General features: G+C 44.0%; 7 protein-coding genes and 1 long non-coding RNA gene across 14 annotated transcripts; 6 read left to right on the top strand and 2 right to left on the bottom strand.

Moving 5' to 3' along the window:
• The first annotated feature begins 50,015 nt into the window (after positions 1 to 50,015).
• MRGBP (MRG domain binding protein) lies at positions 50,016 to 58,947 on the top strand. Of its 2 annotated transcripts, XM_033153699.1 has the most exons (6): positions 50,016 to 50,469; positions 51,327 to 51,448; positions 52,991 to 53,072; positions 56,616 to 56,690; positions 57,661 to 57,791; positions 58,637 to 58,947. In XM_033153699.1, the coding sequence occupies exons 1-6, from the start codon at positions 50,178 to 50,180 to the stop codon at positions 58,682 to 58,684; spliced, it is 750 nt and encodes a 249-aa protein (XP_033009590.1). In that variant the 5' UTR covers positions 50,016 to 50,177; the 3' UTR covers positions 58,685 to 58,947. The 2 variants fall into 2 exon arrangements, with proteins under 2 accessions (XP_033009590.1, XP_033009589.1); XM_033153698.1 differs by having other exon boundaries at positions 50,018 to 50,469; positions 57,661 to 58,679.
• Positions 58,948 to 64,411: 5,464 nt separating this feature from the next.
• Positions 64,412 to 81,209, top strand: OGFR (opioid growth factor receptor). Its single transcript, XM_033153701.1, has 8 exons — positions 64,412 to 64,556; positions 68,527 to 68,574; positions 70,782 to 70,844; positions 72,120 to 72,201; positions 74,153 to 74,231; positions 75,924 to 75,990; positions 77,280 to 77,428; positions 79,144 to 81,209. The coding sequence occupies exons 2-8, from the start codon at positions 68,554 to 68,556 to the stop codon at positions 80,741 to 80,743; spliced, it is 2,061 nt and encodes a 686-aa protein (XP_033009592.1). The 5' UTR covers positions 64,412 to 64,556; positions 68,527 to 68,553; the 3' UTR covers positions 80,744 to 81,209.
• A 3,045-nt stretch (positions 81,210 to 84,254) lies between these two features.
• On the top strand, positions 84,255 to 92,990 carry LOC117047809. Its single transcript, XR_004426779.1, has 3 exons — positions 84,255 to 84,576; positions 86,909 to 86,977; positions 92,954 to 92,990. It is a non-coding gene; the product is annotated as an uncharacterized LOC117047809 (long non-coding RNA).
• A 2,144-nt stretch (positions 92,991 to 95,134) lies between these two features.
• On the top strand, positions 95,135 to 143,304 carry COL9A3 (collagen type IX alpha 3 chain). The gene is made up of 30 exons (XM_033153991.1): positions 95,135 to 95,212; positions 95,720 to 95,791; positions 96,125 to 96,178; positions 102,970 to 103,005; positions 103,838 to 103,861; positions 104,971 to 105,024; positions 107,924 to 107,977; positions 108,577 to 108,618; positions 111,180 to 111,236; positions 114,351 to 114,404; positions 115,914 to 115,967; positions 116,445 to 116,498; positions 117,907 to 117,960; positions 120,184 to 120,237; positions 121,415 to 121,468; positions 123,310 to 123,363; positions 125,126 to 125,179; positions 125,869 to 125,913; positions 126,557 to 126,610; positions 127,221 to 127,274; positions 129,666 to 129,719; positions 132,900 to 132,971; positions 134,283 to 134,318; positions 136,107 to 136,151; positions 137,406 to 137,438; positions 137,819 to 137,965; positions 138,653 to 138,707; positions 139,776 to 139,958; positions 141,421 to 141,498; positions 142,028 to 143,304. The coding sequence occupies exons 1-30, from the start codon at positions 95,135 to 95,137 to the stop codon at positions 142,201 to 142,203; spliced, it is 1,935 nt and encodes a 644-aa protein (XP_033009882.1). The 3' UTR covers positions 142,204 to 143,304.
• A 2-nt stretch (positions 143,305 to 143,306) lies between these two features.
• Positions 143,307 to 153,080, bottom strand: TCFL5 (transcription factor like 5). Its single transcript, XM_033153702.1, has 6 exons — positions 152,224 to 153,080; positions 148,867 to 149,059; positions 147,243 to 147,399; positions 145,940 to 146,177; positions 145,025 to 145,166; positions 143,307 to 144,388 (listed from the first exon to the last, which is right to left on the bottom strand). The coding sequence occupies exons 1-6, from the start codon at positions 152,952 to 152,954 to the stop codon at positions 144,266 to 144,268; spliced, it is 1,584 nt and encodes a 527-aa protein (XP_033009593.1). The 5' UTR covers positions 152,955 to 153,080; the 3' UTR covers positions 143,307 to 144,265.
• Positions 153,081 to 158,945: 5,865 nt separating this feature from the next.
• On the bottom strand, positions 158,946 to 227,959 carry DIDO1 (death inducer-obliterator 1). 6 transcript variants are annotated; one of them, XM_033153705.1, is made up of 18 exons: positions 227,681 to 227,959; positions 212,478 to 212,660; positions 211,170 to 211,368; positions 208,836 to 208,934; positions 206,403 to 207,273; positions 203,085 to 203,403; positions 199,479 to 199,685; positions 197,242 to 197,440; positions 179,355 to 179,835; positions 178,626 to 178,785; positions 177,987 to 178,103; positions 177,736 to 177,840; positions 176,696 to 176,831; positions 175,859 to 176,405; positions 174,791 to 174,944; positions 172,279 to 172,368; positions 171,075 to 171,270; positions 158,946 to 162,970 (listed from the first exon to the last, which is right to left on the bottom strand). In XM_033153705.1, exons 2-18 carry the CDS (start codon positions 212,643 to 212,645, stop codon positions 159,672 to 159,674), a joined length of 7,347 nt encoding a protein of 2,448 aa, XP_033009596.1. In that variant the 5' UTR covers positions 212,646 to 212,660; positions 227,681 to 227,959; the 3' UTR covers positions 158,946 to 159,671. The 6 variants fall into 6 exon arrangements, with proteins under 6 accessions (XP_033009596.1, XP_033009594.1, XP_033009595.1 ...); XM_033153703.1 differs by having other exon boundaries at positions 197,242 to 197,467; XM_033153704.1 differs by lacking the exon at positions 227,681 to 227,959 and adding an exon at positions 227,282 to 227,310 and having other exon boundaries at positions 197,242 to 197,467.
• Positions 227,960 to 228,624: 665 nt separating this feature from the next.
• GID8 (GID complex subunit 8 homolog) lies at positions 228,625 to 236,109 on the top strand. Its single transcript, XM_033153709.1, has 5 exons — positions 228,625 to 228,679; positions 232,042 to 232,171; positions 232,612 to 232,808; positions 233,440 to 233,637; positions 235,821 to 236,109. The coding sequence occupies exons 2-5, from the start codon at positions 232,054 to 232,056 to the stop codon at positions 235,992 to 235,994; spliced, it is 687 nt and encodes a 228-aa protein (XP_033009600.1). The 5' UTR covers positions 228,625 to 228,679; positions 232,042 to 232,053; the 3' UTR covers positions 235,995 to 236,109.
• Positions 236,110 to 243,761: 7,652 nt separating this feature from the next.
• SLC17A9 (solute carrier family 17 member 9) lies at positions 243,762 to 279,470 on the top strand. Its single transcript, XM_033153711.1, has 13 exons — positions 243,762 to 243,896; positions 257,185 to 257,382; positions 259,611 to 259,750; positions 261,016 to 261,115; positions 262,151 to 262,281; positions 262,608 to 262,704; positions 263,731 to 263,827; positions 267,621 to 267,708; positions 268,430 to 268,464; positions 272,024 to 272,139; positions 274,593 to 274,648; positions 276,345 to 276,374; positions 278,416 to 279,470. Exons 1-13 carry the CDS (start codon positions 243,763 to 243,765, stop codon positions 278,577 to 278,579), a joined length of 1,386 nt encoding a protein of 461 aa, XP_033009602.1. The 5' UTR covers position 243,762; the 3' UTR covers positions 278,580 to 279,470.
• The last annotated feature ends 8,888 nt before the right edge of the window (positions 279,471 to 288,358 follow it).

Consider the following 288,358-nt stretch of genomic DNA (forward strand, 5'->3'; position numbering starts at 1 on the left):
GTTCCCTAATAAAAGGCAGAGGCACCCCGCTTAGGCAGGAGGAGTAGCACGAGATTGCACGTTCTTCTTATGTTCTTTTAGTTGGGTTTTAGTTGAAGTCAAGTTTAGTTTAAGGGTATTGGGAGCGGGCTGGACGGGTTGGATGGGTTTTTCTTTAGTTAGAGTTAGATCGCGGAAGATTATTCGGTTTTAGTTTTAGATAGGTTCTTTTAGGTTAGCCTAGGGTTAGGCCCGCGGAAGATATTTCGGTTTTAGTTTATTTAGTTAGCCTCGCGGAAGATTGGGCGCGCAGGGTCTTTAAGCTTAGGAGAACTTAGCTTAGGGGACGAGCCTACGCGGGTTCTGCCGAAGCCACTAAAGATACAACCGGTGTCTGTCTTCCTTTGGGGTTGAAGGGGGGAGTAAAGTAAAATTTTTAATTTCTTTAATTTGGTCCGCCTATTCAGAGTCAGGGTATATATTTTATTTCACGAGGCAACTTTTCATTAAAGAAGGCAATTAGGAACTCACACATCACCAGAGTCTTCAATTGGCTTACTCATCATCCTTCAGACTGTGAGGCTTGGCCGGCGACCGTGCTCAAAAGCACGCGGAACGCTGGCCGCTTTCCCCGCAACTGGTACCTCGTGCATAACCAGCCCAAGGCCGTGCACGAGGAGCTCCAGCACCCAAACCCCGACAAGTGGTGCCCTCTCTGAGGCAAAGCGCAGTTGAAAATCGCTTCCACAAAGACTCCGGTTAAAGGCAACATATCGGAAGTGGCTCGGAAACAGACATTGAGAGGTGAGGTATAACGGCCCGGTTTATCCAGGATTTCGCTGCAGTAGCGCGAATCCACCGCTTGCCCAAAGTACTGTAAATAGAAATTGCGCGCGTGTATTTTGCCCCAAGGGGTCCCCGGGTAGATCGGCAAGGAGTTTAGTGTAAGCCTACGGGCAGAGTAAGGTCTTCCCTAAAGCCTACGGGTGGGAAGGGTCTGGCAAAAGCCTACGGGTGCCAGGGTTTTCGGTCAAAGCCTACGGGTAGGGCCGGTGTCTCCCGAAAAAGCCTACGGGTGGGAGGGAAAGGTTTTCTGGCAGAAGCCTACGGGTGCCAGGGTTTTCGGTCAAAGCCTACGGGTAGGGCCGGTGTCTCCCGAAAAGGCCTACGGGTGGGAGGGAAAGGTTTTCTGGCAAAAGCCTACGGGTGCCAGGTTTTTCGGTCAAAGCCTACGGGTAGGGCCGGTAGCCCCTAGTAGAAGCCCACGGGTGGGGGTGGAGGTTTTCTGGCTAAAGCCTACGGGTGCCAGGTTTTTCGGTTAAAGCCTACGGATAGAACCGGTGTCCCCTAGTAGAAGCCTACGGGTGGGGGAGGAAAAGTTTTGGAAAAGTGTTAAAAATGGGCTCCTCACTCTCAACTGCTCAAGTTAAATTTTGTGAAGATTTATTGTACCTTTTGAAAAGAAGTGGTCACCCTGTCTCTGAATCAGAAGTAGAGCTTTTAGTTAAAACTATTGGGGAAATTTGTCCCTGGGTCCCTAAGGAAGGAACGAAAGATTTAGCTTCATGGGAAAGGATCGGGTTAGAATTTATGGCCAACCCGAAAATCGGAATTCCTGTACAATTAGTATGGAGCAAAGTAAGAAACTGCTTTCAACAAATCGCTCCAAGAAATGTTTTGCTTAATGGAACAGTGAATTTAGGAAATACTGCTTTTAATAGTGCCCCTGTGCTGCCGCTTGCGGTTGTGCCATTTTCGGCCCCCTCGCAGCAGCCAGTTCAGGCCCCGTTGTCGTACACGCACTCGCCCTTGTCCAATTTGTCATTGCCAGATTCATTGCCGCCTGTGCCGGTGCAGCAGACGCCGTCGGCCTTTCAAGCCCCGCCGCGGACTGACCCACCGCCAGTCGCTCAGCAGTCATCGCAGGCCTTTTATCAGCCAGCGATCTCAAGTCAGCAGCAGCCGCGGACCTCGCTCCAAGCAACGGTCCCGCTTCCTCCATCGCAAGCCGCGCTTTTGCCAGCGATCCAGCAGCAGCAGCAGCAAGCAGCCTTTTTGCCAGCAAACCCTGCTGCCCTGCAGGCCGCGCTCAAGCCAGCAGCTCCAGTTTTGCAGCAAGCTGATTTCCAATCAACAGCAATCCAAGCTTCAATGCAAGCAGCACAACAGCAATTTACCAACCCTTCAGCACCTCCAATGCCAATGCAGATTCCAAGACAAGAACAAAGCCAAACAATGATGATCCAGATGCCAGGACTTGCAGTACAGAGCCAACAACCTTATGCTCCAACTTCAAGTCAGCCATCTTGTCTTCATCCAACTTCAAGTCAGCCATCTTGTCTTCATAGTCAGCCATCTTCAAGGCATCCAGATGTCAAAGACTCTTTAGCACCATCTAGTGGCTCATCATTTGGAAAGCATCAAGAAGATTTAAACTCACTGATGCCACCTACAGATCCAACAGCAATGCAACCCATCTGCAGAACTCAAGCTTTAGAAGCAGCTTTGGGACAAATAGACTTTAGTGCTGATCCAATGCACATCTTTCCAGTGATTCGTGCCAATGGAGGACAACCTGCAAGATATCAAGCTATTCCTTTCGAGACACTACGTGAATTGCGAAAAGCCATACGCGAAAATGGACTTCAAGCTCCTTATACTAGAAGTTTACTTGAAGGACTGTCCACTAGTAGACTTCTGCCATCTGATTGGAAGTTGATTCTTCGCACCTTCCTGTCGCCTACAGATGCTCTTCTGTGCCTGCAAGAGTGGAAAGAAGTAGCAGCCAGACGTGCAACGCCACTTGCCACAGAAGATATGCTCACAGGATCAGGACATTACTCCAATCTCAATCAACAGCTAGCCATACCTGATGCTGCACTTGTCACCATAGCAGACATCGTGGTCAAGGCTTGGCGCAGATTACCCAATCGCACAGATGCTAGCTCAGTATCAGGATTCGCTGCAGTTAGGCAAGGTCCAAAGGAGCCTTATGGGGACTTCGTGGATCGCCTGATTGTTGCAGTGGAACGCCAGATAGAAGATCGTCATGCCAGAAACATGCTGACAAAACAACTTGCCTTTGAAAATGCTAATGATGACTGCAAGAATGCCCTAACAGCAGTTGCAGCTCGTCCAGATGCCACATTGACTGAGATGCTACGCGTCTGCCAGAATGTTGGTACCCACTCCTACAAAGCACAGCTCTTGGCAGCTGCGGTACAGATGCCACGTCAAGACAGCTCTACGCCAGTCAAGAAGTGCTATGGGTGTGGAGGCGATGGGCATTTCCGGTCGCAGTGCACAACAACGCCAAGGCCTTCTGCCAAGCCGCCAGAGAGATGTCCCATCTGTCAGAAAGGATTTCATTGGGCGAACGATTGTCGTTTGAATCCACAAAATACATCACCTACCTCATCTCCAGTTCAGGGAAACGGTTCTGCGGGCCGCGCCCCGGCCCCGGTAAAACAATAGGGTGCAAGCTCAAGAACATCATGAAGGTTAACCATCCCAGAAAGGTGAACAATGCTACTCCTTATCCAGGTCATCAGGAAAAAAGAGTGATCCAGAGAGATATCTACTCTTCAGATGTCCAGAGAAAAGATGTGACCTCATCAAACATTCAGGTTCCAGAGGTTTCATCATCTGCCTTACCTATTCAAAGGGTTCCAGTAGAGAACACAGCATTCAGTTCACCTTCTGCTAACCGCCCTTCAATTCCTGCTGATGTAACCCCCGCTTCACAACAAGCAATCACAGTCAAGTCTCTGATCGCAGAATTGCCTTCAACGTTGAGAAAACATTCTACTGAGGTCAACCTCGCAGCACCTGAGCTTTACTCACCTTTGAGTCAAGGTCAATCTGTCATTGAAGGACATTTGCCCTTGATGAAACAGCAATATCCAGGTAGCAGCCCAGCTGATGATCACTTTCCATGTGGCCAAAGAATGCAAGTGAGTGAGACAGCTCCCTCTTGTGGAAGCTTAAACATCACTCCAGTTAACAATGTCCACACCTTTGTGTCGCCTCCAGCTTTTAAGCTCAGCCCGCCACAATCAAACAATTATCATGGACAACAACTTCAATTGTCTTGTGTCAAAGAAGAAGCTCCATCCTGTCAGTTTGATGCACGACTGACTGAATGCCAACAGGTTCAACAGCATCAGCAACTCTTACCAACGGAAGAACCTCAAGTTTGCCAACTCAACGCAAAGCAGCTTCAGAGTTGCCAACTTCAGCAGTGCAAAAAACCTGAAGCCAAAAAGATGTCTTCAGACACTGCCAATGAAGAACAAGAAGAATCTTCTGTCCCAGGTATACCACTCTTCTTAACAGAGGACTGTTACTTTTCAAATCCATGGTTTGCTCAGCAATTGCCAACATCCATTCGTGGTCCATTCCCAGACACTTCAATTTGCCTTATCCTGCCTAGGATGGATCGCCTCCCTGCCACAGTCACACTGACTGCAGGCCTAGTTCGAATCACAGATTCATCGCAGTTGCTGATTCCAGGATTTTCAACTGTTCCTTGTGTCCTAACAAAAGGTTTAGAAATTGCCAGACTTTATTTGCTTACTTCTACGCCTACAGCTCCTGTAGACTCTTTGCCTCCTCAGGCAGCAATGGCGCTAATCAAGATTACAGAAGAACGCCCTCATCTCGTCTTAGAAATGGGTGGACGAAAGATCAAGGGTCTTCTTGATACAGGCGCAGATGTTACAGTGATCGCCAGAAAAGATTGGCCTGACCAGTGGGCAACGACTGTCACCCAGGAAGTCTTCGGAGTCGGAGGTTTCGAACCCGCCCACCAGAGCGTACATCCGATTACCTTCCAGTCAGACTCAGGCTCCATGGTGCAGCTCCGTCCACTTGTTATGGATGTGCCTATCACCCTTTGGGGTAGAGACTTATTGTCTAAAGCAAGAACTGTTGTCCATACGCATTTTTGATGTGGGCCTTTGCATCAGCGCCAGTACATGCTCTTCCACTCACATGGAAGGAAGGACCCCCTGTATGGGTCGACCAATGGGCGCTGACGTCAGAAAAGCTCGCTGCAGCAGAGGCCCTAATCAAAGAGCTGCTACACCAGGATCGTGTGCAACCCTCTAATAGCCCTTGGAACACTCCAATCTTCGTCATCAAGAAGAAAAGTGGAAAATGGCGTTTGCTTCAAGACCTGAGAAAGATCAACGAAAGAATTGTTCCAATGGGTCCCCTTCAATGTGGACTTCCTAACCCTAACCTCATTCCTAGAAACCATCAGCTTGCAATCATCGATCTCAAAGATTGTTTCTTTACCATTCCACTGGCACCTGCAGATCAAGAAAAGTTCGCTTTCACTCTACCTGTGTTTAATAACACCAGACCTGCTTCCAGATACTCTTGGAAGGTACTCCCTCAAGGAATGGTGAATTCGCCGACTCTCTGCCAGAACTTTGTGGATAAAGCATTACAGCCTTTCAGAGCACAATATCCAGCCTTAGAAGTTTGTCATTACATGGATGACATCTTGATCCATGGAGAAAAGGTCTCAGAGCATCATATTGAGCATCTTACGCGCATCCTGAACTCTTTTGGGCTTTGCATTGCCCCAGAAAAGGTACAGCGCACTGCTCCATTTCATTACTTGGGTCACAGACTGCTTCAAGATACAGCCCTGCCAGAGATGCCGAGCATAGTCATTCCAGAATCCTTTACCTTAACACAATTGCAGCATCTCTTGGGACAGATAAATTGAGCTCGAAAGTCTCTAGCAGTTCCAACATCTGAACTCTCGCCATTGTTTTCTGCTCTTAAGGGACATACATCTCCTTCAGATGTTATTCCATGCACCTCTGAGATGCGTCTTGCTTTACAAGGGGTAAACACAAAACTGCACCAAATAGCTGTAGATCGTGTGCCGACAGCTAACTGCGCTCTTTCATGTGCTATCTTCACTACACCAAGATTGCCGACAGCAGCCTTATACGTTCCGGATACTTCCTCAAAGGTGGCAATCGTGGAGTGGATTCATCTTTCGCACACGCCTCAAAGGAATGTGTACCCCAGTATGGACGCTGTTGCTGATCTCCTTGTTAAGTGCAGAGGCCGTGCAATTCGCCTGAGTGGAAATGATCTGCTTTCCATCTACCTTCCTTTCTCTCAAGAACAAGTACTAACTTTAATTCAGTTTTCAGATAGTTTCCAGATTGCTATTGCAGATTTTGTCGGTTCATTCTTGTATAATCCTCCTAAGGACAAAAGATTCACTTTGTTGCAACAAGTAAACTATCACCTTTCATCCATGTTGGTGCTTCAACCTATTCCCACTGCAAAAACTCTGTTCACAGATGGCTCCTCTTCCTATGGTGTCCTTGCATGGCGGGAGGATGGACAATGGAAAACTGTGTTTACAGAAAAACAACTTTCAGCACAAAGATCGGAACTGGCAGCAGTAATTCTCGCTTTTCAAACTTTCACTACAGAAGCATTCAACCTCGTTGTAGATTCTCAGTATGTATATAGACTGTTATCATCGCTTCCAGTTGCTTATCTGTCTCCGTCCATGGACGAAAATCTCTTTAATTTGTTCATGCAGCTTCAAGAACTATTACAGAAACGTTCATTTCCCTTTTTTGCTGCACATTTGCGCTCCCATTCTAACCTCCCAGGATTCCTGGTGGAAGGAAATGCAGTAGCAGACGCTGCCCTCAGGACTCTAGCTTTCTCCTTGTTCGACAATCCTGTGACAAGCCATGAAACTTTCCACCAATCAGCGAAGGTTCTACACAAGACCTTCAACATTCCAATGTCACAAGCAAGGGACATTATTTCATGCTGCCCTTCGTGCTCCAAATCTCCTATCTGCTTGCCATTTGATGCTGTAAATCCTCGAGGTACGGAGGCGAATCAGCTGTGGCAGATGGATGTGACACATGTCCCAGCCCTTGCTCCAATGTCTAAGTTGCATGTCACAGTGGACACCTTCTCAGGTTTCATTTGGGCTACAGCCCTGAAGGGAGAAACTGCAAGGCACGTCATACAGCACTGCATGAGAACCTTTGCCGTTATGGGAAAACCTCAAGCCATTAAAACAGATAATGGTCCGGCCTATGCTTCTCAGGCCTTTAGTGACTTTTGTGTGCAATGGAACATTTCCCTATCTCATGGGATTCCGTTTAATTCAACGGGCCAAGCTCTCATTGAAAGGACACACCTCACTTTCAAAACTCTGCTCCATAAACAGACTGCAGGACGTCACCTTCCAGCTTCGGAGATCCCTTTGGCAGTTGCAAAGGTGCTGTTCACCTTAAATTTTCTTCTTTTCCCACATAACAAACCTCATTCCCCAGTGGATCTCCACTTCAAGAAAGAAGAACAGCTTCCTCGACCTTTGGTCTCTTATCGCCTCTTGCCTGACATCGAATGGCGAGGACCAGTTCCACTCATCACTTGGGGTCGTGGGTATGCTGCAGTCGCCCTTGAAGAAAAGGCTGTTTGGGTGCCTGCCAGGTGCGTGCGCCCTTGGAGAGCTAAGGAACCAAGTTGAGAATATCCACCTCGTTGTTTGACTGCACTAGTTTCCAGTGTCAAATGCAGCAACTCTTCAACTATCCTCAACCTATGCCTTTTGTTTGCCTCTGGGTGGCCTCTGGTTCCTGGCTGCCTGGATTTGTTCCAGTTATTCTCTTACCTGCATTCACTAGCAGATCACCTTGATTTGCTTGCTTAACCTCCTTTCTTCTACAGGTATCGTTGGTTCTTCAGAACTCAATGTTTCAGTACTTTCCTGAGCTCCACGAACTTTTCCTGAGTTCCAGGACTATTTCTTCTACATGGTCGTGTGTAGTCGGAGAAGAAGACGACCGGCAACTCATTCATCGTCTTCATCCTCCTCTCCAACACCGTTTTGCAGTTCTAAACCTGTCTTATACTTTATATTGTACTTGTAAAAATTGCATATTTACCTTTGTATGCTTCTTGAAATATCCGCCTCGCATGTTACATGTGTTTTCCTTATAGCTTGGTAATTGATGATATGGATGTTTATATATACAAAGCTTTTCTGAAATGGTTTCCATTTAGAGTGTCACAATTTTGATGATATGGAAATGTTTATGTAAGGTCAAAACATTGTCTTTGTGCAGTTCTAGTCATAGACATATTCATGCTTATATGTTTTATTTCAGTAATCCTAAATCTCCACGTTGTGCTTGCAAAAGTTGTAGTTCAAAATGTGGTAACATTTATATACTTTATTTGAAATGATTTCCTTTGGTCAAAGTATTGGTCATTCTCGGATTTGTTCAAGATATATATGTCAAGTCTGGTGGTGTCCTACCCTTTTGGTACCCCTTTTTCTTTGCAAAATCCCCCTCTATATGCTACCTTTGGCAGTAAACCAGGTTCCGAGCTTCTCCCTTCACTCTGTTTCCTGCTGTTAATGGGAGACCCTTATGTAGCTGGTTTAAATCCCATTTCGTTTCGCTGGAAACCCTTGCGTAGATGGTTTAAATCCTCATCCTGGCTGGGACACCTTTATGTAGGTAGCTTAAATCCCCTCTTGTGGCGAAAACCACTTGTACTTAGGTGCCTTAAATCCCCTCTCTGGAATCGGACCCTAGTTCCCCGTTACCTGTGGTCGCTGTGGTAAGTCCAGAATCTGCCTTCCTGAAAGTTCCTTCGATTCTGTAGCCTCAGAGCCACAACCCTTTTCCGTTACCTTATCCATTTCCTCAGTTTTCCAAATAAAAAATTAAAAAAAATGGGGGAGGGGTCTGGGTAGGCTATGTAGCCCCAGCTCTAGTTATATTTTAATTTTGGGTCCCGGATCGGGACCTCTCTTATGTTTGGGCAGTCGTTATCCGTTATTTTTAATTTTGGACCTGCATCAGGTCCTCTCTTGTGTTTGGGGAGTAATTTGTTGTTTTACGCTACACGCGAAAATATATATGCTTATGAGACGATTTGTTGTGTTACATTACATATTGAAGTATTTATATATGCCTAAAAGGTTTACAGTGTATCGGATCGATCACTTTTTATGTTCGGCTAGTGGTTTGTTATTTTCATGATTTTATTGCTACATTATTGTACAAGTATTTCCTCCGATGAAAGGGATGGATGTTGATGGTATTGCTAGTGTTTATATCACAGTCTTGATGTAGACTTTGGCGTGGACACGGTCGGCATTGTCGACGTTTGCCTTTTCATGTCAAGGTTTATATCAAAACAAATGGTAATGTTTGTGTCGGATAAATGCTTATGATATCTCTAACCTTCTTTTTTTTATATAACTAAATCAAAAATAATTTAATTTAAAACAAAAAAAGAAAGATGATATGTCGGAATACGTTTCACGGATCCGCCATGGATTCACATTTATTTGGTTATTTTATAAGTTTTTCAAGGTCTATTTTTGGTATAATTGCGCGCAAAAGCGAAAGTGAAAGCATGAATGAATAGTGTGGTTCACTTATGAGATTAATCCGCCTTTATTTTATAGATCCGGTCATGTTCAAAGTTGTTAATGAGCGTTAAACTTGCTTCCCGCCTTTTTGGAGGGCAGCAACAGTGATTTTATTGGTTGAGGCATTGATGATGATGTCACGTTTGTTCCCTAATAAAAGGCAGAGGCACCCCGCTTAGGCAGGAGGAGTAGCACGAGATTGCACGTTCTTCTTATGTTCTTTTAGTTGGGTTTTAGTTGAAGTCAAGTTTAGTTTAAGGGTATTGGGAGCGGGCTGGACGGGTTGGATGGGTTTTTCTTTAGTTAGAGTTAGATCGCGGAAGATTATTCGGTTTTAGTTTTAGATAGGTTCTTTTAGGTTAGCCTAGGGTTAGGCCCGCGGAAGATATTTCGGTTTTAGTTTATTTAGTTAGCCTCGCGGAAGATTGGGCGCGCAGGGTCTTTAAGCTTAGGAGAACTTAGCTTAGGGGACGAGCCTACGCGGGTTCTGCCGAAGCCACTAAAGATACAACCGGTGTCTGTCTTCCTTTGGGGTTGAAGGGGGGAGTAAAGTAAAATTTTTAATTTCTTTAATTTGGTCCGCCTATTCAGAGTCAGGGTATATATTTTATTTCACGAGGCAACTTTTCATTAAAGAAGGCAATTAGGAACTCACACATCACCAGAGTCTTCAATTGGCTTACTCATCATCCTTCAGACTGTGAGGCTTGGCCGGCGACCGTGCTCAAAAGCACGCGGAACGCTGGCCGCTTTCCCCGCAACTGGTACCTCGTGCATAACCAGCCCAAGGCCGTGCACGAGGAGCTCCAGCACCCAAACCCCGACACTGCGGTTCCTTAAATTTATTTTTAATATCTTCTGCATATCCACATAAAGTTATTTGCTCGTTTATTCGCCTTCTTTAAACGTATACTCTTATGAAACTGCCGGTTATTACAAGGATCCTGCCAATGTTCTTATCTGTTTGCAGTTTATCTGTAAATATTCAATAAACCCTTTCCATTCTTTTGTAAGTTTTTAAAAGTTTAATGTATTGTTATGTTTTTATGTATGTTGGGAGCCGGCCAGAGTGGCTGGGGTAACACAGTCAGATGGGTGGGTTACAAACAACAACAACAACAACAACAACAACAACAACAACAACAACAACAATTGTATAGGACATCCATCCTATTACTGAATAGGATGTCCATGCATACCCCATAAGTAGGCATTAAGGGGGTGTCAGGTGTACCCATAATGGGCCCTATACCTGCTCAAGATTCTTCTTCGCTTATTGGGCCATTCCATTGTCACGGGTGGGACACTTGGACCATGTTTTTTGGTATTCACACATGTGTAATAATGTAAATATACATAAAAATTAACAACCAAAATTTAAACTGTGTTCTTAATAAGATACTGAACATTTTACTAATTTTTTATGGATATTTTTGACAATTTTATTAAATGTTAAAGTATTTTGGTGGGACCAAAAAAGGACATGGAGCTTGAGATAAGTTTGATTTATGTAAAAACTCTGTGAGTTGGGAGGTGAATCAATGATAAACTCAGCATATCTGTTTAAATCAATGTTTATTGGTTACAACTATGCAATCAGAAATTAAGTTTAAGGAATTTAACGATACAAAATTAAGGAAAAAATGCTGTCACGGGTGGGACAATCATCAGAAAACTTTAAACTTGAACACTTCTGTGAAGACTACGTGGGTGGACTTTTGAAAAGAAGGTCCATAAACTAAACTTCTTTTGTCTTTAGCTTTAAAAAAAATGGTTAGACTGCACGTTTGGAATCTTCCTCACCAAAGTCCAGCGCTCATCTAGCATTCTTATCAGGCTCATTTTTCATGGAATGGCCCTATTGCCTTCTGCATTGGATCCAGTAGTTGAAATTTAGCTAATCCCCTTTCCAAGCCACTGTCAGTGCCCCCCACCCCCGGTCACCTAATTTTATTGTTCTGTTTGGCTGTTACGTTAGGAGGTTTGCAATGCTCCATTGGCATGAGCCTAGCGGAACGAATGCTTGCAAAGAAGCAATAAACATTTTCTTCCATTCCCCCCCGCAACACCTAATATATGCACATGTTCGGGGGGGGGGGGTGAGAGATAGAGAGAGAGAGAGAGAGAGAGAGAGAGAGAGAGAGAGAGAGAGAGAGAGTCTGCCAGCGCAGCAGATCTACGTGCCCGGCAGGCACACTCTCCTGTTTGAGACACTCACAATCAGCTCGTTTATAGGGGACTTATGACCGAGGAGATTCACCGTATGACACAGGATGGGGGAAGAATGCTTGCTGCTGATAGGCTCTCCCCCCAAGTGAACAGCTGTTTCCTCGTTGGCCATCTGTCCCAAGCCGTGCTGTTATCAGATGGAACTTCATGTGCTGTGAAACTAGGCTGACTTCTTTGAAGGGGTTAGAACAGCTCCTCCTCCTCCTCATTATTATTATTATTATTATTATTATTATTATTATTATTATTATTATTATTATTATTCCCCTCCTGAATTGTTAAGAAAGGAGGTACAGACTAGGCACTGAGATGGGCAAGCTTGCATCTGTGACACAAATCATTTTGATGTATTAAATTCACATAGGCACCCCTCGATAAATATCCATTGCCCGGTTTGCAAACAAGGAGAGAGCCAGTGTGGTGTAGTGGTTAAGAGTGGTAGACTTGTAATCTGGGGAACTGGGTTCGAGTCTCCACTCCTCCACATGCAGCTGCTGGGTGACCTTGGGCTAGTCACACTTCTCTGAAGTCTCTCAGCCCCACTCACCTCACAGAGTGTTTGTTGTGGGGGAGGAAGGGAAAGGAGAATGAGACTCCTTCGGGTAGTGATAAAGCGGGATATCAAATCCAAACTCTTCTTCTTCTTCTTCTTCTTCTTCTTCTTCTTCAAGGCGTGTAGAATCTTCCCGTGCAAAACGTAGCGTTCTAAATCGTGCAGGGAGCTTCTGCGTGTAGCGAGCGGCAGATTGCTACAAAATGGGGAGAAGCGAATTTAAGACCAGAAAAACAAGAAACTGGGAGAAACGAAACAGACAGGTGCTTCCATCCCCAGCTCCAACCCACAATAATTGGAGAATATTTAACTCTGTAATCACCAAATTACTACAATATGGGAGTCTAGATGCTTGCCCTTTAAAGGAAGCTTAAATGGGGCTTCACAAAGCCCAGCCTGAAATATCAGGTCGTGTGATGGAGCCAGCTTCATCACTTTGAATTAGATTAACTAGGCAGCAGGGACAATATTAACTTGCAATTTGCACTTCATGTACATGCATCATAGAATAATGGGCTGCCATTAAGGCTAAACCTGTGTCTGAATTACATTTTCTTTTATCTAGCTCTGCCAATGGAGCCTGTTCAAAAACCGTAACTCAAATCGCTTGCCCATTTTTAATACTCTTTTTCTGAATTGTGTGCCACTGCCTCACATCCTAAGGCAGATGCCAGGGCCCCCATGCCCCCAGCAAGGTCTAGCAGAGCTGATACCTCCCCAGTCTCTTCACATTGGGCAACTGAGTTGGTGGCTCTCCATTTTCAATTTCCACCATGGCCCGCCGTGACACTCCATTGATGTTCCAGGGACACATGCCTTAGTTACATCCCATTTGGATCACGGCAGTTTCACTCTACATGGGGCTGCCTTTGAAAAGTGCTCGGCAGCGGCGTCTTAAAGGGATCGGGCGCCCTGGCACGCCCCTCATCCCCCGAGGGGTGGCCAGCGCGGGAGGGAGGTGGGCGAGCAGGGGATGAGGGGCATGCGCTGGAGCGGCGCAGGACTTTGCGCGCCCTTCCCAGCGCTCCAGCTGGGGCTCCGGAGGGCAGCCGGCTTCTAGCTTGCCCGCCGGTGCGCGAGCGCCCGCCTGCCCGCCCATGGGAGGGCATTCCACAGGGAGGGCGCCACTACCGAGAAGGCCCTCTGCCTGGTTCCCTGTAGCTTTGCTTCTCGCAGCGAGGGAACCGCCAGAAGGCCCTCGGCGTTGGACCTCAGTGTCCGGGCTGAACGATGGGGGTGAAGACGCTCCTTCAGGAATACAGGACCAAGGCCGTTTAGGGCTTTAAAGATCAGCATCAACATTTTTAATTGTGCTCCGAAACGTGCTGGAAGAAAGAAAGAAAGAACTACAACCCAGAAAAAAGGAGGGATGTTTCAACTATTCACAGCCAATTCTGTCTGTGGCAAATTCTGGCGTTATCATGCTCCTTTACCTACAGATCTGTGAGCAGATCAGCATATCAATAGAAATAAATGTCACATGCCAGTTGCATTTATTTTCCTGCATTTTCACACACACACACAAACACACACACATCACAACATGACAGATAAACTTCTTCTCCTCTGGCCCTTTTCCCATTCAAAAGCCCACTCCTTAGTTTTGTTTTTGTTTTTTTTCCCCATCTGCAATGGGGAAAGATGAAGGTCTTTCCTCAGGCAAGTGGAAAAGCAACTGAGGATAGAGGCGATTTAGAGCAGAAAAACAGCTAGATGAGAAAGTCTTGCTCCTAATTCTAAGGGTGTGTTCACATTACTTGCTTAGTGCTCAGTGAATGGGGTTTTGTTTTGTTTTTCCCCCTGTGTGCATTTCACTGGCTGTTCTCTCCCCCTATCTGTTCACACCAGCATGGCTTCATTAGTGACAGGTTTACAGGGGCAGAGTCATGAATAAATTGCAGATATTAATACTGAGCAGCTTGAAGCAACTGGATGCATAAAAACGGACTCCTTTTGGAACAAAACGTTGTCCAGACCCATTAGATTTGATTCAAAGCTCTACTTGCAGAACTTTCTTCAAAGCAGAACAAAAACAATCAAAGATACATCTTATAAACAACTGTACTTCTTCCAGAAATCAAAACTGTGTCTCTCTCTCCTGCCTAAGGCAAAGTAGCTCCTAGACAGCTTCATTATCACATCTTACTCCCACTCTGGCTGGGAACAAAGGACCAAAGGCAACTCCCTTGAAAATTGGTGATTTGCAATTGAATACCTTTCATGTGATCTAAGGTTAAACACTCACGTGTTAGCTAGCAGAGAATAATAACAGTTAATTATCAAACCATCTAGGAGCTCAGAGAGCTTAATATAGCCCCATAGAAAAGCTTTCAGTAATACACATTCAGACATTCTCCACTTCAGTGTGAATTAAACAATTACACTTTACGGAGTATGTTTTGGGCAAGGTAGAGCACCTGATTTGCATGCAGAAGGCCTCATGTTCGACCTCTGGGACTGAAGTCTGAAACCCTGAGTCTGAAACCCTAGAAAGCTGCTGCTAGTCAGTGTAGATAATACTGAACTAGATGGACCAGTGTTCTGAATTGGTATAAGACAGCTTCCTATGTGCTTATATGTGTTGTATTCAAGCACAGTGAATTAAATGTGCTCAGGTCCAGTAAATAAAGTCCCCGCATCCCTCTCTTCCTTTGAACTCAGAGAAATCTTGCCTCTGGCCTATATTAAGAACACTGCAAAGGAATTCTGTATAACCCTGACAATACACCTGTTTAGCTACCGACATTCCTGGCCAAGGTTCAGCGGCATGTACTGTGTCTGAGTTAAATTGAACAATGGTCTTCTGTCAGGCATATTCAGGAGAACCCAGCTCATAATCTGCGCATACAGAGACATGTCACACTCCATAGTTCTATTGACTAGGAGAGATTTCTAGGGGGGGGAGGGCTTTTTGTAACGGATTTTGCAAGGGAAAGTTTCAGACACTAGAAATGTCCATTAGCACCTGCAAATAAATGCCGAGTTTTTTTATTCCACTGGAGGAGTTTGATGCTCTTCACAGCTACGGAACAAATGACCCCCTTCAACAAATGCATGTCACTGGAAATCCTTTCGTACAACAATGCTCTCTTGACAAGTACTGCTGTGGCACACTCTCTTCCTCTGAAAAGTCCAATGCTCAAAACAGGCACTGCTCAAGAGAAGCGCCAACAACGTCTGCAGCAGCAAGAAGCTCATCAAAAAAAGAAAAGAAAAGAAAGTTGTGACTTTCTGTTCTTTTTAAACCTCACAATCAAAGTGCCATTAGCAGGATTCCTTTTGTATTTTGCATCTCTATCAATTAAGTCAGGGCGCTCCAACTTTTTTTTTGCATAATCTCAGAGACAAGTCAGATCCCAGCTACAAAATGGAACAAAGAGGCAGAATATTTTTTTAAAGGTGCCTATCTTTTGTCACCGAAAACTTAAAATTGTGGGGCAGGGAAATGAAATGACATCTATGTATTCCAGGCTGCTTGATGGAAATCATCCATTGAAGGAAAATAATTCAACCCAAAATTGAAGTGTCTTTTATATTAAAAAAAAAAAAAAGGTGGGGGAGGAGGGGTGGTGGTAACCATGTTAATTACACTGCTTGTCGCATTGATTTTGGGTGGCAGCAAATATTGCAAATGGCCTGTTTAGTAGTGTAGGACTGTAGAGATAGAAGGGACCCCAAGGGTCATCCAGTCTAACCCCCTGCATGACAGGAATTTCTTCCTAACATTTAGTCAAAATCCACCGTGTTTCCAGAGTACAAAAGAGCAGAATGAAGCCATGCATAGCAGCAGCAGGAAGAAGAAGAAGAAGAAGAAGAAGAAGAAGAAGAAGAAGAAGAAGTAGTTGAAGAGGAAGTAGAAGAGGTTGGATTTGATATCCCGCTTTATCACTACCCGAAGGAGTCTCAAAGCGGCTAACAATCTCCTTTCCCTTCCTCCCCCACAACAAACACTCTGTGAAGTGAGTGGGGCTGAGAGAGTTCAAAGAAGTGTGACCAGCCCAAGGTCACCCAGCAGCTGCATGTGGAGGAGCGGAGACGCGAACCTGGTTCACCAGATTACGAGACTACCGCTCTTAATCACTACATCACACTGGCTCTTCTTCTTCTTCTTCTTCTTCTTCTTCTTCTTCTTCTTCTTCTTACCTCACCCGTCTGGCTGGGTTTCCCCAGCCACTCTGGGCGGCTTGCAACGTTTCTAAAAACATGCTAACGCTCTCTACTTTGGTAATGTAAATAAATAAATAAGGCTGCATAGTCCAACAACATCTGGGATGACCAACAGCGGACTACACCAGGCATGAGGGGTCTATGGCCCTCCAGATGTTGCTGAGCTGCAGCTCCCATCATTCCTGTGCCATGCTACTTGAGACTGATGGGAGTTTGAGTCCAGTAACATCTGCAGGGGCACAAGTAGGGATGGGGAGGGGGAAGGAATCCAATTCAGTTCGCATTTAGTGGCAAGCCTACCCAGTTCCCCTTTCCAGGGGGCTCAGTGTGGGAGAGCCAGTGTGGTGTAGTGGTTAAGAGCGGTAGACTCATAATCTGGAAAACCGGGTTCACGTCTCCGCTCCTCCACATGCAAACCTCACAGAGTGTTTGTTATAGGGGAGGAAGGGAAAGGAGAATGTTAGCCGCTTTGAGACTCCTTTGGGTAGTGATAAAGTGGAATATCAAATCCATACTCTCTCTTCTTCAGCATCCACACCACAGGGTCCCCAACACAACTTCCAGTGCCTTGCAAAGCACTGGAATTCATAGAATCATAGAGTTGGAAGAGACCACAAGGGCCATCCAATCCAACCCCCTGCCAAGCATGTCCGAAAGGCCTCAGAGATGCTGTCTGAGGCCTTCTGACAACTCAGAACCAAATTACTGGTGGCACGCGCACTGGGCACCCATAACCTGGGGCCCAAGTCGGCTCCCCTGCCACTTTCTGAAACTCCCCTGCCACTTTCTGAAACTTTTCTGAAACTCTACATGAACTGGAACACAGCCACCCTTCGAAATTCGCACTTCTTTGAACTTTGCGATGCAGTTCTCCAGCCAAGTAACGTGTACAGATCAAAATGCATATATAGTAGGGGGTAAAGTTAGTGAAAGCAATATGCAGAGATGCATTTTATTAGGGAAAGCTGCTTTGCAAAAATATGTGTGTATTTTCTACATATATGTACAAAGGTATGTATATTGGGTTGGCCATGGTTTTCCCAGTAGTAATGTACGGAAGTGAGAGCTGGACCATAAAGAAGGCTGATCGCCGTAGAATTGATGCTTTTGAATTATGGTGCTGGAGGAGACTCTTGAGAGTCCCATGGACTGCAAGAAGATCAAACCTATCCATTCTCAAAGAAATCAGCCCTGAGTACTCACTAGAAGGACAGATCCTGAAGTTGAGGCTCCAGTACTTTGGCCACCTCATGAGAAGAGAAGAATCCCTAGAAAAGACCCTGATGTTGGGAAAGATGGAGGGCACAAGGAGAAGGGGACGACAGAGGATGAGATGGTTGGACAGTGTTCTCGAAGCGACTAGCATGAGTTTGGCCAAACTGCGAGAGGCAGTGAAGGATAGGCGTGCCTGGCGTGCTCTGGTCCATGGGGTCACGAAGAGTCGGACACGACTGAACGACTGAACAACAACAACAATGTATATTGGGGGGAAATTGCAGCAAGATACAGGTGAATTTTCATGAGGACTTGTTTTGGCGGGGGAGCAGGAATCACACACTGACTATCCCTTGGAGGTTTTTTTAGAGCAGAGAGGTTGGATGGCCATCTGTCATGGATGCTTTAGCTGAGATTCCTGCATTGTAGGGGGTTGGACTGGATGACCCTTGGGGTCCCTTCCAACTTTACAATTCTATATTATTATTATTATTATTATTATTATTATTATTATTATTTATACCCTACCCTCCCTGGCCAAAACCAGGCTCAGAGCGGCTAATATCAAATGTATAACACATTAACATAAAATCGGGCCATCAATTAAAATACATCCTAAAATCATATCAGGATCAGAAAAAAAAATCCAATCAGATGGCAACCCACAGATTAGGATTGGGGACCTCAAATGCTCACCAGGCCCACCTGTTTGCGCTGAACTTATATGAACCTGTGAGATACATTGGGAGGCCGTAATAATAATTTATTATTTGTACCCCACCCATCTGACGGGTTGCCCCAGCCACTCTAGGCAGCTTCCAGCATATATAAAAACATGTGGAAATGGGGAGAACTCAACTTAAACCAAAATTGATGGATTCAGCCATCCCTAGGCACAGGTTCGCCACCCACCATCCAGCATGGGCTGTTTTGTTCTTCGTAGGTGGCTGTTCGTGTTCTAGGTAGAATCACAAGCTTCAAAAGATCCAGTTCACAGTCTGAATCCAGCACGGCTTCTGACTGCCGATGCAGCAGCTGTGGACAGCAACACTTCCCGTCACTGTGCATACATTCCTGATGTGACATGGGACCCAATCATGCAGAAGACGTTTGTTTTTCTCCCAACAGCAGCCCTGCTTCATTAATATATGAATCGAGCCTAGCTGCTTCCAGACAATGAAATCCAGCTCTAGGATTTTGAATTTTTTGTTTTCGTTTCTCACATTTGTATCCCACTTTCTTCCAAACAGCTCAAAGTTTTATCCTCACAACGACCCTGTGAAGCAGGGTGGGCTGTGAGACAATGACAGGCCCAAAGTCACCCAGTGAGCTTTTTTTTTGTGGAGCATTGATTTGAACCCTGAGCTCCCAGGTCCTAGTCCAACTCTCTAGCTACTGCACCGTGTTTACAAGTGTGGCCTGCAACAAAATGTTGCTCTAGCACTATGCATTTTCCTGCTCAAGGTGCCAGACAGCCACACCCTCCCTCCTATGAGATATTCCATTTCTACTTCCCTCTCCTAGTTTTCTCACTTCCACCACAACCACCAGACGCTCAATATTCTGTGGCAACTGAGCACACTTAACTGCTTTTCGGGTTTCTTAAACGTTGCTGGTACTTCTGCAAAGCTTGGGGCTCCTCCAGGATTGCCAGTGCCTCCAACTTGTGTGCAGACGATGCCGTTTTCAATATAAAGGGTTCCGCGCTCAGCTCTTAACTTTGAGAATTGAAGGCGCAATGATTGCTTGCTTGAGTGGGCTGCAGAAAAGAGCTTTTCACGATGCTTTAGAAGGAATGATTCATAAGCTTCGGAAATTATGGTTTCGAAATTCATTTCGGATACACAAAGCCAGCTGATGACTTTAATTGTGATGTGTTCCCTAAATGTAATCTGAATGTAACCTGAATGTAATTTGAATACATAGCTCAGCTGACTGCTAGATTTATTGCGAAGGGTCGTATTTTTGCCTTAACCCGGGTGAGCTTTTCCCCTGCACTTGATAGACTTCTACTTGATGCAGCTGTCAGGGAATTGTCTCCGATGCAGCGCAAGGTGGTGGAAGGGCACTCCGGATGCTACAGAGAGCCCCAGTCCCACCTTGCCAGCAGCTCCTCCTCTGGTAGCAAAAGGAGCGGCGAGACGTCCAGCGAGGAGGGGCAGAGTTCACAGGGGAAAGGAAGTAGAGGCTCTGGGGGTGTAAGAGAGACCCAGCACTCCCACAGTCCCGAGGGCGATACAGGGCGAACCCAATTTCCGTCGCCCCAAAGACGTCGTGGGGTGAAAAGGAAGGATGGAAGGCGGGGTTTTTGTATACCGAAACTCTTTTGTTGGGGTCAGGACCGGAAGGAGCCATTCCCGGATTCTGACACCGCTTGATACAGACATGAGCTTTTTAGCTCTGCACTGTACATAGTTTGCACAATAAAATCTTTAAAGGAAACAGCGGAGTCCTGGCTGCTTACTCATGAGCAACTAACTGAGAACCTTACAGCCGGTAAATCAAACTTGCTGTCTGTTGATATCCTCCTTAAACCAGAGTACTTGCAGCACTCCTGACTGTCATGCACTAGCTAGTGGGGGGGAACACACACCCCCGCCACACACACATTTCTTCTTCTGTGGAGAAGGGGTAGGAGTATTATAATGGGGAAGAAGGGAGGGAAGGAAATTCAATTTGCATTTCCCATTAAAAAAAAAAAGCTCAACGAAACTTTAAACGGCAAACAATAACATTGTTTCCACCAACCACCTATTGTGAATTATTTCTGGGGGAATGAGCCAACGAACAATAGTCAGGGTCAGAAAAGAGGAGGATGAGAGCCTCTTGCAAATTTGTTACTCCTCAAAATTCTCCTTAAACTTAAAGAATTTCAGTGTGGAATTAATGCCATTTGATTAAGCATCTCTCTCCACTTAGTGGAGAGCATTTGAATTCATGCCTTTGCTATTGCTCAGGATCCCATTTTGTTGGTCTTTATTGGGCCATCTTCAAAGTTCTGAATATTGAAGGTGCACATTAAATCATATACAGTATGCTACGTGGTGCTGAATAACATCGGCTAAGTAGCCAAATGAGGCTACTGAGAAATAAGAGTGGATCTACACACGGGGGGGGGGGGGGAGCTATAAACAAGTCAGAAATTAAATCGTTATAACAAAAGAAAAAAACATTATGTAAGGTCGCAAACAATTTTTTTTTGCTCTCTGGCAACATCTGGTGTTGAATGTTTATAACGCATTCAAAGCAGTGTTTTTTTTTTTACTAATGTAGCTGCGTCCAAAAAGCATGCTTAAATGTAACTATCACTGAGTACAGGGGCCCAAGAACTGGAATGGACATTATCCAGACTGACCCCGCAAACCCACAATGATAATATAAAACCAGTAGACTTTGGAAGAAAGAAACAATTGCATAGATGGCTTAATAATTCTAAAGAATGGTTTTACTCACCAGCTCCATTGACTTGAATATGTGTAAATTATTTTATATTAATTTAGCTCCGCTTTGTTCAGCCTTGATAACACACACACACACACACACCTTGACAAAGAAGCAGACTATAAATCTCCCCCCCCCTTTTTTTTTTTTACTGCCATTTGTTTTTTCTGGTTGTGTGTGAAATTCTGAATCAGCACTGACAAGACCTCGGCCTGCCTGGCTCAATTACAATCTCACATCTGCTAATATGATTGCAGGGAAGCTCATTCCTGCATGATCAGATGGCCAGAGTGTCACATTGGTGTTCAACTAACCAGTCAGACGTCCCACCTGTCTCATCCGGAGCTGATCCAGGCCGGCTTGACACAGTGCAATGATGATGTCAAAGGCCTTGATGTGTTTGGGTGGCCTGATAAGAGAGGATTTCATTGCTGGGTTGTCAGACAACTGGGGAAAAAATGACAACAAAAGCCTTGAGTATACGTCACATGTCCCGCAGAGGACCCTAAGGTCCATGAATAATAATAGCTTATGGGTCCCGGGCCCTAAAGAAGCCAGACTATCCTCCACTAGGGCCAGGGCCTTTTCAGTGATGGCTCCGACCTGGTGGAATGCTCTGTCCCACGAGACTAGGGCCCTGCAGGACTTGACCTCTTTCCGCAGGGCCTGTAAAACAGAGCTATTCCGCCTGGCCTTCAATTTAGCTTGATGCTCCATTCCTTTTTCCCTTCCCTTTTTCTATGAAGAAACCCTTCTGGGACCCCGCGTTTAAATTCTTCCCTGGTCTCCTTGCTGGCCCTAGCAGGACTAACTTGGCCAGATAGCCCTGGCGATGCTACATTTATGTTGTATGTTATGCTGTTTTTAAGCTGTTTTTAAAGTCGTTTTTAATCAATGGTTTATGTTTGTTTTACATGCGCAGTCCGCACCCTGCCTCTGGGGGGTGCCCCCGCATTTGCCTCTCCGGGCGGCCAAGCGGCTCCGTCCGCCAGTGCCACAGGGATCTCCAGTTATTCCCATTCGTTTTTATTTATTTGTGTGGTTTTTTTACACTAACAGTAATGAAAAATAAAGTGCACCTGGCTGTGATGTGTAATAATAACTGGAAGTTCAATTAAACAGAGACAACTGCACCTGGAGTGACTTGTATTAAAAAACAGAAGATTTGTTGTGCAGAAACAGAACGCCGATTATTGCCAGCATCTAGAAATTGATGTCACTGCATGATCAGACACACCCGTCATGAAGTCATTTTCATTTAACAGAACGCTGAGGACAGTCATTAATGCACGCAATGGTTTTCTAAACATCATTTGATTGCATTATTAATATTTGGAGTCATGCTTCCGGCACTTCTTCACGTTACCTTATGTTTCTCCCTGTAGCATATTCCCCCCACTCCCAATTCAGCTTTCATCCATTTTAGTAGATTAGCATGTTATGGAAACCCAGCAGGATGATACTGAAGGGACCAGGAAGGAAGTTCTTGAGTTGAAGAGAACATCCAGGAAGGAAAAGCATCAGGCTAAGACCCAGGTGGGACGTGGGTGGTGATGTGGGTTAAACCACAGAGCCTAGGGCTTGCCTATCAGAAGGTTGGCGGTTCAAATCCCCGCAACGGGGTGAGCTCCTGTTGCTCGGTCCCTGCTCCTGCCAACCTAGCAGTTCAAAAGCATGGCAAAGTGCAAGTAGATAAATAGGTACCGCTCCGGTGGGAAGGTAAACAGTGTTTCCGTGCGCTGCTCTGGTTTGCCAGAAGCGGCTTAGTCATGCTGGCCACATAACCTGGAAGCTGTATGCCGGCTCCCTCGGCCAGTAACGCGAGATGAGTGCCACAACCCCAGAGTCGTCTGCGACTGGACCTAATGGTCAGGGGTCCCTTTACCCTTTACCTTTAAGACCCAGGTATGGTGCGAGTAATAAATGTTGGAAATGTAAAGAAAAAGAGGGCATGTTTTACCACATGTGGTGGGAATGTTAAAAAGTGAAAGACTTCTGGGAAATGATTTATAACAAAATCAAAAAAATGTTGAAATATACATTTCCAAAAAAAAAAAACCAACCAGGAGCTCTTTTACTGGGTATGGTAGGTACAGAAATTCATAAGAATGATTTTTAAAAACCTGTTTTTATATGCGACCACTGCAGCAAGAATACTATTAGCCCAAAGATGGAAGCAAGAAATTCCAACAAAAGAAGAGTGGGAAATAAAACTGAAGGGCTACGTCGAGCTGGCAAGACTTACAGGGAAAATTCAAAACCAACGGGACCAGACTTTCCTAAAGGACTGGAATAAATTTGTGTTGTATTTGAAAGACAATTGTAAACACTTAACATCGCTTGTAGGATTGCAAGAAGTTTTGTAAGGAGGACGATCCAAATTATTGTGAGAAGTATTAAGATTAGCTGGCGCAGGATTGGATTTAAAACAATAAGCATAGTAATAAAATGCATAATTAGAAAGGAATTTTTTAAAGAAAAAAAACATTAGAATATGACACATGGGCGTACCCAGGGGGCAGGGGGGGCAGCTGCCCCCCCCAGAAGCAAAAAAAAATTAAATGGTTATCGGCAGCCTAAAAGGGGAAAAAAGCTCTCTTCCTGAAAAAAAGCTCAACGACTGGTCTTTCTCCCCCTTCCAAAATCTCAATAACAATTGAGTTCTTGCCCTCTTGCCGAGGCACAGTTGGCCACTGTGTGTGTGTGTGTGTGTGTGTGTGTGTGTGTGTGTGTGTGTGTGTGTTGCGCCGGCATGCCTATCACGAGACCGGATCCTAGCCTGCACCCTGCTTGGTCAAATGGGGATGCAGGCTAAGACTTGGGCAGTGTCAGGGGGCGAATCCGAGGGCTGACCATGGTCTTAGCCTGGGTTCTCATCCTTCCTTGTCTGCCTGCTTTTTGTATCCATGCTACATAGTGCTGGCAAGAGAGGAACAGTTTCTGAATTTGCCAGGGAGCTTGGGAAACTGAGTTCCCTTGCATGGTGAGTAGTTCCTTTGCGAGGACTGAGGATCCTGGGAAACTGAGTTTTTCAGCCATTTGGAGCTTTCTGGGGGGGGGGGTTCTGTTTTTTGAAGCTGTTTTTGTTTTTGAACCTGAACAACCATGACTTGCCCCCCCCTCCAGTTTTGATCCTGGGTACGCCCCTGCTATGACAGTCAAGGATTTGTTATGTTGTGTTGGAGATGTTGTGATGGAAAACTTGTGTAAAAGTCAATAAAAATTATGTTTTTTTTAAAAAAAGAAAGACCCAGGTATGATGGGGTGGGGAGGGTGCTATCTTGAAGAAGAGGAACAGTCACAACTCATGGTGGGATGTAATCCATTGGAGCAGTAAAATATAACATTCCTTTGTTTCCCTAAAGTGGACAACAGGCAGGGGGTGTTACTCCAGCCAGTATAACTTCCTGTTCCACTGGTTGGGAGCGTCCTCCCCCAGCATGTGACCAGGGAGATGGGCATGACTCTGGCTGACTCCACAAAATAGCCGAGTCACACTGCCATCTTTCTCTTGACGCCATGCTGCTCTCCTGCAGCCATTTTCGTCTTTTGATGCCAATAGGCAGGAGTCTGGTGACTGCAGGAGGTGAGGGTGCTTGGAGGGAGCAGGGGTGCTGCATTCTCCTCACCCCTGCAACTTGAAATAGGGCTGGGTCCATAGCTGTCAACCCTCCCTGCTGTTTCCCAATGCTATAATAAGGGAATTTCCCGCAAAAAGGGGGGGAAAGGTTGACAGCTATGGCTGGGTCAGGGGGAAAGTTCCTTGCTGGGCAGAGAAGGGAATCCATTCAGGGGTTTATCGGCAAAAGGTGGGCCACATGTTGCAAGTTGGGAATGGGAGGTGGGTCTAAGGTGTGGACCAGTCGAAGACCACTGTTCTACATGCACCATCATTGTTGATTATCTCCTCTTAATACTTGCAAGGAGATTTCAATCATCGACACCTCTGTGTTCCTTTGATACCCTCCTGCTGCCAACTCCTGCTTTTCAAACTGCACGTTGAAATCTAAGCAAATAACTAAGGACGGTGACAGATAAAACATCTTAAGAGCAACGCTGGTGGTTTGATGGCAATGGCACTCAGATCCCAAACTAAGGGTGGGAGGGTCTGTACATTTTGGTCCTCCCCCTTTCTCATTTTCCCAGTCTTAAATGTAGTTCTCTATGGGACTATGGTCCTCAGAAGGTTGCATAGAAGGGAGGGTCAGATTGTGGACATGTTAGCATAGGGGATGGGAGCAACAGGTATGATTGTGACCCCTCCCCTTCCATGGACTCCTTGACCATGAATTGGCAACATCATTCCTTACAACACATCATTCTCCAGCCCTGGTCTTCAGTCTAACAGGTTCCAGCTAAGATCTGGTAGAAGGCCAAGTTTGCTCTCCTCTAGATTCTCACTCCGCTTCTTGTGTCATTGTGTTTGAGAAGGTGTCTCGACGGTATGGATGTGTCCATAAAACCTTTAACAATTATGCTCCTGCACTTCTCACTGAGTAATGTGTGCTGCTCCAGCAGATGCCCTTGTGGTGTAAGGAATGATGTACAGCACAGTCCTATTTTGTGTAAATCATTAAAGCTCAGTCCAACTATTTCTTACATCCCCCAAGGCCAGATTGAAGAATGAGATAATGTACAGAGGCATAGATCAAGGAACTGGAACACAAGGAAGGTGCAGGTGGAAGGATGGCAGGTTAAATTACCAATGTTTGGCACTTAGGTCCAGCACTCCATCCCTTGACATCTCGAGCTCCCATCCCAAATGCAATTTTCTAAAAATGCACATATAACAATGCCCCAAACACTTTCTCCCCAACCACTCCAGGCAAGTGGTTGGTCATATTACTTGACTTCTCTGCACCTATCAGATCTGCATCTCACCCTTTCTCTAAGGACCCCACGAACCCAGCATGTTCACATTCCTGTCTCAGCGACGTCTACGCTGACTTGGTCATGTCCACACAGTGGAAGATGGCAGGATCCCCAAAGACGATCTCTTTGGGCCAGGAAGCGGGTTTGTTCCAACAGAGGACTCGGTGGATGCTGGTCCAATTGGGTGAATGAATCTATACACGTGTCTCTCTCCTCCATTCAGGCAAGCAAGAGGCGTAGTTGCAGTTCAGGGATGCATCTCAGCTAGATAAAAACCCAAGAAATAGGCAAAGTTTTTTGAGGGGTTTGGACTTCTCAGAGGTTCCGGTGAAGGGTGTGGCTTGGAGGGCTGAATCTGGCCCTCGGGTTTGAGATTCCTCACCCACCCCTGTCTAAATCCTCCCAGACCAACTTGCATGCCTGCCCAGCTTCCACCCCCCTCCTTCCTTCCCAGTCACCCTGGGGGTGGTGGCAGGGCAGAGGAAAGAGGTCCCCCCCCCCTCTCTCCAAGGCTTGGTGCTTTGCTGTGGCTGCAGGTCACATAGGACCTGAAGGAGCATCACCACCCCCATCGTTCTGCCCGAACACTGAGGTCCAGTGCCAAGGGCCTTCTGGCAGTTCCCTCGCTGCGAGAAGCCAAGTTACAGGGAACCAGGCAGAGGGCCTTCTCGGTAGTGGCACCCGCCCTGTGGAACGCCCTCCCATCAGAGGTCAAAGAGAAAAACAACTGCCAGACTTTTAGAAGACATCTGAAGGCTGCTCTGTTTAGGGAAGCTTTTAATGTTTAATAGATTGTTGTATTTTAACATTCTGTTGGAAGCCGCCCAGAGTGGCTGGGGAAACCCAGCCAGATGGGCGGGGTATAAATTATTATTATTATTATTATTATTATTATTATTATTATTATTATTATTATTATTATTATTATTATTTTATGAGGCAGAAATTTCGCACACTTTGCAGGTCTCACCATTTCTCAGCCCAGCGTGCCACTCGGTGCCCTATGGAGGGTAAATGAATGTGAAAAGGGTTATAAAATGGTTGGATCGTTGGAAGCAAATAGGACAGTCTTGATGGGTTGAACACAACACAATGAATCACGCTATGTTGTTGGTATCTAAAACCGAGTAAACTGGCAAAAATGTATAAAACTAAATCAAACAAGTGCTGGAAATGTAAAGAGAAAGAAGGTTCTTTTTATCATATGTGGTGGTCTTGTAGTAAGGTTAAAGCTTACTGGGAAATGATATACAATGAATTGAAAAGGATGTTCAAAATAGCTGTTGTTAAAAAAAACAAAAACCCAGAAGCTTTTCTTTTGGGAGTTATAGGGACAGAACTACCTAAATTGCATCAAAATTTATTTATGTATGCTACTACAGCAGCAAGAATGCTACTTGCCCCAAAGTGGAAAGAAGCAGAAGTCCCAGTAAAGGAAGAATGAATACAGAAACTTATGAAATATGCAGAAATGGTGAAACTTTACCGGAAGAATAAGAAATCAGGATAACAAACTTTTTATAAAAGAATGGAAATGGTTTATTGAATATTTACAGATAAATTGTAAACAGATAAAAACATTGGCAGGATTATTGTAACAACCTGCTGTTTCATAAGAGTATATATTTGCAGTAGATAATAAAATGAGAAAGTTAAATGAAATTGGATATGCAGAAGATATTTTTAAAAATTAATTTAAGGAACCGTAGAAAGAGGGGGAAGGAAGTCAAATTTTGAAATGTTAAATTGATAGTAAAACTAATGAAATGTATAAACTTGAAAAGTATTTTTAAAAACTTATTAGAAAACCCCACAATGAATCACAATACACATTTTATTACACGGTCACAGACCTGGGATGGGTTTACTAGTTTTGTACTCTATAACAACATAGAAAGAGCTGGATTAGGCCAATGACCCATCTAGTCCAAAACCTGTACTCTTCATCCATCCAGTTCCTCGCATGTTAAATTTCTTTCTGTTAATTCAGTTATGCCCGATTGGTGCGATCGGTTGAAGTTTCCGTTTTAAGTATGGATTTATGCAGCTTACGTGGGAGAGCTTTCATTTGCAGATGTGTATCCTGTATGAGAAGACACAGCAGGACTTGCGTGGTTTGCTAGGAGCGGTTTAAGCAGCCTCATCATCACACGTACTAAAATGGCCTTGGACAACTAAGCGTGATTTGACCGATACATTAAAAGACTGTGTCACCCTCTTGCTGCAGTTGTTGTTTCTACAGAAAACTTCCTTGCAGCTAGAGTAACAATGCAGCAACCTGCATGGAACTCCATCATTTTTATAAACCTTTTAAGACTCACCCAGTCTTCCTTTTGCACCGTGCTTTCCAGGTACAGGAATTGTCATTTGCTCAGATTTGGCAATAAAACGTGGGTTTTCCTGGGCAAAGCACTGGGGAAACGGGGGGAAATACTCAGACATGCAGCTTTAAAGTCCAGATCTTTGCCTAGAAATGCAGCACAAACAGCAGTCTGCATGAACCCATCATCTTTCCACAAGTACAGCAATGCCAAGCAAAAGCAGCGCAGATTAAACAAGATGTGGGTCTCTCTAAAATACCTTATCCGACCAAGACCACAGCAAAGAAATGTGTGTTCAGAATATTACAGAGGCACCTTTCTGGGATCTAAGCAACAGATTAAGCCTACATTACAAGAGAACACCTCAGGAGAGGCTGGTGGGTTACTGGACCCAGGGGCCGCCTCAGCTTCCTCTGATGAGGCTGGGAGTGGAGCACCTGCAGGCAATGGGTCCTCCCTCCCATCAGGAGCCAGAGCAGACTCTGCCGATGCCTGCACCTGGGGATCCAGCACAGGTGGGGATCCTTCAGGCTCAAGCCCTGGCCCTGGCTCAGCTGGTTCTGGAGGTGGGGAATCCTGTGCAGGCTGTGATCCCTCAGGTTCAGCATCTGAGTCTGACTCCCAGGCCATCACAGAACCTCAGCTTTAGGGTCTGTCCTTCCAGTGAGCACTCAGGGCTGATTTCCTTCAGAATGGATAGGTTTGATCTTCTTGCAGTCCATGGGACTCTCAAGAGTCTCCTCCAGCACCATAAGATAGCCATCTTCAAATATCTGAAGGGCTATCACCTGGAAGATGGAGCAAGCTTGCTTACTGCTGCTCCAGACGGCACCAGGCAGGGCCGTCTTAAGCCTATCCAGCGCTGTGGTTCCAAGATCCCTCCGGTGGCACACACACACGTTTCCCAGAGTTGCTGACCTTTTTACAGTGCTGCCAGTAGCTTTGAGGGGCTGGAGGAGGTGGGCAGTGGCTGGAGGGCGGCTCCTCCGGCAGGAAAGAGGCAGAGGCTCCGGGCGTGGCGCTGCTTCGGTGCGGTGGGCGAGGGCAGTGAGCTGATGCCGGGAGGCGCAGTGTCCAGCCTCCGCCTCTTCCCAGGCACCCTCCAGAATTCAGCACAAACTTGGCGCCCTGGCGCCCTGCGCCACTTGCCTCTATGGGCAAGACGCCCCTGGCACCAGGTGTATCCCTGCTGACTCCCCCTCCTCCTGCTCCAGGTAAGCTGCAGTGATGCTGCTTCCAGGGCTACCCCTCCCTACCAGCCCCTCCTACCAGCAACATATAGAGAGCACCGCTTTGGCAGCCCCTGTGCCCTACAGGTCTATAGCTCCTGGGCAATGTCATATCTTAGGTTACCAGTTATGCAGGAGTCCTCTGGGATTATGATCTGTCAGAGATGCTGCTGTTGTTAAAGGAACACAGTGCTTTGTTTTCCTTCTGGCTTGCCTGCTGCTTCCATTTATTGTTAAGGGAGATGGAAGCTCAGAGCACCTGCATTCCTAAAACAAAGCTGCCACGTGGATCACAAGGAGGAAATTGCAGGAGCTTATCATATATTTGCCAAAAGTTGCCATTTATCAAAATTGACTCCAGCAGAGCATTTTCACACTTCCCAAGGACTGGGCTTCTGAAGGCAATTGTAACCTTCAGAAGATAATATATTTTCTCAAATTTCACTTCCTAGGACACAGTGTGCCTAGCATACAATCAATACCAGGAGTATTTGGAGGCAATGAAATCCTGTAAATAACACAGTTTTCGGAGGTGAGGAGCACGAGTTGTGTTTATGCATACTCCACTATCTTGAGATTTCTGCTTGATTCATATGTATTCTTTGATTTGAGAACACAATAACATTTGCAAGATTTTGATGGAGTCACTTTATTATTATTATTATTATTATTATTATTATTATTATTATTAAAGATTTTCTTGATTTACAAAAGTGTGTGCAATGTCTCTCTCGTATTTTTGCCATGTAACATTTTTACAAATCGGTTTTGGTTGTTGAGACATTAGGGAGAGAAGGGGGAAAGAGTCGCTTGTTCTGAAACACTGTAGGAAAAGTGTGTCGCCTTGAGACCAAATTACATCCTCTTCAGAGGTGTGGTGGTTAGAGCAGGCTTTCTCAACCTTGGGTCCCCAGATGTTGTTGGACTACAACTCTCATCATCCTTAGCTAACTAGTTGTCAGGGATGATGGGTGTTGTGATACTATAATCAACCCCCAATTTGGTTGGTGTTGCAAATCAGGTCACCACACATGTTCCAAACCTGCCCAGCCCTCTTTTCCGGCCACTTCTGGGTCACATAGGTATAGTCCCGTGTCAGTTGGATGCACATAGATCAGTCATTGCCTGTAATTTGATTTTCTCCAAAGAATTCTGGAAGCTATAGTTGGCCAAGGGTGCTGAGAGCTGTTGTTGTTGTTGTTGTTGTTGTTCAGTTGTTCAGTCGTGTCCGATTCTTCGTGACCCCATGGACCAGAGCATGCCAGGCACGCCTATCTTTCATTGCCTCTCGCAGTTTGGCCAAACTCATGTTAGTAGCTTCAAGAACACTGTCCAACCATCTCGTCCTCTGTCGTCCCCTTCTCCTTGTGCCCTCCATCTTTCCCAACATCAGGGTCTTTTCCAGGGAGTCTTCTCTTCTCATGAGGTGGCCAAAGTACTGGAGCCTCAACTTCAGAATCTGTCCTTCCAGTGAGCACTCAGGGCTGATTTCTTTAGGAGAGCTGTTAGGAGACCCTAATCCCCCCCCCCCAAAAAAAAACCACACAGGGAATTTTAGCTTCGGGAGAGAAATAGGGGGACAGCTCTCAGGATTTGGGCTGCATCCTGTCAGCATTTAAAACTGGGTGCCTGACATATACATAAAATCTCAGCCTCATTAGCATCCTCCCTTGTGAGTAATCTGCCTTATTGAATTCAAACTTTCCAATGAATATAACTCTGCAATATAGCTGCTTCTACTGTATCTCTAGCTTCTGATTTATTTCTATCCATTTGCCTTCAGAAACACGTAAGAGCAAGTTCTGAATCCCAGATTCCCATTGAATTAATGCAGGTTTCTCTTAGGGTACAAAACAAATCTTCTCTCAAGATACAGGTAGGTAGCCGTGTTGGTCTGCCATAGTCAAAACAAAAAAATAAATAAATAAAATTCCTTCCAGTAGCACCTTAGAGACCAACTAAGTTTGTTCTTGGTATGAGCTTTCGTGTGCATGCACACGAAAGCTCATACCAAGAACAAACTTAGTTGGTCTCTAAGGTGCTACTGGAAGGGGGAAAAAATTATTATTATTTTGTCTTCCCTCAAGAGTTTCTCTCTCGCTTTTTGGAAATGTTGCTCTGGTGGGGTGCAATGATGTTTCTTTGGGTTGCATGCCAGGAACCTGAGTTACTCATACAGCGATAATTATTTACAGCTCAAAAGGTTTGGGATTATGAATGGCTCCCCCCCCCCCACATTTCCCCCACTTTCATTTTCCTTCCCTGCTATCCATTAACTCAGCCAATATGCTTTTCATGATGTGAAATAGAATTTGCTTCTGTGTGATAATGGGGAAGTTTAAAATGCTAAGAGAAAATATTTCTGCCGTTGGGAAATTTTGCAATTGATTATAATCAGCTAAGGAACAAAGGCTCCCCTGGATGGAGGATACAAAGAGTTGTGTGAGCGTTTGTAGAAACTAGAACACTTTACAAACATAAAATTTACACCTGTTGCCTGACCACTTTTGTCTCTGTCTCTACCCACCAGTTGTATATAAGATCATTATACATATGTGCAGGATCATTGCTTTTATGTATATTTCCTTGTGTCTCCAGTTCCTTCCTTGGGAACTGGTGAAGAGTTCAGACAACCTCAAACTTTTAAAAAATTGTTTCTATCCAAAGATTTTCAGCACATACACAGCACCCCACCCAGGGAGTGACCAAGGGGGCAACAATAGACATCCGCAGAGGCAGTTTAGCAAGTCAGGTGTTCTGAAAGCCCACCTCCAGACAAGTCCTGAGGGCAAGGTTACGTAAAGAGTTTTATTGTTCTTTCGGTGGTGGCTACTTAAGAGGTGTTGTGAAAGGTGTCTGATAAAGTTTTCCCAGTAGTAATGTATGGAAGTGAGAGCTGGACCATAAAGAAGGCTGATCGCCAAAGAATTGATGCTTTTGAATTATGGTGCTGGAGGAGACTCTTGAGAGTCCCATGGACTGCAAGAAGATCAAAGCTATCCATTCTTAAGGAAATCAGCCCTGAGTGCTCACTGGAAGGACAGATCCTGAAGCTGAGGCTCCAATACTTTGGCCACCTCATGAGAAGAGGAGACTCCCTGGAAAAGACCCTGATGCTGGGAAAGATGGAGGGCACAAGGAGAAGGGGACGGCAGAGGACAAGATGGTTGGACATTGTTCTCGAAGCTACCGACATGAGTTTGACCAAACTGCGGGAGGCAGTGAAAGACAGGAGTGCCTGGCGTGCTCTGGTCCATGGGGTCACAAAGAGTCGGACACGACTAAACAACTAAACAACAACAAAATGTTGTTGTTTAGTTGTTTAGTTGAACTTGTGTAACCCTTGTATACCCCTCCCCATTTATGACATGCTAGTGATGTAGTGATGATGTATCAATGATGCTGCTCGAAGTGTATTCTGGGGGAAAGAGGGAAGTTTTAAAAGAGAACGCCACCCCATGCTCGGGGTTCTTTCTCCTATGGGGGACCTCTTGCACAACAATACAGATCATTGTCTACTTACCTCTGTTTTGCTCCAAATTACTTGGCTGGAACTTCCTTCTTTTACTGACCGCATGGCCCCATGGGGGACTTGCACCCCGATGAGCTGGGCTGTTGAATAGTCTCTCACCCCGGAATTTCTTTCCTTAACAGGGGGGAGAGAGAAAGAAGTGGGGAACGAAAGGTGAGAGAAAAAGGGGGTGATTGCGTATCAAGGCCCTGTAACCACCCTATTCCCTACGGTGCAAATAACTACACAACACGCAACCTTTTGGTTTTGGGGTCAAATAAGGCCATGACTTTATTGGTTACAGATGTGAAGGTTTGGCCATAGGCATTGTGGTAAGCAACAGCATATGTTAACTCCTGCCAGTCCACTGCGAGTGTTACTAAGTGTGAAGCCAGTGGGGGGGGGACACACACACCCTTTGACCTATGTCAAATCAGGGCATTCCCCCAAGTGGTCCCTGTTGCAGGAGTGGTATGGCCTCAACCCCTGTATGGGCATCAGACAAGAGCCACTCCCCCCGGATCCTTTGAACAGGATACCCTTGCCCATGGAGGGGCAGGTGGAGACTACAAACTCACCCCCCTCCAACCAAGACTAGGCTTACCCAATGCCTATCTGCCTTACAAGTTGTGCCGATTGCTATGAGGTAGGTGAAAACCCAAATGGCGGAGCCAATTTAGCAGACGGGAAAAATTATTGCCCGGCCCTGAAAATATGGCGACCAATGTCCCCGAGAACGGGAGAACGGACTTACTTTCCTTCTTTTGCGTAGTGTACGTGCACAGTTTTTGTGTCCGCGTCATGTGGGTAGGTTCTTCGTCTGCCCGTTTTTTAGTTTTCGTTGGCGGTGAGAGAGGTCGGGGAACCCAGGGTTGGTTGCATTCGGCTGGTTGCAGGGAGCATCATATCTAGACACTGGGGGGAACCTGTCAGGAACAAACATGGACCACTGGTACTAAACCGTGTGGGAAGTAGCCCTGCTGGAAAAGCTAGCCAACAAATTGAAATTAGCACGGGGACAAACAAGAAGACGCCTTCACCCCAGTGTGGCTCCCCCTTTTTATATATACAGTGGTACCTCAAGTTACAGACGCTTCAGGTTACAGACTCCGCTAACCCAGAAATAGTACCTCAGGTTAAGAACGAAATAAAAAAATAAAAAATAAAATAAATCCTTCCAGTAACACCTTAGAGACCAACTAAGTTTGTTCTTGGTATGAGCTTTCGTGTGCATGCACACTTCTTCAGATACACCATGCATGCACACGGAAGCTCATACCAAGAACAAACATAAGTTGGTCACTAAGGTGCTACTGGAAGGTTAAGAATGGACCTCCGGAACGAATTAAGTGCATGTGTGGCTGACAATGTGTTTTCTTTTTTCTTTTTGTTTTTTGTGTGTGCTGTTTTTTGTTTTGTTTTTATGGGATGGCAGCCAATTTCGTTGCACTTGTACAACGTTGTACTTGTACAATGACAATAAAGAAATCTTATCTTATCTATCTTATCCTATCTTATCTTAACCCGAGGTACCACTGTACAGCCCAACAAGACAACAACATAACACACACACACACCTCGGAAGCATACAAATCAATATGGCTAAATTGACCCAACACCTCCCTCCCCTTCATACACACAACAAAACTTTTTTTCTTCTTACTATTTTGTGACTGAGAGCAAGGGCTGCAAGTGGGAAAGAAGGCGTGGGAACGCTCCTTTCCCTTCTTCTCACCACTGCCACCAAGTGGATATTTTCTTTTTCTCTGGCCACCTGCACTAAACAACCAACTAATCTTTCGGATTTTAGCTGGCGCAACACAATCCCTATACTGGATAGCATAGTATGGCACTTGGGGATTATAAAGGGATTATTCTTTCTTTTAACTATGCTGTTCTTTAAAAGTTTTAGTAAGGCAAGAATTTCAGCAGGTTTTGAGAAAATGATTTTAAAGGTACAGGGGGGACGGGACTAATTTCACAGTTTGAGAAGTTATTCATTATAAAATTAAACAGAGAAGAATACATCCAGCATGGCTATTCTAAACCATTCCCCTTATCAAGCTAATATTTATCAATTTGCATCCTTCAGTTAAGCTTCTGGGTCCCTTGGCAGCATTCTCCTTGCTACTTTCTGGTGATGGACATCTATTCCTTTTAGACCTTTCTTACTTTTCCAGCTGCTAACTACTTTATATTCCAACTTGACTCACATTTTACTTATAGTTCTTATTATTTATTAAACTTGCTAGTCACTTGTTGCCTGAAAAGCCCCCAAGCAACTTGCAGCTAACATGAACATAAATAGATAAAGGAACATAAATACATTATACAATGGAGGGAGAAAAATTTGTATAAAACATGAACGTTTTCATACAGCATACAAAACAACAACAACCCAGCTACCTCATAGCAATATTTCCACATCCCTTCCCAACTTTTTGACCAACCAGAATAGAGTCCCAATTAAATTTCTGCTTCTCCTTAATTACCACATTACATAGCTGTCAAGTTTCGGATTTGAAAATAAGGGATCAGCACCCTCACCTGTCCCGGGGACAGTCTACGGTTCTCAGGGACAATCCACGCCGCGGTAATCCCCCCAGGCTACAAATTAATTTACACCAGGAAAGAGCTCCCAGGAAAGAGAAATCAGGGCAGAGAAAAGAAAGCACTTATTCACGCAGCACACGGTTAACCTCTGCAACTCCCTGCCACAGGGAGCAGCGATGGCCACCAACTTGGATGGCTTTAGAAAAAGATTAGGCAAATTCATGCAGGAGGAGAGGACCACTGATGGCTTCTGGCCAGGTTGGCTTTGCTCTGCCTCCAGTTAGGGGCAGCAATGCTTAATCTGAGCACCTGTTGCCAAGAAACATTCGTCTATTTTATCTTCTTCTTTATATATCTGTCTGTCTGTCTGTCTGTTTGTTATTAGGTACCGGTATCGGTATTTATATTCCACTTTTTTCTCCAAGGAGCTCCCTGGTCCTAGTCCTCATTTAACCCCCACAACAGTCCTGTGAGGTAGGCAGGCAGGCAGGCAAGGCTGAGAAATGCAGGGACCCAAGGAGTCCCCGGACTCCAACTCTCCTTCCCGGAAATAAGGGAAATTTAAGGGATATCAACAATAAGGGATAGCAGCGGGAAACGGCTTGGAATAAGGGAGTTTCCCGCAAAAAAAGGGAGACTTGACAGCTATGCCACATTATGAAGCTGAACATTTTACCTTTCTGTTAAAACCCATCTCAGTGCAGAAGAGCCTCACTACTACTACTACTACTACTACTACTACTACTACTACTTATTATTATTATTATTATTATTATTATTATTATTATTATTATTTATCATTCCATCTGACTGGGTTACCCCAGCCACTCTGGCTGGCTTCCAACAAATTAAAACACAATACGACATCAAACATTAAAAACTTCCCTATACAGGACTCCCTTCAGGTGTCTTCTAAATGTCAGGCCGAGAGGCAACCATTATACAACCCAATACTTCCACAAAATGGCTGGCATTTCTTTCACAGTAGGAACATTTTGGTTGGTCTTCATAAAGGCGTTGTCCAACTGTGGATTTCAGACTTTTCCCCTTATGGATCAACATGACTACCTTTTATTTTTCGAAGTTCTATGTGATTGCTCGTTCCAGTTCCCAGTTCTGAGAAATGACAATTTCAACCATGTTGGGAGTAATTATGCTAAATAATTGGAAGGGGAATAAGGGCACGGAGCACATATATTGCTTCTGTTCCTTGATATGATAGCAATGTGAGCTTTTTATTTCAGATGAAGATCTGATTTGTCTTATTTCAGTTCTGAAACGATGCTCCTTACCTGGGTCACTGTGTAAGGATTTCACCGAGAGCATTTACCCAGAGATTGCCTTGAAATGTGCACATGGCTGATGCCTTCAATTCAAAGAGCACACCATTTTTTAAATGCTTTGAGCTCAAGAAAGGGGGAGATTGCAGGGGCGGGACGAGAGTTCCCTTCAAACAATGGCACTTTGATAAGTGATGCTTGACCTTACATGTGTTAATTGCACACTTTCAATAGTAGAGGAAAAGAACAGTAAAAGGAAAAAAAGAGGATAATGTTACGCATTCAATCAGTACTTGATATGCAGACAGAGAATATTTTTGGCGGAACTTCTTGAAAGTTTTGAGACTAGCGTGTTGTTACATCCTTGCAGTTGCAGCTCTATTTACTTGGAAAGCCAGTGCAGGCAGGAATTCGGCAGGAAGAGGAAATGGGTCTTTCATAATTTGAGAACAAAAGAAGAGTGTAAGGGCCAACTAGATCGGATCGGTGGTCCATCTAGTCATAGAATCATAGGATCATAGAATCGTAAAGTGAGTGATGCACAGTTACGCCATGTTCGCAGCAGGGATCTGGGGCTGCGTTACAGTGCTTTTGGATGGTGGAACATTGCACAATTAGGCCAATTGCACACATGACATTTAATGATGAGGAAAAGCAGGAAACTAAGTACTGTAACGTATTTATAATACATGAGCGCAAAGTCATACCACTGGCCTATCTAGCCAGCTCAGTTTGGTCAGCTTCAACTGGCAAAGGGTCTCCCAGCTCTGCTACATGGGACCCTTCTAAATGGAGATGCTGGGGCCTTGCTTTCTGCATGCAGTGGATGAGAATCATACAATTGTGGAGTTGGAAGGGACCCCAAGGGTCATCTAGTTCAACCGCCTGCGATGCAGGAATCTCAGCAAAAGCATCCATGACAGATGGCCATCCAACCTCTGCTTAAAAACCTCCAAAGAAGGAGAGTGCACAACCTTTCAGGGTCCTGTTCATCCTGTTCTCACAGTGGCCAACCAGATGCCTGTGGGAAGCCTGCAAACAGGACCAGAGCACAAGAGACCTCTCCCCTCCTTTGGTTTCCAGCAACTGGCATTCAGACGCTTTGTTGACTCCAAGAGTGGAGGCAGAGCATTGCTGTCATGGCTCGTAGCCATTGGCAGCCCTCTCCTCCATGAATTTGTCCAATCCTCTTTTACAGCCACCCAAATTGGTGGCTATCACTTCCTCCTGTGGGAGTGAGTTCCATAGTTTAAATATTCACTGCATGAGGAAGTGTTTCCTTTTCTGTATTACTGGTGTCGCAGGAGAGTGCCAGTCAGTAACCACACCGTTCAGATGTAGAGTTAACTTTTTATCAGCAAAAACACAACAGACTTGATTGAATGTCAGGCCTAATAATGAGCAGAGCAGCTCATTCCAGGTGGTCTTCCTCCATGAAAACCAGTTGCGAAGACCGGAAGTCACCACCTCATCAGGGCTTTCCCAAGCAATTGGAGACTGTGCCTGTGTGCAGTCAACCTCTCCTTCACCCTTTTCATGCCTCTTCTGGTTCTGGGAGAAATGGGGGGGGGGGAGCTTGTCACAGCAGATGGGGAAGACACACATGACTCTTCACCAGCCTGACTCATCACTGGTTCTTGGCCTCTCTCCTCTCCTGCTTCAGCTTCTGCCTCTGCTTTTGAACTTCTCTCTGCCACAGACTCTCCCCACTCACCAAGTCCTGTTACCCCTTCAGCTTCTGACACTTCCTCCTCCCAGTCTTCTCCCTCTTCTCTCTGTGACCACTCATGGTTGTCCCACCACCACTCCCTGGGTGTCAGGGACTGGACTGAGGAGGAATGGTGGAGACTGCCTCCCCATCCTCCTGAACCTTCCAGAGAAGAGGCAGGCAGTACAGATTTACAACAGTGGTTTGCAGAAGGTCGCGGCTCAGAGGTAGATGAGGGGCAAAGCTGGGAAATAATGGGAGAAGAGGAGGAGGGGGAAGCAGAGCCGGAGCAGCTGGCTGACATGTTATCACTAGAAAGCATTCCAGGCCCCACTTCTTCCAGAACCCAGCAAGCATTGAAAGTAGGAGAGCAAAGAACGAAGAGGCAAATGGTCCTTAGCGGGCACCATAAGGTAGGGGGTGCTGTTGATGATTGAGGAGAGAAGGGGGGGCGATTACTTGGAGCAACACTATTACTCCAAGAGGTTACATTCCTAAGCCTCTCTCTGTGAATATTGAATAAAAGACTTGGTAAGAGCTTTCATTGTCTACCGGTATCTATTCCTGGCAGCCTGCCATGTGGGGGTGGGGTGGGGTGTCGAATTTCCCAAACCCTGACACTGGGGCTCTGAGCCTTCTTCCCTTGGTGGTTCCCCAGCTGGTTCCTCACACGATTCCTCTGCATCCAACCAGTCCAACTAGAATCAGGGGTCAGTAAACCTTTTCAGCAGGGGGCCGGTCCACTGTCCCTCAGACCTTGTGGGGGGCCGGACTATATTTTTTTGGGGGAAATATGAACGAATTCCTATGCTCCACAAATAACCCAGAGATGCATTTTAAATAAAAGGACGCATTCTACTCATGTAAAAACACGCTGGTTCCCGGACCGTCCGCAGGCCGGATTTAGAAGGCGATTGGGCTGGATCTGGCCTCCTGGCCTTAGTTTGCCTACCCATGAACTGGATACTGCTAAGCACCTCCTGCCAATCTAGCAGTTCAAAAGCATACCAGTGTGAGTAGATAAATAGAGAAGGTATGCTCTGACACTTGTCACGGTGTCCTGTTGTGCCAGAAGCGGTTTAGTCATGCTGGCCACGTGGCCCGGAAAGCTGTCTGTAGACAAACACTGGCTCCCTTGCCTGAAAAGATGAGTGCTGCATCCCATAGTCGCCTTTGACTGGACTTAACCGTCCAGGGGTCCTTTACCTTTTACCTTTACCTTACTACCAGGGATTGGCAAGGTTTACCTCGCCTGGGCCGGTTCACTCCAGCGGAGATCCCTCCATGGGCCGGATCGCGCCTGCGATTCCAGGTGTCTGCGTCTGCACAGACGTGATTTCCAGTGCCGTAGAAGCGAGCCCCCACGCCATACTGCGCCGGTTTTGTGCAGCGCATGGGGACTCGCTGAGTGGGCAGCTCGGTTTGGGGGGTGGCTCATGGGCCAGTTAAACGACCCCCGTGGGTCGCTTGTGGCCCATAGGCCTTAGGTTGCCTATCCCTGCCTTACTACCATAGGAGGTGCTTGAGGGGAGAGTAGGGTCCATGTCCACTAAGCTAATGGCCCCTATTATGATCCAAAATAAATCAAAGTATTGCAGGGGTGGGAAACAGGGTCCCCTCTAGATGCTTTTGGACTGCACTACAACTCTCATTAGTCTCAGCCAGCATGACCAATGGTGAGAGATGATGGGAGTTGTAGTCCAACAGCATTTGGAGGGCACCATGTTGCCTACCCCAGAGTTGTAGGGTCAAACTTCAGTGACTGCAGGAAGCCAACTTCATTTTTCCCCTAGTTATATTTTATTTAATTTTCAAAAAAAATATCACACATACACATTTTTTTTTCTTTTGACGACTTCCCACCCTGTTTTCCATGGTATTTTTTATTTCTCCCCCTTGCTGCATCCTATGTCATCTCTAATTCCTTCTGTCGCTCAAAGTTCAGATTCTGCTCATGAGTATTTCCTTAGATAATCCAAAAATAGGCTTCCATTCTTCCACAAAACAATCATCATCAGGTTCTAATGATCATTCTTGAAGGCAACTTACTTCAGCATTTCAGCAGAGACCTGCAAGGGAATCTAAAACTCTATACTAGCATTAGAAAAAATAAACCAATGCAAAAAAGGAAAATGGGTACATTAAAATCAACATATCTTAGCTCCTGATTTTTCACTTTACAGGTCCAAAAGTTGGGCTGTAACTTATTGAACCACCAGGACCCTTTTAAAGAAGGAAAGCATGCCCAGAACGGGTGAAATAATTCAACTCTACAGGGAGTGTAATATATTGCAATCAAGAAATTCAATCATCCTCAGAGAGCTGCAGCTTTATAAATTTTGATTCGGTCCTAAAGATGGCAAGGAACAAGCTGTCCGGTAATGAAAATCATTAGAGCAGCAATGCTTTGATGGATCCCACCTTGATCACAGGAACTAGCAAATGAATGTTCTGAGCTGATTATGGAAAATCAGGACATCAGTGCTAATACGGTCTGTTGTAAAAACACACCAGGGAAGTTGCAAAGAAAGAAGTAGGAATCAAACCTGGTCACTAAGGTGATATTTTTTAATGTCCTATGGCAAATGCTAAGGATCAAAGCATCACGTTTATACAATGCCAGAACTACCAGTACCAGAAAAGATTTATTTGGCACTATGAAGAAGAGATGCTTAAATCTGAGCCTTGGAAGTCTCTGAAGCAAACATACATTTGACACTTTCATAAAGGTAAAGGGACCCCTGACCATTAGGTCCAGTCGCGGACGACTCTGGGGTTGCGGCGCTCATCTCCCTTTATTGGCCGAGGCAGCCGGCATACAGCTTCCGGGTCATGTGGCCAGCATGACTAAGCCGCTTCTGGCGAACCAGAGCAGCGCATGGAAACACCGTTTACCTTCCCGCCGGAGCGGTACCTATTTATCTACTTGCACTTTTGGGGGTACTTTCAAACTGCTAGGTTGGCAGGAGCAGGGACCGAGCAACGGGAGCTCACCCCGTCGCAGGGATTTGAACTGCCGACCTTCTGATTGCCAAGCCCTAGGCTCTGTGGTTTAACCCACAGTGCCACCCGCTTTCATAGGAGAGGCAATTTGGAGCATAGAAATGAAGGCTTCACCCATCTCTTCCACTGCCTATTTGCTCTAATAGCTTTCTTTCTAAATCAGCTCTCTACCTTAAGAACAAGGGGGTGGGATAGGCTACAATTAAATCCATTTGCTGTATTGCAGCTTTGGCCCCAAGTTAAGACTAAAACTTTTAAGCACCAGTCCATTTATAACTCAGGTCGAGTTCACATATCTGAAAGTCAGAAGTGCATAACCTGTAAAGTCTTGCAAAAGGGAAAAGGGGGGGGGGAGGCCTGTCTTCATCATGTTTGATGAGCATCATTACTGTTAATAGCATAATTAAGAGGTGCTTTTAGCACACAACAGTACCTCATTAAAACCGTCAGAGTGCAGCGAAGTGAGAATGCTGACTGATAGGTTTATCTATCAAGTTCTAATGAGGACATTATGTACCCTTACCCGCCACGAATCTTAAATAAATTGTGCCTTTGGGACAATCCAAAGACCAATGGCTTCTCACCTGGGTCTGGAACAGTAGTAACGTATGGAAGTGAGAGCTGGACCATAAAGAAGACTGGTCACCGAAGAATTGATGCTTTTGAATTATGGTGCTGGAGGAGACGCTTGAGAGTCCCATGGACTGCAAGAAGATCAAACCTATCCATTCTCAAAGAAATCAGCCCTGAGTGCTCACTAGAAGGGCAGATCCTGAAGTTGAGGCTCCAGTACTTTGGCCACCTCATGAGAAGAGAAGACTCCCTGGAAAAGACCCTGATGTTGGGAAAGATGGAGGGCACAAGGAGAAGGGGGCGACCGAGGACGAGATGGTTGGACAGTGTTCTCGAAGCGACTGCCATGAGTTTGGCCAAACTGCAGGAGGCAGTGAAAGATAGGCGTGCCTGGCGTCACGAAGAGTCGGACACGACTGAACGACTGAACAACAACAACAATTGGGACAATCCAAAGACCAATGGCTTCTCACCTGGGTCTGGAACAAGCAGAACTTAAGGGTCCAAATATGAGGTGGTCTCAATTAAAAAAGAAGAGGGCATTTCTATAACACTCGGATCGTAGAAGAAGAGGGGAACACCATTCACCAAGCCCACTCACTGTCAACCCCCAGCCTCTCCACAAGTGTGTCCCCCCCCCAACACACATATAGCAACGCCCATCTTCCAGCTTTTTGCTCAGGATCAAGTCCCCTAAGCCTAACGGAAAAACTACAGTTCCCATCACTCCTAGCACTTGGATTGACTCTATAGCAGCATGCCAGGGGGGAGGGGGGAGGAGAGAGACTTCCCTCTATTTCTCCCATGGAAACAAGGGAGATATTTAGGGTGGGTGGAAGGGAGTGACTGGGTGAGGAAGACAGAGGGGAAGGACTTGGCTTGGAGCATAAACCTGAAGTTCCAGGATGCAATTGAATCGCTTCTGCAAAATAGCAACAGTCCAGAGGCATCCTTTGTTTCTTGTCTCTTGAGAAGTTGCGCGTGCAAGGGGAATAATACAACGGCTAGCGATTTTGGAATATATCAAATACCTGTGCAAAAACAATCATGAGTGTAGTGAATTTTACCCGCCACATCTAATGCCAGCCGCAGAAGTCTTGAGGGGGAGCTTCCTAGGTCTCTGTCAGTAGCCACAATGGAAAGCCAAAAGAATTTAGACTAGTTACAGGTAGGTAGCCGTGTTGGTCTGCCGTGGTCAAAAAAAATAATTAAAAAAAATGCTTCCAGTAGCACCTTAGAGACCAACTAAGTTTGGGTTTTTAAAAAAATAAAAAATAAAAACAATTTTATTTATTCAAATTCATACAGAGAAAAAAGATAAAAACAAGACAAACACGAAAATCACAAAAAAATCCATTACATTTATCAATCCTAATCCCTTTATCCCACCCTCCCCACTCCCCCTCGCCCATGTGTGATCTCATTAAGTCAATGTTTCACTTTCTCATGTTTATCTGTGTTACTCATTACAGTGTTACTGTCCTATACCTTTTATATTCCTTCTTATTTACCCCTGCACGTTTTACTCCAAATCTACCAAAATATCAATTCCAGAGCACTGTACTGTCATATAATCCTTCACTCCTTGCCATTCCTTTATTATTTCTTGGTTTGAACGACCTCTAATATTTGCCATTAATTTTGCCAATTCATTTTACTTCTCCGCTCTACTATTGTTGGGATTTTCTCCCCTTTCCAATTTTTCTCTATTAATAATCTGGCCGCAGCTGTGGCGTATAGAAATACATTTCTCTTATTTTGGGGGATCTCGTCTGATATCAATCCTAATAAAAAAAGATTCTGGTTCCTTTGTAAATGTGATCTTCTTGCAAATATATTTTTATTTTCAAAAGTAAACAAAACTTAACACACATTTGCCAAATACAATTTTTACAATATTACAAGAACTCCGCCGAGTTTTGACTTCCCTCCTTCTCTACTTTAGTTTTCTTAATTTACATCATTCGTCCGCTTTCCCTTAAATCTCCGATTCTATTTTACCTATTACAATACCTCCATCTTGATCATACTTTTCTGCTAGGTTGCAAGTGTTCTGTCACACCTGTTAGTGATTTACATAATTATAGACTTCTAAATATTTCAAAAATTTACTCCAATCAGCTAAATGTGATCTTAAATAGTTTTTTTTTTAACTCCTCGTATATCTCGTTCTAGAATCTGTTTATAACCTTACATCCCCACCATAAGTGATAAAATGTGCCCACCTCCTTTTTGCATTTCCAGCACTGATTGGATTATTTTATATATATATATATTGATAATTTTTCCAGATGAACATTTTTAGCATATTTTCTTTTATTGTTGAGCAGGCCGTGAAGTGCATATCTCTCCTCCATATTTCAAACTCAATTGTACGTCCAACATCCCTTGCCCATTTGATCATTACCTCTTTAGTTGTTTCGTCTTTGAGCTCCCATTCTAGCAACAATCTATAAATTCTGGAAATAATCTTTCTCTTGGGTTGAATTAGCTCACTCTGTAATTTAGATACACTTTGTTCGAATCCCCTTTTTTTAAATCTTGTTTGAATCTCTGAGCTAATTGGTGATATTGAAGCCAACTGCTACAATAATTACTAACCTCCCTGTATGGTTTTAATTTGATATCCCCTTCTTCTTCAAATACTAACTGTTCATATGTGGGCCATCTTATTTCAGAATTTATTTTCTTCATTGAAATAGCTTCCAATGGTGACACCCATTTTGGTACTTTCGGTTCTAAGAGCCATTTGTATTTTACCCATACAGTGGTGCCCCGCTAGACGAAAATAATTCGTTCTACGAGTTTTTTTGTAGAGTGATTTTTTTTTCTAGCGAAGCGGCAATGGAGCGCAGAGGTTTTCGTGCCCCCCCCAAAAAATTTGTCTTGCGAGGCAGCCCCATAGACTTTTTCGTCTTGCGGGGCAGCCTCCCGCTAGACAAATGCCTTCATCTAGCGAGTTTTTCGTCTAGCGAGGCATTCGTCTAGCAGGGCACCACTGTACTTTATATAGGGGTTTTCTTATTGCTGGAAATTGTAACTCTGTGGGGAGTAAACTAGAGGGGGAATGGGTTTTCACTGTGCTTTAAAGGCGTAGCGTGCACAAATTGCTGCTACTTTCCTTTGGAGAGAAGAAGAAGAAGAAGAGGAGGAGGAGGAGGAGGAGGAGGAGGAGGAGGAGGAGGAGGAGGAGGAGGAGATTGGATTTGATATCCCGCTTTATCACCACCCGAAGGAGTCTCAAAGTGGCTAACAATCTCCTTTCCCTTCCTCCCCCACAACAAACACTCTGCGATGTGAGAGGGGCTGAGAGACTTCAAAGAAGTGTGACTGGCCCAAGGTCACCCAGCAACTGCATGTGGAGGAGCGGAGACGCGAACACGGTTCACCAGATTATGAGTCTACCGCTCTTAACCACTACACCACACTGGCTCTAAGCCAATGTCAGGCTAGCATGCTGATGCACGCCAAAGGTTGGCCAGAGACAAACAATGATAAAAAGAGATGACTCCCACCAATGAATCACCATGGACAGTGCCCATATACCTGAGATTAGGAAGCCAGCGCCTAGGGGATATGAGTTTCCAACAAGACCTGATCTCTGGAACCTAAATCACCAATTATAATTAAGTCTTGATTCAGATCATTGATGCTATGCATATTCAGGTACCCCTGAATCCATTTATTACAATTAATATAGGCACAACCCACTTTACTCAGTTCAGTATGCAGGGTCAAAGAATACTATATATATTTTATTGCAATGCTTGGTTTGTGGTTTGGATTTTTTGAATTGTGGCTTTGCTTGAATGCCCATTTTGCATTCATCGAGGTTAGGAACACCCTACACTTTCCCAGTCACCACCCTCTAATTTTATCTCTTACATTGAGAGTAACCCCGAGGGAGGAGTAAATAAAAGAGAAGCACTGCCATACTATCCTGTCTTTTTTAAGAGTAGTTTTAGCACTGTACAGTAGTCCTTCATTATACCTAGTAAGGTCAGGTGTTAAAACTTTTCGGGTGCTCGAAAACAAAGCTGTATTTATTTGTTATGGATTTTTTCCCTTTCTGTTTATTAACTTCTCTGTGCAGTTGTCAGGAGATGCATTCTGAATTCTGATACTGCAAAACAGATCAATTCCTTACTGCTGTGCAATATTTCACTGAAATGCAACAGTGTTCCCGAGAGAGGTGTAAAATATGTCGGAGAGGGAGCAGAATAAAAGATAACGCATCTTTTAAAATGTCATATGCATTAGGATGGAGGCTTCAAAGACAGCTGTGTAAAATGAGTATGGTTATCTATCCAAGAACGAAATTATGAACTGTGAACTTTTAAAACCCAGTCAGCATATGACACAGAATTACATTAAAATATAGCATCTGCGGCAAATAGATGTTCATAACACTGACGTAAAAAACTTGCAGATCCATCTCTTCCATTTTGCACTCCTGTCTAGAATTCAGATAAATTGCACATTCATAAACAAGAGCACTTCGTTTAGGTTTAGCATACTGCATTTAGAAGTCTGACGTTTCTCCATTTGTGATGTTTAGCTGACTCACTCATGGTTTCATTGTTTTAGAGGAAACTGTCACCTTGACAGGCAAGTTCTTCTGAAGTATGAATTACCCTTCGTTGCAAATGGAGGGGTTGTGTTTGTCGACTGTTACCCTTACAGACTGCTGTTGTTTTCTGGTGGGATTCGGTCATGTACCCACAAATTCAGGTTGTGCAATTAAAGTTCATTTGGAATACTTCTGCAACAAGCCTGTTTCCCCTTTAAAAAAACCAGACTTCTTATTAAGATCGTTTGGCAAAAATGGAGCGTGCATCTTTTGGAGTTCATTACCTCCCCAAAGTCTGTTTCTAAGATACCAGATATATTTGTGCTGGTTATTTTTTCTAATGTCAGACGGTGGATTAAGGTTTCAAATTAATAACCAGCCATGGGAGCAACTGATCTCCTAAACAACAGAGGCTTTGCTTATATGCCTAATAAGAAAAAGAAACAGAGGAACAGGGCATAACATGTGGATTATAGAGTAATAATTCTGCTTTTACTGTGAGCACTTACTGCAACAATTTGCTTACACTGAGCAGAAAGGGGTAAATGCATGCCACATAAAGTAACAATTAATACCCTAAACCCAAGCTTTTGTACTGGCACATCTGTCTGTATTATATAACTGGTAAGTCAGTTGCTACCTGCTTCTTGGGAGAAAAGTAATGACCAACCTAGATAGCATCTTAAAAAGCAGAGACATCACCTTGCTGACAAAGGTCTGTATAGTTAAAACTATGGTTTTCCCAATAGTGATGTATGGAAGTAAGAGCTGGACCATAAAGAAGGCTGATCGCTGAAGAATGGATGCTTTTGAATTATGGTGCTGGGTGAGACTCTTGAGAGTCCCATGGACTGCAAGAAGATCAAACCTATCCATTCTGAAGGAAATCAGCCCTGAGTGCTCACTGGAAGGACAGATCCTGAAGTTGAGGCTCCAATACTTTGGCCACCTCATGAGAAGAGAAGACTCCCTGGAAAAGACCCTGATGTTGGGAAAGATGGAGGGCACAAGGAGAAGGGGACGGCAGAGGATGAGATGGTTGGACAGTGTTCTCGAAGCTACTAACATGAGTTTGACCAGACTGCAGGAGGCAGTGGAAGATAGGAGTGCCTGGCATGCTCTGGTCCATGGGGTCACGAAGAGTCGGACACGACTAAACAACTACTACGGTACTAGTAGTACTAACAAAGAACATATCCTTGCCAGTTCTTTGCATTCCAGGCCAAGTCTTGTGCAGAATTCGGAAGCCAGTTTGCTCACCTGGGCAAGACGGTCTGAGCACACAACACCAATCCTGGCCCGACTAGCAGTAGCTACCAATTACCGGTAGTTTTCGGGCCCAATTCAAAGCGCTGGTTTTGACCTATAAAGCCTTTTAAAATGCATCTCAGGACCCCAAAACCTCAAGCACCACCATATGAAACAAGCCAGACCCTACAACCATCTTCTGAGGCCCTTCTTCATGTGCCCCCTCAGTGGAAAGTCTGGAGGGTGGAAGCATGAGAGCGGGGCCTTTTCAGTGTTGGCTCCCTGCTTATGGAATGCTTTCCCCAGGGAAGTTCACCAGGTTCCATTGTTAAGTATCTATAGGCATCAGGTGAAAACATTATTTTTTTCCACCAGGCCACTGACCTTTAATTATACATAGCTTTTGTAAGTGGGTGGGATGCTTTAATCTATTTAAAAATAGAACTGCATTCTATATTTTTCTTTGCTTTCTTTTTTCTCAATTTTTATGTATATACTTGCTTATTTTTACTGTAAGTACAGTACTTACTTCAGTAAGTATGTTAAATTTAAAAAACAAAACAAAACACAGTGAGCAGGCTAGGAACACCAATGCAATAGTAACTAAGCTTGTAATCCTGTATAGTCTGACTGCTAAAATTGCATTCTCTTGAATGAGACTCAATGCAAACTCCTCTGAATCAAATCAGTCTCAAAGTTGGCATTTCCATCCTGTAATGGAAAGGAGATGGTCTTCTGAGATCATGTATGCCTCGGACACATGCCTGCATTTAGGTAACCACCGAAAGTGGGGACGCATCACAAAGAAGAAACAGTTTTGCAAGGAATTTCCCTATGATAACGTAACATAAGGATGCAGACAAGTGCTATGATTTCAATAGAAACTAGAAAGTCTATGGCAGGGAGACCTGCATGCCTGCTCAGTTTGCTATCCAAATGCTTATTTGGATAAGAAATTTCAAGGTCGTTTCCCATTCTCCCTTCTTAGGTTTTTTTTAAATCTTTAAAGGAGACAGCCCTTCAGAGGGCTGAGAAGTTAGACTCCTAGCCTGCATCAAAAACGACGGAAAGCCATTCCCTGCCACTTCAAAACTATTGTTTTATTTGCATGCAGATTTACACATATTTAATCCATCAAGCTATTGATTAAAACTCAGTACAGTAATGTTTGAGAGAGGCAGCCCTAAGACACACACACTCTCCCACACAGTGTGACTGCCCTCAGAGCTGTTCAATGGCGAGGGAAATGCACTCTGCGCCTGCTCAGGAGCGCTCTTATCACAATTGTATGCACAACAATGAGAAGAAATAAAGAACAGGGGGAGTGAAAGCATTGTTTCTCTTGTTTTTCCTTTCTTTTTGCTATTGTGTACACATGCCGGTCGTGAAGCCTGCCAGGAAAGGACATAATCTCTCACTGTCACACACAAGTGAGAAGAAGTGTGTCAGTCAGCGAGCGAGCGAGAGATTATGCCAGCTTCATCCTGATTTTAATGCCGAGCTTTTACTGATTCTGGGGATAAAATTCCTTCCATGGCAGGCTTCTCAACTGGCATAGAACCATAGAAATGTAGAGTTGGAAGGGACCCCCGAGGGTCATCCAGTCCAACCCCCTGCAATGCAGCTAAAGCATCCATGACAGATGGCCACCCAACCTCTGCCTAAAAAGCCTCCAAGGAAGGAGAGTCCACAATCTCCCATGCCAGGTATATGTAATAACAGAAATAAAGGGAAAAGAGCGAAAAGAGCACACCCCCTTTGAACCCTTCCTTCCTTTCTATCTGCCTGTTTTTTCTCTCTCTTTCTGTGTCTATCTGATTTTTTTCTGCTTTTCTTTCTTTGTGTCTATCTGCTTGTTTTCTTTCTTTCTTTCTTTCTTTCTTTCTTTCTTTCTTTCTTTCTTTCTTTCTTTCTTTCTTTCTTTCTGTCTATTTGCCTGTTCTCTCTCTCTCTCTCTCTCTCTCTCTCTCTCTGTGTGTGTGTGTATTTTGCTTCCTTGGTTGTGGTCGTGCACACAACACGCCGCCCCCCGGGCAAAAGCGCTCCTGAGCCGGCGCAGAGTGCAATCCACCACCACCCCAGAAGACGTATGAAAAAAAGAGTCAGGGTCCTGAGCGAGGCCTTGAGCCCCGGGGGCACCTTCTTCCTCTCCCCCCGCGGAGAGGCATCTCCCCTCAGCTTCCCGCCCTCGGCCGCTTCCCTCGGGGAGGGAGGCCGACAGGGGACGCTCCGCTCTCGCCCGGCCCGCTCTCCGTGGAGGCGGAGGCGGCGGCGGCCATGGGCGAAGCGGAGAGCTCGGCGGCGGCGGTGGCGGCAGACGCGGTGTTGAAGGCCCCCTGCCCGGCCGCAGGGCCTGCGGCGCCCGTGTCAGCCGAGCCCGCCCCTCAAGCAGCGCCTGAGGAAGCGGCGTCGGCGGCGTCCAGCGTCTCCTCAGCGGCCTCGGCGATGACCGTCATGACGGTGGCGGCGGCTCCGCCTCCTCCTCCTCCGCCGCTGCCGGTGCCGGTGGTGTGGAGCCCCGAGGTGGAGGTGTGCCTCTTTCACGCCATGCTGGGCCACAAGCCCGTCGGTGAGGAGAAGGCGGCGGGTTGGGGGGGAGGGGTGGGGCGTAGGCCGCGGAACGCGCCTCGGACTCGAGTAGAGGCGCCGGCCGGGGACGAGAGCGCTGAAGGCGGGGTGACGCCTGTCAGGAGAAAGGGCATATAGAGAGGGGTGGGGGGAAGGGGACACACGCGCCTTATAGACTGTGAAGCGCCCTGACATCTACGGGAGAAGGGTGGTGTACATATTTAAAGATATTATTATTATTATTATTATTATTATTATTATCATCATCATTATCCATGGAGTCCCCTCGAAGCCATTTCCTGCGCCCTCCTTCTAAGAAAAAAGGACATAGACTTAAAATGGTTCGATCGCTTAGTTGTGATCTTTTATAGCCTGAGGTGGTTGGAGTGCTCTTTTAACATTCGTTTTACAAAACAGCGCTTTTTGCTTTTACCCAGAAGTAATGCTCACTGTGTTCAATAGGGCTGGATTCCTCCTACCTCCAAGTGTGCTTTAAGCTTGCAAACACTTGTTTCCCTAGTTTAAGATGTATGTAGCCCCGCCATGGATGCTTTGCTTGAGATTCCTGCATTTCACAGGGTTGGGCTAAATGACCTTTAGGGATAGCGTCCGACATTATAATTCTGTGATCAGCGTGAAAGATAAAGGGCATTAAGATGGGTCCCTGCCGCTAGGACTTCGCAGTCCGAAATAATCTGTGTTAGTGCAAGGAAGGGCATAGGGTGGGACCAAATTTTGGTTTATTATTTATAGTGCCGTCAGGGTGAATAGTGCTTTACAGGATTTTAATCAATTCTTTAAAAAAAAACCAACCCTCTCTGTATGTTTTCTGCTGCTCACTCCCTTCTGCCATTACAGGCGTGAATCGCCATTTTCACATGATCTGCATCCGAGATAAATTCAGCCAGAATATCGGCAGGCAGATTTCTTCCAAAGTCATCTGGGACCATTTAAGCACCATGTATGACATGCAAGCGCTGGTAAGTGTCTCCAGCCGAGAAACTGAGGCCGGTGCCTGAGATGCTCCTGCTACACAGGTCAGAGGCCCAACCCATATGTGCAGGTGCACCACAAGCAGAATCCGGTACCACTGTGTCCCCTATTAGTGCATGATCTCCTGATTAAAGGGAAACAATTTGCTGTGTTGCTGATCCTCCCATTCCCTCTGTACGGTGCAAATAAGGCCTAAGTGAGATGATCTCTTGTGAACGGCTTTTTCCCGCCTTCAGGTAGATTCTGAGGCATCCATCTGGCATGTGGAAGCTGCTCACACAGAGTAAAGGTAAAGGGACCCCTGACTATTAGGTCCAGTCGCCAACAACTCTGGGGTTGCGGCGCTCATCTCGCTTTACTGGCCGAGGGAGCTGGCGTACAGCTTCTGGGTCATGTGACCAGCATGACTAAGCCGCTTCTGGCGAACCAGAGCAGCGCACGGAAACACAGTTTACCTTGCCACCGGAGCGGTACCTAAGAGTACAACATCCCAAAAAGCCATGGTCATGTTTGGTTGGACGCTCTGGTCCTGGCAAATTGTGATAGGGTTACAGGGTGCAATATGTCCTAAATCTTTGCTGTCCTTGTTAGCATGGTTGCTGTCCACAGCAACTAGGCCTTATTAGCATCTAAGGGTTACAGTTTGTCATAAAGGCTTCATATTATCCCAGGAAGGTGCCTTAACTGATCAGTAACTTGCATGAGAGTCGGCACAGTTCTCTAGGGGAACCAAACTTCTTATATTGGTACAAGTGAATTAAGTCCTGGATTTTATTTCGCTTCTTTCCACAAAACCATTACTGAAAGGAAATAGCATCTTTGATACTTCTTTTTCATTTATCATTGTAATACACAAGAACCCAAATGGACAGCAGGTGTGTTTAATTTGTATTATCCATTCTTCCAGTTGATGGTCTGAAACATGTGGTTCATACTGATTTCACCGATGTTTATGTTATTCTGCTTTGCGTGGGCGTAGTTGACCAATGATATTTTTAAACGTGCATTTTTAAATAACTGCAGAATCTGATATGGCAGCTCTGTGCATTCTAATTGACACCAATTCTGTCCTTGCCCGGAACATGCCAAATTGCATATCTGAAACACTTGTTAAAAAAATTAAGCGGGGACTTACGTTTCTTTAGTTCTGGATGAACAGGTTTAAATTACTGTAGTTTTATTACGCAATTTCATTACAAAATAAAATATATTTCTTGTTGTCCCTGAAATGGAAGGGTAATTTCAATATTTTCTTTTGTTGTTGTTGGGTAAGAATTATGAATTGTATGTGATGACGATTACCTTTGCATTTGTTTAGCATATGGTTGGGTAACCTGTGGCCCTTCAGATGTTGTTAAGCTACAACTCCCCTTAGTCCTGGCTGTTGTGGCCTATGTCAGGGATGATGGATGTTGTAGTTCAGCTGCGTTCGGAGGGCCCCACGTTAGCCACCCTTGGTACAGAAAAATCTGAATCGTTGGTATAACCAAATTATTTATAGATTTCTTTCTCTTTAAAACATTTCTAAGCATGAATCTGAGATTCTTCCCTTCCCCAACTCAGAAAAAAACTTCAACCTCCCTGAAGAAATTATTCAAGAGGTAAAAGAAGGTGAGACCCAAAAGCAGTCTTAATAATAACAACACTACTTACTATTTATATACCACAGGCAAGATTTTATTCTAGGACATCCTCTTTCATGACCCAGTCTCTTTCAGTATACTCTGATGCCTTTTTACTCAGTGGTAAGTCCTGTTGTGTTCGGTGGGGCTGCCTTCCCAACAAGGATGCATAGAATTTTTTTAAAGAAATAGATCCCATTTGGTTTAAAGGGATGTAGCCCTGAGGAAGTGTACATACCCTCCAGATGTTGCTTGAGTACAACTGCTATCGTGTCCTATTGTGTTATTATTATGATTTGTTGTTTGTGAGCTGCTTTGGCATTCATTTGAATGAAAAGCAGCAGAGAAATATAATAAATCAAATCATCATTGGCCATGCTGGCAGGAGATGCTGGGGGTTGTAGCGAAGCAACACCAGGAGTTGGCTAGCCCGTAGTGTATAGGATTGCAGCCCAAAACCACTACACTGGGTGATGGTGATGATGATGACAACGAAATTTATATACCACCCTTCATCAAAAGATTACAGGGCGGCGTATCTCAGCGGTCAAACTAAATATTTTGCCTAAAATGCTTTTTTTGTTTCAATCGATCCCTGTTATAGGGAAAATAAGTTTTATCGAATCTTGGCAGAAGGAAATATCTAAATTTATCTGGTCCGGAAATAGACCAAGAATTAAACACATTCTTCTTAATATAGATCATAAAGAAAGAGGGGGATTTGGATTTGGTTTGCCCAATCTAAAGATATATTATGAAGCAGCGTGCCTTTCCTGGATAAAAGATTGGTGTCAGTTTAAAAACAATGATCTTTTGGATTTAGAAGGGCATGACAACCATTTCAGTTGGCATGCATATTTAAATTACGATAAGACAAGAGTGCATAAAGGTTTTACGGACCACATAATTAGAAACACATTATATAAGGTCTGGGAAAGGTACAAAGTGTTGCTAGAACCAGAAAACCCCATGTGGAATTCTCCGGTTGAAGCAAAGACCGTAAAGAAAAATATGATAGGAAACTGGCCAACATACAACTCCCCATTGGTAGAGGAAGATAACCAACTGAATCTTAGGAAATATGAACTTTCAAGCTGGCTTGATTATTACCAGCTACATGAAACCTTTAAACAAGATAAGAAAAATGGATTCTCTAAAGAACCATCTAAATTTGAAAAAGAAATATTAAATAATAACAACAAGATGATATCTTAAGATCTACCAAATCCTCCTGGGGTGGAAAACCCAAGAGGAAGAGGTTAAAGAAGTCATGATTAGATGGGCTCAAGACATCGGCCGCCCCATAATGTTAAGCGACTGGGAAAAACTCTGGAAAATAACCATGAAGTCCACTGCATGTTATAACATTAAAGAAAATACTGTATACTTAAGATGCAGTATAGATGGTACCTGTCACCATCAAAGCTTTCCAAAATGTATAAGAATATCGCCAATAATTGCTGGCGATGTGGAGTAAGCAATGGAGACATGTACCACAGGTGGTGGACTTGTAGAAAGATTAGAGAATTATGGAATCTGGTATATGAGGAACTTTTTTAAAAAGGGGGGGTTAACTTTCCTTTAAAAAAAAGTCAAGAGTCCTTCCTCTTGAGCATTATAGGATATTTCAGGAAAATTAAGAGATTTATTTCTATATGCCACAGCAGCGGCAAGAACTTTGATAGCGATGAACTGGAAGGGTGAAAACGCTCCAACTATAAGGGAATGGCAAAATATGCTACAGGAATATGCGGAAATGGATCAGCTGACGAATAATCTTAGAGGAAACACAAGACAAGCATTTGTGCTAAAATGGGGAAAATATAGAAAATATTTACAAAATAATAATAATGGTATAAAGTCCACGGTGGCTTTTGAGTGACCCTGGATCTGCAAAACGTGAATGAAATAAGCTAAGGTTACGCTCTGTTCTAAGAATGTATTAGAAAGGTTATAAAGGATATTCTAATAATGTTGGGTACATTCATAAGTGGAAAAGGTACGTTCATCAGAAAATGATTGGAAGTCCAAATACTTGTGTATTCGTTTTTTTCCCTTTCCTTTTTTTCTTTCATTTCTTTCTTTTTCTTTTTTGTGTATACTTTTTGTATAAAAAGTATAAAGTTGAATGTATATAAACTATTATTTTGTTTGGTCAAAAATGTATAAAAAGCACTGTATGTTTGCTGTTAAGTTTTTCAATAAAGTATAAAATTTTCAGGGGGGGAGATTACAGGGCGGTTTACAATATAAAAACGCAACAATACATATCATAATAACAATCAAAAATAACACCCCCATAGAGTTTAAAAGGCCAGAGATTGTTTAATTAGCCAAAGGCCTGGACGAATTCTGTGAAGATATTCAAATCTGGATTGCTTTTTAATGCTTCTATTTAAGAAAAATGGAAAGCAGACACAAATGTATTCAAAATTTGAACTATTTTGATTGGTGCTTCAGTAAGCAACGAAAGAATAATGAGACCGAATATTGATGGAATCTGGACTGAATTTGGGTTGTGGGTGTTCACATTTTTTAGAAAATGATTCAACAGATATCAGTTGGGTATCGCTAGGTTTTAAAATATTTTTTAAAGCTCCCCCCACTTTTTCTTTTTCTTTTGTACTCTTGCCTTTTCAGTAGTGGAGCAATTCCAGAACTGTCTGTTGGGAAGAGCATTCTGTTTAAAATCAAAGAAAAGCAAAATGCAATCGTTTGCAGATATATATTAACAAAGCAGTCCAAGCCCCCTTTATGTCAGTTTGAGGGGGTGGTTCAGTTGAGTAGAGGGGCCCTCCAGCAGATGAGTCAGCCAGCTGCAGAACAGGCAGGTGGGAGGTCACTGGCATCCTCACCAATGTATGCCAGTAGAACACCCTGATACAGGATGTTTTGAGAGCAGGGAGAAAATTGGCCCAAACAGCCCAGGATCTGCTAGATCCTGAGACAGTCACACTGCTGTCACCCAATGGCATGAGGCCTGATCTGGAGCTGGTATGGGGGTTTCCAGCTCACACCCACCCACCCAGAAATAAAAAAAACAATTGTTGCTACGAGCAGCTGGGCTGCAGATGTAGCAGAGGCTATGCTGCTCTACACATTCCTGCCAACAAGGGGTTGAGGTTTGGATTGCACCCACAAATCAGTAGCCTTTACACCTCATTTGCAGAGGTAATTTTTAATTGCTTGGAATGGTTGAGGTGGATGTACTCTCAATATGAAAAAATATTGCATATTTATATTCACAAGTTTCAAAAGAAAACACCATCTGTTCTTGCATGATAGCTCCCTTATCATTTCTTTCCATTTTTCTACCTCAGTTGCTGTTGTCAGCTTACTGCTTGAAACAATCTAGTTTTGCTTCCTAAGTGATTTAAAATAGCCTTATTGGGAGCCGGGGGCTGTTGGCAATGACTGATCCCTTTAATTCAGTGCATATTGCTGCCATGAGCATGCCTGAAGAAGTAAAGAGGAAATTGAATTTGAATCAGTGCCATCTTCACCTTCACTCCACTCATAATCATTCCCACAGGTAAAGTGATGATTGAAGATGACGTGAAAGAAGAGATAAAGGAAGAGATGGAATCGCACGCAGGTCCTGAAGAAGGTATGAGTTATTCATTTTAGCATATGAAAATGATGTGTCATCCGTAGGCCTGCTTCACTCATCACTCTTAAGCCATAGTCAAAACAAAATAAAAAAAATTCTTTCCAGTAGCACCTTAGAGACCAACTAAGTTTGTTCTTGGTATGAGCTTCCGTGTGCATGCACACTTCTTCAGATACACATGTCCCTTCTTCAGATACACATGTCCCTTCTCCCCAGCTGGCTTTAAAGCAAGGGGGGAGAACCGCTAGCGCAGCGCACAGCATCAGGGTGGCTCTCCCCTTCTGGGCCGCTAGGTCCCACTCACCGCATTCAGCAAGAGGCGGGGGTGGCAGCGGAGCAGATGCTGCTGGATCCTCCCCGCAGCCTCCGTTCGCTAAAACAAGTCTGCTTTTGCGAACGGAGGCTGCGGGAAGGAACGAGCAGCATCTCCGCTGCCCACCACCGCCTCTCGCCGCTTGCTTGACATGGAGTGAAAAAGTGTGTCTTGTGGAGCGAAAAATACGGTATATTGAAACAGCGCATTCGGTTTTTGGAAGTTCTCCATCAGTTTTGCTCCATCTATGCTTTCATGATTATTTTTTATTTCATAAAATTTGTATACCACATGATTGTAAGGGAAAGCATCAAAGTGGTGTGCAAAAATGTGATCATGAGATTCTTGAGAGCACCCCCAGTTCTTTCAGAAGTGTTCAGAATATTGTTCCAATGCAACCTCAAGATCAGGGGCTGAGAAGTATTTTCATGGAGCAGACAAACTCCAGATCAGACCTTTAATATTTTGTTTTGTAGCTTTAATGGGGGGCATTTTTTGCTATTCTGCAAAGAGCTTGTATTTCCATTTTTTTAAAAAAAGTTGGCCCACCTGCCCATTGGGCAGGGCTCGCATGCATCTGACTTTGCCTTGGATCATGGCCATAATGTGATGGATGCCATTTGATGCATAATCTTTCATTTAATTCTCTTTCAGTATATGCATCTATGGGAAGCCTGGCCAAAGCATCTGAGAAACCAAGCAGTAAGGAGAAAGAGAGAAGCTCGTCTGAATCTGGATCCAAAGAAGGAGCAGATAAGAGAAAGCGGAACAGAGTCACTGAGAAGGTTTTGAACGCAAATAGCAATCCTTCCAGTCCAAGTGCTGCAAAACGGCGCAGAACATAAGCAGTGGCCGAGGAAGGCATAAGCATGTTTGAACAGTGGAGCCTAGGCAGCAAAGAGATTTTAGAGTCTAGTTAGCACAATGCGGGTGGAAATGAGAGATAAATGCCTGGGCTCTATTGGTTAGCATAGAACGGCGGAAAGGAGCTGAACAGTATCTTTAGCCTTACAACTTTGGGATGCATGGGAAGCTGGCAGCATTACAAACGTGTGTTTACTGAAAAAGTCAGGATGTGGCATTTTATTTTACCTACCAGTTGCACACTCTTGAATGGGATTCACCTAACCAGCCCCATTAGGGGAAGCCCAGCACAAGGACTGCTGCTTACACAGTGGGACTTTTCCTGCTCTCCTTCCTTCACATGCCTTCCAAAATTGAGAACCCCATTTCTTGTTTGCGGGGAGTTGGGCAATCATTCCATCGGGCAAGCTGTAATGCTTGCGGAGACAGAATGATTGGAAGAACGCGGCATTGAATTCCAACCTACGTGTTAAATATCCCTCTTGGAACAACCATTCATGGAAACACAGGACCATGGTTCTTGAATGGTTGGTTTCAACCTTGGGTGATGTTTGTATCTTGAGCTGCAGTTGCTAATTTTAGCGACGTAATAAGTGTCTTAAGTCGGTTACTGTTCTGTGAGAGTTAGTTCCAAATGTCACTGGGTCTGGCTGAATAAGTATGCACAAAATACAAACCACCTGCAAAATGAAGCAGGAACATTCTTTGCTTAAATTATTATCAGCTTTGCTTCTTCCAAACTGGAGGTATACATTTATTTTTTCAGATTGCCGAAGCAGAACAAAGGTCATTAAACATCTTAAAACCAGGATGAACAATTTCCTCATGTCTGGGCTACATATTCTCTCTAAGGAGGCTTAAAAGAAAATGTCATATATATATATTGGAAGGTTCAGCACAAACTGGTAAGAGTAGAAGAAATGGTGACTCTTGTCTTAACCACTTGTACTATATTAATGTCCTAGCTGCAAAGTCTTCAATGTGAGCACTTCCATTCAAGTAAGTGAAATCACTTGCATGAGAGGCATTTGCCAGATCAGGACAAATATATATATGTACAGTATGTATGTATGTATTTTATATTCATAATTTAATTCCTTTTTTAAAAAAAACATTATTTTTGCCAGGAATTCTTAAATGGAAGTGTTGAAAATGATCATTTTGTCTTGTTACTCTACTTCCAAAAGTAGTTTTCACTTAATGTTTTGGATTTGTATGCAGTTGCTAAAACCAGAGATCCAGTCATTCATCATTTCCTGATGATCAGATAGTAAAATTTCCTCTTATTTTACTGAAGTTGGGAAACATGTATTTTATAAAGAAAAACAAATCAAGCAAAGGAATGAAAAGGTAGCTGAAAAGCTACAGAGTTATGCATTTGTATTATCCTTTGCTATGCAATAAAGAGTTCCAGCCCACACTTCATATTGCAGTGTCTCTCATCCTAATTATCAGGGATATAGCAAACACTTTCATTCTACTGCATATACCAAGTTAGCTTTGTTCTAGACAAGAATCAATCTTCCCTGTATCCCAGCTTCTTAACTAAGATTCATCACAAACATCAGATGAAGAAATAAAACTGTATGTTCTTCCATCTCATTGGTGAGAATTGGGCCTATGATGAACTTTAGCATCAGGTTGTTCTGTAATTATAATGAAGCCCATGGTACACAGAGATGCTGTCATGTGCTTTTGAATTGCACATGGAGTGTGATGTGTGATCAGAGGATAAAGATTTCTAACAGTTGCTACCCAGCCCTGATAGTTTTGAGGGCAGTGGCCCAATCCAGCAATTCCATGCTTACTCCAAGCACCCTGTACACAAGGGCTGCTGTGAACCACAGCCCAAAGGAGGACTTGTGGGAGTCGTTTGGTGCAGGGATATCAAGGAAGGGTGTTAAAAACACCAGAGGGATCAGTTTTAGTGCTTTATTAAAGAAAGCTGTAGACTTGCAGCAAATCAGCCTGCCAGGCCTCTCAGCCTTTAAAGACATGGGACGGACACCGCAGCAAGGAGATGGCTTCTCCACACCCAAGCAAACATTAATACATTTATACACTAGGTAGCATACGTCACTTGGGCCAGGACTTCCCATCACCAGATGAGGGCATAGGTGCAAATGCCCTAATCTTACAGGCCTACTTTCTGGGCTCAGAGCCCAGTACCCCAAGCCCGCAGATAAGGATAGCATCAAAGCAAGCCAATTAGCTTATATCAAAGCAAGTGGATATAAACATATATGAGCTCATTGTTACAGCAACTACCAATTAATTGTGGGGTTATCTTGACTTCCAGGATAGGGATTGCAGGGAGGGTTTCTGGAACAGTTCACCTTTGCTTCAATGCAAGGGCTTCCTCCATTCACTTCGATGGGAGAGTGGAGCAGCTAAAACGGGATGCACATGGTGAGCTGTCCTCTGTTGTATGAACAGCAGCGCATATATAGAGAGGCTCTTATTTCAGGAGCATTGCCTTAAAAGGGCTTAAGTATTCAACAGCGTGGAATTTTAGTACCCTGAATTGCTAACTCCCTACTTTTTAGGCTCTCCACATGTCATGCCCTGCAAGAGCTCAAGTACCCATTCTCCATTCTAGAACAAGTCCACAAATTATGCAAAGTTCTGGGAAATGAACACATTTTAACTATTTTTTATAATATATACATTCAGATCATACAAGGTTTTAAGCACAAAGTGCCTAGATTCTACCAAAACAGTAACGACATTATTTTTAACTCTTCTGGAGTCTTAGTTGGGGAAAGGCCAACACTGAAGATTTATACGCTGCTAGATCATATTGAAGTTGACAAAGTTCTTTTAATATAGTTTGACTAACTATGGAAGCCTAGATAGAACAACTCAATAATTTAAGCCGATCCCTTAAGATGCCTGTGAATTTATTTTTATAACCTCTATGAGCCTTTCAAATTGTCAAGTAAATTTTATTGGTTCAGCTTTTTCCTCTTCTCCATTGTGCACGTAGTGTAAATTCCTATTAGAAGCAAAGATCTAACACAGACATTTCTGTCCATTCTAGAGAAAGCTGACTGTTCCTTTTTGAGTTTTTTGATGAAAGGAAAGTTTGGGCACCTTCTGTCTTTGATGATGCTGTAGCAGCAGCAGTGAGTGCAGCATCTTGAAACAATGCAGCTTGGCCTCTGATTTACCTATTGCTTTTGTTACAATTCTAGCAGCATAGATAACATCAGCACAGTCAACTGGAGGGTGGCTTGTTTACCGCATATAATGTATACTTCAGCACTATTTTTGCTTGTTTATTAATAAACCCTGTTTAGCTAAACTATCCTAAATATCTTCGCAGAAGCTTACGGAAAGCTTGGCTTATCGCTCAATATAAAAAAAAAACACAAAGTGCTGCACCAACAAAACAAAACAATCCCTCTGCAGCACCACAAATCCAACTCAATGGTGTAATGTTGGGAAATGTCAATCATTTTTCGTACCTGGGCAGTTACCTGGGCGGTATCTTTCTACAGGGACCAACATTGATGCTGAAATCCAGCATCGCCTGAGCTCTGCGAGTGCAGATTGAATCGCAGAGTGTTTGAAGACTGGGGCATTCACAGGGATACCAAAATGCTTGTTTACAAAGCTGTTGCACTACCAACTTTACTGCACGCTTGTGAAACATGGACCACTTATAAATGCCATCTCCAATTCCTCAAAAGCTTCCATCAACAGTGTCTCTGAAAATTTTTGCACATCACTTGGGAAGACAGGCAAACAAATGTCAGTGTACTGAAAGAAGCAAAGACCACCAATGGCGAAGCAATGATTCTTCAACATCAACTTGGTTGGATAGGTCATGTGCGGATGCCTGATTATCGTCTTCCAAAGCAACTACTCTATTCCCAACTTAAGATTGGAAAGCGAAATGCCGGTGGTCAACAAAAGAGGTTTAAAGACTCTCTCAAGGCAAATCTTTAAAAATGTGGTATTAGTGGATTGTTTTTGTTCATATATAGTGTTTTTTATAGTGTAATTTTTTGTTGTGAACTGCCCTAATATCTACAGATGAAGTTAATAAAATTGTCGCCGCCGCCATCTAGGATGGAACAAATAATATAATCACAACCATTTTGTTTCCCTGGTTTATCTTCTGATTCTGTAAGATAAATTGGTCAACAGCATGTGTCTGGTTTAAGGTAATCCAGTGAGCTTCATAAGCAAGTGAAAAATTCAAGTTCTTGCTAAACCTTGGACAGATCCTGGCAGTCGTGGTACAGACATGGCCTGTATCGTCTGTTTACAGGGAAATACTTTGGTTTTCATAGTATGGTGAGGCAGTGGATATAATCCTCCCTCCCACACAAAGAGATACTAGGAACTATGAGTCATCAGTGAAACTAACTGGCAGGGAAGATTCAGGGGTGACAAAAGGAGGTACCTCTAAGCATAACACTTTTTAAAAAATTAAGGAGAGCCGAAATCTTGTTATACACACCCCAGTCTCTGAGTAGTAAGGGGCTTCAAGGGTTCCAGCGCTTCAGCAGGGGTTGGTCTCCTTGAAATGAAAGTCGCTGGAGATGGTGATGTGTTTAGGGTATATGTATATGGTTTTATTTACCCATATATGCAACTTGAGCAGGAGACTCTGGGCTCGACATTTACAATTCAAAAGGTCTTCCTTCCCCATGAGGATTCTTGGGGAGAAGAGATTTCCCTGTAAAGTCACAGCTTTGGTTTTAGCACACGGCAAGTTTAGCCGTTGTGTCGGCCCATTTCCAGAATAGGCCTAGACAAAAAAGCTAGCTCCTGGCCTATTCTTACTCGTCATCCAGTGAAGTGAGGGGAAAAGGCACATGCTTTCCTCCTGAAAGCATCACTAGCTAGCTAGTTTCTATGGCAACACATCTAAGGTTGCCATATTCCCAAAAGTGGGTGGGTGGGGTTTTTTTTGCGCCCTAGTTGCCATGCATCCAGGTTTTCCCAGACATTTTGCCATTTTCACAGTCCCAATTCCCGGACATGTCTGGGAAACCCCAGACGCATGCTTTTGACCAACTCTCTTAGGCATGCAAACTACAAAAAGAAAAACACCGACTTGGCCATTTCAGCAGTCCCTTCTACTACAAACTGCCATCTTACAGAGGCAAAATCAGGGCTTGCTGATCAGAAGGTCGGCGGTTTGAATCCCCACAACGGGGTGAGCGCCTGTTGCTTAGTCCCAGCTCCTGCCAACCTAGCAGTTTGAAAGCACATCAAAGTGCAAGTAGATAAATAGGTATCGCTCTGGTGGCAAGGTAAACTGTGTTTCCGTGCGCTGCTCTGGTTCGCCAGAAGCGGCTTAGTCATGCTGGCCACATGACCTGGAAGCTGTACGCCGGCTCCTTCGGCCAGTAAAGCTAGATGAGGACCGCAACCCCAGTCATCCGTGACTGGACCTAATGGTCAAGGGTACCTTTACCTTTACCTCACAGTATTCCCTAGGATGCCATGCTCTGAGCCTTACCATACCTATCCATATTCTTCATACTGTCTTAGGGGGAAAAGTGGCTGTTTCTGATAATTTCCTGGGATGCTTGGGGCCAATGAGCTGCTTTACTGCTAAAATGTGGGGTGTCTTGCCTCTTCAACCATTATCACCCACCCCCTTTGACTTCATTGTGTGGCACTTTGAACACCACAATCTCCAGATAAAATATTAATTTATTTAATTCATATGCTGAGCTTCATCCAAAGATCTCAGGGTGGCGTACAACATCAGAAACATACATTTACATATAGCATAATAGTAATAATAGTAATAATAATAGTAATAATAATGTAGTAATAATCGCAGGAAAAGAGAGATTATTTAACATTTTGAATCCCACTCTTCATTTAAGAAATAATCCCAGAATGGCTATGGATAAGTAACAAAAACATCAGTTTGGTCCCAGTAGATTATATTATCTCCTAGTATTGTGGCCTGAGGCTGCAAATCCTGTGTGTGTATACTGTACTGGGAAGGGAAAGCCGCGCTGAACAGAGCGAAACTCCCTTCCAACGCGGGCTGTTAAAAAAAAAAGCCCCGCCATCCGTACGCATTGAAAATACGCGAGGCGTATATAGGAGGAGGAGTGCGCGGCTAATGCGGTGCCTGCCTCGCCGCCTCGTTTCCCGGTAGACTGGCGCCGTCATTGATAAAAGTCTCCAGTCTGCGCCCGCGTTCCATCGGGCCCCCAACGTTCGGAAGGAGAGCTCGTCGGCCAATGAGAGAGCAGCTCGGGGTGGGGCCACCCGCGGCCGCCCCCGCCTCCTCCTCCTCCCACGTGCCTTTCGCTTTGCATCGCCGCCGCCGCCTCCTCGCCTTTGCCGCCGGTGCAGCGGCTGCATCCGCCTTTCTTTCGGTTTCCTTTCTTGCGCGCGTCCGAGGCCGGTCTTCTCCGGCAAGGATGGCGGAGTGGCGGCGGGGGACGGAGGAGGAGGACCGAGCAGGCGAGGAGGAGGAGGAAGAAGAAGAGGAGGAGGAGGAGGAGGAGGAAGGATTCTGGGAGTACGATTCCACCTGGGAAGAGGAGGAAGAAGGAGAAGAAGAAGGTGGAAGGCAGCTGGAGGGAGGTGTGGGGAGGAAGGACTCGGAGGCGGCTGTAGTAGCAGCCGCTGACAAAGGCGCAGGAATTCAAGAGAAGCCCCAGCCCCACAACAGCCCAGGCTGGTGGTCGTCCTCCGGTAGCCAGGTGAGGGTCTTTGCCGGTGTGTTGGTTGGGGGGGGGTATAAGGTGGTCTTTGATCCCTTCCGGGTCTCCGCAGAGGAGGCGGCAAGAAGGGGGGTGCCGTGCGCGCTTTTATAAATAAGTCCATTTACCGGAGAGGTTGCAGTGCACGATTTCTTTCCCAACATGGTTTTGTGTTTGTGTGTTGTTGTTTTTTGTTGGGGGGGGGGAAGGGGCTCGTTTGCGGCTGTTAGTGTGGGGGGGGCGGCGTGATCGCGAGATAACTGTTACGGTTCGTCTTACGTAACTCGACCCCTCTCTCTCTTCCCTCCCGGGAAAAGAAGGAAACGAAAACGAAAAGCCTTCTTAAACGTCTCCACGGTCAGAAATATTTGAGTAAGTGCCAGCAGGGCACGGGGCGCCAGGTGGGACGCTGCTCCCGTCTTCCTCGGCCTCAAAGGGTTGGGCGCACGTCTTGTTGCAGATCAGTGCATTTGCAAAGGGGTCTTCTTGTCCAGCGTTTCCCAAACCTGCGGGAGATGCAGGAAGTTGGGCGATGGCTAGATACTGTTAAAAAGGTAAAGGTAAAGGGAACCCTGACCATCAGGTCCAGTCGTGTCCGACTCTGGGGTTGCGGCGCTCATCTCGCTCTATAGGCCGAGGGAGCCAGCGTTTGTCCGCAGACAGCTTCCGGGTCATGTGGCCAGCATGATAAAGCCGCTTTCTGGCGAACCAGAGCAGCGCACGGAAACGCCGTTTACCTTCCCGCTGGAGCGGTCCCTATTTATCTACTTGCACTTTGACGTGCTTTCGAACTGCTAGGTGGGCAGGAGCTGGGACCAAGCAACGGGAGCTCACCCCGTGGCAGGGATTCGAACCACCAACCTTCTGATCAGCAAGCCCTAGACTCTGTGGTTTAACCCACAGCGCCACCTGGGTCCCTTAGTTATGATACTGTTATGAAGCGCTTATAATGGTGGTGGGGAGGGTGCAAAGGTGTTTTTAACTGTCCTGTTCCTTCCTCCTAATTGCAGGAACAGCTCAGTAGCTGTTGTCATTTATTTATTTTTCTGCTCTGGGCTAGGGTCGTGGGAAGCTGGTCAATGGAGTTTGGTTCTTGGCTTAACTGGCTTCTTGAACCCATATTCTTCAGTGCCAGGCCTTGCATTGCAGAAGCCTTCTGCTTCAGAATGCGGAAGGTGTGCTGTCACACTTCTGAAAGCTCACGCGTCATTTTTAAAAATATATATAAATTTTAGTATATAGAAAAGTTTTGCCCCGGGAAGAAAGGTTCTAGGCCAGCCGTCTTTTAACTGCTTGGCTAATGCAGCAGTTTATAGAAACATTTTGTGTTTTACTTGAAACCCAAAACATTAACCACCGGTCTAATTTGTTACATTAATGTTTAATGCTGTATTGTGTTTTTAATATTCGATTGGGAGCCGCCCAGAGTGGCTGGGGAAGCCCAACCAGATGGGTGGGGTATAAATAATAAATTATTATTATTACTATTATTATTATTACATTAATATACCACACATCCAGCCAAATTCTTGGGGGCATTCAGATTAAGGTACGGAATAATGATGTACAGTATAATAATAAAAATAATAACGATGATGTGCATTTCACAATAAAACTCTTAAAACCAAAGTTACACTACAAAGCAGAAAACACAGCCCGTAAAACCCAGCAGATGAAACAATTAAGACCATGGTAAAAAAAAAAAAAAAATCTACTAGGCGATAGTTGCATAGCTGTTGATTTTTTTTTTTAAAAAAAGTCTATTTCCTATTTTATGCATTTTCACATGTCACTTTAAAGCTTAACCATAGTTAAAAATAAGCTGTGGTTTAAGGCAAATGGCCAGTTTTTTGTTGCACGCTGCCCAAAACTTTGATTCTGCTGTCGCAGCATTGGCAAGGGAGCAAGTCAAAGGCTGGTGTCATATTAGGTGTGAACCAGCACTCATGGTTTGTTTGGAGAGAAACAAACCATGAGCACTGGGTTACATATGTAAAGTGCGGCCAGCTTTTGGTTTGTTCCCTCCCCAGCTCAACAGGAGCAGGGGAGGAAGAAATGAAAGCACACTGCTCATTCACATTAAACCATGCTTTGTTTTTAACTACACTTTAGTGTGACGTGCAAACAGGGCTTATCCAGCCTTCCTTTTAATAATTCAACTCCCATTGGATATTGAAAGTGGGTAGACATATTCTGTTTCTTCAGCCTAGGGGAAAAGGGAATGAAAGGGCTGCAAGGAAATAAGAACAACAATAAATTTTTTATTTATACCCCACCCATCTGGCTGGGTTTCCCCAGCCACTCTGGGCAGCTCCCAACAGAATATTAAAATCACGATAAAACATCAAACATCTTTAGTTACTTCTCGGTAGTTACTTCTAAAAGTAAGATTGTTGTTTATTTCTTTGACATCTGATGGGAGGGCGTTCCACAGGGCGGGTGCCACTACCGAGAAGGCCCTCTGCCTGGTTCCCTGTAACCTCACATCTCACAGGGAGAGAACCACCAGAAGGCCCTCGGAGCTGGACCCCAGTGTCGGGGCTGAACGATGGGGGTGGAGACGCTCCTTCAGGTATATCTTGCATCTCCCACAACAGAGAAATGGAAACTAATATTTGGTTTTGGTTTTGCTGTGCAACTTGCAAGAAACGAAACTGAAATATAATAGTGCCTGTGTAAGGCACTGTCATATTTCAGTTTCTACGTTTGCACTGATTCTTTGGAAGCAACCTGAGAAGGTCAGGATTGCTGGTGTAGATGCCAAATTTAATACCAATCTGCTTTTGGAGCTTGTCTGCTTTTTGGCTGATTCACCCAGATCAGCTGAGTAGGAGAGTCACCTCCCAGTTCTGTATTCTGTGTTGTTTTTCTTGTTGCTGCTGCTGTCAAAATTAGTGGGGGGGGCACACACAAAAATTACTTGGGAAGCCACATCCGGTTCTCAAACCGGGAGTTAAACATCCCCGTTACTTAATAGAATTACATAATAGAAAGTATTAATAAGCGAACATGAATTAAAAGGGGGGGGGAGGTAGCCATTCCAGATATGAAATTAATCGACTGCCTTTTCATGAAGTTCAAAACTTTCTTTGGTCCAGGATGGGATGTTCTGGGTAAAAAATAATATTATAATTTATTATTTTTTCCCCAGCCACTCTGGGCAGCTCCCAACAGAATATTAAATAATACGGTAGAACATCAAACATTAAAAACTTTCCTAAACAGGGCGGCCTTCAAGTGTCTTCTAAAAGTAAGATAGTTGTTTATTTCCTTGACATCTCACAGAGTGGGCGCCACTACCGAGAAGGCCCTCTGCCTGGTTCCCTGTAACCTCACGGTGAGGGAACCGCCAGAAGGCCCTCAGAGCTGGACTTCAGTGTCCAGGCTGAACGATGGGGGTGGAGATGCTCCTTCAGGTATACTGGACCGTGGAACTCCTTGGCCAGAAAAGCAAATTTCTGCTGTTGGGCAGTTACCAGAACTATTGGATGCAATGCTTGAAAAAAAGGTTCCCATGAAGCTATTTGTTTAGATGCATGAACTGTCATCAAGCAACAAAGAAATATTATTTCTGAGCTATTCCACATACCAATCTTCTTCAACCTGGTGCGTTTCAGATGTTTTGGACTACAGCTCCCATCAGCGCCAGCCAGCAACCAGGGCTGATGTGAGTTGTAGTCCCCAAATCTGGTGGGATTCCAGGTTGGAAAAGACTGCCACAAACCTCACTGATTCTTGTTCAGTTTTCTGATAGTGGTCATAGGAGTTTCACCACCGATATGACTCTCCTTTCTTGACCTTGCAATTCTATGACCGCTTAATATTCCCAGAAATAAAGGAGAACCACAATGAACCAAATGATGAGGTTTTTTTTTGTCAGGTGTTGGCGAAATGCGTTAGTTCTGACTGTTGGTACCAATATCCTAAATGTTTCTAAAACTTTTAAATGTCCTGTTTTTTCTCTCTGCAGGAGTGGCAAAGGCCAAACCTTGGCTCCATGAGCTTTAGAAAATGCAGGGTAGGTGTTTTCTGCCTTTTGAAGAATTGGACTGTATGTCTTCGTCGGTGTTCTCCTGTGGCCTTTGGCTCTTTGACCCGATGCAAGTGAGCAAGACCGATGTTCTTGCTGTTTTCATGCCTTCCTGAGCTGAAGGACCACTTTTGAGCTGCAAAGAATCTAAACTATAAACCCTGAAGTAGCTTATTGGGCCCAGTAGCTACCAATTAGTTTCCGGGCTCAATTGGAAGTATAGTTGCTTTGTAAACTTATGTACTGTAGAGGAGAGTGGTGCAAAACCTGCACTTATCCCTTTAATAAGCAGGCACCATGGACCTGCTCCTGCAGCATGTGTTCGTGTGAATGTTATCGCCCTTCCCGTTCTTGGGGTGCCTCTTCTCGCCACGTTAGTCCAGTGCAAGGGTAGAGGAGCTTCAACACTGAGCAGCAAATGTCTCTCTTGTCTGGCCCTTGGAACTGTCCCCAGGCCATACTTGTCACTGGCCCTGCATCCCACCCCATATGTTTTTGCCTGGCTGGAACTTGTCCTCCTTGAACTCTACTAATGCCTCTTGGCATGGGGGAGAGAGAGGGGTGCGTGTGTGCAGACACACAGAGAAACTAACCTGCTGCCCAAGGATCAAATTTACATTTCCTGTTCCGCTCACTTGGACTTGGAAGGGACCCTTGGGTTCATCTAGTCCAGGGTTTCCCAAACTTGGGCCTCCAGCTGTTTTTGGACTACATTTCCCATCATCCCTGGCCACTGGTCCTGCTAGCTAGGGATGATGGGAGTTGTAGTCCAAAAGCAGCTGGAGATCCAAGTTTGGCAAACCCTGATCCAGTTGAACTTCCTACAATGCAACAATAGGCAGCTGTCACAAATGGGGATCGAACCTGCGACCTTGACATTATCAGCACCACGCTCTGTCCAGCTGAGCTATGGCCCTCAGAAGGTTGCACAGAAGGCAATGTGGCCCTCGGCCAAGAAGCACTCCCAGGGCATGGCTTCCCGTAAAAATAACACTTGAGAGTATGATGGGAGTGAACCAATAAACCATTTGACATGCAGTGATTCAGCTACCCTGATGGAGGTTTCACTCTTCATGGGACCGGACTGCTTGTTCCGTGATGTGGGATACTAAAAATAATGCCTGTGGCAAAGCAGCCATGTGCTCAGTAAAGGCATGTGGCAGGTTGGTGCCAGCTAGCTGTAACCCCCGTGTCGAAGCACGCCAATCACATTCTCTCCCCATGACATCCACGTCACTAGGGCTGTGCACCGGATTCAGCCCCACCCTGAGCCGGATCAGGCCTATACAGAGGGAGTTGGGCGAGTCAGGATCAGACAGCCATGGGTTGCTGTGGGTCGGGTTGGAGGGCCCAGAGCATTCCGTGGCTGTTGGGTAGCAGACCATAAAAGCCCAGGGAAAAATCCGAGGGCCAGACCCAATTTCCTGCCTGCCTTGCACTCTCCTTCCAGCTTGATGACTCCCTGCCTTGGATCACCCCCTCTGCTCAACAACTGTTAATAATAATAATAATAATAATAATAATAATAATAATAATAATAATAATATTTATACCCCACCCATCTGGCTGGATTTCCCCAGCTACTTGGTTGAGGTGAGCGAGGAATTCTGAAGCATGCAGGTGATGCAATGCAAACAGCTTTTATTTGGGGACACCCCTTCCCAACCAAGATTGATCACCCTGCTCGGCGCAACTTAACTTGGGGCCGTATCTGGGGCAGGGTGATGGTTCCCAGAGCAGGGTGGATGTGTGGGGTTGTGCAGAACCCCATAGGCCTTCTGATTTCAAGGTTCTGCTGATTTAAGAATATCAAGAGTATGAGAGATTATGTGGCAAGCCGGCATGGTCCGCTAAACATGAGCACCGCATCTAAAATAGATTTTCATAGAATTCTAGAGTTTCAAGGGGCCCTGAGGATCATCTATAGTCCAACCCCCTTACAATGCAGGAATATCTAGCTGTCCCATACAGGGATCGAACCTGCAACCTTGGTGGTTTCAGCACCACGCTGTTAGCAGCTGAGCTATCCAGGCTTCTCTGGAATTTTGCTCCTTTGGATCTAAGTAACTTTGCAATTTGCATTATCAATATGGAACGACTATATTTTCTGTTTGTGGTGGTCTGGAGGTTTTTTTTTTAATAGGGATAATTCAGCTTCACAGCCCCTCCCTTAACTCTCGTCGTCCCCCCCTTAGAACGCAGCTGGTCGCAACTGGATGGCAGCAAAAGATATGCAGAAATACAGGCAACATTATCCGGTAAGAGTGTGTTGATCATCATCATTCATGACAAGATGTGCTGGTCCCAAGGGTAATCCACGAAGCGAGGTCCGGTCCGGGGTCCAAAGAGTCAGCGAGGAGTCAGTCCGGCAAGGCCAGGGCAGGAAACCAGACAAGGTCAGGAACACTATCACAGGCAGAACTTGGAAAACAGCAATGTTGCTCCTGCAACCTGGGGAGGGGTCCGACAGCCTTTTATCTCTGACGAGGTAATGGCCAGTCCTGATCCCCCGACAACTCACCACCCTGTCTCGCCCGAAGGCAAGCACTCCTCCTGCGAGTACTCGGGTCTCCTTCTCTCAGACCTGAGTCTGCAGCTTGGGGGACACCGGTGGGTTACTAGACCCAGGGGCCGCCTCAGCCTCTCCTGACCCAGCCGGTAGTGGAACAGCTGTCAGTGATGACCCAGCTGACGGCAACAAGGTATTCCCCGCATCTGGAGCCGGGACAGGATTAGGCCCCTGGCTCGGCCCAGCTGGCCCTTGTTGCAGGGGAACCTGCGCAGACGGAGGCTGCCAGTGTGGTGTAGTGGTTCAGAGCGGTGGACTCGTAATCTGGTGAACCGGGTTCGCGTCCCCGCTCCTCCACACATGCAGCTGCTGGGCGACCTTGGGCTAGTCACACTTCTTTGAAGTCTCTCAGCCCCACTCGCCTCACAGAGTGTTTGTTGTGGGGGAGGAAGGGAAAGGAGAATGTGAGCCGCTTTGAGACTCCTTCGGGTAGTGATAAAGCGGGATATCAAATCCAAACTCTTCTCTTCAGCATCAGGCTCCAGACTTGGTTCAGATGATGTCTGAGGCAGAGGATTTGGTGCAGACTGAGACTCCTCTGGTTCTGAGTCCGAGTCCCAGGCCATCACACAAGAGACCGCTAGCTGGCTGTGTCATTCATTTATTGTACGCCGATCTTGTCTGTAAGCCCCCAATGATCCACATAACTAAGATCTGAATGGCGTTTTAACTTAGAAAGGAAACCTCCCAATCAGGGGTAGCCAACCGGGTGCTCTCCAGATGTTGGACTCCCAAGTCCCGTCAGCCCCGGTCAGCATCATGCCCATGGTCAGGAGTGGTGGGGAGCGCCTCTCCAGCAAAGAAATCATTGGTTTCAAAAAAGAAAAGCGGCGTGGCACACAACAGGTGGTCTGAGTGCAGTGTGTAGTCAGGATTTTCCAGGAGATGCCTGGGGTAGCTCAGTGATAGATCACCCACATCCTCCGCTGATACTTCTTCCTTCCTTCCTTCTTTCCTTCCTCAGGGTTTGGAAGAAACTGAAATGAGAGAGGAGAAAATGTGGAATTTGAGGTTTTACAAAAACGAGATGAGTTTTCAGCCTAATGGTATGGCTTTCGATATTATTCTCTCTCTTCCCCAAGGCAAATGTTAGCTCTTGCAAGGTTGCTCCTCCCCCCCCCCCCCCGGCCCTTGACAGGGGAGTGAATTGTATTTGGTTTTAAACGCTGTTTATTTACGCCTCTTCCCTCCCTACAGAAATTATTGAAGGCCTGTATATATTTCCTACAGCTGTTCCCCCTGGAAGGCAAAATTAAATCTGTAAAAGGGAACCCGTTGCATTCTGCTGTTGCAAGGAGCAGGTTTCACTCTCTCTTTTTCCGGGGCAAGAGGCCTCTCTCTCTCCCGCAAGTGTTTATGAATTCTTCCTCACAATACACCAGGATAGGTTAGCCATGCAGTGATTCCTACAGCCCCTGAGTGGTGGGGGTTGCCTGGGAAATCCACGAGGCTTGGAACACTGGAAGTTGCGTTGTATCAAGTCAGGCCATTGGCACATCTAACTTAGTATTGCCTACGCCGAGGTTGGAAGTTCAATCCTCGTATGGGACATATTCCTGCATTTCAGGGGGTTGGACTAGATGATCCTCGGTACCCTTCCAACTCCTTTCCTGAAGCCTCCCGTCAACTGGCATTCAGAGACACATGACCACCAACTGTGGAAGATGTCAATAAGCAGCTATTTTACTTTTAAAAGACAACTGAAGGCGGCCCTGTTTAGGGAAGTTTTTAATGCTTGGTGCTGCACTGTATTTTAATATTCAGTTGGAAGCCACCCAGAGTGGCTGGGGAAACCCAGCCAGATGGGCGGGGTATAAATAATAAGTTATTATTATTGTTATTATTATTATTGCTAGCTCTGTCCTCCATAATTTTGTCTAATCCTCTTTTCACGACACCCAAGTCAGTGGCCATCGCTGCCTCTTGTAGCAGTCAAAACAAAATAAAAAAAAAAAAAAAATCCTTCCAGTAGCACCGTAGAGACCAACTAAGTTTGTTCTTATTATAAGCTTTTGTGTGCATGCACGAAAGCTCATACCAAGAACAAACTTAGTTTGTCTCTAAGGTGCTACTGGAAGGATTATTTTTTATTTTTTTATTTTTTACTATGGCAGACCAACACGGCTACCTACCTGTATCTTGTAGCAGTGAATAGTTCATGCACTGTGTGAAGAAGCTGTTTTGCCCATTCTGAATCTCCCTCTCTCCAGTGTCAAAAGGACGCGGGTGGCGCTGTGGTCTAAACCACTGAGCCTCTTGGGCTTGCCGATCAGAAGGTCGGTGGTTCTTCGAATCGCTGCAACAAAGTGAGCTCCCGTTGCTCTGTCCCAGCTCCTGCCAACCTAGCAGTTCAAAAGCGTGCCAGTGCAGGTAGATAAATAGGTACCGCTGTGGCAGGAAGTTAAACGGTGTTTCTGTGTGCTCTGGCACTTGTCACGGTCCTCCGTGCACCAGAAGCGGTTTAGTCATGCTGGCCACATGACCAGGAAAGCTGTCTGTGGACAAACGCCGGCTCCCTCAGCCTGAAAGCGAGATGAGCACTACAACCCCATAGTCGCCTATGACTGGACCTAAATGTCCAGGGGCTGTTTACCTTTTTACCCGGGCATTTGGTGGCTACAGAATACTGTTCCTGGCATCCATCTGTCAGGAATGCTTTGATGGTGTTTCCTGCTTGGCAGGGGGTTGGACTGGATGGCCCTTGTGGTCTCTTCCAACTCTAGGATTCTTCTATGATTCTATCCCCAAGATTGCTGGTTGTTATATAACTGCAACTGACTTTAGATGCCTTTAATTGTTTTTGTAATGTTTTAGCTGTTTTTGAACATTCTGCTTGCGTTTTGTTTTGAATTGGGTATCTGTTTGCCACCCTGGGCATCTTCGGGAGTCAGGGTGGTGTATAAATCCAATTAATAAGAATAACAGAGTGGGGGAATCTCTCCATTTACATGCTGTGCTTAATTTTAGACACTTCTTACGTTTTTCATCCTCTTCTAGGCCTCCTTATTGAAGATCTCCTTGAGATGTGGCAAAATGACTATGTAACTCTGGAAGAAAACCATTCATATATCCAGTGGTAAATGGTTCCTGTTAGATATTCTAATGGCACATGGGGAGGGGGGAGAGTGCTGTAGGCTTTTTTCTGTATTTGGACATTCCTGTTCTTTCCTTTCCCCTTCTCCTCTTCTTTGGAGGCTCTCCAAAATCTGAGCCAGAGCATCTTCCAGAGGGGCTGTAACACACTTCCTTTGGGCGGGACTGCAATGAAAAACAAGGTTATTTCCACCAAATATTGTTACTAGTGAATTGCAGCTTGCCTTCTAGAAACATAGACGTGTTCTGGGCTACCACTGTTCGTGCCCTCACTGACCAATGAGAGTAACGTTAAAAAGCATCACAGCCCCTGTGCTGTATTCATACTCGAGGTTTTGATGGCTGATGCAAAGCTCTCCCCCAGTTATTTGTTAAACAAAATGCTTGGGGTGTGTGGCACTCACACAAGTGCCTCGCGTGTCGGTCTAAGGGTTTGGGTAGGACGCTCTGGCAAGATGTGAGCAGGTCCTAGGCAGTTTGGGGCTTTATATACTTTATGTAAGGGACGCGGGTGGCGCTGTGGGTTAAACCACAGAGCCTAGGGCTTGCCGATCAGAAGGTTGGCGGTTCGAATCCCCGCGAACGGGGTGAGCTCCCGTTGCTCAGTCCCTGCTCCTGCCAACCTAGCAGTTCCAAAGCACGTCAAAGTGCAAGTACAGTATATTCTGGCGTATAAGACTACTTTTTAATCCAGGAAAATCTTCTCAAAAGTCGGGGGTCGTTTTATATGCCGGGTGGAAAATCTGTGGTCGAGTATATCTCAAACTCTATATTTTAACTGGAAAAGTTGGGGGTCGTCTTATATGCCCATTCGTCTTATACGCCGGAATATATGGTAGATAAAGAGGTACCGCTCCGGCTCCCTCGGCCAATAGAGCGAGATGAGCGCCACAACCCCAGAGTCATCCGCGACTGTGACCTAATGGTCAGGGGTCCCTTTACCTTTATACCAGAAGTAAAAATCTTAAACCAGTTGTCTGCCAGTCGCTATCCCTTTAATAGTGTGTTCTTCTCTCAAGCCTAACTTTGGGGGTTAGTGGGTACTAGGGAAGGCCTCTGAAGCCACCTGTGCACCTCCGGGCACCATGTTGCAGACCTCTGTTTTAATGTGTAGCCATCTTTCTGAAGTCTTGAAGATGTGGGTCATATCTAAATAAACTGACCCATTTTCAGGCTTAATCAGGGTCTCTTGGGCATTTCTACAGAAGTTAAGGTTTCGGTGCAATGCAGAAGAATCCTCTCAGCTCTGTCGCACTCGTGGCAGTTGGTAAAAAATTGTGAGTCCAGGGGCATAATTGTCTCTTCTAAAATGGCTGCTTCCGGAAGTTGCTCATCAGGCGAGGCAGAACCTCTACCCTCGCTTCCGAACAAGTGGGGTCCCTGTTGCTTACCAGAAGGGATGAGGGCACAAGGAGGTCAGCGCATTGCAACTGCACCAGTGGAAACAATCTGATGCTCCTGCCAGCGTGTTTGCACCCCATCAACCTTTCTGCTGCAGCGGCCCACCTTCCAGGAAGTTGGGCAGCGGCAGTGGGAGTTGGGGTCCAACAACATCTTGAGGGGCACCATGCTGGATTCTGTGCCTCTCAGCAGTCGGGGTGCCCTGCCTGCTTCTGGGCTAAATTCTTGTTTTCTTTGCAGGCTTGATTCCCCTCTTTGTTTGACTTCCTTCCAGGTTATTTCCTTTGCGTGAGCCAGGAAGGAACTGGCGTGCACGGCTTCTCACCTGTCAAGAGATCCAGGTAGGAGGGCTCTTGCCCTTTAAAGATTGGCTTTAAAACCACAGGTATGGGGAAATGGATTCTGAGTTCCCTGCCCTCTTTTTACACCCATTTATGAAATAATAGCAACTCTGACTGTAGTGACTTTGGCGCTTTGTTTTTTTTTTTTTAAATAAAAATTTATTGGTGTTTCCACATAAAAATCACAGAAATAACAAATAAAAAACAACAGATAAAAACATTCAATCAACATATAAAACAAATACAGTAAACAATACTAATAACAATAAAATAAAAACTAATACATACCTGAACAACACAGAAACACAGGAATCTATTAATTAATTTCTTATTTTGAATCTTATTTAGGGGGACTTCCCCCGTTCTCTCTTCTGCGTTCAATTTCTAATCTACTTTAGTAACTTTGTAACTAATTTAACAATCATTCACCATACTTAATCTTCAAATAAACATCTTATACAACTTATATCATTCAACTTACTATTATCACATAAAATCATATTTCAAATCTTAACTTTTTATAACCTTTTTTTCTCTTAACTTAGTAAAACTGTTGCTATTATTACTTCTAATTCCTACCTTAATAATATTATAATCAAAACTTTGGCACTTTGACTGCTGGAGCCCATAAGACCTGTGTCTCGATTTCCCCACTTCCACGCTAGCACCAGTCACCAAACCATAGCTGTCAACTTTCCCTTTTTTGCGGGAAATTCCCTTATTCCAGTGCCGTTTCCCACTGCAAAAAAAGGGAAGGTTGACAGCTATGGCCGTTTCCCAATGCAAAAAAAGGTAGGTTGATAGCTATACACCAAACCCAGGAATTCGCAGGTGTCTTCCCTCTAGCTTTCAGTCGGAGGATGGAGATGTGCCTCTGGTTCCCCCAGTGAGGTGAACCTGCATTGCTAGCTATCAGGACTGAAGGGAGTTATAGCCCACAATCTATGGAGGGCACCACAATGAAAGGTGTTGAGTTGCTCCTTGATGGAACACTTTGGTCATCTTCTAAACTTGCCGCTGTTGTTTCGTTTTGTAAAATGTTTGTATATAACTGTTCATACAGCATCTCGCAACAGGTTGCATAGGTCAAAAATTTCGCCCACAAAATCAAGCAGTAAAATAGTACCATATAAGCTAAAATGTTTAAACATAGTGCTTAATTTTTTAAAAAAAAAATGTTTCACAATATATTTATACCTCCGGATTGTAATAAAAACCTCAAAGCGGTTTTCGAGTAGAATGAAACAATAAAGTCATCAGTTTTGTGTCTTGCCCGTTGGGCATTTCAGGCCTTCAAGAAATCGGAGGAAGTCATGGCGAGGTTCGTCCGGGCTTACAAGCTCATGCTGGACTTCTACGGAATCGAGCTGCTAAATGAGAAAACGGGTGAATTGGGGCGAGCAAAGAACTGGCAAGAGAGGTTCGAGAACCTCAACCGGTGAGTTGCTTTGCTAGACATAAAGGTAAAGGACCCCTGACTGTTAGTTCCAGTCGCGGACGACTCTAGGGTTGTGGCACTCATCTCGTATTGGCCGAGGGAGCCGGCATACAGCTTCCGGGTCATGTGGCCAGCATGACAATGCCGCTTCTGGCGAACCAGAGCAGCGCACAGAAACACCGTTTACCTTCCCGCCAGAGCGGTACCTATTTATCTACTTGCACTTTGACGTGCTTTCGAACTGCTAGGTTGGCAGGAGTTGCTAGACATACTTGTGCATAAAAGTCAGCAAGTGGCCTGCACGGCAGTCCCTTGGCTACCGCAGTCATCAAATGTGACTGAAGCTGAGTGAAGCTTGCTTTGTGCTGTGCTTGCATAGAAAGAGCTATTCTGTAGTAGTCTCAAGAACATCAGGAGAGCCCTCTGGATCAAGCCAACGGCTCATTTGGTGCCACATCCTCTTCCCACAAAGGCCAACCAGATGCACATGGGAAGCTCGAAAGCAAGACACAAGTGCGACACTTCTCTCTCTGTTTGTAATTCTCTCCCCGCTTGTGATTCGCAGCAGCTGGCATTCAGAAGCCTTACTGCCTCTGACAAAACATAACCATCACGGCCGGTAGCCATCAATACCCGAATGCTCTGTGAGATGATGGGCTGTGCTAGGATCCATGGATTTTGCAGGGGGTTTGTGAGTGAACTCGGGTCGTTCTCCACCTCCAGTTCTTGGTCTGGGATCCTGCATGGGAACACCAGCTAATAAAGCTGAGGGGTGCTTGATAGGCTGAGTGCCATCAAGGCAAAACCCCTCTGCCAACCAGAGTTTCTGCATAAAAGCATAATAATAAGAATTTTATTATTTGTGCACCGCCCATCTGGCTGGGTTGCTCCAGATGCGCTGGGCGGCTTCCATCCAATATAAAAGCATAATAAAACATCAAACGCTGAAAATTTCCCTATACAGTGGTACCCCGCTAGACGAATGCCTCGCTAGATGAAAAACTCGCTAGACAAAAGCATTCGTCTAGCGGGAGGCAGCCCCGCTAGACGAAAAAGTCTATGGGGCTGCCTCGCAAGACGAAAAATTTCGTCTTTTTTTTTTTCGTTTTGCGGAGCGCGGCTCCCATTGCCGCTCCGCAAGACGAAAACCCCGCTAGACGAAAATTTTCGCGGGACGAATTATTTTCGTCTAGCGGGGTACCACTGTACAAGGCTGCCTTCAGATGTCTTCTGAAAGTCAGATACAGTCATGCCTTGGAAGTTGAACGGAATCCGTTCCAGAAGTCCATTCGACTTCCAAAATGTCCAAAAACCCAAGCACAGCTTCTGATTGGCTACAGGAAGCTCCTGCAGCCAATCAGAAGCCTCGTCGGACGTTTGGCTTCCTAAAGAACGTTCGAAAATTGGAACAGTCACTTCCGCTTTTTCGATCATTCAGGAGCCAAAACATTCAAGAACTAGGCTGTTTGACTTCCAAGGTATGGCTGTAGCTGTTAATCTCCTTGACATCTGACGGGAGGGCATTCCATAGGGAGAGCGCCACTACCAAGAAGGCCCTCTGCTTGGTTCCCTGTAACTTCACTTCTTGCAAGTTCCGTTCCAAAAAGTAAGTGGGAACGTCCTTCGTAGGATATTCGGATAGCAGCACCCTTCCGTGCTAGTTGTTTGCCCTCACAACGGGAGACTTACTTCGCCTTCTTTCTTCCCCCTTTCAGGTTCAGCCACAATAATTTGCGGATCACTCGCATCCTGAAGTGCTTGGGGGAGTTGGGCTACGAAAAATACCAGATGCACCTGGTGAAGTTCTTCCTGACGCAGATCCTGGTCCACCAGGAGCTCCCGCGGGTGCTGAGAAGTGCCTTGGACTACTTTGTGTTCACTGTCCGGAACAAGCGGCGGCGGCAGGAGCTGTTGCATTTTGCATGGCGGCACTTCACGCCCAAGCGGGATTTTGTCTGGGGCCCGCACAGGAAGCTCCGGCGATTCAAACCCCGGTCCCCAGAATTCCTGAACAGCGAGCGGCTCGAGGGGGAGCAGGATGAGGATGGAGAGGAGGCTGCAGGAAAGAGTGAAGTCGAGCAGCAGCATAAAACGTGCCAGAGACTTGAGGAAGAGCCTGCTAGGAGGGAGAGTGTGGAAAACGATCAGGACGAGCTGATGGACAAGACAGGCACCGTTTGCCCTGCTATAGACCAAACAACCAGTAATCTGATTGTTCAGCCTGTGTCCAAAAGTAATGCTGAACTGGGGTTTTCATCTAGTGACTCTGTCCCTAGCAAAGATAGCGAGGGAGAGCCTTCCTCTGTGATCTGTGGCGATGGATCGCGGGCCGGAGATGCTCCGGGACCCCAAACGAGTCCCGCAGGTGAACACGAAGCTTCAGGTAAGATGAATCAACGTGGGCTTGCAACAGCAGAGGAAGTCAAGGCAGAGAAGGATGGCGGGAAAGAAGACTCAGCGGTTTCTCCGTTTGTCCAAACGGGAAGGCAGGATCTTGCGGAGGAGGGCGAGAGGAAAGATGGAGCGCCAGGTTCTTCGTCTCCCCAGCTGGAAAAGCAGGATCCCGCCGGCGAGGGTGAGAACGGAGCGTCCGGTGAAAGTCCGAAGGAATGCAAGAAGAGGAAGCTGGAGATGGGCAGGTTGAGCGAGGAAAGCGTCGGGGTGGTGAAAAGCCCCACCGACATTGAGAAGATCTCTGCCAACCTCGGAGAGGTTGTGATTGGTCAGAAGGGGATCGATGGCCTTCCGTTCACGGAGGAGAAGGCCAGCCCTTTGCCGCCTCGAGGAGGTGATATGGATGGTAGATACATGAAGGAGACGGAAGCCACTGACGCAGTGAGAAAAAGACGGAAAGTTGAGATGGCATCGGAAGGCGGTGCCTCAGGGACACCCGCAGAGGCGGGCATCGAGGTGGCATCCTCTGAGAGCCAGATAAACTCCGCCAGCACCGAGAGGACGGATGGAGCCTGCCATGATGCAACAGAAACAATTGGCAATGCTCCTACAAACAGCGACTGTAGTTCGCCGGGTGTGGATTTATTGGTTAATTCCAAAACTAACGCCGAGTCGAGCCTTTCGCCAGACAGCTGTGTGCCAGCCCAGTCTGGCGAGCAAGGAACTACCTCCGCCGTGGAAGGCAACAGATTGCAGGCCAGCGAAATTCTGCCATTCAGTGAAAAGAAGGATGTGGGTGACGAAAGCCCAAGACAGGAAGAGGGGGGCATTGAAGGAAAGGCAGAAGCAGAGGCAGATAGGAATGAAACACCTGAAACAGTGGAGAGGGTGAATTCTGTATCAGGGCCAGAAGCAGAATAGCTGGATAAAAGTGAGGGGGTTCCACTGATTCTGGAGGCTGTTAAAAGGACATACCCTTTTACAAGTTGATCAGAACAGCACCAGTCCACTGCCTGTGTGTGTGTGTGTGTGTGTGTGTGTGTGTGTGTGTGTTTTGGTTCCTCTTTTTTTGTATACTTTGTTATGAAGCCCAAAACCTCTAAATGGGTTGTTCTCACTGGGGACAGACAAAAAAGGCTTCCTGATTAAACTCCCCCAATTGTTGACTTGCATACTTGGATCTTCTGAATTCTAAAACAATGTATATGGGTTTTCTCCTTTGCTTTATAAATGATTCCAAATAGCTCTGGTTTCGAAACGGAAATCATTTTTTGAGCAAGTAAATGCCAATTTGTGGGCAAATTTTCCAGTATTTACTAGAAGGTCCGAAAGGAACATATTTGTTAAATTAATGTTGCTTTGTTAAAATAAAAGTTCCTAACTTCTAGTTAAGAGCTTCTAGTTTATTTTCTTCATCATTAAACTGGGCACGTTTGAGAATGAGGCCTAAGCTAAACAATCTTGCAAAGGTCTCTTGGGAGAAGAATGTTTTGAGGCATCTGATTTCATGTTCTCAAATGTAGAGAAGTAAGTATGGGACACGGGTGGCGCTGTGGTCTAAACCACTGAGCCTAGGGCTTGCCGATCGGAAGGTCGGCAGTTCGAATCCCCGCGACGGGGTGAGCTCCCGTTGCTTAGTCCCTGGTCCTGCCAACCTAGCAGTTCGAAAGCACGTCAAAAAGCGCAAGTAGATAAATAGGTACCGCTCCAGTGGGAAGTTAAACAGTGTTTCCGTGTGGTGCTCTGATTCGCCAGAAGCAGCTTAGCCATGCTGGCCACATGACCCAGAAGCCACAACGCCGGCTCCCTCAGCCAATAAAGTGAGATGAGCGCCGCAACCCCAGAGTCGCCTGCGACTGGACCTAATGGTCAGGGGTCCCTTTACCTTTACGTTTAAGGAACAACAGTTGTTTTCTTCCATATACTCCCCATAGACTTTGGTTTATGGACAAGTTAAAGAACACATATCTCAAAACCGATCCTTGGAGGGCTACACTTTCTACATCTCTATTGGAAGAACTGTTCATTTATTCTCACTCTCTGCTTCCTGCTACTTAAACCATTTATCCATATGAGGAGAGTCTAAAGTGAGACGGAACTTGGGGGGGGGGGTCTCTAGTGACTGGCGTCGCCCCTCAATGCAACTGAAGGCTTCTTTGTGACATTCCTATACTGCACCATCAACCAAGGCCTCCGGGTGGTTTTCAGACTTATAATTCAAAACATGCAAATGAATGCAGTCAAAACCTCATCGCAATCTCAATACAATATAGAATAAAAGCCAGCACACGGCAGCGTAAGTGCAATATAAAACCAGTGATTGCCTCCAATCATCTTAAAATGCACTAAAAGCTTTCAAATACAGTCTTGAAAATACAAAGGTCTTCTTTGTGCCAAAAGGACCATAAGATAGGTGGCACCAGATGAACCTCTCTAGCGTGTCTGCCTTGCAATAGGAGAAATCTTAGAGGTGGCCTCGCATGAAGGTCTTTGGGACCAGGCAGGAATATTCAGGAAGGCATAATCCTTCAGATAACCTCACTGCAACCTGCATAGGTTTTAAAGCCTGATGGGGGACCCAGTGACCCTCCAGTTGTCGGTGGGCTGACAACTCCCACCAGCCCCACCTAGAATGTCCAATGGTTTGGGACAATAGGAAAGTCCACAGGTCCAGCAATCCAGGTGTAAAGTTTAAGACAAACACTTTGAATTGGGCATGAAAAGGGACTGGAAGCTAGTGCAGATGACCAAGCGGTGGTGTGATGCCTGCCCTGCCCTGGACCAGCTGAAGTCTCCAGACTACGTAGAACAGGTAGTTCTCCAACCAGGAGGTTACCAGAGCCTGGATAACTCACAAGTGTGTCTCTGACCTGATAAGGCTCTGAACGCACACTGCTGGACCTAAGCATCCCCATCCCAAAATTGCACACCTGCCAGTGTGGTGTAGTGGTTAAGAGCGGTAGACTCATAATCTGGTGAACCAGGTTCGCGTCTCCACTCCTCCACATGCAGCTGCTGGGTGACCTTGGGCTAGTCACACTTCTTTGAAGTTTCTCAGCCCCACTCACCTCACAGAGTGTTTGTTGTGGGGGAGGAAGGGAAAGGAGAATGTGAGCCGCTTTGAGACTCCTTCGGGTAGTGATAAAGCGGGATATCAAATCCAAACTCTTCTTCTTCTCACAATTTTTCCAGGGTGCTGCAGCTGTGAAAAAGTCAAATGCCTTGCTAATTGTCATCTTTAGGAAAGCGAATGAAAATAAAATGCTAGTATCGTAATGGCATTATGGTGCAGAAGCGTCTGGAATACTGTGTACAGTTTGGTTGCCTCAAAAAGTGGTTTCACAATCAACCTCTTGACGAGCAGAGCAGAAGTGTTTCCTATAAGAATTACCACATTAGGATATCCACATTGCCTGACATCAGCCCAGACAGCAGTAGTTGATCTCTGGCGAATCTGGTTAATTCACACGTGCTGCTCATCACTGATCGATTGATCAAGGGATCAATAAGTATGTCTGAACTCTTGCTGCCGGTTTGTGCAGTACAGATTTCCCCCACTTAATGCAGTCCTAATGTGGCCCCTGCAGCCATTCCAATCATGGTGGGGCTCTGATTCACAGGAATCGCTGTCACAGATATGTCCTTGGTGTCGGAGAGATCAAGACCTTTTTGCATTGCCAAATGGATCACCCACCACAACATATATTTAACCCACTTAGAACAGTCACAGCTTCCCCCAAATAATTCTGGGCACTGTTGTTGAAGTGTGTTGAGAGATAGGAGACCCCTTGTCCCCTCCCAGAGCCACAATTAATTATCAGGGTGACTTGATCTACTCTTCCCAGGGAACTCTAGGAATTATAACTCGGTGAGGGGAATAGGGGTCGCCTAACAACGCGGGTGGCGCTGTGGGTTAAACCACAGAGCCTAGGGCTTGCTGATCAGAAGGTCGGCGGTTTGAATCCCCGCAACGGGGTGAGCTCCTGTTGCTCGGTCCCTGGTCCTGCCTACCTAGCAGTTCGAAAGCATATCAAAGTGCAAGTAGATAAATGGGTACCGTTCTGGCGGGAAGGTAAACAGCGTTTCCGTGCGCTGCTCTGGTTCGCCAGAAGCGGCTTAGTCATGCTGGCCACATGACCCGGAAACTACGCCGGCTCCCTTGGCCAGTAACGCGAGATGAGCGCCACAACCCCAGGGTCAGACACGACTGGACCTAATGGTCAGGGGTCCCTTTACCTTTTTAACAACCTTCAGCACCCTTAACAAACTACACCTCCCAGAATTATTTGGGGGAAGCAGTGATTGTTTATAGTGGCATCATAGTGCTTTAAATATATGGTGTGGACATAGCCTAAGTCAGCTAACCCACGCCAATCTTTGACGCTGCCCTCTGTGCCTGGGCCCCTTCCAGCAAGCTGGAAAAAATATATTGAGTTGTGAATGGAGGTGTCCAGCTCTTCTCTTCCTCCTCCCCTTTCTCAGTTGCCCGGTCTCGTTCTCCATCAGAGTCCAGCCCCCTCTGCCTCCTAGGCTGGCGGTGTCTCTCCCCTTCCAGACAGGAGGCACAGGTTTCTCTGGCGGTGGAAGGGACTCGTTCCGGAGTGGAGATTCTGAAAAGCACAGGGCGGAATAATAGGCAGCAGGGGGAGAAGGTTTCTGGAGCCAAGAGGAATTAATTTGTGACGGCTATGGCTGGGTTCTCAGCCCTCGGATTACTTCTTCTTTCTCAGCTTTTGGCCTCCTCCTCAGCTCAGGTAAGAATTGTTCCTTCTGCCTTTTCCAAAGGACAGAGCTTCCCAGCTGCAGTTTAGCTCCATCTTCTGGAACAAGCAATCCACATCTCCCAAAAAGGAAAAGGACAGACCGTATCACTTTCCCGTTAAGTATAGATAGGTCCGTGTGAGGTTTCAGCCTGAAAGCAGCAGGACTTACATCTGGGTTGGTGTGGATGGGATCTGGCTGGGAGTCCGGGCACTTCCCTGAGCAGCAATTAATCTTCAATGCTCACGTTTTCGTTTGCGCAGTCAAGATAGCAGAATACGAGAGCGTTCTTGGTCTTAGGAATCGGGCTGTGATTCAAAGAGTCTAGTGATTATGAAAACTGAGCTGTTTGCAAGATCCTTATCTATATTATCTTTGCAATGCTGTTGTATGGTCCGTGTCATAAACCAACTTCGTTAAACTTTACGAGTTTCTAACACGAAACACTTTCCCCCCTCGCTATAAAATATTAACGCTAAGATGTTGGGGAGTTGACTTGGTAGAGTAACCGTTTTGTTTAACATGAAAGCATCAAGTTTCACGCTGAACAAAAACTCCAGTGTGTTCTGTATTTTCAGCGTTTTGGGAGGTGTGAGCTCCCCCCCCCCCTTTCCCAATCAGTTGATCTCCTCCAAACTAAATTTTAAGAGGGAAATAATAGCCTTATAGCAAATCATTCATGCAGCAGAGGTCCCGTTCCTAAACAGCACCCTGCAAGGAATATTAATTACTGGATTATGGGGAAATTAAAAGTATTCTTTTCTTTAAAGTTGCCAGTGAAGTTTGTCTGCAGCCAGGTTCAGGAATCTAGAGTCGTCCTGTCCCATCCGTGAGCAAACCTTGCTGTACAAAGAAAGCTTTGTTGACCAATGCCTGGTTGCAAGTTACTCTCTGGGGCTTTTTTCCACATAGAAAAGCATTTATAGCATTCCCCCCCCCCCTCCCACCTTAGCACCAAACAGTGCGTGCATTCATTGAGTTGAATTTGACGCAGCTCGGGGAAATTAACTGCAGACCCCTATTTCTCCTACTTTATAGACATATTATAAAGATGGCAATTTGCGCACTGTTGTAACTTTAACCGTAGTTCGCCAACACAACATTGGAAGGTGGTTCTTAAGGGCCACAGGTCTGTAAAACTCAGTAGGGTTTAGATGTGCAATTAATGTAATTGGGAATCGTGCTTGCTGAATCTTTTCTGCGCTATAAATCCCATGCTGCAAAGGAAGAGGGTCCTTGACCCTTTAGCCACCAGGGGAGGGGGGAGAGAGAGAAATCCTTTTGAGCCACAAATTTGTCTGAAAGTTTAGAAATAGACAGCCAATGGAAACATACAGGAGAGAGATGGAAACCCAAGTGCGGGTCGGAGAATCCGTATTTCAAAGGAATAGAGTTTAGGACAGGGATATGAGCTGTTTGTAGCTGCCTTTGTTTTTAAGGGTGGCTGATAAAATGTATTTTATAATATACACACTATCCTGGTGTCGGTACTTAATGAAGGGTGGATGGTGCATCGTTTAAACCAAATAAATAAAATGCCGAGGTTTATGTCCCCCACTCAGCTATGATGCCAGTTGGGTTGTTCTGCATATGTGATTGCCATAATAGTGGCGATTAGGATCAAGTGGAATGACCCCGAGAACAGAAGATACAAGCAGTGCCAGATTTACGTATAGCTAAACAAGCTATAGCTTAGGGCCCCACTCTCTTGGGGGCCCCCCAAAAAAAACTAAAGAAAAAAAAACTGGATGTACAAAATACAAGATGAAAAATAATTATGTTGATAAAATACATACCGGTATTTTGTTATGTGCAAATGGCTTTAGATACCTATTAGGTCCTTAAATTACCATATAGCATATATTCAACACAAAAAACAGCGACAATTTGTTGTTGACAAAGGACAGCTGGACATATAAAGGGCCCCATTACCTTCAGTAGCTTAGGGTCTCATCAAACCTAAATCCGGCCCTGGATACAAGTGTGATGAATTATGGTTGTGGAATGGGGTCCCCCCCCTCCCATTTCTGAAAGGGTGTCGCTAAATGAAGAATCTGGAATTGAATGTGTGCTTGTTTCAAAGTTCCTCAAAATCTAACCCCAGAAACAGGGCAAGGGGGAATTTGTGCAACATGTTCTAAAGAAAGCTGGAGGTTGGTCTCCGTAGCATCTGAGCTGGTTAGGTTCCCACTCAAAGAGTTCCTTAGGTGCCTGTCCAAAACAGAAGGGGATTTAGAAGTCTCTGGTTGTCCATGAATTTCCTGATCTATTTCCTTACATTTCGCCTGATTCAAAGCCTCACTTTTCTCCTGCTTCCCTTTCCAGAGGCCAGGACCACGGGGCCCTCCTGGACCACGAGGACCCCCGGGAACATCTGGCAAAGATGGCATAGATGTAAGTATCTGAGCAGCCTGGGATTGGACCAAGCTTGAGGGAGAAATGGGTGGAGCATCAGTGTGGGCCAGCCTAATAGGCTGAGTAGAATTACTGGTGGGTCAACCTCTAACCTCCTGTCTGGCTTGGAGGCTTGCTATTTATAGTGCAGAATGTGCCTCTTTCATCTCCCCTTCCTGAGAGAGTCTTAAGCAACCTTTCTCCAACCGCAGAACATCTAGTTTGTCAAGAACATGACCACATCTTCTTGGGCAGTCCTCTGCTTCTTGCTGGACAAAATGAAGCACTGAGATCATAGAATTGTAGAATTGGAGGGGACCACAAGGGTCATCTAGTCCAACCCCCTGCAATGCAGGAATCTTTTGCCCAACATGGGGCTTGAACCCACGGCCCGATAAATAATCCTTCATAGAATTAAACCTGAATATTACTTGCTAGGTTGAATTTTTTGAGCGTGTGCCTTGTTTCAATAAACAGGCAATGTCATATAACCTCTGCACAAGTTTAGAATCATGCAATCATGACAGACAGCTTGAGCACTCAGTAAATCTCCCTGTGTTTCGTCCAGTTTAAACTGTTGTTCTTGAGCTTTAGGATTTATTGGTATTTGTTCATGTTTTTGCTGTACTGTGCTTTTCAGGTCATATTCATGCCATAAAATGCATATACATTTTAAGCAAAGTGTGCTATTTTGGAAGGATGAGAAATAGAGAAGATGTATCCCACAGCTCGGGGATGCAGGTGGCACTGTGGGTTAAACCACAGAGCCTAGGGCTTGCCGATCAGAAGGTCGGCGGTTCGAATCCCCGCAACGGGGTGAGCTCCCGTTGCTCGGTCCCAGCTCCTGCCCACCTAGCAGTTTGAAAGCACTTCAAAGTGCAAGTAGATAAATAGGTACTGCTCCGACGGGAAGGTAAACGGTGTTTCCGTGCACTGCTCTGGTTCGCCAGAAGCGGTTTGTCATGCTGGCCACATGACCCGGAAGCTATACGCCGGCTCCCTTGGCCAGTAATGCAAGATGAGCGCCGCAACCCCAGAGTCGGACACGACTGGACCTAATGGTCAGGGGTCCCTTTACCTTTACCTTATTTATCCCATAGCTCAGATTCCACCGAACTGGGAACATGGGGGAGCCACCCGTGGCATTGCATTTCTTCCAGCGCATGATTCCAAATTTCACTATTTTATTGTTTAATCTATTGAATTTATCTACTGCTCTTCATCTGAGTATGGTGGGCAGGACCCCAAATTCTTTCACATCTGCGCAGGTCATCCAGCTGCCAGCTGGGGGCGCTAGAAGCAATGCAACCGCAAAAGGTCTTCCTTCTGGGTCACAAGTTAGGAAAACAACAAGCAGGATCAAGAGTAGGGCTAATTTTTACCGACAGATGCATGAGTGAAAACAGTTTTTGGAGAACCCAGCATGCACCACCACAAGCAGCTTCTCGTTTCACTGTTGCCTTGGGAGCATAAATGCTTTGGGCTGGGTCGGCATTACCGAGATCTGGCAAATGCTCCCACCGGACGGGAAGAAAGGGGAAGGGTCTCCAGCTCAGTGGCAGATCATCTGCCTGGCCTGCAGAAGGTACCGGCTTCAATCTTTGCCATTTCCAAGTAGGGCTGGAATAGCCTCCGCAGACCCGGAAGTGCGCCGGAAATGATGCTATGCGCAAAAGCTATTTCCGGTGCTGCACCAGAAGTGCGCCGGAAATGACGCTTGCACATGCGCACAAGCTATTTCTGGTGTCATGCCAACCTGGAGATGGGCAGCCGCACCACACCGCGCCAGTAAGAGTGGGCGGTGGCAGGGGTCGGATACGGCCAGCGGGCCTTAGTTTGGGGACCCCTGCTCTTGCCCAACACTGTTCCATAGAGTCTCTCGCCCTCCTGAGCAGATTTTCAGGAGATGTAGTGGGCTTCAGATGGAAGGAGGGAACTGCCTCCCACTTCTGCCAGCTAAAGTGCCCTCTGAGCGTTGTTCCGCTCACACCAGCTGTGAACTAGGGGGTTGGACTACATGACCCTCAGGGCTCCCTTCCAACTCTACAATTCTATGATTCCAGGAAAGTTTTGTACAATAAACCCTTCCCATCCCCACCTTCAAAAACACACACACTGATATTCTTGTCATGATCTAACAAGGTAATTGCTTAGCTCCTAAGAATAGAACAGCTGTCAAATGGGAATTGATTTAACTGACATTAAAAACTATAGTGTGTTTGGCTCTGTGTGTGTGTGTGTGTGTGTGTGTGTGTGTGTGTAGGGGGGGTTAATCCATTTTTAAAATGTATTTATGTCTGAAGTTGACTTTTATGTGAACATATGATACAGATTTCATAGAAATAAATAAACTTGCGAAGGGGGATTTTTGCTGTGCACCCTTAAATATAATTGATTAGCGGCTGATGGATTAAGTTCTGACTCCCCATTCCCCCACCCGCAATTTTTTCTTCTTGTTGTCTGTTCTACGGAGGATCAGAAAGGTGGATTCGGAGGACTGGGAACCACAGGGTAGCCACTTTTAAAAGGTGTTAACGTGTCAGCATGTAGAGAGTTGGTTGGTGCTTAAGCCTTGAACCAAGTGGCTGAACCAAACATACCTCTCTGCCAGAGCTCAGCATCTGCTTTGTATGTAGACAGTTAGTCCTGGGTTCAATCCCCAAGAAGAGCTGGGAGTTTCTCCGGCTTGAAACCCTTCAGAGCTGCTACCAGTCTGTGTAGACAGTACTAAGCCAGATCGCCCAACGTTTCTTCCTATGTTCCTCTGCTACCGAGGCTTTTTCCCATGGGAAGGGGCTAGCTAACTCCAGGCTTAATTGTACGATCAGAAGTCCGCAGGTGACCACCAACGTCACATGCAAAAGATTCCTGCGTTGCAAGGGGGTTGGACTAGATGACCCTCAGAGATCCCTTCCGACCCTGTGATTCTGTGCTGAAGGTGAAATGCTGAATCCAGCTCAGGATGAGGGCATTTGACATGATGTGCAGACTTTGCTTTGCCCAAAATTGACATTAAGATCAAACCTTTATAAGGCAAATATGTCACAAAACAGCATGCAAGCTTTTCAGCTCAACAGAATTCTTCATGAGGGCAAGCAAAGCAAGGAGGGAAATTTGCCAAAGAGAGGAACGTTTTCTCTGAACAATGATTCCCTGAAATTATGAGTAAAGCTACTTATTTTAACCCAAAATTAATCCCCAGCTTTATTAATATGGACACAGCTTAGTTTCCCCCCATTCCCATTATCCACCTACCAAGGAACCTGTGTTTGGCCAAAGGGTCAAGACAGACCTGGGCTATTAGACGGGTTTTTATATTTTCAAAAATGAGGGGGCCACTCATTTGCACGCTCCTCCTTTCTGGCGGTCTCGGGTGCAACCTGCAACCTTGCAGAGTAGCCTCATTTCGATGTGTTCTCCTCCATTGTCCCCCGAGACAGAAGGATGCCAGCCGAGCAACCAACCTGCGCCCACCCAGCTCCCTTTGCTTTATGATATGGGAGCAGCCAAGGAAGAACAGGTTTAAGAACGCCGTCATCTAAGGGTGAGAAGTCAGGTGGCCACACACTTTGATGATCTTACCAGCCATTGAGATCCGGGAAGATCTTGGAGGTTGCAGAATCTCCTCCATTGGAGATTTTTCAGCAGAGGTTGGATGGCCATTTGTCATGGATGCCTTGATTCCTGCATTGCACGGGGTTGGATTGGATGGCCCTTGGGGTCCCAACTCTCCAATTCTATGACCCAACACCTACCCCAACAGCAGTTCCAGAAGTCTGTTTTAGTAATCTAGGCATCCATCAGGCATGATTGGATGAATTCAGCAGGTCCCCTGCATCTGAATGACTCCACACTCTTCTATTCTAGTTACAGGTGGGTAGCCGTGTTGGTCTGCCATAGTCGAAACAAAATCAAAAATTCTTTCCAGTAGCACCTTAGAGACCAACTGAGTTTGTTCTTGGTATGAGCTTTCGTGTGCATGCACACTTCTTCAGATACACATCAACCTCACCAAGGTCCATCAACCTCACCAAGAAACTGGCACAGGTACAGACAGATATCTTCTTTCTAACTAAATGCAAAAACCTGGACATTATACCCAAGGGTCTTAGAATTAAGAACCCTCTACAATCCACTTATCCTGTGTATCTGAAGAAGTGTGCATGCACACGAAAGCTCATACCAAGAACAAACTCAGTTGGTCTCTAAGGTGCTACTGGAAAGAATTTTTGATTTTGTTTCTTCTATTCTAAACATAGGACATAGGATCAGACCAAAGGCATCAGGGGTGGGGAACCCTTTGTCCCCCAGGTGTTGCTGAACTACAACTCCCATCATCCTTAGCCATTGTCAGGCTGCCAGGCAAGGCTTACCTCCCCCCGTCTGTATATAATAATAATAATAATAATAATAATAATAATAATAATAAATTTATACCTCGCCCATCTGGCTGGGCCTCCCCAGCCACTCTGGGCGGCTTCCAACAAAACATTAAAATACAATAATCAATCAAACATTAAAAGCTTCCCTAAACAGGGCTGCCTTCAGATGTCTTCTAAAAGTCTGGTAGTTGTTGTTCTCTTTGGCATCTGGTGGGAGGGCATTCACTGTATACAAGTATCTGAAGAAGTGTGCATGCACACGAAAGCTCATACCAAGAACAAACTTAGTTGGTCTCTAAGGTGCTACCGGAAGGAATTTTTTAATTTTTAATTTTGTTTTAAGTGACAATAAAGTATTTCAAATTCACAGGGCGGGTGCCACTACCGAGAAGGCCCTCTGCCTGGTTCCCTGTAGCTTGGCTTCTCGCAGTGAGGGAACCGCCTCAGTGTCCAGGCAGAACGATGGGGGTGGAGATGCTCCTTCAGATATACTGGACCGAGGCTGTTTAGGGCTTTAAACAGCACATAGCGAAAGCAGTCTTTTGGCAGCAACAGAGAGGTTTATTAAACACAGCACAAACATTAAGCGTCCGGCCTCACTTTGCAGGTGCTCCCAATTGAGTTCCTTCCACTTCCCTCTAGCCACTTCCGTCTTCCCGTCTCCTCACCACGTGATCCCTCCACCACCGAGCCTTCTGAGAGGCTACCCTATCCAGACACCTGGCTCTAGGATTCATGGCCTGCAAACTTTCTAGTGAGGGAGATTCAACCAGCTCTCTCTCTCTTCCCATTCCTCTCCCTTTGATTGCTATTCGGCGAGCTGTCAGTTTCCGAACTGTGCCCTTCCGCGAACCGTTGCTCTAGGTCGATACTGTCCTCCTGCTCCAGAGGAGCTTCAGGATTAGGCCCTTGAGCAGAGGGAGAGAGGGGCTCCCACCATTCTTCCTCAGAGCAATACACTTCTGTCTGGTTCCTGACAGCCATTAACCATGCTTGCTGGAGCTGCTTGGGAATGTCCCCTGCCCGAAATCCTGGAGAGCTGCTGCCAGTCAGTGTAGACAGCACTGGCCTAGATGGAGCAATGGCCTGACTCAGGGCTCACCCGCTTGCCCCATGCTTAGGAAGCACGAGTCTAAGCGGTTTTGCCTTTGCCCTGCCACTTCCCCCTGGAAAACCTGCTCTTCAGCGCAGTCTTTAGAGGACTGTGAAGCTCAGGGTCGCGGGTTCGAGCCCCACATTGGGCAAAAGATTCCTGCATTGCAGGGGGTTGGACTAGATGACCCTCGTGGTCCCTTCCAACTCTACAATTCTATGCAGGAATATGCAGCTGTCCCGTACGGGGATCAAACCTGTGACCTGGGTGTATCGTTGCTTTCCTTGGCGATCAAAGCAAATGATGCTTTAGGAGTTCCTAAATCTTAGTGGACAGTGAAGTTCTAGCAAGTACTCAAGCATCCAAACTTACAGGAAATCTGCATGTGCTTTTAGTGGGGCTGGGGAAGGATTGGGTGTAAATATGGCAGCTGCCGGTGGAGGTAGGAACCTAACTCTTAATTCTGCTTTCTTTCTTTTTTCCTTTTTAAAAAATATTTAGGGAGAACCTGGTCCTCCCGGTTTGCCTGGTCCATCAGTAAGTATTTGCTCATTTAACATCACTTATTGTTGTCCTTGGGGAAGTCCAACAAGGGTCATCACTCAGTGGTAGATCAGAGACTTTGCATGCAGATGCTCTGTGTGGGTGGCTGGGATTAAGAGCTACTTTGGATAGATGGGAGATTCTGCATGTGTGCTCTGTTACTGTATTTTAGATACACCACTGCCCATTTTCTCCTCCCCCCCCTTTTTTGCTGCAGTGAAAATCTGCATTTTATGAGAAGCTATATTCTGTTGTGCATTTTTCCTTATGGTCATTTTATTTCTGTAACTGTTCGGATCTGCATATTGCATAGATATCGCATTACGTCTTGTGCTTTGTGTTCTGTGTTGTAAACTGCCCCGTGGTCTTTTGACAAAGGGTGGTATGCAATTCTTTTAATAATAATAGTAATAATAATGGATAACAAAAAAATAAAAGTTAGTAATAGTAATGAGGTTGATGCAGAAGGTCCCAGGTTCAAATCTCCAGCATCTCCAGGTAGGGAGATGTGTTGCTGCTTGTCAGTGTAGACCAGGCATGTCCAACAGGTAGATCGTGATCTACCGGTAGATCACTGGACGTCTGTGGTAGATCACTGGTAGATCAGTGGCTCCCTCCAAAGAAGCTAAAAAACTTTGGCTCTCCTAAAAAAAAAGCTCAACATCTTTGCCCTGCACCCCTAAAATGACCTGAACCACCAAAAATAGGGCTTTCTTTCCTAAAAAAAAAAAAGCTCAGTGTCACTTTCCTCTTCCCTAAAGAAGCTCAACAACTTTTGCGTGAACCCCCCAAAACAGGACTTTCATTCCTAAAAAAAAAAAAAAGCTCAACAAAAAGGGGGTAGATAACTGCCAGTTTTTAACTCTGTGAGTAGATCGCAGTCTCTTGGAAGTTGGCCACCCCTGGTGTAGACAATACAGAGCTAGATGGACCTAAGGAATGATTAGAAGCATCTCTGGTACAAGAAAGAGACCAGAATCAGGGGCAAAGGTTATAGGAGGAGTAGAGACAGCAAAGGACCAAGGAACACACTTGAATAGGAAATAAAAGCAGCTTCCGGTAACTTATTTCTGAAAAGACAGGTAGGGATGAAAAACTTGAGAGCCTCTAGCTCAGTGGTTATCAAGCTTTTCCCCCTGGGCCACACTTTCAGAATAAAAATTTGCTTGTACAACACCCAAATTTTTTTTTACTGATAAGAAATTCGTTGGGAAACGAAAAGGAACAGCTCCTATGTCAGGGACTGTGCTGAGGAGGGCTGCAGTGAGGAGGAATGGTGGGAGCCTCCCCTTCCCCCTGATCCTGAATCTTCCCAGGAGCAGCAGCGCAGTATAGATTTGGAACAGTGGTTTGCAGAGGGGCACAGTTCAGAAGGCAGAAGCTGGGAAATACTGGATGGGGAACAGCTAGGAGAAGAAACACTGGGAGAGAGAGGGTTAAGAGATTTATAGTCTTTGGACAGCATTCATCTGCTCAGCCCAAGGTCAAGAATTGCTAAGAAAGTGGCAGAACAGAAAGCACAGAGGGTATAAACTCAGATTACTAGATGTAGGAGTGACGTAGATTAATAGGGACGGAAAGGGGTGTGATCCTTAATTGGGAGCACCGCCATTTCTTTGTTCTCTCGCTGTGATTATTAAAGTTTCTAACTGGTAAGAAGACTCCTTTTCCTTTGTTCTGCTTATCTACTGCCACGGGGGGAAGGAAGCCAATTCCCTTAAGCCTGACGTCCTAGCAGTGTATGATTTATAACATAGAACTTTTTTTCAAAAAATATGATCATGGGAAGCATAGAATAATGCAGCTGCATAAGAACACAGATCGTTCCCAAAGTATAATATTGTGACTGGGACTGGTAGGGCATTGTCGAGGGTGCAGCAGTGGAAGGGAGCCTGGAGTCTGACTCGCGAGAGGAGGGCAGTGGTTTGTGGGGGGGCCTGTACCACCCAGGAGGCAAGACTCAGAGGCAGGGGGGGGGCTTCAAAGCTGGAGGGTGGAGGACAGGAGGAAGAAGAGGTAGGTCAGGCAAGTGAAGGGCTGGATGCTTCCCCACCTTCTCCTGCACCACTGTCTCCCAGAACCAGGAGGGAGCTGAAAAGGGATGAGCAGAGCAAGTTTCCACGAAGGCGAAGTCTCCGGATGCAGCAAGTGGTCCTCTGTTGCTGCAGCTGCTCCACAAAGCATGGACCTGGGCGCAGCTGCCTAGCTGCTGGATTGGTGTGCATTGATACCCAGAACTGTAGAAGCGACTATGTTATCTTTGGCAATAAATACTTAGCTATCTGCCGTGTGCATTCCTTTGCACCCTTGTCATATCGATTGCCCTTGGATCTTCCTGCCACACTTGCCACCCTCTCCGGCCACATGGCACACCACACCCTTTGAGAACCACTGCTCTGGCTTGTGGGGCTGCAGAGGAATGCCTAGGGAGCACAAAGCCGTTTTTCTTTCTCCACATGCCGCAGCAGAGAAGTGCTCAGAGCCTTGAGAAATACTCCACAACTCATTAGGCAGGCCGCAGGGGTAGAACTCTGCTGAGGGGGTCCTTCCTTCCTGCGGGTGGGAGTCAAGCATGGATCCAGTTCCGAGACTTCCAAGAAATTCTGTGCTTATATGTGCTGCAGAGTCCATGCTTTTAAGAAAGTGTTGACACTGAAGCCGTGCTATCCTGTTATATCTCTGTGATTGTTGTATTAACAGTGCCTGCCTCTTAATCTGGTTTAGGGGCCAAAAGGAGCACCAGGGAAGCCTGGGAAAGCAGGGAATGCCGGTTTGCCTGGCCTTCCAGGAGTAGATGTAAGTATTGCATATTCCTTCCCGCACCCTCCTTGTTAGTGAGAGCGATTCCCAGCATGCTTTGCTGACATGCCAAGGCAGCATCCCAGTGCTCAAATCATGGGGAGAAGATCTTTCTCCGTGTTCTTCAATATAGTCATTCTCTCTCTCTCTCTCTCTCTCTCTCTCTCTCAAGGATCCCACTCTGTTCTCTTGGCTATAATTTTTAAAAAACTGGTTGTAATATTGAATTTTGTCCGTTGTTCTACCTTGCCTTTGGATCTTATGTTGAAGGATGGGAAAGAAATCTAATAGATGAAAACGTTAATATTTTCTCTGCTGTTTCTTCGTCAGGGTTTAACGGGATCTGATGGCCCACCTGGACCAGTAGGGCCACCAGGGGACAGAGTAAGTACCAGAACTTTTAAAAACTTGAAGGACCGTTGGGGCAAAAGCAAGCTCATTGACCAAAGTGGAATGGCGATGTTAATCTGCATCCCAGGGGCAGGAAACCTGTGCTCTTCCAGGTGTTGCTGGTTTCTCCTTCAGAAAAGGTGGAATTGGCAATTAATTGTTCCACCTCTGGCCCCGCCCATCTCTGCCATGTGGCTCTTAGATGGTTTGCCCAGAAGTGAATGTGACCCTTAGGCTAAAAATGGTCTCCTGCCCCTGTGATAGTTGATCTAGAATGGGGGTGAGGAACGTGCGGCCCTCTAGATCAGGCTTCCTCAACCTCGGCCCTCCAGGTGTTTTGAGACTACAATTCCCATCATCCCTGACCACTGGTCCTGCTAGCTAGGGATCATGGGAGTTGTAGGCCAAAAACATCTGGAGGGCCGAGGTTGAGGAAGCCTGCTCTAGATGTTGTTCTTCTGCAAGTCCCAACATCCCTGACTGACCATTGGCTGTGCTGGCTGGGTTGGATGGGAGTTAGAATCAAAGAATAGAATTGTAGAATTGTACAGTTGGAAGGGACCCTGAGGATCATCCAAACTTGATGTCAGTCTTCAGAGGATCCAACCCCCACTCCCATGGTAGGTTACCAGGAATGGATAAGACAAGGGAAGTTCTTACCAATGCTTTTTATTCAATATTCCCAGAGAGAGGCTTAGAAATGCAGCCTCCTGGAGTAATGGGGTTGCTCCAAGTGAAACCCCACCCCCTCCGTCTCCCACATTATGCATCATCACTACAGTGGCTGATCTGTGCCTTCTGCCTCTGAGCTCTCTGCTCTCCTACTTTCAATGCCCACCGAATTCTGAGAGAGAGGGGGATCTGGAATGCTTTCTAAGGACACTGAGTCTGTCAGCTGTCTCTCGCCTTCTTCTTCTTCTTCTCCTCCTCCTCCTCCTCCTCCTCCTCCTCCTTCTTCTTCTCCTCCTCCTCCTCCTCCTCCTCCTCCTCCTCCTTTCCCAGTTTTTCTCCTCGTCTGCCTCTGAGCTGTGGCTTCCCTCAAACCCCTGCTGTAATTCTGGACTGTCTGAGGCTGGGGAGGCGGTCTCCACCATTCCTCCTCTGCCCAGTCCCTGACACTTGAGTCTCCAGCTGTTATTGGACTACAACTCCCATCATCCCTAGCTAGCGAGACCAATGGTCAGAGATGATGGGAATTGTAGTCCGAAAACTGCTGGAGATCCAAGTTGGAAAAACCCTGATCTAGTCCAACCCCCTGCAATGCAGGAATCTCAGCTAAAGCATCCACGACAGGCCCCCACCCAACTTCTCCTTAAGAACATCCACCACCTCCCAAGGGAAGCCATTCTACTGTCGAACAGTTCTTACTGTCAGAAAGTTCATCTTGATGGTTAGTCGGAATCTCCTTTCTCGTAACTTGAAGCCATTGGTTGGAGTCCTACCCTTCAAAGCAGGAGAAAGCAAGGTTGCTCCATCCTCCATGCGACAGTCCTTTAGATATTTGAAGATGGCTATCATCTCTCATCTCAGTCTCCTTTTATCCAGGCTAAACAATATCTGGAGAGGTCCACGGGTCCCGTAACTTTGCTATTACCCACTGCACATACAGCTAACCAGTGTCTTAATTACTTTCCATATTTTAAGGGATTTTGGCTCAAGATTTGTGCGTGTTCTGCAGCCGATTTGATGTTAATAATTAGCAAGCTTTCTCCGAGAACTCATCATTTCTTCAGTCATTAAGAAGGACAACAATCCACTCTTTCGTTCCAAGCATCCAACACTGCAAAAGACTAGTTTAGCATCGGTCAGAAAGTAGTCCAGGAACAAAACAAAACAAAAAATGTGAATAACCGAGCTTTTAAAAATATATAACTAAGCTGGCATTTGTAAACAAAGTTGATCTTGATGGGATTACAGCCTGATCTTAAGGGGGTGGAAATGGAATTAATTATGGCTTTGAGCTCTCAGAAGCTGTCCATCTGATTAGAGGGTTGTCTTTAAATTTAACGGGGGTGGGGGAACCCTACTAATCTGCTTTGGTGTGGTATGCAGAATGCCAGGGTGCCCTTCCTTTTGAACTCCAAATCAAGCAACAACTTTTCAGATGTTTTCGTAAACCAAGTCCCCCCTTTTTAAGGCAAATTCATACAGGAAAGAGCTTTCGACAGGATATCTCTGTTCTGCCTCCACGGTCATAGCAGGCAATGTTTCTCAGTACAGTACCAGTTACTGGAAGCCGCAGGAGAGGGGAATGCTCTTGTGTTCGAATCCTGCTTAAAGGCACTTGCATCCTCAAATGGGGTTCAAAGACACGCAATGGTGGGAAAGGGGAGGCGCTTTGCAAACGACAGGCAGGAGGGGCGCTGAACTCCTCCTGTGCCTGTTAGTGTTCATCTGCAAATGCACCACCCACCCACACCGACATCCCCACATGCATATTGTTACAGAAGTTAGGTGCCACTCCCACACTCTGCAAGATTGTCAGCGTGGTGTAGTGATTAAGAGCAGTAGACTCGTAATCTGGGGAACCGGGTTCGCTTCCCCGCTCCTCCACATGAAGCTGCTGGGTGACCTTGGGCTAGTCACACTTCTCTGAAGTCTCTCTGCCCCACTCACCTCACAGAGTCTTTGTTGTGGGGGAGGAAGGGAAAGGAGAATGTTAGCCGCTTTGAGACTCCTTAGGGTAGTGATAAAGCAGGATATCAAATCCAAACTCCTCCTCCTCCTCCTCCTCCTCCTCCTCTTCTTCTTCTTCTTCTTCTTCTTCTTCTTCTTCTTCTTCTTCCAAGAACTCAACCAGGGTCTGTGTCCCTTTGGAGAAGGGGTCAGCAAACTTTTTCAGCAGGGGGCTGGTCCACTGTCCCTCAGACCTTGTGGAGTGCTGGACTATTTGGGGGGGGGGGTGATGCAAGAGCACCATGAGCTCCGGTGGCTGCTTACCTGTGTCTTGCGAGGGGCAGGGGCTGGCGGCGGCAGAGGGACAATGAGCAGTGTGCGAAAGGGCTCCAGAGAGGGGCTGCATAAAATGGCGCTGCTCAAGCGCTGCTGCTGCTGCTGCTGCTGGCACCAACAAAGCCCAGCCCCCTTCCTCCTCTAGGCAGGGCGGGGAGAAGCCAGGAGGGAGGGAGGAGGCGCCACCACCGCGTGATGGAGAGGGAGGGAGAGGGAAAGAATGCAGGCACTGTCGATCCATACGGTGATTCCAGGACTGTCCACAGGCCGGATCCAGAAGGCAATTGTGCCTAATCCGGCCCGCGGGCCTTAGTGTGCCTACCCATGCTTTGGAGAATTGAGACACGGCGGAGACAGTTGTGTTGTTGTTGTTGTTGTTCAGTCGTTCAGTCGTGTCCGACTCTTCGTGACCCCATGGACCAGAGCACGGCAGGCACCCCTATCCTCCACTGCCTCCCGCAGTTTGGCCAAACTCATCCCAGTTGCTTCGAGAACACTGTCCAACCATCTCATCCTCTGCCGTCCCCTTCTCCTTGTGCCCTTCATCTTTCCCAACATCAGGGTCTTTTCCAGGGAGTCTTCTCTTCTCATGAGGTGGCCAAAGTACTGGAGCCTCAACTTCAACTTCTAGTGAGCACTCAGGCCTGATTTCTTTAAGGATGGATAGGTTTGATCTTCTTGCAGTCCATGGGACTCTCAAGAGTCTCCTCCAGCACCATAATTCAAAAGCATCAATTCTTCGGCGATCAGCCTTCTTTATGGTCCAGCTCTATAAAGACTGGAGACAGTTGTAGCTTTAAGAAATATGGTCTATTCCCCTATTTACACCTTCAGTCTGCATGGAGGGAGTCCAGATCTTACAGCATGGTCATTTCAAGAGGGGCCTGTCCCTCACATCAGTGCAGCCAGCCTTCAGCCAGCCTGCCCAAGATGGATCCCAGTCTTTCTTCTCCCTCCTTCTTCCCAGAACATCCCGCTAAAAAACTCTCTTTTCCTTTCACCTCACACCCAGTTGCCCCAGCAATCTTCCAACCCCCCCAGTCTCTGTTCGCAGCTCAGGGCAAGGGGGGTGGGGAGGACAGTTGCCTTGCTTTGTTCTCAATGGCCTTGTATTGTTTCTTTATGGCCCTAACTTGCCCAGGTCGTTTTGCGTAGGCTAGCCCAAGAATTCCTTGGCAGCGTGTATTTACCCTTCACATCCCAAATAATCGAATTCCTGCCATTTATTAATTTCTAGGGTTTAGTGGGGTCCACCCCCAAAAAACCTATAACAATATGCACAATATTCACAGCTCCCTCCAGTCCTCAACCTGAACAACTCTTTCTGTCAGAAAGTTCTTCCTGATGTTTAGTCGGAATCTCCTTTCTTTTAACGTGAATGGTGCCACCACACCCTCTGACATGCCCCAGCGCAAAACTGGGACATGCGTCTTCCGGGTTGTGCTGCCACACGAGTCACATGACCTCCATGGACATGACAGTTTTCACATGCAGGGCAGAATAAAGATAATAGTTTGAGTTCCTCACTTGAAGCTTTATAAATTTATATATTGTAAAATCACGGATGGAAACCATTAATTATGCACTGGAGCTGTTGAAACAAAATAGGAAATTCTTTCCAGTAGCACCTTAGAGACCAACTGAGTTTGTTCTTGGTATGAGCTTTCGTGTGCATGCACACTTCTTCAGGTACCTTCAGATACCTTCAGATACCTTCTTCAGTATCTGAAGAAGTGTGCATGCACACGAAAGCTCATACCAAGAACAAACTCAGTTGGTCCCTAAGGTGCTACTGGAAAGAATTTCCTATTTTGTTTCGACTATGGAGCTGTTGACTAAGGGATTATTATTATTATTATAGCTGAAATGTAACTGATATTAATTAAGATTATGGAACGCAGTGATGTCAGATCGGAAATGCACCCAGTCCACCATGCGGGGAGCCACTTTAACTAAAATGCATCAATTGGAAGTTGATTGACATTTTGATAATTTTGATAATTTGGGAATTAACTATTACTATTATAATTTGGCTATTACAGTGGTACCTTGGTTTTTGAACGTCTCCGTTGACGAACATTTCAGTTTACAAACACCGTAAACCCAGAAGTAAATGCTTCGGTTTTCGAAAGCATTTTGGAAGCTTCTGTATTGAGTTTTCCGGAAACACCATCAAAGCATTGAGTTTTCCGTATTGAATTTTCCATTTTCGATTGTTTTGGAACTCGGAACAGTCTTCCGGAACGGATTATGTTCAGAAACCGAGGTACCACTATACAGTCATACCTTGGGTTACAGACGCTTCAGGTTGCACGTTTTCAGATTGCGCACCGCGCCAAACCCGGAAGTACTGGAACGGGTTACTTCCGGGTTTCCACGCTCACGCATGTGCAGAAGTGCTAAATCGCGCTTTGCGCATGCACAGAAGTGACGAATCGCAACTCACACGTGCGCAGACATGGCGCTGTGGGTTGTGAATGCTGTTGGTTGCGAACGCTGCGGGTTGCGAATGTGCCTCCCTTATTACTGAGTTGAAAGGGAGGGGAGGGCAAATATATATGCACAGGGGCGTAGTAAGGTGGGGGTGGGGGGCGTGCCGCCCCGGGCAGCACCCTGGGGTGGGGGTGACACTTGGGGCAGGGGGCACTGCCCCCCACGGTTGGCGCCGCTGTGCTTGCTGTCTTAGCCAGCCGCTGGCGCCTGCCTTTCTTTTTTTTCTCCCTGCTGCCGGGCGGCCAGAGACGAGGAGGGGTGTCAGGCTTGTCACCTGCTTGCCTTGGCTTTTCTTTTTTAAAAGGACTTTTCTCCCCGCTGCTGGGGTGGCCAGCGAGGAGGAGGAGTGTCACAAGGGTGACACCCCCCCCATCCTCGCTGCCCCCCCCGCCCCTGCGGGTGGCTCCGCCCGGCAGCGGGGAGAGAAGCCTTTTTAAAAAAAGAAAAGCCAAGGCAAGCAGGTTGCTTGCCTTTGCTTTGCTTTGCTTTGCTTTTTTAAAAATGGCTTTTTTCCCCGCTGTCGGGGCTGGAGTCGCAGTGACGTTGCATCATGACGTCACGATGCCCCGTCCCCAGGGGTGCCTCCGGTCGCCCCCCGGGTACCGAGGAGCCTTCCTACGCCCCTGTATATGCAATTTATTGTTTCCTGCAATTTCTCTATACTTGCATCTCTATACATCCAGCAGCATCAACATGAGGAGGTTGGTTGTTTTTTTTTTTTGCACAACTAGTTCGAAGCGATCTAGTGCAAATGGGCACTGGACTGGCATGTGCATTCAGCTGTGCAAGGCGACATGAGTCTCTTTCTGCACCAACCACTCATGTGTATGGTAATTATGCACAAGGTAGAACTGGTTTTGTGACCACCAGTGCTCAGCACTATTTGACAAGGCTGGGAGCACCTTCTCAGATGGTTGGGCAGTGGGCATGAATTCCCACTTCCCCACCTCCCAAAGCAGCAGCAGCAGCAGCAGTGTGGCATAATGGTTAGAATGTTGGACTATGACCTGGGAGAGACCTGGGTTAGGATCCCCACTCAGCCCTGAAACTCACTGGGTGAGCTTGGGCCAGTCACCACCTCTCAAACTAACCTGCCTTGCAGGGTTGTTTTGCAGATGAAATGGGGAGGAAGAGAGCTCCCTGGAAGTTTTGCATATAAATGCAAAAACAAACAAATAAAAATGAAATAAAATTGGAAGAAGCATGACTGCAAAGAGGTGTTCACAAAAGAGTAGAATGCAGGGTTTCTGTGATCATTTTGACACCTGTCCCTAAATGGCAACTTTCACAGTGGAAACCAAATTCAGTGCAGCGCTAATTTTAATGTTTCAATCTGGCAGGGCGCCATAGGACCTGCGGGGCCAGCTGGACCAGCCGTGAGTGAACCTACAATTTTATATCTCTTGCATATAAGTATGGAGTAAGTTGTGCATCACGCACATTGCTTTGTAGTGCAATGTCAACAGGGAACCTTCGTGCTGCTGTTTCTGAAGTCGCAGGAATAAGGCAAGGGCATAGCTAAGGGGCAGAACACACCTTTTGCATCCAGGTCAGGGGTCGGCAACCTGTGGCAACCTATGGGCCACAAGGGGCCCATGGGGGTCGTTTAACTGGCCCACAAACAGCCCCCGAACTGAGCCACCCACTTGGAGAGTCCCCGCGAGCTGCGCTGAATCAGCACAGTGTGGGGACTTGCTTTCGTGGCACCGGAAATCACGTCTGCGCCGATGCCGGAAATTGCGTCTGCGCAGATACAGGTGCCAGAAATCGTGTCTGAGCAGATGCAGATGCCGAAAATTGCGTCTGCGCAGATGCAGACGCTGGAAATCGTGTCTGCGCAGATGCAGACGCCAGAAATTGTGGGGGGCGTGCAATCCAGCCCATGGAGGGATCTCATAGAATCCTAGAGTTGGAAGAGACCACAAGGGCCATCCAGTCCAACCCCCTGCCAAGCAGGAAACACCATCAAAGCATTCCTGACAGATGGCTGTCAAGCCTCCGCTTCAAGACCTCCAAAGAAGGAGACTCCACCACACTCCTTGGCTGGAGTGAACCAGTCCAGGCAAGGTAAACCTTGCTGATGTTTGAAAACTGCACATTTTATATTTGAATAAAGGGAAGGGGAAAGAGGAGAGAGTGGGTTTTCAAACAAGATCTATTTTTTATGAATCTTCTATTTTTAAAATGTAATTTTCATCTCACTTTCAGGGCAAAGGACTTCCAGGGCCTCCGGTAAGTAAGACCAGCTTGGTACTATTTGCCGAAATCTAACCACACCAGTGCTCAGTACTTACCTTCGCCTCCCTGAGAACTGCGTTCACAGCACTCCATTTTCAAACAATGCCTGCATCAGTTTTAGATGGGAGATCTAGAAATGTTCCAGGGCATTTAAGACTTTGTATTTGTAGGGTAGGTGAGGTAGAAGATCTCCCCCGTTATATACTCCACTGTCACCTCTCCCCAAACCCCAGAAAGAGATTTTTTTGGGGAACAGATGCTGAAGTGAAAATATGTTGGCTGTTATCTGATTGCAATCTGGTTGTGCCATACAAAACAGCCCTGTTTGCTAAAGCCACTAAAAGTATTCGTGCTAGCTATACAAAAGACAATGTTGTAGACCGTGCAGGCAATTCATTAATTTGACTTATTGTAAATGGATGTATATCTCTGGATATGTATATATATTTAACAGGTTTTAATTGACTTGCTGGATCTGTAATTGACTTTGTAATGGCTTTTAGTCAAACGCAATAAATGATGGATTGGATTGGAAGTAAGACCTAGCTCCTTAGCAAGGTGATTCAAATACCCCATTTCCCCGTGTATAAGACGATGTTATTTTATTTTTAAAAATGATGCTTAAAATTGGGGGCCGTCTTGTACACGGATAGTGGAGAGGTGGGACGGGCGATTGCTGACCGTCGCTAGCAGGAGATTGTCAGCGGCATTTTTGCTGGCGAATGGTGGGTGCGGCAAGGTCCGCTGACTATTGGCTGCTGCGGCAATTGGTTGGGCGATCGGCGCTTGCTTTTGGTGAGCGTGCAGACGATTGGTGGCTTCGTCGATGTGCATGCGATTGCCTGTTGCGGTCCTGCGGGTGATTGAACTTTGTCAAACCCCCCCAAAAGCTCAACAAGTCTGGGCAATCCGCCCCCCCCTGAAAAAAAGCTCAGCAACTGCGGGCATTCTCCACCCCCCCCCAAAAGCTCATTTTCTCAATTTGGAGTCCCAAAAAAAGAGGTAGCGTCTTATACATGGGGGCGTGTTATACGCTGAAAAATATGGCACTTTGTATGTTCAGAGCTCCTGTCCTCATATAACATGCTTTCTCTCTTTTGCAGGGACCTCCAGGCCCCAGTGGGCTCCCAGGTGGAAATGGATATCCAGGACCACCCGTGAGTTCCCCTTCCTTCTGAAATTTCCCATGCCATGATGTGACCCAAAAGGGACAAAAAAAATCTCTTGCCTTTCAGCACTGCGGTTTTTTCAGGTGTTGCAACTGTATGTTCCAACGACCAGGTGGCGACCTTTCCTTTATAAGCAATGCCTGCCAGCATAATGGCACCCTCTTGGAGCCAAGTGCTGAATCGGTTCAAAATTTGCCTGTTGCGTCTCCTTTTAGAGTGGTTGAGAAGGGAGCAGGGGCAGACTCTGGTCATTTGGCTCCCTCAGCGAGCACAACTTTTGTCCCCTTTCCGCCCGGAAATATTTCTTATTTTCACAAGAACTCCTTTTGGTACAGTGGCTTTTTTATCGAACTTCTCAGTGTGTACACATATAAATGTAGGTTTACTGTTACTGTTATTTTGTGCCCCCTCGGCTCAGCGCCCTGTACTGTGGAACCGCCCTAAACCCAGCACTGCCTGGAAGGAAACGGCCACAAAAAATTTTTTCCCATGGAGGTGGTTTGTGCAATTTTCGTTTCTGGTGAGAAGAATGCAGGTTTGCCGCATCAACCTTGCTTGAAGCTTCCTTTGCATGACGACAGCCCAGTGGGGAGCTAGGATGCCTTTGGGTACCCAAGGAATAAGATGCCCTCCTATAATATAATTCCCCTTCTTTACAGCCAACCACCTTATTTATCAATAACTCAGCGGAGCTCAGAATGCCCTAAAGCAGAGTTCTCCAGAGAGGTGCCCATGGGCACACACGTGCCCACAGAGACCTTCCTCAGTGCTTGCTGGGTTCCCCATCATCCCACCCGGAAATGAGGCTTGAAAGAAGCTGCCTTTGAAGGTGACCCGGAAACTACAGTTAATCCTGAATCCGGCAGCTAGACTGGTGACTGGGAGCGGCCGCCGAGACCATATAACACTGGTCCTGAAAGACCTATGTTGGCTTCCAGTAGGTTTCCATGCACAATTCAAAGTGTTGGCGCTGACCTTTAAAGCCCTAAACGGCCTCGGCCCAGTATTCCTGAAGGAGCGTCTCCACCTCTATCGTCCAACCCGGACACTGAGGTCCAGCTCCGAGGGCCTTCTGGCGGTGCCCTCGCTGCGAGAAGTAAAGCTACAGGGAACCAGGCAGAGGGCCTACTCGGTGGTGGCGCCCACCCTGTGGAACACCCTCCCATCGGATGTCAAGGAAATAAACAACTATCTGACTTTTAGAAGACATCTGAAGGCAGCCCTGTTTAGGGAAGTTTTTAATGTTTGATGTTTTATCTTGCTTTTCATATTCCGTTTGCACACAGCATTTTCTCTAGTTTGCAGATATGCCCTGCTGCAAAAGCTGGCGATCCCTGCTTTAAGGACGGAGCATGGCACTTTGCCTCTGAAAAATGTTTTGTTTTGTCCCCCCCTCCCCTGTCCTGTCCATTAATTCCCCTGCTCCTGGGGTCCTCTTCCACTCACTGAGCTTGACTGTGCAAAACCCCTGCTCTGACTCCCTGCCGCTAGTATCCTGGCTCCCATGTGATCCTTTCCCAGCCAGCCTGGGCTTTCACCTCTACGGCATCCGCCTCGCTGGAAAGGTTTGGCCTCACATAACAAACACAGCGGGGACGTCAAACTGTTTGCCTGCCTGAATTTTTGTTGGGATTGGCTGCGCGAAGCTGCTGCATCAGCAAAGCCCCCGGGGAGACCGGGAGAGCAAATGTTAAGTCCCCGGCAACATTTCCACTGCATGAGTGGCTCTTTTTGTACTTTGGGGCACCAGTGTGCTTGAGTAAACAGACACAGAATGGAGCGAGATCTTCATTCAGATAATCCAATAGGGGTGTGTGTGTGTGCAAAGTATCACCAAGTAAAACATATCAGTGCAAGGATTTCTGGTGGTGCAACAGGATTTCACCCTCTCTCTCCCCCCTCAATCTGTTATGGGGTCCCCCCCAACCCTCAGGAGCAGATTTGGAAAGCATGTGAGGTGAACACAGTGGGGGGAGGAGGAGGAGGAGGAGGAGGTGGAGGAGGAGGAATAAATTCCCGTTGTGCAAGTGAAATTGTGCTGCTAGGATGCATTAGTTGGAGACTGCAAAAATGTCAGGGGGGCATAGTGCGGGTGAACATGCTAGCTCCACCTCCCTTGCCTCTTGTTCATCACCTTCCAAATTGTGGAAGGCTTGTGGGGAGATTTTGGAACCCCGGTCTGTGGCCTGCCACAAAGGAGAAGGTGATGAATATTGACGCCCTCCTTCTCCTATTTCCCCCTATTTGGGAACCGCAAAATAAACTAGGCCTGTAATCTGGGCAGGGTGCGAGACAGTTACGATGTGAACAGGTGGTATAAATTCTACACCAGGAAAATGGACTATATAAGGAGTGTTTGCGCATTCAGCGTTGGCTGCGTAACCAATGCTTGCGATGTGCAAACCAGTCAGTGCACACGCTTTCACCCAAAGACTTGTGCAGGCAGCACCTACCTGTGTTCCATGTATTGGGTTGTCTCCAATATTAGCCCTACTCAGAGTAGACCCATTGCAATGTATGGGCTCGACTGACCTAGGTGCATTAATTTAAACAGATCTTATTTGGTAACTGCTGGCTTGTTTGGAACCCACCGCAGTGCGCGTTCTTTAAACTGCATCATAAAAACGTTGCTTCTCCCTCCCCGGGTTTTGCAGGACAAATCCTCCCCACATTTTCAAGAATTCAGAAGCCTTATTAAGATTTGTACAGTTACCCACAATATGTATGTTGATGGGATTTCATAAATTTGGGATACCTTTATGTGCAACCTCCAATTCTTCAAAATCATCTCCCAGATCTGCATTGGCTGAAGCTGGAAATTATTTCTCCGCAAATATAAATAGGCCACATCTTCATTGAAACCTTTGCTATTTCTCATTCTGTTTAGGGGCCAGCTGGAATTCCTGGTTTTGCTGGACCACCGGGACCTCCAGGACCACCAGTAAGTTTAGATTTTATTTCTCCCCAGATCATACTATTGCACTTGGGGGAAATTGCCGGCTCAGCTACCCATCACTATATCCTTTGGGGGGAACCCACAAGGGATGCCATTTCTTTAGCAATAGCGTTATGTTCAGGAAAGCAATAGCTTTCGCTGCTGACAGCCGATGAAAAATTGTAATGCACTTCAATGCACATTAGTGCTGTTCAGTGAATACTAATGCAATAATGGAATGGAGACACAGATTGCCCAGTGCTTCGGGCGAGGTGAAAAAGTACCGTACTTTTCTGTGTATAAGACTAGGGTTTTTTTCTTTAAAAGTTATGCTAAATAATAATGTTATTTTTCATTTGTGCTGAGAGCCATCTTGGGTCCCGACTGGGAGAAAAGCAGGATATAAATGAATAAAATGCTGTTTTGATTATTTCCAGCTCTTGAATCTTCAAAAAATAAATAAATAGCGAATTGTTCAGATCTGATTAGACACTCATACGGAACACAATAAAAGCAGCTTGCAGCCTGTCTGAATTCAAATATATTCTTTGCTACCCTTGGCCTGTGTTGGTGACATATTTTAAACCCCACGCTCTTTGTTGCAGGGTATTCCTGGAGTTATCCCCGATGGCAATGGAGACCTTCAGGTACTGTTTCCTTTTACACACCTGTCAAACTGTTTGAGTTATTTTCCAACTGCACAAATGCTTAAGCTGTATATATCTTTTAGCGTGACAGAACTTACACTCTGGAACTCCATGCCTGTTGACACCAGGCAGGCGCATTCACTGTACTCTTTTTGGCGCCTGCTAAAAACATTTTGAATGTTTTAAAGATCCGCCTTTACTGGTTTTTACTGATAATTCTGCTTTATTCTCTTTGGAAATGGCTTTCAAGGTTTGTTTGTTTGTTTGTTTGTTTGTTTGTTTACAATCCCTAATTGTATAATCATCATCATCATCATCATCATCATCATCATCATTGAGTGGTGCCAACTTTTAAATGCCTGCAGAAAACTTTTCTGTTTCTCCAAGCAGGCAAGTAAGAATCCTTGCACATGGCCTTTTGGAATGGTTGGCAGATTGCGAACCATCTTTTCAGGTGTAGGTAGTCTTGGCGGCAAGACCGCAATTTTGCGGTCTCGGGTGGTGGTTGCAGGCCTTGGGCGGAATCCTTTAGTCATCTTCCTAAATGGGGAGAGGGGAGGCGTGGGGCGGTGACTCCACGCCCCTAGTGCGGCGGCGATAACAGGGTTCCCGTTAAAGGGGCTTGGGGGGAGGCATTGGCCATACGCCCAGAGGTTGTCATTGCCCTCCCCCTCCAATGGCGGAAAACGGGGGGCGGGCTATCTGCTTGAACACATATTCTCCAGACTTAGCCTGATCCCCACACATGCTGGATAACCCTGAAGTTACCCAGACCCCCGGCTGGGGGGCTGGGAAGGATAAATGCCCAATGTCTGAGCCAAGGTCTTCCTACATCTGAATCTTAATAAACTTGTGGCCAGTTTTAATCCCATAGCACGTTGTCTTGTGTCATTATTCCGCTCGGGGGCTGCATGGGGTTCGGGGGACTCTGCCTGGCCACGCAAATACTTGTGATGCAGCGGCATATAAATAAATATACAAATAATGCCCTGGTGGTGAGCGCTGGTTCTGCACAACTGGTGCAGACGTCTTCATCAAATCGCGTGCATCTCCTTCCTCTTCATTTAAATAATCGCTTTTATTCATAGTCAAATTTGGTCCGCGGTCGACAACAGCACCTTGTTCCCGTGGGGCAGGGCAACTGTTTGTTCTGTGGGCTTTGGGCACGCACAAGGAAGTCTTGATTCTCTGCGTTGAAACAAACATGACATTAACGCGAATCGGCAAAGCAACGTTTCAGCGCTCCCCATCTGTTGTTGTGACAGTTCCCTTCATTTTCTAATTGGAGTCCTCAAGGAGAAGCTAGGAATTTTCTTGAACCGCCTTATAGGAAAACCTTTTTAGAGGTTGGATGGGAAATGACAGCGTTTTTCTCTCTCTCTCTCTCCCCACCCCCCTTTCCATTTTCAAAAGAGCATCCTATAGAAGCTAATAGAAAATTATAACCTTGCTGTGAAATGACATATTTTTATTTTATTTTTTTGGAAGGGGGGAAATACCAAGGAAAATATCTTGCTTTAAGTCCTGTGGATTTGCAGAGCAACTACCATTAACATCTCTCTCCCAATTTCCATTGACTCTGAACTAAGATAAGTTGAGGCTGAAGAAGACCATGCCTGGGGACGGGAGGGGGAGGGGAGAGGACTTTACTTTTTGAGATATCCCAGGAAGCATGGCTTCACCAACCTGGTGCCCTCCAGATGCAGCTGCAGGGGCTGATGGGAGTTGTAGTCCAACACATCTGAAGGACACCAGGCTGGCCAAAGCTGCCCCAAGCTACTGTTCTTAGAAGCCATAGTGAGGGTAGGATTTAATAATAATCTATTATTATTATTATTATTATTATTATTATTATTATTATTATTACAGAACTGCATTCCCCAGTGTTTCCAAGGAAGAGCAAATCCCTGTTGCTCAGAAACAGCCACAACAGTGTTTCCTCGCAGGAAACCTCTGCCTTGACCCATTTTACATCTAGAGGCATGGCACAGCCTTTCTCCTGCTTTTGTACAGTTCCTTACACTTTATTCGTCCATTGTATTTTTATTATTATTAAAGAAACACATTTAATTTCACTCAGTAGAAGAACGGAGGCAGTGGGTTGTAACCAGTGCTAGTCCTACTTCGAGTAAACCCATTGATATTGATGCAAAGAACTTAGGCCCATTAATTTCAGCGGGTTTACTCTGAGTAAACCTTAGTTGGATGTAACATCCCCACACACACATTGTGCAAAGCTGCTATTTGATGCATTGTGACTCTTGTAACAAAGAATTGCAGAGTTGTTGTTGATTTATTTTTTTTATTTATTTATTTTAAAAAAAAACCAAATTACTGAAAAGTTGTGATAAGCAATCGGCTTAACCAGTTCCACCAAATCCTGAATTTCCCTTAACCATCAGCGATCTAGAGTTGAATATTGTCCATGAAACACAGTAACAGAAATTTCCAGGCTTATTAATATTGCTGCCTTCTCCCCTCGTGGGTTAATTATTTTTGTTTTGGTTGAACCTGGTTGTGTGTCATATTTATATTATATTTCCCATTTGTTTTGAGTACAGTGTCCAACTGTCTGTCCACCTGGCCCCCCAGGACCACCAGGGATACCCGGATTCAAGGTGAGGAATGCTCTTTGATGAACTTAGAGTAACCTTTGCCTGGTGTAAGAGAAACACAGGCTGCATAACCCATCTGCAGCCCAGATAAGTAGGTTTCCTAGATACAGAATCATGCATGCTCATCTTCAACATGCTGCTTCCAATCTAGGTGGATTCTAGATCCTGTTGTCTATAAGGGTGGGTGATGTAACAACGCACATTTGAAAACCCTCCCCTTAATATGGTTATCCACACTTTCCCCTCCTAGAAGGTGAACGTAGAAGCAAGTGCCAATTGTGATCTTAGCGTATGCCCACCCACAACATCATTAAGGAGGTGGGGATATCTCTAGGGCCAACTCCATCCATGGCAGTCGGTGGGATGATGCAGCGTCAATCTGCAATGAGCTTTGATCTCTGGAATTAAACTAGTTTGTGACAAAGTGCTCTTGAGGGGTATAAAATATCCAACAGGTCCAAATTGAATCACAGAATTGTAGAGTTGGAAAGGACCCTAAGGATCATCTAGTCCAGGGGTAGGCAACCTAAGGCCCGTGGGCCGGATGCGGCCCAATCGCCTTCTCAATTCAGCCCACAGACGGTCCGGGAATCAGCATGTTTTTACATGAGTAGAATGTGTCCTTTTATTTAAAATGCATCTCTGGGTTATTTGTGGGGCCTGCCTGGTCTTTTTACATGAGTAGAATGTGTGCTTTTACGGTATTTAAAATGCATCTCTGGGTTATTTGTGGGGCATAGGAATTCGTTCATCCCCCCCCCAAAAAAATATAGTCCTGCCCACCACATGTTCTGAGGGACAATAGACCGGCCCATGGCTGAAAAAGGTTGCCGAACCCTGATCTAGTCCCTCTGGGGTCTCGGCTGAAGCATCCATGACAGATGGCCATCCGACCTGGGTAGGAGAAACACAAGATCTCAGGTGCATTGAATGTACAATATAATGTTTTGTGTGTGTGACCATAGACAGAGTCCCACTAGTGCAATGGACCTTTACCCCCCCATGCTTTTTTGGGGGGGGGGATACGCAGGGGTACACATGCCCCTAAACATTTTGTGAATCTTTGTACTTTTGTCCATTTACTGTACAGTGGTGCCCTGGGTTACAAACACCTCGGGTTACAAACACTTCGGGTTACCTCGGGTTAAGAACTTTACCTCAGGATGAGAACAGAAATCGTGTGGCGGCAGCGGGAGGCCCCATTAGTTAAAGTGGTACCTCAGGTTGAGAATGGTTTCAGGTTAAGAACGGACCTCTAGAACGAATTAAGTTTGTAACCAGAGGTACCACTGTATTTATCCCCCCCCCCAATACGAACTATAAAATGGTAGTTTTCTTGAGTCAAAATGAGAGTACCCCTAAACAATTTTAAAGGGGGGAGCACTGCCCCTCTCTCCTCTCCACCAATCAGCTCTGGGGGGGTCAGGAGAGCCCTAAGATCAGCACACAATAGGAGGAGACGGGAGATTGTTCTGTCCAGCAAGTAAAAATGATGAAATGATCACCTTAGTGTAACATTGAATTCCGCCCTGTGGAGTCTCCTTGTGTGGAGGGTTTGAGAAAAAGGCGGGACAAGCTTTTGTTGAGAAAGGGCCATAGCTCAGTGGCAGAGCATCTGTTTCGCATGCAGAAGAACCCAGATTGAATTCCTGGAGTCTCCAGTTTTGGAATGTCTGAAACCATAGAGAGTCTGTGCTAGTCAGTGTGTGGACAACACCCAGGTAGAGGGACCCAATTACCTGTTTCCCAAGCACTGGGTCCCCCCCCCCATGGGTTTGTACAGACTGTATCCGTGCAGAAATGATTAATTATACATAAATTATACATAAATTGCATGTAACCATAAATTTCTAAGCTGTTTAGAACAGAACAAAATGCAAAATGAACAGCAGAGCATCTCGTAAGCAACTAGATATAATTAATGCTCCAGAAATACTTGCCGAAAAATAAAAGCGTTTTTGTGGCATGCCGAGATGTCACGGACTGGCTGGACACAGAGGGATTGGGGGGAGGCACCATCTGGGGAACCCCCAAGGGACGAAGGCTCAAAGCTTGGGGATTGGTGGTGGGACAGTTATGAATAGTCAGAGGGAGAAGACTGGGAGGAGGAGCTGTTGGAAGCTGAAGAGGTAACAGGGCTTAGTGAGCTGGGAGAGTCTGTGGCAGAGAGAAGTCCAGAAGCAGAGGTGGAAGCAGGAGAGGAGGGAGACCAAGAGGCAGAGATGAGTCAGGCTGGTGAAGAAGCCAGGGAGTCCCCCACTCCTGCTGCTACAAGCTCCCCTCCTCCCTGGTCTCCCAGGACCAGGAGAGGTATGAAGAGGGAGGAGCAGAAACAGCCACACCAGCATAGTCTCTGATTGCTTGGGAAGGACCCAGAGGAGGAGGAGACTTAGGCAGCCATAGGAAGGTAGGGGCCTTCAGCCCCCCAACTACCTCATAGAGGCAAGACTTACTGAGAAGAGTTGGTGTGCTCATTAGGCCTGGCACCCTTGAGCAGGCCTTGTTCATTCTAATAAAGAGTTAACTTTATTGCGGGTTGCGGTGGATGCGGTCTGCCCCGGGTGGCACTCACTGCGGGGTCTGCAGTGCGCCCAAGCCACGTGTGTCTCCTGGGAGACACGCAATGGCTTGGGCACGCGCAGGCTCCGCGCTGCCCAAACAGTCCCCCCACTGCCTCCCCCCGCCAGCTGTAGGGCAGCTGAGTGGGAGGAGGCAAGCAGACTCTGGAGACCCCGTGGTGCGCCCCACCCCTATGGGCAGCTTGTCCCACCCTCGCTCCACCCCTATGGGCAGCTTGTCCCACCCTCGCTCCACCCCTATGGGCAGCTTGTCCCACCCTCGCTCCACCCCTATGGGCGGCTCTCCCCACCCCTGGGCACACCACCCCAGGTGCCCAAGAGGCTTCCTCCCCCACTGCTTAGCCTGTGTGATTTATTGCTGGCTTGTTCCCTGACACAACATGCATATACCGGTACTCACTATTTTTCCGTGAAATGTTTCTCAGTGAATATACTGAATACAGTTTGGTTTTCTAAAAGTTACGTGTGCACCTTTTTGACCCAAATAAACTACATGTCTACAGTAATAGGATACTGATTACTCTGGTTTTATTTTTAGGGGCATACGGGTTATAAAGGCGAGCCTGGAGAAGTAGGCAAAGACGGTGAGAAGGTAACACAAACACACATTTTTTCTTAAGCTTCAAATTTGTTTCCAGCGAAATCTTCAAGGAAATTGTGCTGTCGATCAGCCAGAATAGATTGGAATCAACAGGGCTGTGAGGAGTAGGCTTAAAGGATGGGAGATGGATTAATTAAGAAAATAAATTGCTGTTTTATATCAGGTTATATGTGCACCGAACAGTAATATGTGCACCGAAACATCACTGCCTTTTGACATTTGCACTTCGCCAAATTTAACAATGCAGTTCTCCAGCCAATCAATGTGTCCAAATGATGCATACGAATTTTGCATTTCTGTAAAGTGTGCGTGTAAATGCCTATATCAATGCAAGCAGCACCTGAAAGTGTATTACATGTTCCAGAAACATGTCTGTTAGGCAAAATTGTGCACAAACCTGAATATATCAGGTGAAACTCACTCTGAAATGCTGATGAATTTTCATGAGGACTAATAATAATAATAATAATAATGGCAAAGTGATTTGGAAATGTGGAGAATGGAAAATGAAAAACCAGAAGAAACTTAAATGGACAGATTTGTCCGTCTCTAGTAAACTTTCTGGAGTGTGAGTATATTACAGGTCGTTGGACGGCTGTTCTTGTTCCTAAAAGATACTCTTGTCTGGTAATGGGGCCACTGTCTGGGTTGCAAGAGAATTTCTACAGCAATCCAGATGTTGGGAAGGGTTAGATCATGGTAGGCAAACTAAGGGCCAGGGGCCGGATCCAGCCCAATCGCCTTCTAAATCCAGCCCGCGGACGGTCTGGTAATCAGCATGTTTTTACATGAGTAGAATGTGTCCTTTTATTTAAAATGCATCTCTGGGTTATTTGTGGAGCATAGGAATTCATTCATTATTTTTTCCCCCAAAATATAGTCCGGCCCCCCACAAGGTCTGAGGGACAGTGGACCGGCCCCCTGCTGAAACAGTCTGCTGACCCCTGGGTTAAGATGGAGGCTTGAATTGGTAGCCAATGTGTATATAGCAATGCTATTTGGGACACATGATTCCACCATGTTAAGGTTAAGGTGCAATTGGGGTTGGTGGCAATTGTATTGGGGGGGGGGTGCACAGAGTGCTTCAGTATCCCAATCCAGCAGTGGGCAAAATTCCTTAGAATCCCTCCACTGGTTGTCTCCCGTTCCATAGAACTGGTGGGATACAGGAGCAAAGTCGGAGTGTGTTTCTTGGGAAAGAGATGAATTGCAAGGAAGGGAAGTGTGTGGCAGCGGAAAGGCCACCGTGATTTAGGTGTGAGAAGGTCCCAGTTTGGATGCTTGCTCCCGTAGGAAGCTCTGATGGCCGCCGACTTGAATGGATTAGACCATTTCATGGAGGAGAGCTTTCAATGCTGACCAGCCATGATGGTAGTCCTCTGCCTCCACAGTCGAAGGGAGCAATGCTTGCAACTACCTGTTGCTGAAAACTACAGGAGGGGTTTTTGTAGGCCTTGTCAACACACCTTGAGCCATCCATTTCTTGTTCTCTTCTTCCAGGGTTCACCGGGGCCCCCAGGTCCTGCAGGACCTCCAGGAACTGTTGGCTTGCAGGTAAAATAGGCCACCATTTTTATTTATCTTTTAAATAATTTTTATTATCGAGAGATAATGTCCTTCATTTGTTTTCTGCTTTTCTTCCGTGTTGTTTTCCACTTTCATCGTTCCGATCTTAACCGTCCTTATCTTCTCCATCAGCCACTGGTGTATGAGTCACTATCTTATTTAACAAAGTCCATATATCTGTTATCCTGCAAGAGGCAAGATTTTTATTCCATGTTGTTTTCCATTAGTTGTTTTTAAGACACAGTCCTCTGGGTAGCCCCTCCTTTCGTTCCACCATTGTTGTTGTTTTTAAATTCCAAATGCTCTGGGCATACTTCACCGGTAATGCCCAGCTCAAAAAAAAGAACTCCAGACTCTGATCTCAGTCTTTTCCCACCAAACAATGCCTTGACCTGCATGCCACTTCCAGAATTTCATTTAATCCTGAATTTTCTAAATAAATCAACAGATACTTTTCTTTCCTAGGGGCCACGAGGGTTAAGAGGCCTGGTTGGCCCCGTGGGGCCTGTTGGAGACAGGGTAAGTCCGGCTTCCTTTCCTTTTGATTCTTCTCAGACCCTTGCACCAAAGAGGGCTGTTTTTGAATCCAACGCTTCTGTGTAAGAGTGGGAATTGACCACGAGAAAGGTTCCCCGACTTCAGACCTTTCCTTGGCCTCAGATGCAACTAGGCTACCTTTGGCAAGCGGCTGCCTCTCAGTCTTTGCAGAATACTGTCTTATCTTGCAGCAGGGATGGGGAACCTCATGATCGGGAGGCAAAGGCAGCCCCCCAGGATGTTTTGTTTGGCCCTTGGCTCTCTCACCAGGCTGTGCCTCTTGCCAGCCTTTGGTCCATGCCCACCTCAAGGGTTGACATTCAGACGGAGTCGGGAGGGCAGCTGGCTAGCCCCCAGCTGTATCAGGCCCTCCCCGGCCAACCACCAGGCGATCTCTGATCTTTGGTGCAACAAAAATAGTGACTCAGTTTTCTATGCATCCTCTGAGTCCTGAGCACACTCTAATTAGCGGATCGCACTGCGCAGACAGAAGTAGCACAAGAGGCTTGTAGGAGCATGTTTACAAGCAGTTTATTAAGCATAAGTCAGGACAGACAAAGACATGGCGTCTCTCCTTCCTCTCAGAGAGAGAGAGAGAGAGAGAGAGTAAAAGCAAAAGCTATACAAAATGGAAGTTCCCAGCAGTCTGTGCTGGTGTGTGGCAGACATGGGACACATGCAAACACCACATGTCTGCAGCTTAAGGTGGAATAGAATATTAACAGCCGTTGCTTGGAAGGGATGCATCCTTGAAAGGGGATAACTGTCATTGAAAGTCTACTCAATATTGATCCAGAGTAGATTCCAGTGTATAGTTAGCAAAGTAAAAACCTAAACACGTTGCAGGGTTCCCCAGAAATAGACCAGAAGGCAATTAATATTTCATCCAGCAGAGCTTTACTGCTACTTGAAGGCAAATGAGCATCGCGGTCACAAATCTAATACATTCAGGATTGGCCCTGTCCATAACAAATCCAGTTGCAGCAGACTTAATAAACTTAACTTATACTAAAGCTTAACACTATGCATACTATGTACGGAATACCACACTAGAACAAAAGAGCGACAGAAAGAGAAAGTGAGCGAGACCCAGGCTCCTTCTGGCCTCTACTGTTATCTCTACCTTGCAGAAGAGATAACAGAACCAGTTTAAACCATCTGTACTCAGCTTCTTTGAAGGAACAACCCAAAAAATCACGAACTTTCTGCTTGTTTCTTTCACGCATAGAAGCTTCCAGAAGCTTCCAGAACCCTCTTGAATCAATTAGAATAGGAAAGATCTCTACACATCAGATCAATACTTTCATCACTAAGAAATAAGCAATTTGCTTATTAAGGATAAGTCTCTCTTCTAGACAAAGGCCTGACCACGTTCATTTCTTGTTTTCAGGGAACAATAGGTTTCAGAGGACCTCCTGGTGTTCCGGGCCCCCCAGGAAAAGCGGTATGTGCCTCTTTTATATTGCTAGGTTTCTCCAGTGGGCATTTCCAGATGTCTCAAGGGCCTATTTCTCTTCATTTATTTACTATCGGCTGCGCACCTAGGGTTGCTCGGGAATTCTAAACAAAGAAACTTGTGCAGCTTGGAAACCGGTGGTTAAAATCAGTGCAGTTTTGAAAGGTTCAGCCCAACACCATGATTCAAGATGGTGTCCCGTTGCATCCAAACCTAGATGAAAACCTGCTCCTTCCGTGCAGAGTTTGGTTACGATATCTTAAAAGGTTCACAGAGAACAGACAAGCAACTTTCTGAAATACGGAGTAGATCTGAGTGTTTGGTGGTTGTTTTTTACAGGACAATGCCCTCTCTAGGCAGCGTTGAGAACTTTGCAATTCTAGCGAACAAACGTCAAGAAAAGGGAAAGCTGCAAGAAAAGGGGAATCAGAAGAAAAACTCAGCAGAGCAAGCAACAAATCATGCTGCTCTATTTGGGACACCCCTATTTTGGCTTAATAAGATATGAACATGACTTCGGCCTGCACACATAAGCCCCTTTGCTCTTCTCTGACTACAGCGCTGAAGTCTCCAATTAGCCATCATTTCCAGGTTCCTCCAAACTCATAAAATGTGGAGAGCCAGCGTGGTGTAGTGGTTAAGAGCGGTAGACTCGTAATCTGGGGAACCGGGTTCGCGTCTCCGCTCCTCCACATGCAGCTGCTGCGTGACCTTGGGCTAGTCACACTTCCCTGAAGTCTCTCAGCAGCACTTACCTCACAGAGTGTTTGTTGTGGAGGAGGAAGGGGAAGGAGAATGTTAGCCGCTTTGAGACTCCTTCGGGTAGTGATAAAGCGGGATATCAAATCCAAACTCTTCTTCTTCTTCTTCTTCTTCCAGTTTCAGAATAAGCCAAGATCCTAAAAAATACTTCAAAATGTGATTTAGGGAACCTGGCTTGTTCCAAAGCTGGTAACCATAGTTTCCTGGTTTGGCTGAAATGTGAAACTACTGTATGTTTAATTGGAGAGATCTTGCTTTTTCTGAATATTATTAAGCCAATATATGGTCATCTGAACTGTTGAGCTTTTTTTTTTAGGAAGGAGGAAGGCCCATTGGGGGGGGGGGTTTCGGGTCAAAGTTGTTGAGTTTTTTCAAGGAGGAGATAAAATGTTGAGCTTTTTGTAGGGGATCCACAGTTGTTCACTTTCTTGGGGGAGAGCCAGTGATCTACCAGTGATCTACCGCAGACGTCCAGTGATCCAGTGTTGGACATGCCTGCCATTCATTATACAACTTGAATAATGGTACTTTAACTTTAGCGGTTCTTTATTTTTGCTAAATGAAAGGAAGGGGGAAGAAAAGTTTTGAAAACCACATCCGCTAGTGGAACAGGAATGAATGAAAATAAGACACTTTTTTTGGAAATGATTTAATAGCGCATATGGGAGCTGGAGCCAGATCTCTCCATGGTTGGAATAGTACAGCATCAATGGGACTTAAGTTTCAGTGGCTCTACTCTTAAGCAAAAAAAAATTGGGGTCTGCTCCATAATATTCTTTTTTAAAAATGCATGTAGCCAAAGAATGCTGCAGATAAACTGCATTTGGCACATAAAATAAATCAATTTTTTAAAAAAATATGGGATCATGAAAAAGACATTTTTCTATGATAAATCATTTTAAGATACTTTTACATAAGTGGAGGTCACAGGGGTGTTGTTATCAATTTGAGACTGGACAAGTAGGAATGAAATAAAAGGATGATGATGATGAAGAAGAAGAGTTTGGACTTGATATCCTGCCTTTCACTCCCCTTAAGGAGTCTCAAAGCGGCTCACATTCTCCTTTCCCTTCCTCCCTCCCCCACAACAAACACTCTGTGAAGTGAGTGAGGCTGAGAGACTTCAGAGAAGTGTGACTAGCCCAAGGTCACCCAGCAGCTGCATGTGGAGGAGCGGGGAAGCAAACCTGGTTCACCAGATTACAAGTCCACCACTCTTAACCGCTACACCATGCTGGCTCTCTCTGGATGCAAAATCTTGAAAGACCAGGGAGCATAGATAATCCTGTCTCTCCCAGAATAGACACATATTTGATTGCAGATACAGCTTTCTCCCCCGACTTCATGTTTCCAGAGCATATCGGCTGGCTTTCACACAACCTAATGTGTGAAAATGTCCCGGGCCATTGCAAAATAGATTGACAAAAGGCTTCTGGTTTTTCATTTCAGGGGTCTCGTGGAGATCGGGGACCTCAGGGGTTCCGGGGACCCAAAGGCGATACTGTAAGTACATTTCTATTTTTTACTATATTTGCTAATATCACCATCATCATTATCTATATTATTTCTATGTACAGGTGAAACTCGAAAAATTAGAATATCATGGAAAAGTCCATTTATGTAAACAATTGTTTTCATTAGCTACTGGAGTTTAATATATGAGATAGACTCATGACATGCAAAGCGAGATATGTCAAGACTTTGCTTGTTAAAATTGTGATGATTATGGTGCACAGCTGACAAAAACCCCAAAATTGAAATTGTTAATTTGGGGGTCTCATCAGCTGTATGCCATAATCATCACAATGATAACAAATAAAGGCTTAACATATCTCGCTTTGCATGTCATGAGTCTATCTCATATATTAGTTTCACCTTTTAAGTTGAATTACTGAAAGAAATGAACCTCTCCACGATATTCTAATTTTTCGAGTTTTACCTGTATGTGTTATTTTACTTACTGTTACATTTTTGTTCCATTAAGAGTTTGTTCCACTGCCTATATTTGAAAGATGCTGAAGCGCAGAGAGAACTAGGACGGCGAGAAATGTGAAAACGTCAAAGGAACAATTACCATACTAAGAGAAATGGCAGTTGTGCCTGACGGAGAATAACAAAACTTTTAAGGCTCCACTGCATTCTCTAAGTTTTGCTAGTGCTGTAAGGGAGACTTCTGAAGGAAGATTCCTTTCACACTCCTCAGCATTCACCCCTCTCTTTGTTTTATTTATTTTATCATTCATTTATTGAATGTATATACTGCCCTATACCCAGAGGTTTCAAGGCGGCTCACAGAAAAGATCACAATATATAAAGCCAAAATAAGAACAATAACCCAGTAACAACCCCCCCCAAAAAAGGAGCCACATTTTAAAAGGGCAGAGGATGTAAATCGGGTCAACCAAAGACCTGGTTAAAGAGGAACGTTTTTGCCTGGCACCTAAAGGTGTATAATGAAGGCGCCAGGCGAACTTCCCTGGGGAGAGTGTTCCACAGACGGGGAGCCACTGCAGGGAAGGCCCCATTCTTGTGTTGCCACCCTCTGGACCTCTCAAGGAGGAGGCACACAAAGAAGGGCCTCAGAAGATGATCTCAGGGCCCGGGTAGGTTCATATGTTTCGATGATATTTTGTTGGTCACAAGTAATGTTTGTTAAGCGTTTCTTGCTCTCTGCTCCTAGGGCAGACCAGGACCCAGAGGAACTCCAGGAACTGCTGGACCCTTAGGAGAACCTGTAAGTCTTGCTGTCGTCATTAACATGAAGCTATTTTTGATGCTAAGTTCGTAGCAACGGAACGTGCATGTCCTGTTGGGTAGAAATATGGTGACCCTGAAGCTCAAGTTATTACTTTTGTTGAACAGGATTTGCATGCCACTTAATCATCTTAACCTCTAAGCAGTCTCAGTCACAGGAGACGCTAAATGTGTCTCTCAGTATGGTGACTGGCGCTCTCCTTATCTCTTGAGTCTCCATCTGCACTATGCATTTAAATCAGTGTCATACCGCTTTAAACAGTCATGCCTCCACCCCCCCAAAAAAAGAATCCCAGGATCTGTAGTTTCTTAAGGGTGCTGAGAGTTGTTAGGTGACCCTCTGTTCCCTTCACTGAACTACAATTCCCAGAGTTCAGACTGGCTGTTAAACCACTCTGAGAACTGTAGCTCTGTGAGGGTAAATGGGGGGGTGGTGTCTCTGAATAACTCTCAACACCCTTCAGTTACCAGGATTCTTTGGGGGGGTGCCTGTTTAAAAAGGAATGATACAGCTTTAAACACATAGTGCAGATGGAGCCTAACATGCTGTTGTTATAGGTATTCATTGTGTGTGTGTGTGTGTGTGTTCATAAATATATAGAATAAATGTATAGAATAAATGTTCATAAATGTACAAGGCAAACACACATGCATAAGTATAGTGTCTGAAACAGTAGCCTACAGGAGAGCAGTCCTGAAGCCATTTTGACTCTCCCAAATTGACCTCAAATATTTCTGTACAAGGAGGAAGGAAATGGGAAAAGCTTCTCAATTGTCTTTGGACTGTAGGGGCTGACACCTCCCTGTAAAAACAGCCTGGCAAGTATCTGCTAAGCTGAGCACAGTATCAATATGCGCAAGAGATTCAGGAACTAAGTATTTGCCATCTCAAAGTAATGGCCAGCAGTGGCGTGGGAAGCCTCTTCGGCACCCGGGGCGGCAAACCCGGGGGCAGAGTCACTCCGTAGTGCGCATGCGCAACGTCATTACGTACGACGCATGCGTAGCGACACTGCCCATGCACGCTACGGAGCGGAGGCAAACCAGGGAGGGGTGTTAGGCTGATGCCCCTCCCTGGCTCGCCTCCGCACACAGCCGCCCTGAGCCGCAAAGATAAGGAGTGAAGCAAGGCGCCACTCGCCGCTTTGCTTCGCTCCATCTTCCTGTTCAGGCTGTGGGCGGAGGCGAGCCCTGGTGTCGCGGGGGAGGGCGCCCAGAGTGTCACCCTCTCCAGGGCGGTACCCGGGGCGCCCCGCCCCCTATGCCCCACCCTTCCTATGCCACTGATGGCCAGGCTACCCAGAAAAGGCAAACAGATAAGGCATTATCAGGTATCCTGGCAGACAGGAGAGAAGCAACACGCTCAAATTTCTACTGGGGACCACCTCTTTCTGTGATGTACGTATGATGTTTTGGAGGGTGGTCTTGGGGTACAGGGTAGGCAGTTTCAAAAGTCTATATAAGAGCTTGCACACCAATGTTCTGGGTTCCTCCTCCCTCCCTGCATGGGGGGAATGGGGGACCCTGTTGCAACAGGCTTACTAGCTGTTTTGCTTCTCAATATACTCTGGTTGGCCTCTGTTATTTTCTCCTACCGATAGAGAACCTACTTAAGGTCTCTATACGGGCTCTTGGATACCCCATAAGGGGAAAAGGAGCAGTTTTTTTTTCTTATAACACTGGTAATTTGTGCTGAGAGGGGAGGGCGCTCCACTTAAAGGCAGAACTAAACAATTAAGGGTCTTGGGTGGACAGGGGCACCTGTGATGTTTATTTAATTCCACGACGCTGACTTAAACATGGTGTCCTCCACTATTTCAGGGCATGCCTGGAAAAGATGGAAGAGATGGGACTCATGGACTCGATGGTGAGAAGGTTTGTAGTCCTGTTTATGAACCTTGTCAAAGTATGCACAAAGTATATAGTTTAATGTTTCCCCCTCCCCTCTTCCTGCAAATCCCTGTAAGTTCTAATTGTTATTGATGCAAAATACCTTTGATTTACGGTTGCCAATCTAAGCAATGCATATTGCCATGTGTCCGGGGGCTGCCCTTGCCTCGAGGCAAGGAGTTGCCAGGGCTTTATCGGTATCGCGAGCCCCCGCCTCAACTGCTGAGCAATTCATCTTCCTCCAGTGAGGAAGGCAGCAATCCCTCTAGTGGGGAGGGAGAGATGGGGCTGGGAAGTAGGAGTCAGGGCTCTGACAGGGAAGGAGAGCCCGCACACCAAGCAGAGGCTGGAGGGGAGGCACCTCTTCCGTCTCCCCACTTGCGCAGGGGGGGGGGGAAGACGCAGAGGGGGTAGGCGGGGGTTCCGCATCCCGCGGCTTTTATGCTGGGCAAAGAACCGGAAGGGGTCATTCCCGGACTCTGCCGAAGGATGAGCTGGACGTCTTTTTTATAGCTGCACTGTATATATTTGCACAATAAAGTAACCTAGTTTCAGAAACCTCGGCGTCAGGCTGGTTACTCATGAGCAGCCACTGAAAACCTTACACCATGTATAATTTTGTATGTGTGATAATTGCAATCATCTTGGTATATATACACTTTGACGCAACATTGTCAGTTTATTCAGAAATGCTTATCTGAGCGTTTGTTGTCGTTTCCTTCTTATTTTTTTTACGTAATGCTTGCGCATCCTGTGCTCGAATGCGAACAGAGGTATATCTCCGTGCAACCATGTTAAACAGTTCAAAGGTGGAAATGAATAAAAACTATGTTGCCCACCTCCCAAAAAAAGAGAGGGAGGGAATCTATTGAAAAGCAGCATCCAAGGCATCAAGAACTGCTTTGCCGGATCAGGCCCAAAGGCTACCGAGTCCAGCCTCCTTTTCTTACTGTGGCAAGTCAGACACCTGTGGAAAAAAACCCGGCCATTCCTCCTATGCTTCCTGGCCACTTCCCACCCCACCGCCCCGGAGATCTGGGCTCTGTGCGCCACACGGAGACATCACACACTCCTTGAATTAGACTGCTGCCCCCTGGTATAGAAATAAGATTCGGTAACATGTACAAAAATACATTATGCAATAACTTTGCACATTTAAAGATGTGTATATTGGGAGAAACATGCTGATGAATTTTCGCGAGGACTCTTTTTTTTTTAATTAAAAAAAACAAGCTGATACGCAAATATGGAGAACTGAACGTAAAGTTGGATAAATGAAAAACTCCGTATTTTACTTACTTGATTCGTATTTTTTGTAGTCCCTATTTTACTATATTGGGGGCGGGAAATTGTTTAAAATCGGGAGGGAGGAAGGAAGGGAGGGAGGGAGGGGATATTTTTGAAGCTTAGAAAAGGGAAAATGAAAAACTGAGAAAAACAGACATTAATAGATTCGCCCATCTCTAACTCATGTTCACACAGCACAGCTGCCACCAGCCTTTTAAAAACCCACTTATTTTCAAAGATTGTATTCAGTGTTTCCACTGCATGGTTTCAGTTTACTGTCACTAAGTAAATGCATTGATTCTCTTGGCTTGAAATGAACCCTGAACACCAATAGAAAAAGAAAGGGCAATATTCTACAGAAGTGTAAAATGGGCTGAATTGCTGGAACCCTCTTTTAAATTTCTCTGGTGATGTACAAGCTCCAATAGACTGAACAACCACATTATTTCGCTTTTCGCAGGGTGATGCCGCTCGCTTTGGTGTTCCTGGAGAAAAGGGGCCAAATGGACTTCCTGTGAGTATTCTTCCACAGAAAAAAATTCAGAAATAATAATATATAATAATATAATAATAATTTTTTATTTATACCCCGCCCTTCCCCGCCAAACCGGGCTCAGGGTGGCTAACACCAATAAAATCACAACAAAAAACATAAAACAATTCATTAAAATACAGATTAAAATACAATTTTAAATTTAATTTAGACTGCAGCCTCATTTTTAAGTAGCCCACCAATCACACCAAAAGAATGAAACATCGGGGTTAAACTGAAACCAACCCAAAGGCCAGGTGGAACTGCTCCGTCTTGCAGGCCCTGCGGAAAGATGCCAAATCCCGCATGGCCCTGGTCTCTTGTGACAGACTGTTCCACCAAGTCGGGGCCAGTACTGAGAAGGCCCTGGCCCTAGTTGAAGCCAACCTAGCATCCTTGTGGCTCGGGACCTCCAAAAAGTTATTATTCGAGGACCTTAAGGTCCTACCCGGGACATTCCAGGAGAGGCGGTCCCTTAGGTATGAGGGGGGATAATTTGTATATTTATTACATTCATCCAAGGAGTTCGAGGTGTCGTATATGTACGTCCAACCACATCAGCAGCTTGGGTAGGGCTGCCGACCATTTCCTGTTTTCTAGAACACTCAGTGGTGAATTTAATTCTCTGTTGCTTCCATGTTTTCTGACATTGATGACACTCTCCCCTTCAGGGACTACCTGGAAGACCTGGAACTAAAGGAGAAAAGGGTCAACCAGTAAGTAAGGCCTTTTATTTAACATCCTTGGAAGTGTGTGAGTTGCTTTAAGCTGGGGCGTAGACTCTGTCAAGGATGCTCTTTGCCGCCAAAGGTTGTCCTGGGTCGCCACCTGTTGGCAATGCCACCACAGCATCTCCTCAGCTTTGCTCATCTGTATTTGACAGTTGGGATGCGGGTGGCGCTGTGGTCTAAACCACAGAGCCTGGGGCTTGCCGATCGGAAGGTCAGCACTTTGAATCCCCGTGACGGGGTGAGCTCCCGTTGCTCGGTCCCAGCTCCTGCCAACCTCGCAGTTCGAAAGCACGTCAAAGTGCAAGTAGATAGATAGGTACCACTCCAGTGGGAAGGTAAACGGCGTTTCTGTGCGCTGCTCTGATTCGCCAGAAGCAGCTTAGTCATGCTTGCTACATGACCCGGAAGCTGTACACCGGCTCCCTCGGCCAGTAAAGCGAGATGAGCGCCACAACCCCAGAGTCGTCCGCGACTGGACCTAACAGTCAGGGGTCCCTTTAGCTATTTGACAACTAGCCTGAGGGAAAAAGCATCCTTCCCCCATCTGACTGGGTGGCAAACTTTTGCAAATGGAAACGCAGACTTAATGGAACACCCTGATGACTTTTCATTCTCTGTCCTCCGGTAGGGCGTTCCAGGAGAGATGGGAGGAACCGGTCCTTCAGGAGAGCCAGGTATACCTGTACGTATCTCACCCATGCACGCTCCACACTTGTCGATAACACTCATCCTTCCAGGTTGCTCTGCCTCACTGATGATGAGCTCAGAGCCATCTTCATTCCCTCTGCTTCTGATGCACAGATTGCAGGTGCTGGTCCAAAATGGCTCTGCCCACACACGAGAGAGAGAGAGAGAGAGAGAGAGAGAGAGAGAGGGCGCTATCAGTTCTCTTGAGGCTTGCCGAGTGCAACAAAATCTGTAGGGGAAATACCAAAAGGGAGGAAAGGAACCAGCAAACTCAGCAATGCCTGTGTTCAATGAAAGGTTGACTCACGGTTTCTGGGGTGGGGTACAGAAGACAGAAAACCATGTGTGGACAGGAGAATTAGGAGTGGACTAGAGAATTCCGGTTTCCTTGGAACCCTGAGCAGGACACACGCCATCACACTGCAAAATTTTGCAACCATTTGAGCTCAGAACCCTTGTGGATCTATTGCCAACCTCCCTGAGATCCACCAGCAGATAGATCTCAATGTGGCTCTCGCCCACCCTGATGCAGAACAATGGCTTTGAATAGTGGGACTGGGTTGTTTGCAAATGTACCACATATGACCTTCTGTTATTTTTCTCAGGGAGATCGTGGGATCGCCGGGGAGAGAGGTGACCCTGGTCCAAGGGGATCTTCTGTAAGTAACCAGTAATCCTGTTTAAAAGCATTATTGCCCATCTTAGTCACATGCTAAACTTCCAGAGAGGTGGAGTCCACCATCTCCTTTCGTCCCAGAATACACCTCTCCCGTGCTCTCTGTGACTGCAGTTCCTACCCAGTGCTTACCCAAATTAAGTTAAAAGTTAAAAGGATAATGGATGGTGAACTTTTCAACATCTGCCTGTCAATTGCTTTCCTCTTAAAATATCACGGCATTAAGAAGCCACTTTAATTCGGAGTCTTCAGCTCAAGGTAAATATTTGTTTTCATTTTGCATCTAATGAGCTCTAGCAATTGACTTGCAGCAGGCAGGCAGTATGTTTTAGAGAGATGAGAGATTTATTTATTGTCATTGTCCGTATATACACAGTATACACAACAACGAAAATCAAACACCCAAAGACCGGATTTACCATACACATTTGCACATATCTCCAACACTCTCATCCTTATTAAAACATAATCTATTAAAACATAACATAATCCAGAGTATAACATAACCTATTAAAAGCATAGCATAACCTAAGATCCTGTCTCATTCCCTACTACTCACTGCTTACTATTACTTACTACTGACCCTGAGATCATTATTAAGTGCAATCAAAGCTCTTGGATAGAAACTATTCAGAAGGCGTGTGGTTCGAGTTTTCATTATCCTGTATCTTCTGCCCGAAGGCAACAGTTCAAAAAGGTTGTTTGTGTGTTTAAAATCCCTTTCTTCTCTTTTATTTGATCAAAAACGCACAGACAGGGTATCTTAGCTGCTTTCTTGCAAGTGCCTTGGGCCAGTCATCAGAATAAGGCATTTCCAAGGGGAAGGAAATAAGCTGGAAAACCACATACTCCTTACTCATAATTATAAGGAATAAAAGGGTAATTGGAGAGCTGCGAGAAAATAACAGGAAAACTCTATGTGGTGATGGTTGCAAGAGAAGCATGTTCTACCCTTGCAGACAACCTGTTTATTGAGAACTCACCCTGATATACTTGCAAGGCAAATTAAACAATGTTGGCTCTTTACTGAGCATTTATTCCAACTTGTAGATGCTGCCACATTGTCATCCAAAAGGTGTTTTTTCATCACTTTCCTTACTGCAAGAATTCTGATCTATTGGGGAAGCAAGTTTCTTGTGCAAAAGCTCCCTGCTGACTACAGTTACACAACCTGCTGGTTTGGGTTGGAATCCCATCTGAAGATAGTGAAAGTCTCAAAGTGTGCTGGGATAGTTTCCTACCCAGGACGGAAAGGATGCTCAGATTCAATGTATTGTTCTTCCATGTTGCTCCTCAAACTCTTCCAAAGTTGCCTCAGGCCTGACAGCGTTCGGCAGCACGGAATTCAAGCACATCGCTTTAGGTTTGCACAATGGATTGAAGCATTCTTTCGCCCTGGTGCAACAAATCCACTTTTTTTAAAAAGAAAGAAAGAAAGAAAGAAAGAAAGAAAGAAAGAAAGAAAGAAAGACAAACTTTTTGTGGATAGGAAATACCCTGAAAAGTGTGATATGAGTGAATGGCTGATAGGAAAGTTTGTAACCACCACGCAAGTAAATCAGGATAAATTCAGGATGGTGGCTTTGTCGTCATGTAAACTCTCCAGAAACAAATCAGAACATTTAAAAAAAACTAAATTTGCCGATTATTTTTTATTGCTTTTCAAAAAAATTAACAAATTCACACCAAATTAATTTAAATTTAATACATATTTAAAAGTTGACCTCCCACCTTTTCTTACAACTGTCCCCCTTCTTTTCCCGCTCTTGTTGCATTATAAAACATATTTTTATCTACTTGCCAATTTATTACTTAAGATCATCATTTTCCATCGGCTGTGCATATTTCAATCCCTGCCCTTCCTTTTATTGACTATATTTCCCATTAAAAAATCAAATTTCACTTTACGAAACCATATAAATAATCCATATTATAAACATTGTTGGTGCAGATTTCATTGATTTTCTTCTTCCAAAGCTTTAGTCTATTTAAAACCCTTTGGGTGTGCTCTTTATCCGTTGTCGCCATAAATAAATCAAATTTGTAAACTGCCCTTCATCCGCAGATCTCAGGACTGTTCACAATATAAATGCTCCATAATAGTCTAACCTCCGTGTATGCTTTGTGTGTGCAAAACAGAATGATTGCTCGATAAAAAGGTTGTCTGGAGGAATCTCAAGACAGAGCACTGTTGTAGGGAAGACCATGACCAAGTGAGGACTTTGCCTGGGCAACTTCAAGGCCTGTCCTTTTCTCCCTTCCTAGGGTATTTTATCTTCAAGCTGGGTGGGAGAGCCCTCTTTGGAGATTTCTGCTCACCCTGAGCTTCACAAAGTGGTTATGCTGCTACTAATACTATTTCTTTCCTTTTCAGGGGCCGATTGGTTTGCAAGGCCCCATGGGAGCACCAGGTGTAAGAGGGTTTCAGGTGAGTCCATTAAGCAACAGCAACAACTTACCACACAGCTGAGGAACCTTCTCTGCATCGTGGACTTCAAGAGATAAGTGGGGCACAACTGGGGAAGCTATCTTATGAGAACAGTTTTTTGGGGGGGAGGGATATTCTATGCTAGTCCTGCTCAGAGTAGACTTATTTCTCAGAGTAATGCTGTAAGTATGACTGACTTAGGTCCATTGCTTTCAGTGGGTCTACACTGAGTAGGAGTTGGTTGGTTACAACCCTTTGGCTTCACTCAAGGCCACATGCAACCCAACAGAACATTTCCTCTCCTCCTCCTCAACCCTGGCAAATGCCTTTTAATCTTGGGTCCCTTCCAAGTGTGGCTGGAGTTACGGATCAGTACAATGGGGTAGCTGTCAGTGCTCTGCCCCATTAAGGGCCCCCACAGACTTAGGCTGCATACGCACCATGTTAGGATTTCCTACACACGAGTAGGACCCTGGCAGAGACACATGCCCGACTGGCATTTCCCCTCCCTCCTGGGTGATCATTTGGGAGCTTCAAAAGCTTTCTTCAGCCCGAACATCACAGCGACTGATGCCATGAAACATCAGCACACTTACGGATCCGCATAGTTTGTGCAGTTGCGTAACAGAACTCAACAACTCAGCATTTTGGCTAATCTACTTTTTTTACATATAAACACACACGGAGCACTGCAACATGGCTTTTTCTCTCTCTAGCATCAGATAGCAAAGAGAAAGAACAAAGGACAATAGTCCCACTTCACAGAACACAATAACTCAAACATCCTGTCTTCATCACTTCCCACTCTGTGGAATCAAAACACATACCGTCATGTGATAGACAACAATCCCATGACTGCAGACACGGAGAATGACTCTCCAGCACACCATGGGTGGAATTCAATGTGGGGCATGCATGAGTGGAATGAGGTCTACTTGCACAATGAGACTTCTCTCCTTTCCCTCCATGGCCCCCAAACCTGCTTTGGGTTCCCCCCCCCCCCAATCCTCCAGAGCAGATTTTTTTTTTAATAAAGATTTTATTGGTTTTCCACAAAAACAAAAACACAGAGACAATACAGAACACAAATACAACATACAACAATTACAAACAAACCTAAACATAAATACATCTAAATCGGAACACCAACATCCCTTTACTTGTTACAAAAAAAAGTTTCTTGTTTCAAATCTTCTTGGGGTGACTTCCCCCGTTTTCTCTCCTTTGCTTCCAATACTAATATACTTTGATAACATCCATCTTTAAATTTAAAATTCATTATCATTATCCATTATCATTAAAATAGCCAAATAAACTTCTTTACCTTTGATTAACCTTATAGTACAACATATTGCTTCTTAAGTCAATTCTAAAATTTTATTTACCTAAACTTCTGCTGATAATCATTCAAATATCTCTTCTTTAGTTCAAAATCATAAAAACTTAACATCTTATAATACAACATAATACTTCTTAAATCAAATCTTAAATCATATCTTACTTAAACTGCTGCTGATAATCAATCACATATCTCTTCACTAGTTCAAAATCCTAAAATCTTAACACGCTATCCTCAGGGTACCATAGAGCCGTCCTAATTATAATTCAAACATTTTCACCCTATCCCTCTTCTAACCATTTTCCTTGGCCATCTCAGGCTCACCCACCAGACATCTCTCCATCTCCCTCCACCATCCTTGTTTAGTTCTTTTTCTTTAATGTCAAAAATCAAAACACAGTCCATAGACTTCCTCGCAGGGAGCTTCGGGGAACGCCAACTCTCATCTTCCAGCAACACCATTTCAAAGTTCAGATTATCTTCAACTTGTATCTTCAAAAATCTTCTCACCTTCATCTCTGGACTCTCACTCAAGAGACAGGGTATAAATCTTCCAACCCTGTGTCTCTCACACCCCCAGGGTTTTAGGGCACAAACCCTGTGTCTCTCACTCCAGCAGGGTTTTTCAGCTCCTTGGAGTTGCGAAGTCGCTTTGTAATATTTCTCCAATATTCCCTCCAGTTCCCTGACAAAGTTTACTTCCAGTTTGGCAAAGTTCTCCAAAATCTCACAATTTTTTCCTGATCCATAAAACAATTCTTCGAAATTCAGTCTTATCAAATCCAATTTCTGATTCAACAATTCTAATTTTAAAAGGGTTATCCTTTGTTCATGGGTAATGCCCGGATCTAAAACCAGTTTGAAAGCGAAAGCGAGCATGGTTGAAGAGGACAAAGGGTATCAAATTTCAGTACTTTTCCATCTTTAACTGCTAGTTTCCCAGCGCCATTTTTCCCTGAGGCAGAGTGAAAAGAACAGTCCAAAACTCCAAAAAAGGGATATTTCCAATACCTTCAATCCCCTAACAGGGATTCAATCCATCTCATCTGTCAAGAAACTTCAAAACAACATTGTATCCAACGGTTCAGCTGCAGCTACTGGAAACTTAGTTATCTTCTCTGTCAACAAAGGAGAGGGACGGGCTTCCTTTTAACATCCCTCCCGGTTGCCAATTGTTAAATTGTAATCCAAATAGTCCGTACTTACAGCAGCCGGGTTTTTTTCTTTTTCTTTTCAGTTTTCAGAAGAACGACGCGCTCATGCAGGCGGCGGCCGCCGCATCGCCGCCCGGTTGGGGCATTGCCTCCACAGCCCAGCGCTGGGTACCCTTCACTCCCTTTCCCCTTTTACAAGGGGATCGGGAGAAGAGCCCAGCGCTATAGCGGGCTCGCTGGAGAGCCCAAGCCGCGGGACACTCTTCCCGCGGCTTATCAGAGCCCCGCTGTGCGGTAGCGGGGCTCCTACCCCCAGGCTGGCCTGGGTCGTCTCGCTACCGAAACGACCCACGACCACTCAGCATGGCGTCCTCGCCGGAAGTCCCTCCAGAGCAGATTTAGGGGGCATGTGGGAGAGGAAGGAAAGGAAAGTCCCATTGCACGTGGCTTTCCCCAGAGAATCCTGGGAACTATAGTTTGCCTCTTACAGTGCTATAGTTCCCAGCACCCTTAATAATCCAGCACTGGCTTAGCTCCATCAGTGCGTTTGCACCACACTGACGTCCTCGCCCCTCACCCTCTGGGTAAAAAACGCTTGCTGGGAAACTAGCATAGCAACTTCAACCAGTGACCTGCTTCTGTTTCTTTGTGGTAAAATGCCTTTGTCGCTTATTGTTATTTTTTTAGGGTCGTAAGGGGTCAAGTGGGGAGCCTGGCCTTCCTGGTCCCACCGGAATCCGTGGCGCGTCTGGTGAAAGGGTAAGAAAGAAAGTGGAGAAATTGACAAATGCGGCCTACTTAACCTCACGCAAAACGACAGTGCTGTTTTTGCTACGTAGGGTTGCCATATTAACACATCAGCATGTGCGTAGACCTAAATCCTATTAGATTCAATTATACTTATCCCCAGGTATTTGCAGCGAAGGCTTGGTCTCAAGAGGCAGGGAGTTCCAAAGTTCCAGACGAAGCATCCCATAAGAAAGGACAGGGAATGCTTCTTTCAAACGATGACACTGCAAGACCTGCCGGCATCGTGTGGGGTTTCTCTGTGGACCTTCTGCCTGCAGAGTGATGTGCAGCAAAACCCACCTCCTTGCTGCAGGTGAACCTCTTTCTTGGCAGCAAGTCAGGCACCTCACAGGTGGTGGAGGACTCAGTTCCTGCTCTCTGCAGTCCGGTCCGGAAGGCACCTCCCATATGCACATTTAAAGGGGCTTTAAAACCCTAATTAAGCACTTGGGCTGCCCCCTCCCTCCCCAATTGATTCAATTTGGACCTGTATACCTGAAGGAGCATCTCCACCCCCATCGTTCAGCCTGGACTTTGAGGTCCAGCTCCAAGGGGCCTTCTGGTGGTTCCCTCCCTGCAAGAAGGGAGGTTGCAGGGAGCAAGGCAGAGGGCCTTTTCAGTGGTGGCACCCACCCTGTGGAACGCCCTCCCAGCAGATCTCAACTATCTGACTTTTAGAAGACATCTGAAGGCAGACCCCTCTGTGTAGGGAAGTTTTCAGTGTTTGATGTTTAAGTGTGCTTATTGTTTTTAATTTGTTGCAAGCTGCCCGGAGTGACAGGGGCAACCCAGTCAGATGGGTGGCATATAAATAAATTATTATTATTATTCTTATTATTATTATTATTATTATTAGTCAGGGCCTGGAACAGGGGAGGGGCACAGACAGCCCTAAGGAACACTGATGCTGTCACCCAGTTAAGGCATTTAAAACTGATTAATCACTTGGGGTTTTTTTTAATCCATTTGGGCACATGGCACACGTTCCCTGCTGGAAGGTGCCACGTTTTGCCCTTCCTCCTGACTATGCTTCTGCAAGCGTGCACAAGGGGGTAGGAAAATAAAATGAAAAAGACCTGCTTCCATTGTGCATGGCACAGGATAGGTGCAAGCCTGAGTCTGAATAATCTCTTTCTATAACCTATGAAGCAACCTGTGCAGGCTTCCTGTTGGGGCGCCCGGTTAGCTGCTGTGAAGCAGGACTTCAGCCTGCAGGGGTCGTCTTATGTCTTTATCCATAAAACTGCTTCATTGTTCTGCTAACTTTCTTCTTGTTCCCAGGGCCCTGGTGGAGTTTCCGGACCGAAAGGTAACCAGGTAAGCTATAATTTCAATTATCTGTGCCTATATCTGCATCTTCTTTGTCCCTTCCCTTCCCTTCCCCTTCCTCTTCCCCTTCCCCTTCCCCTTCCCCTTCCCATCCCCACTCAAACTTAAGGTCTGGTTAAGATATTTAAAAATGTTCCCCGCTGTCAGAAAGCAAGAGGTTGCTCTTCTTCTTCTTTGGTGATCACTCGTAGCCAAATAAGATTGTCTTCCATAAACACGGTTTTAACAGCGAGTCCGTAAGTGACTGTGGAGGCCAATTCTGGGCCCACACATCCTTCCACAGTGGGGACATAGGTTTCCGGGCAGGAGTTGATCACGGTGTGGATTTGCCAAGCGTGCCTTCCTCTTAGCACGTTTCTCCCTTTCGTCCTGAGTTCAAGCGTCTTCAAAGTCCATGATTCTAGATTCAGGTAGGTAGCCGTGTTGGTCTGACGCTTTCTTGTATCTGAAGAAGTGTGCATGCACACGGAAGCTTATACCCCAGAACAAACTTATTTGGTCTCTAAGGTGCTACTGGACAATTTTTAATTTTATTTCAAAGTCCATGACACTTTTACTACAGGCTGTTCTCCAACTGGAGTGTTCACAGGCCAGTGTTTCCCAGTTGTCGGTGTTTATACTGCATTTTTAAAGATTTGCCTTGAGAAAGCCTTTAAACCTCTTTTGTTGACCACTAGCATTACGCTTTCCATGTTTAAGTTCAGAATAGAGTGGTTGCTTTGGAAGACAATAATCAGGCATCTGAACAACATGACCAGCCTAACGAAGTTTATGTTGCAGAATCATTGCTTTGACACTGATGATCTTTGCTTCTTCCTGGCATTGATCATTCTCGGTATAGGTGCTATGTGATCTCTCATACCTGAGCAACTGGCACCACCTTTTGGTTGAACAGAGTATAGGCACATTCAAGATCCCCGGAATGGTGTGTTTGCATAACATCATGCAAGACTTTTGACCAGTTGCACTGAAGGAAGAGGTCCCTTCATGCAATGGATAAGGGCTCGTTCACACATCTGCTTGCACCATGCGTAGAAAGCATGGGTCTGAGCAGGGGGGGGGGGAAGCAGTGGGGCAGGAGGAAGCTGTCGGTAACCCCTAACTTTGATGCAAAATTGCATCTTAGTTAATCAACTGCACAGTGCCCTTGGAGAACTATTAGCAATACCCAGCTTCACTTTCTGGGTCATTTCTTTGATAACAGGAATGTGTACATAATAATAGATTTCCCTAATCAGCTGGTAAGAGCCAGGGTGAATCTGAATGTCTGCTAATCCAGGCCTCCTTGGTACTGATGCAAGGACCTCCATACAGATTTTTGGTAGTTTTGAACAGTTTTCATATTGTGTGTTTTATCAGTTTTGCACCCCACTTTCGAGTTCAGTAAATAGTCCAGCGATCTATAAAGGCATACGAATAAATAATAAATAAAGCCCCCAATAAGGGAGCCTGGGAACACAGAATCATAAAGCTGGAAGGGCCCCAGGGTCATCTAGTCCAGATCCATGCATTGAAGGAATCTCAGTTACAGCATCCATGACAGATAACCATCCAACCTCTGCTTAAAAACCTCCGAGGGAGACTTCCACTGTTGAACAGCTTTTACTGTCAGAAAGTTTCCCCCCCAAATGTTTAGTTGGAATCTCCTTTTTTATGGGAGAAAAAGCAGCACAGTTTGAGATTTTATTTTATTTTATTTTATTTTATTTTATTTTATTTTATTTTATTTTAAAAAGTAATGGCAATACCCATTGCTGTTCTTGTTTTTTCTTCAAGGGCATTGCTGGAGCAGATGGGCTTCCGGGAGACAAAGGAGAGTTGGTAGGTGGCGTAAATTTGTAGAACCTCCTAATGCAATGAAAAGGATGAGCCCGGCGGTTCTAGAAAATGGATAATACCATCAGGTTGGGATTACCCTCAAAACTAAATCCCCACAGACCTTAAGCTTTGTAGCATAATAATAATAATAATAATAATAATAATAATAATAATAATAATAATAATAATAATAATAATAAATTTCTATTTATACCCCGCCCTTCCCAGCCAAAAACCGGGCTCAGGGCGGCTAACACTAATTAAAATCACAGCAAAAACATTAAAACAAACAAAGCCTACCATGAACTATCCCACGGAAAAGAGGAAAGACTGTCCTCCAGTGGTCAACTGGTGCAGAGAAGATACAGGAGAGGACAAAAGTATGGCTTTTCTGCCAAGTAAATGAAAATGGAAGGATGCAACAGTATAGAACCAATATTGGGATTTAAATCATCAGGACTACATACTCATAGCCAATGCTTTTTTTCTGGGGGGGGGGAGTGTTTAGGGGTACTTTCATTTTGACTGAAGAAAACCGCCATTTTATAGTTCAAATCAGGGAAAATAAATACAGTAAATGGACGAAAGTGCAAAGAACATGCATTACCTCATATTACACAGCTGACAGCTCACAGTGACTTCCACATTGGCATGAGGTTGTGGGCACTAACGTCTTCCCGATTCCTCTGCTTGCTGTTGGTTTCCGTCACCAAATGTCGTCCTTTCAACAACCACGAAACAGTCCAATCACCGCACTAGATTCCAACTACCACTTCACACCTTAAACGCTTGCTTCCGTCTGAGACTCAGGAAGTGACAGGAAGTGAGGCTGCCATTGGGGGTAGCAATGGAACTGACGATTCACCGTGCTAGAGAAGAAAAAAAAGTTTCTTCTCCTGTTAGATTCACAAAATGTTTAGGGGTACGCATCCCCCTGCATCCCCCCCAGAGAAAAAGCACTGCTAATACCCAATCCATTATTTGAATATAGCCAAAATTTCACCTTAAGTGGGCTTAAGGAAGCCCAAAGGTTTGGAGATAAAGAACAAACAAGACTCACACAAAAACCCAACCTAGTAAGGACCTAGGATCATGGGGCATGTTGACTAACTGTTAGAGGGAGACGAGGAACTAGGGAACCAGATGCGGATCAGGATACAGGAATCTGGGGAAAGGGCTTGGCTGACTGTCACACCATGTTACAGATCCCACTTGTTCAGAATATTCATTGTCTCCTTCTCCTGGCTCTTTCTTTAGGGTCCTTTCGGCCCTCCCGGGCAAAAGGGGGAGGTAAGTTTCATACATTGTTTTGTTGTAAAATTATTCTGCTTGTTCCTAATTGCTGCTTGTTAGACCCCGTGAGTCTCTTTGGACAAGGATGCGGGATAGAGAGAGAGAGAAAAAAGATTTGCCCAGGGAGTGAAGCCGCCGTTTGCCTTCCAGCAACACCGCTAGAAGATGATGCAGGGAGACGAGATCGTTGTTTGTTGACCCCATTTGTTCCCCATCTTCCTTCCCTTCAAATGAAAATGGGGTTGGGTGTGTGGGGTTCCCGGGTAGTCTTCTGTCCACCCACAGAACCAGCCCCAGTTGCAGCATCATGTGCCTTCAGACCCTGGGACCAACATATCAGGATTGATGTTTGTTTGTCCGGTTCCCTCCTTCGGAAGGCAGGAAACAGGGGCGAGCTGGGCCCCAAAGGAGTTCAAGGTCCCAACGGAACAGCGGGAGTCCCAGGAATTCCAGGACACCCGGGCAAGCTGGGTTTGCAAGGCGAACAAGGGATCCCTGGGATCACTGGGAAGCCAGGTCCTCCAGTAAGTAGCCTGTCCGACTCTTTTGCAATCACACCCTTCCCTTCATTAGCCTTCTCCGGTTTTCCCCACTCTGCTTTCTCTACTCACTATTCCTCATAGCCATGATTGTCAGCTGATTGAAAGATCATCTTGGGGCACTTGCAGAGGACCTGATGATTGAGGATTCGCCCTGATTTGTTTGCAAGGTGGAGGAGATTGAAAAAATGACGGCTGTTTATTGAGCATTCTTTCCGATTTGTTCGCTTAGATGTTGTTGCATTGAAGCAAGAGCCACCCCACACTTTCAGTGCCATTTCCCTGTTGCCATTTCCATTCTCGCAAATATTCTGATCTTTTGGAGCAGCGGGTTTGTTGCACAAGAGCTCCCTGTCATCTATAATGGCACCTCCTGAATTGCCGAGCTGTGATTGATTCCCATCTGAAAACGGCAGCAGTCTGGAAGCACCCATGGATTATTACACTGTATGAGTCTGAATCAGTGAATGAAATTGATGTGCACATATGTAAAATAGTACTTAATGGAAGAAAAAAACACGCCCTCTAGCTTAGGAGCTCTCTCTCTGTGTGTGTGTGTGTGTTGCAGTAGGCCATAGATGTACCATTCCTATGTGTGAGAGAAGGAAGTGTAGCTGTTTTAAGAACTGTTGCTTCTAATGTATGATTCATAATATCTTTGCGTCATTCCAGGGCAAGGAAGCCAGTGAACAACACATAAGAGAACTCTGCGGTGGAATGATCCGTGGTGAGTACGTAAGTCGGTGTCTGGGCAACCAGATAATGTGATTTTCGTGAATGGAATTGCAGGTGGTGAGAAGATAAAAAATGAGTCCGTCTAACCCAGAGTTGTTGACTCCCGACTGCAGCTTTCCAGGATCTCAGCTGGGAGTTTTCTCTGGTCCTGTCACCTAAGATCCTTCAAGTCAAATGTTTGAGACTGAATCTCAGACCTTCTCCTTCTTCTTTGGTGATCACTCGTAGCCGAGTAAGATTGTCTTCCATAAATACGGTTTTAACAATGAGTCCGTAAGTGACTATAGAGGCCAATTCTGGATCCACACGTCCTTCCACAGCAGGGACATAGGTTTCCGGACTGGAGTTGATCATAGTGAGGGTTTGCCAACCATGCCTTCCTCTTCATTCATTTCTCCTTTTCACCCTGAGTTCGTGCTTCTTCAAAGCCCATGACACCTTTGGAAAAGGCTGTTCTCCAATTGAAGCCCTAGCAGGCCAGTGTTTTCCAATTATCTGTGTTTATGGTGCATTTTTTTTAGATTTGCCTTGAGAGAGTCTTTGAACCTCTTTTGTTGACCACCAGCATTACGCTTTCCATTTTTAAGTTCGGAATAGAGTAGTTGCTTTGGAAGACGGTCATCAGGCATCCGCACAACATGACCAGTCCAATGAAGTTGATGCTGATTGCTTCAACACTGGTGATCATTGCTTCTTCCAGTACACTGGCATTAGCCTGTCTTCCCAAGTGATGTTTCACATTCACACCATACATTAAAAGCTATCTGAGACCACTTCAAGCAGCAATGTCCCCCCGCTTCAGGATTTCTGGGAATAGTATTTTGTTACAGGTGCTGGGAGTTGTTAGGCAACCACGATTCGCCTCACAGAGCTGCCATTCCCTGAGTGATTTAACAAACAATCCCTCTTCCCAGGGAACAGTGAAAAATGCATGGACTTGTCCTAAAATTTACATAGATTCATGCAGGCCGGTCTCCCCCAAACTGGTTCCTCCTCTTCTCATCAGCCCCAGGCAGCATACAGTTCATGTTTTTGTTTGTTTGTTTGTTTTCAATTCCAGAGCAAATCGCACAGTTAGCTGCTAACTTGAGGAAGCCCCTCGCTCCTGGGATGACAGGGCGACCCGGGCCTGCTGGTCCCCCAGGCCCTCCCGGGGCAACGGGAATTATCGGGCACCCTGGAGCTCGTGGCCCACCCGGATACCGAGGACCACCAGGAGACCTAGGAGATCCTGGTCCTAGAGGTGAGTCAGATTGACACCGGAAGCAGATCATCGAGTCCCAGTGAAAGACCGCAAGCTTGGTCTTGTGCGTGTCTGTTTGGAAATAAGCACCGCTGAGTTCAGTACGGCTTGCTTCCCAGTAAATTAGGTTTGCAGCCTGTATCAAGTTGGCTGCTTCCCAAATGATGTCTGGAATCCACCAATTTATGAAGACAACCATATATGCTCCCAGTGGATAAACTGAAGGATGTTCATGGGTGGAAATGCAATGTTCAGGCTTGCAGATGTTTGCAAGAGTAGAGCTCTGGGAGTAAGGCAATACTACAAATGCCCTTATTTCTATTTATAGACTGCTTTTCTGCCCAGTGCCACCAATGCAGCATTCAACATAGCTTATCATAATAAAAGCGCTTAAAGGTTTTTGTCGATTAAGCAGCATATAAAACTTGCCCGATAAATAAAACAGCAGACAAGTGCATCAGTAGTGAGAAATGTCTAGCCCAGTGTTTCCCAAACATGGATCTCCAGCTGTTGTTGAACTACAACTCCCATCATGCCTCACTTGCAGGATCAGTGGTCAGGGATGATGGGAATTGTAGTCCAAAAACAACTGGAGACCAAAGTTTGGGAAACCCTCTTCTAGCCCATGGGCCCATTTGGCCCAACCAGGTCCTTATGTTGGTCCATAAAGCTCTCTTCCCCAAGCCACACCCACTCACCAGACAGCTGACACCATATATGATGTCAGTTGTGGCACAGGTGAAGACACAACTACCTGCCAATACTTGCGAAGCCCTGTGTCGTTCATATGGTTTGATTTCATGACAAAGTCAGGAGATTGACAGGTGGAGTGGCCTTGCCTAGCTGTCAAAATGGCCTGCAGACTTCAACGATTGAAGGATCTGGCCTGCAAGCTGAAAAATGTTCCCTCCCCTCTAAATTATGTATTAAATTGGATGTTAATTTGTTTTAAAAAATTGAAATTCAATACAGATTAATTGTCAACATGAAAAAGAAAGAAAATGTTCCCCACCCCTACAGTACATCAGTATCAATCGAAACACACATTAAAATAAGAAAATACAGACACACATGAAACGATGGAAAAAAGAAATCAGCAGTAATTTAATTTCAAAGTAAAAGAGGAATATTTTTTTTTTAAATGTTCCAACCCAAAATTCTGGCAAAACGTTTTAAGCAAGCGTTGGATTACCTGGGTAGGCAGGTGTCCTGCAGGGAAAGGGCCCAGAGTCTACTTGCCACTGCCAAAATTGCCCTTGGCACATGTTCTTTCCTGCTGTTTCTCTGACTGGTGGGAGACAGAGCAGCACCTCCGCTTACAATCTCAGTGGGCGATCAGGTTCATATGTCAGAGGGCGTCTCTAAGACTTGTGCAGGCCTGTTTGCTGCACATTAACTGCCTCTACAAACGTGGCCACACTACTCAACTGATGGAGTTTATACTTTTGTTACGGCACTGTAGGTGACCATGGCGAGAGGGGAGACAAAGGTGCCGTGGGGAAAGGTGTTGACGGACCAGATGGGGATCAAGGACCTCAAGGTAAGTTGACCGGGTGCTGATATACCTGTGTGCTCCCCACTTCCCTGAACAGCGAGAAGTTAGCAAGGGAAGCACAACCTAGGTTTGATTTCCCTTGGAGGAGAGAATACTGATTTGCTTCTGGATGTATCTTTTTAATACACTAAAAACAGCTGCCGGGGGCTGAGGGCTCTGATCAACATGGTAGGATGTAAGGATGGTTCCCACCTTCTGCTGCTATTTGCTGATTCCCACCTTCTGCTGCTATTTGCAATGGGAGGTGGGGAGTGGCCATTGGTGCCCATGAGAGCTTCCCTCCTGATGCAAACAGCAGCTTTGGGGGAGGAAGTTTTCACATGGACTGCAATGTAGGAAGGTTTCTATTTATTTTATAATAAATCTGTCTTCTGTCATGGAACTCAGGGTGGCGTGCATGTGGTTCTCGAGAAGTTACCCATCTAAGCAAGGACTACTTTTTGCAACCAGTAATTTTATCCAGGAGAAAGTGCAGAATATCATGCTGAACCTTGATCTCTTTCCCCCTGAAAAGGTCCGCCGGGTGTTCCAGGGACTAGTAAAGATGGCCGGGATGGCTCTCCTGGGGAACCTGGGTTGCCAGGGGATCCTGGAAGACCAGGTGCAATTGGAGTCCAAGGTACTCCAGGAGTCTGTGATACATCTGCCTGCATGGGAGCTGTCGCTGGAGGAAAATCCAAAAAGTCATAAAACTGCATTTAATGGAAGTCAGAAAAAGGGAACGGAGTATTTAAGCAAATTGTTCGTACGTGAAGACAAAACCACCCTCTGAAAAATTTGGAGGGGCGGTTCTCCTGTAAGAATGAATGCAATGGAGACTTTTAGTTCAATGAAACAGGAAATCATCAGATGGAAATTTGTACTATATCCCCTACCATTGTTCCCCAATTTTCACTACATTGTTGTCTGTTCCTTGCCCCACTGAAGAGAGACTTCCCCGCTTATTCTGAAGTAAGAGGTGTTTCCCCCGGCACCACCATGAATCAACTGGACTATGTTTTATGCAATTTTTAGGATGGCTCAATCTTGCACCAGTTTATGTTAATGGTAAACTCTGTTCCAACTTTATTATGTGTGAGCGCTGCGGCCAGGGCTGCAGAGGGATAACCCTGGTCAGATAAACAAGAGCCACAATTAATCTAGCCAGGGCTATGCACACACAGCCTCATCACTTGACCAGGAACAACTCCATCCAGCTAAGTAGGCATGCTTCGTTGGACTGTGTCAAGTAAATGTAGAAGTAGTGGATGAAATATTCAGATAGAACTATTGACAACCCTGATTGTTCATACGATGGACACAATCCAAAGAGCCCCTCTATATGCACACACCAGAGTTTTCCTAAGGCAGATCTCTATACTGTGTCAGAAGCCTCTTGTGAAGATCCACCCAGTTTTCAAGGGTGGTTACTTCCAGCAGCACAGGGAACAGTCTCTGCAAAAGGGGGGCCACAAATGCATTGCGGTACACAGAGCTTGCCACATGGCCTTATCTCTTAGATATGTACCACAAGTAAAATTTTTCCAATAAATTCTATATTGGGTAGAATGTGTATATCTCTTACATTGGGTTAATTTCAAACATTTCCATATTATATTTAGTAATGAAATTTTTACATTACAGATGAACACTGCCCAAAATTAGTATATGCATCATTGTAATTTTTTTAAGAAGAAAAAAAAAATCACTTTTTGTAACATTGTGTTTGCCTGTTTTATAATAGGCTTGTTTGGTTAATACTTTTATTTTTCCCCTTGCTGATTGGAAATAAAGGTGCTACACAAATGTGAATATCCGTGATTTAAACAGTATTTATTTTGGGATGAGTTCTGTATAAGAAATACTTACTGGCATCATCTGTTTGATAGATAAATGAAGCCACTTTCAATTCAATAAATATACTATTTCTCAAATGCTTCAGCTTTCGTAACACATACTGCTAATACTAGTCTTTTTTAAAAAAGAAAATATTATGTGCACTTAAAAATCATGTACTGTTTACAAAATACCACTTTTGCACTGAAATCATGCAATTATCTGGATATTTTTTTCCGTACGGAAGCCCAATTGAAATAAATCAGATTTGCACCAGAGCACACAGCTGTATTTCTCCTGTTCATTTCAGTGGGTATTTGTGCAGCAGATAATTCCTTGACTGTATCCTGCACTAAAAATCGTTGGAGAATGCAAAACATATTTTAAATAGTAGTGTATTTGTAACATGCTGTCAAAAAGCTTTTTCTATATATTTTAGTTTCACAGGTATGAACATTTTGAAATGGAAGGCAAATCTCAGTTACTATATACAAGTTACTATATTTTATATAATTTATAAACTATTTACATTTATTCTTCTTCCAAACTGGTTGTTATGACATTCTAATAATTATCTATATCAGTACAAGTGTGTACAAGGTTGAAAAGAACAAGCTGCTGTTTGACACATCTGAATTATTTTATACTTGGCAAACAAACAAACAAAAATATAGAAAACGGGTTACTAGCTTGTACTGCTGTTTTCTACTTCCCTCTGGTACAACTCTCTTCTTAGGGCAGCACTAATAAATAAATGTTGGGGGTGTCTTTCTTTTCTTCTTTGTTTGGAATAAAGTGTGTCATTTCTTTAACGCTTATGTATTTTTCAAAGTACATTAAGTCACAAGAGAAGTCCAGCAGGTGAATTTGAATTAGAAGTTCATACAAATCCTTGCATGTTCACCCTCTACACCAGTTTTTGACTATAGAGAGCCAACTATTTTATCTCCATAGGTGTGCCATTCTGAGTAATCTCCTGTGTCGAGCACGTTGCTAGTGAATCGGATCTTGTTAACTTTAGTCTTCTGCCTGTTTTACCACAGAACACAGTCTCAAATTCCTAAGAAGCAAACACAGAGAATAATTATGATATGGACTTGCGAAGGAGCAAACCTTGGGGAAAGTGAGGGCACACAGCTATCCCTAAAGGAGAGTTGTTACTAAGCAACTTAAATATTTAGCTTATCACAGCAAACTTTTGAAGGTATTTAAAAAACAAAACATGCAGAGTTGCAGCACAGGAGGCCATTTATTTCTGAGTGGAGCAGCTCCAGAAATAAAGAGCTGCCCTTCCATTATCCTCAGCACACTAGCTGGTGCCCAGATGGAGATATTTAACCTGGGGGGAGACAAGTGAAGTGAAAATACTAGGTGGGTACTACTTGCAATATAGTACTTCCAAAATGTTGAGAGCATGTCCAAAAATATTTAATAATAGATATATCGGTATTATATTTCCATACAACAATCTTGTGATGTATGACAGTATTGTTTTCATCCTCATTTTGCAAATGATCCGGGTAGTTAAAGGCTGAGGCTGAGATTGTAGCCTGCTTAAGATCATAGGTCACTGAAGATGTGTGTTCCTGTATCCATTGAAGTAAATGGTCAAGCAAAGCCCCTATCATGATTCACCGGGGCATTTGTTATTGCTTTAATGCATTTTGTTCTGCGCATTTATGTGAAACTTACTGACCTTTTTCAGAGAATCCCCGTGTCGTTCCTGAATATATTTTAGAAATGCAGTTGTCCATTGTAAAGTTGTTGCCTTGTCAGTATCCGAAGTGCAAAACGGAACCAGAAGATTAAGTTCATCGCAACAAATCCTGATTCTGCGCCTAGAATTGCGTACAACATGGAGAGATCTAGTAGCGCTTGAAACGGTAACATAAAACATTTATTAATTAGGTGTAGCAACTTAGAAGCCAATTATTTGATGAAGATAGTGGGAAAGCATCAGTCGCACATGTTACAATAAGTTTCCCGGGCTTGCAAAATGCTCATTATTCCTCCCTGTAATGCTGAATCAAAGACCACAAGTGTACTGACATGAGCATCCTTAAAATCAATCCTAAGTTTTCTGGTTATGGGACGTAAACCTGTAAGGTTTGTATTAAAATTTTGCAAATATTTATACAGTTGACTGTGACTGAATCCACATAAAGCCTCCTAGATCAGGCCCATCTAGTCCAGCATGTGTTCGCTCTGTGGCCAACCAGATGCCTGAGAGAAACCCGTAAGCAGGAACTGAGTGCAACAGCAACACCTTTCCTGCAGTTTCCAGCAACTGGTATTCAGAGACATACTGCCTCAGTCAGTGGAAATAACAGCTAATATCTTAATTTAGTTACTTTCCTCCTCCCTTTCCATACTCCACCCATCCCTTTTGTGTAGCATCTGGAGTATGAGCCACTATTTAATATACCTAATATGTTCTATTGTACACTGGCAGAAAGGCAGTATATCAATGTCATAAATATCCAGATATATGACATTGTGGCATGTAAATCAACACCAAATTAACGTTGAAACAAATTCATTTGTATAGACCTGATTACTTAAGAACCAAACACAAAAGGTGTTCTTTTCAGAGGCCGCCACTAACAATTACCTTCTGTCTCTTTCCATCCGGTTATGTCTCTCCCGGCGCTGAGAGACACCACCTTGAGTTCCACTTTGTGCGCTCTGGGTTGGTTGTGTTGCTTGCCAACTGCTATGAGCTGGGCCAGCATTTTGGGTATCACACACATTCTGAATATCACCAAGAGGTTTGCGCTGCACATTGGTGTCCAAGGGATGTATTCGACTACGACTTCTTTTGTTTATTGTTTGCTTACATATAGCATCTCCTTTGCAAAACAAGAGGAAAAAGAAATGTGTTGCCATTTTGCTTTTCTTTTTTTGCCATCAGCAAATTGTATGGCTGAACTGAAATTTCACCTTGCATCAAGCTCAACTTTGGTTTACAGCTTCAAAGGCTGTCCACCACTAAAATAATTGTGGTGGATCAATAATCAGTTGCTTTTTACATGTAAATAACCCTTAAATAATATTGCAGCTTAGCAAAGACATCAATACAGCTATTGAAGGAAACATGAGAGACCTTGCTATTAAATAAATAAACGCTGCCTGTCGTTGTTGTTCCCTATTTTACTACACCAGAACCAAGGTAACCTTAAAGATAAACAAGTGGGTATTTTATCTCTCAGCCCTCCTGCTAATTAAAATTTACTCCACTGTTTAAATTAATCCCTATGATTAGTAAGCTAAGACCTTAGTTAATGGCTATACTTGCTTAATATTGCAGTGGAAACGTTTCTATATAATACAGCACAGCAAGTTGGCCCCAGGCTCTCTACTTCAGAGCCTCAAATGTCTAGAACCTGGAATGCTTTGATGGTGTTTCCTGCTTGGCAGGGGGTTGGACTGGATGGCCCTTGTGGTCTCTTCCAACTCTATAATTCTATGATTCTATGGAGCACCCATCACAGCTGGATCTCAGAAAAGGCAGCATAAGGCAGCCCAAGGATTTGTTTGCTAGTTTCTCTCTGGAGCTCTGTGTTACTTCCTCCAATTCTGTTACTTCCTCCAAGGGCACGCATAGCACTAAAAACCCCATTTCACCCAACCTCAAAACCACCGCATCCAAAAGATAATTGTCACTGCTGCTTATAGAGATCAGAAACTGAAAAGTAATAAACTGCCAGGGTCATGCATGGGCTTCCTCCTAACTTCCAATACAGCAAAGCTGCCTTAAATGGTTGGGGAATGCATTTTTATTAAGCATTTTGTCAAACAGAAGCATGATATTTTGATTACTCTTCTCTGAAAAAAAGCTAACTTAAGAAATCAGAATGAATTACTTGAACGTTATAGCCACTGACAACAAACTTAGTCAAAATTCAGCAGTTTACCTCCTAATTTAATCCAAACATGTTCAGGCAGTGCCTTATTTCTAGGACCAACAGTCTGTTTTGTAGCCTCAATTTCCTGCTGGTAACAAATAGAAAAAGCTCGAGGTAACCCAAGATCTTGATGTTTGGCTGTTTCCAGAACAGAGGCTCCAGTGCTCTAAAAGAAAATGTAAGTATCAGTATTAAATAAAGCCAATTGTAAATCATGTTGGCCATCCTCCCCTTTTATTGAACAATACAGGCATTGTAGTCATAAAGCTGCATTGGTGCTGTTCCTTCTAAGCCTCTCCTTCCACCATCCAATGACTCCACTTACTCAGAAACATCTCATCGAGGACAGCCCAAGAACTGCCTATTCCAGTCTTGAGTTTGGGTTTAATTGTAATGAAATGGTTAATTTTAATGAAATTCTAACCCACTCACCTGGGAGTGAGCACCACTGAATTCAATAGATCTTACTTCTGAGTAGGCATGGTTAGGAATGCCCTTTTAGTCATGAAGTTGTTAATTTTAACTACAATTGGCCCTTTCATTTATTGGGGGCCGTATTCTACTACCTTGTCCTCTCTGCGCAAGGTGACAGTCTTCCCTCTCTCTTCTCCCAAGCACACCCCATGCCTTCTCTAAAACTGCTCTGGAAGGTTGGGGGAACCCCTAAAACAGATTTAGGGGTTCATAGGGTGAGGGGGGAAATTCCATTGCACTACCAGTAAACCTTGTGCTGATCAGACCCTAATATTGCAATTGTTGAATGCAACCCTGAATCACATTCCTAATAGTTACACTGTAGCTCTAGATATTGGATAATGCTCATATTTTTGTTATATTAGTTCTAGGCTAGGCATTGCAATAATTTTTGGAATATATAAAGCCCTCTTCAATGAATAAAGTGCTTTACAATTTGTATCTCATTGCTAATACAACCTGGCATGTAGACTTTAGCTCTGTCTCTCATCCTAATATAAATACCATTTATGATTCTTAGGCTATTACCACTGCCAACTTCACAAAGTATTATACTTAGGTATGGGTTTTTAAAAACCGGCAAAGAAATAGTTCATCTGAATAGCTTTCAGTCTAGAAAGGTTTATGTAAGGTGCAAATTTCCAATTTTTGGAAGAGAGGGTTGCTCCAAATACTGACAAATCAAAGTGAAAATGACGAATAGGAGTTATTAAAAAAAATAAGATTACAACTCAAGATAAATGTCAAGATTATAAGAAGGAATTGAAATAACTTTACATCAGAAGCTAAAGAATGAAGACAGAATAGTTGAAATGAATTCAAGAACAGATAAGAGGCCATTTTTTTCTGCTCAAGAAAACCAAGTCTAAAGTCTACTTGGACTAATGACTCTTTAATGGCCAATGCTAATTAATTTAGTTCACCAAACAACAAGGAGCAAGTGTCAGATAACTGTACAATTCAAAACTCAGGTTGACAATTCCCTTGTTTACTGCATCCTCTTCAGAAGTTTTACTATAACTACAGGGTAATATAATAATAATATAATAATAATTTATTATTTATACCCCCACGCATCTGGCTGGGTTTCCCCAGCCACTCTTGGCGGCTTTGAAACCAAACGGCTGCAATTTAAATTAAAAAATTAAAAAATACCAACCTGTGTTTGTGAAGGGTTTGCATTTCCAGTTACAGGAGAAGCAACATTCGGGTTAAACAGTGGGCATGTAAACTGTAATGCAGTAGTGGTAGTAGCAGCCGTCTTATTTTTCACTAATGTGGTACATTTATTCTGTTGCTGGTGGAGAGGAACACCCATCACTTCTGAAGGATGGCGAATTAGAGTTACTAAACTATAAAAGGAGTGAATAAACAAAGGCACTTATTTCATACGACAGGATTTTCATTTTGCTGCATAATCTTCCACATCAGTAGACAACCCATATAGGTTCAGAATTCTAATATAACCCATCTCAAACAGATATTTTAATATATAAACTAATGATTCAGGCATGGGGAACCTACAGCCTTTCTGATGTACGTGGACTACAAATCCCATCATCCCTGACCACTGGTCATGCTGGCTGGGGCTGATGGGAGTTGGAGCTGAGTGAAGACAGAAAGAAGACTGTATTCTAAACAGCAAGCCTGTATTTTGCAGCAGCGGCGGCGGCAGCATTCTTCATCCTCTGCATTCCCCCATTCAAGCTGCAACCTTGGAGGATGAAAAGGGGAGCATGGAAAAAGGCTTTATGAGCCACCCACACACTTCTTTGCACCTCTGATGTGCAAAGCCCTTTGCAATCCTCTCCCCTTTTCCTCTGCACCCATGATGTTAGAGGTGCAACAGGGAAAAGGGGGTAGGATTGCAAAGGGCTTTCATAGGCTCCAAGCACAGCTGCCTTCCATCTATGTCAGGGGTCAGCAACCCTTTTCAGCCGTAGGCCGGTCCACCGTCCCTCAGACCATGTGGTGGGCCGGACTATATTTTGAAGAAAAAAATGAACAAATTCCTATGCCCCACAAATAACCCAGAGATGCATTTTAAATAAAAGGACACATTCTACTCATGTAAAAACATGCTGGTTCCCAGACCGTCCGCGGGCTGGACTGAGAAGGCAATTGGGCCGCATCCAGGCCACGGGCATTAGGTTGCCTACCCCTGTCCTATGTCAAAGGTGGAAAGCAGCTGTGTGGGGCAGCTTCCAGGAGCAACGCTGGGAGCAGTTTCCACTGGATGGAAACCACGTGCCCCTCCTCGAGCAAAGTGCTCTCCTAAGATCTTCCCCTTTCTGCCTCATGCTGCTGCCACAGCCAGGTGAGATGATGAGTTGGCCTGGCAGGCAAAGGAAGGAGGCCAGAAGTAGCAGCAGGTCAGGCTGAAGATCTGCTGCTGCTTTATCCAGGCCAACTCTTCATTTTAATTGGTGGCAACAGCAGCAGACTAGCAGACCTTACCATGCTTCTAATCAGCCATGGCAGAAGCAGAAGATCCCTAAGTTGGCTGGGAAGGTGGAAGGTGGCAGGAGTGGCACCAGCAAGCCTGGGGCTCTGGATCATGGGAGCAAGGACTCCACAACTAGCAAGCCAGCAGAGCAGGGAAGCTGTTGGGGAACTGCCACAGCCTGTTCTGATTGTCCCTCTGGGCCACCCACCCACCACCTTTTTCACACTATAGTTCACAGCACCACCTGTCTGTGGCCAAATGAACTGCAGTGTGATGAAACATTTGCATTTTTATTATATGTAAAGAGAGGACACATCATATACCTGGGCTGCCTGCAGCTCCCTGTTGTGTAGCATATCCAACTTTTCTGGCACATGGTATGGAATGGCCCTTGGGTACATGGACAGGAAGTCTGGGTTGGTTGTTTGGTACTAACTTGCAATTCTGTGATATATGGTAGCAATCACTGTTGGGATTGCAACTACAAGCTCAGCGTTATGGGCTTACTTCATGGGCACTCAGCATTTTAGGATTACAGATGAAACTCGAAAAATTAGAATATCGTGGAAAAGTTCATTTATGTAAGCAATTGTTTTCATTAGCTACTGGAGTTTAATATATGAGATAGACTCATGACATGCAAAGCGAGATATGTCAAGCCTTTATTTGTTATAATTGTGATGATTATGGCGTACAGCTGATGAGAACCCCAAATTAACAATCTCAACTTTGGGGTTTTCATCAGCTGTACGCCATAATCATCACAATTATAATAAATAAAGCTTGACATATCTCGCTTTGCATGTCATGAGTCTATGTCATATATTAGTTTCACCTTTTAAGTTGAATTACTGAAAGAAATGAACCTTTCCACAATATTCTAATTTTTCGAGTTTCACCTGTATTGTAAAAAGAAGAGTGCAGTATAAATCCACCAGCCTTAGCTTTAACCATGCTCATCAAATGATGCCAGTCACAAATAAATAAAAGAAACAAGTTGCTGGAAAAGTTGCAGTTTTTAGGGTGTGAGTATGCTGATGGATCCATCCACAGGTAGATGATGTAATGACACTGCAATCTTAAAATCTACTGTTTGATATAGAATTGCTAAAGAATCAAATAATTGGAGGGGACCTTGTATACCGCCTGGTCTAGGGTGGCAACTTATGCATTGCCAAAAGGACAAAATACACCACCACAATAGAGGAGAACAGATTTGCCCATAAGCTGCATGTTTTAATTTATATGCAAAAATGCAAATTTACAAATAATTGCCACAATTTCAATATAAATGCAATCTTTTTATGAAAATCTCACAAAACTGTGACTAGGTGTCTTGTGTGTCTGCTTAGTCTGTTTCCAGCTGCTACTAATGCAGAACTTCAAGACCTCTGCTCTCCTTTCTAATGGTTGTTTATAATTAAACACATTTGAACCAGAAGCCCTTCAAACGGAAGACTGCCCTTGGTACACATGGCCATCCTATTCTGGTATATTCCTCTACTTGATACAGGAGATCCAGAGCTAGAGCTTCCTCAAAAGTAAAAGTAGTTGGCATTTTGCCAGATTGCACTCTAGTGGTCTTGTGGCAGTGTAAACAAAAATACCCACTCATGGAAATCGCACTTCGTATAGCAGCAAAACTGAAAGTGCAAGAGACAAAAAAAAATCATGTAGATCCAAAGAACATGAGGAACAACACAAAAGCTTACATATACTCCATAGTGTGGCTCAGTTTATATGCTAGTTTTTCTAACATCAGGTTAGATCTAGGACACACAGATGATACAGTTAAGGAATACTGGAAACAGGTTTAAAATAACTTACTACCAATTAGTTTACTCTTGCCTATCCACCCTGTTGTATATATGTATCAAACGATGAATCCACACAATTTTAAATAATAGAAATCAGAACTTACATATTGGAATTATTCCTTATTAATAAATGCAAAGCAATAAAGTGGCATCTTGGGTATGCACCCTAGTATTTCTAATGTTCAGTTGACAGAGGCCACAGTTAATATACGTGATTGAGCTGTTATTAAAAGGAAATAAAAATGCAACACACTTGTTAATAGCTACTCCAGTTTCCTGGGTTTCTTGACATCTGGGAAGTTCAGCCTGGATACTGTTGAATCTGTCTTCCAATCGAACACGGACTGCAGATTTGGCTCTGGATTCAAGAATTGGTGCTGAATTTTCCACAGGCAAATTTTCTTTATTTAGCCCACCCATGTTTTCACTATGTTTGGCTTTAACTAAACTCTGCCCAGTTATCTCCACAGAGCTACTATTAGGAGTTTTTTCAGCTTGGTTTGGAGGGATGCTAGACTCACTGAGCAACATCATTCTTAGCTCCTGGAAGTCAATGTGCCCTAGACACTGATTAGGACCCATGAAATTGCTGTCAGAAGCTAAACCAGACTGACAGATAATGGGATAAAGCGACTGGTTTCCAGAACTGTTTGATGATAAGCCACTTAGACTGTTACCAGACGATGACAGGTATTGTGATTGATTTGCAGGATTGTTAGTGGAGAAGGAACTTGAATTCAGCCTATTTTCTGCTTCATTTTCATTTGCTTGCGCCTCCATATGGGAATAGAGTATGTGCTGAAGTTGTGTGTATTCTATTTCTGTCATTTCCACCAGGCTGAGATCCGTGGTGGTGAAGCTCAGGTTTTGCTCACCAAAAGAGGAATCTGCTGGGCCTTCAGCAGCAGAAGCAGTAGAAGCTGAATCTGTAACCACAGCCCGAGGGTTGGAAGTTTCGGACACCTTGGAGGTTGAGTCTGACATGATTCTGGCGAATACCAATGCCTCAAAGTCTTCAGAAAGCTGAATGTACAGGGAGTAAACCCCACCAGCTTGGTGCAGCAAAACTGTGCAAATAATAGGTGCAATCAGGAGCTAGTGCTTTTAAAGATGTGCACAAAACAACTGTTGCATTGCCTTATGCTTCCATTACATCCTCTGGACACTAACTTTCCCAATTCTTGACAGCGCTATCATCAGCTAGAAAACATCAATGGCATCCAAAGCATGTGAGTGGCTCAATGTTGTTGTTTTTTAAAATGGAAATTTCACGTTCTCCAAAAAGTGCCTGAAGTTAAAAGCTGCCAAATAAAATATCCAGTCCTTCCTTTTTTTGGGGGGGGGGGGGGTCCTAGTCTTTTTTTTAGAAAAGGAGAAGCACAGGGTGCTTCAAATCCCAGAGCCAAAAAGGGAAAGCACAAAATAATTGCACACCACCACCCTTTAAAAATGCATAATGTAGTATTAAAAAAAACAATTAGAGGGTGTCTTCAGCCCCACATTCTTGGGCAATCAAACTTTCCGAGGGGAAAGATGGACTGAGCCCCTTCTGAATGAGACCCCCCTCTTCTCCAGTGGCAGGTGAAGCATGCAATCAAAGCTCTTTTCTAGGGGGGGGGTTGTGAAGTGGGGAGGAAACCTGGCCAGCTCCAGGCAGGTAACCAATGGCGTCAGCCCCCCCACCTGCCCACCTCTGAGGGCAGGCCCAAACCAGGTAACCAAGCACCCCCTTAGCAACCGACGGGACGGCGGCCCCGCCCACCACCCGCCTCTCCGCCCTCGCGCCCGCCTCCAAACGGCCCCTGGGCTCCCCGAGGGGGGCCGAAGCCCCGCCTCCCCAAACTACCCCTCCAACGGCCAAAACCGCGGAGGGGCGTGGCGTTAGGAAGCCCCGCTCACGCCTCGTTGTAGGCCGAGGGAGAAACGGCCGCGCCAGCTCCCTCAGCGAGTGCCTTGGAGGTGGAGGGGTTCAACTGTCGCCTGCCATGTCTTCCACCTCACGGTCTCTGCCCTCCACCCTCCCCAACAACAAAACAAAAAAAATCCCTCCACGTTATTCCCTGCCATAGGAAGTGAATTCCCCCGACATAAACTTCCATGTAAAGGAAGGGTTTTTTGCGGGGTGGGCGTTAAACCCCTCAACAAAAGTCACACACCCCCACCGCCGTTATAAAGCTTCCTCCACGCACAATATGGCGCCTCACGGGTCGCAGGTTCTCCTTGTTCACCTGCGAAGAATGAATAGGGAGGCGGCATTCGCCTCATTCCCTCAGTGTCCCGTTTCTTTCAGCGGCTGCTCCCCATAGTGCGGGGCACTTACTCCCCGGTAACGCTACGTGTGGAGGCCACCAGTCGCGGTTATTACTTTCGTTATTTAGGGTCTTGAACCCGGACTCGAGTCCTGCTGCTCCCCTCGAGTAGGCCCGTTGGAAGCCAAGGGACGTGAGCCGTTCGGGAGCCGAAGCTTCTTCCCCGTCGGCTTCGGCGGGCCTATCCCTTAAGCATGAGGGTCTCAATCCAGGCCATGCCTACTCAGAAGTAAGCCCCGTTGAATCCTGCCGGGCTTGCTCCTAGGTAAAGGGTATGCGCTGCGGCCTATGCCTGGGCGCAGCAGCAGCAGCATCTCTCCAAGGGCAAGATCCCCTTTGGGCGTTGATCCAGAGCACCCCGCTCGACACTGGGCAACACAAAATATTTTTTTAAAATAAGATAAATAAATACCGCTTAAAGCGGGATAGAAATCACATCAAATCATATATTATCCTCCGCGTTTCCCACAAGCATATACACTGGAAAACTCAAAACAAAACAAAACCATGAATGCCTTTGCGTCCAATTGCAAACGCAGGTTTCGTTTCCTTCTGCACATCTGTTCAGGAAATGGGATTAAACTCCCGGGGTTGTAAACCCTAATATGCAAAAGTCCGGCTACACATACACTTTTTTTTTTTGAATCACACATTGCACCCTCCTCTGAACCATAACACATTTAAATATGACTTTTGTTTTGCTTAATTGCTTTAAGTATTTTTTTAAAAAGGGGTTTGTTTTGCTAGTTTGGGCTGGCCCTGAATTTCTTGGATAGAAGCCAAGAACAGATCAAACACATTAGAGAGTTTTGAAATATTAAGTGGTATACAATATCAACGCTTCTAAATAAATATATGCATTACCATTTATATTTACATATTGTTACTTTAAAATGTTAAACTTCTGGAAGAGGCAACTGTTCCACATTGGGGAAATGTTCCTTAAACTAAATTCTTTTCTCTTAAGTATCTCCAAAAGAAATCACCTTGCCCCTCAGGTTTTCCTAGCCTAGCTTTACAGTCCTTGCAAAAATAAAATAAAAGTTAATGAATATATAGAAAGCACAATTTCCTCTCAGGACTTCCATGTATTATAGAATATATTGCTGACATAATGCTGTCAGCTGCATCAAATTCTTTTGCTGGCTAACTCACTGGGCTGTTTTGAAGATTTTTTATCTTACGGATTTTTGCAGCTTCTGCAAGTAAGTGGATAGTTCTGCTGTTTCTCGGTGACTCCATTTGGGCGACAGTCCTATCCAAACCATCGAAGTTTACTATAGCGATGGCTGGGTGGGAAGGTAAGTTCTGGCTTGCTGCAGTATTTCATCACAAGACCCAAAACTTAACAATTTGCAGGTGAATATGTGAATTGCCACTATTAAAATGTATTTGTGATACTTTCAGCTGCTACAATGTCCTGATGCATTCAGACTGTGATGGCTACCGTACAGGAAATTTGCCACCCAATGATTTACTGAGTGATAAATAAATATATGTGAAACAGCCCTGCTGCCTGTTTTAATCCTACATTCCCCTTCTACTAAATAAGAGGCAGCCAATTCCTGTAAGTCAGCACTGTTTCATTGCTCTTTTGTGCAAGAAAACAAAACGTTTGAAATCTGTCACAGAAGAACATGTGTATCTTACAGGAGTGGTAGCTTGGCCTCGCAACCATGGGTGCCATGCAGCGTGCATGGTCCTGGCACCAAAAATTGTGGGTGCTCGAGCACCCAGGGAGTTGGCATGGGCAGGCAAACTAAGGCCCAGGGGCCAGATCCGGCCCAATCGCCTTCGAAATCCAGCCTGCAGACGGTCCAGGAATCAGTGTGTTTTTACATGAGTAGAATGTGTACTTTTATTTAAAATGCATCTCTGGGTTATTTGTGGGGCATAGGAATTCATTCATTTCCCCCCCCCAAAAAATAGTCCGGCCCCCAAGGTCTGAAGGACAGTGGACCGGCCCCCTGCTGAAAAATTTGCTGACCCCTGACCTATGGTATTTGACCGTGCAGTTTTTTTTCCAGCCACTCCCATCTCCTTTTCCCTCCCACTTATTTTCAGTTTTCCCCTCTCAACAGCCTATCAGCATTCTACATACTCTGCCTCTTTGCACAGCTGTTGTTCTGGCTACATAAATGAGGGTGCTCAGATTTGGAGTAAAAATACAGGATGAATTGTTTGAAGTGTTTAGCCTCCTTTATCACTGCGGAAGTTCTGAGCAGACTTTAGGGTCTCTTGAAACCATTGAATTCTTTTAGCTTGCATTCTGTAATCTAAGTTCCATATCATATGCCAATGTGTCCCACCTTTCCTCTAAAAACTGTAATTATTATTGACAGGCAGTGGTGCACCTCCTCCACTTCCCAGCCCCATTTAACCATGTGCTGAGATATTCAGAGCAATATTCCATAGGGTTTGGCTTACTCTGTGCTGGAATACTGGAATCTAGATTTTTGTGCGCCAAGATTTGACTCACAAAAGTAAACTCCCCATTTTCAACCCCCCCCCCTCGGTAATACAGGAAGGGCACCCCTTTACAGCTTCTGCACTGAACATGTGCATTCAAGGGACAGCATGAGTGGTGTAATCCCATTCCCTTCAACATAAATTCAGCCTAAACTTGGAGCTCTGCATACAGCTCATGTGTGTACCAAATTTCAGTTATTGCTAATGTACAAGTACAATGGTCACCGGGGGGGGGGGGGTACATTTCACACACCCTCTTTCAATAATAGGTTTACAAATTCAGGTAGGCAGCCATGATGGTCTGATGCAGTCAAAATAAATAAAAATAATAAATTAAAAAATATATAAAAAATTGAGCAGTAGCACCTTAGAGACCAACTAAGTTTGTTCTGGGGATAAGCTTTCGTGTGCATGCACACTTCTTCAGATACACCAATAAGTGTGCATGCACATGAAAGCTTATACCCAAACTCAGTTGGGCTCAAAGGTGCTACTGGACCGACCATTCATTCATTCATTCATTCACTCACTCATTCACTTACTTACAAATGTCAGCCATCCCCCAGGTCAGGCTTTTCTAGTACAGTATCTGTTTTGTGAGTGTTTGAAGTACCTTGATCATTCTCAAATATACTTTATGGCTACAGTTTTGTAGAGAAACGACATCTTTCCAATAAAGAGCACTGGGGGTTGCATCAATTGCTGCATGAGTGCAAGGGAAGACCTGGGTTCAGTGTAGTACTGAGAGGCATGACTGCTATACTGATATGCAAGATGGTGCACTGAGCATCATGTCACAGGACTGTTTGGCCAACAGCCAACCAAATGACCATACTTTTTTGTTGTTGTTAAAGAAACTATTTGAGTGACGTATTCCTTGTTTTACTAAGTGATCTCTGGCTGAAGAGCTCATCTAGTGGTTGCAAAGTCAGCTACCCATTCCTCTTGCATCTTCTGAAAATAGAGATACCCTGTTGTGGAATTAACCATCCAAAGAAACTGAAGCAATAGACTAGTGTATTTGGATTAATGTGCAAGATTCTGCTATCAGTTCCTATGAACATTTTGATACAACAGCTTTCTTTAGATGTTTATTTGACTTACAGTAACAAAAACCTATGAAGTGTCACATTTAATGTACAGTGATATATTCTGAAATATAAAATACAATTTACAGAAACCCGTCAAGTAAACCTAAACAAACACTTGATTTTGCATACTTTCATATATGTCTAAGTTAGAAACATACTGAATAGAAAAAAATTACATCATAGTAGATATTTATGGTCTACACTACCTCTTTCTTTTTAATATTTTTGCAAAAGAGTTTTGCATACAGGTCATTGTTTAAATCAGTTTGTCCTTTATGTCTGAAGTGTAAGATGTACCAATATAAAGTGTAAATCTGTAGTGATTTATTTATGGGAGTAGTGCTACTTGAAATGCAGATCTGAAAATGCCAATGTTACAAATCTATTTTTACATTTGCAAAATGTTTATAAAAATATCAAAGTAACTGCTCAACTATAAGTGAATAAATCCAGTTAAACTGGTAGGATTTCCGCCCTATGCATTCTTTTGAATTATGAACTTGAAAGATACAGGAAAAGTAATAGTATACTGCATTATTTCACAGTGAAAAGCTCTCCTCTTTAAAGCAGATTTGTTAGTACCAGTTTTACTATTCCATTTTTTACAAAAATATTTACAATGTTATCAAGATAGCCATGAGTGTGGCAAGAACAGGACTGAGGATGTATTCTAGCCTAATTTAAGCACTTTTAAGTTCCACATATTTCAATGGGGCAATTATTACATACTTAAATGTCACCCATTGTTATTAATAAGACTCAAAGGTACTTAACACAACTTGTCCAGATTTTACTTTTGAGCACTGGAAAAGTCAAACTGCTTAAATTATCCATATTCATTCTGCACAAAGGACTAGATCTGCAAACTACTCTCTCTTCAGTCAGTCATTTGAACCATTTATAAAATGTTTTGCAATAAGTATGTTTTAAAAGTTTAGTTGCTTTGTATAGTGTCATTAATTTTTAATCAATTACACTTTGTGTACAAATTCAACATTAAAAACCTTTAAACAGGAAATATGGTTACTTACTCAGGCATTCATTTTTTTTTTGTCTTTGTTGAAATCTGTAACTCAAAATGCCCTCATGTAAAAAGGAAGATAATGAACCTAGAAGCTTAATGTTTATTATTCAAATACTCTGCCAGCTGCTAGAAATACTGCTCCCCAGCAATCTTTCTTTAAATACACAAAATCCTGCTATAATTAATTAGCTCAAGACAGAAATGTTGGGCTCTCTTGAATGTAGGAACTACTGAACTGAAACACCAAAATACTATATATTTAAGATGTAATGGTATGGCTTCTAAGATATTGTTTAAATTTTCATAAAATTACATTTCAAGTTAGTGGAAAACATAACTTTATATCCATAAAAAGCAATGTGCTCATTGAAGAGTTCCCATTTTTACTTGTGTAAATGGAAATTTAAAGACAAAGTAAGTAGGAAAAAAGCAACATTTTAGAACTGTAATGCTACGGGCATTAGTTTTTCCGTGTGGATGGAACATTGGATCCCCTGGTCCCAGACCCCTGGTCTAGCAGGCAGTGCAATGGTCCAAGGCTAAGGGGAAACAGTACTCAGGCACAGTGCCCATGCGGGAAAGGATTGTGCCTTAAAATATCTTGTAGAGGGGGGAGGCAAACAAAATGTAGCAAGTCCAGCATGTACCTGCTTAATATATGAATATATGCATTTACAATCCAAAATTTCATTTGTGAAACAGGTTTTACCAAACTATGCCTAACAATCAGAATATACAATATGTACAAGTAATAAAGAGTCATGTTTTTCTTCCTCATGTGGCTCATTATTGAAGAATAATTATGTTTCTATGTCTGCTTAGCGGAAGAAGCTTCTGCATGTGATGCCCTTTGGCCACCAGTTTGTGTTTCTTGCTTAGAGTCCTTATCACACTCCTTACTTTTACTCCGGTCCTTGCGGTCTCTTGCTCTGTCTTTGTCACGGTCTCTATCCCTTTCTCTATCCCTTTCTCTGTCTCTACTTCGAGCTCGTTCTCTGTCCCTGAATCTGTCATAATCACGGTCTCTGCTTCTTGATCTGTCTCGTCTTCGGTAAGTATCTCCATCTCTGGTTCTGGGCCTCTCTCTGGTTCTTTCCCAGTCTTTCCCCCGTTCTGAATCTCTATCCCTGTCTTTGTTATAGTTTCTCTCTCTGTTTTTATCCCAGTCTTTTTCTTTATGTCTCTCCCATTCCCTTTCTCTCCCCCTATTCCAATTTCTGCCACGGTCCCTTTCCCAAGCCCAGTTGTGGTCACGATCTCGTCGTCTATCATCCGTTACTCTATTTGATCGATTATCTGACTGATCAGACTGCTCTAGTATTTTTTCCTTATTTCCTCCCTCAAATCTCTCTCTTTGTCTCCCTTCAAAAGTCTGAGCTCTATAGTCATTACTTCGGCCATCTCGAAAATCAGATGCTGACCACTGTGCTTCTGTCTCAGAACCCTGCCCTGAAGTATTAGGATGAGAGGCAGGTGGTCCAGTTTCATCCCACATCTCTTTCCTGTGCTGAGGTGGATGACTTGGAAGATCCAAGAGTGGTCTGGGGCTTGGTTTCATACCTTGCTGAGATTGTCCTGGAAAGTTATGTCTATTTGGGGGAGGTTCATTTTTTTCTGGAAATAGACCAGGTGCAGATCCCCTTGGTCCTCCAAACTGATGTGGTGCTGGACCTCTCTGATTTGGAAATCTGGGTGGTGGGCTCCCTCTCCGTTCTTCAAATGGTGGTGGTAGAAGTCCTCTTGGTCCTGGCATGTGACTTGGAGCAGGTCCCCTTTGTCCTTCAAACTGATTTGGAGGTGGACCTCTTGAACCACCAAAATGATTAGGTGATGGACCTCTTGGCCCTCCAAACTGAGGTGACGGGCCTCCTCTTTGACCTTTAAATTGATTTGGTGGAGGCCTTCTTGGGTTCCCAAAAGGAAAGGATGAAGGTCCTCTATTTCCCATAAACTGTGGAGGCTCAGGTCCTTCAAATTGTCCAGGACCACCACTCATCTCATGATATTGGGGATCTGCATATTGGGAATCCCTGTGCTCCATGTGAGGTTCCCTATGATCTTCAAATTGAGAAGGTGCAATTTCTCTTGGCCCATCAGGAAATGATGGTGAAGGGCCCCTATTATCACCAAAATGTGGTGGTGGTGGTGGTCCATGCTGTGCAGAAAATAAGGAAGGAATAGGTGCTCTTGGGGCTCCAAACCTGTTGGGTGGAGGCCCTCTTTGTCCATCATTATTTGGTAGAGGATTATGCCCTTCAGTAAACTGTTGTGGTAGACCCCTCTGTCCATGGAAATCTGGAGCACCACTCATTAATGGAGGACCGCTTTTGTGTCCAAGAGAAGAAAATGGGGGCACACCTCTTTCTTCATCATTTTTAATTGTGGGTGACTCCATTTGTTCATAAAAGTGGCAAGGCTGTGGATTTCTTTGGTCTTCATAATGTGATGGACCTCTTTCTGTTTCAAAATGACCAGGAGCTTTCTCCTGAGATGTGAACACTGGGCTTGGAAAAGAATCCCTTGCTACCCCTGGAGCATTTTTCTCCTGAGATTCATTTGACCAAGCTACAGTCTGAACACTGTTAGGTGAAGAGAAAGTAGGGAGGAAACATGGATTGACAGGGGTGGGTAGCAGTACTTTACGAACAGGTGCAGTTGTAGATGTTTCAATAGAAGCTGGTTTATTTACAGTTTCCTGGTGAACCTGTGGGGCATTTTCAGGGTTGAAAGTAGGCACATCTTGTTCAGACATAACAGGACCCTTTTCACTAGTAACCCATGTATCTTTATGACTAGGATGAGGGACAGAAATCAATGTTTTATCTGCTTTGTCAAGTGCAGTTTGCAATGGAGCTGCATAGCTGGGTGGAGGAATTTGTCCTGTAGGCGATTCTATAACATGCTGCTTTACATTAGAGTCAGCACTTTCATTACACTCTGTTAGAATCCTTCTAGCTTGTCTGGGATCTCTACTTTGTCTAGGATCACTTCCCTGATTTAACAATTGAGTTTGACTTGTGGATGTAGGCAATTCAGATTTTTCAGTAGTTTGTTTTTCATGTTGGAATAGCTCATTTTTTGCTAGAGATGATTTCGGAGGTGGTGACATCAAAGCATCAGAAACTGAAAAATGAGCCATTGATACACCAACAGCTGCTCGTTGTTGCCTGAGGGCTTCTTCTTGTTCTTCCAGCTGTCTTTTCTGTTCTTCTATTTGTTTGTTTAATTCTTCTAACATTTTCTGTTGCTCTATCAAAGATGGTGGAGCAGATATATCGGGCACAAATGGAGAAGATGCTGTCAAGGAGTGGCTTTTAGATTCTGAAAACATTTTATTAGGCAAATCATCAACAGTAACCTTTGCCTCTTCTAAGATAGTTTCATCTTCTGGATCATAGGCTTCATCTTCTAGCTCTGAAGTGTCACATCTTTTTTCAAGACCACTTTCACAACTTTGCATTTCAAAAGCTTTCTGTGGAGCATACTCTTCCTCAGGATCATAAGGCCTGTCATCTTCCTCCTCTTCTATAGCTTTATCTTTCGACATTTGCCCAAATTGCTGCACAATGGGATCAAGTATGGGAGCTGCTGGTAATCCTTCCTCACCAACTGTTTGCATTTCAGTCTGAGCACCTTCAGAATCATTGGAAACAGGATCAAAAGATTTCTTTTTCCCGAAAAGAGTTTGCAGGATGTGATCAAGTGGTGTGGCTGATTTTGAAGATGAGGAAACAGTAGAAGATGCAGTAGTTGTGTTAATTCCCAACACAGAAGCACTTGATTGTGCAACAGTGGCTGAGCTTCCAGCTTTAATTGATGACAATATTTTTAACACAGAAGGTGGCTCTGGGGGTGGAGGTGGTGGAGATCCAGGTGGTGTTGTACTGACAATTGTTTCTCCAGTATAGAGAGAGAATTTTGAAGGTTTTTTCTCTTGCTGAGAAGCCATATTGCCTTTAGGGTACGCAGATACTTCAGTTTCTTCCTGCAACTGAATCCTGCTTTTCTTTTCTTCCATCTTTTCAGTTTCCAGTACAGCTGAAGGTCGCTTAGTTTTCTGACAAATTACTAATCCAAGAATTAAGTTTGGACGTGCTGATTCAAGACCTGTAAGACAAAACAAGATTTAATGTAAGATTTTTTTTAAATTAAGCTTGAAGTCAGTCATTGCTAAGATTTGTAACAAACAATGTGAAAAATGTTACAGAACACCATGCATACTCTACTTTATCAATGAATGTAATAATCACAACTTAGTGGAAAACAGCACATTAAAGTAACTATCAGACTGTAACTAAGTCAAAAACTGTATTTTCTTCTCAATATTACTGAGAAACCAATATATGCTTTTATGTAGTAAAACTGGTAATTGTCACTTGATGATAATGAAGATGTTGTTGTTATCATCATCCTAACTTTCCCCCCAGACAGATACTCAAGGCTGCTTACAGATAAAATAGAAACAGCTAAAAACTTAGGGGAGGGGGAGACTATTTGATTCACAGCACCAGCCCTTTCCTTAAAAACAGTCAGTACCAAAAAGCCTGTTGGAATAAGAATGGCTTCACCTGCTGGCCAAAGGACAGCATGGAGGGAGCCAGTCTAACTTCTCTGCATATGTACATGATGCCTATGAATGTTCCTCCATGGATCATGTCACTTATCTACAAAGCACAACCCTTGCAGTACAATCCTATGCCTACCCACAACCAACTCCCAGTAAGTCCAATGGTACTTACTCCCAGGTGAGTGTGCATTATTAATTTGTTCATCATCCATCCCACAAGGTCACATGGCAGGTTACAGCAATGTAATGCACAATATTAATATCATTTAAAACAAATACAATCAAAATAATAGGGTGGGACCCAAAAATATATATCTCAGGTGTCAAAGGCCAGGGTAAAGAGGTGTGTTTTCAGCATGCACCAGAAACTACATTTTTAAAAGGTGCTGCAAGCATCTCTGTGAAGGAATTATATAACTTAGCAGCTGCCGCATAGTGCCCTCTCCCAGGCCAACACCACCCAGGGTGGCGGAACTATCAAGAGGGCCCTCTCTGCTGATCTTAACACCAAAGAGGGTCTGTAGGAAATTAGGTGCTTTAGACACTGGGACTTGTGGAAATTGGGGTTACAGGAGTTCTAAATGGAACCCCAGTAATTTGGCTGCTGTATTTTTTTAACAAATTAACCTTTCAGAGACTGATTAGAGCCTTAATAAAGAGTGGATCTTTATTATTATTAGTTACTTGTGGAATCCTCAAATTTAGGATTCCAGAAGTAACTATATAAATTATCAGAGGGTAATAGAAAACTGCATTTTTACAATTTCCAAATAATTAACAAGTCAACAGCCAGATGAGTAGGGTATTGTTGTTGTTGTTGTTTTGTTATTGTTGTTGTTGTTATTATTATTATTATTACCACCACCACTACTACCACCAGTTTTGCCAGTCCTACTTTCAGCAGACATACAAACACATGATCTTTCTGTAAGTCATATTGATGGTTAACAAAGCACTGCATAATGACTTTGGGGGAAATACAGAATTACTCAAAGGAGAAATGGAACAAAGTTAATTATGGAATAGACTGCTGAGAGAGATATTCAGCAATTTCCAGTTTAGTTAAATGTTTCAGTAAAGATTTAACCTTACAAGGTTAGTATCACTAGGTCAACAAACAGAATATACATACACCTAGGCTTTTACCATTCATACTATTATATATGGAAAACGAGTAACAATAAAGAAGCCCCTGGAAACCACTGTGGTTCTGTTTCATAAGGTTGCACTAAAGTGTTACATTACTATACATACAACAGAGACTCCAGCCCTAAGAACTGGACAGTCATGTAGGTGAGTCTGATAATGCATTGCTTTTTCTTTCCTCAACTCCAATTTTACTGTCCATTCTGCCCACTTGTGCAAACATTCAGGAATATAGTTAAGAGTATATTAATATTATAAACTTAAGAATAAATGCCATGATAGTTCACACCGTAATAGGTTACAGCAAAACAGATCAAATATTAAGTAGTCTATTTCAATTTATTAGAAGAGTGCTAAGTAATGAGGAAGAAGGATCTCATCTTTTGAGAATAATTTTATTTCCAATTTGCATTAAATGTATTATCATTTGGAGAAGGATAAGGGCAAGTACAATATTCAACTGATGCATTATTTCCAAATTTGTAGTCTTTTTATATCTTAGTTTTGCATTATATCCAGTACTTTCATCTAGCAATCCCAGTGATTTAGCCCATCAGATGCCTACCACAATCATTAAAGTAATAATTACTGGAGTGGCTACTACTGTACATTTTGACAGTCAATGCATTATTTTGATTTTCTCGTTTTAGTTGGTTGTGTCCAATTCTCCTTTGTGTGTGATCTTTAAGTAAAGCTGAAGTACTAATCATCTCCATTACTATTACTCTTTAAGATTTTGATCTTAACACTGATATGTTTATTAACTTGTTGCGCTAAATATATTTAATAGGGGGGGAAAACTTCACTTTGTTTCTCTGAAAATGAAGGAAGTTGGCATTTCAGTTGAAAAGTATAAATTGTTTGGCTGCTTAAAATGTAGCATGTGCTCAGAAAGTCTGCTGAATAAGGATAAAAACCAATGACTTAACAAATGTATTGCATGAAATAGTAAAGTACTTTTAGAAGACAAAATGTTTTAGAGCAGCAAAGAATGATCATAACTCCACATTTAAAAAAACCTGGTTGTGAAAAATGTTTATTCTGACCTTTAAAAAAATTAGTTTGTAATTCCGAAGGAAGCTGTCATTTGCATCCCTTAACTGTTCCGACTAATTTATCTTCCAGTCCTTTACGCCATTACCTGGAAGTAATTCCCATTGAACTCACTGGGCATACTTCGGAGTGACCACGCAGAGAATTGTGCCTAACCTTTCATGGACAATTTGATCAGCTTTTGCCTATTAATCTTACAAAGATCTGTGGTACTCCACATAAACTTTGGTGTTCTCAGAAGAATCCACCTACACTTCTATCAAGCCCTGTTTTCTCATTCCATCAATTTTTGATACTCTGAGCAGTTCTACTGTAATGCTGGCATTCAAAAGTGTTGTGTAGTGTTGAGCTAGGCTTACTGGAGTCAAACTATATATACTTTTATTGCCCTCAATGTGGCCAACCCAGTTTAAAACCAAGAGCACTAATGGGGACGTAGGTGAGAAGTTACATGGAAATAAAAATGATTTTGCATTAGTTAACTATAACTTCTTGTGCACAGCTAAGAAGTATTAAATAATTGGTTATAAGTAACTAACCTAGTTAATTTAGAAAGGGTGGGCAGATGTTTTATAAACCAGCTTATAAAAACAAACCCTATAAAATTAAAAACCACTACCTAAGAAAGCAGCTTCTGTGTGGATGTTTAGACTCTGTGGATAATGGAAACATGAAGCAAGCCAGGTTACAAGCAATGACTATTGGGGAGAATGTGACAAAGAGACTATACTCTTTGTAGAGGCATAATGAGCAACCGTGTAAGCCTTTTTATTTATTAAAGGTTATCAATGGCTGCTACATGCCTCAATGGCTCTGTTCTACCTCCAGAGGCATTATGGCTCTAAATACCAGTTCCTGGAAATCTAAGGTGGGCACAGTGCTGTTGTGCTCATGGTCTAGTTTGCAGGCATCCCACAGGCATTTGGTCAGCCCCACTGAGAACATGATGCTGGTCTAGATGGGCCAATGGCCTGATTTAGCAGGTTCATCTTATGTTCTTATAAGAGCCTAGCTTTAAAAACATTAACTACTCCTTAAAAAAAAAACAACCTAGTATTGTTTTTACTGTACACTATATTCCTAGATTGATCTGAATTTGAATCAGAGGAAAGAATGAAGAAGAAGAAGAAGAGTTTGGATTTGATATCCCGCTTTTCACTACCCGAAGGAGTCTCAAAGCGGCTAACATTCTCCTTTCCCTTCCTCCCCCACAACAAACACTCTGTGAGGTGAGTGGGGCTGAGAGACTTCAGAGAAGTGTGACTAGCCCAAGGTCACCCAGCAGCTGCATGTGGAGGAGTGGAGATGCGAACCCGGTTCCCGAGATAACGAGTCTACCGCTCTTAACCACACCACACCACACTGGCTCTCTTAAAAACAGTCAGTACCAAAAATGTAAACTATATTAAAAATATGACCCCTAAGGGAAACTTATCAATTCCTGCCTAATTGCTGCTGCCCATATTATGAATTCAGGTAAGTATATGGAGTTTTGCTGTTTCTAAGAAATTAAGACATTCATGTCATCACTCCCATACTTTTAAAAAGCCCCGAATGCTTATTTCTTGGCAGAAAACCAAGAATTTTTATAAATAAAAGATTTCATAAAAGATTTGTCACCACTGTAGGTGCAAACCAGTGCTGCTCATTAAGCAGCTGTAGGGATACTTCAGTGATCTTTTTTACAGCCTTCTTTACCTAAACCTCAATAATGTCCCTTATTGATAACTGGAATTGGCAGCAATACTAAGACTGGTTTACACAATCCCTCAATGTTAGTTGTGCTCAGCCTGACCAACAAGCGCAAGCTATCTAGCAAGCAGTATGATTATTATAGTTGCTTTTGAGGAAAGCAGAAAATGAATTTCAGTAAACAAAATGAAACAAAAAAAAAAGGCTGTTGTGCCCTATAAATATTGCTCCTCTTCGGAGTCACCAATCATTTTGGGCCAGTGGGCAATGTGCATATTGGAAAAGTTGTGGGGAATACCACACACACACAGAGAGGGGAGAGAGAATGAGGAGCCAAACACACACAGGAACCTATTCTGTTGACTAGAATTGAATGCTTTCTTCAAGTCTTAATTCCAGAAGCAGGAAAGGCTCTTGTAGGCACATGTGCACCTGAGAGTCCCATGTTGATGATCCAGAATGTACATAGTATTGTATTATAAATAATGCATCAAAGGTACAAGAGGTGCTTTTTCACTGAGAAGATCCTCCTTCCAATTACCAAGATACTCAATATTCTTCTTTTAATATTATTCTAGCTTTGGGCTAGGGAATACCTATTGACTAAAATATTAAGCTTCTGCTGAAAGAAACACCAAGCTTCAATAGTGTATGAAGATGAGTTCTGCAGATATCCACTCCCGATTCCACTATTCAATGATTTCATTTGTAGATTTGAGAACATGCTAACTTCCTTGGGGGAAAAGAGACACTTCCAGTGTTTGAAAATATGTAAGTCAAAATGGTCTGTGGAACAAAATAGAAAATCTTCATCAAGTTTCAGCATAAATGTCTGCAAGTGCTGAAAAGGTTTTTAATGAATAGAACCTGATTCCAAGAAGGCATGCTTGTTGTAATTGTGGCAGCTGGCAAGGGACCATATACTTGAAGGATCCACCTAGGTTATCCCACCTCCCCTGCCCTGCATTAGTCAAGTGTACGAAAAGAAACTGTCAGATAAGAGACCAAGTGCTCCTTGGACATTCTACTGCTTAGCAGTGTCAGGTATGTGAATCACACACATGGGACTGATGATAGAGGAGCTGTGATAATTCATGTAGGTTGGATCAATATCACTGCAGATTTCCTTGCAGGGAGTGGGGCCTGGGACAGCCATTCTGATCCATTTCCCATATTTCCATTCTCCATTACTAATTGAGAAGAAAAAGCAGGTAGCAATGAAGCTTATTTCAGCAAACACAGAATGATTTAACTAGTTACAACTTTTAACTCCTAAAGTTCAGTGATAATAACATGTTTCAGTTCCAGTACAAATTATGTTTTCTTTTCCTTTCTTGGTTTTGACATCAGCTGAAGTGACTTCTTGTGGAACAGAAGTCTGCCATGCAGCAGTCATCTAAATGGTCCAGGCACAGAAGAGGAATTCACATGATGTACTCCAGCTCTATTATTTATGATCACCACTAGTTATGTCACAACCATTTCACTTACAACCTCTGTCTCATAAAATGAAAAGTAAACCATACTTAGTCCTAGGTAAGTCCTATGAAATTTAATAGGATTTACTTCTAAGATATGTAGAGGATTATACTGTCAAGCATATTGTAGTCTCTATCTTAAATATATCAGAGCAAGCTCTATTGAATAACTGATACCAACTAATACCAAAATATTTTAGGTTATTGGTTTTGTAAAAATATTTTGTTCCAGCCTGGTAAAGCAACAGTCTGAAACCCAGAATTGATCCTGTGATACAGAATATATATGTCTCAACTATGTGTGTGTGGATAACACTTTTAGCAGCCTAGCAGGTGTCACTATAAAATAGAGACTTATTTTACTAACTAGACTGAGTCCAATACATGGTTACAGCCACTAAAACATCTGAATTGAAAGAGACAATGACCACTTTGCACAAAATACATTTTATTAAGATGATGTAGTAAGAGCAGTAAATTTCATTAAAATATATGGATAGCAGATTTTATACCTCTCCCCGTACATGTCCGCATACACCGATAACTGAGACAACTTATCCGAAAAGATTCTAATAGGCTTAATGTATATGACTCACCTCAAAACACAATAGGAAATTATTATTTGGACTGTGTCCTCTATTTATTTTTTTTAAATTCTGCTGGTAGAAGTATGTGTATGCTGTCATCAAGGAGGATTATGACGGGGGTGCTTTCAAACAAATTTCCCATGTCTTCTGAGTTGTCACAACCCTATTAGAAGACTTCTCGTCCCCTGAACTTTTAACTAGGCCTTCAGAATCAAGAGCAATGTGGAATCTGAAAAAATGCTTCAGGCAGTCCATATTTTGAAATAGTGGTTCTTTTTTCAGCTTTAAGTAGTTTGAAAGAAGGTTCTTTGTTTATAGGATTTTAGAGTGTGCCCTGTTAGTATGGTTTTCAAACTGCGCTCTAGGGATGCTTGGGTTTGTCAAAAGCTTATGAGGAGTTCCTTAAATGACTGGTACTCTTTCAAGGAAGTTCAGTTTGCCATAACCAAACTTACCCTGAAATGCAGTTGTGGGGAAATGTCAGATTTGTTACAACTTCTAAATTGTAATCTCAGTTCCAAGAGGCTGACAGCTATGCCTAACAGGCCTGTAAACTGAGTGTGTGCCCTAGACTTTTCCTGAGAATCCTCAGCAAATGGAAAAGGGTTGAAGTTCAAGATTCAAAGTTACAAGATTCAAAGTTACCTCAATTTTCTCTTCCCTACCTAGCTTGTTTGTCACAAACTAAAGAGACTGGATGAAAGTCTTTTTTCCAGTCAAAATGGAAATTTCTTGCGATTTATCCTGGAGCCAAATTTCTTTACCAGCATATGTGCAGTATTGTGTGGTTATTTATTCAGAAGGAAAACATACATAAATAGCAGGATGACCTCTTAAGAGTGCAGAAGCTCAGGAATATAGTATTGAAATAAACCATACCTTATTTCTAATCAGTTCTGACTAATTAGTATGCAGCATTTGTTTGACTAAAATCAGTTTTAGATAGGAAAACAGCATTCCCTCAAGAATTAAGACAGAGACTGTGGTTTTCTATCAGTGCCAAGACAGCTGATGGAATAGTGTGTTAACTAAACCTTATTTATGTGTGTGTCTCTTTCAGCTATGAAAGCTTGAGTTCCTTGGGACATTCCTCACACCAGTGGGTGAGCTCAGTGCCGAAATCTTGAGATCTTGTGAGTTTTTGATTGTAGAAGTTCAAGCACACCTATAATATAGTCTGCAAATGACAATCTTACCTTTCAACATCAGTGATGTTCTGTGGGCTTTCTGTCTTTGCTTCTGTTTGAAGATGCTGAGCACTTCTGCTCATTTGGAGCATGTCATGTTGCACACCAATATTTTAAAACTTAACTAACCTCCCTGTGCCTTTTTAAAAGATCAAAGTTCTTGTAGTTATGTCCCCCAATTTCCCAAACTATGATTTGTATATAGCAGGGACGTCCAACTTCTAATAGACTGTGATCTATTAAAAAATGGCAGTGATCTACCCATTGGATTGACCAGAGTTGTTGAGCTTTTGTTTGGAAAGCATCAAAGTTGTTGAGCTTTTTGGGGACGGCTGATCCTGCGATCGACCAGAGACACCCCGCGGTCGACCGGTATATAGTACTTTTCCTTTCTACATTTATCCAACTGAAGTGTGTGTTATGAATGATGTCTGGTATGGTATTTATAGTTGTAACATAGAAGGGCAGAAGTATTTGGTTTTCCTACAATTCATTGCTTACCTGGTCCCTCAAAGGGTAAAAGTTTGGATGGAATAGGATCCTTTGCACTGAGAGGAATCAAATAGAGGTCCTTGACATGTCTGTTGTTATTAGCAACAACACCAAATCGGCCACGACTGCTAAAATAGGAGTACAGAGAAATGTAGGAAGGCACCTCCTCTTCTGTTGCAGGATGGAAGCGGATCAAACATAGTTCCTATAATACAAAAATATAAAGGAAAAATACCAACCTATTGCTAAATAAATAGCAAGTGAGGGCAACATGGCATCAATTCTTATTTAATTTCTATACTGTCCTTCATCTAAGGATCACAAGGTAGTTTACAAAAATACATACCATAATAACAAACGGAAACAATAACACCCCCCTCCCACGCCCCACATACAGTTTAAAAAGCCATAAATTGTATAATTAGCCAAAGGTCTGGGAATGCAATAAAGGCACCAGGTTAGCCTTCCTGGGGATAGCATTCCACAAACAGGGAGCCACTGCAGAAAGGGCCCGCTGTCATGTGGCCACTATCTGGACCTCTCTTAGAGGAGCACATGAAGAAGGGCCTCAGACACTGATTGCAGGGTCTGCGGCAGTAAATATGGAGTTATGCTGGTGATCCGAAAGATGGTGCAGCTTTAAAAAATGCCTTATTTCACTGCCATCAAATAAGCAAAGATTATGTAAGAGCTGAATTTTTCATTATTAAAACACTTTTAGGGTTAGATCTAGTAAGGATTCTTACTATGATGGTTCATATGAAGTCAATGATAATTTATGCTGTGCTGGAAATTGAAATGTTACTAACACAGAACCGGTTGGGGCAGGGAAGAAGTGGTGAGAGTATATGGAAGAGAAGTAATAGCCAGCAGGAAAAGCCATTATAGTATTTTGCTTGTCTTAAAGAATTTCAGATACAAATTACTGACAAGAATCCAAACTGCTGCTGGAGTGCAGGTGGGTAGGAGCAATTTTAACTTTTTATTTTGACGAATAGGCCTGTATGCCATGTTTAAAAAAGAAGTCTCCTTCACATTTCAAAAGAGACGTTTGAAAAACATTAGGAGTTGCTGCTGTACCTATAAATTCAAGCCAGCAGTGTCCTTAGGTGGAAGAACTTAGTTGTATAGTTCACTGGATCCCATCCACAATTATTATTTCAAATAAAATTCAATTCTTTCACCATTAGCACACAGGATTTTTAAAAAGTACCTTTGACACAGATGATTTCAGTTTGCCAATATAATCCCATACTGTCTTCGGTGAGATCCTCCCTCCAATATGAATTGTATCAGGTAAATCCTAGATAAGAAGCATTACATAATGTGAGAAGAGGACAATTTGAGGAAAAAGTATATTGCCCTACACCTGCCAGTAAACAGAATTATACCAACAGAATGTAAATAGAAGCTATATTGTGATTTTACTAAAGCTAGGACCATTATGTTCAGTTTTGTTTATCCTTCCACTTCCATTTTCAAACTGCTAGCAGAAAACTTAGTCCCCTTCTAATTTCACAAACCACAGCTCATTTTGAGGTTGTTCATATGTTCCTTTCTGAATCTGGTATGAGAGGGAGCACATCTCACACTTGAGTACCCCTACTATAGTTTCTCATCTGGGAATGGAGAATAATGTCTGACACTGTAGTTCAGTGTTGCTTTTATTTACATGTTCTGTCCACATCAAGGGGGATAGGTGCCACAAGATCCTGGGAACTGATGAACGCAGTATTTGTACGGGTGAAACATGACTTTTTGTACAAGGAAAATGAGCTGGAAAGGCTGGCTATTGGTGTGCTAAGAACCTGAGGCTCACTCCCTCTCATATTAGGCTCAGATAGTAACATCTGAGCACTGTGAGAGATAGCTTTTACATAAAGAAGTAATACTTTTGCACATTAAAGCTACAAAAAGTTATAAAATATATAAGTATTTTGAAAATTGTGACAAAACATTCCTAGCCTATCTTCATAAGAGTAAAAATTTAATTGTCACTAAAACATGCTGTTGAGGCACAATGTGTTTATATTTATAAAGCTGTCTTATCTATAGATCTATAGTTAAAGGGACAAACATATTTCTATTTGTTTGCATTAACCACAGTTTGTCTCAGAATTCAGCATATAAACATTGCTACAATTTCATATTCATGGCCCACTGAACCTAAGATTGTAACATACTTGTTTTCCAAACTAGGAGGAAAAGGGTTAGTCTTACATCCGTAAGTTTAGGAGTCTTCCTATCCTGTGCTTCAAAACACAGGAAGAAAGATACACTAATTCCACTGACAGAATTTGTTGGTGCACAGGAATCAAAATTCCAAGCACCCTGTTCATATTGACCATAAAAGTAGCACAGGTAGGCTACAAAAAAAAAGTTGAATACACTGAAGTATCTTCCTCCAAGGCAGGAAAGATATACAGCTGTTTCAGCTACTGTTCCTACTCCCCACCCTCCCACCAGTTCTTACACAAACAATGCAGAGCAATACGTGAAGTCTATTGGAATGTATGCAAGAACCAAAATGGATTTTCCTCAAATAATGGAATTTATGAACAGTTTGCAGTTGTTGGTTTGACACTTGATAACCAACTGCACTGAACTTCCTTCCTATGTTTCTTTTTTGGGTTTAATACAGGAAACTGGGAGCTCACTGAATATTGCAGTCATCCCATGACAGTGGCAATCATTACTTGGTTAACAGTGTCACACTTCCTAGTTACTGTTCACTGTGTGTTCAGTTATTACAGATCACTGCTTCTCACAATCAGACCAAAATGAAAATTGCGATTAACAGAAAATGATAAACAGTGCTTTATCAGTTACTGCTTCTCACAATCAGACCAAAATGAAAAGTGTGATTAACAGAAAATGATAAACAGTGCTTTATCAGTTACTGATATGAAGTGTTAATACTAAAAATGGAATATCCAGCATGCCATTTCAGTGCTACTATTTTCCCCTTAAAGTGATACCTCCGGTTACGAACTTAATTCGTTCCGGAGGTCCGTTTGTAACCGGAAACTGCTCGTAACATGAGGTGCGCTTTCGCTAATGGCGCCTTCTGCTGCTGCCGCACCGCCAAAGCGCGACTTCCACTCACATCCTGGGGCAAGGTTCGCAACAAGGGGCATCTACTTCCGGGTTTGCGGAGTATGAACCCAAAGCATTCATAAGGGGAACGGTACGTAACATGGGGTACCAATGTACTTACAGATCACCAATACTATTTTATTATTTTTTGAATAAATTGCTGTTCTATACAATACAGGCAGTGACCATTTTAGGTGCATCCAACTGGCACACGATCACTGATGCATGGTCTTTTTGGACCCAGAAGATGACAGAATGGGGACAGAATTGGGCAGGGGGTGCTTATCCGCATTCCGCTGACACACGCAGGTGTTGGGAACAGAAGCCCCACATGAAATGGTTGCCACCTGTAGTCAAGTCAATGTACACATTATCTATGTCCCATTTTTTATGCTACACTGCTACACTATTTGCAATCAGGCAACTGTCTGAAGAGTGAGTTATTAAAACTCAGACCTAAATGAAATTTGAAAATGTTAATAGGTCAATTTGCTTAGCTTTCAAGCTATCACACTGAGTAAACATGATAATATATTATATAGCTAACCTCTTACTGCAAAGCAAATTTAGTCAGAACTATAATTTTAAATATAGTTTACACAGAAAGCACAAGCATTTCAAAGTCACACCTCACTGAGGTAGTCAAAGGATCCAGAGACAGGGTAAGCTTTGGTGACAAATTTGGCCACGCTTTGCATGTTGATAAAGCCTTTCCATATGGTGTTAAGGTGGGAGAGAAAGACGGACGTATCTGCTTCTTGAGGGGACCGTATCTCCGACATACTGCAAAACAGAAAACCCAGGAAGGAGAATTATGTCAAGTGTGGTTCTACAAATTGTATCTCTACAAATGCCCCTCCATCCCAGGCAACCCCAACATTTTTCAAATTTCACATCAAATGATCCTAAATCTTATGAAATATACTTTTAGTGAATTAAATTAATGGGCTAGAATTCAATGATTAGACTTCCAGCGCAATCAGTGGAAGGCTAGTGATCACAAAATATGGACCATTAATTTGCTAAGGCATGAATAGAATTTCTGTTATTATTGAGTTGATATTGTAAGACTTGTGACTGATTCTCTTTTGCATGAAAGAGTGGGTCAAGCATGGAGAGACACTGAAGTTCATGAACCTGCCTTGAGTGAAGGCAATGTGTGACCCCACATTCCCCTGTTCTTACAAACAATGGCTCCTCCTGTGCATCAATGCTACTAGAGGTTGAGAAGTGTGCTACATGAGAAAATACGGCTTGGCCAATCTTCAAAGTATGCAGAAAAGTAAAAAATCCTCCCATTCATGGCTTTGCTGTCCTTTCCTCCTAGTGGCTCCTGCAAGATTAGCACAAGGTATCCCTCCTTCACATCTTGAGGAGGGGCAAAGGAAGGTCCCTCACTGTCAGTTAGCATCAGAGTACTTGCAGAGCAATGGCAGCAAGGGTGTTTGGTCTGAGCTTTTCTCCTCCTTGCACAATTGGGGGACAGCAAGGAGCCACCCATGGGGGGGGCTAGCTATGCGCCCATTAACTCCCACCCACATTGCCCTCCATTTTACTCACTCTGGGAAGCTTCCTTCCTTAGAAGGAATTTGAAGGCTCCCCCTGCACCTAGATACACAAGCACCACCGGGTTACGTCGTCCCCTTTGCACAATACCACAGACCTAGTGACCCTCTTGCAGACTGACACACACATACCTAACATTTAGGGACGGTTGAGCTGCCAAGTATCTTGGGTCCGATGATGATGATGGCTTCGTTAGTATTGATTTTGGAGCTGGTACAGTATTTCTTGATATTTCCGGTTTACCTTCCCCTACAGAACCTTTGTCAGATGCCTGGATGGGATGCAATGCTGAAGACACAGTAGAAGCAGAGGTTGACAAAGTGCTCATGGCTGTTCTGGGATCCTTCCCAGAGACTGTCACAGTAGTGATAACACCGCCAGCATAAGATGTGGGGTAGAGAGAGCTCTCATTGAGTAGAGAAGATTCTGGATTGCTTTGTCCTTGTGTTAAAGGAATGTAAGTTTTTTCTATGCTTGGCTGAGGAACTGCTTCAGCTATAGATTCAACAACAGGTTCTGCAGCATTCTCCATTTCCACTTCTTTTGCAGCCTCCACGGTATCTGTTGGTGTCGAGCTTTCAAATTTTGACTTCATTTCTGGCTTTGGTTCCACCTTCTTAACAGATGATGATTTTAGTTTCTTTGAAGCTGGTTCATCATCAGATGCTGACATTTGACCTAAATGGTAAAAAAATGTAACATGTAATGTTGTGAGTCTGTGTCGTTTCATGGACATGGTGCTATAGTTCCCTTGGAGACAGGGAAGTCACTTCTTGCTTGTTGCTGTTTTAATTTATAGAAGCAAAAAGTTTTATTTTACTGCAAGAAGGAAGTCTGGCCATTTATATAATTGAGGCTCCTGCCAGATTTGGGTTTACTCAGAACAAAATTGATATGGTAATTTAAATTTCTGCTTTGCATTTCTACCACATGGGTGTTCACACAGCCTTCGTAATCCATGTGCATACCTGTACAGATTCTGCAGTTCAGGTCAAAAAGATGGGCTCGGTGTTGACTTGTTGTGTCCTGTAACATACTGCTGAAAACATCAAGAATTGGAGCACTGCTTTTCTCAGGAGCTGCTCGATCTGCCTCTTGTTGCTCCTAAAATGGAATTGAGGCAATGGTATGATTTGCTGGTATCAGGCTCATTTCAACTTTACATATTCCTGTGGATATGCCCAGATTTGAAACCAAACATCCACAGCTCCAAAAAATAAAGCAATTGATAATATTAAAATCTAGACATAACTTGGCCTTTCAACAAGTGCAAGCTCATATGCAGCAAGAGATCCTTATAAGGTTTGCGTAAATTCATTACTGGCACCACAGGTTTTGACAGCACCCAAGTGGGGAAACAGAAAGTGTTCTGGTCCCCTGTTCTGAGCAAATTAATTAATGTACGGGCAACAACCGATTGACATTCACACACGTGTGCATCGTGGTGACCCAGAAGTGGCAGGAAAAGAGGGGGGGGACAAGCTTATGTGTGCTCCACCCTCACGCACAAGGACCCAAAACACAGCCACACACAAATCAGGGGTTGCCTGTTTATCATTGGTCTCTTTGCAATAGGAACCATGCCAAAGCAACATTCCAGTGTACGGTGGTGGGTGGGTTATTGGTTTTGTTCTTGTTTTCATCATGTTCATTGTGGTTTTATTCTGTATTTTATGCTGTGAACCACCCTGAGAGCTTTGGATGAAGGGCAGTATACAAATTTAATAAATAAATAAAATAAAATAAAATAAACAATAACACTGTGTACATGTACCCCAGAATAAGTATAGAGTACTGCAGGAATTGTGCAGCATGTGTGTAAGCTGCTACAGAGCATTACTGGATTGTGCCCTCTAAAATAAAAAAGGCAAGCAAGCAGATAAACTATACTCGAGATCTTAAAACAAGACATTTTAAATTGTACAATATCTTCATGTAAAGAACTAAATTTTGGTGAATGGTCTATATAATTAATTGTAAACCAGTGCCTTCAGTGGCTGATACTTACATCTGAATCAGACACTGGTGGGGAATCTTCCATGTTAGCATCTGGGATAGGTTCTTGTTTTACAGATTTCTTGTTTTCAAAAGATTTACGTCTAGCTGCCATTACCTATGAAAACAATAATGTGATTTGTATACACTCACAAAGTCAGTGAACTAGACTTTAATCATTACTCTGTAGTCAATTACCACATCAGCTGGAATTGCTCATCAACAATCCTTATATAATAAACACCACAAAATTTTATTGCTTACTGCTTTGGCTGGCTTTTCTTTCCATGTAGATAGCTCTTTGGATACAAGTTCTTCTGGCTTCATTCTTACTAGCCTTGACAAAGGAAGGTCTTCCCTAAGAACACGATGGAAAAGTCCCTAAAGAGAGAGGAGTGATTTGAGGTGAGCAGTAACTACTTACACAACTAGCAAATGAGAATCTTCCAATAGGCAAGTAAATGCTGTCATACAGTTCATGAATTCCTTCTAAAGGGTCTTAAGTGTAAATAGAATGAAATATTTAAAATTTATTTTTTTTTAAATATTGCCAGGTTAGCAAAATATTAAGAGTCTATAATATAATTTGAAGCATGTCTGTATCAGGAATGGATGCAAACAATAGATGGGATTGAGAGTTCCACAGGCATTTTCTCCACATGCATAATTTTATATATCTCTATCATATTCCCTTGCCTCTTTTCTAAACCAAAAAGCCCCAAGCTTGTTAGTTTCAGCCATTCATGCCTCCAAAGCTCCCCACCCCAATAAAATTTACAATCCTCTTGATTGTAAAGAAAACTCAAAGCAGTTTACAAACAATAAATGGTGCAGTCAGATCAAAGGCTGTCTGCTTTATTAAAAAAAGGCTGTTGAGAAATATTCATTCGCTTTCATACAAACCTGATTTTTAGGGTCCTTGAGATTGAACATAATGCTGCGATATTTACTCTTATACCGATTGTCTGTAGCCTGGAATAAATTAAACATCTCCTTTTCAATGTTCAGTGCAATCTTTCCCACCTCACTCTCTGTCATAGCCAGATCATCACTATCATTTACTCTGCCAAAAGAAAGAGTTAGGAAAGAAAGAAAAGGGAGTCAAAAATGACAGTACTGCTAAATAGCTTGATCTATGTGCAGGAAGAATCTTCTATGACTTAAGTCTCAAAAATGGCCTACTTAATTCAAGGATGGATTTTCCTTCTTTGATTCCCACTATCCACTGCTGCAACATCCTCTGAATATCATGTACTCAGGAGGATTGTTCTGCTGCTTAAAGTACTGATGATAGTTTGGGGAAACTGGCGATAAGCACATGCATTTATATTGGACAGTGCTCATCTGCTTTGGGAATACCATGGTTTTTTTAAACTAGTTTTCAAGAAAGTAAGATTGCCTTTGGGGCCTTCTATTCTTGTTTAAAACCTTTAAGAAATGTTGACATTTACTGACTAAGATATTTCCTTCTCAGTCAAAAATATTCAAAGATATTTTAGCACTAAACTTATTTCAGATACGTTATCTAAAGTGCTGTGAAAGGTGAGAAGAGATGACTATCACTGTTCACGCAGCATTACAACTAATGATTATACAGATTATTTGCACAGAGCAAGTGAACTTAGTTCCTACCTTTTCCACAATATCTCCTTAAGGGATCTCCGTATATTTTGGCGAATTTGAGAGTTAGGCTGTGATTGACTAGCACTTGCAGATTTTGCTTGTGTAGCTGAGGAAGTTGTTGAAGAAGCAGAGGACACCATGGGCTTCCTGAGTCCTCCACCAATGCTTGAAGAGGAAATTGGTTTTTTAGAAACTGAGGATGTACCATAGGACAAAGGTGAAGGCTTTGATAATGACACATTGCTTGATGTAGGTGGACCAGTTGAAAGTGAAGACTTCTTAGGTATCACCCCTTTGAAACCTGCAGCAGAGTATTTAATTGGATGCTTAGAACTAGTAAATGTAGAGGGTTTCTTTAAGGGCAGATTTCTGCTTTGGGTAGACACTGCAGAAGCTTGTTGAGATGCTGCAGTAGTTGACACAACCATTTTCTTTGATGCTACTGAAGATTCAGCTGGCTTATCCTCATTCTTACGTTCCTCTTTCTGTGCTGTTAACAGGAACAAAACACAATAAAGTATATATATTTTTTCAACAGGTGCTGCAAAGATTCAACAACAGATATGATTCAGTAAGCCAAATGCATGTGCTTAATTCTTTTAATGAAAATAAAGAAATTGAAGATCAATTTAGGCTAGATTATGGACAAACAACATTTGTTGTTTAAAGCTATCTTACAGAAGTGATAGAAACTTATATTGGTTTTATGAAGAAGGTGCCTTATTTTTGTACAAATTGATTTGACACAATAAAGTGGCAAGACACAGGGAGAGATGGGCTGTGCCCATGATGCAAATGAATCATGCCCAATGAATCATACCCAAAGTTTACCAACAGGAAAGGGTACAATCTCATAAGGAGAGAAAACATATCAAAAAGAAAGCTATTTCAAATACATGTTTTTCACACTTTTAAAACAAAAGTAGATCCATCTTCAAAGATTGCACACATGAGCTAACGTTAAGCTAACACATACAAAACAGCAAGTATAAGGCTCGGGCATACAAGCTGTTTTTTAAGGTAAAGAAAAAATATACACTTTCTATATCATGCAAACAGTTCTAACATTTATTATACTTGTATCAGATATGTTGAATTATCTGTGTGAAGTAATGGCCACACCACAGTACATCAAACCAAATATTTAAGCTGAACGTTTCAGAAGAGCACTCATTAGAATAGCATCTGACTAAACAAAGATGATTTTATTGCATCTCTCCCGTAGCATCATTTCACCTGAAACACTTTAGAATTCTGCTTGTAACATCATGTGAATTATTGCATCACAACATCAGTTTTCATTCCTACCTGTATATGTGTGGCCACAACTGATCACAACTTTCCTAGCATTTCAACACATGTTCAGTAAGAAACTTGTAGGATTGTAAGGTATTATGATATTCACAAGTGTTTTCTGTAAATCAGTGCCTCCCTCGAAAACAAACTCGTCTTAAAATGAAATTGCAAGGTTTAGTTCTATTTAAACTATAGAAACTAAGGAATCTAGATATATAGATGCACATGTGCAAAAAAACACATTCAAAAGAAAAATAACCTCTATTAACAATGGAATAGATCTGGACAATGGCTGGAATGAGGAACAGTATAACACTCGGTAACAGAAAGAATGTGGTGTGAACTGTTCATCATCATGCAGTTTTCAGTATTGTATATTCTGGCGTTTAAGACTACTTTTTAATCCAGGAAAATCTTCTCAAAAGTCGGGGGTCGTCTTATACGCCCAGTCGTCTTATAAGCTGGAAAATACGGTAATCATTTTTGAAGCAGCCTCTTAAAATATAGGCCACAATTTTGATAGCTGAAAACCATACTTGCTAAAAATTTCTAAACAGGTATTTAAACATTATCTCTGAAATAGCATTGCATGAGATCTGCTCTTCTAGAAATTCATTAGGTATCATGTACTCACATTTAATGTGTTCTTTCTGTCACAGCATATAGCAATGTGCTTTAGTTATTCCAAGATAAACAATCTTTGTGGCTTTTGTTGCTGCTGCCTTTGCAGGCAGCAAAGTGCTGCTATCTTGAGCAAATGAGTTCATGTAAACTACTACAGTAGGAGTTAAGCTTTGCATTCATTAATGTTTAGCATACTGGATGGGATTAGAGTCCAACCACATAAGATAATTCAAAATACTCAGGGTGAGCTAATGTTCTGTCCACTTGATCTAGTTGGTGTATCTATACGTATGATAGCACTGTGAATGGCATGGCACTTATTGCCAGATTGAGAAAAGACCTGGAAATGAAGAGCCTGGAAATGTTTGCATTTGCGATTAGGCTATTTCAAGTGGTTTAGTAGAAATAAGTGAATACTCCTGCTGAAGAGAATACTATGCCCTTACTATAAATACAGTGGTACCTCAGGTTACAGACGCTTCAGGTTACAGACTCCGCTAACCCAGAAATAACGCTTCAGGTTAAGAACTTTGCTTCAGGATAAGAACAGAAATCGTGCTCTGGCGGTGCAGTGGCAGCGGGAGGTCCCATTAGCTAAAGTGGTCTTCAGGTTAAGAACGGACCTCCAGAATGAATTAAGTTCTTAACCCGAAGTACCACTGTAGATCTTTACAGAGGTTCAAGAGCAATAGGAGATAAGCACAACAATCTTGATGTTTATACTATGTTTATACTTCTGAAAAATTATACAGAACTCGCTTTTCAGAAAAGAATATTTAACCACAGAAATGTTTTGTAATCTAAGATTGTTACGTTGCATTTCTTTAGCAGTAAAAGCTTTTGTATAAGAACACCAACTGGATACAACCCTTGGAACTATGTGTGTTCCAAGGTCGGCTTGTGGCAGCAGCACAGCACAAACTTTTGACACTGAGTTAGCACTCTGACCATGGCACCCTGTACTATATACCCACATGGCAGAAGTGGTCCAATAAAACCAGGTTGCTAGAAAGACAAATTCTAATGCCTGTGGTTCCAAGTTAAAAGTCAAATCTTTAGCATTTAAATAATTTTAATTTAGAGTTTCAAAACTTGCAAGTTACGTTTCATATGGAGACAGTATGAAACTTCATTATACTATAATGGTGACTTTTTACACCTATTAAAGTTTAGTTTTGTAAAATATTTTTGATTTAGCACACCAATAGATTCAGAAACAGATAACTTGTTCATTCTTTGCTATTAGGCTTCTTAAGATTGGAGATGCAGCATCTGATGTGTTCATCCCAGTTACTTGTACATAATTTGTTCTTCCCAAATCCCTGTCCCCTCCATGCTTCAAAGCAATTGTAGCTACCCCGTTGGAACTCCTAGTAGTCCCTTTCCCTAATCTACACAAATCATCAAGTATTCACCTTATCCCTGGGATGCTCCCCCACGAGGATTCCTTTGAGGAATCTGATCACCCTGCTTTTTATCATCACTTGTTTTTGCAATAAATTAGAATCTGGCAATAGCATAGAGCAAACACAGGACTCTACGTACTTGCAAATTCTGGAAAAGCTCAGAATTTAACATTTGGCGTAAACTGCAGCATTCTGAAAAGCCCAGTTCCTTTTATTTTTAAATCAAGTTTCTGTACCTTATTGTTGACACACCTTAAATCATGTGTACAATGCATCCCTGACAAAAAAAGTTTTTCCATTTTTTTAATTGAGTAATACTGGGAGCCACTTTGGACAGTTTACTGTGAGAAAGTGGCATATAAACTAGACACCTCTGATGTCTGGTGTGGGAGAAGTAGGTGTTTGGCATAGGGTCTCATTGAAACATAACTCTGCTCTTATGCACAAACTGGTTTGAAGAATGGCACAATTGTGCAGTGTGTCTGACTGTTAACCAGAATGTTGGTGGTTTGAGCCAACTGAGGGGCAGCTATGATCAGGATTCCTGCATTGCAGGGGGTTGGACTAGATGACCCTTGAGGTCCCATCCAACTCTGCAGCTCTGTGGTTCCAAGTTATAAAACATATACAGAAAATGTTAGATATACCATATATAGGAAAAATAGATCACCTTCAGGAATTGCTTTTGAGCTTGCCATATAAACAAAAGATCCTGAGATGCTCTTTTGTATTAACGGGTGTTCTCTATAGAAGAGGCACAGAGCCTCCCAAGGGCTGCAGCAATTTCTCTCAGGAAATGGCTTTGGTAATTTTTTGCTACTGAAACTTGCCTTTAGTTTAAGTGGTTGGTTTTACATCTGCAAAGTTAACAGGATCTAACCTCTTATTATTTTTTCCATTTTAGCAGTTGAACACCGACAGCCTGAAAAATACTGTCATAGCTGCAATAGCCGCTATGCAAATGATTAGACACAACAGGAAGCATTTGCCGCACAGTAGCAAGCTTTCTGTTTGCTTCAGCTGTAGCATAACCAAATCTACCAAAGTAATTGGGAGTTGAAGTATCTAAGAACCTAGCTTTTCATCATGGGCTTCTCACTCATTCATTTTAACCTCCAGGTAACTGACCGTGCCAGCAATGTCCCTTCTGGCTGTGACGGGTGGAAGAGTTGTAAGGAATTTACAGCAGCCACAGAGTGACAACACACTATGGGCTTCCTTGCTTATGCATACAAAGTGAGGTATTAATTCAATTTCTTGCCTGCCTTTTTTCATAAGGTCCCGGGGGTAATTTGGGGTTAACAATTCTTAACCACGTGTATTTCATCATAAAAAAACCACCCACCCAGCCTGATGTTTTGAGAAATTCTTGCAATCTATGGATACAAGGGCCCGTACTAGTTTTACTGTGTTTTTATGTAGTATCAAACGCTTCATGAAAGTAACTCAAATGCTACATTTTAAGAATGAGGGCTGCAGTGTGTGGTCTGGAATCGCCTGATGCAGAATTGCTGAAGTGAAGATGATGTAGACCTTTTTAGTCTCTTGACCAGGAGACCACTGAAGGCCCCATATAAGGAAAGGGCAAGAAAAACACTACTGGAGGCAGGGATCCAGCTTTAGGGAGATAAAATCGCCTAAGAACCCAAGAGCAACAGATGAGCAAATACTGAGAAAGGAGACATGATTCTAGAGCAGACTATAGACAGCCTAACATAAAATCCCAACATCCTGTGTACTTGGGCTTGATTTTTCTGCCCTCTTTTCTCCTGTTACTGCCCATACTTGTGCATTGCCACAGCAACATACACATATTTTGTCTTGGAGGATAATAGCGGGACAGAGAAAAACAAGCAAGCTGTATCCTCAGGCACCACACACGAGAAAAACACACCAGAACAGATGGGGTCTCAAATTGCCTGCAGGCTTGTTGTGCTTCCATTCGTGAAATGGGAACTGGGGGCTTTGAAAACAAGTATAATTGCAGAGCTGCAGTCCAAGGCAGGTGCGCAGAGAGAACGGCTGCAGCAGTTGTCAGCCCTGATCTGCTGTTTGTGGGCAGGAAGCTTTGAGGCCTTGAAGGTGAAGAGGGAAGACCAACAGCGATAGCACAGTAGCTGCATGACAATCATATTGGTAGCTCCCCAAGTGCCTGACTAAGCAGCTACCTGGAGACACAGCTAGCTGCTACTGTTAAGGGGAACTCCATCCTACCCTTGCCAGTGTCCACATCTTCATACCAACTAAATAGCTCCATCCAGACACTTTGGGGCAAAGTAGTTTACAGTGTGTGCCTGCAAGTGTTCAAAGGCTGGCAATCACCGTATGCAGAATTATGGAATTATATTCACAAATTCCAGTAACTGTTACTTGCAGCTGCTCTTGTAAAATCACTTCTACTGACACATGGTTTTAGTTGTCTTCTTAAGTTTAATACTAAGTGGTGACCATTCTATTGGGCAAGTGTGCCACAAGTCAAAAGTATGAAAAAATGTCCTTCAGGTGCACATTGTACCAAGCAGGTGTCTTGCTGTGGAGTTCACTGAACTGAGCAGTAGGAAGGAGGGCAGGACTGACCTTTTCCATAGCCACCAACCCAAATAAAATTTTCTTAGGTTCAAATTTTAGCAAATCTTAATATAGAAGGCTACTACACCAGACTAACACAAATCTAGACAATTACTTATATTAACTGTACAATTCACATTCCACTCCACAAGTCTGCACAGAGTGGTCCAACCTCCCAAAGTGTGCGGCAAGAGTATTTTGACACAGAAACCAGAGGGTGCACACTGAATTAAATTTTTATATTTTTACTTAAGTATTTGCAATATAGCTAAAATTATTTAACCTACACCATTACTGTATTTAAGGATAAGCATAATGGGACCTACTCCTGAGTTAGTAGGCACTGAATCAGTGTGCTAGGCTGTGATCCACAAAATAGGATTGTAACTCCGTGTGCGGTCAAAATGCAGTGCAAGACTTGTCTTAAGCAAATGCTGTTAAGTTCACTGAGCCTTATATATGTGGAGGTATCCAGTTGTTAAGTATCAGTGTGTGGAAAATACCTCCCTCGCATTAATACATTATTTTGTTGTCTCTTATATATACACAGAGCAATCCTGGGCAAGGTTAGAGGATGCAGCGGGGGAGGGCTGGCCCATTTGGCCTTGCAGGGGATGAGCGAGACAAGCACCTTTGCCTTTTGTTTTCTTGTGCGCCTCATGGCAACAAAAGCCAGCTACTTGAGCCACTTTAAGAAGTCCTGAACACTGCCAAAGGCTGTCAAAAATGGCCTTGAGGGCTACATGTGACCCCCGGGCTGCATGCTGGACCACCCTCATATAGGAAATCAAAATTGTTTGTGCATCTGTTAAACATCCATCTAAGGGGAAGTGGAGGTAATTGACAAATGGTACATGTTGGGATTCAGGTAATTCTTGCAAACTTTTCATGGGTCTAGCCTCAGCAACCTGCACATGGCCGTGATTGCATGAATATAGTCAAAAACTAGGCTCATATTGAGTAGACTATCTTTATAAATGTCATTTGTTGTAAAAAGCACTGGTGCAGCTGAAGATATAGCCTAGGGGGAAGTGACCAGTGACTTGAATTGGCTGATATTGAAGACAGAATTCTATTTCACCTAAAATTGAAAGCCATCCCATTGTGACTGTGAATGCAGTTCTCAAGCAAAGAGAGCCTGCATAAACTCAAAGGGGAGGGTTTAAGCCGTCTTGGACACAGCATTCATTTGCAGTGCCATTTAGTGACCTGCATCTGAGTTTATAGACATTAGGCAAGAAGAACTAGCCTCCACCCTATCAGTTTCCATGTGCGTCAGAAGAGTGTGTGGTGGTATTCTGACTAGCAGAATCCCCCATAAAAACAGCTCACTGTCTAGACCAGGTGTCAGAACCTTTGGCTCTCCAGATGTTGCTCAACTACAACTCCCATCATCTTGGGCCATTGGCTGTGCTTGCTGGAGTTTATGAGATTTGTAGTTCAGCAATGTCTGGAGGGTCAAAGGTTCCCCACACCTAATCTAGAACATTTGAGCTTAAACTTTTTTTTTCTAGAAAGGCAGCAAGTGCTTCCCTGTTTTGTTTTTTACTGTTTTGTTCAACTTTCCCCAAAGAAAGCAAATGTATAGTATTACAGTTCAACCAGAACACTATTAACAGCCCATGTATGTATGTATGTTATTCAGGAATGTGGTGGTGGTGGTAGGAAATGCACGGAATTTCTAAGGTCAAATAGGAAAGGGAAGTGATTGCATTCTACTCATAGCAATTGCACCAGGCATGCACTCACCACCATCAGTTCTGTAGGCAGTAGCTAGCTTTTGGCGTAATACCGAAGATTGCAGCTGGATGGGAATCTTAAAAGTTGCAGAAGTTTTATACAGCTTATCAAAATATATGGCTTGATTATGCAGTAAAAATAATCACCTGTTATATACATAAAAGACATAGGTAAGAGAGGTCTGCCGACTTGCCAGAGCATAGGATATTTATAGGGTTGAGGTTTACAGGAATGCCTATGCACAGGATTAATTCTATTTCAATTCATCGAACATTAAGATGCAGAAATCATAGCACATTAGATAAAAAAATAACCAATTTAAATATGCCATTTAATATTTTAAAATCAGCTTTGTCATTCTTGTTTTGCTTTTTGGAAAAATCCCTGTATGTTGTTGACTCCTTAGTACTAAGTTTGGTCTCTTTCTATACTGTGCTGCAGAACTTGTTATCATACAAATATGGTATTTCTGAACTCCCATCAGCCCCAGCCAGGATCACAAATGGTCAGGGATGGGAGCTGTAATGCGGCAACAGGTCCCGGTCCCCCCCCCCTTCTGTATGTGTGTGTTACATTCTACTAACCTCCTTTCCAGCACCATTATCTCATTTAGGTCAGTTTGGACCACACTCCTTTAAGTGCCAATTACACAACACTGCTTTATTTTACACCCTCCCCCCCCCAGGCATGGGGTTTGTCTGCCTGCCAGTACTTTTCAAAAGAAAAGCATAGTTGCATATATACTAAAGCAGCATGACCAGATTAGCCCATACTGCAATTTGTTGACATGCACAGTGGAAAAATGGGCCACCCGAGTTACGTTTAGATGTCCTGTAAATTAGGTAAGGCAACAAGAAGGAAGGCAAAGGAGGCTTTAAGAGAAACCTGTTCGGCCTATTCATTGTAGATTTACTGATGGGATGTGAAGTTTAGACTTGCTGATCAAGTTGCATTTGGGTAGGGAAATCTGCTCCTTCGCAATGAAATCTGGGTTAGCATTAGAATTTGATGTGTGCAACTACAGGTTCCAACTTGCTTCCGTCAGCTGCAAGTTCAATAGAAAATGACTTCAAATTCCTTACAGACTGTGTGCACATAGACCCTAGATGGGGGCATATGCATACAGGTTTAACAAACTCCCCACCTTGCCGTAATTGGTACTGCAGTTCTGGTACCCCTATTAGTTGTTTGCATCATAAGATGTTGTTTGTTTAGTTGTTTACATCATATTAGTTGTTTGCATCATAAGATGTTGGAAAGTCTAGCCGTAAAATTAGTCTACGGTGGTCATTCTGTTGAAAGGAGTAATCTGTCAGTAGGCTCTCTGCCATCCTTCCTTGGAATCTTGTTTGTTCAGGGCCCATATTAGGATATTCATGTAATTTGGATTTAGGTAGCAGAGGAGAAAGTAGTTGTAATCAAGTCCTTTTCTCCCACAAGCTAACAATTCTACACTAAGCTCATGCTGAAAATACCAAGACATTGGTAAGTGATTCAATACTCCACAGAGGGGATCTTATTTCACTTTAGAAGGAGTGATGGAACTAAATGAATCTAAAGTCCTATGGCTAGCAACTGAACAGTGTGTTCCATTAATGAATGCAACATTACAAGTTCCAATATTGGAACTGCCAGTTGGCTGGTCAGCAATTACCATACAATTACCTAAAATATCAAAACATCCCTAGCCGTTTCATTGGTAGACTGGCAACTTCCATAAGGGAAAAAGAACACACAACCTTTTCTTAATTGCTGAATAGCACACATGACTATGTTGAGGGTGCCAAGCACGTAATGTGGTACACGTTTAAGCCTTTGTTTGCAAGCCCATATACAGTCAGGTTCTGTATACCATCATCACAAAGCATATGCATTTGGGGGGGGGTGCAGAAAGGTCATATAATTTAAATATTCCTCATGTCTAGAACTTGGCATACCTATTCATCATATATGGCTTCAAAAAGTATTCACTTTAGATAAGATAGTAACAATCACATTAAATGTGGTTTCTAGGTTTACCCAGTGACACTAATTCACTACAAGGATGAAAATCACACAATCACACCCAGCGTATTTTTCAGATTTCTAGAAATTTCAGCTTAATCAAGTTTCTAGTCAACGTGAAATGTCTGCTGTGGTATGTATATGGAGCTGCATTTTATAGATCATCTCAGAGCTCACCTACCACTCCACACATGACTCCCCATCTTGTCCTCTATTGCACAATTCTCTAATGTCAGAAAAGCTAACCTATTCCAAGTAGTAGTTTTGAGTGAACTACCATGGTTGCAGATTCAGATCAAAGAGTGCCTACATTTGACTTTGAAATTTTACTTTGCTTACAAAAAAAAAATAACCAAATCTTTGAACTGGCTAACTTAATAACCTGCATCAGATGAAACCAGAATCAATTTTTTTTTAAAAAAAACCTCATCTAAAACAAAGGCATGAATCTAATTTTCTCCTTGTGAAATGGCAATCATGTTCTTGCCAAATTGTGGGAAATTATGTACGCTAAGAATACCCTACCTGAAATACCAATTTGAAACCATTTCAGCAAAACACAGGTTAGTAGTTCTGTTGAGATGATTATGCATCACCATACTTGCACACGACTGCTTCTCAAACATTGCTGCCAATATTATTTGGATGCAACAATGCAAAAATTCAGTAATAAAGCTAGGGCCAAAATGCTTTGGTAACCACTGCACCGGTAGCTTATTACACGGCTGCCTCAGTAACTGGTTGAAATAGGGCAAATCAACCCCATGATCCAGCTGTACTTTTAGTTATCACACGAAATGCAAACTGCAGTTAAGAAGGCTCAGGTGGCATCTTCTGGCAAGAAGCAAGATTTAGTATCATGCGTGGGATAGTTGGTAAGCATCTTGAGGATTGTCAATGTGAGCTCCGCTTAGGTTGATTTGAGAATTTAGTACATGGATTGTGCTAGTTTTGTTTGCTGTAGCTAAAATGTACAAAAATCCCAAATACATTTCATTGCAGATTTCTGAGAAAGCAGTTTCTGCCAAGTCTCTGTGATTCCCAGTGAGTGGTTTACGAGAATCTTGTGTGCTGTTCTCAGGTTGCCGATTTGTGCAAGGCTCAAAGTAGATGGGAACCTCTGCAGACCTTATTGGTCTCAAGAAACCAGATGGTCAGAATGCGGAGAAGTTTGCTCTCATTCCCACTCCCCTAAAAGCAAATATGGCTTTTTACTGAATTTACAACGTTTCCCCTTTGCTGAACAGGGAAACTGAAATAGAAGGCTAATAATTCGCAACTGCTGACACAGCTATTAAGTAGTGTGTGGAAGATCTTAGTAACTGCATAGACAAACTGTCTTATCAGTGGGCCAAACTTGAGGTAATTTTCATATGCTGCTAATCACATGCAGGACAGAATATGCCTAATCAATTCTAGCATTCATTGGATTTTCCTAACTTTTATTATGTACTGACAATATTTATATGCAGCCCTGTTAAAGAACTGTGCTATGGAGTGTGTAATGTTCTCTTTAACAGATAACATCCAGTCCACTTAAAACAATGGAAGTGGAATGTTTTTGTAGGAATGAACAATCCCCAGGTAAATAAAAATGAACCCAAGCCCCCATTCACAGTGCAAAAGATGGGTGTGAAGGCTTGCAGGAGGGGTATTTTAAACCCTCAAAAAGCAAAACCCATTCCAAGCACTTCCATAATGTTGAAGAATAGTATAAATGGCAAAGATAAGCAGGTGCTGCAGCCATTTCACAATATTACTTACCACAAACTGTAACTCAAGTGTTGCCTCCGCAGGTTCACTGTTGGGAGATGAACGCAACACTTCAGAGCATCAGCAGCTCGTAGAGCCATGCTTGAAAGACACTCAAGCGCCCTAATGTAGCCCTGAATCTTTGGTTCCTAGATGTGTCACCAAAATCTGTCTCAAATCCTCCTGTCTGCGGTTGGAGGGAGATAGTTCCTGTTATGCTTTTAAATCTGCATTATGTATCTATTTCTTGTTCCTGGTTCTCCTTCTGGACCCACTAAGCACCTTCTAAAGTGCACCTACCCCCCAAATCTCAAAACACGCTGCATTGCCCACCCCTCTCAAGAGTCATCAAATCAGGCTTGAAAGCAAGGCTTGCTTTAAACCCAGATTCTGGACTCCAAGTGTTAGGACAGGCTGTTCATCTGTCAGGATTTCCTCATAATAGTGAGGCAAGTCTATGAGCATTTGCCCAATTCAAGCCACCCACCTGCTTGTTGGTTCAAACTATTTTCAGTTGTACTACTCCCCACTTGGAACAAATGTAAACAACTGTTTGCTGCTGCCTACAATCAGGTTTCAAACTCGTGTAACTTGATTAAGGCAGCTTCTCTGCATTTTAAGCAAGATCATATTCTAGATATGGGTGAATTAGCTTTCTCCAGCCTTACAAAAGGGGAACTGAAGGAAAATTAATGCTGTCTATACGCAGTGCTGTACAGAAAATAAATATAAGGCATTGCTTCATGTGTTTGATATAGCATATTAGAAACGATTAGTGATGAACCTGTTTTCAACTTAGCTGGGTAATTGTGACGTGCTGTGTGATGAACTTTAACCAGCCTTATCAGTAGTGATCTACTATCGGCAGGGAAGGATAGCCGCTTTTCAGGACGGTTTTCTTCCTCTGAATCATCCAAGACGGCACCAATTGCAAATGGGACATTGAACTGGCAAGCCCTGGTGCTCAAGGTCTATGGAAACCTATCCTGGCAAGGTCTAGCATGCCTTCCTTGGACATCTAGAATCTCACCAGTTGGCCTTTGGAACAAGAAAAATATTCACACACTCCCAAACCCAACCCAGGTAAGTGGATGTTTCTGCAGCTTATACACCTCCCCTGCAATATGTGGTGCAGCCCACCGCTTAAGTCTTCTTGCACAGATCTTGAAGATGTTGCTCCACGGAGGGCATCTTCAGCTCCCATTCACTGCTTTCAGGCACAGTCAGAAGCCACGCAGCAGTCCAGATCTGCTCCTTTGTCTGTAATACTGGAAGTATGAGACATCAGCACGGAGAACCCCTTTTATTTGGAGGGGAGGAGGAAGAGTTCCAATTAGTTACTCAGCCAGTTTAAGGTAAAGATGATAAAAACACAAAACATATGTAGTAGGAAGGAACCTTACATTCCCTTTATATTTGATTAGCGAAGAAAGAGTTGAAGAGGTAGACACATGACAGCCCCAAATGATTGAATTACACCTGCTAAGCAAGCTGGGTCACTGCTCTCGCACAAGAGATTTTCTTCAGGTAAGAACTTGCCCCTGATTCTGCACACTACCCTTACTTCTATATAATCATCTTTTTAATTCCAGGCTAGTATGTAGTTTCTTACACCTACCCAGGATGGAACATCTCGCAAATGCTCTAGGGCACAAAATATGACTTGCTCTGATCAGAACAAATGCTCAAGTGATTAGAACACTCTTATATTTAAGCACTTGCCTGGCTGCCCCTGGCGATAAGGAATACCACATAGGCAAGGGCACAAAATTCCCTCTAGACCAATTTGTGGCAATTTTACTAGCTTCTACCCTGTCTGTAGGAAAAGGAAAGCCCCTTCCACCTTTGCCAGCACAGAGGTGCAGCAGAATACCTAGAGAGCAGGCTTTTGTATTGCTTGCGCAGGAGGCACAGTCCCTTCTTGTGCACCTAGCATATAAATCAACCAGGCTGTCAGTGTTGGAAGGCTGTCAGCAAATATCTCCTCTGTCAGCATCCTACACTTTTACTAGCCTTTATTTACTCATAAAAGGAAAACCTCCCATGAGTAAATGTTTTTTGCAGGTCAGTCACTAATTAACAAAGCTGGATTATTAGAGTACTTGTAGTCTTTCTATTCCCATAAATACTACCCTCTGGTTTTCACAAATTCTCATCTGAAAAAGCTCTACAATGAGAAAACATTGAACTTCAAGGTGTTCTGCTGATCTTGAAGAAAAATTAGTGATATGCTTCCTCTACTGTTAAGATGCAGGAATTCTTAATGATTTCTCCACGTTTAGAATATCCTGACTGCATCTTGAAATGTTGCCAGCCCCTTTCTCCTCTCACCAGACTGCTAATTACTCCATTCTATTTAAGTACTTAATTGATTACTACTACCTCAGAAATGGAGTTTACAACAGCACTCTGACACTACTTGACCTCAGTATAGATCAATATGTTAAAGCATTCTAGCACTTTAAAACCAACTTAAATACTCCTCTCAGCCCTTCCTTTCCATTAAAGTCCAGTCCTGACTTCTTATTAGAAAAAGTAGCTTAGAGCAGGACCAGTAACTATATACTGATTTAACCCTTTCATTGCTAGAATTACTTTTTGAATTCCACTTTTGCTTATGGACCCAGCCACCCAGAGTGGCTGGTACAACCCAGTCAGATAGGTGGTGTGTTAGTAATGAGTTATTTTTATAAGGGCTTGTCAAATATACTTCGCCTAATTTCATTACTGCTTTTTCTTTCACAACTTTCCACTGTCAAAACATTTTCAACCCCCAGTGACTCTTAATATTCTAGTTTTTACAGAGAGAAATAAAAGCTAAAATGAAATTGTGTTTTGAAGTCAAAAGTACATTAAAGCTTTCATTGTGGCCAGTAAATCTATCAATTTCGTTTTTCTCAGCTGCAAAGGAAAAGCAGATTGTATGTTGAAATGAGTTGTTAGTTTTAAATCCTATCATCAATGTTCTGATTCTAGACAGTCAGAATCAACTGAGGAAAATTAAGAAACTTTATCTCTCTCCTGCCCAGTAGGTGGCAGAAGGTTCATCCATCGGATTTCTGGATTGGTTTTGTAATAAGAAGTTTCTTACCATCACTTGAAATACTCTGACCCATTATTTGGATTTTAATTCCACATTCTTTGTTTGTGACTACATTTGTCCTGCAGCCATCTCAAGACTGCACAACAATGTATGACACCATCATACTTTCAGAATGACAGAGTAAGTGAATTCCTTACTGATCTGCATTAAAATGCATCAAAAATGCTATCGCAACAGACACATATACATAATTATGGCAAGACAGATGTGTTTTTAATGTTGAAGTTGTGTACTGAACAGCATGTTTAAGTAATCTGAAATTCTCCTTTCCATCCTACTCTCATAAAGCAGGGTATGATTGTATATTGTTTGCTGTTAAGAAACAAATAAATTCAAACATAGTCAAACAGCTGAACTTTTTGAATTTAATGTGGGGAACTCAGGTTCAAAACCTTGTTCAATTAGAACATTCACCGGGAAGTCACTATCTCTCAGCCTGACTTGTCTTACAAAGCTGTTGTCAGGGTAAAATGGGATAACCCACAATAAATTGCTCTAATTAGACTGAAAGAAATCCCACTGCTTTTCTGAATAACAGAAATTTTGCCTCCAGTGGCTGAGACAAAGGTGTGATAGGAATGTTAGGGTACAGAACATGGCTTCCCTTCCTTGAACAGTTTCATTGAATCCAAGATAGTGACTCAATAACCATGGACTGGAAGTCCAAATTGAGAACTTGATCTGCTAATTCCCAACCCTCCTCCTACAAGCATATTTATTTTTTTAAAATATAATCACGGATAAGGGACATTTGATGTTGTAGTAAGATACCTGTCACAGTAATAGGATATATAATGCTGAAGCTACTCCTGCCCCTCCCCACAGTACATTATCAGCCTACATGATATACTAGAGCATTAGGGAATCCTTTTCCTCCCTACAGTGTTACTGTTTTTCCCAGGGCATTATGCATGGTATCTCCATTATTCTTTCCATCTGAAGTTCCTCAGAACAGCAGTATCATGTGTTCGCTTAATGTGTAGTAGGGTTCCACTAGGTGCTGGGTGCAGTATTGAGCAGAACTCTGGAAAGGACCTAACTGTACAAAATTACTCTAGAGCAACATTTTCCCCAATCCCCCCACCCAGACACAAACCACCTGAAAATTACTGAGGGTCTTGGTGGACTACTTAATGATTTTTCTGTTTGTTGTAGTGACTGTGATGCACTGTGCTAGACTGCATTGTTCCAGACTTGTCATGGACCACTTGGATGAAGCCTGCAGACCAGTTTGGGAACCTCTGCTCTAGAGTAACTTATGGCTATTATGAAAGAAGACTAGTGCAGTTAACTAAGAAGTTCCCTTTACTAACATCTAATTCAAGAGTGTGATGAGGTTTCTAAAGTCGTTTTTCAGGACAATGAACACTCACGACCAGGCACTACAGTGCAGCCAGCATCCAATCAGCATGGGGTCGTAAGTACCCTCCTTAGGTACAGAGCAGAGAGGCGCCATGTTACTTTAGATACTTCTGAGGAGTGCAAAGACATGCAAGAGTAGATGGAGCACAGTAGAGTGCCATGTCTCTAATGCTGTAGAGCTTACTGCTCTCTACCATTAGTGTGTTTTTCAGAGATCATAAAGGAGATGAATGAAGTTTCACGTAATGTACATGAGATCCAGATCTACTCCATCAGGTGATGACCAAGAAGACTTCTGTACATGCCCAACCCCACATAGTGCCAGGACTAATCAGTCTACAGATAAAAATCTTGTATAACACTGCCTCCCAAGAAAGGGAGAAGAGTAACCACTCCTGGATAACCTCCACCACTGAAGGAGAAAGGAGTCGTTTCAATGAATGAATTTATATTTGGAAGTTTAGCAGTGATACAAATAACTTGAAGACATTCATAGAACTTACCTTGAAGTGGGAGCACCTTCTAGAGATGGTGAAAGGTCTTCACTAAATGCAAACTAAACGAATATGTCCATTTTCAAGCATAACAGCAACAAAAAGATAGTTCCAACTCTAAATTTCCCCACAAGTTATGGGATTTCACAAAAATGCTCACATTTTGATAATGTACCAGCTAATTTACAATTGATATAGACACTGATGAGACTAGGCTTCTCAATAGTCACTTGCCTAGCAAAGTAGCCTTGGAGTGACTAGGTAAGGAAGCTTTAGTAAGCTGGAAGGTAACTGGCTCTTTCAGACTGTTGTGCCAGAAGTGACCCATAGGGCTCTGTGCAGGCAGGTGGACTGGCAAGCTTCGTAGATTTCATTGAAAGGCGGGGCTGGGTTAATGAAAGTGACAAGGAGAAACAAACCTATGGGAGGTTTTAAATAAAGGTGATTGAATCCTACATGCCTTAGATACAAAGTCCTCCTGCTCTTGGCTGCCACTGACAAGCAATAGGCATTACTTTGTGGGTCAAACCCCCCAAAATGAAAGCAGGCCGAAATGAAAGGTGGCGTCTCCTCAAGCCCTGGAACTCCATTCTTTCAGGGTTTCACCAAAGGCATCTTCCAGTGGTAATCAAGCAAACATTTAGAGACTGTTATTTTAGTAGCAGACCTAAGAGTTTTGTCTTTTTCTACTGTTACTGATGCAAAGCCTTATATCAGGGATTACAAATATATCTGACACATTTGAGCATCAAGTCCTTTACCTTTCCCCATCCAATAAAAAAAACCTGCAACACTGTTTAAATGAAGGAAGTAAAACAGGCCTAAGAGAACAATCATTTTTACATTGCAAAGCGCTAACTTACTTACCTTTATAAGCTAAATGTTGCCAAAAATATTGTTCAAATATTTTAAAGCTGTGACATTGAAGGCGAGAACTCTCTTCCTATTGTTCTACCTTGACGAATACCTCTGACACATACCTTTCATAGATAAAAATCCCTACGGTTTAAGATGGGCCTTGACATGATTTCACGTAAGTCACATTCTTGGAAGGAGGATCAGTCCCTCCCCAAACTCCCCAAAATTAATACCTAAAAGTTGTGTGGTTGTGTATGCATGTAAATTATCCATTTGAATCATTCAGAAACCTTGTAGACCTGACATTCCTAAGTCATAATGCAAAGGCAGATAGGGACTTAAATGAAAGTGAATGAAACAGTTACTCTGTACATTATATAAACTTAGGAAACAAATGTTTATCATTACCTACCTTCTATTAGAACATACCTATCATCTATGAAAAATAATAGGTTTGTTAACCTGCAAGAATACGCTTAAGTGCCATTTTATACAACCTGAGGGAAACCCCCAAGTTGTCGTTTCTATATATGAGCCTTGAAACTCTCCCTGAGAGGTATGTGTGCAAATCTTTGAAGATGGGGAAAGACCGTAATTAAAACCCCTTTCTAATTTAACAGGGTCAAACGTTGAAAGGTACTCAAGGAAAGTGTAATGATTGCAGAGGTATATCCCTATGAAATACATACATTTGAACAACAGTGATGATGAAATGGCAGGAGTCTTTTCTGGCTTTACTGCATTATAATTATGATCGCTTGCCCAGGATGGTGTGCTGCTTTCTGAAGCTGGCTCTTTAGCAACTGTCTGAGTATTTGCTTCGGTCTTTACAGGTGCTGCCACGGTTTTCTTCATGACAATCTCTCTTTTTTCAGGAGCTGGTCTCTTCTGTGTGGAGAGAGGTTTGATACCGGCCTGTGTAACCAGCAGAACCTTAATCACTCAGTATTGCAATAATACAGTCATCATAACACAGGAGTAGAGGTCAGTTCATTATGTATTAGAGAACTTGCAAACATCTCATACAACCAAACTCCATACTATATTTCTTTGCATGCCACCTCCAGAAACTATAACCCTGGCTTGAGATCAATAGTATGCACAATACACAGCTATAGCAAAGTGAGTGCAGATCATATATGGTGGTTGAGCACCTGTTTGTAGCTGATGTTCAGCCAACCCATGGATTAACATGGGTGCAAAGGATCTGAAGCAAAGAACAACCTGCGCCTGTGGTTCTAATTTGTTTGGGGAGCCTCCACGAGTATAGAAAAGAAGAAAGAAAAGAAAGTTCCTCACTTCAGCGGTTTCCCCTCCCTGCATTGGTGGATGGCAGCAGAGGACAGGGAAGAGAATGAGTTTAATGCACTCATGATCAAGTGACTGCACAGGGCAAATGTTTTCAAAATCATTCTCTATTCTGCAATAAATTGTTATGCTATTGCTATGACCATTAAACACATAGATCTTTGCCCTTCATGAGTTGGTGGGCAACAGTGAGGCACACCTTAGTGTGCTGATCCCTGTTCTCATGTATGCTTTTAAAAGCAAGAACCTCTGTATGAAGCTATTATGAGAACTGTATCAGCTTCATGAGATCATATGGGGCACCAATCTGCAATTGTGAACCTGTGTGTGCCAGCGATGTATCAATTGCATTTTTCAAGGAATGTTACTGGTTTGGAGTTTTGCTTTTTTTGATACCTTATGGCAGGAGCCAGCAAACATTTTCAGCAGGGGGCCAGTCCACTGTCCCTCAGACCTTGTGGAGGGCCGGACCATTTGGGGGGGGGGGAATGAACGAATTCCTATGCCCCTCAAATAACCCAGAGATGCATTTTAAATAAAAGTACACATTCTACTCATGTAAAAACACGCTGATTCACAGACCGTCCGCGGGCCGGATTTAAAAGGTGATTGGGCCGGATCCAGCCCCTGGGCCTTAGTTTGCCTATCCATGCCTTATGGTCTTAATGTGGCTAACAATCTAAGTTGTAGATTGCTTGTAACTAGTGCTATAGAACAGCATATTCTTAGGAGACAGCATTTCTTTTAATGGTTCTGTAAAGGAAAGCAGACATATATATGATAATGCTGCTCTCACAGCAATGGTGGTGGTGGGATTTAGAATGGAAAATGTGATTTCCCCCTCCCTCCTCTTACAACACTAGAAGTTGTGATCATTTAAATAAGCTACATGGAAAGAAGATTCAGGACACAAAAAAGAAAATACTTCTTCACACAGTATAAAATTATCGAAGTATGATAATAACCAACATAAAGGTAAAGGTAAAGGGACCCCTGACCATTAGGTCCAGTTGCAGACAACTCTGTGGTTGCGGCGCTCATCTCGCTTTATTGGCCAAGGGAGTTGGCGTACGGCTTCCGGGTCATGTGGCCAGCATGAATAAGCCACTTCTGGTGAACCAGAGCAGCGCACAGAACGCCGTTTACCTTCCCACTGGAGCAGTACCTATTTATCTACTTGCACTTCGTGCTTTGGAACTGCTAGGTTGGCATAGTTGACACAGGCTGCTTTATGGGGGGATTAGTTACATTTCTTGAGTATAAGGCTATCAATGGTTATATACTACAGGAAGAAATTAGTTACCACTAAGGCAAACAACAGTGGAAATGCTCTGCTTGTGCATTTCTCATAAGCCACAGAGGGAACAGGATGGTGGACTAGAAGCGCATTTGTTCTGATCCAGATATTACGTTCTTAGTTAGATAGAATGATGAGATCTCATCAAGGGAGCACACAAAAATAACTTGATGAAAAATCTGGATCTTTTACCATGCAAATGCATTTTTTTCTATTTTACAAAATGTTTGTTCCTCTAAGATCTCTCTCCCTCCCTCCCTCCCTCTCTCTCTCTCTGTGGTGTGGTAAGGACTATTTGCTTCAAAAACAATTCAGACTTACCATAGGCTGAGGTTTTACGGCAACAGCTCGTTCAACTTTTGGTTTGGTCTTCTCTTTTGGCTTTTGCTCTTTGCCTTCACTTAGAAACTTCATGGTGGCTGCAGCATGTTTGAGAATGCATTCATGACCACAGTACACAGAACCTGACTGAGCGACATTAGAACACCCTGGGCCAATGCAACTGGCTGCTTCAGGCTCTTCAACCACCTGAAGAATAGCACAAGAAATTAAAAAAAGAAGAAAAATGTTTAACCTCTTTATCACTCACAAGATTATGACACAACAATGCTAAATACCAAGCTGTCTTACATGCACTTTGACAAAGCTCAGATATATTTTAAAGAATTGCTTTTCTTAATGGTGGTTTGCTCTTCTATTTTTCATCTGTTTCTATCTTTTTCATATGTGTTCATGTGCTAAAGAATGACTGCATTTTGCAATCTATAGGTGTTTTTCTTACTCAAAGTTTCTGCATGTATGTTTGGATGTACATTCTAAAAAGATTTGTAGAACTTGGGTTTTTTTTTATTTTTAGAAATAGCCAAGTCTACTTCACTACTTAGTCTACTTGACTAAGACGGGTAAAGTTAAGTTCTGACACAGTGACAACCTCTACGAGCTAGGCCAGTGGGGATGTGGAATCTACTTTTGCCTTCTGGGAGGATTCCTCCCACATAAAGGTGAACTGTTATGTAGACTAATCAGTGTGAATTCACAAGTGAATGAAAGGAGTTCACAGAAAGAATGTTTTCCACCCTTTCTTTCCCTGCCCCCCCCAAGCCTCCCTGGAAGACTGGGGCCCTCTCCTTAACCACATCCCAATGAGTGTAGGGAAAGTAAATAAATACAGTGGTGCCTCGCAAGACGAAATTAATTCGTTCCGCAAGATTTTTCGTCTTGCAAAAATTTCGTCTTGCGAGGCACCGTTTCCCACCGTTTAAAACGCGGCGCCGCGCCATAGCTGAAAAGGCTTACCTTTTGGCTCCGGTGGGGAGGGGTGCAGTCGGAGCGCGTCCGCCATTTTGGGGTCGCCTGCGCAGGTCCAGACATGCACAGTGGACTCCAAGATGGCGACGCGCTCCGACTGCACCCCTCCCCACCGGAGCCAAAAGGTAAGCCGCGCCCCTCCCGACCGGCACGGCGCCGCGTTTTAAGGCTGCAGCGAGCGCTGCAGCTTTAAAACGCGGTGCCGCGCCATAGCTAAAAAGGCTTACGCGGCGCCGTGCCGGTTGGGAGGGGCGCGGCTTACCTTTTGGCTCCGGTGGGGAGGGGTGCAGTCGGAGCGCGTCGCCATCTTGGTGTCCACTGCGCATGTCTGGACAAATTCGTCTGGCGAGGTACCACTGTAAGCCGGCCCCGGAGCCGTGCGGTGGCGCGTTTTAAGGCTGCTGTTCGCCCCCTGCAGCTTTAAAAAGGCTTACCTTTTGGCTCCGGTGGGGAGGGGTGTTGTCCGCGTCGCGTCCGCCATTTTGGATCGGCTCAGACATGCGCAGTCGATCCAAAATGGCGGACGCGACGCAGACAACACCCCTCCCCACCGGAGTCAAAAGGTAAGCCTTTACAGCACAGCTATGGTGCGCGGCGCCGCGTTTTAGAGCTGCAGCAAGCGAACAGCAGCGCTGCTGTTCGCCCACTGCAGCTTTAAAAAGGCTTACCTTTTGGCTCCGGTGGGGAGGGGTGTTGTCCGCGTCACGTCCGCCATTTTGGATCGACTGCGCATGTCTGAATCGATCCAAAATGGCGGACGCGACGCGGAAAACACCCCTCCCCACCGGAGCCAAAAGGTAAGCCTTTTTAAAGCTGCAGGGAGCGAACAGCAACCTTAAAACACGGCGCCGCACGGCTCCGGGGCCGGCTTACAGTGGTACCTCGCCAGACGAATGCATCTGGCGAAGCACGGCCATAGACGAATTTGTCTTGCGAGTCAACTAAAAACTCGCAAAACCCTTTCGTTTTGCGAGTTTTTCGTTGTGCGAGGCATTCGTCTTGCGGGGTACCACTGTAATCTGAAATGCAGACATCTCATTTGATTTGAGACATTTCCCCTTCCCTTTGCATCCATCCCCCTGTACTCCATTTCTCACTTTCTAAACACTCTATGGGTGGTCTCCCATCTCTCAACTCTGTTCTGTTTCCTCCAACCCAATTTCTGGTATGTTCCACACTTTGATAATTTATTCCAGAATAAATATGGTTTGGATTATGCCTTTACTAGAAACTAGGGATTAGCTAATTCCATATTAGTTCACGGTAAGTTTTACTCATGGAGTTATAGATCACATATAGTATAAGATTAAGTGAAATTTGCATAATTTGTCTACTATAATAATTTGCCTCCAGAATCTGGTGCTATTATCTGGTTTATCATCAAATGTGTGGCGGAAGGATCTGCTTGAATAATTCATCTCCCAACAGTTATGCTGATTAATTTTTTTATCTTATTTATTTTATAAAGTGAAAGTAGATTTGGGCCTTTTCAGGCAAGACCAATAGCAAAAGGATTTAGATTATGGCACATTGCAATAGAAATGCCAGAACTCTCTAGTAACATCTAATCAACTCTAAAACAAAATTAACAATAGAAATTGAAATCACATACAGTGGTACCTTAGGTTACGTTACCTTTGGGTAATGTAATTTCAAGTTACAAACGTGTGGAAGTGTATACTTCCGGGTTTCGCTGCAAGCGCATGCACAGAGGGGCTCTATCGCGCTGCGTGCATGCGCAGAAGTGGCGCCTCTGGATACAGACTTTTTGGGGTAAGGACGGACCCCCAGGACAAATTAAGTTTGTATCTGGAGGGTCCACAGTATGGCCTTGATGAGTGGAGATTGATTCTCTTGGACTCCAACTTCCATCAAACCTAGCCAAAATAGCCAATAGTTAGGGATGATGGGAATTGCAGACTAACATTTGTAGGGTCAAAGACTTCCTATCCCTGATATACAGAAACCTAGGAAGCAATTAGCAACTTTTGAGATTCAGAAATGAGCAGAGGCTTTCATAATAATTTGTTCCCTATTTTTAAAATAACTGAAGCACAAGACAAAAAAATTATGGTTATGGATAGCTCATCCATATCTTAAATTGATATTTATGCAGCAGGGTGTGCGTGCTATGAGTATTCCATATGAATATGTTGCTCCCTCACCCCACCTTTTCCTTCTTTGTATACAGGATTAATAGGACAATTGTAGAAGGAGATACTTAGGGGATAGGAAATAGAGAGAAAAGAGAAAGCATTTTGTTAATGTAATCTCTAAGAAACTTGCTAACATTTAAACAAACAAACATCTAATTATAGCCCTATAGCAAGGGAGAACTAAGACAGAATGACAGAACAGCATGCAGATGCAACCAAGGTAGCTAAGAATGAGCAATACTTCCCCTATTTCCTCTTCTAAAATATATTAGTATTCTGATTCACCATGTATAATGAATTACCTATATCTAAGTAGTGTATTTGCTTAATATGACAACTAACATACTAAAAATACAAAATTTAATTATACCTAGGGTGACTTTTTCTTTCACTTCAGTTCTGAACCAGAACAATTGCACTAGAAACACACTTGGCCTCATGTCACTACAAATTAAATACTCACTGGTTGAAATATTTTGAGCTTTTTCTTTCCACTGGGATTTGCAGCCTTTTCAATCCGTCCCTTGATTCCTTGGTCTTCAATGGACTTTTGCTCAACAGTTCCTATGCTTGTAAGCTCTGTGCCATCACCTGTTACCTGTCCCAAAATGGTTTGTTGTTGGTCTGCGTCCATAACTGTCTCATCATGCACCTGCAGAATGGTGCAATTGGGGCAGATATAGTCCTCCCCATTCCTTTCCAAGAGTCGCCCACGAGCCTCTGAAATCCCTACGCAGTTCCCATGAAACCATTCCTCACATCTATCACAACAAATCATAAACCTAAAAAAGGAAAGGGTTGGCAAAAACATATCATTAATGTGAAATACTTGTTTTACAAAATCTGTCTGATTACAATCAAATACAGCCAATAAAATTAGTTATATCACCACCACAACAGTAAATAAAAAGATCCCACATCTATATGAAATCAGACAAAAGCTTACTTCATTATCCCATTTAACTCGTTTCTTCACATTATTAAATGCCCAAATGTCTCAGTAAATGCTGCAATTTAACGCTACCTTCACCTCTACATATGACTTCCACTGCTTTGCCAAACCCATATACAATTGTCTTTCTTTGTCAGCTTTGCATTCCTACAGACTACTCAGGAACAATAATGGCTTCAAGTTACAAGAAAGGAGATTCTGACTAAACTTACGGGAAAGCTTTCTGATGTTAAGAGCTGTTCAACAGTGGAACAGACTCCCTCAGGAGGTTGTGGACTCTCCTTCCTTGGAGGTTTTTAAGCAGAGGTTGGATGACCACCTGTCATGGATGCTTTATCTGAGATTCCTGCATTGCAGGGGGTTGGACCACATGACTCTCAGGATCCCTTCCAACTCTACGATTCCATGATCCTATAACAAGCCTTCCCAAAACTGCATTTTCCCTTCCTGAAAATTCAGAGTACTACTTCCCTCTTGACAGATTAGACCAGGGGTAAGCAACCTAAGGCCCAGATCCGGCCCAATAGCCTTCTCAGTTCTGCCCGCAGACGGTCTGGGAATCAGCATGTTTTTTCATGAGTAGAATGTGTGCTTTTATTTAAAATGCATCTCTGGGTTATTTGTGGGGCATAGGAATTGGTTCCTTTTTTTTTTTACTTCCAAAATATCGTCCAGCCCACCACATGGACCGGCCCACGGCTTACAAAGGTTGCTGACCCCTGGATTAGACCACATGAACGCTTCCACCCTAAATTATAACTTCTGTACCTCAGACTACTGGGACTGAACAATAGTGGTAGATGTATGTGAAGGGCCATGCGGTAGCACAGCAGGTGTATTTTAAATTGTGCATTCATAGCAACACAAAATTAAATTGTTGTTTGAAAGTTCCATATGCATGCTGTCTCAACTGCATTCAACAACTATCCCTCTATCCCTCAAAACTGTACAAAACTTTCAAACCTCTGTAAAAAGTTCTTGTGCATAACAGACTGCCTCTTAGAGCAGAAATTTCAAAACTGTCTATTTCATTAATCAATGAATACACATGAACACTTGAACACTCAAGCTTCTGTAAGAACCCAACTTCCTGAATAAAGATTTTATCCGACTACTATACAGTGGTACCTCGGGTTACAAACACTTCGGGTTACAGACTCCACTAACCCGGAAGTACAGTGAGGGGGATAAGTATTTGATCCCCTGCTAAATTTGCCCATTTGCCCTCTGACAAAGAAATGACCAGTCCATAATTTTAATGGTAGGTTTATTGTAGCTGTGAGAGACAGAACAACAACAGGAAAAACCCCAGAAACCCAGAAGACAAAAGTCAGAGATTGATGTGCATTATAACGAGTGAAATAAATATTTGATCCCTTTGCAAAATATGACTTAGTACTTGGTGGCAAAACCCTTATTGGCAATTACAGAGGTCAGACGTTTCTTGTAGGTGCCCACCAGGTTTGCACACATTTTAGGAGGTATTTTGTCCCACTCCTCTTTGCAGATCCTCTCCAAGTCAGTAAGATTTTGAGGCTGATGTGTAGCTACTTGAACCTTCAGCTGCCTTCACAGATTTTCGATGGGATTAAGGTCTGGAGACTGGCTAGGCCACTCCAGGACCTTAATGTGCTCCTTCTTGAGCCACTCCTCTGTTGCCTTGGCCGTGTGTTTTGGGTCATTGTCATGCTGGAATACCCATTTTCAATGCCCTGTCTGAGGGAAGGAAGTGCTCACCCAAGATTTGACGATACATGGCCCCGTCCATCGTCACTTCAATGTGTTGAAGGTGTCCTGTCCCCTTAGCAGAAAAACACCCCCGAAGCATAATATGTCCCCCTCCATGTTTGACAGTGGACATGGTGTTCTTAAGGTCGTAGGCAGCATTCCTCCTCCAAACACGGGGGAGTTGAGTTGATGCCAAAGAGCTCAATATTGGTCTCATCTGACTACAACACTTTCACCCAGTTCTCCTCTGGGTCATTCAGATGTGCATTGGCAAACTGCAGATGGGCCTGTACATGTGCTGTCGTGAGCAAGGGGACCTTGCGGGCTCTGCAAGATCTCAGTCCTTCGTGGCGCAGTGTGTTACCAACTGTTTTCATGATGACTATGGTCCCAGCTGCCCTGAGATCATTGACAACCCCCCCCCCCCCCGTGTAGTTCTGGGCTGCTTCATCACCATTCTCCTGATCATTGCAACTCCACGAGACGAGATACTGCATGGAGCCCCAGATCAAGGGAGGTAGCGTGACATCTGGCTGGTTGACAGGGGATCAAATACCTATTTCACTCATTATAATGCACATCAATCTCTGACTTTTGTCTTCTGGGTTACTGGGAATTTTCCTGTTGTTATTCTGTCTCTCACAGCTATAATAAACCTACCATTAAAATTATGGACTGGTCATTTCTTCGTCGAGGGCCAACAGGCAAATTTAGCAGGGGATCAAATACTTTTCCCCCCTCACTGTAGTACCTCAGGTTAAGACCTTTACCTCAAGATGAGAACTGAAATTATGTGGCGGCAGCACAAGGCCCCATTAGCTAAAGTGGTACCACAGGTTAAGAACAGTTTCAGGTTAAGAACGGAGCTCCTGAACGAATTAAATCCTTAACCAGAGGTACCACTGTAGCTATTTTAGAAGCTATGGGGGGGGGGGAGTTTGTGAAAAACTATTTTAACTTCTGTATATTTTAAAGTATGGCCATGAATTTTTCTTGATTTTACTAATTTATCTTTTGTAAACCACTTTGAGGTTGTTGTTGTTTTTTTTACAATCAAGCGGTGTATAAATATTATGAAATAATTAAGTAAGTAGGTAATACCTGTTGTTGTGAGGCTGCTGACAGATACAGTACAGAGTACTAGGATCATAAACTTCAGACTCTGATTTGCTCTTTTTGGATTCTTCAGGTTCTTCCCCAGTATGCGCAGGAGATCTTACTTCTTTCTTAACCTGAACTGCTTCAGTCATTTGTTTGGGAACTGTTCCTTGATCTCCAGCCTCGGTATTGCCTATACTTTCTGGTTCTTGCTTTACAGCTATTTCGGGCTTAATTTGGTTGCCTGCTTGAACATCAACTATCTCTGTAGGATTTTGTTCTTGATGTTTTTTCCTGAGACGATTCTGTAACTCTTTCAGAGTTAGTTCTGTAGGTTTCTGCTCCACACATTTCTTTCTTAGACGGTTCTGTAGCTCTTTCAGTGTTAACCCATCACTATCACTGTCAGATGAATCATCCTCCCTTTCCTCATAGTCATGTTCTTTAGTGGTTCTACCTTTCCCAGCTGGCTGGCCCTTAATGTCCTTGGAGTGACACTTCTGAGACATGGCTTTTACATCTGCCATGCTTTCTACACTGCCTTCAGAAGCAGTTTCAATGTCAGTAACATGGCAGGATGCCGGCTCGCTCAAGTCCTCAAGAGCTGTGGGAAGATTCTTTCTTCCTCTGCGCCTCACAGTTGTAAGAAATTCTTCTACCCGTTCAGTGCGTTTGGGCTGTCGCCCACTACGCCTAACAGCCAGACTTTGCTGCTGTGGAGATGACTGTTCGGTGATGTCCATTTCAGTATCCCCTAAACCTTCACGCTTTGCAATTGTAGTTCTCCGAAACCCCCAAGTTTTCTTGAACTCCTTACTTGTGGGTTTAATTGTTTTTTGTTCATCATTGCTTTGCTCACTTTTGTCATCCAAAGCTGATGTTGAAGAGAAATGATATAAAGAATTGCATATTTTAAACATGGATTTTAAAATTTCCTTCCCATAAACAGTAACATGTTTTACACTTCTTCCTGTGTATGTTTCATTTTTGAAGTTTTGAGCAAAAACATACTTCCTCTTGAAATTCCAACTAAACAGAATGCAAAGTTATAATAGAAACAGGGCATAGTGTTAAGTTTCTCTGTCCATTACACCTTGTTTTTCCGCACCTCTTCCCTTTCAGGCTTAATCAACAAAGGACTGTCAGCTCACCAATATGGCAGCTACCTATCCTGGCAATGGGTAGGTGGAAATTCCCTAGTGTATAAAACTCTATTAATACAATACAGTGGTACCTCGGGTTACATACACTTCAGGTTACATATTCTTCAGGTTACAGACTCCGCTAACCCAGAAATAACACTTCAGGTTAAGAACTTTGCTTCAGGGTAAGAACAGAAATTGTGCTCTGGTGGCACAGCGGCAGCAGGGGGCACCATTAGTTAAAGTGGTGCTTCAGGTTAAGAACGGACCTCCAGAATGAATTAAGTACTTAACCCGAGGTACCACTGTACTCAGCTTATTATACAAAAGTCTGCTCATGGCTATGAATTCACAAGTGCAACTAGCCACTTGTCTATTGGCTTGGATCCATCTTCCCCAACCTGGTAACCTACAAATGCTTTAGGTTATAACTCCCACCAGCCCTGGATAGTAAGATGAGGACTGTAGCCCAAACATTGGAATATATCAGGTTGGGGAATGCTGACCTATAACGAATAGGACATTTCCCAAAGACAAGAGATACAATTATTTATGTTCTGTAGCAGCATATGAGAGTCAAGTAACTGAAAAGTTTTACTTATTTATTTACAAAAATATCTATATACCGCTATTATCATAAAAATATCAAAGCAGTTTACATCTATCTATATATAATAAAGAGTTAAGTCAGAGACCAATAACTAACTATTAAAACTATTAACTGCCATTACAAATCAATGCAGACTATGATCAGTATTATTACAGTGGTACCTTGATACTCGAATGGCTTGGCTCCCGAACAAATTGGCTTTTGAAAGCTGCAAACCTGGAAGTGTGTGTTCCGGTTTGCGAATGTTTTTCAGAAGCCGAACATCCAACGCGCCTCCCGCTTGAGTGCAGGAAACTCCTGCAGCCAATCAGAAGCTACACCTTGGTTTTTGAAGTCGAACGGACTCCCAGAACGGATTAAGCTCAAGAACCAAGGTACCACTGTATAGGCAATTGGAACCTTTAACAAAAGGTTTCAGTGTCAGGTGTTTGAGGTTCCAGCTACTTCATTCAACTTTCCCCTGCAATCAGAGTTCTGTGACCAGTGCACATGCTTAGTCCTCACTGGGCTGTTCCCTGCTACATATTTAGTTTAAAAAATACTTTTGTACTTCTGCAAACCTTGGGGTCACCACCAAACCTTCCAATATATATCTCTTGTGAATGGGTAATAATCAGAAATGGAAATAATTACAATTAGAAACCTTTATTCAGGTTAGACACTTTCCTAAACAAAATAATTTACCAAGAGAACGGGTTTCCATATTAGATTCAGAATCCAGTGGTAGAGATTCCAGATTCTCTTCTTCCATACCAGTGATAACACTATTCCCAAATGTCACCCCTGAAAAAAAAGAACAAACACAAAAGGTTTTAACACTGATTTACTTTTAAACTGATAAACATGGAAAAGCAAATTAGCTATTTCATTAAAATGTTTAGATTGGGATGGGGCACCTTTTTCAGCGTGAAGCGACATTCCCTTCTGAGGATCACAGGTGGGGACAGAGACAAAAGTGGGTACAGCAACTAATGTAGGTTTATTTTTGGAGTAGACTACTTTCTATAGACACATACACACACCCTCTATTATCCATCCAGGCAAGCAGCTAGAGACTTCATCAGCATTCAAGGACACACTGCAGCTAGACAGAAACACTCTGGGTGGGAAGCAGGGCCAATGAGGGGTGAGGCCTGGAAAGAGTCCTGAAGGGATTTAGACAGCTGATGACTCTTTAAAAAGCAGAATATCACTAGTTTTGTAATGACCCTACAGTTACAGCATATTTTGAACACAGCACACATATTGTCTAAAGGGTCAATCTTCAAGGTAGAACTGGGAAATGCTTCTGTCTGAAACCACAGCTGCTACCAGTCACTATTGACAATACCAAGCTAGATGGGCCAAGAGCCTGACTCTGCATAAGGCAGCTTCCTACCCTAGGAATGCACTATTGTGTTTATTTTAGCATGTGCAGAATCCAAAGTATGTTGTCTGTTACATTAAATATAGCTTGAAGGGAACAGGTTAGACAATTAAAGCATGCACTTGCTGAAACATGTTCCCACACTTGCCTTCTTCCCAACTCCACTATCGCTGTTTGCCAGAAACAAACCTAGCAGTACTCTAGGTGTGCTGCAGCATAATACAAGGTACTTCCAGTTGCTCCCCTGCCCACCCCAGAGATTCTGACTTAGTGCACATTGCCTGGACACAGACACCAACCATATAGCTTCCAGTCTCCCTTTTACCTATAACCTCAGTTATGCTACTCTGAATAGAGCAACTGTTACCATACACATCAGCGGCACTATGGGCTCCCACTCCAGTGACTGCTTCATAATTCAAGAATGGTGCCTGAATAGGAAGTATGTTCTCTAGATCAGTGTTTTTCAACCACTGTTCCGTGGCACACTAGTGTGCCGCAAGATGTTGCCTGGTGTGCCGTGGGAAAAATTGAAAAATTCAAGAGAATTACTTTATATATAGTCAATATAGGCACAGAGTTAAATTTTTTAACATTTTCTAATGGTGGTGTGCCTCGTGATTTTTTTCATGAAACAAGTGTGCCTTTGCCCAGAAAAGGTTGAAAAACACTGCTCTAGATCACAAACTGGTCTGTGAGTCTGCCTTCCAACATTTTCCATGCCCACTGGGACCTTGACAATTTTCACCAGTCACCCCATACAGTATTAGAAAGACAGCACATTCCATTAACGGACTTCCTGAGATACTGAATCTAGGCAAGACTCGTTCACAAGATATTGGAAAAATCTTCTGGGTTGGGGTCCATGTTTTTTGTCCTATGGAACAGCAGGGAAGTGAGTCTAACAGCCCTACACAACCTTTGTACTGGGAGTGTCACAACATTATTTCCACAATTTATTCTGCTTACAGCGAGCCTACTCAAGTTGGACACTGTGCCCTGCCTAATTATCAACAAAGTCCCCAGCTTTGAACCGCAAAACTCCACAAACATGTTATCTGACACAATGTCACACAGCAATGTGGACAGAGCTAGAAGGACTTGTTTTCATAATTATTGTATTTTTCCGTGTATAAGATGACTCCTATTTTTTGAACCCCAAATTAAGAAATCAATATTTTAAACATCAAACAGAACAACTCTGATATTTTATCAAATATTCAAAGCACTGGCAACGACATAGCAAGCCCCACGGGCGCCTGGGGCAGTGGGGGGCACATGTGTGGGCAGCAGCGAGGCGTGCCCCACGAACACCCAAGATCGCCCAAAGTTGAGCTTTTTTGGGAGATCGCCCAAGCCAGTCACCCGTGAGGCACAGTTTAATCCCTGTGCATTCACCATCCGTGTGTAAGACCCCCCCATAATTTCTATTTTTTTTTTAGCAAACAACATTGTCTTATACACAGAAAAATACAGTACAACAGAATTCTGAATAGACTACAATACAACAGAACACAGAATATAATTAAGGTCTTAATATATAAATTTACTTTGGATAGTAAAGAAAGGTTATGAAATAAGAAGGTGGATCCCAATTTCCAAAAAAAGCAAATAAAATAGAATAGGCTCCAATATCCTCTAAATGCTTTTACCTGACATAGCATTAGAGGATGCCAGTATTTTTTCTCCCTCTTGACTTAAACCAAAGGAAGAATCACTGGAGGGCAGAAGCAAGTCACTCAGCATAAGCCCTACAGTGCAGGCTGTTCTGGGGAAGTCAGAAGCACAAAGTTCATCTTGATGCCATCCTGTTGACTCCGAAACCAGCAATGCTGCACTTGGTTTGGCTGCCTGTTACAAAAAATGTATTTAGATCGTTGTTCACTTGCATTACCACTTCTTACCCATTTGAAATAAGAGATCTTGCTCACACTAACTAATGATTAGAACTTGCACCAACTTATTTTTTAAAAGGGATAATTTCATTACATTATATACTGGACAAAAACCATTAATCATTAACCATTTGTGAATTTTACACTTGACCACAACTTTCAAAGTTTTGCCTCTATCAGTATTTTACAGGAATGGAATTGGGCAGAGGTATTTTTATAAATCAAAGAGTACTAAGGTAATTTATAGCTTCAAATTATTGTGAAGTCATAGAATGAATACTTGCAAAAGAAAAATCTTCATCCTATTATAAAATATGGGTATTCCTGTTTAAGGGATGATTTGAAGAAGTTACATATAAAGGTTTTTGAACAGATCTTCAGCATTAAAACATCCCCTTGTTTCAATTTCTTACTTTTGAGTTTTTCTTTCTAGAGCTTCTGCTGCCAGTTCTCGCTCTCTCCATCACTAACTCATACAGGGATTTGCCCAACTGACAAATCCCAACCACCAGAAATCAAAAGCTTGAAAATTCTACCCCATCTCATTTAAAGGGGCAGCACTTTAAATACTGTGTCAATACCATTTTTTCAGCGCAGAAAACAAAGAAAAAAAGAGATTGGGGGGTTGAATTAAATATGGCCAAAACTGTTGTAAGTGCCATCTTCAGACAAAACTAGGATCTAACAACGACAAAAAATGCTATAGAAAAATCTAATGCAATTTTATTCTCTCAATTTATTTATGTTCTCAGATATTTTGCCATACGCAGAAGGATTAATTCTTCCCTAAAACTGCATTTTAAGACAGGGCTTATTATTTGGTTACCTCAGGCGAAATTATGTTAGCATAGCCTTTTGAAATGTATCTTTCTCAAATAAATAGGGCATAGGTATTCCTCCTTGAATTGTGTCAACCTTTAAGCAACAATATAATTCAACACTACTTATAGAAAATGTGGGCCAACATATATCCAGGATGGCTTTATAAATACTATGCAAATAAAGTCTACTATGATAGGACAAGTTATCATGTGAGCCCTGTAACAACAATAAGGTATTTGATACCTTTACTAAACTGCCTTGTGTTTCACTGCTTGAAGCAGTGGCTACATCCCAGGAATCAGAGCTTGACGGCTGAAGAGATTCTGAGTTTAAAGAGCTTCCTTCCACGATGCTGCTTTGTAATAACCTCCCAATCTCCCTGTTAAGAATCTCCAACTCATCACACATCATGCAATTTTAAAAGATCTGCCAGAAGGAAGAGGGGAAAAGTTGGCTAATCATTTCTTGTTCAATTTTTTAAAAATAAAAGTATCTCTTTAATTCTAAAGCAAAACTAAAAGCCTAATCATCAGCTTATACTTTAATAATACTAAAAGTCATATCCCATCAGTTAGATGACAGAATAATTAGCCATTATGCAAAGAACGCATAGTATACACTAAACCCCTAATGTGTTTAATTTGGGAAAAAAGTAATTAGACATTACTTTAGCATAAAGAGCAGTTGGCATACAATTTGTTCACTTCCTTCTGCTGGAAATTCTCCACTGCATTGGAGAATACATTGCAATTTTACTCTACCCTGGAGCAAGGGGATAATATTGTGTGTTAAACACAATAAGCTCAAGCTGGCTGAGCAGGGTCAGCTACCACATGTGGATGACTCCCACAAGACTTAGCAGAGGCCCCTTTTCTCAAACTCCCCCAAACCAAGAGCATGGGCAGCATGCAGATAAGGCTGCAGGGAACAGGCCTATTTATAAACAGCTTTCAAAAGGAAATTAGACAAACTCATGGAGGATAAGGTACTTCCAGGATTAGAGGCAGCACAAATCTGAGTATCAGTTGCTGAGAAACAAAAGCAGGAGAGCGCTACTGAGTTTACTGTCCTATTCTGGGCACCACAATTTAAGAAGCATATTGGCAAGCTGCAACGTGCACACCGGAGGACAACCAAGATGATCAAGGGTCTGGAAACTAAGCCTTATGAGGAAGTCTATTATTTGTGTCCTGCGTATGGGCTTCCCATAGGCATCTAACAGAATGTGGAACTACGTTCTTATGCTCTTATATAAATTTAAGCAGTATCCCCAATCCAGCACTTCCTCCAGGTGCCATTAAGTTACTCACTCTAAGAACATCGGTAACTCTCATGATGAAGACTGGATGTAAAGGGGGGGGGTGTAACACATGATAAAGACTGGGTGTAAAGGGGGGACATGCACACGTTTTCTATCCCCTGCAATACCCTTCACATTGCTTGCACCTGCTTTGCTGGGAAAAAAATGGGTAAGAGGCCTGCAGAACCCATTTGCAATACATACAGGCACCCAATTTATTGTGTCAGTGAATCAAGCCCAGAAAATTTATTAAACGTAACATGCCAATTAGACGGATTTCAGTTTTAAATATTGGTAACTTTAAAAAATAACTAAACTCACTTATAGAGTTTATAACCCCATCTCTGAAACTGTAGACAGAGACCAGCAGTCAATTGTTCTGCATTTACAAAAACAATGATTTGCAATATGGGCAAAACTCTACCACCAAGTAGTTAACATATTACAAAGGAGAATACATATAGTATCTATGTACAAATATCCATATTTGTATATAATTAAAACACAGTCTTGTCAGGAACATTTATCAGGAAAGCTCTGGGGCAGAGCTCTATTTTCTGTACATAACTATGTTTTTGTAATAATCTAAACACTGAATGGCCAAAACTGTATCTAATATAGTGAATCTATGTTTCATTCAAAATGTACGCTTGAGTAGCATTTTGTTCTGAAATCATATCTGAGTTATGTGAACATAAATCTTGTATTCCTTGTTCTGATTGTGGGTGTTATTAATCAATGCAGGGTAGCTAAAAGTTCAGCCACTCATGGTACAAACTACGGGGGGGGGGACTGCCTCTGCGAAATATAAACCTCACTGACGTAAAGACTTAGCAGTAAGGTTTACTGATTTTGCGAGCATATATTATATACACACACAATGAGGGGAAGGGGATCTTGGGTTTGAATTGGGTGGACGCAGGCACAAAGGTGTCATTAGAATGAAAATCGGGTGCTGTCACATGATTGGTGATTGTGCTGGATGATGTCTTTGTCACGTTAATGAGGCTGACCGTCATCCATTTTTATGTCTAAAGAACTTATAAAGTACAGATGTATTGTCATAGAAACAACTAGCTAGTGTTGTTTCCAGAAGGAGGGGGTAGGTCTTCATCCCTCACCAGGCTGGAGACCAAGGCACCCTTTGCAGTAGAAGAATAAGAAGTCAGGGTCTAGCTTTTGCCTCGTGTCCTCTGGAGCTGGGAAGACACAGAGACCTGACTTGCTCTTTGTGATTAAACCGAAGCTATGGCTTTCAGGACCCTCCCTAAAAATCCAATGGAAGAGCAAGATCTGTTGGGACTCTTAATGCTGAAAGCCCTTCAAACTTATTGCTCAAGTTATATATGTGTGTAAATAAAATTCTACAACATGGAGACACGACAGACTCCAGTGACTTATTCTAAGAAAATCAAACCCAGGCTAACCACTTGAAGAATAACCCTTGAAGTCTCTCACCACTTGGTGACAAGCAAGAGTGATTTAAAATGACTGATTCCAAGGAATACCAATGTGACATTACTAATTCCAGTGGCTTTCCATTTAAAACAGCCATTTTTCCTAAACATAAATTCAGTTACCTTCCTTACTATGCTATCAGTATTCTGATAGAGTCAAAGGTTCTTCTAACACTACTCTGTTGGGTTGCAATATATTTAAGAACCTTTGATCACAATCTTTTGACTACAGAAATATGTCTACATTTGTACTGGAATAGTTTTTTATGTGAGCGGAAGGGTGGGATATAAATTCAATAAATGAGATATATGCATAGAGACTAGGGATGGCAAAATATATGAACAGATTATTTTTGTTTCTCTCCGTAAATATGCAACTACTTTAGGATCACTTACTGGAAAACTTAATTGTTCAGAACTTTTCAAAAGGGTTGATGTTAGTTGGACCAAACATGTTTTCTTAACATAAATTTGGGAAACAAGACACTGCTGTAAACTCAGTGAGATAATATAGAGTACAAGATCACACAGTATGGCTTAGCAGTCACCCATCTGAGTACAGGATGAAACTCCCTGCATCCTAGCACACATGATGACTCACAATCCATGCCCCAATCTGATGTTAACAGGTCATGTTCCTAATAATTGCAGCACTGTTGAAACTGAGGGATGCTTCAGATGCAGATTGGGGGATATAAGATGGGTTCTGCTAACAGAATTTTACCTGTTTATCTAGTCTACAAACTAGATGCTGCCACCATCAAAACATCTCATGTTACAGTACTGTATAATTATAATCATGCACAGTATTTATAACTTAACAAAATAAAATGACTCTTTTACAGCCCAACTTCACAACATAAAGCAACAAACACCCTAACGTCTTCACAAACTTATTGCTTTTCTGGGTTTGCAACAAAAAAACACTCACAGAAGTAAGCCAAGTACAGGTGATACTCAAAAAATGAGAATATCGTGGAAAAGTTCATTTATTTCAGGAATTCAACTTAAAAGATGAAACTAAATATGAGATAGACTCATGACATGCACAGCGAGAGATGTCAAGCCTTTATTTGTCATAATTGTGATGATTGTGGCGTACAGCTGATGAAAACCCCAAATTCACAATCTCAGAAAATTAGAATATTGTGAAAAGGTGCAGTAGCTACTCAATCCATAACACCTGCAAAGGGTTCCTGAGCCTTTAAATGGTCTCCCAGTCTGGGTCAGTAGGAATCACAATCATGGGAAAGGCTGCTGACCTGACAGCTGTGCAGAAAACCATCATTGAAACCCTGCATAAGGAGGGAAAGCCTCAAAAGATAATTGCGTAAGAAGTTGGATGTTCCCAAAGTGCTGTATCAAAGCACATTAATGGAACGTTATGCGGAAGGGGAAAATGTGGAAGAAAAAGGTGCACAAGCAGCAGGGATGACCGCAGCCTGGAGAGGATTGTCAGGAAAGGACCATTCAAACGTGTTGGGGACTTTCACAAGGCGTGGACTGAGGCTGGAATTAGTGCATCCAGAGCCACCACAAACAGACGGATCCTGAAGATGGGCGTCAGTTGTCGTATTCCTCTTGTCAAGCCACTCCTGAACAAGAAACAACGTCAGAAGCGTCTTACCTGGGCTACAGAAAAAAAGAACTGGTCTATTGCTCAGTGGTCTCAAGTCCTCTTTTCTGATGAGAGCAACTTTTGCATCTCATTTGGAAACCAAGGACCCAGAGTCTGGAGGAAGAATGGGGAGGCACACAATGCCAGATGCTTGAAGTCCAGTGTGAAGTTTCCAGTCTGTGTTGATTTCGGGAGCCATGTCATCTGCTGGTCCAGGGTCAATGCAGCCATCTACCAGGAGATTTTGGAGCATTTCATGCTTCCTTCCACAGATGAGCTTTATGGGGATGCGGACTTCATTTTCCAGCAGGACTTGGCACCCGCCCACACTGCCAAAAATACCAAATCCTGGTTCAATGCCCATGGGATTACTGTGCTTGATTGGCTAGCAAACTCACCTGACCTGAACCCCATAGAGAATCTATGGGGCATTGTCAAGAGAAAGATGAGAGATACGAGACCGAGCAATGCAGAAGAGCTGAAGGCCGCTATTGAAGCATCCTGGTCTTCCATAACACATCAGCAGTGCCACAGCCTGAAAGCATCCATGCCACGCTGCACTGCAGCAGTAATTGATGCAAAAGGGGCCCAAACCAAGTACTGAGTACATATGCATGCTTCTACTTTTCAGAGGTCCACTATTGTTCCATTTGCAATCCTTGTTTTGATGATTTCATTTAATATTCTAATTTTCTGAGATTGTGAATTTGGGGTTTTCATCAGCTGTACGCCACAAATCATCACAATTATGACAAATAAAGGCTTGACATCTCTCGCTTTGCATGTCATGAGTCTATCTCATATGTTAGTTTCACCTTTTAAGTTGAATTCCTGAAATAAATGAACTTTTCCACGATATTCTAATTTTTTGAGTATCACCTGTATTACAACATATTACAAGAGCCATCACAGCTATAAAACTATATTAAACAATGAGATGTTAGTTTTCTCTTAGTATGACTTGTGGGAATTACCAACACAGCATTTGTGTATAGATGTCTATTTTGCAACCAAAAACACATGGTATACCAAGTACTGGAATGATTTAAGTGACAAGTGTCTAGGTTTTTTTTTCTAGTTACCGGTATATTTCTACTGAAACTCATCAATAGAGCATTAGTTTTAAGTATTTGACTTCTCTTTTCCATAGCCACTGAAAAGTGTTATTTCTTCATTGTCGCTATTATCATAACACAACCAGACTTTGACATCCCAGTTATCAGCTTATTTGAAATACATCAATCTTTTCATTCTAGCCAAGATCTTGGAACAGCACAGTTAAAAGAAAAAACATGAAAATAAACAGCTGAGCTACCCAAAGTCTTCACTCCTTTGTTGCTGTATATTATTTACAACAGCAAAAATGAGCAGTGGATCTCTGAAGATAAAGACTCTTGTCAACCTTTTCACAGTTAGCTGAATGTGTCCACACTCCACAGCCAACCTGATCTCTTACATTATATCTCTCTCCCCATTTCACCAACAGTGTAACCCAAAGATCAGCAAACATTTCAAAATTTTCATTGTTAGGAAATAGCTGGAAATGCTTATGAGAATTTAAGTAAATATAATGCATAGAGATGGAAAGTAAAAGGTAGACTCTATGTAAACAAAGTAAAAATGCATTCTAGTAAGACTGGCGGAAGAGAAATGATGTACAATGGTAGGAACAACTGCAAAGAGGTGTTCATCACTTCTTAAAATCTTTTCACCGAGTACATAGGAAAAACCGTTGATCATCAAGAGCTATGCTATTCAACAACAAAAAAGCCTAATTTAAGAGGGGGCAGAAATGAGCAATGAAAGCATTTTAATCAAACACTGCATTATGTAAGCTATTCTAACATCCTGTCCTGGACATTGCAATAGGACAGAAGTCACCAATGATCCACCACAGTTCAAGGAGTTTCTCTAAGGATGTCACAAAAATGCATCAGAAATGCCTGTAATGTTTTTATGTCTCCTGAATGATGAAATTCCCTAGTGTATAAAACTCTATTAATACAATATATTATATACAACTACACACACACACAAGCCATATAAAAGTATGTATCGGTGCTCAGCAGGACCTATACACACAGCAGAGAGCTCACCCTGAACAAGGCTCTCTGGAGCACGCAGCTTGCACACAGCCTCTTCCTTCCCACTCCAGCTCGAAGCTAGATGAGGGGAGAAGCAAGTCTACATACCCTCCACATCAAAAATGAATGTGGGGGGCAGTGGGATACTACTCAGCCAACCTGCCATGCCTCCATCTTAGTAGGTGAAGGGGGAAAGAGAATATGCACTTCTGTAAGAAAGTATGGCGAGGGCTTGCCAATTTGGCCGTGTACAGCCAAAGTTCATTTCTCAGCTTGGTCAGATGCTGCTCTGATGAAGGATTGTTATTCTTTGCACACTGAAATGTGCATGAATGGTGAGTAGTCAGTCCACAAATCCCACATATAAAGTTGTTTGTTTTGTTCCTCCTATAAACAACCTATACCGACTTCAGCGGCGTTTACAATGACATTCTGCTTCTTGTAACATGCTAGTAGAATAACACTAGTGGGAACCCTTCCAAGAAGAACTGTCATGATTGCAGTACAATGTACTCAAAAATCTAACGGGGGGGGGGGGGGAGCTGAGCTAAAAGCAAAAACCAAAACTTTCCACAAATGGTGCTTGGTACAACGGTGGGTTCACACATTAGCCTGTTAATGGGGGTATCACAGAACCCTGTTTCTGTCTGTACTAACTCTTCAGAAGAAGGGAGGTGGTGAGCAAAATAAAGCAACCACAAATTCTGGCACTTGCTATGTCTTTTGTAATGCTCAAAGCTCCCAGCCAAGAGGGTTCCACCACCACAATCTATAGTCCTGCTCTCCAACACCACCCTCCCTCCCTCACACGCTTCCTTAACTCCTTGTTACTCTAGTGGAGTACTCCAGAGAAAACAAATGTTGCCAAAACAATAGAGATAGTTACAACCGGGTATGATGGCTGCAGACTGCTGCCAAAGGCGGCAAAGAGCCAGAACTGTGCAAAGCTGCGGCAGATGTCTGTTGACCAAAGCTGCAGGCTATGGAAAGAGTCAACTGCTGAAAACATCCTTAGTTCACAGTGACATTCAACAAGTACAGAAAGAAAATTTGGCCTAGATTTTAATTTCCCAATAACGCTTATGAAACACGGAACTATCAGTATCCACCTCATACAGTGACATCAGTAAGCCAACTCAGGTCTGCTACATCTAACTGGCAGAAAACCACAATAAGCTCTTGTCTCCAACATCTTAGACAGGGACTATCTCTACCATGAACATTCTTTAACTGAAGGCTGGCAGGGATTACAGTGGTACCTCAGGTTACATACGCTTCAGGTTACATACTCGGCTAACCCAGAAATAACACTTCAGGTTAAGAACTTTGCTTCAGGATAAGAACAGAAATTGTGCTCTGGCGGTGCAGCGGCAGCGGGAGGCCCCATTAGCTAAAGTGGTGCTTCAGGTTAAGAACAGTTTCAGGTTAAGAACGGACCTCCAGAATGAATTAAGTTCTTAACCCGAGGTATCAAAATACAGTAAGTGAAAGATATATATATAAAAAAAGACGGCTCATGTATACAATTTTTCACTATGATGCAGTACCATTCTCACTAACAAATGCCATCTACCTGTACATCACAGCAATATATACCCTGTTTCTCCTAAAATAAGACATAGCCATAAAATAAGCCATAGCAGGATTTCTATGCATTTGCGAAATATAAGCCGTTCCCCAAAAATAAGCCATACCCCGAAAATAAGCCATAGTGACGTGGTACCTCCCATTAAAACAGCCTGGAGAGGCGTGGCTATGCAGCGTACCGATGCAACACGGTTAAAATAAGACATCCCCTGAAAATAAGCCATACTGTGTTTTGTTGAGCGAAAAAAAATATAAGACGGTGTCTTATTTTAGGAGAAACACGGTAAAAGCCAGAGACCTGTACACAGAATGCATACTTTACAAAGGGAAACATAGGCTGTAAACAGAAAAACATAGCACACAGCAAGTTACTGTCCCTTCCTACAGTTCATTTGTGCATGAATCCTGCAGTTTATGCAATTTATATAAATTTTGCAGCTGATCCTCCAATATCCTCTGTCGAAAAGCCAGTTCAATTATTTTTTCATACACTTCCATACACTTTAGTTCAATATATGAAGTGTGCACCCAGTATATTGCTTTTATTGGGTTGTTGTTGTTGTTTGCAAAGCTTTCAGTGCATATTTTGTTCAAGGTGTCACCTCCCTGGGACATTGCTGCTAAACTATGTAAGTACTTTTAATCACAACCAGCATGGTAGCAAGCATTTTGAGAAGAAATTATACCACCCTATTGATTTAAATGAACTGATTTTTCCCTATATCCTCATGTACCATTTTGACACCAGCCAGCATGCTAGTGGAAATGCAAAGCAGCATACCTTACATATTATATTGCACTTGCTATTTTATTCTAGTCCATTTCATTTGCAGTTTTTTGGTTGGTTGTTTTGCATACATGTAATTATTCAAAGCCAACACAAATATCCTTTCAATAAGCTACAGAAATAATTGGCTTAATAGGTAAAATGAGCTTTTCTTCCAAAGTGAAGACATTTTTGTGAATGTTCTCAAGATCAGAGAAAACATTATCCACACTTAGCACAATCCACCTGGAAGGTCCCTTTCACCAAGAACTCTGAGGTGAACATACCCATGTATAATTTGCTATTATTTCATTGAAATGGCACAGTAGGCTTTGTACAACCAGCTACGCAAATGAGTGCTTATCCCCTTTTCGGGGTAGTCTTAACAGCACAATGAAAATATCAAATTCTATCTGTCTGACATTAACCTGGAAGTAACCTGCAAGGGTGGCTGAGTTTTTAATCAAAGGTATTTCTTACAGCGATGAATGACACTATTTAGCAGGAAGAAACTCCAATTAAAAAAGTGTTTTAAGATTCATTAATCTCTGAAATTTATTTGAGGGGGAAGGAATAGAGATGGAAAGGCCTGGAAAAAAGGGGGGAGTTTGATATAGTTTGAATATTCCCAACACTTTTTTCCAATTTTTCTGGGGGGGGGGAATGCGGGGGGGACCCTTTTTTCCAATTTTTCTGGTTTTTCCCCAGGCTTTTCCATCTAACTATAATTTATGGAAATGCTTAGCCTATTGATGAGAACAGTTTGCATTCTTTACACATATCTGAGAAAGCACAAATCCCATAAAGTCTCTCTGATTTCAATGATTAAGTTGATGGTGTTTCTTTCTGTAATCACCGATAAGCCTTTTATATTCTATTACAAAACTTCTCAGAAACAAAGACCACTACCAAGGCACCATTCTGCACCAGACTTATTTGAAATATGACTTATATGCCTCTATCATGCATGCTGTACAGCCTCACCAAGAGAACAGTACACTAGATATCTCATATAAAACACCACAAATTATTTTCTGCTTGTAAGTTACAAAATGTTTTCACTATATTTCAGTTTATCCCAGGTCATTCTCTAGTCAATCGTACCATTATAACAAGGGGGGCTTGCTTGCTCCACTTTCTCAAGCAGGACACAACAGAATGCTTCACACAGCATCAATTCCTGAGTAGTGGGGTTTTTTTTCAAAGTGCTGGCCCAAACAGGTTGCGGGCACTACTTGGCCTCTACTTCAGAAAGTAAAATTCCTTGAACTAGTACTGTTCTCAAGAGGTAGAAAGCTCAAGGTTTGCTTCTTAACAATAAGGGTGAACACTGGAGACGTGTGGTATCTTTGCAATACCTCTCTCTGTATTTACAAGTAAACACACTGATCATGGAGAACCATGAAGACATCCAGAGATAACAATAGGCACAACAGCATAAATTCAAACAAGACATGAATTTTGAGTCCCCTGTGCCATAAATCTGTTGGGTCCAACATGGGCCTTTCCAGAGCGAACCCTTTGGGGTCCGAGTGTGGCCTGCAACAACCCTACCACAAGCTAAACAAATTACTGAACCATTTTCAGATCAAAGAATCTAAATTTCTTAGAAAAGCATGGAGTTAACCCAACAATTGCGATCTTTCTTGCCATAGCACCTGCTTCTTCCACCACTAGTCCCTTTAATTAGTAGCGCCACATGCCAAGAAATGTGGAGCATAGTAGTGTGAACTGGAGAGAAAAGAACACATGATTTATAATTTTTCCTGTATTTACAGCAAAGAGGGATGGTGCAGAATGATATGTGGTGAACTGTGAGAAGGACAACTAAATGATAGCGATGTGTGCTCTACCAAAATGGGGGCAGAGGACAGTTATTTTGGCCGAGAAAAGTTTTCTGGAAAGCAAACAATGGCTTATGAGAAGTTGAGAAATGTAGTCAAGTTTGGCACTGCAGGGATTATTCAAGTCAACCATGGGAGAGCTGGCAATTTGGAGACCGGAGGGGAGAGAAGGCAATAAACGAAAGAGTAGTATGCTGGAATTGGATAGTTCAGATTGTTATTTAAATTCCCCAGGTTTTACCATTTTAAAATTTTAGGATGTGGCTCCATGGCATCTGCTGGCTGGATAATTTGTTCATTCAATGCATGTGAGTTTGATGACTCTGTCAGAGATCCTATTTTCAAACCAGCTGCAAAAACCAATTCCATCTCACCTTCTAACTTTCAGAGCTACTTTTTCCTGCTCTCAAACACTCTTTCATATCTTTCTTCCTACAGTCCCACAAATCTGCTGAGGAGGGTTAAGAAACCCTGCAAAGCAGATTTTGGGGGGCATAAAGCTGACTGCAGGGTGAGAAAAGTTAACCATAAGCCCTGTTGCCCAAGTTGATTTATTTAATGCAGGCACTTCATGTGTTATTGGACTTCAACTCCCATTACCCCCAGCAGAATGGTCAATAGTCAGGAATGATGGGAGATGTAATTCAGCAATCTGGTAGGCCACATATTCCCCAGCCATGATTTAGAAGCTTCAGCAGCCAATGCTTTTTGTGTGGTGGTTCAATTCTGAGAGCTGAACCAACAACTTACAGATTAGCACACTCAATGCTTAAATTTTACATGACACAACTATTACCCTAGGCTGGAAAATATTTTAAATCCCTATACATCACTACAGAACTCTTCTAACCAAACTTCAAGGCAGCCAAAGGAGTATGTTTATTCCTATGCCCCTAGAAAGATATGTAATACACCCAGGATTAATTCCACCTGAAAACATATACCAGTAAGCTAGTTCAAAAAATATGAATACTTTTATTTAAAGTAACTTATATACTGCCTTTCACCAGAATGATTATAAGGCAGTTTACAAAAATAAGGGCAATACAATAAAACAATACAGCTAAAATATACAAAAAGATATCCAGAGGTTGTACTAAGAATTAACTGCCTGAGAATGTCTGAGAAAACAGATGTAGCCTAACAACCTCTACATAGAACGTTTTTCTCTTCACTTCTGCTGAATTGCAACCCTGAGCACAATCTGAGACCAGGAACCAAAGCCATCTTGAGTAATCATATATCAGTATATAAAGTTAAGTAATACATTTGTGCAACATCAGAAGTGTACTAATAGTAGTACAGAAGATAAAATGATTGTATTTGCTACCCAGAAGATGCAAGAAGGGAGAGAAATTACTACAGTATAGGATATATCTAAGGAGAAGCAAAAATGAAGCACTAGCAGACAGAATGGTAAACTGTCAAACTATACATGAACAAAAGTTGGTATCTTATGTTATCAATGCCCTACTGCTGGGCACTGAGCCAAATCCCTTCAAAGGCATTTACCATTTACAGTCATACCTCAAGTTGCGCACGCTCCATGTTGCGTACGTTCGACTTACGGACCTCTGCGACCTGGAAGTCCACCCCGGGGCGCACACAACACGCGGGTGCGCAACAGCACAAAAATGCATGAACTTCCGGGTTTTGGGGGAGGCATTCGTGTTAAGCACACCCGTGTTACGTAGCACGATCCAGAACGGACCACGTGCGTAACACAGGGTACCTCTGTACTTTACCATAGAAATACTAAAAGGAGTGAAACCTGCATTGTTATGAAATTCATAATGACCTATTATATCACCATGGTAGGGTTATCATATGATGCCAAGGAAAGCAAGATGGAAATGTACCTTCTGCTCCAGAAGGAACCGCAAAGGACAAAAGAAATTACACACAAGCAAAATATGAACTTCTCAGAATAGGAGTTCTATCAACAGGAATTAATGACCTGAACTGAATTCCACACATTTCCAAATTCAAGGTTGGGCATCTTATTGGGAAGTTTAAAGAAAGTAAAATTTAGACTTTTACTATCCTTAAAAACCAGTGAGCACCAAAATAGGGAAACAAAAATTAAAGCTTTTCCATTCCATTACCACAGCAGACTACACACAGTTTAGTATTACAAAGTATAGTAAAGTCAGCTTCAGAAGTTAAAAAGGTAACATATAAAAAAGATGCTAAAGTCACTTGAGTAAAAACAAAATAAAAAAAATCGTTCCAGTAGCACCTTAGAGACCAACTAAGTTTGTTCTTGGTATGAGCTTTTGTATGCATGCACACTTCTTCACACGAAAGCACATACCAAGAACAAACCTGGTTGGTCTCTAAGGTGCTACTGGAAGGATTTTTTTATTTTTTATTTTGTTTTGACTATGGCAGACCAATGTGGCTACCCACCTGTCACTTGAGTAAGCATGCAGTAGTAAAAACTGTATCCTGCAACTGAGTTATCTACCTATCTACTGCTGGAAAATTGCCAGTTCCTCCAGTTCTCACACACTTTATCGTAAACACTAGACTGCAATCCGAAATACATATTATTGCGGAAAGTAAGACACTGAACACAATGAGGCTTACTCCTGAGTAAACACACAATGTTAGAAACTCAACGATATATAAGCTAATTGTCAAATGGCACCTTAAACTAAGGTTGCAGTCACCACAATGGATTGTTTAGCCGCCACCCCCGATGGGTGTTGTTGTTGTTGCTATTCATCTCATTTCTATAACACTTTATATTTTAAAAAACAAATCTCCAAGTGGTATACAACCCAATAAAACATCAAATAAAACAATCCAGAACAAAACGAATCACGTTTCAAGGAAAATATTTCAGATCCTTCTCTAAGTGACATTTTGCTTTCCCCCAGTAATAACCTGGCATCCAGAGATCTCTGCATGGTCACAATTGGACCCACACTAGTCGCAAAACACACCTGGCTAATTTCAAACACTGCATGCAAACAGTTGCACTTTTATAGCACAATCCTATATATGACTACGATACAATAGTTCAATGGAACTTATTCCCAGATAAACAGGTATAGGATTGCATGGAACGGAAGATTAGACTCTTCAATCCAGTGCTTTTTTCCTTTAAAAAAAAATGTTTAGCGGTACTCTCATTTTCCTACTTATATTGAAATACTGCCCCTCAATGAGGCCAAACTTAAGATTCACAAAATGTTTAGGGGTATACGTACCCCTGCGTACCCCAGAGAAAAAAGCACTGCTTCAATCCTATTATTAGGTACTATTAATCATACAGTTGTTATTTTTGTGCAGAAGCTTATGCAGGCCTGCCACAACAGACTTAACTGGAATTTAGCTACACACGTGTATCAAAAAGTATCTTAATGTAACAAAAATAATGTCCAGTTCTCCCTTTCGAAAATGCTATGCATACAACTTGCCCTAACCATGCTTATTATTGAAACACCTCATTTTTTATATTATTCAGTGGAGCACAAATTAGAATTTTACGCTTTGCCAAATTCTAAGCACACAAAACAGTAAGACATGAAAATCATTTATAGTGGGCAGGGAAGAATGACTACATTTAAAGTAGGCAGCTTCATTGGTTGGCAGGAACAGCCTTCCAGACAAAAATAAAAGCCACACTACCTAACAGGCAGGAGGCCGTAACCTCCACTTTGAACTATTCACTGTGCAATTCTATGCCTATTCAGTAGTAAACCCCATTGAATTCAATGAGACTAACTCCCAGGTAAGTGTGTACAGGATTCTAGTCCTAGGCTACAATCGCCTATATGCTTGCCTATGTATGAATTAAGTTCTAAAGTCAACAGGGCTTACTTTATGATGACAAACACACACACACACACAAAAAAAAACGGTGATCACATCCCAGGTGTATGTGTGTATATATACCTGGAACGTGATCCCTATGTGTGTTTGTGTGTGTGTGTAAATAATACAAACACACAAACACACACATATATATATACATACACACACACACACACACACACAGAGAGAGAGAGAGAGAGAGAGAGAGACAGACACCCACCCCTGGAACGTGATCACCTTAACTAAAACCACAAACCGAAGCTTCACACATGCAAGCGAAGGAAAAGGCGTCTACAGCCGGCGAAATAAACTGAAGATAAAGAACGCGGCATAAGCAGCCAGAGGAAGAATCAGAGATTCTTAATCCAAAACCAGAGGAAGGTGTGGTCAGGCTCGCCACGGAAAAACAGGCCGGCAAGCTCAAATAAGGTCACTCTTCCTGTTAGACAATAAAGAGAGATGATGCCCCCCCCTCCCCAAACCACGAATTGCAGGCTTTAGAGCGGCAGGGGCCGGAGTCTACTTACTACTGTACTGCTAACACGCCAAGCGGATCCTGAAACAATTACCCGGAAGGCCTGTAATTAAAAAGGGGGGGGGGAGGGACACCGCAAATTCGCCCTTCCTCCGTTTCTCTCTCTCTCTCGTGGCCACGTTATCGCACCCCGGCCGAGGAGCGATTTCCTCCCCAAAACAACAACCCCCAGAGCCTTTTACCGGGTGGCCCCGGGGGCGTCACGAAGCCCTCCGACGTCACCCGATTGTGGTCTCACACCGCGGTGTTTGCACGAGCGACTGCTTTAAAGGCCCTGATCCCGACCTAACCTCCCGGGGGGAGGGGGAGAGAAAAGGCGAGATAGGGGCGATGTCGCTCCTCCGGCCGTCACCCACCCACCCTCCGCCCGCGCTGCCTGCCGCCTTCCTCCTCCATTTTCCAGCCAGGCCCGAAGCGGCTGCCCCTCACTCACCGTAGAGGAGGGAAAAAGGGGGCTCGAAGAAAAATAGGGGGGGCAGAGAGACTCGGGGGTGGGGGAGAAAGGGAGCGCGTTCCCGCCTCGGTGTCGGCGCCTCTCTCCCTCCCTGGGCCTCAGCCGAGACGAGCGGCGGCGGCGGCGGCGGTGGCCGCCATTTCCATTCCCTCCGCCTCCTTCTCTCCTTCCCTCACGGCTCCCTTCAGACTTGTTGCTCCGCCCGCGCCGAGGCTGAGAGGAACCCGTCGCCAAAATGGCCGCCCGAGGTGGCTGCGCGCCAGGCGTTGCGCGTTGGGCTGGGGAAGGGGGGGGCGGAGAAGAACGCTCTGCCCCCTCGCGCGCAGTGGCAGTTGGGAAGGCGCCGAGAGGGAATACGGGCGGGGAATCACAGAGAGAGCGTGAAATTATAGAGAGTCTTTCGCTCTGGTGGGGAGAGCTGCCCAGAGCAGCAAGGAAGAGCATCAGGCGCCCCCTCTGGACGGGAGGAAGAAGTGGCTCTATTCAGAAGTACAGTACAGTATCGAGAAGCGTTCTGGATTTCCATTAAGGGTGGGTTATAAGTTCAGCCACGTACCCACGACACAACAAAAATATTAGAACTTAACAGCTTCAGCCGGTAGCGCATGAGGTTCTCAATCACGGGGTTCTGGGTTCCAGTCCCACGCCGGGAAAATGATTTCCTTGCAGCGCCTTCTAACGCTACGATTTTTAGGCCGTTCTAGGACTCCCCTTCTCTATAGACCATCCCTTCCTCTTCCCCCCCCCCAGTGCCGACCCCCTCTCTCTCCCTCGTCTCTATGATCCGCGCGACCTTTCGGAGGCGATTGGTTGAGGGCGGCTTGGCGGAGCTCTCGCGAGAGGCGCGGCCTTCGAGAGGCCGGCGGCGGGGGTGTGGGGGGGGGGTGAGCGAGAGCGGCGCTGGGAGGAGGGGGGCGGAGCAGGTGACGGGGCCTGGCGTTGAAGGCCTGGCGGAGGAGGCGGCGGCGAGCTCGGTCGGTGAGTAAAATGGCGGCGCCGGTGAGGGAGAGAGGGTCACCTGTGGGTGGGGGGAAAGGCGGCGGCAACCCGTGAGGGGCATGGGGGCCTTCACCGTGGCGGGATGCGGCGGCGGCTGAGGGGGAAGCAGCCATTTTGGGGCGGCGTGAGGCCTGCCTGGTGGCGCCGAGGGGTCCGCCCCCGCCTGGGCCTGCTCTCCGCGGCCGCTTCTTCCTCTTCTTCCTTCCTGGGTTTTTTTTCTTTAAGGGGGGGGAGGGAGAAACTGCATCCGATTCCTGCCTTGCGCGAAACGGATTGTGGCGCCTCTTCTTCGCAAGCTTTAAAAAGGCGCTTCTCGTTCTGAACGACCTCCTTTTTTTGGTGGAGGGAGGAGGGGAAAGGCTTTCTCTCTTTACGCTTATGTTTCGTTTTATCGGAAACCCGGAGCGTTTGGCACTCGATACACATGGGAACCTATACCGTGCAAGCAAAGAAGGACCGACCTCTTCTCTACCCGTGAACTTCGTAACCATCCTCGGATGTTACGTGTCTTAATTAGGGACGTGTTGATTTTTAACAGAGCTTTGGAAAGAAAAAAGCGGCTTCAGTTCTGAATGGAGCTGTATCAAAGGGATGCTTCTACCCTAATAGATTCCGCAGTAGTTCCGTTTAGGTGTTTATTATGACACATTGCTTGAACTTTATCTTTAAAGGGCTGCCGGTGAGCTTTTTCTCCTACAAGGGGGATATTATTCTCCTTACTCCTACAAGGGGTATATTTTGCAACACAGACCTCAGCAGTTTTTTCAGTTCAGCCTGTGCTATCCTTGAAGGCCTAATGAGACTGTACAGAGATGGTAGTGTTGCTAGTGAGTGATAATTAAAGTGACTAAACCTAAAATTTTGTCAAGGAATCATCTAGACTGAGTAAGATACATTTCATGGCAACAAGACACCAGCTTTCAGACTGGTGTTCAGCTTTCGTGGACCCAAAAAGGGTGGGATTAAACCATACAGTTTAATAGCAATTCCAATATTATTTACCTGTCCTTCCAACAGGATCTTTTCTTTTACAAACAGGAAGCTTAGTGTTTGAGGGAGTGATTGCTCAGGACCCATTATTAACAGAGAGACTAATAGCATATGTATGTTTAGTTGCTGCAAAGCCTCACTGAAACTTAATCCCAAGATTGTGTTCTGACTTGTTTTGAATGTGGTAGTCTGACTACAGTAGCTTTGTGTGCTACACCCAATTAAATATTTCACTTCTTTAATGCTTCATTGGAGCCCTAGTGCTTTGCATATTTTCTGTTCCTTTTTAAGCTACAGTTCTATGCAAACAAGTTGAAAGAAAGGCACTTCAAATAATTTTTGCTCTGTGTTGAATATTATCTCTGCTGCCTGCCCATTATTAAGAGCAATTCTAGGATGACTTAACTTATCTATAAATAAGAATGTGTTACATGTAAGAAATCACACTAGATCTTGTTAAGGCTACATGACACCAAATTCTCTAGGATTTTTATGAGTAGAAATGGTTAGGATTGTGCTGGAAATGTTTCTTTGTGACTGAGATGTGTAAGCAGTAAGCATTTTTCTTAATTCCTTCTATCATAATAAAGTATAAATTATGTAGCTGGATCAGACCAGTGTCTTTCTATTTTAGTGTTTCTAAAGTTGACCCACTGAGGTGGTATGTGTAGGGGATAACCTCCATCTGCTGTTTACCTCACATCTTGCAACCAGGGGCATGCTGACCAAATTCTTTTTTCTGTCATTTTTAAATGTGCTTCCACACCTGTCCCCCATTAATTTGCTCAGTCACTTTAAAAGCTGTGAATAAGACACTGCCACAAAACATTGTAGTGTGGAATGCTTCTGTTCAGGGTTCAAACCGTTCCATTATTGTGCCTGACCCCAGTTCTCCTCACCTCTGCAGTGTTTGATAGTTTGAAAAGTGCTTTTGGATCATGGCAAAGTTAAGAGAGAACAGCTAGATGTGAAAGCCGATCTGAGATGCCTTCATATTTGTGCCATGGCAATTTGCTCTGATTAGTAATGTGTCATCAGAAAATGAGCTGTGAACTATAAAATCAAATATCAGCTCTGTCAGTGTGTGTCAATATGCAAGCCAACATTTCCTCAGCTCAAATTCTGTAAACTTGTCTAGTTTGTAGGATTGTTGTGAGAATTACTGTGAGGATATATATAAAACTCCTTTGTGCACTCAAAAAGCACTACATGTATAAATGCTAATAATGATTAGGTGCTTGCCACTACATGTCACGATAGCACTATTATTATTATTATTATTATTTATTTTGTTTATTTGCCTTTTTCCATTATGGGACTCAAGGCAGCTTACAGATAAAAACAATCAGAAAATATATAAACAATTATTAAAAACAATAAACATTGATAGAATTAAAACTGTACAAATAAAATTGTTTACAACATACAAATAATAAGATGTAGTGCTGTTTTTATTGTAATTAACAGTGTGTGTACTGTGATGAGCATTTGATAAGATGCATTAACCATTCTATAGTTATGTTACATTTTAGGGTAGAACTGCTCATTAAATATGTGACCCCTGCATATAACAAGTGGCAGGTAGGTAGCCATGTTGGTCTGCCATAGTCAAAACACAGATACAATGCATGCACACGAAAGCTCATACCAAGAACAAACTTGGTTGGTCTCTAGGGTGCTACTGGAATAATTTTTTTAATTTTTTATTTTGTTTTGACTATGACAGACCAACATGGCTACCTACCTGTAACTATAACAAGTGGGTTTGATTTCCCCCTTCTCCCTCTTTAATATCTCGGACAACTCACCTACAGGTGAAACTCGAAAAATTAGAATATCGTGGAAAAGTTCATTTATTTCAGTAATTCAACTTAAATGGTGAAACTAATATATGAGATAGACTCATGACATGCAAAGCGAGATATGTCAAGCCTTTATTCATTGTAATTGTGAAATAGCATACAGCTGATGAAAACCCCAAATTCACAATCTCAGAAAATTAGAATATTGTGAAAAGGTACAGTACTGCACCTTTCACAATATTCTAATTTTTTGAGACGGTGAATGTGGCAGCCGGAACCCTTGTTTATCTGAGAATGTTTTAACTGGCAGGGGAATAGAACCTGGGATGTTCTGCATACAGAACATTTGTGCTCTAAACTGAGCTGCTGTCCTGATGGAGTACAAGCTGTGAAATCAGGATGTGCATAAATTTACTGTCTCTGGTTGCTGTTTTTTTACAGAATGAACAGTAAAAGTCATCTCAGCAAAAGTAATGAGGTATTTGCTTTGTCTCTTGTATCTGCTTACAGTGATTTATCTTTCCTCTGTTTTTTTCTCTCCCTTCCTAGTGAGGGACAAGAATGAGTTATGCCGAAAAACCCGATGAAATCACAAAAGACGAGTGGATGGAAAAACTTAATAATTTGCACATCCAGAGAGCTGACATGAACCGCTTGATCATGAACTACCTTGTTACAGGTAATAAGTCAGCTGGTTTAGAAAATAAAGTTACCACAACAACCATGTATTGATTTGAGACATCCTGGGAGTTTTTGTGTATTGCTAGAATTTACTAACCTTTCCCCTGCACACTTTTCTGGAGGTTCTCCTGACAGCACACATGACCAATTGGGAGCAAGCAGAAGCCTTTCATCAATCCATTAGTTGAATCCTGTTTTAAGAAACTGGATTTATGGAAATATTTAGTATACTACTGTAATTAAGCCATTTATGTAGAAATTGTTCGATTTGGTTTTGCACTTTTTGATGTTTTATTTATTGTTTATAAACTTTTGCTATGTTTCTGATTATGTGATTTTTAATGTTGTAAGCTGCCTTAACTTTGGAAAGGTGACATACAAATAAAATTGATTAAACTGATTTCCATTTTCTGCATGCCATTTCTTTTTGCATTTCAGAAGGCTTCAAAGAGGCAGCAGAAAAGTTTCGGATGGAGTCTGGAATTGAGCCCAGTGTTGATTTGGAGACCCTGGATGAAAGAATAAAAATTCGAGAGATGATCCTCAAAGGCCAGATTCAGGAAGCCATTGCACTGATCAACAGCCTTCACCCGGAATTGTTAGATACGAACCGGTACCTTTACTTCCACTTACAGGTAAGATTCACATTGAAACTGGAATTGATTACATTTAAAACTAATTGACAGCGGTCAAGGAAGGTTGCTATATTCAGCACGCTGTTTCTTCTTCTATTTTGGTGTCCTGTATGTATGGTGTGCATTCTTAACACACTTTGGCCTGGTGTAGATAGCAGTAGGCAGCAGAATTGTATGCCCGCTTCCTTCTCCTGGGGGCTTTAACCATTGTTTAGCATTATATCTGCAATGTTGTTAACCGCTGTCTTAGTCAACCATAGTTTTCATCTTAACCTGAGGTTCAAATTAGGAATTGAAGAAAATTGTAGCGCCTGTTGTAAGAGGGAAACTAGTTACCATTAACCACTGTTAGTGCTGATTCAGGCATACTATTAAACCATAGTTAAAATAGGGAAGCAAGGGGGAATTCATCCTAGCGAATGTAACCTGATTTCTCTGACATTGCTGCTTTTAACACTCTTTTCAGTAGCTAGTTCCCAACTTCTAATTTAAAGGCTTCACTTGAATGCTCGGCTGACTTATTTTTAGAAGAACATTGATCAAGTGAAAGAAACCGAATGAGCTGTATTTTATTTTTCTGTACGGTCTACCTATTTCTTTTTTCTTTTCTCTTCTCGGTTGGCTGGTGCAGCAACAGCATTTAATTGAGTTGATTCGGCAGCGTGAAACAGAAGCTGCACTGGAGTTTGCTCAGACGCAGCTAGCGGAACAAGGCGAGGAGAGCCGGGAATGCCTGACTGAGATGGAGCGCACTCTTGCCCTGCTTGCTTTCGATAACCCAGAAGAATCACCTTTTGGAGACTTGCTCAACATGATGCAGAGACAGAAAGTAATTGCGCTTAATCCCTTGTAACTAAAATTAGATGCTGCATGCCTCTTAAAAGGGCACTTTTAAGATTTGCCCTTTATTACATTATAAAGAAAAGCTGGCTGTACAGGTTTTCACTTTCCATCATCTTATGTAATAAATCACGTGGCTTTTTTCTGAAAGTTTGCAGGTGGCTTTCAGTTAGCTTATTTAGATTTTTAGTTCATCTTATGCCCCAAAGTTTGAGGATGAGTGGCATTTTTAAAATGTTCTGTGAAAAAACAAGCTTGAACCAGTTTAATCTCTGGGTTGATCAACTGACATTTTACAGCACAATATGTCTACGCAAAGGACCCATGTGGCGCTGTGGGTTAAACCACAGAGTCTAGGGCTTGCCGATCAGAAGGTCGGCGGTTCGAATCCCTGCGACGGGGTGAGCTCCTGTTGTTCGGTCCTAGCTCCTGCCCACCTAGCAGTTCGAAAGTACGTCAAAGTGCAAGTAGATAAACAGGGACCGCTCCAGTGGGAAGGTAAACGGCGTTTCCGTGCGCTGCTCTGGTTAGCCAGAAGCGGCTTTGTCATGCTGGCCACATGACCCGGAAGCTGTCTGCGGACAAACGCCGGCTCCCTCGGCCTATAGAGCGAGATGAGCGCCGTAACCCCAGAGTCGGACACGACTGGACCTGATGGTCAGGGGTCCCTTTATGTCTACACAGAAGGAAGTCCTGTTGAATTAAATGGGTCTGAGTCCCAGGTCAGGGGGGTTAGAACTGCAGCTTTAGCTGGTCAGTTGCTGGGAGCAACTTTTACTTGGTGAACATTAAAACACCAAGTTACTTTTGTTTTGTTTTATTCTAACAGGATGAAAAAGGAAAATATTATAGATGACCTTTACCACTCCAGTAGGCTTTCTAAGTTACCACTCCCTTTATCTCAAAAAGAAACACATTGAGGTTTTGATAAGGAGTTTTATTTTTATCAGAGGACATCAGTTTACAAGCCTTCATGTGGAATTAAATACTGATGTTTTTGTGGAATTTGATACTAACGTCTGAGCATTTGATTAAGGACTTGAAAGGAAGTTACAGAGCTGGGAAATAGCCACCGAGAGCCTCTTGGCATGACCTCGTTCTTTAGAAATTGCAAAAGACGATGACTTTTTAATGATTATTTCTATTTTGCAAAGTGTTCTGCAATATCCTGCAGCTCTATAGTTCCTATTTTACAAAGGGGGTCTTGAGACTGATATTTAGTCGCTTGCACAAGGCCATGATACCTGCGGAGGAATTTACCGTATTTTTCGCTCCATAGGACGCTCCGGACCATAGGGCGCACCTCATTTTTAGAGGAGCAAACAAGGAAGAAAAATATTTTTCTGGTTTTCCTCCTCTAAAAGCCCTGTTTTGTTTTGTTTTTTGTTTTGTTTTTGAGGATCAGCTAAAAGTTTTGCAGCTTTTTTTGCAAAGGGAAAAGCCCTGGGGTTTTGGGTTTGTTTGTTTTTTGGAGGATCAGCTAAAGGTTTTGCTGCTGTTTTTGCAAAGGCAAAAGGCCTTTTTTGAGAATCAGCTAAAAGTTTTGCAGCTTTTTTTGCAAAGGGAAAAGCCCTAGGGGTTTTTTTTTGTTTTTGTTTTTGTTTTGAGGATCAGCTAAAGGTTTTGCAGCTTTTTTTGCAAAGGGGGAAAAGCAAAGCTCCTTTTGCAAAGGGGGAAAAGCAAAGAGGAAAAGCCCCATTTTTATGGGGTTTAACTCACATTTCTGAAAAATCTTAAGGAAAGGGAGCCATTTCTACTGTTTTCAGACAGATAATCTAATCAGCCAGTCACATGTCGCTGGGGAAACAAACAACCTCCCTCTGCAGCACAGTCAACAAAGGAGGGCGGGGCTGAAAGGGAGCCGGGGACTCTTATCTCTCTCCCGATCTCCTGCTGATCAGCTGCTGAGCGGGGTCCTTTCAACACTCCCTTTTCTCTTTGTAAAATAAAAAGCACAATCTGCTTTTGGCCCCTGGGCAATTCAGCTCCAGGGACCACCATTCGCTCCATAAGACGCACAGGTATTTCCCCTTACTTTTTAGGAGGAAAAAAGTGCGTCTTATGGAGCAAAAAATACGGTAGTCTTTCAGGTCAAAAACTGTTAGTGGATCATGTTGACTCTCTTATGACATATGCATATACTGTGCTAAACTGAGTTTCTCATCTCTCTAGGTTTGGAGCGAAGTTAACCAAGCTGTTCTAGACTATGAAAATCGTGAGTCGACACCCAAGCTGGCTAAATTACTGAAATTACTACTGTGGGCTCAGAACGAGCTGGACCAGAAGAAAGTAAAATATCCCAAAATGACAGACCTCAGCAAGGGGACAATTGAGGAACCCAAGTAAAATGTGCAGGTGGACATTTAACACTCGGAACTGCACAGTTATATACATTTTTAATCAGTCTGTGACTGAAATATTTTTACTACAGTTCAGGACTTTGCAATTTGGTTGTGTGTGGGTTTTTTTTTTGTTTTTCTTGGCAAGCATACTTAAAGGGAGATGGGTCCCTTTTTAAAATGCAGCAGATCAGCATTGAGAAGCATTGTATCACTTTGACCATCTGACTTAGGCTATGCACTGTCATACATTTTAAGCAAAAAACCAAGTCTTTCTTATATATATATATATATATATATATATATATATATATATATATATATATATATACTGTGCTGAAGGTTTGTAATGTCTGGCTACGGAAATACATTTCGGTGGCCAGTGAATTAATGTTGAAGCTCCTGGCAACTCTCCAGTTAACCTGTCTCTCACTTGAATATTGACTATTTTCTGTGTTAATTTATAGCCAAATATGCATTCCCTATTTATAAACTAGCAACTGGTTGAAGTGATCATTTTGTAAACCTTATAGCAATGTTGTTTTTCTGCATAGAGTATAGCATAGGAAGCTTGTACGCTGTAATTGAACATAATTCCCTTGCTTTTCACACCTTGGTGACTTATTTATATGGGGCTGAATGTTATATTCATGATGGGCCTAGTTCTCTTCAAAGTATTGCTGACAATAAAGGCTTTTTATTTTATAGTTTTCAAGAATGACAAAAAATATGCCTCTGAAACAAGACATGAAATCACCTGGTAATTAGATTTTCTTTCATTGGGGTTTTGTTTATTTTTTAAAAAATAATACCAGCTGTAGTATTGGTGTGGGTGATAGCTACATCCTTAATGCCAACAGTGTGTCTTGGGGGGGGGGGTATAAAATACTCAGATTTGTTGTTATGGCTGGGGCCATTTCCAGTTAGAATAAACGTCTGGTGTAATGCCGATACACTTAAATAGCATGGGAGTTCTTGGGCTGTAATTTATAATGGGGGGGGGGGGTTATCAACAGTTTCCTGCCTTGAGTAAAGAGAACTGTGATTTTACACATCTTCCATCCTGGAATTCCCATCTGGTATTGTGATCACAGTGGTAGAGCTCATTTCTACACCAGCTAAAGGCCCTGTAATTCCACGAAGTCCCTCTTATTTGGTTGCTGCCTTGTAATTTTTGCTAAGGCTGCATCGCATGTATGACTGTCTTAAAAGGAATGTTCACTTGTTCCGCTGTTTAGTATTAAGCACTAACCCTTGCTATCTCAAAGATGGTGATACAAAACATCCATTCAGTTAAGTTGCCAGCAGGGTCATTGAGGAAACGGCAGAATTCAGTAGAAAAGCTGTTAATTATGCTGCTTATAGTCCTGTGGCTATTTAGCCACTGTAGATTTAATTCCGACACATGCACAACCCTCCCATGCAAATCTTACATGAAAGCAGCTTCCTACCAGTTTGCACAATCAATTCTGTAACGTTTTAGATGATTCATTGAGAACCTAAACTTAGTGGATAGATGATAAACCTAAAATTATTTGGCTTCTAGCATGCTTAGCTAGTCACTGGGATTCGCCAGTACAATAAATCTCGTACTTGGAATCACTTCCATGCAAACCTTATAGAAATATATGGAAATTGTTTGGGAGAGGTTCCTGGGGAAATGTGCCCATAGTTGCTGGTGACTACTGTGAAAATTTGTTGGCATTTGTATGAAGCTTGGCTCTAGAGAAGGCACTCCTGTGCAAGCTTTTGAGATATACTAGTTTCACAAGTCTAGTTGAATATAGTCCCATTTTCAACAACTGAAGCTCTGATGCCACACAGTTTTAAGCTGTTGCAAAACGGACCACCTGTTGTTGGGTACCCATGACTTTTAGTGTCATGGGCTAGCTTTTTGTTCCTGACAGATGTTTCCTGTTAAATGACCTGTAGCTGTATTTAACCAACTGAAAACAGTTGTCTCAAAGTTTTGAGAGTTGCAATATACATGTGGATAAAGATCTTTTGTTTTAAGGACAATGTGAAACAGTGAAACTGAAATGGCTCTAAACCTTTCCTCGACTATGACTAGCTTTTCTTCCTGTTCTTGGCTGTTGGATGCAAAAGTGCAGGTTTGGAAAACGTTTGGAGTTTCAGCTCAAAGTTGAACAGGTCACTGCACCAGAAATACTGCACTGTAACGATTCCTATGTGTTTAGAGCACAAGGTTCCTTCCAAGAGTGTACAGATAACTGGAACTTCCATTAGCTTGCTTAATTCATTTAATTTCAGAGCCAAATATGTGAGGTTTCCCCAAGATGTTTAAATATGACAGTTGAGATTTATTTCCTTTGGGTTTTGTTAAAATATCACACACTGAAGCAGCTTTAATCTGTAAAGTTTTTTGGGAAACTTGAGAGAAAATATTTAAAATGGTATGAAAGAAAGCTATGCATTTTACAGAAAGTTCAAGGGTGTCATCCCAATGGTACTTTTAGGGATCTTTATATTCATGTGTATATAAAATAGTTTGCATATACAAAATATAATATAATCAGTTTGAATTATTCTCAAATGGGGGAGGCTGTGAACCATAACTTATGAAATATTGTACACAGGAATCAGCCCTCACTACGTAAATGGATTTGTCATATGCATGAGAAATGTCTTATCCTGGTGGCTATGGATGAATGGTTGCAATTTTGTTAGCTCCATAATGTTAGATCGCCACTCTTAACTGCTTAGCATTAAATACCACTTTGAACAATACGTTTTACATTTGTGTTTTTGAAATGCTGTCATAAAAAGTATGTGTGGAAAATAAGTTTAAATGCCTCCCACTCCTTCACACTTAGTAACTACTAACAGTCACTGTAGAGGAGGCAGGTCTGTGTGTACCCTTGAAATAATAATTAATATTCCTCAAACAGGTTCAAATTTCACATCAAGAACATTTTCATTTCTGAGACCTTTATATATCAGATTGTGGTGATTTGCATAATGATTTTGGGTGTGGCAATGTTTAATCAAGTGATATTTTTGACCTAAAAAGTGGTAAAAAAAAATTTAAGCAAATACTAAAATGTATGATGAGCACTATCTTAAAAGGCAAACGCATGTGCATGACTGGTTATGGTAACTTTTTTTTTACTTATATGAAAAATTAATTGGACATATTTAATTGGATTATAGACCTACTTTTTCCATTGCTCTAGAACTGAACTTGAGGGCAGTGCTGCATGCTGCAGTGGGAAGGAGGAAGAGGTGGAGTTCTGCTGCACAAACAAATATACATTCTGCTTGCAATGCAGCGTTGGACGCAACCTGTGGCATTTATGAGGAATATGTTCGATAGCTAAGAAGTAGTATTGCTGGCTTCCATCTGTTTCGAGAGACAACAGAGTGCACTTCTGGGGGTGGAAGTCAAACCCGTGTTAGCACCAAAATGACTTTCCATGGTGTGCAAGCCTGAGCAGTGTGTATGGGGGTCCTGGGCTGCCCAGACGATAAGGCAGCCTTCTCAGCCTCTCTGATGTGTTCCAAAGGAAAGCAGAGTAATACCAGCTTGGCTACAGGAGGTGTACAAGACCCAATTCCAAGCATCTTAGGGACTCTGGATTTGTGTAGGGTTTACTCCTTAGCCCTTTCTTCTCCCAAAGCAGAGTTTTCCTTCTTCCTTCCCAGGTTGATGAGCCCCATCTGCCCCTCACTTCCCTCTACAGCGCAGGCAGAAACTGTCTTCTATCTTCGCATGCAGAGGAGTCCCAAACCCATATAGGATTTGAGACCCATTGGCTATCCTCACCTGGTTTAGCTGGCCAGTCAAAAGCTGCTCTTGGGGTGTGGCCGCTGTCGCATGCTGACAACTTCTAGGAGCCACAATTGAGAGCTAAGTGCAGGATGGGGACCAGAGGGAGCCAAACTACCCCATACATTGCTCTAAACTGACAATCCCAGTAAAGGTAAAGGTACCCCTGAACATTAGGTCCAGTCGCAGACGACTCTGGGATTGCGGCGCTCATCTTGCTTTATTGGCTGAGGGAGCCGGCGTACAGCTTCCGGGTCATGTGGCCAGCATGACTAAGCCGCTTCTGGTGAACCAGACCAACACACAGAAATGCCATTTACCTTCCCGTCAGAGCGGTACCTATTTATCTGCTTGCACTTTGACGTGCTTTCGAACTGCTAGGTTGGCAGGAGCAGGGACCGAGCAACGGGAGCTCACCCCCATCTCAGGGATTCGAACCACCGACCTTCTGATCAGCAAGCCCTCAGCTCTGGTTTAACCCAAAGCGCCTAGCATAGATTTCTTGGCTCAATGAAGACCACATTCATGGAATATTTTAAAAGACAGAAAAAGAATAAACCCATACCTAGCTTTGAGCTGAGGCTACGAGTAAGTCACCAATGTTCTTTCCTTTTAATGAAAGCCATATTTATTTATTTATTTTTTAAATCAGCATTTCCAAAGATACAGTTCCTATTTTCCTTCTCTCTAGTGATTGCGCTCTTCGATTTATAGTTTAAAAATTCCCCTAAGAAGGGGGACTTCAACGTGTGATAGAGCCATTTAAAAGAATATATAATAACAAGTATGGACTCGAGCAGTAGAAAAGACATGAATGCAATCTGCACAGAATGCTAGAGCTTCCTAAAAGCCAAGCTATTGTGAGGAGGAGGAAGAATTAACACCCAAAGCATGCTGAACCCAGGAGTGACAAGTGCCACAGTCCAGAAGCTGTATTTCTGAAATCAGCTGAGACTAAACAGGATCTCTGTTTCAAAATGTGATTAGGTGGGTGGGATTCTCTGGGGAAAAGGTGCTTGTTTTAAAGGTGGTACAGATTTTACAGAACATGACAGCTATACACGCTGCGTTCATTAAATCTGCGAGAGCTACAACGATATCCTGGTTCTGCCCTCATTATTTCTCAAGCAGATTTGAACTCTCTTCAACGAGGATGAGAGGTGGTTATGGCAATGGAAGAGTGTGCCTACAAAACACTGTATTATGTAAAACACTTTTTCAATTAAGGTGCAGCAGCATGATCCTTAGCTGTAGACTAGGCCAAGAATTTAATGTCACTGCACTCTTCAGTATGCAAAAGAACTTTGTCTTTTAGGATAGCTAATTGAGTCAGTTTAAGCAACATCCCTGCGCTGGGACTAATACACATTTTCAAATGTGTAAGAGCATCTAGGAAAGGTAAAACATAACATTTTTGTAAGCAGTGTGTACATTTGATTTATTCTATCCCACACTGACATTCCTAAAATCTTAAGAGCTTCATGCTCAAAAGTGGTTGTCAGTTATAATTTTGTCACATTAACCAAATTAGCAGTCTTAAATATGAAGATAACCTAATCAGTGAGGGTGCCGTTTGTTTTTTTCTACATGTATTAAGAACGTATGGACCACATATAATGCAAAGAAAGCAAAGCTATACTTCCGAGTGAACCACGTGCGCATGGTTCAAGCTGCGCCGCAAGAGATGCTTAAATTCATGTGTGAAACCCTGCAGTGTCCAAAATGACTGAATTACTGCCTAAGCCTTCATTTCCTAAACACTGAGGATTTGGGATCCTTCGCAACAGTGTACATTTTACACTAGAGGAAGTCTGATTGGATTGCTCTCCCATACTATTGTACACACCTGGTTCATATATTTAGATATGTGGGCAGACTCAGCCAATGCACATTTTCTGGATGGTGGACTTGGCCTATAAGCCTCCAACTGATGTTCACTTAACTGGGCCCAGAGCTGTCATGGGTTAAATGTGGCAAATTTATAGCCAATCCAATTCTTCAATGGGCACGAGAGAATTAGGGCAGTGTAATAAAAACATGAGGGAATTAGGGCAGTGTAAAATTGCATACAGCATGGAAGACCATCTAAAAAGCTAAAGTCCACCACAATCGCTCCCTCCAAACCTTTCTCAAACTCCCAACTCTCCACAGGCCTCAAAGACTGATGCAAAAGCTCCTGGGACTGCTATTTTCCTGCCCCTTTCACAACATTTTTGCATTTTTCCCACTTTTCGGGTCATTTTTGCCCTTGTCATGCCTTTCTGAATCATAGAATCATAGAGTTGGAAGAGACCACAAGGGCCATCCAGTCCAACCCCCTGCCAAGCAGCAAACACTATCAAAGCATTCCTGACAGATGGCTGTCAAGCCTCCGCTTAAAGACCTCCAAAGAAGGAGACTCCACCACACTCCTTGGTAGCAAATTCCACTGTTGAACAGCTCTCACTGTCAGGAAGTTCTTCCAATGTTTAGGTGGAATCTTCTTTCTTGTAGTTTGAATCCACTGCACGTGTCCGCTTCTCTGGAGCAGCAGAAAACAACCTTTCACCCTCCTCTTTTATATTGATTTCTTTTAATTCTTTCCTAGCACCACACATATGTACGGTTTGGAGTGAATCGAACATGCGTAAGTGGGGAAACCTCTGTATCGGATTGGAAAGCTGGAAAAAACGACAACCTCTTACCTAAATTATTACAGTACACGATTTTATTTTCTTGTTGAACTTGTAACGATGCACCATAGCAAATGCTCCAGAGATTTCCTGCAAAAGAAAAAAAAACACACGATAGTGTTGTAAACCACCTTGAAGCACCTTTACTGAATTGAGGAATAAATACATAGCAGTATGCAACACAATTATGGTTCACTACCCTGCCCAGCAGCTCCTATTTCCAAAGTGGTAGATTTGATAAACAAGTTGCAACCTACTGTCATTTTTTATTTTTTTTAAAAAAGGATTTTTATTTGATTAGCTGTGTGTCTTGCACCCATTCTGGCAAGCGCGTATTTCATTTCATTTTTTCCACTAAGTTTGCTCAGTCTGGCTTCACAGAGAACCAGCAAAAGCAGAGGCGCGCGCGCGCGCAGACACCACCTCTCTTACGCATCTGCTTTCAGTTTTCTGTTTGCGAGTGCCGAAGCCCTTGGCAATTTCCACCATCCGTCGATCTCTCCACCGGATCCTGTTTGTAAACATGGCGAAAAGGATCAAAAGGTGCTGCTGGAGAGAGAAGGGAGACTTCAATCTCAGAGCGCAAAGTTCTAGGGACTGGAGAAGGAGGCGCTGCTTCGTGCGTTCGGCAACAGATTTTGCAAAAGAGCAAACCGCGCGCGCGATCTCCAAATCGCCCAGCATCAACGCATCTTGTTTCGGATCTTGGAAAGCACCATCCCTGACCTGAGCAGAGCTGCTTCTTGAAATATCTCCGCCTCCGGCGAGACCTTGGCCTTTTCTGACTTCTGCATCTGTCTGCAAACGCGTCTCTCCCGGGCCCCTCCTTTTGCAAGCATCGTCCCCAAGCAGCCTCGACCTTCTGCGGCGAGACTTCCTGCAGAAATCCACACACAGGAAGAGGAGACGCTGAAAAAGTGACACGTGGACTTGGTGCTTATTGCAGAAGGGCGAAATAAAAACTCCCCTCCCGAGCCCAAACGCGCTGCGCGCAGGTTTTAGCTTCCTCTGCCAGCAAACTGTCAGGGCGAATGAATTCACTTTGGCAAGGGGCCGGTGGTTGGGTTTCCCCTCCCGCTTTTAAATTAAATCAGCATGCCCAATAAACGAGTCACTGAATCATAAAAAATAATAGCAAAACCATCGCTTTTTTTCCTTTCTTTTTTGACCCCCTCCCCATTCCCCAGGGGCGGGGGGCGGGTGTCACCATCTGTTCGCTGGCATCTAGTTGCTTCGTAGATTTAGGGAGCGGCGACAAGCCGTTGTACAAGAGGACTTTTGCCTTGTACGGATTTTTTGATTTTTTTAGAAGTTGAATGGCCCTGAGTGTCAGTGAAAATGGAGCACAGGTGTGCGGAGCTGATCTGCTTTCTCTCCATCATCTCAAGCAGCAGCTGAAGACTACAGAGGAGGGCATGAAAAAGGATGGCGCTGATTCTTATTGGTCCAGGTAAGTTTCAGCCTCATTCACTTTGGGGTGCCATCCTGTACCAGACCTGGAGCAAACTGCAGAAGGAAAACTTTCAAAAATGGTGGTTTCCAGCTGCATCTCTTTCTTTCTCTCTCTCTCTCTCTGGATACTTCCACATGGCAGTTTACTGTGCATTTTAGGCTGTGCACATACCATATTTTTAAAACACCCCCCCAAAAAAAAAAGAATATTGGGAACTGCAATTTATACTACAACTCCCAGCACCCTTAACAAACTGCATTTCCCAGGATTCATGGTGGGGGGAAATGTGCCTTAAATTAATGTAAGGCATACAAGGTTTGTGCAAGGACTATCCTCCCCAAAATGCCATCCCATTTCCTATTTAATCTGGATTTAACCATTTTTGCAAAAAATTCTCATAAATGTGTGGGGGGGGAACCCATGAAAATGGATAATAATAATTTATTATTTATACCCCGCCCATCTGGCTGGGTTTCCCCAGCCACTCTGGGTGGTTCTAATTTGAATATTATTATTATTGTTGTTGTTACTATTACTATTGTTATTAATGCAATAAAACATCAAACATTAAAAAGCTTCCCCATACAGGGCTGCCTTCAGATGTCATCTAAAAGTCAGATAGATGTTTCTTTATTTAACATATGATGGGAGGGCGTTCCACAGGGCAGGCGCCACTACCGAGAAGGCCCTCTGCCTGGTTCCCTGTAACCTCACTTCTCGCAGGGAGGGAACGCTTGGAGCTGGACCTCAGTGTCTGGGCTGAACGATGGGGGTGGAGACGCTCCTTCAGGTATACTGGTCCGAGGCCGATTGGAGGGGGGGGGGAAGAACCAGGGTTTCATTTTGACGATGATGGGAACGTGTGGGTGCAGCGAAAAAACTTGCATTCCTGAGCCAACACTGAGTCCCCATAATAAACTTTTGTGTGGAAGTCCTCTTATCTCCTTTCTGTTACGGTTCCTGTTTGTGGATTTATGAGCAGTGTATTCCCCAAACTCATATTTTCCTCCCTGTGGTGTGTGGTTAGTTATTCCCTGTCCCATGACAGAACGTTAAGCTCTAGTACTAATTTGTGCTGTGAACAAGTGGAGTACATAAATAACTTGCACATAAATTATGGAACGCTTTGATTCTGAAGCTGGCCGCACATTCCCATTTCTTTATTGCCGGATGTGATTTAAAGCTATTTCGTTAGGATTTGCCCACAGCTTATTATTCTACCCTCAATTCCCTTTTTTTTGCAATTGCCATGTGGAGTCATTGTATATTATTTACAAGTGCCATGCAAAACAGTGGGTTCGATTACAAAATAATAATAATACTGGGGATCATGAAGAGGCCATGTAGATAAGCACATTGGAGCTTCATCATTGGATTTGGGTGGCTGTCGGTCAGAAACTCTTCAGCTGTTATCCCTGCACTACAGAGGGTTGGGCCACATGACCTTTCGGATCCTTTCCAAATCTACAGTTCTATGATTCTAAACCTATTTTATTGTATTTTTTATATTTTGTTGGAAGCTGCCCGGAGTGGCTGGGAAACCCAGCCAGATGGGCGGGGTATAAATAAATTATTACTGTATTATTATTATTATTATTATTATTATTATTATTATCATCATCATCATCATCATCATCATTAGGCTATCCCTCCCCCAATGAATTGCATTGCTTCCATGCATTTATTTTGTAAACATGCATTATTCACTTTTAGTTAATTATTTTCCGTTTCTTATGCATCAGAGTTGCACTTGCTTCAGAGAAATGCAAATGCTAGTCTTTATTTTTTTAAGGCTAGAATTAAAAAGAATCATGATTTGGCCCTCTTGAATGCGCTAAGAGCTAAAAGGCTGAAATCCTGACCTTGCCTCTCTGAGTAGACAGCCTTGAGACTTGGGCTGTGTAAGAAGCTTAGTTTGTACCTGTGAAAAGTACAGCGCTTTCTTTCAAACCCTTTTATTCGCTTCTGATTTATTTGGGGCATTTCCACAAACCTGGGTTTGTTTTGGCACGGATTTACTAGTCTGGCAAATGCAGGCCTCCCGACTCGAGCATAAGCGGCTAAAGTGTTGTTGTTCTGGATTGTGACCTGTGTATAGAGAGAAAGGGTTCATTATGTAGGCTTTGAGCCACTCCTTCCAAGTCATCGGAATGCCTTCTAGCGAGTTTAGGGTACAGCTTCCAAGACAATGGAAAATTAGACGATGGAAATTAGAACTTCAGGGCCTACGGCACTTCACAGATCAATTAAAAAGGTGTCCCTGATTAGCACTTCACAGATCAATTAAAAAGGTGTCCCTGATTAGCCAGCCTGAGATCCTTTAATTTTGTTTTTTTAAGCTATCTGAAATACAATCCTGGGAGCGTTAAGGCTGCCAGTGGTTATTTGGAGACTCGTATTCTGTCGGGGCATGTGCAGAGTGCCCATCTTCATGCCAGCAAAGTGTGCCCAAAGTACAGAGAAACAGTTAAACAATTCTAGGAAGCTGCACTTTAGGTTTACCCAGTGCTTTTTTTCTGGGGGGATACAGGGGTACACATACCCCTAAACATTTTGTGAATCTTTGTAGTTTTGTGCATTTATTGTTGTTATAAGAATTTAAGATCTGAAATACATAAATTAAATGTTCATAAATTTATAAGGCAAACACATACATAAGTATGTAAACCACATGTCTGAAATAGTACAGGAAAACAATCCTGAAACCATTTTGACTCTCCCAAATTGACTTCAAATGTTTCTCTGCAAGGAGGAAGGAAATGGAAAAGCCTCTCCATTGTCTTTTGCTTACCTGTCTTAAGGGAGTATTTGTGTATGGATCCTGTGACCTGGATTCAGGAATTAAAGTATTTACCATCTCAAAAGAATGGCCAGACTGCCCAGGTAATGCAACCAGTGACCATTATCAGGTATCCTGGCAGACAGGATTTCTGCTGTAGACCGCCTCCTTCTCTGATGTATGTTTGATGTTTGGGGGGGTGGTGGCCTTGAGCAGGGGTAGGCAACAAGCCCTTCGAGAACACTGTCCAACCATCTCATCCTCTGTCGTCCCCTTCTCCTTGTGCCCTCCATCTTTCCCAACATCAGGGTCTTTTCTAGGGAGTCTTCTCTTCTCATGAGGTGGCCAAAGTACCGGAGCCTCAACTTCAGGATCTGCCTTCCAGTGAGCACTCAGGGCTGATTTTTTTTAACAATGGATAAGTTTGATCTTTTTGCAGTCCATGGGACTCTCAAGAGTCTCCTCCAGCACCATAATTCAAAAGCATCAATTCTTCGGCGATCAGTCTTCTTTATGGTCCAGCTCTCACTTCCATACATTACTACTGGGAAAACCATAGCTTTAACTATGCGGACCTTTGTCGGCAAGGTGATGTCTCTGCTTTTTAAGATGCTGTCTAGGTTTGTCATTGCTTTCCTCCCTTATATAGACTTTTGAAATTGCCCACCCTGTAGCCCAACACCCCCCCCCTGAAACATCATACATACATCACAGAAAGAGGCAGTCTACAGCAGAAATCCTGTCTGCCAGGATACCTGATAACGGTCACTGATTACTTTACATGGGCATTCTGGCCATTGATGGTTCATACTTCAGTTCCCGAATCCAAGTCACAGGCTCACCCTATTCCTACAGAAATGCTCCTTTAAGACAGGATTTGCAAGCAAGAAGACAATGGGGGAGGCTTTCCCCATTTGCCTCCCTTACTGCCGAGGAACATTTGAGGTCATTGGGAGAGTCAAAATGGCTCCAGGATTGCTTTCCCATGCTACGTCAGACACATGGTTCATATATTTAGATATGTGTGCATATATGAATATTCTATATTTGAGACTTTAAAATTCTTATAACCGGGGCTTTTTCCCCTCGGGGGACGCAGGGGGGTGCATACCGCAAAACATTTTCTGAATCTTTGTACTGTTGTCCATTTACTCTGTTTATTTCCCCCCGATTTGAACTATAAAACGGTGGTTTTCTTGAGTCAAAATGAGAGTACCCTTAAAGTTTTTTTTTTTTTTTAAGAAAAAAGCACTAAATAATTGAGCAAGCATAACAACATCCCACACCCAGGGGCGTCGCTGGGGAGGGGCGGTGGGGGCGGTACGCCCCCAGTGACAGGGTGAGCAGCGGCGGGTGGGGGTGTCAAGCGGCGGCCCCTCCCGCCACTCCCACGCGCCGCCGCTCCCTCCGTCACCCCGGGAGCAGCAGCACACGGATGGGGTGCTTCTGCCGCTTTTTTTCGGCGGGGGGGGGGCGACCAGCGAGGGGGGTTGTCACGTTTGTCACCCCCTCCTCGCTGGTCACCACCCCCCGCCGAAAAAAACCGCGGGGGGGGGCAGGGAAAGCCTGGAAAGGAAGCAGAGCAGGCGCGTTTAAGCGCCGCTCTGCTTCTTTTTCCGCTTTCCGCCGCTTTTTTCGGCGGGGGGGGCCGACCAGCGAGGTGGGGGTCACCCTTGTCACCCCCTCCTCGCTGGTCACCACCCCCCGCCGAAAAAACCGCGGGGGGCGGGGGCGGGGAAAGCCTGGAAAGGAAGCAGAGCAGGCGCGTTTAAGCACCGCTCTGCTTCTTTTTCCGCTTTCCGCCGCTTTTTTCGGCGGGGGGGGGCCGACCAGCGAGGTGGGGGTCACCCTTGTCACCCCCTCCTCGCTGGTCACCACCCCCCCGCCGAAAAAAAAGCCTCGGAAAGGGGGAAATCCCCCCTTTCTGTATACACGTGCGTCGTGACGTCATGATGACGTCACGGGGCGCGCGTCGTGCCCCTACCCCAGGGGGTGCCTCTGCGCTGCCGCCGCCCCCAGCAGCGCAGAGGCTAGCGACGCCACTGCCCACACCCAGTTCTCCCCCAGGCTTCCCACAAATGTGCTCTGATGGTTGGTTGCCCCAAATTTGGGAGCAGTATAGGCGCTGTTGACCTTGCAAAAGTCATTCCCACTCATACAGTGGTTTAAAAGGGTAAAGGTAAAGGGACCCCTGACCATCAGGTCCAGTCGTGTCCGACTCTGGGGCTGCGGCGCTCATCTCACTCTATAGGCCAAGGGAGCCGGCGTTTGTCCGCAGACAGCTTCCGGGTCATGTGGCCAGCATGACAAAGCCGCTTCTGGCGAACCAGAGCAGCGCACGGAAACGCCGTTTACCTTCCCGCCGGAGCGGTCCCTATTTATCTACTTGCACTTTGACGCGCTTTCGAACTGCTAGGTGGGCAGGAGCTGGGACCGAGCAACGGGAGCTCACCCCGTCGCAGGGATTCGAACCGCCGAACTTCTGATCAGCAAGCCCTAGACTCTGTGGTTTAACCCACAGCGCCACCTGGGTCCGTTTAGTTGGCTCCTTTGCCTCTGTTGTAGACGTGGACTGAGCCTGACTGAAACCAGTAGGGCTAATGCGGTTCCAAGCTGTTTTTGTGTGGCCAAGGCTTGGTTAATCATTCTCCAGAACATGATAAATATACGTAGGCTGGTTAGTTAATTGTTGCGTAAAGGTGGGAAGAAGTTATGACAAACAGGGAAGGGGGCTGTTTGTCAAAGGCTTACAGCTCCAGAGTTCTCTGCACGCAGTCGACTTCAGCTTCCTCTCCTGTCCCTTTCAGTCTCTGGCTCTCAAAATAATTTTCTGGAGACCCCCCCCCCCCCAGCAGATTTGGAATGGGGTTGTGAGGGGTAGAAGTAGAGATGTAAAATTTCCGGAAATTTTGAAGCTTGGGAAGAAAAAACGGTTTTTCCCCTGGGTTTTTTCGGAGGGGGGGATGGAAATTTTTGGAAAAATTGAAAAAAATGCTACATTAGCACTTCTTTAGTCTTTTCTTTTTTCTGCTACTTTAGAAACATATGTTACATTTTATAACTATGGACAATTTTAATGGGCGTAAAATTATCACAACTAGCATATTAAAAATATAGTGTATCCAAACAATTATTACAAACAGAATTTACTTTTAAAATAATATTTATTTGTATTTGTAACAGATGGAGCAACAATCTCCTGAATTGTTTACTAGTTTATGTGGAACAAAAAAAAAGCTCCACAAAACAATTTTTAAAAATCCAGAAGTAACAATTATTCATATTTCCTCTCCACAGTATTTTTTTTAAAAAACATTCTCATAAAAAGAACTGAAGAAGGAAGTGGGACTAAGTTTCAGTGAATGGGCATGAAATTTAATCAGAATCATTTTCTGACCTGTAATCTATATATATATAAATGTTCCCATTGTGTGCGCGGCGGACACCGATGTTCTCCGTAACCGCTGGACCAAAGCGCATCAAATTTAGGACACAGCGTAACATGACCATCAAGGAAGGATCTGGCATAATAAAAATCTTTTAAAAAACCACACCTATCATGCTTAAAATATAGAATAAAGGCAAAAAAATGGCGCACACATTACGTGTCACCAGCAACAGAATTGAAGACTTTGAACAACAACCAATAGAAAGGCTCATCGCAGGGCAGCATCACAGACTGTGCGCCGACCAAAAAACTATCCTGGCTCCTGGACATCTTCACTTGGCGGCAAGTGGCCAGTAGCAAGGTGGAAAATGCACCTGGCGAATTTCGAACGCTGAACCCAAGTGTCTTGTAGCCTGGAATTTGGGAGCAATGGGCTTTTGTGAAATTTCTTTCTTTCTTAATACGCAACTGTGTTGGTCCATGGGGAGGCGGAATCTAAAATGGACGGTAGAGCTGTATTTCTACCCATGAAGTGTGCTGAGTGATCTTTTAGCCAGGCGCTGCCTCTCTGCGGGTGGCGCTGTGGGTTAAACCACCGAGCCTAGGGCTTGCCGATCAAAAGGTTGGCGGTTCGAATCCCCGCAACGGGGTGAGCTCCCGCTGCTCGGTCCCTGCTCCTGCCAACCTAGCAGTTCGAAAGCACGTCAAAGTGCAAGTAGATAAATAGGTACCGCTCTGGTGGTAAGGTAGACAGTGTTTCCATGCGCTGCTCTGGTTTGCCAGAAGCGGCTTAGTCATGCTGGCCACATGCTGTACGCCGGCTCCCTCGGCCAGTAAAGCGAGACCCCAGAGCCGTCCACCACTGGACCTAATGGTCAGGGGTCCCTTTACCTTTACCTCTGCCTACCTTGCAGGATTGGTTGTTAAGAGGATAAAGTTGGGGATTTGGCAAAAGTCCATGTTCGAGGCAGGGTGCAAATGTATGACAGGAGGAGCAACCAAAATGCCAGAGTTCTTTTGTGAGCAAACATTCGAGTTCTGCAGAGCCCTTCATTGCGTTGGATGTTAAGCAAAAGGGCAGGAGGAAAGGGGTATAAGGAGAGAGGAACAGGGATGATATTAAAGTCACAATGTCCACAGTCAACAGACCCAAGAGGACTTGGTTTCCTAAGGAAGGCCAAGATCCTATTACACAAGCGGAGTGTTTGGAAAACGAGGCAGTAATCTATGATGCCTTTTGCATCTCCCCCTTTCCCTCCTGTAAAATGTGTGCAAGGGGTCAAGCTGGTGTTTGCAGTTTGAACGGAGAATTATGTCGCAATTGCCCACTTTCACTGTGATCTCTCCATGTTTCAGCCAGTGCACAGGTCTTCCTCTGCTTCTCTTTCTCAAAATTCAGAACTGTATGTCATGAGTCTATCTCATATATTAGTTTCACCTTTTAAGTTGAATTACTGAAAGAAATGAACCTTTTTCTATGATATTCTAATTTTTCGAGTTTCACCTGTACGTTAAAATGATCAATGCAAAGCCAGGAGCTGAAAGCAGGAAGTCTTTGGGGTAAAAAAAAAATCAAAATATAAATAAAACCAGCAATTAACAATGTACGTTACATAGAAATAAAAAATAAATTCACACCATTTTTACATGGCTTAATGGTGATCATCATTGTCAATTGCACATGGTATTTTGCCTGCGGTGTATGCTATATGCATTCAGTAATACTTGATGGTGAGGAGGAGGAGGAGGAAGAGGAGAGTTATATATTTCCATGAGATATTGCACACGGTGAACTGCAATGTCGCTCACACACAGTCTGTAGTCCGCTGGCAGTGGGACTGCAGTATGGGCATGCCTTTAGGATGACAGCTTATATTAAAAATCTGACAGTCCCTAATTACCGAAGGCTATTTACAAAAGCCAGACTTAACGTCTTCCCTTCTGCAGTGTTGGATGGAAGATTGAGAGGAGTTCCTTATCAGGATAGACTGTGTTCGTGTGCCCAAGACATTGACTCTGTAAAGCATATTTTGCTGCACTGTGTGGAATTCGAGCAAGCCAGGGCTGAACTGATATTACCCCTGTTAAGACTTTTCCCAGGAAAATCAGAGGCTTACTATATCAGGTTCCTACTGGAAGACCGGATAAATGATAGAACATTAGCAGTGGCGAAGTTTCTATCGGTGGTGGCAAGAACTAATGATCTCTCTTCCTAAGTTTCTACATAATGCTTATATAACCTGAAGGCGGGCTGTCAAAACTGTGTACTGTTTTATAATGAATTGTTGGGTCTCTGGACCGTAATAAAGATTTTATTTTTTATTTCCATGAGAACTGGGAAATATGACCTGGGTTATTTGCAGCTTCCATTTGGCTAACTCAGCAGAGCAGAGCAAAGAGGCAGGTGTCCAGTCCTTAAATTCTACCTTCCTACCTCAATGGGAAACACAGGCTATTAAAAATAAAATAAAAAATCTGGATCTGTGTTCCATTTGCAACTAACTGGCTATCAGGTTTGCTAATGTATGATATATAAATTTTGTTCGGTCAAAACTGCTGTGGAGTTGGAGAAGGCGTCTCTTGCCAAGAACTGTATGTTTGCGGAAGGCAGGAGCAGCGAGCAATTTCTCTTTTTGCCCTCCTGCGAAGGATTTGGGCGCCGTTCCAAGTTCCCGTCAGGATTGCTAATCCACTGCTGGGGCCGCCGTGCCAACCTCAGTTCAGGATGACAGGTGAGTGGCAGGTCTTTTGAAGGCCTGTGACAATGTGAGGAGCTGCTATGGAAAGGGAGGCCACTTGGACTTCCCGAGGCCCTGAAGGGAACCTGCCTCGCCTGCACTATGTGATCTGAATCAGGTTGAGTGTGACAGGCATGAATGGTGATGGGAAGTTTGGGGAAGTTTTTAATCTGTGACATTTTAATGTATTTTAACATTTGTTGGGAGCCGCCCAGGGTGGCTGGGGCAGCACAGCCAGATGGGCGGGGTACAAATAATAAATTATTATTATTATTATTATTAGGAAGTGACAACCACACCAGGGTAAGGGCGAGGGTCGGAAGTCCCTGCTTCAAATCTTGCCTCTGGAAAGCCAATCTCTCTCATCCTTGGCTGTTCCTCTGCAAAGTCGTAAGAGTCTGGAGGGACCTCCATCCCTCTTTCCAGTGCAGGAAAATTATTAAATCGCCTTCCATCCACAATATGTCTCATGGCAAGGCTCAAAATGCAGCAAAGACAGTTGCAAACAGCACAGAAGTAACAGCAGAGGCGTTTAAAAACATTGCCAAGTCCTCTTCTTCTTCTTCTCCAGCGATCACTGGTATCCGAGTAAGATTGTGCTGCTCAGTCATGGATACAACTGCCTCATTCCTTGAGTCAGAACGACTGAATCTGCATCCACCACCCATGTGCCGGTTCATGACTAGGGGCTTGCAGATTTCGCGGTCCTGCTGCCCCTGTTACCATTTGCCGGTCGTCATGGCACTTTTGGAGGGTTTGGGTTTGGGGTGGGTTTTTGGGAAGACGCCTGTGCGTGAATTGGTTTTATGTGTGTAGATCAGCACACGCTGACCAACACACAGTCTTCTCAGTAAGGCTCTGTTCAGGTGGCATGAGTATCACGACGACTGGTGTTTTCTTAATCTGCTGCAGCCTTCACAGCCGTCGTAACATACCGCTTCCTATCTTCTGCCCGTTCTGCCATTGAGAACTCCTTGGATCATTCTTTGTCTAGCTCCTCTCCTTTGACCTTTGGCTTTGGGTAACCCTGCTGGGAGTACGAGAGCCAGTGTGGTGTAGTGGTTAAGAGCGGTAGACTCGTAATCTGGTGAACCGGGTTCGCGTCTCCGCTCCTCCACATGCAGCTGCTGGGTGACCTTGGGCTAGTCACACTTCTTTGAAGTCTCTCAGCCCCACTCACTTCACAGAGTGTTTGTTGTGGGGGAGGAAGGGAAAGGAGAATGTTAGCCGCTTTGAGACTCCTTCGGGTAGTGAGAAAGTGGGATATCAAATCCAAACTCTTCTCCTTCTTCTACGAGACTCCCGACGGCTTCGCACACAAGGGTCATAGGCATAGCTGTCAACTTTCCCTTTTTTGCGGGAAATTCCCTAATTCCAGCGCCGTTTCCCACTGCAAAAATGGGGAAGGTTGACAGCTATGGCGTAGGAACATGCAAGCCCACTCGCCACGACAAGACGATAAATTTGTGAAGTAGGAACCTGTTATGTACTGAGTTGAATAGGATTGAGATTGCAGCAGTCTGACTGGTCCCAGAACAATAGGATTGAGATTGCAGCAGTCTGATTGGTCCGCAGGAGCCACCCAATCCAGCTCCAGGTGGAAGTGAATCCGCACTCCGATTGGCATACAGGAGTATCCCAGAATTAGCCAATCACGTGGGCCCCATTGTGTCAATAGTGTATATAAAGCAAACGTTTTGGGGGAACTACATTCCTCACTACTATGAGCTGAATAAAGAGCAGGAAATTCACACTCGACTCCGAGTATATTTCAGAACCCATGGCAGAGACCTCTTTATCCAGCTGGGAAAGGTTGTCAGAACCGGAACGTCTTCTAGTTGTTTCAGGCAAGTGCAGAGAGGAATGCCGTGCTGCAAAACGGGAGCAGCCACAGTAAAAGCCCTGCTCTGCGTTTTGGGGGGCTTCTGAGACATTTGGAACCTGAAGGACACCTCTCTTGAAGACCGCAGTGACTTGCTGACTGTATAAAAGGGATACATTTATATCTATACTCGGTCACATAAGCGATTTTTAAAAATGGTTTTATTACAGTCAAGTGGCACTTGAAACTTTGTGAAATAAAATGCAGCGGCTTTATTTCTCTCCTGGCTGGCTCGGAAGGCGTGAAAGGGACGGCCACGTGCACAGCACATAGTCAGATCTAGATGTCCTGCATCAGAGATGGAGAAGCTCAGGCTCGGAGGCAGAATGCGGCCCTCCAGGCTTCACTGTGCGGCCCTCAGAACTCCCCTGCTGCACACTCCAAGCATTTTTGCCTCCCTGGGATGTGTCATTGAACTCCAGTGATGCCTCTTGCCTATCTAGAAAGAGGGCAAACAGCCAGTGCGGTGTAGTGATTAATATTGGTAGACTCGTAATCTGGGGAACCGGGTTCGCGTCTCCTCTCCTCCACATGCAGCTGCTGGGTGACCTTGGGCTAGTCACACTTCTCTGAAGTCTCTCAGCCCCACTCACCTCACAGAGTGTTTGTTGTGGGGGAGGAAGGGAAAGGAGAATGTTAGCCGCTTTGAGACTCCTTCGGGTAGTGATAAAGCGGGATATCAAATCCAAAAAACTCTTCTCTCTTCTCTGCCCAGTTTGCCTCCAACCCTCCCCACCATGAGGACGTGACTCTCACAAACATTACCTCGGAGAGAATGCAGCCCCCTTGCAAAACACCCCCTTTCCTGTTCTTCATATTCCTTTTCGCCCTCTCCTGACCGCCCTTTGGCTGCTTACGTTTCACTAACCATTGTCCGCACGTTTTCAACGATGCCTTGGCTCCTTTTCTTTTTTAAGGTACCGTATTTTTCGCTCCATAAGACACACTTTTTTCCTCCTAAAAAGTAAGTGAAAATATCTGTGCGTCTTATGGAGCGAATGGTGGTCCCTGGAGCTGAATTGTCCAGGGGCCAAAAGCAGATTGTGCTTTTTATTTTACAAAGAGAAAAGGGAGTGTTGAAAGGACCCGCTCAGCAGCTGATCAGCAAGAGATCGGGAGAGAGATAAGAGTCCCGGCTCCCTTTCAGCCCCACCCTCTTGCCACGCCCTCCTTTGTTGAATGTGCTGCAGAGGGAGGTTGTTTGTTTCCCCAGGACATGTGACTGGCTGATTAGATTATCTGACTGGAAACAGTAGAAACAGCTCCCTTAAGATTTTTCAGAAATGTGAGTTAAACCCCATAAAAATGGGGCTTTTCCTCTTTGCTTTTCCCCCTTTGCAAAAGGAGCTTTGCTTTTCCCCCTTTGCAAAAAAAAAGCTGCAAAACCTTTAGCTAATCCTTTTTTTAAAAAGGCCCTTTGCCTTTGCAAAAACAGCTGCAAAACTTTTAGCTAGTCCTCAAAAAAGCCAGGGCTTTTCCCCTTGCAAAAAAGCTGCAAAACTTTTAGCTGATCCTCAAAAACACACACACACACACACACACACACACAAACCCAGGGCTTTTAGAGGAGGAAAACCAGAAAAATGTTTTTTTTCCTTGTTTCCTCCTCTAAAAATGAGGTGCGCCCTATGGTCCGGTGCGTCCTATGGAGCGAAAAATATGGTAAGCGCAAAGGCTTAGATTCTGTGGTTGTGGCCAGTTTCAATTCCTGCGGTCCTATGATATGCAGAGTTCCTTCCCAGGAGGCCTAGTTTGCTTTTCCCAGCCAGCTTGAAAACCCTATAAATTTGCTCTGGCTCCATAACTGGAAGCAGCGATGCTTCTGAATTCCAGTTTCTGGAAACCACAGCAAGGGAGAGGGCTCTCGTGCTCTGCTCTTCCTTTTGGATTTCCTGCAGGTATCGGGGCGGCCGCTATAAGTGCAGAATGCTGGACTGGTCCCTTCTTACATACTTAAGCCTCATTTGCTTACTATTATTAACTACAACTAATCCAGAATGCAGCAGCTAGACTGGTGACTGGGAGTGGCCGCCGAGACCACATAACACCAGTCCTAAAATACCTACATTGGCTCCCAGTACGTTTCCAGGCACAGTTCAAAGTGTTGAATTGTATACCTCCAGTATACCTGAAGGAGCGTCTCCACCCCCATTGTTCCGCCCGGACACTGAGGGCCTTCTGGTGGTTCCCTCCCTGTGAGAAGTGAGGTTACAGGGAACCAGGCAGAGGGCCTTCTCGGTGGTGGCACCCGCTCTGTGGAACGCCCTCCCACCAGATGTCAAGGAAACAAACAACTATCTGACTTTTAGAAGACACCTGAAGGCAGCCCTGCTTAGGGAAGCTTTTAATATTTGATGAATTATTGTATTTTAATGTTTTGCTGGAAGCTGCCCAGAGTGGCTGGGGAAACCCAGCCATATTGACGGGGTATAAATAATTATAATTATAATTAAAAGCATTTTTTTTAAAGGAGCGCTCCTTTCTCTTGATGTTTGCAGGCCTGAATCTCGAATATGGACCGTCGCGTTGCTACTTGGGACCTGCCTGCTCTACTGCACGAGGGTGGCGCTGCCCATCGCTGTCGCCGCCATGAGCGCTCACTTCGACTGGGACAAGAGGCAGTCGGGCATCGTGCTGAGCAGCTTCTTCTGGGGCTACTGTCTGACCCAAATCGCCGGGGGCCACCTGAGCGATCGGTATGACTTGTCTCGCACTGCGCCCCTTCTAGAGCCGAAGGGAAGAGCCACGCTTATTTGAAACCCGCTAGACTAAAACTTTTTACTTCGCCATTTGGATTCCGAGTGGCAGCTGTCCGTGACTACTAACCCTGAAAGCGGGGTGGATTTGATTTAAATCAAATCCATTTATTTATTTATTTTTTAAAAAAAAAAAATTGCAATTTTATTTACAACATAACACAAGGCCCCCCGCCCCCAATACACAAATCCACCTTCATTAAACGTGAACATAACATACAGTGAACATACTGTAACATACAACAATACAAACAACCAAATAGAAGACTTCCTTTATCCTGTATCTGGCCGCCTTGTTTACTTCTTATAAACTGTTTCCTTTATGAGTAATTATTAAGATTTTTCTAATTATAACTTAAATATCCACAAAGTCTCCTGCAGACATTAATCAAAACAAGTCCAGGAATGAATTTTAGGGCACTGTTTTGTGAAGTATTCTCGGCATTTCCCCCCATGCTTTTTGAAACTCTTGTCTAGTGTTATCTCTAATTGCCTCTGTTAATCTAGCCAGTTCAATATACTCGTTAACAGTTTTATTTTGCCATTCCTTTTTTGTTGGCACAGTTTCTTTTCTCCAGTTTTCAGCAGTTAGGATCCTTGCCGCTCCTGTGGCATAGAGGAGTATTTTCTGATCTTCTCTTGCTATACCTGTGTCCATTATCCCTAGTAGAAAAGCATCTGTATTTTTCATAAAGGTACACTTAAACATTTTTTTTAAGCTCGTCATTTTTTTTAAGCTTTTGATTTTTTTCACAGATCCACCAAACATGTATAAGTGTCCCCTCTGTTTTACTACACATCCAGCACAGCTTTGTTTTTGTCTTACACATTTTAGCTATTTTGGTAGGTGTTAAGTACCGTCTATGTGGGACGCGGGTGGCGCTGTGGTCTAAACCACTGAGCCTTGGGCTTGCTGATCAGAAGGTTCGAATCCCCGTGACGGGGTGAGCTCCCGTTGCTCGGTCCCTGCTCCTGCCAACCTAGCAGTTCAAAAGCACGTCAAAGTGCAAGTAGATAAATAGGTACCACTCCAGCGGGAAGGTAAACGGCATTTCTGTGCACTGCTCTGGTTCGCCAGAAGTGGCTTAGTCATGTTGGTCACATGACCCAGAAGCTGTACGCCGGCTCCCTCGGCCAGTAAAGCAAGATGAGCGCCGCAACCCCAGAGTAGTCCATGACTTGACCTAACGGTCAGGGGTCCCTTTTCCTAAGTACCATCTATAAAACATCTTAATTAGGTTTTCCCTCAATACTTCACAGTTTGTAAATTTCCTGTTCGTTCTCCATAGTTCTTCCCAAATCGATTTAAATCACTCGTCAATAAGGCTTGATTTAAATCATATTTTTTTTCACAGAAAGACTCATTCTTGCTGGTCAAAACAAAATCAAAAATTCTTTCCAGTAGCACCTTAGAGACCAACTGAATTTGTTCTTGGTATGAGCTTTCGTGTGCATGCACACTTCTTCATTCTTGCTGGTATCATCTTAATATTTACAACCAGATGAAGGTTTCATTTTTGGAATAATAAATTTTCAGAGTAGTCTTTGCAGTTAATGGTTATACTATTAGAAATACATAGACAGATAATTATGAAATTATTGTGAGGTTTAATAACTGTTTATATTTGGACAACTTTTCTGCTGTACTTCATTGGAAGGAAAAAATAATCATTTCCTTAATAACAATTCAAACAACTTATTTAACTAAAACAATAGCATTATAGCATGTATATCCATGTTTGTTAACTGATGTGGTTAAATAACTTTTTAAAAACAAACAGACTGAGTTTTAGCACACATGAAAAACTTAAAACAAATCCTTATTTCCTGATGAATAGCCCTTGGACTATAATATAACTTAAATAGAAAACTATCTTCAGAAAGATCTTTCCTCCAAAAGGATTTTATTTATAAATCCGATTTAAATAAATGAATAAATTGATTTAAATTTTTAAAAATCTGATTTTAAAAAAATCATTGATTTTTATCCACTCTGCCTGAAGGCTATATCCTCCCTCCACTCTTGGAGGCAGCATGATTCTGAATATCAGTTGTGGCACTTAGGTCCTGCTTGTGGGCTTTGCATAGGCGTAAGGTTGGGAACTTGGGACCTGGAGCACAGAAAGCACCTTTGGGACTGGTACCCTGACTCTTTTTCTGCCTTCTAGGATAGGAGGAGAGAAAGTCATCCTTCTCTCTGCATCCGTCTGGGGCTCCATCACGGCCATCACCCCACTGCTTGCCTACGTTGGCTCTGCTCACCTGGTTCTCATCACTTTGTCCCGCTTCCTTATGGGCTTGCTGCAAGGTAAGGTGATCTGCTACCAAGACTGTCCCAAAATTCCCAAGAAACAGGGATTGGGGGAGCTCAGCCAGCATGGTGTAGTGGTTAAGAGTGGTGGACTCGAAATCTGGTGAACCGGGTTCGCTTCCCCGCTCCTCCACATGCAGCTGCTGGGTGACCTTGGGCTAGTCACACTTCTTTGAAGTCTCTCAGCCCCACTCACCTCACAGAGCGTTTGTTGTGGGGGAGGAAGGGAAAGGAGAATGTGAGCCGCTTTGAGATTCCTTCGGGCAGTGATAAAGCGGGATATCAAATCCAAACTCCCCTTCTTCTTCTTCTTCTTCTTCTTCTTCTTCTTCTTCTTCTGCTGCCAATTCATGATCCAAAAGGAAGGAAGGAAATGAATGAATGAATGAATAAAGATTGAATGAATTTACCATACTTTCCCATGTATAAGACTAGGTATTTTTCTTTAAAAATTATGCTTAAAAGTGGGGGGTCGTCTTATACATGGATAGTGCATAGGATGGACGTTCGATTTGCTGCTGCCGCGGCTATTTGGCATGTTATTGGTTGCTGTGTCAATGGATGGTGTTGATTGGCTGACACTGCGGCAATAGGGTGGGCGACACCCACCCCCAAAAAAGCTCAACAACCCGGGGTATTCCCCACCCCCCAAAAAAAAGCTTCTCGGCAACTCTGGGCAATCCTCCCCCAAAAAACTCAACAACTGTGTGCCATCTCTCTCCATTTTCTTAAATTTGAGTCCCCAGAAATAGGGGGCGTCTTATACATGGGGGGAGTCTTATACACGGAAAAGTATGGTACTTAGGTGCACCCACAAAAAAGTGCAGCCTAACTAAAATGTTTCGCCAGTTCTCTCCTTCACCTGGACCACTCGTACCACGTTCCAGGCTTCTCCTGGCGTCCCCAAAATCTTTGAGCGGCTGGGTTGTTGCGATCATCCCATGACCGTTTGCCAAAAAGGGCTTGCAGGCAGCATGCATGCTGCAGCATGTGTCAAGCTTTATCCAGAGACGCATGTGATTTAAAAAGGGCCTTGTGTGCCCCTCCTGGCACATGTTTGAATATCCAAGGTTTGGGACTGAAAGGTGCCAGCAAAAGAATGTTGACAAACAGCGCCATAGTTCTGTTGGGTGTGGAATAAAAAAAGAGGAATTTCTTAGGCAATCGGTGGCAAAGAGGAGCTGTGTAGCGTTCGCAGGACCTGCATCACACCTGTTGCTGATTATAACGGAATTTCCCCCCCCCCCTCAACCTTTTATTAGGGGTTTACTTTCCTGCCTTGGCAAGTCTGTTTTCCCGGAAAGTGCGGGAGAATGAAAGGGCATTCACATACAGCACGGTTGGGTCAGGATCTCAGTTTGGGTAAGTTACAAGATAAATTCTACTAGTAGAGTCGTAGAGTTGGAGGGGGCCCCTGAGGGTCATCTAGCCCAACCCCTTGCAGTGCAGGAATCTTTTGCCCAATGTGGGTCTCGAACCTACGACCCTGAGACTGAGAGTCTCCTACTCTACTGACTGAGCTGAATATTCTCCTTTTCCCTCCTCTTTTTGCAGCCTGACGGTAAAATAAAAAAAAGAGGCTAAACAGCGCAACCGCAAGAAAAGTCATATTATAATAAAAATTATTATAATAATAATTTGTTATTTATACCTCGCCCATCTGATTGGGTTTCCCCAGCCACTCTGGGCGGCTCCCAACAGAATATTAAAAACACAATAAAATTTGCAAAGCATTACAGCACTCATGTGCTACGAAACAAATATTAACGTTAACGAACGAACAACCAGAAACAAACAGCCCTGCTGAATTCACAAAATTCACTCTCCCCACCCCCGTGACTCTCGCAGAGGAAACATCCCCTGTGAGGTTTGGAGCTTTCAGGGTTAAATAAGCTCAACAGTACGCCCCTCCCACAGGGAAGATGTGTCATACATCCGGGTATCTGCTGTATGTGAATGCCTATCTGATTGATGTGACGCACTGTTTTCCTGGTCTGTCTTACTTTCGGTTCTGAACGGAGCGGAGATGTTGTCCGAATCTCCGGGAGACGCTCCGTGATTTATATGCTTGTAATTAAAGCTTGCTTGCTTTGAAACAACCCAGACGTTTTGGGAATTTATTGCTGCCACAAGGCACACATACCGTTGCGCAAGAAGAAGAAGTAAGAAGTTTGAGCAACTCTGCAACAGCACTGGAGAAGCAGGGAAACGCAGAAGGAAGCGTAGCTGGACACCACTCCAAGTGCTAAACTTGTTTTGAGGCTTTTCCAGTTAAAACCAAACATCCCCCTTTTGAAGGCCGGAGGGTGGGGTCAGGCAGGTGGGAAAAGACCTTGCCTGGTTAGCAGAAACTCCCATTGCCCCTCCTGTCGTCCTAATTCTCCCTCCCCCTTCCAGGACGCTGGTGATGGGGGCCGCGGGGTCCCTGCTCCTCGACTGGTATGGCTGGAAGAGCGTCTTCTACTTCTCGGGGGCCCTGACGTTGCTGTGGGTTTACTGCATGTGCAAATACCTCGTGAATGGAAAGGGTAAAGGACACTTTGCCTCTCGTTGCAAGCCCTCCCTCCCTGCTGATCATCGCAAAACCTGAAGTGTGCTTTTGTGGACCCCTTTGCGGGCTAAAGTGGCATTGGGCACAGGGTGTGAATAAGGGATTGTGGGAAAGATGAGCAAAATACAAAAGGAAGCTTTGCAATTGCCAGAAAGTGTTTCGAAAGACAAGGCATTCTTGTTAAAAGATAGTTCTTTGTTAATGCTAATAGATAGGGATAACATTTAGTTTCAGCCCCTGCATGCATTGATTCTGGATATTATTAAACCCTGGGTTTGGATATGTCTTATTTGCTTTACGTAGAACTCATCATCCCTTTGGGAGACTTAGCAAAGGGCCTCTCCTTATCCAAACAGACCAAAGTGCCTTGGAAACAGATATTCAGAAAGGCCCCTGTATGGTAAGTCGCTGCCCTGTATTCAACCGTCCAGTTCTTTGCCAGCCTGGGACCCACAAATGTTTTGCACCATGGCTGCTATCAGCCCCAGCCATAGAAGCCAAACTCTGCTGATACAGCTATATGTGCCGGGGGGCCCTTCATGCAAGTGGGGTTCCTGACCGCGCGAAGAGTTCTCCAACATCTCTGCTTATGCCCTATCTCGCTATTTGTCCTAGCAAATCCCATGCCATCTACTTTGACTGGCATTAAATCTCCAGTGTCTCAGGGAGAGGTCTTCCTCTGTACCAGAGTCTTCTTCAAGTGGAGATTGTTGTTGTTCAGTCGTGTCCGACTCTTCGTGACCCCATGGACCAGAGCACGCCAGGCACGCCTATCTTTCACTGCCTCTCGCAGTTTGGCCAAACTCATGCCAGTCGCTTCGAGAACACTGCCCAACCATCTCACCCTCTGTCATCCCCTTCTCCTTGTGTCCTCCATCTTTCCCAACATCAGGGTCTTTTCCAGGGAGTCTTCTCTTCTCATGAGGTGGCCAAAGTACTGGAGCCTCAGCTTCAGGATCTGTCCTTCCAGTGAGCACTCAGGGCTGATTTCTTTAAGGATGGATAGGTTTGATCTTTTTGCAGTCCATGGGACTCTCAAGAGTCTCCTCCAGCACCATAATTCAAAAGCATCAATTCTTCGGTGATCAGCCTTCTTGATGGTCCAGCTCTCACTTCCGTACATTACTACTGGAGATACTTGGGGCTAAACCTGGGACCTTCTAAATCAGGGCTGGAGAGCCTTGGACCTTCTGGATGTTGTTGGACTCCACCTCCCAGGAGCCCCAGCCCCATGTGACCAGTGGTCAGGGGTGAAGGGAGTTGTTGTCCGGCAACAGCCAGAGGGCCAAAATTTCCCCATCCCTGTTCTGCACCTGAGCTGCCAGTTATAGTACTTGCTCAGTTTCCTTGAAAACGTGTACGTTGTGTTTGTTTTATGCGTACCCTAATGATCTAACTACGGCTTCTCCTGTATATCTCCCCCCAGGGCAGTGATCACAGCTCAGCTTTGTGCAGCCGGCTCCTTTTTCACCCTCCTCTCCTGGCTGCCGACTTTCTTCAAGGAGACTTTTCCCGATTCCAAAGTAAGCTGGCATTTTGGATAAGAAGGAAAGAGAAGGACAGTCTAGGGGTTGTGAATGGCTCCCAGAATTACAAACGGAGCTTCCAGCTCTCAGTAGGATCCCCCGAGTGGCAACTCCTGCCTGCCCCTTTGAAAGCAGGATTGAAAGAACCTGTGTCCCTCCAGATATGGTTGAACTCAACCCGCACCAGCCCCAGCTGATGCCCAGAGTTCGGGGATGATGAGAGTTGTAGTCCAGAAACATCTGGAAGAGCACAGGTCCCCCGTCACTGTTGCATTAAGGCAACTTTTGTCTCAAGGCCTTGGTTTTTAATTTAGTAATTGCATCAGAGAAATGTTGATTGGCAGGGGTGGCGACTTGCCGCCACCCCCTCCTCACATTGAGGGGCCTTGCCATGTGACATGTCACATGATGCCATCCAGAGTGTGCTGGGCAGGCATGGGAATCGCAGAGGTTGATCTTCGCCCTCGCTTGTCCCAGTTGCTTCCCAACTCCTGGGCTCCAGGTTGGGGAACAGCTGGTCCAAAGATAAAAGCAAATTTCAAGGGACACGCATGACCTTTGGGGCCAAGAGATTTGTCCTTAGTAGCAATTGAAAGAGTTTCCCCTATGCTAACTGTAAGTCGCTTCGAGGCACTTTACGTGGGAAGCAACCAATACTCTGAATTAATAATAATTCCTATTTTCTGCAAAATCTCTGAGGTGTTGTTCTTTTTGCTTATATGTCTTATTTATTTATTTATCCATTTATTTATTAAAAAAACACCTGTATACCCACATGAAAAAATATCCAAAGCCATTTATAACAGTAGAAACTGCCTATTTTTTCCCCTTTCTTGCTCTCTTTTTGTGCTTTTGTTTTTATATAGATTAGGTTTGCTATCTTGCTTTATCATTTATTTATTTTTTTAAAAAGCTTTGATTAAAAAATTATGCCAATAAAGTAAAACAGATCAACTTTAACAGGACGCGTTTATCCAAAATTGTCTGTGTATACTTTGTTGGCACAGAAAAGTTTTCAGCAAATGTCTAAAGGTCCGTGTAGAGACGTTCCCTGCTCAATCTCTTGGAGGGATCCAGAGGGTTGGACAGAGAAGGCTCTTGTCTTATGAGCTTTACCAACTCGGGAACAACCAGTGACTCTCCGGCAGATGATCTCTCTGGGATCAAGCTGGGATTTAAGGGTTCAGGTGGTCTCTGAAGCTGCGCTGCAAGAAGAGGTGGTTTGCATCTTTTAAAATAACTGCAAACCACATGTTCTTACCATTGCGCTAGTGCACACGGTCCAAAATTGGATAAGTGCACATCACACTGGGCTCATGCTCACCAAGCACTCTGGTAAGCATTCGTTCCAAATGTCCTTTTGTCCGCACTCTGCTATGACTTAATAATTGTATAATTAGGGCTGCCATGTGTCCAGAATTTCCTGGACATAGCCGGAATATGGCACTCAGAAACGGCATTCCTTCAATGTCCATGAAAATCGGGACATACGTCCAGATTTTGGCGTTCCCCCCAAAAAAAAAGATTTTGCAAAAAAAAGCTCAACAATCTTTTTTGTCCCGATTTTCACTTTTAGAAATATGGAAACCCTATTGTATTATTAATACAGGGGCTGTGAATTTTAATCCTCTGTAGGAAGACTCAGTGTGGTAAAAGTGCACCACCTTCTGTTCAGATGCGCACACAGCAAATGAATTCTTCCTATAAACGGGTGCTCAAATCAGCAATGATTTTTAAAAGCAGGGTTGGCTGAAGATGCTTTGCTGCCTGAGGTGAAGGTCCAGAAACTCTTTGGCGGCTGAACTGAGAGTTTGTTTGGACGCTGGCTGAGAACCCAGAGGCTGAGAGATTTATACGATCTGAAGAGAATGGGAATGGATTTAGGCCCTGCCAAGAGAGCTGTTAATATAAGGCTAAAGGAGGTTGATCTCCAGCATAACATTCTGACAGGAGGTGGCACTTGTTCACCAACAAACCTGGGGTTAGCACCAATAACGAAATTACCATCTTACTTATCTTCTATTTCTGTTGCGGCGCATAGGTATGCCTTTATCAAGGCCAGATTCAATGCTTTTCCTTCTAATGTCACGGGCAACAGACTCTCAAATGGCCAGATATCATTGCTATGCGACTGTAATAGTGGTTCCGTAGAAACATTACAGCATATACTTTTTTCCTGCCCAGCTTATTCGGCAGCCCGGTCTAGATTTCTGTCCCCACTTCTGATAGGACAGGCTGACAGAACCCAGGAGGCTAAATTAATTCATTTATTGAATGATGAGGAACCGAGTAGATCTCTTACAGTCGCTAGATTTTTGATAAATGTCCTATCCCAGAAAAAGAGAAATTGGTCACTGCATAGTTTCGATACTTTAACTAATACTAAGTTATTAATCAACTCTTAAATTAAGTTTTAGCTGAATCCCTATGCTGTATATGTATTAACTAAATTGAGGTAAAATGTTGTTCTTGATGGGTTGCTAGATTTGATATTGTTTAAATTGCAGTCTTGCTGCCTCATGTTTTTTTAAAAAATTGTCTTATGTCGAGTTGTTTTAAATTCTATGTTTCGTTCGCTTGTCTGATTTGTTCTTGATATGGGCCAATGGCTGTAATAAATTTTACTACTACTACTACTACTACCCAGAGGCTGAGAGGGAGGGTGTGTCAGAAAGGAAAGTGAATTGACCCTGATTTTTATATATTGCTCACTTCGTAGTAATGTGACATATTTATATGTAACTGTGTATTCCTATAATACTTTCGTTTCTGCTCTTGTTGCTTCCGTTTTTCTGTACACACATTTTTTTATATATATTAAGCGACATGGAAATTAAATTAATTATTTTTTTTTAAAGATGGGACATTCTTCAACCTCGGGTCCCCTGACATTGTTGGGCTTCAACTCCCACCATCCCTGACCAATGGCTAAGCTGGCTGGGGATGATGGGAGTTGTAGTCCACCATCATATGGGAACCCAAGGTTGAAGGACATGAGGCAGCGCTGAACCAAATAGCCAAAGAAATTGACTTGGTCTGAGGCTGTTTGCTTGTTTGCCAGCACCACACCACCCCAAGAGGATTCTGACACAGGGGCCATGCAGGATCAGGCCATGTTCTCGTAAAACATTCGAAGATGCCTGATTCAGGGCCAGATCTTGCTCCATATTCTCTTGCACTCTCAAGGCCTCTTTAGTTAGTGGACTGGCCCTTTTTGTGTGTGTGTGTCATAGAATCATAGAGTTGGAAGAGACCCCAAGGGCCATCCAGTCCAACCCCCTGCCAAGCAGGAAACACCATCAAAGCATTCCTGACAGATGGCTGTCAAGCCTCTGCTTAAAGACCTCCAAAGAAGGAGACTCCACCACACTCCTTGGTAGCAAATTCCACTGTTAAACAGCTCTTACTGTCAGGAAGTTCTTCCTAATGTTTAGGTGGAATCTTCTTTCTTGTAGTTTGAATCCATTGCCCCGTGTCCGCTTCTCTGGAGCAGCAGAAAACAACCTTTCTCCCTCCTCTAGATGACATCCTTTTATATATTTGAACATGGCTATCAGATCACCCCTTAACCTTCTCTTCTCCAGGCTAAACATACCCAGCTCCCTAAGCCGTTCCTCATAAGGCATCGTTTCCAGGCCTTTGACCATTTTGGTTGCCCTCTTCTGGACACCTTCCAGCTTGTCAGTATCCTTCTTGAACTGTGGTGCCCAGAACTGGACTCAGTATTCCAGGTGAGGTCTGACCAGAGCAGAATATAGTGTTCTCATGCTTCCCTTCTCTCTCCTTTCAGGGTTGGGTATTTAACGTCGTGCCGTGGCTGGTGGCGATCCCGACAAGCTTGTTCAGCGGATTCCTTTCCGACCAGTTCATCAATCAAGGTGACTTAATTCCTTGGGATGTTTTCCCTCTTTCATCTCTCCACGCTGGCGGTTGGGCAGGGGCATGGGTGAAAATCCAACTGGTGTAGCGTCACCTGCAGAATTTCTGCTTGCCGTGGGCTTGCGTGCCTCTTAAAAAGCACAGGACTCTTGCCAGGAAGAATATAACCCATCGCCAGAGATGGGGTCTCGTAGGAGAGGCAATTAGGAACCTATCGTCAATTTTTCATTGTATTCCACAGTTGTATCGCTCTTTTAGGGTGTTTTGGTTTTATAATAAGCAAAGGCACGTCTTGAAACTTCTAATTCAATCTCCACTCACTTTTGCCTCCAGTCCGGCCCCCGAAAAGTTGCTGCTTCTTCTTCTAAAAACTAAAAACAGAATAAAACTTCAAACATTAAAAACTTCCCTAAACAGGGCTGCCTTCAGATGTCTTCTAAAAGTCAGATGGTTATTTATTTCCTTGACATCTGGTGGGAGGGTGCCACTACCGAGAAGGCCCTCTGCCTGGTTCCTTATAACCTCACTTCTTGCAGTGAGGGAACCGCCAGAAGGCCCTCGGCGCTGGACCTCAGTGTCCGGGCTGAACGATGCAATGCGGCCCTCGGACTGCAGAAACTGTTCTGTGTAACAGCCCTTTGGATATTTAAGGACAGCTGCCGTGCTCGGCTCTTTAAGCTGCTCCAGACTTTCTGACACTCTTTTTCTTTCTCCTTCCAGGATATAAAGCAATCACTGTCCGTAAGCTCATGCAGGTGAGAGAAAAAGACCATGGATGTGCAAACAGGTTGTCATGCAAGATCTGTTCTTTGCGTTAGAGTCAAGGTGGTACAGAAGACAGAGGAATTCAGCATTGCACTGGTACAAACGTTCCTGGTTGCCCGGCTGAATGATCTCCCCTCTCCTCCCCCTGCAGGCTGGCTCTTCTGGGGGGGAGTTCTCTCCTGGCCCCTACCTCCCCAAGAGCCAATTGAGGGGGCACAAGAGGAAGCAGAAGGCCTTTGTGCTAGTGGAAGTCATTGTGTGGGCTTCTGCTATCAGGACCAGTTAGTTGACTCTGGCCTAGGATGCCATGTGAGGACCAGGGAGACACAGGATTGAAGGCCAAAAAACTGTTCCTGCGGAACAACTTCCGCTCGTGGAATGAAACTTCCGCTTCCTTTCCTGCCTTCCCCGAGTGCTGCTTGTTAGGATATTGGTACAGACCGAGCTGCAAAAGCAGCAGCGAGGCTGGTATGACTTGTGTTTTTCCCATGAGAAAGACAGTCGTTTTGTCTGCTTTCTCAACCATGTGATGTTACTGTATATCTTTACTTTCACTTTCAGTTCTGGCTCGAGAGAGATGCTAGATGCGTTATGCACAGCTCTGACTTACTGAGCTGGCAAGCAGAGACACACTCTGCATCTTATCTACAATAAAACAGTTTTAATGTGTGTGTTCTTCACGCTGGGGAACAATCGCATATCAACGTGCCACTGGACTCGAGTAGCCAGGAATGCACTCAGGCTTCGTCCCTGCCTGGGGGGGGTCAGTCTCACAACTTGCCCCGGGCGGGACGTTTGCTAACACTCCTCGCATCCTCCGCAAATGCTTGGCGGACCCCCCCCCCCCCGGGCAGATTTTTCGGTGTAGAAATTGTAGAGTTGGAAGGGGACCACAGGGGCCATCTAGTCCAACCCCCTGCAATGCAGGAATCGTTTGCCCAGTGGGGCTCGAACCCACAACCCTCAGATTAAGAGTCTCGTGCTCAACCGACTGAGCTATCCCTTGGTGTGGGTGTGGGGTGTGCAGAGAAGGAGAGATAAAGTTCTGATGGCCGAGTGGAAGATAGGCTTGCCCAGTAACTTCATTGGGTAGAAATCCCTGCCCAGCCATGTACCGTATATACTTGCGCATAAGCCGACTTTTTCAGCCCATTTTTTGGGCTGAAAAAGTCGCCCTCGGCTTATGCGCAAGTGAGGCGGGCGGTGGGGAAGGAAAAGCAGAGAGAAAGAGCTTCTCTCCGCTTTCCTCTCCCTACCCCCACCCCACCGGGAAATGTGCAGGACGGGGGCATCTTCTCCGATCCCGTCCTGTGCGTTTGCAGCTGTCTGCGAGGTGGTTGGGAAGGAAAAGCGGAGAGAAAGAGTTTCTCTCCGCTTCCCCCCACCCCACCCCACCAGGAAATGCGCAGGATGGAGATCTGAGACGGGCGTCTTCTCTGATCCCACACGATCCCATCCCGTGCGTTTGCAGCTGTCTGCGAGGTCCTAGTGCCTCCAGACACAAGCTGGAAGGGTAAAGACGCCTCTGCCTCCACTCACCAGCAGAAAGGCACAGAATGGAGGATCGGAGAAGCACTGCACAATGCTTCCCCCTCTGTCAGTTGGGGGGGGGAGAGAAGTGGAGAGAAGCTCTTTCCTGCAAAAGGCACAGGACAGGATCAGAGAAGCTGGGGGCACTGGCTTGCCAAGGGTTAAAAAGGATTGAGTGGGATTCCTAGAGAGGTCAGGAAATACCAAGCCCACCTACAAAAGGAGGAGGGGGGCCTTTGTCTCTCTCTTCTGCATGTGCTGCATCCCTGGCGCCTCCTGAATCCAGTGAGTCTCTGCTCATCTTGCAAAGGGTCCATTGGGGAGAAGAGGGGGTCCCTGGGATGAAGGGGAGGGTGCAGGGAGGACCCCCAAGTCAAGGAACAGAGGCTCTTGCCCCCCTCCTCTCTGCAAAGCCCAGGAGGAGGCAAGGTCACAGGAGCTCTGCAACTCTTATCTTCCTTTGGATCCATTCACAGCTTGGCTGTTTGGGAAGGGAGGGTTCTTTGGGGAGGGAAGAAAAGGGCCTGAAAATAAACCCCCTCACACTCAGGAATCAGTCCCATTTATTGATAGAGGTTGTAGGGGGATGGAAATATTGGACATAAAATACACCAAAGAAATAAAAAGGAAAGCCTAACTGTTGGAAGAGGGGAGGGGGCAAATAAAAGAAAGCGCTTATTCCTGTGGTGCAGAGTCAAGCCTATGGAACTCCTTGCCCCTGTTTTTCTTTGAAATAAATATTCAAAAACATTTAATCTACTGATGTCTCAATTAATGTAATTTTATTTATTTTTATTTTTGAAATTTACCAGTAGTTGCTGCATTTCCCACCCTCGGCTTATGCTCAAGTCAATAAGTTTTCCCAGTTTTTTGTGGTCAAATTAGGTGCCTCGGCTTATATTTGCGTCGGCTTATACTCACGTATATACGGTAACTTACTGTGTTACCTGGGGCTGATAATTTATCTCTTCGTCTGGCCTTCCTTAGAGGATGTTTCTTGTGCTGTCGAAAGCAAGGAGGTAGGAGAGATTAGTTTATGGTGTCCTGACCTTCTTGCTTGCCGTTCTCAGGACACATGAGTACGCCACTTCCAATCGTGATTTTCAAAGAAGTAATTGCAGGCATGCAGAGGGGAGTTGATTTTGGCACTCATCATAGTTGCTCCCGCCAGCCTATAACTGCAGCATGGGGAGGGGGACTTTTGCTGCAATAGGTCGGGGGGGGGGTTATACCTCCCCGCCCCATGTACTGCTTTCCCAGTTAAAATCACAATTCCCATTGTAATTAAATTACAAAACACACAACATGGTTGGAAGCGATACAGTGAGCTTCATATGGAATTGGGCCTTTACTGGGTAGTAAGTTAAATGGGACCCAGGTGGCGCTGTGGATTAAACAACAGAGTCTAGGGCTTGCTGATCAGAAGGTCGGCGGTTCGAATCCCTGCCACGGGGTGAGCTCCCGTTGCTCGGTCCCTCCTCCTGCCCACCTAGCAGTTCAAAAGCACGTCAAAGTGCAAGTAGATAAATAGGGACCGCTCCAGCGGGAAGGTAAACGGCATTTCCGTGCGCTGCTCTGGTTCGCCAGAAGCGGTTTTGTCATGCTGGACGCACGACCCGGAAGCTGTACGCTGGCTCCCACGGCCAGTAATGCGAGATGAGCGCCGCAACAGCAGAGTCGGACACGACTGGACCTGATGGTCAGGGGTCCCTTTACCTTTAAGTTAAATGTGGGGAAGAGCTGCTGCCAGTCAGAGTAGGCAATATTGGCGTAGGTTGACAAACTTTCTATGTCCCATTGAACCCCGTGGCACTTTGTTCTGAGTAAACCTTCGCAGGAGTAGCCAGCTGGCTTCCCCCATCATTCAGAATTTGTCTTGAATGATACAGATAGTGAATTGTTGGCCCCGGTGGTGGTTGGGAAACCGTGGTCAGGTAACGATAGCTGAAGCTGCCGTTGCCCCATCTGCTAAATTCCGCGCCAGCTAAATTTGGTATTTTGACTTTCTTCTTCTTTGAGGTCGTCGGCTCAGGGGTTTCCAGCATTTTTGCCCTGTGCATAGGTCACACTGACAGTTTCTGCCTTGCGGTTGTGTTTGCGTCGGCCTGCGTGGGGCTACAGACCTTCAACCACAGGTAATAGTGCAACACCTTCTCAGTCCAGAACTCCCCTTGGGGACCCCAAAGGCTAGCCATTGTGGTGGGATTGGGTTGGGGAGACCCGAGTTCAGATCCCTGGCCAGCCATGGAATGTGCTGGCTGGACCTCAGCCTGGCCTGCCTCGCAAGGCAGTTGTGAGGTTCTACTGAGATGTGATGAGTCAGGGTGGGGAACCTTCGTTCTGTGGGCCAAATGCGGCCTACACCAGGCCTCCCCAAATAGTTCTGCGAGGCTGTTCTCCCCAAGGTCCTCACCTGCGACGCCAGGTATGGGGCAGGTAGGGGCAATGCTGCAGAACGCAGGATTGAGCTCCCCGTGCATCAGCTGATCATAGAATCGTAGAGTTGGAAGAGACCCCAAAGGTCATCTACTCCAACCCCCTGCAATGCAGGATTCTCCGCTAAAGCATCCATGGCAGATGGCCACCCAGCCTCTGCTTAAAAACCTCCCAAGGAAGGAGAGTCCACAACCTCTCGTGGGAGCCCATTGTGGAACAGCTCTTACTGCCAGAAAGTTCTTCCTGATGTTTAGTCGGAATCTCCTTTCTTGCTACTTGAAGCCGTGGGTTCGAGTCCTACTCTCCAGAGCAGGAGAGTTCGGCCATGTTTGCTTTGACTGCCCTAGCCAATCCTTGCTGGGAACGGTCCGGCCTGCCCAAAGCTTGCAGAAAGCAGGATTGAACTATGTGGGGAGTTCAATCCTGCTTGGACAGTATCTCCTGCTGGTGCGTGAGCTTCTACCCTTGGGTTTCCATTTCTTTCTTCAGCTTCTGTTCCTTTCACAGAAAAGGTTTCCTGCATCTTTTACTTCTTTGCAGCAGTAGCAGCAGCAGCAGCATTCCAGCTCGCTCTTAGTGAAATTCCCATAACAGGAATAAACACCATTGGGTTCTGTTTCTCAGACTATTTCTTATTTACAAAAACTTTACACTTGTCAGAAACATAGAGAAAGAAACACAACCCTTTTCTGTTTTAGCCATCCAGCCAGAGACCTAATGCTAACTCATTTACACTGACCCAGACTTAGTTGATCACACGCCCTAATAAAGACACCTGTTGCTGGGGGAATTTTCCATCGCCGAGCAACTTCTTCAAGACCATTTTTCAAGTTTCTTCCAGAATATTCCAACATCTCCCCACCCCGCATGGGCCAACTTTGCCAAGTGGGTTGTTCAGTCTGCTTGTCAATCACCTGGCACCATTATGAAGTGAAATAAAGTACCGTATTTTTCACTCCATAGGGCGAACCGGACCATAGGGCGCACTTCGTTTTTAGAGGAGGAAACAAGAAAAAAAATATTTTTCTGGTTTTCCTCCTCTAAAAGCCCTGGGTTTTTTTAAAGGATCAGCTAACAGTTTTGCAGCTTTTTTGCAAAGGGGAAAGCCCTGGGGTTTTTTGAGGATCAACTAAAAGTTTTGCAGCTTTTTTGCAATGGGGAAAGCCCTGTTTTTCTGAGGATCAGCTAAAAGTTTTGCAGCTTTTTTTGCAAAGGGAAAAGCCCTGTTTTTCTGAGGATCAGCTAAAGGTTTTGCAGCTTTTTTGCAAAGGGGGGAAAGCAAAGCTCCTTTTGCAAAGGGGGAAAAAGCAAAGAGGAAAAGGCCCGTTTTTATGGGGTTCAACTCACATTTCTGCAGCTTCTAAAGGAAAGGGAGCCTTTTCTACAGTTTCCAGACAGATAATCTAATCAGCCAGTCACATGTCGCTGGGGAAACAAACAACCTCCCTCTGCAGCACATTCAACAATGGAGGCCTGGGGAAGAGGGCGGGGCTGAAAGGGAGCTGGGAATCTTATCTTTCTCTCGATCTCTTGCTGATCAGCGGCTGAGCGGGGTCCTTTCAACACCCCCTTTTCTCTTTGTAAAATAAAAAGCATGATCCTCTTTTGGCCCCTGGGCAATTCAGCTCCAGGGACCACCATTCACTCCATAAGATGCACAGATATTTATCCTTACTGTACTTTTTAGGAGGAAAAAAGTGTGTCTTATGGAGCAAAAAAATGCAGTAAGTAGTTTTGCCCCTCTGCCAGTGCTGGCCTGCATGGATGGGTAAAATAAGATCTGGCCTGCCCATCCCAAAAAGGTTCCCTACCGCTGTAATAGTTACAGGTAGGTAGCCGTGTTGGTCTGCCGTAGTCGAAACAAAATAAAAAATATTTTTAAAAATCCTTCCAGTAGCACCTTAGAGACCAACCAAATTTGTTATTGGTATAAGCTTTCGTGTGCTCATATTTTGTTTCGGCTGTAATAAATAGCGGCTTGCTTTCTCAGTCATGCCACTCCCTGAAACAGGAAGTGCAGGTTTGCAACCAAAGAGCTATAAATATGGTAGCTTCTTCTCAAATATTGCAGCTGCCTCATTCGCAGCTTCCTTCTTCACCCAGCCTTGGTCTCAGTTCATATTCTTTCCTCTTCTTTCCCTCCCCTGAACAGCGGCATCTCAGTTAATATACAAGACCTGGCTCCTTCATGTGCTGGCTTGCTGTTTGGTGAGGATAAACTATATATTATAAATTTTATATTCAGCATGAAAAAAGAAAATATCACATTTTATACCATGAAGGTATCAGAGGCCAGGAAGTGTGAACCAGTTCCTATGGTATTTATTGGCATTCCTGTACAGTATTAGATAGGGGTTGATAGGCATTTTTTGTGTCTCTCAGCTTCCACCTGGCCTTTGGGTTGGTTTCTGTTTGATAGTTATGCTTCATTCTTTTATTGGTGGGCTATTTGAAAATGAGACTGCAGTTTTAATTTTGAATTTTTAAAATTTGTATTTTAATCTGTATTTTAAATTGATTGTTTTTATGTTTTTGCTGTGATTTTAATTAGTGTTAGCCGCCCTGAGCCCGGTTTTTGGCTGGGAAGGGCGGGGTGTAAAATTTTATTTTATTTATTATTATTATTATTATTATTATTCACATTTCTGCACCAGACAAAAAATTGGTTGCCTGCTGAGTGCTCCCATTCCGTTCATGAGAAACGGCAAGGGGGTAGGAGCGCGACACGCGGGGCTTTTTTTAAAAAAAATGTATTTTAAAGTTTTCTTGGGTTGCCATAAACGAAATGAAACAAAAAAGAACCCAGACGTTGGGCCAGATTTTTAAAATCCGTCCCGACAGAAAGTTTAATCCTGAAAAAAGAGGACACGTCCGGGGAAAAGAGGACATATGGCAACCAAGCCTGAAAGAGAGGACGTGTCCTGGAAAAAGAGGACCTATGGCAACCCTGATTTTTTTTTGCAAACATGCATTTAGATGCCAAATTGTGAGCTCCACCAGTTTTGCGGATCATGGAGTGGCCGTGGAGGTTCTAGCAGAGGGGAGCCAAAGTAAGTTAGGGAAGGCTTTGTTAGAGGAGAGCTGTTGGAAAAGTGACTTGGGGGAGATGTAGCCTGAGAGATCAAGAGGGAAAGCCAGTTCAGGACGTAGGGATGGGGGGATGAGCTTGTACAGATCACATGTCAGCGTATGAGCTGCATGAACCAGTGGAAATGGGACAGTGGGGAGGGGCACAGGATTCAACCATGCTTGGGGAGGGGACCTGTGCCCCCCCCCCCCAAGTTAAGAATATTTAAAAGATTCAGCCTTACCTGCTGTTACTATTCCAGTAATTTGTAAGCAAGGACCATCCATTAATAAACCTCAGGTCTTCATTTCTTAAGTGACTTCCAGAGAACTGGGGTGTCCCAGGGCTGCAAATTTTGTTTTTTTATAATTTTCTATTTTAAAAAATTAACAAATAAGCAATTCGACAACATTTCATGTTTAGCAATCAATCACTCCAGCTGCAATTCCCCCTCCCTCCATGGTTCCCCCAATATTTAAATTCAGATTTTGTGTAAATAAAAAAAAAAACCATCCAAAAATTGATGGGATTTGTGACATTTTCCCACGCCCAGCATGCGATTGCAAGTAAAAGGACGCCCCTTGTTTTTAAGTGAAGTGACAACCCAGACAAAGGGGTTGGAGAAAAGGAACCGAGCACCCTTTCCCAACCTGGTGCTCTCCAGTTGATTGGACTACAACTCCCATCATCCCTGATCATTGGCCATGCTGGTTGGGGATGGTTGGAGTTTGAGAGTCTACAACATCTAGGAAGTTGCAGGGTTCTCCAACCCTGGATTAAATGCGTTGTGCATTTTTTTCAACGCCATGCCTCGGTTTCCTTTCTTTCTCTCCACAGGAGTGGCAAATACCGGTGGGGCCTTATTAGGTAAGTGATTGCTCAGGAATTTGCTCCATTAAGTCTTTCATTAAGTCTGTCCACACACTGGCTTGTTAGGCAGTCCCTTGGCACAAAGAACCCTGAGGATTTTAGCCCACTGAGGATGGCCAGGGAACCCTGACAGATATCCCATGTAATTGAATTGAAGGGAGCCCCAGACTCCTTAAGTAGCCCCTTAGCTACTGGAGGGGTGGGGTAGGGGTTTTTGGTCATTACCGCACTTTCCCATGTATAAGACGAGGTTTTCCCTTGTTAAAATAGTTTAAAAATTGGTATCGTCTTATACATGGATACAGTGGTGCCTCGCAAGACAAAATTAATTCGTTCCGCGAGTCCTTTTGTTTTGCGATAAATTCATCTTGCGAAGCACGGTTTCCCATAGGAATGCATTGAAATTTAATTAATGCGTTCCTATGGGCAAAAAAAGGTCGGGGCCTGTTGCCGGCAGCAGCAGCAGCGACTCCCAACTCCGCCTCTGCTGGGCTGCCCAGCACTGTCGTCCTGACTGGGCTTGAGCTGTGCCTGAGAGGAAGCAGCAGGAGGAGTGTTGTTGTCAGGCAGGCTGCTCCCCCTGCTCTCCCGCCACCGCAACCGCTCTCCTCGCAGCTCTCCCACGCCCCGCTCTCCCGCTGCCGCCGCCACCGCTCTCCTTGCAGCGGGCTTCAGGCTCCCGCGCTTCTTCTCACAGTGGTACTGCGCAAGACGAATGCCGTGCGGAACGAAACGCCTTCGTTTTGTGAGTCACGGCCATAGAAAATTACATCTTGTGAGTCACCTAAAAAATCGCAAAACCCTTTCGTCTAGCGAGTTTTTTGTTGCGCCAGGCATTCTTCTTGCGAGGTACCACTGTAGTTCAGAGTGGTGACGGGTGATTGGCTGTTGCCGCGAGTAGGAGATTACAGTGGATGTTTGGGTTACGGACGTAATCCATGACGGAGGCATGTCCGCAACCCGCAGCGTTCCTATCCTGCAGCGCCGTGTCTGCGCAGGCGCGTGATGCAATTTGGCACTTCTGCGCATGCGCAAAGCGTGATTAGCGCTTGTGCGCATGCGCGAGCGCCGAAACCTGGAAGTGAGCCGTTCTGATACTTCCGGGTTCGACGCGGAGCGCAACCTGAAAAGACGTAACCCGCAGCGGCTGTAACATGAGGTATGTCTGTATCAGCAGTGATTCTTTGGGTAATTGGTTGCTGCAGTGAGGACTGTTGTTGCGGTAACTGGGCAGGCGATTGGCGGCTGCCAGTGTTGAGCGGGCAGATGATTTTCGGCTTCTGCTATGCGTGCTGTTTGCAGTGTTGGCCAGGCGTGTGAGCGATCAACAACTCTGGGCAATCTCTGCCCCCCCCATTTTCTTAATTTTGAGTCCCCCAAAATAGGGGGTTGTCGTATACACGGGGGTGTGTTATACACAGAAAAGTATGGTACTCAGCTAAAATACTGGGGAGCCAGATGTGGAACTTGTGGAATTCATTAAGGGCCCTATCTACCTATGCTCTCTGCACCCGCTGCAATAAAATAAATCAAGGACTGAAAAATTCTTAAAACCTTTGTGTGGGATGGGAGGGAGCAAGCTGCGACCGCCAACCCAAGCGCAAAGATGTCAGTGTGTTTGCAGCGCAGATTTCTTTATTCCGTTTTTGTTTATCGAGGTTTACATACCTCTCGATTTGCAGAAACCTCCAAGCGGTTTGCGTGAAACGGTATATTAATTAAAAACGCAGATAAAAACCAACATTTAAAAACAAATTAAAATGTAAATATAAATATCACATCAGCGGTTTTCAAACAAGTCTTCGTAATAACGTTACACATGGAAATTGCAGGGTTTGTAGAAGTGACTGTTCTGCAGGTCAAAGCAGTTGAGTGGGTTCAGGAGATCTTTCAAGTAAACTGGTGTAATCAAATCAATAGGGGTTTTGGTTTGGGTTTGGGGTTTTTTACCCCATGAGCAAAAAAAACAACAACCAAGAGACTAATTGTATGGAATTTTTAAAAATTGCCAATCTGTTCCCTTTCTTTCTGCACGTAGGTGTTGTTTGCGTGTACCTAGCCGGACATCTGATCGAAATCACCGGTTCGTGGGTATCTGTTTTCAATCTCGTGGCCGCAGTAAATGCCTTTGGACTTTGTACTTTCCTCATCTTTGGGAAAGCCCACAGAGTGGACACAGACTCTGCCTTTGTAGAACTGTAGGCACCAAGATTTAGACAGGAAACAAAGTCTGGAATGGGAGAACGCAGCAGGATTGAAACTGGACACCGAGATAGTTTTTGTGAATGAAGAAATGGATGAAGAAATTGACAAATGGATATCCATTGGTGTGCATGGTCCCCTTTTGCAGCTGTCCGGAGTGATCACGATACTGACAAGCTTGCCTGTTGCTACTGCAAGCTGCTTTTCTTTCTACTGGAAAAGTTCAGATTGCAAACAACCACCCACAAAAGTCCACCGCAACAGAGTTGTGGCTACTTGTCGTTGTCTCAGGAAAAGCAAAGTCAAGGTCTGATCTGCCCATTAAAAAGAGATGTTGTTTTCTGCAGCCTTAACATTGGTCCTCCGGGTCGCAGCTGAAGTGTGTGTGAAACCTGCAGTTTTTCTGTACCATTTTGATGTTCTGTCCCAGAGACCCTCATTGGCAGGTCTCCTATCAAAAATGACCAGACGCAGTTGTGAGTTTTCTCAGCCGTTAACCACGAGGACTTCCAGAGAATGGCTTTGTGTGAAAGCGTGTATGTGAGCAATAATGGCTTAGTTGTTTTTCTTTCTTCTCAGTTGTTAAATGACATCCTGAAAGTTTTCTCCAGGGAAGAGTTCCTGCTGTTGGAAGGAAGGGATATATTTCCTGCACACACCAGTATTTTATTTTATTTTAATCTCTAAGGAAAATGTGAACTTAGCCCTCTCTCTGCTGCCAGCAGGTAGGCTTGCCACTCAGTCAGCATTTTAACTGGTTTGACTAGTAAAACCATGTCCTCTCAGAAAACCAGGACTGGGCTCTGAAAAGTCAGTAAACTCTGGATTCTGCCAAACTCTGCCCATAAACCTGCCAGATTCCACCTGGGTTCCTCCCACTGGTCCTGTTAATGTATTTTTGTCTAGGTCAGGGTTTCCCAAACTTGGGTCTCCAGCTGTTTTTTGGACTACAATTCCCATCATCCCTAGCTAGCAGGACCAGTGGTCAGGGATGATGGGAGCTGTAGTCCAAAAGCAGCTGGAGACCCAAGTTTGGGAAACCCTGGTCTAGGTTGAAGTGCTCTGGTGGAATTGGCTAGTACCTGTAACGTCACTAGAGATAGGCAACAATTTCCTCCCCTTTATTCCAGAACGATTCCATTTTGCTTAGTGTGTGTGTGTGTGTGTGTGTGTGTGTATTTGAATAGGATGTAGGGATTTTTGTTCATTGTAGGTTGTGTGCTGTATTACATAAGCAAAAAATGAGGACATAGCCCCTAGTGGAGAGCTTGCTAGAGGTTCGTGCAAAGGAGAAAATGCAGTTGCAAGATTGTTTTATAGATAATGCACAGTGAGGCCATTTAGATTTCCTTCTAGCTCTCACTTTCTTCCAAGGTCTGTGGGGCAGTGGCCTCAGGAATTTGAAAGAGGAATGTGGATCCATAGAGTGTCTTATGAGAATCCCCTTAACCAGAGGAGCATGAAAACTCTGAGCCTTCAGCGTAAAATAGTGTACTGGGCTTCTTGGGAGAGAGCCATCTGACACTTCTTCCCCAGACCAGTTCAAGGTTAAGGTGGAAGATGTGTTGGGGTAAGTCAAGGGGAAAGTGCCTTCTGTAAAATCCTGAGTTCTCTACCTTTTCTCTCTACAAGATTGCCTGTTTATATAGTTCATCGGTGTTTATGTGAACTGAGAATGTTAAAAGAACTGAATGTTAGTCCTTAACTCACCCTCTTGTGCCTTAAGTCTGCAATTGTTGGAAGGAGCAAAAATCTGGGCATCCTGGAAGTCAGTCTCAGGGATGGCTTCGGGCCGTGTTTCTGACACCAGCAGTGGGAAGAATTCTGCAGACAGCGCTGCATCTGAAAAACTTAATATGGGGGTGCCCTTCTGCAGCCTGGGTAGCATTTGCTCAGAGTGAACCCACTGAAATAACTAAACATGACTAAGCCCATTAGTTTTATTAGGTCTTTTCTGAGTAAAACTTGGTAGAATACCACCCTGTGAGTCTGATCCCAAGACTCCTCTTTGAATGTTCCAGCAACTAGCAGACAAGCGAAGTTTGAATTTCTCAGATATCTCTGTGGAGCTGTTGAAATGCCAAAGTTAATGTTACGGTTAATGCACAGCTGCGTGTCTTAGTGCCGCCCATTTCTTAGTAACATCTGGTGCAGGTGTGGGAAGCCTTTGGTCCTTGAGATGTTGATTAACTACAAGTCCCATCATCCACAATGGCCAGAAGTGTCAGGAGTTGTAGTTCAGCAACATCTAGTACATCTTACTGTGTCCTGAAACCCTGGTGTCCCATGTCTTCTCCTATTCCCCACCACCAGCAGACAACGATGTGGGGAAATTCAACATGTCCGTGCATCAGGATTTGTGGCTAGGTTGTACTATAGACAGAGAGGGTGAGAAGCAGCTGTTTGTTCCTTGCAATGTCCTGTGTATTTTCACGTTGCAATACTTGAAAGGTTCCCCCTGCCCGTTGCACTCAATGGCAGCTACCAGTTGTGTTCAAGTGACCTCACCTGTTTTCCTTTTGCAAATGTAGCATTTATTTACGTGGATGCGATCTACACAGGTTTTTCATACGGTCTGCGCCTTTCGAGAAAATGATCCTTTGGTCCCTGTTCCCCGGGTGCTTTTTGAAAGAGAACCAGCACTAGGCTTGGGGTTTTTTTTTCTGAATCGTATCAGCCCAAAATAAAGTAGACGAAACCAGGCCATCCGTTGTCTTATTTAAATCAGCAAGGTCTGTGTTGCTCTGCCAATAATAAAGCAGAAATTCAATTAAGCGGGATTTGAATCGTGTACGAAATCTGGACGTCCGCAATGAGCCGCTTTTGTTTCTTTGATACTTCATTATAACTGTGCCTCAGGAGTGTGGGATCTTTTTCAGGGCCGCTAAGCAGCCTCCCAGGGGCCACTTGGCAGTGATAGGTGGGGCCAGAAGCAAAAGGGAGTAGCAGTGAATGCACATTTTACCTTGGCTGGCTTCTGTCCAGACTTGCACACCTCCCTCTGTCCTCGACTCAGGAAGGAAGTGTCACCGTCAGAGCTCTGCCCATTACACAGTGAACCATAATGCCAAGGAGTGAGAGACCAGGCAAATTCTACCCTTTGGGGCTGATTGCCGCTACATGTACTTTGGGGAAATGTTCTTAAGAACAAAGGACAACTGTGTTGTAACTTGAACTGGCATGGCACCGCATCTATCCCAGGGTTGAGGAGCGGGTGGCTGTCCTGAGGATGATGAACTACAAATCCCATCTTTGAACATTGGTCATGCTGCCTGAGGCTGATGGGATTAATATCTGGAGGGCTGCAGGTTCCCCATCCCTCATCTGTGTGGGAATGTTTAGGGATGCAGGAGAGGATATATTGTTTAAGGTATCCTATTCCAATTTGTGTATGCAAGTCCCAGAAATTAGCAGAGTTCTCATTCCCCCTTTTAAACACACAAAGCAGATAGCTTGCTCAGGTTCGTTAAAGCCTCTGTAATAAATGCCCTGGTATTTTCCCCATTTAATCCCTCTCAAAATAAGACACTACACAGTCTTCTATAAAAGCATAAAAAGAGTTTACTTACACAGCTGTTCACGAAAGGATCCCAGAAGGCAGACTTTTAGCTTAGAAAATAGTATACATGCGGAGACTGTCTCCATATGGGAGAAATCCCCTTTGTCCTAGATGCTGCTCTGTTGAGAAGCCGATCCAAAAGAGGAAGATGGGGTCTGGCCCCTGTGGTTTTGTGTTAACCTGCCCAGGTGAGACCCCACCCATCTCCAGTTACACAGAGGAAGTCCATCCCAGCCCAGGAGAAACAACAAGTTCTGGCTGGCCTAGAGTTCCCCTTCTATGTCCACTCTAGCAATGTTGTGTTTGACTGCTCCTGTGCTTTACATCCCACAATCTGTACTTTTGAATAAAAGTAGACACAGAGAACATGCCTTTCTCAAGCGGTGTGCCGCGATGCCTCCTCGTGAGTAAATTTACCTGTGTGCAAAGCGCAGCAGAAGGCTGGTTTGAAGGATTGGGAAACTGCCGGAATAGCTACAATGCAAGCCTTCATTGGTTTCAAAGCAGTGTAACGGCCGTTGCTTCCCTCCCAAAGCTTTGTGGCGCTGATCATTTTCGTTTAGAGATTTCCCTCCTGAGAAAACTGCAATGCCCAGGGTTCCCTGTGGGAATGGAATTATTAAAGCAGTTTTAAGTGTGTGGATATGCAAATGTGCCTCACATTGAAAATCTTTTGTACAACTCTTGCTGCAATGAAATGGGAGTTCTGCCTCTTTAGATGCCGGCTGGCATTTCCTAGTTTGGCCTATGTCTGCTACTGTATTTTGGCTTCAATCTATCTCTGTGTGTGGGATATGAAGCCTGTTTTTCCTCTTCTAATTTTTGGGGGCTTTGAATGCCATTCTTTTCTTCATTTCTACTGCAACTGTAACAACACAGACATATATATGATGCACACATTACTTTGCAGGGGGGATTACGGTACTTTCCCATGCATTTCCAGAGAAACAGCTACATGCAGAGTCCAACAGAGGGAGCTGCAAGAACTGGGATCTGGATCAACCCAAGTCTAGATTTCAAGACTCCTGTTGAATTCCCTTCTGAAAGGCTGTAAAAAGCAGCAACATCACAGAGTTCAGAGTCAAACTGGCTGCTTAGGGCCAAGTCTGCATTGCAGATGATCTCCATTAAATTTACATGACTTGAGCTGATAACTGCTTAGAGCGGCCTTTGCTAGCTGGATTACTTTCATACGATTTGGACTATAATTCCCATCAGCCCCAGCAAGCCCAATCTGCCTGGGACTGATGGGAGTTGTAGTCGAAAACTTCTGATGGGAACCAGATTGGCATAGGACACAGTGACCAAACATCTCATAGTTCCTTCTTTGCTCCCCACCCCACCCCACCGTGGAGTAACAACAATGTCATTTTCCAAGGGCTTGGAGTAGACAACAGAAATTCCCAGAATGCTTTTCAGAAGGTTTGGAGGGGGGCGGGGAGTGGCGCCCGATCCCCTCTTGTTTCCCTCCTCACCTCCACAGGAGAACCAAGAGTCCCGAACCATGGTTCAGCACTTTCAACAAATGAGAACTTACACATAGGGTGGGTAAAGTGAAAAGGATCGTTGTGTTAACTACCCAGCCATGGCTAGGCATGTTCAAGTCCCACAGTTCAAGCTGGAGAGGGAAATAAATGTTTGTTTTCTGTCTGAAGTCTGCAGCCACGGGAGTAATGAGACCCTCTTGTGCCAATGCTGTGGGCCCCTCTCTGGCAGGCTCTACTTGTAGGCTCTTCACTCCTGTGAAGAATCCACATATCATAAAGACACCACAGTCTCCGCCATGCCTCATTTCCAAAGGAAACAAAAAACCTGGATGAGTGTCTGGACCCCTGAAGTCTTGCATCATTAGGAGATTGGGGTTGTGTGTGCTACAGCATCATTAAAAATTGGACAAACAGTGCATTATAAGTTGCGCTAAATGCTAAAGCTTTGCAACTTACTGCATACATTTTGCAGTAGGGTCGAGCACATCTGCAGTGGCTTCCTAGGCCTTCTAGTGTCGTAAGGACATAAGAAATGCCTGCTGGATCAGGCCAGTGGCCCATCTAGTCCAGCCTCCTGTTCTCACAGTGGCCAAGCAGGTGTATGTGGGAAACTAACACAGCAGGGTTCGAACACCAGAGCCCTCTCCCCTCCTGTGCCTTCCAGTAACTGGTATTCAGAGGCATCGCTGCCTCTGACCGTGGGTTTAATTTTAGAGAAGACACCGACACAAGTCTTATGGTACCTTAAAGACTGTCAAGGGCATTTTTGCCACAAGGACGCATCTCCTAAGCAAGTCAATAAAACCGAGCAGCTCTACTCTAAAGCATTTTGCACACTTAGAAGTCATACCGAGGTTCTGAACGGTGATCACAGCACAAATTTTACCAGGACTTGCACAGTCAACTCAAGATCTTGAGTAGCACATTACCACGTTGTCGTTAACCGTTCTCCAACAAATTGCTGTTAATTCCAGGTCTGATGGAAAAGTGGGGGGGGAGAGGAGAGAATTAAAATCACAGGAGACGTCGGCAAGGTACATGTGTAGCAATTATCTGTGTTATGACTTTCTATACAAAGAATTATAAAGCTACCAGGAACTTGTCCTGAATCCTCATTAATGGAAAAGAGGCAGCCATTGACAGGGGACTTTGCATTGTTGCCTTTCAGGCTCATTGCAGCTGTTCACTTCCTTTCATGTTGTTTCCCCGCACCCCCCACCTCCCCGTCACTTCTCCTATAAAAACGTTAATTTATCACCTTTCCAGTCCATGGCTGTGATCAGAGGGAGGGGGAAGCGCTGTCAATGAAAGGGTCTTCAGGTCTTTTTGAAGTCTCAGTTGTGACCCTCCTCTTGGGGCAGCCTTCTATGATTCTATGATTCCAAGCAAACAAAGCGCACCTGGGGAGCAGGAGAGGCACGTTTCTCTCGAGAACTTCCCAGCACAGACACTTCGCAGCAATCAAGGACTGGCAACATGGCTCTGCCCGGTGAATGGCTGGCATACAATGGATGCTACGGCAGGGGTGGCCAACACAGTGCCCTCAAAACGATGCTGGGCTCCACCTGCCACCCTCCCTAGCCAAAAAAAAAAACAAAAAGACGACAAAAAACAGTCACGGGATATAATGACCCAAAAAGTATAAAGAACTCAGCCGCGACAATCCCTGAAACGAGATAGAGATACTATAAAGATATAAACCCAAACTAAAGTAAACTCAAAACCAAAAAATCAAAAAAACGGGGTGAGTGCCCCTAAATAGCTATATAACGAATTAAACCTAAATATACACAAATAGTAAACTAAACTGAAAACCCTAACGAGATGGCGGCTCTTTACTCGTTTCACTGGGTGTAGTCTGTTTCCTCAGAGGGAAATACTAGAGACTAAAGGAAGCTGAAAAAAGCTTTCAAAACTGCAAAAAAGTAAAGGGCTGGAGAGCAGTAGGGGGAATTTCTCCTAAACTGTTTAATAGAAATTAAACACAGGTTAGCTAACCTAAACGGTGTAAATAACCAACAAAACTCATTAATTTGAAAAAAATGAAGCCACACGGGCTCCTACAACAAGCTACTAAGGATGCATGATCAAGACTGCTCACCCTCCCTAGTCAGCACGGCCAAAAGCCAAGGATGATGGGTTATGTTGTCTAGGGACACCTGGAGGCTGCAATATCAGTGACCCCCTGTGCTCTTCTATTGCTGAACGGATCCATTGTTGAATGGATTGAGGTTGAATCCCAACAAGACAAAAGTACTGTTTTGGGGGGACAGGGGTCTGGCGGGTGTAAGGGACTCCCTGGTCCTGAATGGGGCAACTGTGCCCCTGAAGGACCAGGTGCGCAGCCTGGGAGTCATTTTGGGCTCCCATCTGTCCATGGAGGCGCAGGTCAATTCTGTATCCAGGGCATCTGTCTACCAGCTCCATCTGGTATGATTATGATTATGATTTTATTATTTATACCACGCCCACATGGCTGGGTTTCCCCAGCCACTCTAGGCTGAGACCCTAGTTCTGGTTATCTCAAACTTTGACTACTGCAATGTGTGGGGCTACCTTTGAAGGTCACTTGGAAACTACAACTAATCCAGACTGTTGCAGCTAGACTTCTGACTGGGTGCAGCCAGTGGGACCATATAACACCAGTCCTAAAAGATCTACATTGGCTCCCATTAGGTTTCCGAGCACAATTCAAAGTGTCGATGCTGATCTTTAAAGCCTTAAATGGTCTTGGCCCAGTATACCCAAAGAAGCGTTTCCACCCCCATCGTTCAGCCCAGACACCGTGGTCCAGCAACAAGGGTCTTCTGGCGGTTCCCTCACTGCGAGAAGTGAGGTTACAGGGAACCAGGCAGAGGGCCTTCTTGGTAGTGGCACCCTCCCTGTGGAATGCCCTCCCATCAGATGTCTGAAGGCAGCCTTGTATAGGGAAGTTTTTAATGTTTGATGTTTTGCTGTGTTTTTATTATGGCAGAAGCCTCGCAGAGTGCCTGGGCCAATCCAGTCACATGGTCAGGGTATTATTATTATTATTATTATTATTATTATTATTATTATTATTATCCAGTGGAAGCTCTTGTAAGCCGCTGCCCCCGCAAGTTTTTTGAAGAAAGTGGGGGACGTTGGAAATCATTTTACACAGAGTCGGACTCAACTTACTCAACATCATTTATACTGAGCAATTGAAAAGGATGTTTAAAACAATGTTTGTAAAACAACAACAACAACAAAATCCTGAAAATTTTGGGGGAAATTATAGGGACAGAAGTACGTAAACTGTATAGAAACTTATTCATGTATGCTACTACAGTGGCAAGAATGTTACTCGCACCAAAAGTGGAAAGAAGCAGAAGTCCCGGTAAAGGAAGAATGGACACCAAAACTTATGGAATACAGTGGTACCTCGGGTTACAGACGCTTCAGGTTACAGACTCCGCTAACCCAAAAATAACGCTTCAGGTTAAGAACTTTGCTTCAGGATAAGAACAGAAATCGTCCTCTGGCAGTGCAGCGGCAGCAGGACGCCCCATTAGCTAAAGTGGTGCTTCAGGTTAAGAACAGTTTCAGGTTAAGAACGGACCTCCATAAGGAATTAAGTTCTTAACCCGAGGTACCACTATCAAAATACAGTAAGTGAAAGATATATATAAAAAAAGACGGCTCATGTATACAGAGGTACCACTGTATGCAGAAATGGCAAAACCTACTGGAATAATAAGAAATCAAGATGATAAACTTTTAATAAAAGAACGAAAATGGCTTATTGAATATTTACTGATAAATTGCAAACTGATAAGAACATTGGCTGGATTATTGTAATACAGTAACCTGCAGTTTCATAAGAGTATATATTTAAAGAAGATAAATAAATGAGTAAGTTAAGTTAATTTGGATATGCAGAAGATATTAAAAATAAATTTAAGGAACTGCAGAAAGAGGGGGAAGGAAGTCAAGTTTTGAAATGTTAAAATGATTGTAAAATTATTGAAATGTATAAATTTGTAAAGCATAAATAATTTTTATTTTATTTTTTAAAAATCATTTCCACTGAGTGGCAGCGGCTGTCCAGAGCTTCAGATGTGGGTGTGCGCTACCTCTTCCCATGGAAATCTGACTTTCACGGAGACGGGCCATTGGTCCTTCTAGCTCAGGTTTTGTTACGGAAATTATTGGGGGGGGGTCACCTAAGCAAAGTCTCCTCCTGAGTAAATTCATTGGGGTACGGAGTGCTGCCCTTAAGGGAACCCATCTCTCTGCCATGATCCAGTAGGCGAGAGACCACGTACACAGGGAAATGCCTCAGCAGGTAATCTCTGGGTGCTTCAGGAAGCCACTGGGCTAATATCCCTCAACTGGAATCCCATTGTTCTCTCCCAGATAAGTGCTCAAGATATCCTTGCCAATACGTAACACCCATTCACATTCGGCAGAGCTGTTCGGCAGTGGAATTTGCTGCCAAGGAGTGTGGTGGAGTCTCCTTCTTTGGAGGTCTTTAAGCGGAGGCTTGACAGCCATCTGTCAGGAATGCTTTGATGGTGTTTCCTGCTTGGCAGGGGGTTGGACTGGATGGCCCTTGTGGTCTCTTCCAACTCTAGGATTCTATGATTGGCCCAGGGCTATCTCCCAGATATTGCTCCATTTTCCCCATATGTTAATTTTGTTTTTCCTATATGTTAATCACGTATAACCCTCCCTTTCCCTTTTGTGATGTAGTGATGATGTTTTAGTGATGT

Source organism: Lacerta agilis, chromosome 6, assembly GCF_009819535.1.
Source record: "Lacerta agilis isolate rLacAgi1 chromosome 6, rLacAgi1.pri, whole genome shotgun sequence".
Taxonomy (NCBI): domain Eukaryota; kingdom Metazoa; phylum Chordata; class Lepidosauria; order Squamata; family Lacertidae; genus Lacerta; species Lacerta agilis.

Excerpts from the sequence above, each read along its gene's own strand:
- GID8 (XM_033153709.1), top strand. The coding sequence starts at position 232,054 with ATGAGTTATGCCGAAAAACCCGATGAAATCACAAAAGACGAGTGGATG. Across the intron at positions 232,809-233,439 it reads ACCTTTACTTCCACTTACAG|CAACAGCATTTAATTGAGTT; the intron begins GTAAGATTCACA and ends TGGCTGGTGCAG. Across the intron at positions 233,638-235,820 it reads ACATGATGCAGAGACAGAAA|GTTTGGAGCGAAGTTAACCA; the intron begins GTAATTGCGCTT and ends TCATCTCTCTAG.
- SLC17A9 (XM_033153711.1), top strand. The coding sequence starts at position 243,763 with ATGGCCCTGAGTGTCAGTGAAAATGGAGCACAGGTGTGCGGAGCTGAT. Across the intron at positions 267,709-268,429 it reads CGACCAGTTCATCAATCAAG|GATATAAAGCAATCACTGTC; the intron begins GTGACTTAATTC and ends TTCTCCTTCCAG. Across the intron at positions 274,649-276,344 it reads ATGTGCTGGCTTGCTGTTTG|GAGTGGCAAATACCGGTGGG; the intron begins GTGAGGATAAAC and ends TTCTCTCCACAG.
- MRGBP (XM_033153698.1), top strand. The coding sequence starts at position 50,178 with ATGGGCGAAGCGGAGAGCTCGGCGGCGGCGGTGGCGGCAGACGCGGTG. Across the intron at positions 50,470-51,326 it reads GCTGGGCCACAAGCCCGTCG|GCGTGAATCGCCATTTTCAC; the intron begins GTGAGGAGAAGG and ends CTGCCATTACAG. Across the intron at positions 51,449-52,990 it reads TGTATGACATGCAAGCGCTG|CATGAATCTGAGATTCTTCC; the intron begins GTAAGTGTCTCC and ends AACATTTCTAAG.
- DIDO1 (XM_033153703.1), bottom strand. The coding sequence starts at position 212,645 with ATGATGTGTGATGAGTTGGAGATTCTTAACAGGGAGATTGGGAGGTTA. Across the intron at positions 199,686-203,084 it reads AGCTCAAAATATTTCAACCA|GTGGTTGAAGAGCCTGAAGC; the intron begins GTGAGTATTTAA and ends GCTATTCTTCAG. Across the intron at positions 176,832-177,735 it reads CACCAGTGTCTGATTCAGAT|GAGCAACAAGAGGCAGATCG; the intron begins GTAAGTATCAGC and ends ATTCCATTTTAG.
- OGFR (XM_033153701.1), top strand. The coding sequence starts at position 68,554 with ATGAGCTTTAGAAAATGCAGG. Across the intron at positions 68,575-70,781 it reads TGAGCTTTAGAAAATGCAGG|AACGCAGCTGGTCGCAACTG; the intron begins GTAGGTGTTTTC and ends TCCCCCCCTTAG. Across the intron at positions 72,202-74,152 it reads GATGAGTTTTCAGCCTAATG|GCCTCCTTATTGAAGATCTC; the intron begins GTATGGCTTTCG and ends ATCCTCTTCTAG.
- TCFL5 (XM_033153702.1), bottom strand. The coding sequence starts at position 152,954 with ATGTCAGACTCAACCTCCAAGGTGTCCGAAACTTCCAACCCTCGGGCT. Across the intron at positions 149,060-152,223 it reads ACTGGAGTAGCTATTAACAA|TTTAGTAACTCTAATTCGCC; the intron begins GTGTGTTGCATT and ends CTCCTTTTATAG. Across the intron at positions 145,167-145,939 it reads CGGATGGAAAGAGACAGAAG|GCGCAGAATCAGGATTTGTT; the intron begins GTAATTGTTAGT and ends ACGCAATTCTAG.
- COL9A3 (XM_033153991.1), top strand. The coding sequence starts at position 95,135 with ATGCAGCAAGTGGTCCTCTGTTGCTGCAGCTGCTCCACAAAGCATGGA. Across the intron at positions 116,499-117,906 it reads TGGGGCCTGTTGGAGACAGG|GGAACAATAGGTTTCAGAGG; the intron begins GTAAGTCCGGCT and ends TCTTGTTTTCAG. Across the intron at positions 126,611-127,220 it reads CAGGAGAGCCAGGTATACCT|GGAGATCGTGGGATCGCCGG; the intron begins GTACGTATCTCA and ends TATTTTTCTCAG.